Source organism: Stenella coeruleoalba (assembly GCF_951394435.1).
Source record: "Stenella coeruleoalba genome assembly, chromosome: 5".
Taxonomy (NCBI): domain Eukaryota; kingdom Metazoa; phylum Chordata; class Mammalia; order Artiodactyla; family Delphinidae; genus Stenella; species Stenella coeruleoalba.
This window is the reverse complement of record NC_137150.1, coordinates 132,189,963-132,478,320: the sequence shown is the minus strand read 5'-3', so window position 1 is coordinate 132,478,320 and position 288,358 is coordinate 132,189,963. Positions and strand designations below refer to the sequence as shown.

Below are 288,358 nucleotides of genomic sequence, written 5' to 3'. Positions count from 1 at the left end.
AACAGGAAAAAAACCCATGAAATAATAGAAGACTAAGCAAGGTAGAGTGTTTCCGTTTAGTTTGAAGGAGTTTAAGGGAGGACATTTGAGAGCAGAAAGATGCTTCACAGTATCAGGAACCCTTTTTTCCTTCTTGCTCCACTTCAGATGGCCTCAAAGTCATCCTATTGTTCTAAGATGGCTGCCAGAGCTCCAGCCAACACAATCGCATTCCAGCCATGAGGAAGGACACAAGGGAAGGAGAAGAGCATGCTTTCTTTCTTCAAGGACAGTTCCCAGAAGTTGCTACATTAGCCTAAGTCTCGTTAGCCAGAACTTAGTCACATGGTCACACCAAACTACAAAACAGGCTGGGAAATATAGTCTTCAGTGTTGGCAGCCATGTGACCTAAAAATCAGTGATTCCAGTAAGATAGGACAGGGCTGTTCAACCTTGGCACAACTGCTGGGCCTGATGAGTCTTAGGTGCAGAAGCTACCCTGTGCACTGTGGAGCATTTAGCAGCATCCCTGGCCTCTACCTTCTAGATGCCAGTAGCAGCCCCCTCTGTGTGATGAACAAAAATGTCTCCAGCCATCGCCTAATGTCCCCTAGGGCCCAAAATCACCCCCAGTTAAGAATCACTGCTCCAGAAAAAGAGAAGACGTATTAGCCATTTCTGCCACCTCCACTTCACCTCGTATCCTGCCCCACTCTCATGCCTCGTCTGTCACCGAAGGCCACCTTTTCACTTTATGTTATTCCCTGATTCTGGTACACTAACCCACCACTTTCAACTCATACTCTGCTTCCTAGACAATATTGGGTACAACACCCCTGAATCAACCCTGACCTAAGATCTCCCAGTTTGGGGAGTAGTCCCTTACCCATGCATCACAGGACATGGACTCGGAATTACAGTCAGAGAAAAGCAACGCAGAGAAACAAGCTTGTTTGAATTCATTATGGAATATTGAACATCCTGAAGAAGACGCAGCCTTTAAAAAGGTCAGTGGTGTACATATGTATATATCATAGGTAGCAGGGATTATATATACATATTTTTTTTTTTTTTTGGTATGCGGGGCTCTCACTGTTGTGGCCTCTCCCGTTGAGGAGCACAGGACGCGCAGGCTCAGCGGCCATGGCTCACGGGCCCAGCCGCTCCACGGCATGTGGGATCTTCCCAGACCGGGGCACGAACCCTTGTCCCCTGCATCGGCAGGCGGACTCTCAACCACTGCGCCACCAGGGAAGCCCAGGGATCATATTTTTTAAAATATTAAGACACGATTTGTTCCTACTGACTGGGTGACTATCAGCTTATTGAAGCTGAAAGATTCACCCTTTGCGAAGAGAATGGATACTGCTCAGGGGAGAATTCATCAATCTGTTGGATGCTTCAAACTAAATTTTTCAAGGTCCTTGGTGAGTCGTTGGGGGAAAAGGAAGGCAGTAGACTTGAAAGCCAAGTTTTCAAAAGAGAACGAAAAAGGATTTCTTAGAATTTCCAAAGTTGCAATTTATATATCAAGAACTAAAGCTTTGAGGACTTCCCTGGCCGTCCAGTGGTTAAGACTCTGCACTTCCAATGCAGGGGGCATGGGTTCGATCCCTGGTCAGGGAACTAAGATCCCACATGCCGCTTGGTGCAGCCAAAAAAAATAAAAAATAAAGCTGCAGAAAAAAAGAAAACAGCCAAGTTAAAAAAAAAAGAACTAAAGCTTTGAGGAAAGGCCACAGAGTAGATCACGGTGTGTAGGCTATGACATGAGGGGAGCTCGCAGCCCATAGGAAGAAGACAGGCCCTTCCAGGGCCCTGGGGAGGAGCCTGGAAAGAATTCCGCAGGGATGAGAGAAGGAGCCTCAAGAAGCCCTTGGCACCCATATCCTGCTGAGTCCTGGGCAGCCAAGGGACAGGCAATGGCAGGAGCACCTGGACAGACCCAGTGGAACCTCGGTACCTTGGGAGAAAGGAGCGTCTGGGGGCAACATGATTCCCGGGCAGGAGATTAGCAGGGTCCGAGGAAGGAGGTGCAAAAGTGAGGACCTGAGCTAATCCTTCACACCCACCCCTGAGCGTGGCATGTGAGGAAGACATTCAGAAGCTGCACATACCCCTTTGGGCTTGCGGAAGTGCCAAGAGTATCTATGGGAGAAAAGAGAGTTGAGACCAGGACAGGGAGGCTTTGGCTTGTAGGAATCTTTGAAGCGGGGACGTTCCCACGGACCACAGGCTTTAGCAGCAAGAGCCAGCCAGCAGGCACACAGGTGGTAATAGACACAGCTCTGTAGACTCGGCCGAAATGCCCATGAGCAGGAGGGGTGATCTGGGACTTAGAGAAGGCCAAAGAGCAGATGCCACCCGTCCTCTGCTGTGAGATAGGAAGCCATCTCTGACCATCAGTTACCGCTTTGGAAAAGGAGGAGGAAAAGGGAAGTAGGGAGAAATCCTGAAAGCACCGATTAGTTACCTGAAAGACACCGAGTCGTCAAAAGAAGCCATTTAAACCTGAAATTACCAAAAGATAATTTAAGTTATTGTATTAGCTCGAGCTGCCGTAACGAATAACCAGAGACTGGGTGGCTTACACAACAGAAATTTATTGTCTCACAGTTCTGGAGGCTGGGAAATCCAAGAGCAAAGCGCTGGAAAGGTTAAGTTTCATTCTGAGGCCTCTTCTCTTCGCATATAGACGGCGCCATCTCGCTATGTGCTCGCATGACCTCCTTGTGCGTTTGAGGGGACAGAGAAGCTGTCTGGTGTCTCTTCCTATAAGGACATCAGTCCAATCAGATCAAGGCGCGATCCTTATGACTTCACTTAACCTTAATACTTTCTTAGTCCAAATACAGTCACCCTGGAGGTCAAGGCTTTGACATATGAACTGGGCCAGGCGAGGGGTGGGCAGGGGTGATGGAGAGAGGGTGGAGAGGGACATAAAAAGTCAGTCCATAACAGGTAGCAAATTTAAGTGCTTTTTTCTACGCAGTTGGATTAGGGGCTCAAGATCAAGTTTATTTCCATCATAGAGAGGTGAACTAAGTTTCTCTGTTCACATCTACGTGTGTGACCTGCAAAAACATGTAAATATCTAAGTGTATACAGTTCAAATATAAACCACTTGAGGATTTGTACAAAATGTTGGCATTGGGTATCATTTGGAAATGGCGTTTTGGGTGATTCATATTTTATTCTTTTCACGTACTTATATTTTCATATTTAACCTGCATTTCTTTTATAATAAGAAAAAACACACATAACACTAAAAAATGGTCCCTATCATCCAACCATCAAGATTTTGTACAAAAATGATAAGCATGATGATATCTAATCCTGGAAAGATCTGGGGAAATGAGTACTTTCATTCTTTGCTGGTAGAAACATGAATTATTCCAGTCTTTCTGAACGGCCATGTGGTAATATGTATGAGAAGCCTTAAAATGTGTATCTGCTCTGACTTAGCAATTCCACTTCTAGAACTTTGTTCTTTAAAGATTTATTTTAGGGAACCTAAGAACATGCATAGAGACTTATACAAGGATTTTGTGGCAGATTTATTAGCAAAACCCTAATAAAATAATTGGACCCAAGTGTCCAATCCTAGGTAACCGAAGGAAAGAATTAGGATAGTCTATACTATGGAATATTATGCATCCTTTAAAACTCAAGTTGTAGAAGCATATTTGTGTTTATGGTATATTGCTAACTGAAAAACTAAGCTACAAAACTGCAGGTTTAGTATTACTTCATTAGCCACAATATTAATGCAAAACAAAATATCCCAGAACTCAGTGGCTTACCACAGACAGTTACTCTCATGCTCACAGTGGGCAGGTTGTCTGAGGTTAGGCTGATCGGGGCTGGGCTCTGCTGGGTGGCTCTTCTTCAGGCTGGGGCAGCGGAATGGGCTCCCAGCTGCAGGTGGGCTCAGGCCTATTTTCGTTGTCTCTCATCCCTCCAGGACAGCAGCTCCCAGGGGCACATTCTCAGAGTGGAACAAGCCCCACCTATAACCAAATTTAAAGCCTCTGCTCATTTACATCCACCAGCATTCCATGACCGCAGCAAGTCCACGGCCAAGCCTTGTACCAATAAGTTGGGAAACTACAATACTCGGCGCTGCCACAAGTGAGAGGAATGGCCAGGTGGCATGGCAAAGGGCACGGGTATGTGGAGGGGGGAAGAACTGAAAATAAGATTGCCATCTTCCACCTTTGACACTTTAAAAAAATAATTAACATGCAATATCTACCTCTCTATTTATGAAAGAATCTTTTTCAATAAGCAATGGGTTTTGCATTGAGTGACAGAAATCTTGACTATGACTTAAAAAGTACAATGTTAATTTTTCTCATGGAACAAGAAGACCAGAGGCAGGCAGACCAACAATGTCATCAAAGAGGGAGGGAGGCTCTTCTGTCACCCTGACCAACCATCCTCATCGTGTGGCCTTCATCCTTAAGTCACAAGATGCCTGAGGCCCTGCAGGTATGTGTGTGCCTGCTTCCCAAACCTTGACTTTTTCAGAAGTATCGATTTTGTTTACATGGATTAGTATGGACTTGGTCTCTACCTGGGTGGGTACAGAGAGCTGCTGAGGATTGCAGTTTTCCTTTTCTCCTCTTTTGCAAAGAAATACCAGACTTCCGGGATTAATACTAAGAACTGTTGATTTACACATTGCCTGGAGTCACCCAACATTTTACCCAAATCTGATGTCAATTTCTCTGAAGAGATTACCCAACCCACTTACTTCCCCCCTGTAGCCACATAAGCAACTGCAATTTAATACTCGTGGTTATCACAGGGTTCAGCCTTAAGCAGTCCTTCCTTAGAAACAAAACAAAACGAAAGGATACCTCCAATATGTTTGCAATTTTATTCCTTGCTGGGAAGGGCCCAGTAAATGCCTCTCATGGTATAGCTAGAACAGAAGAGAAACCCATCAAAGGTGGGGAGGCCAAGGGGGCCAAGGCCAGACACAATTAACTTCAGCCACTGGGGCTTTCAAGTTAAGGAAGCTGATTGTAGCAAATGTCTCCTTGCAGGACTGCCAACTTATTTAGAGATCCACTAGGGACCCGGAGTGTGGGGAGGCCGTCCCGAAGGCTGGAAACTCTTGCCTTGTCTTGAATTTAGAAATAAGTTCAATGAGTTCCTACCCCAATGGGAATCATTAGTCCCTAGTTTACTTTTTAAAAGAAAGTTTAAGCCATCCGGGAACCAAAAGTCATAGGACAGAGGCTTCACAGTTTATTTTTAACGCTTATAACCTAAGGGCAGGAAAGGGCTGTTTTCATTTTCTAGGACTTGACTAATGTAAGAGGCAATCCTCCTAGAATACACTTCTCTCTCTTTCTTTATTGTCCTCTCTCTCTTTCTTCTATACTGACAGTACTCCTTGATAATGTCAAATGCCCACATCTTAAGTCTATTGCTCTTTGAATTTTGACAAATGGGAACACATATAACTACCCACAATACAAGATAGAGGACCCTTCCATCATTCCAGAAAATTCCTCTGTGCCTCTTTCCAGTCACCCAGCACTGTTCTAATTTCTATCACCATAAGTTAGTTTTGCCTGTTCTTGAATTTCATATTAATAGAATCATAAAGTATGTATTCTTTTGTGTTTGGCTTCTTGTGCTCAATATAATGTTTTTATTTTTAACATCTTTAATGGGGTATAATTGCTTTACAATGGTGTGTTAGTTTCTGCTTTATAACAAAGTGAATCAGTTATACATATACACATGCTCCCATATCTCCTCCCTCCCGCGTCTCCCCGCTCCCACCCTCCCCATCCCACCCCTCCAGGCGGTCACAAAGCACCGAGCTGATCTCCCTGTGCTATGCGGCTGCTTCCCACTAGCTATCTACCTTACGTTTCGTAGTGTCCATGCCTCTCTCTCGCTTTGTCACAGCTCACCCTTCCCCCTCCCCATATCCTCAAGTCCGTTCTCCAGTAGGTCTGTGTCTTTATTCCTGTCTTACCCCTATGTTCTTCATGACATTTTTTTTTCTTAAATTCCATATATATGTGTTAGCATACGGTATTTGTTTTTCTCTTTCTGACTTCCTTCACTCTGTATGACAGTCTCTAGGTCCATCCACCTCACTACAAATAACTCAATTTCGTTTCTTTTTATGGCTGAGTAATATTCCGTTGTATATATGTGCCACATCTTCTTTATCCATTCATCCAATGATGGACACTTAGGTTGCTTCGATGTCCTGGCTATTGTAAATAGAGCTGCAATGAACATTTTGGTACATGACTCTTTTTGAATTATGGTTTTCTCAGGGTATACGTCCAGTAGTGAGATTGCTGGGTTGTACGGTAGTTCTATTTGTAGTTTTTTAAGGAATCTCCATACTGTTCTCCATAGTGGCTGTACCAATTCACATTCCCACCAGCAGTGCAAGAGTGTTCCCTTTTCTCCAAACCCTCTCCAGCATTTTCAATATAATGTTTTTGATTCATCCATGATGTTGCCTTCATCAAGAGTTTGTTTCTTTTGATTGATGAGTAGTATTCCATTGTAAAATTATACCATAATTTGTTTATCTATTCTCTTGCTGATGTTCCCAGTTATTATGAATAAAGCTATCATGAACGTTTTGGACACATCTTTTTGAGGAATATGTTTTCATTTCGCTTGGGTATGTACCTAGAAGTGGATTTTCTGCTCATAAGTTAGATAACACGTTGAACTAAAATTTTACTATTTTATGTTTTCACCAACAATGTATGGTTGCCAACACTTGGTATTATCAGTCTTGTAATTTTAGACATTCTGATGAGTGTGTTGCAGTATTTCATTGTGGTTTTAATTTGCATTCCCCTATTGCCTTATAATGTTGGACACATTTTCATGTATTGAAATTTCTTGGCTATTCAGGTATCTTCTTTTGAAAGTGCTTCTTAAAGATTTTTGTCCATTTTTTATTAATTGGGGTTTTTATTATTGATTTGTAGGAATTCTTTATATATTCTAGATGAAATCTTTTTCAAATATATGCTTCTTGAATATTTCATCCCAATCTGTAGCTTGACTTTTCATTTTCTTGATGATGTTTCTTTTAATGACAAGTATTTAATTTTGATAAAGTCCAATGTATGAATGTTTGCTTTTATTGGTAGTGTCTTTTATGACTTTCTAAGATATCTTTCCCTGTCCCAAATAGTGAAGATATGTTTTCCACTTCAAATTAATTTATATGTATAGTGTGAGGTAGGAGTCAAGGTTAATTTTTTTCCTGTGCCAATATCTAGTTTTTCCACCATTTTTCCCTGATATTTACTGACATGTGACTTATTTGCCTTTCTACATTGAATTGCTTTGACATTTTTGACAAAAAGCAATTGACCATGCATCTATATGTTGCCCAATAACCACGGTAGATCTATTTCTGGACTCTTTATTCTGTTCTATTGATCTATTTTTTACCTTATACCAATAGTACACTATCTTGATTACTATAGCTTTTTAGTAAGTCTTGAAATCAGCTAGCATAACTCCTCCACCTTTGTTCTTCTTTTTCATGATTGTTCTGGCTATTTAAGATACTTTGTATAAATATTTTAGAAATCAGCTTATTCATTTCTACAAAACTCTCTGCTGGGATTTAGGCAGGGATTGCATTAACTGGATAGATAAATTTGAGGAAAGCTGACATCTTAACATACTAAATCTTCCAATTCATGAACATGGTATAACTCTGCATTTATTTAAGACTTCTCTAATTTTTCTCAGCAATATTTTATAAATTTCTGTGTAGAGACCTTGCATATCTTTCATTAAAATTAAATTTATTCTTAGTATTTGATTCTTAGGTGACTTTCAGTAGTGTATTTTAATTTTATTTTCCCATCATTTGTTGCCTGTATAGAGAAATACAATTTAATCTTTATACATTGGTCTTTTACCCTGCAACTTTACTAAATTCACTAAAAAATTCTAGTAGTTTGTAGATTCCTTTGGATGTTTCATGTGCACAGTGACATCAACTGCAAATAAAGATAGCTTTCCTTCTTTCTTTCTCATCTTTGTGCCTTTTATTTCTGTCCTTGACTTATTGAACTGGCGAGGCCCTCTACTGAATTGTAGAATAGAAGTGATAAAAGTGAACATCCTTGCCTTGACTGTAGAGGGAAAGCATCTAATATTTTACCATTAAGTGTGATGTTAGTTCTAAGTGTTCAATAGATACCCCTTATTAGAGAGGAGGTTTCTTTCCTTGATTTTCTACTTTGCTGAGAGCTTTTTGTTTCTGTTGTTGTTTTCTTTTTTTTAATACAGAATGGGTGTTGAATTTTATCAAATGTTTCCTCAGCATTTATTAGTACAGTCACAAGGTTTTTGTTCTTTATGACATTGATTTTTTAATGTTCAACAAATACTCCACTTTGGATAAACCTCACTTTGTCAAGATATATTCTTCTTTTAATACATTGCTGTATTCTATTTGCTAATATTTTGTTTGTGGTTTTGGTTAATTTCATAAACTACTCTAATCTGAACAATAATCTGTCCTCATTCTGTCAAAATGAAGGTCACCACAGTCCCAACCCAATAGCCGTACTGTTGCCAAACAAGTGTTTCATGAATCAGTGATTTTTTTAAAATTTCTTATTTTTATTCTTCTGTATGAAAAGTTAAAAAGTAGAACTGAAGGAAATTTACCATGGCACAAACACAAATGTGTAGATTGTAGGAACTTTCTGTGGAATCGGAATCAGATAAAAGCTATAGCAAAAAACAATTCTATTTCTGTGAATGTAAGAATGCCCTAAACAATAAAGGTTAAGAAAAAATAGAAATGTCAAAAACAAACAGAAAAACAATTCTATCTGATATAGAAAAGTAAGAGCAAAACCAAATCCTATAATCACTGTAACTGACTGAATATTAAGGAGCCTGGCTCTCTATTCCTTGCAATGATGCTTGTCTTCATCAATTTATTATCAATACAAAAATCCTAAAATGAACATTTTTAATACTGGGATTAAGAATTGTCCTTTTATAACCTGGGAACCAAAATTATCTATGAAATGTGTGACATGAATTTGAGGAAAAGAGGAAAGAAGAATCCCTGTCTCACATCACTGGCATCTCATCACTCCTAATTCCCATCCTATTTCCAGCCCCACCCAAGTCCTTTGGTCTCTGAGTTAACACAGTGACCTGCTGTGTGCAAAGGTGGACTCAGCTCAGGCCTTTTTTCTGAGCTAAAGTGGGGTCCCATGTCCCATATCCCACGTCAGGGGATCCCAGCTGCACCAGGCCCTAACAACCATCCCCTCAGAGTCTCTTTGTCCAGCATGCCCTTCCCCTAGGTTTGCATCAGGAGGAGAATTAGGTAAAGGTACCTTCTCACTCAGTCCCAAAGTAACCTGCCTCAGGAAACTAACTTTTCCAAACTGACTGAGCAGGAGGTGCTGGGATAGGATGCTTTGGTTCGGCAACCAAAACCTCTCCTCTCCTCCGGCTTGACCTGGAGTGGCACCTGCTCTCAGGTAACCTATGTCCAAAGCCCATGGCCCCATACCCCTCCAGCCAAGCCCTCTGGCATGCTTGCCCACAGGTTCTGTGGGTGGAGAGAGTGGCCTCCGTGGCTGAGCCGTCCCCACTGCTGGTTCCAATAGCCTTTCCTGACCATCAGTTCTGAGATATTCCTGATTCCTTCCAATAAACCTCCATCACTCATGCCCCTTTGGTTTTCCTTACCGTCCTTGAGCTGGTTTTGGGCACTTGCAACCAAAATAAGCTTGACTGGGTTGGGGAAGCCAACAGGTGTGGGAAATGGAAGTGTCACGAGAGCCCTGCATGAAACAGGGCACAGCAAAGCAGGAGGACTTACCAAATTAGAATGGGATGGAAAATCAGGATCTCATGGCCAAGGTGACCCAACCAGCGTGCAGGGGTGGGGGAAACATCTTCAGAGTGGAGAGCTGGAGGAGGGCGTCCTTGAAAACACAGCTTCAAACCATGCAGTGTGGCTGGAGAGTGCTGGTCCCCTGAATGACACCTGAAGGGCAGCATGAAAGATATGTGTTCCAGGTGAATTGGGGCAACAGTAACCAAATAACGAAGTCCTAAGCACAGTCCTTCCAAATGCAGAGTAAAGAGAGGTTTGAGGGTCACTCAATGCTTATTCCAACCCATATGGATGCAAATGCCAGCAAGACCCACCAACTGCAGCTTTCACGTATGATTACTACTATAGCTCCCTCCATTCATTCTCATGCCACGCAGAGTCCTAGGTGCTGAAAACCTATCAGTCAATCAAACAAGGGTCCCAGTCCTCAGGGAGTTTGAATTCTATCTACTGAGCATCTACAGTCAGCTAAGCACTTCACATGCACTCTTTCATTCAATCCTCAGAGCAACCCTGTGAGGTAGGTACTGTAACAAGCTGCACTGTACACTTGACGAAACGAGGCTCAGAGAGATGAGGAGACCAACCCAAGGATGCACAGCCGGTGAATGGCTGAGGTGGGTCTGAGCGGGAAGCCTGGCTCCAGGGTCCGAGTTCTTGACTTCCATCCAGGTAGAAGTGGCAGTCCAGGCTTCTTCCCCCTTCTACCTCACATGCACATATTATTAAGCTGGAAACCCTTCTAGGCACTGGGATAAAATGAGAAAGGAGCCCTCAGTCTGGTAAGAGGTACAGCTGTGCTTGCTCTCGACAAAGAGAGCTCTAAAGAAGGAATCATTTATGGCCAGAATGTGGGTTCAGGAACAAGCATGCTAGAGAGGAAACCTCAAAGACACAGGCTGGGAGAGGGGAAGGAGCAGGGAGCCTGGGGGAAGACAAGAGGTCCCGCGTGGCTCTGAGACCAAACCCTGGAGGTGATGGAGACGGGGGCAGAGGCAGGGTGTGATGAAAGGCAGTCGTCAGGAAGTGGGTGGGAGGGAGTGTCAGGATGTCCTGTGCCTGGTACCATGTCTGTGGCCTCAGAGGAAGGAAAGGAGAGAGGAAGTGAGGAGGGAGGAAGGGAAGGGGAAGAAGTTGGAAAACCAAGGTGGTTCAGGTTATGAAAGACTTGCAGGGTTCTAGTAAAAAGTGTGCACTTTTTGTTGTCAGTGAGCAGTCATTCATGGTTTAGTCAAGGAAGTGATAAGCAGTACTCCACCGAATCTGCATTTCTGTATTAGATGATAGATAGATAGAGATAGATAATAGATACCTAGATGATAGATTGCTAGATACTTAGATAGATACCTAGATGATTGATCGATTGATAATTGATAGATGATAGATAATAGATACATAAATAGATACATAGATGATCGATCGATTGATAGATAATAGATGAGAGCTAGATGAGAGAGAGAAAGGCGGAGGTAGAGAAAGATGGAGAAGGAGACTGGATGAGAATGGAGATGGGCTGAAGATGGGGTAGGGATGAGGATAGTGATATGTTTTTCCCCCAGGGGGGTGGAGGTATAGAAGGCACTAGGGGTGGACAGAAGACAGGATTTTTTGTTACATTTCTCCCCCTCCCAGCTTTCTGCACAGGCTGGAGACTGGGTGACAGGATGCAGGAGGCAAACGCTGGCCTGAAAGAATAGCCACTTCCCCTGACCAATGCCCAACACACAGGCTTGGATCACCGGCCAGACCCGCTGGGAACTGGAGCCGCTCGTCCCTGCTGGAAAAGCCCCTGCCTGAAAAGTTAGGGGGTTTGTTTTCATGTTTTGCCTTAGCAGCCTCCACATTGGCCTCCGTCTCCAGTGCTCATGGTGACTGCCTGTCGGGTCTAAGTGTTATTAGGAGGGAACAAAGCCGCAGGTAGCGGCCACCTTGCCCGCCATGGCAGCCTCGCAAAGCCAGGCTCCCGCTGCGAAGGGCCAAGCCACTCTGGGAGGGAAATGACCAAGGTCAAGGTTGGGGATGCAGCATCTGCAGCAAAGTATTTGCCCCATTCTCCTCCTGTGGTCATTGTTACTTTCCACTGACCAGCTGCCTGCAGGCTCCGGGTAGAGACAGAATGTGTAACACAGCCGCCATTCAGTGGAGATTAATGCCTGAAATGAGCCACACCTCTGAACAATTACTTCCTAGAAGAGGGACAGCGCTGAATGGCCAGGGAGCCCCATTGATGACTGTTATGAAAGAGGTAAAGGCCGGCCCAGGGGGAAAGAAAAGTTTCACACCGCCCCTCAAACCTAGCTCCGATTCTTCCTCCTCGCCCTTCATTTCCCTTCTGACTGCCCATTTGGCCCATGTTGCCCTAATCCAGACTCGTTCTTTTATGTGCGGGGACTTGGGCAGCCAGCTGAAAATTCACGGATTTGCTACTGTAAGTCATATCACTGCGGCTGCGTGCCGATCGCATTAGTACTATTATCTGCGCAACTTTCCGACTTGACAATTAGTTACTATCATTCACACTGTGCAATCAGCTGTTAAATCCTCATTTATGCTCATTTGAATATGAATGTGCCGTTCAATAACATGTTAGATTGCCATGTTTACAAATATACTCCAGGTATTTAGAAATTTAGATGATGCAAAACATACTGTTTAAGCCGTGCTCGGTGCCAGTTTAAATAACTTAAGCCTATTTATCAGTCACTTAGCAATTCTTTTCACATACTTCTGTTTTCCTGGGTCCTACCCTTCTCAACCAAAACTAAAATATGCTCTCTTTTTGTTTGTTTGCTTTGTTGCTGTATTAAACTAATAATCTTCTAGATGGGACTTAATTAGCAGTCACCTCTGCAGCGGGTCTTCTTTTCTAATTCCAGCTGATCTAATTCCTGCCTCTTTTAGAGGCAGATGAAACAGTAAACGGGAAAAAAGAAAAAAAGAAAAGATCTCTGCAGCTGCAATGTTAAATATCAAGTCTCTGAAAGCAAATGATTTGTATGTAGCACAAAGGGGAGGGAAGAGCAAATTTTTGAATGAAGGTAAAACCGAAGAGAAAAGATACACTTGATCGTAAACTCTCGGAAGGGAAACAGTGTATACTCAGAGCAGGGCTGCTCAAACTTTAATGTGCCTTAGAGGCACCTGGGGATTCCCTAGGACTTGCAGATCTGGTTCAGTAAGTAGAGCTGGGCAAGATACCTAACCATCTCCCAGGTGTAACTGATGCTCCTACGAGACCAGGTACCACAGTGGGCAGCAAGGCTCTGAAACATAAATCATACATCCACCTTCAACTATTATCCTTCCAATAAGAACACACATTAGGAGATTTAAGGACCAAGCTTGACAATTCCACTCTGGTATAACCAAAAGAATTGAAAGCAGAGCCTTGAAGAAATATACGTACACCCTTGTTCACAGTAGCATTATTCTTAATAGCCAAGACAAGGAAGCAACCCAAGTGTCCATCCCTGGATGACCTGATAAACAGAATGTGATATATAAATGGAATGGAATGTTATTCAGTCTTAAAAAGGAAGAAAATTCTGGGACAGGCTGCAACATGAAAGAACCTTGAGGATGTTATTCTAAGTGAAATAAGCCAGACACCAAAGGACACATATTGTATGATTCCACTTAGATGAAGTATCTAGAATAGTCAAACTCACAGAAACAGAAAGAATGGTGGTTGCCAGGGGCTGGAGGGAAGAGGAAATGGGGAGTTGGTTAATGGATACAGAGTTTTGGTTTTGCAAAATGAAAAAGTTCTGGGGATTGGTTGCATGACAACGTGAATAGACTCGACAGTACTGAGCTACACACTTAAATATGGTTAAGATGGTAAATTTTATGTTATGGGCATTTTACCACACTTTTTTTTAATGTTTTTAATAAATTGGAAAAAAATCTTGGTTTTAGAAACATCATAAAAAAAAATCCTTTTTCTACCAAGAAAGCCATATTTCAGCTGACTCTTATTCAATTCTTCCATGTGCTGGTCAGCTGTCACCAGTCCTGATACCAGCCGAAGAAGGATTAATCAATTTTTCTTCCACACTCCCATGTCCTCTGATCAAAACTCTATTTCAGTAATTATTGTATTCTCATCAATGTTCAGATTCTGTGTGTCTCCACCTCACTCTCTCGAATGTGAGGTTTTGAAGGCGATGATTTGCCCCTACAGCTATTTGGTAGATGCTGCTGGAGACTGAACCCTCAGGCATTTCTTGTCTCCTTCCTGACACAATCCCCATTTTACTCTGGTGTCGCCCCTTCTCCGATCTGTCCACATGCTTCAGAGGAGGCTGGGCCCTTAGTGCGTGGGCCATGAGGAGTCCAAGTCAATCATGATGACGCCATTCCCCTTGTCAGTGACTGGTTCCAACATAGTCAGGGGCCAATTTTGTGGTCAACGAGATAGGAGGGGGCTCTGCTGAGGAGCTTCAGGAAAAGATTTCCTTGCTTTTTTTTTTTTTTTAAAGACATATTTATTCAACTTCATGATTAGACTATTACATTTAGCAATCAGCAGCATGGGTGCAAAAAAAAAAAAATCTACATTAAAACCCTTTGTTGGAATGCTTTATACTTTCCACAGAACAGAAACTAAAATAATCTGTTATACAATTGGTCACAAATACAGTCTTCCAGGTTTTTTTGCCCATACACATGAGTATTGTCTAAAATATGTCTTCTTTGTAGCAGCGAGGCCCTGCCACCACCGTGCTTGGCTGCGTTCACCGATCTGTCGTAGCCTGGAGCTTCCCCGTCACTTCTCTGGCTCTCCTCTCCTGCTAAGCTTTGTTTCCCAGCAGTAATTAAAATCTTCTGCCCCGCCATAGCTCCTGCTGCTGCTGGAACCACCACAGCCACCTTGGTTTCATGGTTCGGCAAAGTATTGGCCTCCACCACCACAGGGGCCAGCACTTCTGCCTCCAAAATTTCCTCCTTTCATGGGTCCGACATTTGAAGATTGATTGTCATAACTGCCCAAATCATTGTAGCTTCTGCCACCTCCGAAATGGCTTCCATCATTACCAAACCCATTATAGCCATCGCCACTGCCACCATATCCACCGCTACCACGGCTGCCACCAAAGCCACCTCGGCCACTGAAGTTTCCTCCACGACCAAAGCTGTCATTCCCACCAAAACCCCCTCCAAGACCACCACCAAAGTTTCCAGAACCACTTCGACCTCTTTGGCTGGATGAAACACTGTCATCTCTTGCTTAGGTAGGGCTTTCGTTTCTTCACAATTGTGGCCATTCACAGTGTGGTATTTCTTTTTTGTTTGTTTTGTTTTGTTTTTGTTTTTTTAAACCTGTGTTCTTTTTTTTTAATTAATTTATTTTATTTATTTATTTTTGGCTGCATTGGGTCTTTGTTGCTGTGCACAGATTTTCTCTAGTTGCAGCGAGTGGGGACTACTCTTCCTTGTGGTGCGCGGGCTTCTCATTGCGGTGGCTTCTCTTGTTGTGGAGCATGGGCTCCAGGCACGCGGGCTTCAGTAGTTGCAGCACACAAGCTCAGTAGTTGTGCTCGCGGGCTCTAGAGCACAAGCTCAGTAGTTGTGGCACACGGGCTTAGCTGCTCCGCGGCATGTGGGATCTTCCCAGGCCAGGGCTCGAACCCGTATCCCCTGTATTGGCAGGTGGATTCTTAACCACTGTGCCACCAGGGAAGCCCCACAGTGTGGTATTTCTGAATGACAATCTTGTCTACGGAGTCATGGTCATCAAAAGTTAGGAAAGCAACGCCTCTCCTTTTGCCACTGCCTCGGTCAGTCATGAATTCAGTCACTTCGATTTTCCCGTACCGTTCAAAATAATCTCTTAGGTGATGTTCTTCAGTGTCTTCTTTAATGTCACCACCAAAAATCTTTTTCACAGGTAAATGGGCACCAGGTCTTTGAGCATCTTCTCTTGAGACGGCCCTCTCTGGTTCCACCCCTCTTCCATACACCTCGCGTGGCCTCACATTCATGGCCGCATTCACCTCCTCCACAGTGGCGTACGTGACAACCCCAAAGCCTCTGCAGTGCTTGGTGCTCAGATCCCTCATTACCACACAATCTGTGAGCACTCCCCACTGCTCAAAATGGCTCCTCAGACACTCATGGGTTGTTTCAAAGCTCAAACCTCCAATGAAGAACTTCCACAGCTGTTCGGGCTCTTCGGGACACTCTGACTCGGACATGACGGCAGTGGAGGGGGGAGATGTCAACGATGCTTACTCAGCAGCATCCGTGGGCACAAAGCCCATCTACTGAACATATCTCGATTTCCTTGCTTTTAAAGGAAGACACAAGGAAGAGATTGTTCCTCTGCCTAGGAGGGATGTTGTCTGCCCAAATGAGACACAGGGGATGAAAGCCGCTTTCTTGACACCAGTCTGAGGGTTAAGCCAGCACCAGAAAGGGGCAGAGGCAAAGGAATCCAGAAAGACAGAGAAAGAGCCAGAGCCACGCTGCCTTTGGATCCCTCAGCATATAAAATAATAGAGTGCTTCATGGTTTAAGCTGGCTGAGTAGGAGTTTTCTGTCTCTTGCCTCCAAAACCACCTTAACCAATACCAGTACCTTGCAGACAGGAGATACTCTGAAGTTTGCTGGATGAATTAAAGTAGGAAGATGGGGCTGGTTCACTGCCCTCAGAGGACTCCTTAGGCAGCATGACTGTCCCCCATGCTAAGCAACCTCATACACGAAAAGATTTTTACAGCTGGAAAGATACAGGATCTTTTTGTTTGTTTCCTTGCTTGTTTTATTAAAGGATTCCTCATGGGCTACTTTTCCTAGAAAACATTTTAAATGTCTTTTACTATTACCTTTTGACAGCCTGTGTGTTACACAGCAAAGTTCAGGAATAGGTCGTCACAAAGGCAGATGTTTATTGAGTACTTATTATATGACAGACATTATTACGCTGTTGTAAACTACACAACAGCCCTCAGCTTGATACTGTTATCACCCTCCTTTTACAAATACAGAAACAGAGGCACAGAAAATTTAATTCCCTTGCTCAAGGCTAGCAACTGGGATTTGAACCTGAACAGTTGGCTCTTACATTATGCTGTGTAGGTACACTTTGGCTAGGTGCACTGTGGCACTGCTTAGTTCAGATAACTGCAATCCGTTCCCTAGAGGGTGGTCAGAAAAATCTTTAAACTATTAAAATCTCCTTAAGACTCAAATCATATTAACCTCCACTCAGTGCCCTTCAGTGGATTCCCGTGGTTGTTCTAGAGAGCACCCAAGATAACGGACACAGCCCACAAGACTCTGCCTATGTTACCCCACAGTCATTTCCAGCCCTGTCCCCATGCTAGTGACCACTCTGGCCAGTCTGACCACCTTCCAGCTCCTCTAACATTCAGTCTTTTTCATCTCAAGGCCTTTGCACCTGCTTTTCATTCTGCCTGGGCTCACACCTTCCCCTCTCCCCTCAGACAGACAGACAGATACACACACACACACACACACACACACACACACACACACACACACACACACACACACACACACCCTTACTCCTAGATAACTTCAGCTCATCCTTCAAGTATCAGTGTAAACATTTTACTTTCTCAGCAAGTTCTTTGCTGACCTGTTAGTCTAAGTTTGCCCCACCATCACCATCTCCCCTGTCACCTTTGTCACAGCCTTTATCAGAATGGATAATCCCATCAGTCGGTGTGACTTGCTGCTTTGTCTCTGTCCTCCCCAAGGAGAGGCTCAGCTCCACGTGGGAGGGATCATGTCTGTGTTGTCACTAAGGTGTCCCCAGCGACAGACAAGCGTATCATCGGCAATGGTGGGCAAATATTCGGGGAAAAGTGGGAGGAAGGAAGTTGAGAGGGGAAGAAAAAGTTGGACGGAAGGAAGGCAGGTGAAACTGAGAGAAGATTGGAAGGAAGGAAGGGATTGTGGGGCTCCTCCGAGTTGCCACTTTCATCACTGTAACATTCTCCACTCAAATAAGCAAGGGCCTTGGCCTTAGCAATGGCTAACTTCTTTCCTCCCTTCTTTCCTCCCTCCCTCCCTTCCTTCCTTCCTTTCTCTTTGTATGTCTACCTTCCTATTTCCTTATTCCTTTTTTTAAATCTCCATAAAACAGAAGTAAATTATTAAATAGAACCAGCATCAAAGCATTCAATTATCCTTAAATTTTAAAATGAAACATCTGTGTTGGGCACACAAGACATTTTTATCATTTTTTACAGAGAGTCACAGGGAGTTTCGTCCTTCCACCTTCCTTTCCTTCTCAAGGATGTATCCATTTATATTATGTGGTTGGATCTTACCATCTCCCCTACATTTCGGTGCAATAATACCAACCAAACTAATATACTGGAACTAGGCATATAACTAAGAAAGGCAACTAGACAAATAGCTAGATCTTTCACATATAGGATTAAGTGACTGTAAAGAAATTGTATCATGATGTCAAGAGATTTACTGCTTAAACATTTTCCTTTAATGAATTAAGAAAGAACTAGTGAGAAAAATATAACGACATGGAAATATCCGAGCAAAGAGGAAACATTTAAAGTTGAGAATTGTTAAAATAGAGAGTAACCTGAGAAAAGCAATACAATTTCTAGCACTTTTAAGTCGATTTAAAATAGACAAAATAAATTCATTCTAGAACATACCCAGCTACCTATGAAATGTGATTATATTCAATATACTGTCTTAAAATTTATTTTGCAGAGCACTGCATTAATGGGCATTAATAATATAAGTAAAATGGTATTGACCAACAAAGCTCTACACCACTGACGCCATACATCGTTTTCCTGGGTATGAAAGCACAAAGGATTGTGCTTTAAGTATGGGAAAACGGGAAATGCCTTCTTTCTTTGTTTGGGTCATTTTCAAATTCATTTTATTCAGAGTACCCATCAGTTAAGAGCCTGATGTAGCAATGAGACTGATGAAAGCAAGGAAGGAGGGAATCTATGCATTCAAATTAGTATTATCATTCAAGAGTGTTCCCTGGAGATTATGCATTTATTCTTCAGTAACTCCATCCGCAATTATTTTGGGAAAATTTCCATTTGGAACTATCTTTTCTGTGGCGGTCCTGCTTGGCAGGAGGTGTACAAGTTAGCCCATCACTGATACATGTGTATCACCTGCCATGATAAAGGTTTAGGCTTGGAAGGGACTTTACAGTTTATCAAGTCTTTATTTTGTGGATGAGAAAACTGAGATCCAGAAAATTTAAGACAGTTGACAAAGTCACAGAGCTTTCATTCACTTAAAAATCAATGAGAGAATGAGAAAAGGGATTTGAACCACCACTTCATTGAATTGTTCAACGTATATAATTCTTTTTTATTGGATCCCCTCATTCATTCATTCCACACATATTTACTGAGTACATGCCCGGCACTGCAGAGGATATAGCAGTGAACAAAACAGACAAAAAACAGCACATCTTCACGGAGTTCACATTCCAGGGATTCAATAAAATTGAAATTCCTGATTCTATTTTCTATTCTCAGGTTACTATTTTAACAGTTCTCAGGAACCACCTGATTAGAATCAAAGATGTTGAACGAGATGCTCCACTGACATAATTTGATGAGTGTAGGAATTACAAAAATGAGCCAACTCTATTGATTACAAAGAGACAAGAAAGCAGTGCACGTTCAATTTTTTAAAGGAGAAATTAAACCCCATGAAAAAACAATGTTCCAATATGACATCCAGATTCACCAGCCACATCTCCTAAAACAGAGGGAAAGACTGTTAGAAATAAGAGAAAAGAAAACTAAGCATTTTTAAAGGCTTTCCGTGCAGGGTAAGAAAACATGAAACTTTTGGCAAGCATCTTGGCAGCTCGCAGGATGAAACCACTCACTGCCTGCAAGTGTTTATCCCACAGCTGTTGGAAATGAAGGATGTCAAAATACGCAAAAGTAAGAATCCATGCACACACATCAAAGAAGCAAATCTCCGGGGCGCGCCCGGCGTCGAAGTGGACGATAGATGGAGCTCACGAGGAGACGCAGGAATGAGAGGTCCTGGACCGTGTAGAAGACCAACCAATCTTAATGTCACAACCAGAACCTGGCCTGTGTTCATGTCTCCTGTACCGTCATGGAAAACTATCTCAGACATTCGGAAATCCATTTTAATAGGATACAAGGCCTGTGGCTGTTACTTCATTCTGTACAAGGTGCATTTATTTACTCAATGATGACATCAGGAAAGCTTAGGCAGGGCTCCCTTTTTTCTTTTTGTGTTTTTTTTTTCTTTTTTAAAGAAATCTCATATTTACTGCACCAAAAGAAATCGTTATTCTTAAAAGCCAAGTGTTGATCCTATCTTATAAAGAAAAAAACATTTTTATTTTGAGAAGCTGATATTCTGAAAGTTCATACAACCCTGTAGTTCTTTGGTTTAAGTGAAAATACCACATTCCAGGCACAAAGGAGCGGCTAAATTCACTAATGGGTCAAAGACTATGCAACCTTCTAGGTGACAGTTTCACAATTTGGAGAAATGGTGATACGCTTTCTTTCTCTGTTTTTCAATCTTTGTGGAATTTGACCATGTTAGTTTTACAATTTCAATAAATGTTTACTAAAAATAAAATGGAGTGAATCTCCACTACAGCTAGAAGAGGCATGTGCTAAGGTTCCTCCTTTCACATAAAGTGACAAAGGAAGGTGACGAAGCCATAGAAAGCAATGGAGAGATTATCCACAGGTCAACCAAGTCATAGAACATGGGATATACAAGGGTTAAGTTTTTTCTCTTACATCACCTATTCATTCAAATAATTCAAGGGACTTTTGTAAGCATTAGGAAATTGGTCCCTAAAATGTCATAGGCTATTAAGGTAAGAAAAGGAAAGAGGGGGAAGGCAGTCGAGCTGCATTGTAAATCTCTCTGATGAGAACCTAGAGAGGACACAGGACGAGCCACAGTTCTGAGCTGCAGGCTGCACGAGGCTGAATCAATAGAGGCAAATATGGCTTCCCAGCCACCGTGTGCTCTGGCCCACAAAAGTCAGCTGGCAGGACTTGTATCATATAATAAATTCCCAGAGGACAGCTTGACTACTTATATAAAAACATGTATATCCTTCAACCCAATAATTCCTTTTTTAAGTCTTTAAGAGCTAATCAGAGAAGTACACAAAAATGTCTGCATAGGGCTTCCCTGGTGGCGCAGTGGTTGGGAGTCCGCCTGCCGATGCAGGGGACGTGGGTTCGTGCCCCGGTCCGGGAAGGTCCCACATGTCGCGGAGCAGCTGGGCCCGTGAGCCATGGCTGCTGAGCCTGCGCGTCTGGAGCCTGTGCTCCGCAACGGGAGAGGCCGCAGCGGTGGGAGGCCCGCGTACCGCCAAAAAAAAAAAAAAAATGTCTGCATAGAAGATGCTCATTTCAGCATTCTTTATAATATGAAAAAAATGGTCATGCCCTCAATGTCCCACAAAAGGGCTATATGAGGGACTCATGCTGCCTTTAAAAGGAAATACACAGGCATAAAATCAGTGATATGAAAAATATCTCCATGACATATTGTTGAGCAAAAACAAGCAGTTTATAAAATGACATGCATGGTATAGTGTCATTTTTATTCAACGAGATGTACAAATGATAGAGAGACTTTTGGAAGAATGGTCTCCAGTCAACTGACAGTGGATATCTCTAGGTGGAGAATTTAGGAAAACCTTTACTTTGTTTCTTATTCTGTCCTGTGTTGTTCCAACCTTCTAAAAGAGTGCATGTGGATTTTATCATCTAGTCCTGGAAGGACGGGGAAAGGACCACCGCTGGAGCCTCTTGGAAAGTCCCGGGAAACCCCGGGATACCAGTGGGAGGCCCCGTGGATAGATTGGAGGGTAGGCAGAAAGGCTTAAATGATGTGGAAGCAAAGAGAAAGCCAAGGCAGTTTATGGCAAGAGGAAGGACTGTGACGAAGCAGAATTTCCGGGTGATTAGACTGAATTCTCTTTGAGTCTGCATGGGATTGCGTGTCCCCATTATTATTCATAGAATTCCTGCTGTCAGAGGACTCAGTGGGCCAGTGGAACAGCCTGGCTAGTTAGCTTAGGGCCTGTGCAGGAAAAACAAATACCAAGTTAACTTTCTCAAGAAATACCACCATCTTTCGAGATGGAGGAGAAATTGTTCCAGGGAACATACTAAATCATCAGGGTCCACAGGTAGGCTCAAAACTATCTTGAATGGCAGTTGCATTCATCACTATGAGATATACCAAGTTTTTCTTTCCTAAAAAAGGATGAAAAGAGAGATCAAAGGATGTGTTTCTTACTATGACAGGAATCCAACAGTGATTAGGGAATATCCTGTAACTATTATATTTAGGTTTGAAATACTCATAAACCAAAGATGTTCATAGTTATCTACTAGAAGTGTAAGAGCTCTAATGGGCAAAATTCTCTGGGTGGGTAAATGAGAAGCATTTGGGGCCTGGTTACTAGTTTGCCTGATGGGAGATTCCTTATAGAGTGGGTAGAGCTAGCAACAGAAATTAAAAGTGTTCACTTTTCAAAGAATCTTCAATAACACATTTTCCATTACCTAAATTCACAAACGTGTCCTAAAGATATACCCAAAATACTTATTTAAAAGGAAAATATCTCCAAAATTATTATCCCAAAGAGTTCCAATTTAAATGTCCGGGAAAATGACATCCTAATTTTCAGAGGGCTTTCCTATTTGATCCTTTTCAAACTTAACTGCCAAAAGAAATAAAAGATAAAACCATAAAGTAAAACCAAGCTGCAACAAAGAATCTTCAAACATTTGAGCCTCTTTAAACATTTTAGAACATCTCAAAGTGAAAAACGTCTCTGCTCAAACCTAGTTAGAAAATATTTGATGTTACAACACAGATTTTCTATCATGCACTTTGAGTTAACACAGAGATACGACCTAATACAAGAAGCATGGCTTCTCCCACTGGGAATTCTTAAGATATGAGAAATATAGCATGCTGCCTATTTACTTGGTTTGAATTAATAGCAATGTATTTATAGGATATTATTGAGATCAACGTATTCTCTGGCTGTTCACCGCTTCAAATTTTTCCCATTTAGCAGAATCCATACATGGCTAATGTTAAAAATGAGTTTTTTTGTGAGACCAAAAAAGAAAAAAAAAAGTATTTGATTGTATAATCTTCAAAGTGTTTAATTTGTATTAGAGCTAAATCCAGAGGCTCTGAAACCTTCGGGGCTCTCCATGTGGATTTTTGTTCTGGTTCACACACCTTGAGACAAAGGCTCATAGTCAAGATGTGAAAAAGACGTTTTTTTGTGTGCGAGATGCGGGGCAAATTTATTCCCGAGGCAGCCTGGAATGGGCTTCAGAAAATGGATAGAGTGTCTTCTTAAAGAAAGGGCCTCTAAGTGAACTCGACTGCCATTCAAAAGATTTGCTCTGACACTTAACAAGTGGTACAGGAAGAAAGGAAAATCTGTTGTTAGGTTTGGGGTGTTTATCAGCCCCCCTCGAGACACTTGACCTAATGCTTTGGCCCCCCTAATCCGCTGATCTGCATGCCGTGGCTTCGCAAGCCGCAGCCCCCAACTGCCGGCCAAACTGCCTACAACACTTGTCCCAACATGCAGCTCCCTGGGTACATTGTAAGCCGCTCACCTACTCCCCTGCCTCCCCTGCCTCCCCCCTCGCGCGGCTCCCCCTAAATTTAATTCTGCTCACAAATTGTGAAATAAGTTGTTTGGGCTGGATTTGTCGAGGGAATTGTCCCACTAATGAAACAGTCTGTTCATTATACAGTTGTAGGACGGAAGATTCAGAGCTCCCATACCCCGGGCCCCGGGCAGGTTAAGGTTTTTAGACTGACAGTTGACAAAAGAATGAATAGCTCTCTCCTGTCAAATCAGGCTTACAAACAGCTTGGCATACAAACAGTTACTGCTTGTATGCATGCGGATTTAGGGTCCCCGCCTGCTAATGCCCCAGATTTGTAAGTACAAATTGGTTAGTCTTCAAACTGTTGGCAAAAGGAATAAAATGACCAAAAATTAGTTTGTGTTAGCCTTTCCCCAACCTCCCCGCTCCTGCAAGTGAAACATTAAAAGAAAAAAGAAAAGGATAAAATAGTGTGTAATGGTCTCATGGAATATTGTTGGGTTTTTGCTTAAGACATCAAATTAAGCAGGATCATTGTTTGGCAGGAAACATTTTGTTCTGTTCGGGCACCCTGCTTCCCAGAAAGCAGCTGAAGATCTAATGGAATTAATTTAAGAGGCGTGATTTTAAAAGATGGTGGGGAGGAGATCAAAAACTTTCAGTTCTATTCATTTTAGTACCTGTTGCTTAAAAGTAGTCACAATACTTCCCTTCCTTTTAATTGCATTGGTCTTTTAAAATGAGTCATTTAGATTTCTGAACCTTTCTCATAGGCAATTGTGTGTAAATTAGATAAAACCCATTTTATTTTTCTATGGCGTTTCAGTTGTTTTGTGAGTACATTAAACTAATTTATTGAGGCAGAATGCTTTACAGGTAATAAAGTGAATATTTTTACCATGTGATTTATCATCAGTTTGGTGATAATTTTTAGTCTGGATTGGCTTAAGTATAGCTCTTTGATTTATTATAAATACAGGAGACTAGCAGACAGAATTAATATCACATATTTCTATCACTTTATAGGAGAAACAAACAAAGGTAACAGACTAAGATTTTTTTCAAATTCAAGCTTGATCTAACTAACATTTTTGACTTAAGAACTCTTTCCTTCTTGATCAGATACAGCCCCAGGAAGGCCAAACTCCCTGTAATACTAGGAGTTAGCACTTCATATTTTAGTAAGTTCGTTATCACGTTTCTGTGTACCCGAAAGACAATTTTAAAAAACCAGATCTTCTGGCAACTTTGCAAGCAGCCATTATGAATTAGTTCAAACATCCCTTAAAACCTTTACCCTTATCAGTGTCTAAATCCTGTACTGTTATGTTGCAACATTAAGAGTTCCAAACAATAAGTCTAATCTTAACTCATAAATGTGCAAGGTCAGTGATATTTGGCTGTTGGAAATCTGAATAGAGCAAAAACATTAGGCTGCTAGAGGGTAGGAGGGACAGCCTCCATCCCTGATGTGGTTGAATCATTTTCTATGATATTGTTCAAGTATATACTGCACACATGAGCCCTGATGTCAACAGTGGTCCTTTAAATCTGGGGGCACGAGTAGGAAAGAAAGTTTCAAGCAACTCAACAAAGAACTGTACACTAGGGCTGCACAAAAACCATCCCCGGGGGGGTCTCTTTCTATTTTCCATCTCTCCTCCAAAACTTTGCCAATATTTCCCTGCAATGGCCATTCTTTTTTCAGCAAACCTAAGACTTTTTCCTACTTCATCATGACATTTTAAGGCATTTCAAAGACAGATGCCATGACTTGTGAAGAACTTTGGGCTGAGAAAACGCATATGTTTAGTGAAATCTTTTTAGAGAATTACGCTTAGAAAAATGGCACTTCCCCATGAATTTTGCCATGGAATGACTCCTTTACCATGGAAAGCTGTTGGAAAACTCAAGGGCTTCAGTAATCAGTCACCTGTTCGGGGCAGGCTTCTCCTTACAATCCACTAGGATTAAAAAGAACCCAGGGATGAGTAAGACCAAAGCTGATCCAAGTTCCATGCAAAGATTGAAGAAAAATGAATAAATTCTTAGAGCTGCCTCTTTGCCTTAGTACTGATGAAGTACGCAAGTTGCTGGTGGAAGCCATTTTTAATAGCAAGTTGTAGACTAAAATACAAAGCTTTTCTGCTCAAAAAAGGAGACCTGGTGCTAAAGAAAATGGCATAATTAGCAGGGTAGGGGATGGACATTGTATGCAGGTCTCTGTGGAAGGAAGTACCATTGACCTACATGTACAGTCTTCCAGGGTGGCAAAGTGACCCTTCTAAGAGCTACCCTGTCCCTGCAACATGGGAAGAATAGTATTTCCTACTGTTGTTGTGATGAATAATTTATGTGTAACACTATGTCTGGTCGCCTGGTCCAGCAATTAAAAATATATATAAAATCAGTATCTATATCTAGATCTGTATCTATCCAAAGCAGAAAAGTACTAGTGTCTTCTGAGGCATCCAAAAAACCCAACGGAAAACACAGGGCCATGGTGTTAGCCTAATAAGCTAACCTGACTGGTAATCCCCACTCTGGTGCTAGACTACCAGGTAAGACTTAATTTATCAAATGTCAGGTCTGGATGTCTGCCTCCCTCATTTCACAGATGAGGAAACCGAGGTTCAAATTCACATGGGGTTAAAACTCAGGTCGTCTAACCCCCAGTCTAATAATGTCTTCAGCACATTCATTTTAAAGGAAATACTGTAAATTCTGTAAACTGGTTTATCTTTCGGGTACTTAATTCTCATTTTATTTGTATAAAAAGGGACATTTGGGTGAGCTCAGTGCGTTTTCTAATTGACACTCTTTGGCCACTTTTTGCCTTCTGAGTGTGTTTGCAGATCTGTAAGAGCTATTTTTAGAAGTTAATTACAGTGTCTAATCTTTCCAGGTAAATGCTGAGGTGATGGTTATTGTCTTGTTACTTGCGAAGTCAAATAAACCAAACTAACACATCTATTCTTTTTTCTTAACATCTTTTAAACATTTAACACTGAAAATACATTTTTCACATAAAAGAATTATTGATTTGAGAAACTGTACCTAAACCTGGGCCCAAGGGAAAAATGAATGGCAAACAGGAATGCCAATTAAAACAGGTTTTATGAGAAATGTACTTGCTTCACCTTACACAGGTTTTCTAAGATGCCCTCAGCTCCCCTAGAAACCTCTAAAAGGTTTTTGTTTTCTCCTTTCCATTCCCTTTCTGGGTTGGCTGCCAGACCAACTTCACCACAAGCACCAATTCAACAAGAAGGGACAGAAGCTAAAACAACTACCCCTCGGGGCTCAGGTTAGAATATTAGCAGCTCATCGCTTGGACTACATATTGCATCGATTCAACAGACTCCTTGTAAAATTCAAGTATTATCAGCACACCAGTTCGGCAGAGATTATCTTTTAGAGAAAGGGGTACAGAAAGAGAAAGCTAGAGCCCCCAAGATGAATTTCATCCATTCTCCCAGTACCAGCTCACAGAAGATGCATACGAGAGCCACCACTGTTTAACTAAAGATGGGACCTGGATATTCAATCCCGTGTGAGAAGGAATATGGTGTAGGAGGTTGAAAACCAAAACAAAAAACAAAGAGGCTGTGCAGTCAGAGGACAAGGCTTTGAATTTTATTTCAACTACTCAAAAGCTATCTGACCTTGGTTATTTTTTTCTGCATGTATAGACTTTTTTTTAGTTAATTTTTTGTCGAAGTGTAGTTGATTTACAATATTTTATTAATTTCAGGTATACAGCATAGTGTTCAGTATTTTTGCAGATAATACCCCATTGTCGGTCATTACAAGATAATGACTATAATTCCCTGTGCTACATAGTATATCCCTATTGCTTATCTATTTTGTACTTAGTAGATTGTATCTCTTATTAATCCCATATCCCTAATTTGCCCCTCCCTCTCCCTTTGTTAACCACAAGTTTGTTTTCTATGTCTGTGAGTCTGTTTCTCTTCTGCCTATACATTCATTTGTATTAATTTTTAGATTTCACATATAAGTGATATCGTACATTTGTCTTTGTCTGATTTCACTAAGCATAATACTCTTTAGGTCCATCCACGTTGCTGCAAATGGCAAAATTTTATTTTATTTTTGTATGGCTGAGTAATGTTCCATTGTGTATATGTAACACATCTTCTTAATCCAATCACCTGTTAAGGGGCGCTTGGGTTGCTTCCCTGTCTTGTCTATTGTAAAGAGCCCTGCTATGAACATTGGGGTGCATGAATCTTTTCAAATTAGTGCTTTTGTTTTTTTCTGGGTATATGCCCAGGAGTGGAATTGCTGGATCGTACGGTGGTTCTATTTTTATTTTTTTGAGGAGCCTCCATGCTGTTTTCCACAGTGGCCGCACCTTGTTTAAGTTATTAAACTAGGTTGTGCATGGTTTCTTCATCTATAAGGGGGGGGGGGTGATGTTGGATATTCTCAAGCTCCTCCAGTGCCCTGCTCTTCTAATTGAGGTCCTTGGACCAGCAGTATCCACACAACCTTCTTAGGAATGCAGAATCTCAGGCCACGTTCCACCTGCGGAATCAGAATCCTTTTTTAATAAGACACTCCTGTGATTCATACACATGTTAAAGTGTGAGAAACGCCAGCTTAGAATACACTTTTCTCAACACTCTCAACTTATCCCTTGAGGCTTTGGCTGGGTGGTGTATAAATGAAGGCTAGAGTTTTCGACTAGGATCCCCCATACACCAGAACACTACCCAGCAGTAGGGGTTGCCAGGCGGTTATTTAATGAGTTTTATGAGACATTGAATCTTCCAGACATCAAGGTAATTTGACCATTAAAGAAATAACTTTTTTTAAGGTAGCCCAAAACAAGCCAACTCAAGCGATTAATGGGATTAGTGTGGTGATACTGAAATCAGAGCTGTACCACGTGAGTCTCTCTCCATCACTCACCACTGCTGTCCTCACGGCTTATCATGGCACATTGTTTCATCAAATTAAACACCAGAGGGATGTTGTAAAGGCAACATATGGTCCTCTTTCAAAAGTAGTTAGCCTGACATTGCACAAGTGGCCTCGTCGTGGCTTCCCTGAAACCTTCTAAATCAATGCATTGAGGGTATTTGCTTTTGCAAAACAATGTCTCATAAAAGTAGTTGCTTCTAATTGCACGGTTGCTGTTGTCAGAAGCACAGCCAGGATATGAGATGTGAAGGAGAGCAGAGGGAATCAGGTTAGGAGGGGGAAATCAACTGTTCATCTTTTCCTGGGAGACCATCATGGCGGCAACAATCATAGGAGAGAAGATGTCTGTTCTCAGAACTGCCATTTGGATGGATGTGGAGCTCTCAGACTATTTTTTTTTTTTTTTTTTTTTTTTTATCGGTACGCGGGCCTCTCACTGCTGTGGCCTCTCCCGCTGCGGAGCACAGGCTCCGGACGCGCAGGCTCAGCGGCCATGGCTCACGGGCCCAGCTGCTCCGCGGCATGTGGGATCTTCCCGGACCGGGGCACGAACCCGTGTCCCCTGCATCGGCAGGCGGACTCTCAACCACTGCGCCACCAGGGAAGCCCTCAGACTATTTTTTTACCCTCTCTATTAGGCACAGCAGATAGGACGTAGGTTTTAGAATCAAGATATGAATAATTACATGCAATTAAAAGACTTGCTGAAAGGGAGAAGATTTTCTTTAATGATCAGGAGAGAGAGAGGACAGTGCTCTGTGGAAGAGCCAGGCTCAAGGCAGCCTTGTCAGCCTCTGCTGGGCCCAGTGGAACCTTCAGAGTTTATAAGAGGCATTTTATACGCCACTGAAAGGTGAGACCAGCCCAAGACTGAATTTCAAGAGAAAAGTCATTAGGCAATATTAGGAGTAATGTTTGGTTGTTATTTTGCATTTATGTGTCTGACCTTTCCTCACCAAAGTATAATTACCAAACAGCAATCCTCACAGAGCCCCTGTGAGCCCAGTGTGGGATGGCATCAAAGCCATCTTCCTTTCTTCTGGTTGCAACTTTTTTCCCCACTCTCCCCTCAAAGCACCCCCAAAATAAGAGGGCTTGACCAAACTGGGTGTGGGATTTAGATCGCCACGGTGTATGTCGAGTCATTCTGCGGTACACCTTACATTTATATGGAGCTGTATGTCAAATATATCTCAATAAAACAGGGGGAGAAAAAAGATTTTACCATGAGGTACCTCCTGCCTTCTGGTTTGTGTGTAACACTTTGTCACATGTTATGGAACAGTTGCCACCGCCCTTAGGGGGCAGCCCTAGGTCCATAGCCCCTTCTGTGTCTATGCAGAGGCAAACACAACCAAGCAGGTAGGGAATCTTTGAATCACAGCCTGAAAAAAAAAATCTTTTTTTTTTTTTGTATTGTTGAAAAAGAAGATATGATTGTTTTCTAAATTTTTTTAATATACTGTAGAGGATAAAATAAAAAGTGAAAGTTTTGTCAACTGACCATCCGCTCTGATCACCCCTCTCCCTTCTGCCTAAGGACACCACTGTTACTGGGTATGTTAGCTATTCTGAAAGGGATCTTAGATGGTGCCTCATCACTTTCCCAGTGGTTTTTGGAATCTCCTCTATGATGCTGAGAATGAGTGAAAATGTCCCTGTAACTTCACCCTGGTGAGAATATCTCACAAATAACATAGCCTTTTACACTGGAAGTTGGGAGATACTGATTTTTATCTTGATTGATTTTTTTAAACTCTGGTAGGATCATAGGGATGTTATTTTGCTCTTCATAAAATGGACATGATAAAACTCACCACCTTCTTACCACAGGGCAAGAAGCAATAAATAACTAGGTATCCAGGATGATAAAATCCAGGACAGTGGTAGTTTTAGTGACCTCAAAATTCCAAGTTGCTTTCCTTAACCCAATGAAAGCTTTAAACACTTAAATAGGCAGAAGTTGAATAAACAAGCATCAAGGTCGTTATCTGCCAAAGAAGCTATTCGTAAAGTAAAAGGATGATTTTAATAAGAAATAAAACTCATCTACTGGTCTATTAAGAAAATTCAGCGTGGAGAGATATCGTTATAAATGTGAGGGAAACATTGTGTTCCTGCTGGAATAACAGGGGCGTGCGTGTCTTAGAGTGGAGCGTGGCCCCTCCGTTACAAGGCTCAGAACATAACACAAATCTATGCCCGCAACCACGACAGGGGCAGGACCTCACGACCAGGCTGCTCCTGGTGTGGGATTCATGGGGGTTGGTGTGCATGTAGAGCCTTTGTCACTCAGCTGAAATAATAGATAGTCTTAACCAATTTAAATGACCTTAATAAACTCGTAACCCTGGTGTTTTGGCCACTTTGGGATCTGCTGTAGCTGAAGCGTAGCAAGCAACCAACCTGCTGGGAGAAGGCGCGACTCAAAACACACCTGTGAAAAAAAACACACCTGTGATGAGTTATTTTTGGTATCAGTTTAAAGCCCAAACACTGATGCAGTTTGGCCCTCTTTAGAGCCAGGCTGCATCAGCCGCTCTCCCCATTAGTTAGCGTGAGCTCTAAGATGTTGCTAATAGCTACACGTCTTGTAAACATGTGGAGTGGACCCGGCCCCTGAAGGCTCTCACTGTTAAGTGATATCTCAGCTGGGGCTGGCAGAGCCAGCGTCCCTACCAGGCAATAGCAGAAAGGTGTGCAGCCTCTGTGCAGAATCAAAACATCGTGCTCTGAGCGCTCCCTTTCTGGTGTGGTTCCCATAGAGGTGACTGCCTTTTGGTAGTAACGATAGTAATACTGAGGAGAATGAAAAGAAAGAAGGGGAAGAGCAGGAGACAAAGCTTGCATTTACACTCACTAGGGAACATTTCTGATGAGGTCAGGTGGTGGGATTTTGGAAATACTGGTTTCTTGCCCCCAAGGTAAATGGGGACATCAGCCTAGCAGAGTAGAAAGTCTCTTGGAGTGTTCCTTAGTCAGCTGAGATAACCGGTCAGCCGCTTTAGAGCTACTAACTACCAAAACTAAAGCCACAGCTGAAGATGATGAAAAACAGGTTTGCAAACCAGCTTTCAGCTAGGAAACTGCTAAGGGAGAAGAAAGGATGAGTGAAGAGGTGGAGAGGCCGCGTGGCTGCAGCATGGTTGGTTTGCTAACTTTATGCTTGAGTTCTTTTGTAGGATTAGGTTCAATTTTAGGTGTGCAGTGGAATATGGGGAAGGGTGATGGTGGAAACCAAGGGGAGAGGAAGCCTGAATTTGGGGTGAACTCATCCCTGTTTGTCAGTTTCAGCTGAAACTCTGCCAGTTTCAGCACTAAAAGTCCAGTGCCCAGGGAAACCTCTCAGCCCCAGACCAGGACAACTGGTCACCTTCCTGGAGTCACAGAAGTGCACAGTGGACAGGAACCCCAAAGACAATCTCATCCAACTCCATCTTATATAAGGGGAAACCGAGGCCCAGTGGGGTCCATGAGCAGCACAGCATGGGGCTCAGGTCTTTTTAATAAAGGATGAATAGATCTACTGTCTTGTCACGTGGGTGAAATCACCAGAGATTACTAAACGCAAATATGGCACCAAAACAAAGGACAGGCTCAAAGGAAGGTGGGTTCTAATCCCGGTGCTGCCGCTAAATGGGGACCTTGGATAAGATAATTCCCACCTGCCAAGCACTCTCCACAGATTATTTCAGAATCTGAACGATAGTCCTTTGAGGGAGGATTAATCTATCCATTTCCCAGATGAAAAATTGGATTCAGAGAAATCAAGTAATTAGCCTAATGTCATAGTAAGAGGGGAGATTTGAAGATGGGCTGTTTTGACATCAAAGTAAATATCCTCCCCAGAATGACACTTAACTGGTATGAAACTGCAGGGAAATTCCGACAGCCCATTGCTCCCACCAAACGACTCATCAAATAAGAACGACTGTTGGAAAAGAATTCTTTTCTGTTTGTTCACTGCAATCACAGAGGTAACCCAATCATCACAGAATGCCCAAATGGTTGATAACTGAGGGATAAGTACCCTGCTACTTCCAAGAAGGATTTAGCTTAGCAAGATACACGTATTGACCTGAGCTTTCATTTCTTTTCTCTTCTTTTCTTCTCTGAGAAACTCAGTATCTGATAGACTTAAAAAATTTTTTATGTCATCAGTTTCTTATCTCTACCAGAACCAGAATATAAACTCAATGAGGACAAGAATTTTGTTCACTGCTATAACATATATACCTGGCACAGAGTAGGTTTTCAGTACATCTTTGTTGAATGAATGAAAGAAATTCAAAATTAGACATATAGAAAAGTTAAATACTTTTGTTATACATTTTTATTTTATAGCATATTCAAAGTTGATTACAAGCTCAACAGAAGAGGAAGTAGAAATTAGGGAAGCAAAAATATATCTGCCAGAAAAATTTTACTCAAAAAATTATTGGATGGGCTCTTAAATAAATGTGTGTATTTTTAATTTTTGTAAATTAACTATTTTAGTTATACTAAAGGAGATTGTTATTTAAATGACTCAATTTTTTTATGTGTGTGGGGATCATATAATGAAACAAAGAAACGAAATTTTATGGTAAAGTTAAGTCTCGCTTCCCTTTGTTTATATGGTGATGTATACATAGGGAGCACAAAGATGAATGGTGTGATATTTTATAATTATTTTTGCCTTTTGCGTATTTATCAAGTATCTACTGTCAAAACAATAATAAATAAACCGAATTTTTCAAGCTGATTTTTAAAGTAAATCTTTAGATCTTTTCTAAATGATTAACATTTTTAAAATTAGAAATTTCTACAAACATATACAAGCACTTCTGTCTTTTCAGCATATATGTTATATATAGGTTTCCTCTGATACTGTGGATGAAGTGGGTATGCAAAATTAGGGTTTGGGTTTTATGAATGAAGCTTTATATCACTTACCAAGTTCTATGGTCCCTAAATAGTTAGCATTTGAAAATGATAACACATCTTTGAAATGTATATTTGACAGTGTCAAGTAAATAAGAATAAATCACATAACTTCAAAAATGTTATTAAAATAGCCTCAGCCCTTAAAACACATTTTAGAGGAAAAAGTAAACTCTTATACAGAGTTAATCATAATAAAGCAATAAGTCAGGTTTGATGGCAGGAGATCAGAAAGTAAGCTTAAAAGCAATATATGGTGTTTGGAGTTTCTGTACAAATGTAATGGTCTGAGAAATAACTTTCTCATTGGATTGCACTGCCACTCTGTTTTAGATGTGCTATTAAGATACTGATGGAACATCTTCTTTCTTTGTGGATACAAGAGGTCTAGTACCATAAAGAATTGATTAAATCTGTGACCATTTCAAGGCAAACAGTGCATGAAATACCCATACTACAACAAGGAAATGTGTCAAAGCCAGGTTAACAGATGCATGAAGCCATATGAACTCTGCTTCTTTTGGCTTAGTCTTTATATCTCCCTAGAACTATGACTAATCCTCTTTATGTGAACAACTTCAAAGACTCTGATTTAAAACACATGGCACGCATATAACAGACAAACTTAGTTCCTGCCAGCAGGTAATCAGAGGCAACAAAAAGTGTCTCTTGATGAGGAATTGCCTTGTTGTCCAAGGCACCACTTCAGTTTATCCAACAGAAATTCATCATGTCACAGCCCACTGCTCAGAGGCAGAATGAAGCCTGGTTTGCTGAGGCAAAAAATAATATAGCCTATCAGACTTGGAAGTGTTCAATTTCATCCCAGTTTACCTACTTATAGAAAAACCTATTAACTTATGTATAACTAACTTTGTAACCAGGCACTTTAGTTAATTATCTTATTTCTAACAGCTTTTCAATAGACTTTTATGAATTTTAGAAATATATAATAATATCATCTGCAAATAATTCCTAACCCCATATGTACAGGAGTTTTTTGTTTGTTTGTTTCTCTTCTCTTTTGTCTTCTCTTTTCTTATTGCATTGGCTAGTACTTCCAGAATAATATTAAATAATAGTTTTCATAGTGGTCAATATTGTCTTATCTTTGATAATAGGAAAATGTTTTTTCCCATTGTGTCTAGGATCTATTCCTAATTAAAACTTTTTAAATAAAAAATGGCTGTTAAATTTTGAGAAAAAGTTCTTTTGGCCACCAAAAATATACTTATGGGGTTTTTGCCCTGTGACCTATTAATATAGTGAATTTTGATATCAGATTTCATACTGTCAAACTATCCTTTCATTCCTATGACTTTTGCATTTTTATTTTTTTTTTGCGGTACGTGGGCCTCTCCCGTTGTGGAGCACAGGCTCCAGACGCACAGGCTCAGCGGCCATGGCTCAAGGGCCCAGCTGCTCCACAGCATGTGGGATCTTCCCGGACCGGGGCACGAGCCTGCATCCCCTGCATCAGCAGGCGTACCCTCAACAACTGCGCCACCAGGGAAGCCCGACTTCTGCATTTTAATAAACTCCTGAATCTTATATGCTAATATTTTCTTTTAGAATTGTACCTAAGGATATACAATAAAGAAATAGTATTATCCCTCTCCACACTGATGTTTCTATTCTCTTTGGCACTGTAGGAAGGGGGATGCTGTTAATACACCTCTAGAAATTTTTGCTGAAAGCAAATAATAATTGTAGTTCACACTTATATAGCATGTATTCTGTGACAGATGCTAATCTAACAGCTTTGCATGTATTAATACCTTCAATCCTCAGAGCCGCCTGTAAAGAAAGTACTATCATCATCATCATCATCATCATCATCATCTTTGTTTTTCAGATGAGGAAACTGAGCTTAAGTAACATGTCCAGCGTCACACAGGTAGTAAGTGACAAAGTCCAGGCAATTTACCATGAAAGTTTATGCTTTGATTCCCTAAGTCACTCATTTATTCAACTGTAACATGTACTTACTGAGTGCCTACTATTTTGAAGGCACTGCACAATACATTTGCCTTTAAATAAGCAAATGAATATTTAGGCATATGTAATGAATCTAATATCTATATCCCTTTAGTCCAGGCAGTATTTCCATAAATCTTTCTCCCCAACCTTTTAATATTTCTGTCCTGCCTACTGAGACCCAGTATGTAGACTGAGGGAATACTAAGTTTAGCCCAAGATACTAGCTTAGTCTGATGGCATCCTGGCAGATCCTGTGTGGGTGCCCATGGTGACAAGGGAGAACTAAATACCAAATGTCATCAAATATCAGTTTGATAAAGAGGCTGCAGGTGATGCTGCCAGACACAACAGGTCTTGTCTGGAAAAGGTAGAAAACTAGCTATAGGCTAAGATGTGCCGTAGACACAGCGCGCCTGGTCGGGAGGAGGGTCAGACACAGGGAGAAAGTACGTCCTCACATCCATCAGCACAGGAAAATCACTGAGTGCAAGTTCCAAACAAAGCTTGAGCGTGGAGCCGTGGCCAGGAGGTGGCTTTCACACCATATGTCTTTTCCCCTGCCCCAGAGCCCCTGTGGCATTTTTGAAGTGTTGGTCCTTGATACCTTCTATTACCTGGTTTTAATTAACCTCCTGAAGCCCCTTTGTGTGGGTGGCAGTGTCAGCTGTGAGGGCGATGAATAGAAGGCAACCCTGTCAATATTTTTTGGAAGGAGCCTTGTGAATGGGCCTGATGAGCCGAGGTTGGGGGGCAGGGAGGGTTGGAAGGAGTGCTTCCTCTTTAATCCGGCATTTAATCACTGGAGCGGAGGACAATGGAGGCTCCTCCAGCCTCCCAGAGTCCAATTCCATTTGGCAAGACCAGCCCTCTTTCGTCAGCCTCCCAAGGAGGCCCCACCTCCCCACGCTCCACACAAGATTCGCTTCACAAGTGTCATTGAGATGAAACAGCCAGTCCATGGGACTTAGGACTGCGGGGCCCAGCCTCTGCGACCAGCCCCAGCCCATCCTTCACAGGCCTTTGTTACTCTATGGATCCATAATTCCCTGAAAAGCTTTATTTTGATTTCCAGTCACCTTTGTATTTAAAGTTCTCAAAGCAAGTACAACCCAGTGGAGTTATTTTCGACATACATTATTTTTCCTAAGAAAATTACGATTCCACTGAAGAGTTAAGGGTGCCAGGTGGTTCATAGCAATATGAAATTATAAACCCAGTGGCACTAAAATAAAAGGAAACTTCTCAGTGATTTTAATCTCTTCCTTTCCCTTCTAAGTCCTTAACTGCTATGGCTATGTAATTCTATATAATTGCAGCAAAGATGGGATATTTGTATTTTGCGTTTTTTCAGCCATGTGTTGTTGAATATTGCTCTGCTGCTTTTGTAACGATTGTTTTAGCGTCTAGATATTTATTTCATCAAGCTCATATAGTTAACCTGTACCCTACTGCTGGAGATATATATATAAAGGGATGCTATACTATAGGCGAGACAGCTTCAGCCCTGGGCTGCCTTTTTCCAACAGTGTGATCTGTGTGCCTTAACCACTCTGAACGTGAGTTTCTTCGTCTATGAAGTGAGGGTAACAGCACTGTACCTCCCAGGGCCACCATAAAATCAGAGATGATGTGCATGAGAGCTGTTTCTGAGCTGCAGAGCCCATACAAGTGGTAGCTATTATTAGCTTGTTTCCAAATGTTCAACCTTAACAGTAAAGGTTATAGTGAACATTTTCAAACACATAGTATTCAACTTCTTTTGAATTCTTTGCCTAAGACAGATTCCAAGAAGTCTGATTACTGGATCAAATATTACGAACGTGTATTTCATGTTATTAGATCTTAGATCCGAATTGCTGCCTGATTTTCAAATGCTTTGAACCAGGTTACATGGTAACTGGCTATGTAGCCTTTTGCCAAGACCTCACGGACACAGCAAATTTTCATCCTAAAACATGTTGGCTAATCACATAAGTTGCTGCCATTTCCATTGCTGGAGTGCTGGTGAAGTCTGAATATTTTTCATGTCTTCCTTTATGAAAAAGAATTTCTTTTGTGTGTGATTGCTTATCTATTTGTCACTAAGTGAGCTTTTATACAGTATTAAGACCATTTTTTAAAGAATGCAAATTCCCCAAGGTGGCAAGAAAGAGACTACAGCATGTAGAGAAACCAACTTGAGCTTTAAAACATCACTTATATACATACTTGCAGGATTCTGTAGTCAATGAGCTCTCAAAAACCAAGAACCCAAGTCTCAACTTTTTTCTTGAAATGCCTCCCTCCACTATGGTTTATCCACATCTGATGCCTGACCCTGAATCTTTGGTCCTTTTCTGCAGTGTGGTGTAATCAAATGGTGTTGCCTCTGTGCATCCCAGATCAGGAAATTGGGAGACCATGCAGCCTGGATTGAGTGGGAAAGTCTTTTTTTTTTTTAACATCTTTATTGAAGTATAATTGCTTTACAATGGTGTGTTAGTTTCTGCTTTATAACAGAGTGAATCAGCTATACATATACATATATCCCCATATCTCCTCCCTCTTGCATGTCCCTCCCACCCTCCCTATCCCACCCTTCTAGGTGGTTACAAAGCACCGAGCTGATCTCCCTGTGCTATGCGGCTGCTTCCCACTAGCTGTCTATTTTACATTTGGTAGTGTATATATATCCATGCCACTCTCTCACTTTGTCCCAGCTTACCCTTCCCCACTCTGTGTCCTCAAGTCCATTCTCTAGTAGGCCTGCATCTTTATTCCCATCTGGCCCCTAGGTTCTTCTGACCAATTTTTTTCTGTATGACAGTCTCTAGGTCCATCCACCTCACTACAAATAATTCAATTTCATTTCTTTTATGGCTGAGTAATATTCCATTGTATATATGTGCCACATCTTCTTTATCCATTCATCCAATGATGGACACTTAGGTTGCTTCCATGTCCTGACTATTGTAAATAGAGCTGCAATGAACATTGTGGTACATGACTCTTTTTGAATTATGGTTTTCTCAGGGTATATGCCCAGTAGTGAGATTTCTGGGTCATATGGTAATTCTATTTTTAGTTTTTTAAAGAACAAGCAGGAAAAATCTTGAGAGAGGAGGCAAAATTGCCCTGCCTTGGATCAACAACAGCAAAACACAGATGTGAGGAGCTGGTCCACCTCAAGCATTTAGTGCTCAGCTATCCTATCTATGGGAAACTTCCATTCCATCCAGGAGATGGGTGTTCACAGAGTCAAAACTTGGAAATAAATGGCAAAACACAAAACAAAGAGATAGCTATAAGAAAACTCAAATGATAGTATTATAATCACAATATGTGAGTGTAAATATAATGGTATAATATTTAAGTACAGCGTTATAATTACAATATTTGAGTATTAGTATATTAGAATAATATCTGAGTATGGCATTATAATATGTGAATACTGGTCCTATAGTATATTCTTTGAGTATGGTATTAATCTTATAACATTTGAGTATTAGTATTTGAGTGTAATATTAATATTATAACATTTGAGTATAATGTTTAAGAATAGCATTACAATTATATTATTTGGGCTATATCCTAGCTGGAGGACTTCACGTTAATGTACTTGAGCTTCAATTTCCTCATCTGTGGGAAGATATTTTTTCTCAAGGTAACATGAGAAAAATGTGTGTTGAAAGATACGTTTGTAATATTATTTAATGCTTTACCATTTACAAAGCACTCTCATGACCCTGTCTTGATTGAACCTTATGGACTCATTTTACAGATGAAAACACAGAGGTTCAGAGAAGTCATGTGAATTGCCTAAGGTTACAGGAGCCAGATTAAACCCAGGCCTAGACGTCTACATCAAATGGTATTTTATTTTGTATCTCCTAAGTATGTGGCAAGCTTATATTTACTTACGTTGTCTCGTGCAACCCTCCAGCCTCTCCAGATGAGTGGTCAGTCCTACTTAGCCCTGCCCATAGAATGACACTGAGGCTCAGGGAGATGTAATCGCCCAGGGAGTTGATGGCAGAGCAGGTTGAGCTGTGGTCTATCTGACTCCAAAGGCTGTGCTTATTCCACGGCACATCCAGCCTCCCCGGGAGATGATGCATCTTGGCTGGGGGAGAGAGTCAGGAGGCTGCTGGAGCCACATGAGACAGGGGAACTGTGACTTTCTGCAGAAGCGCTGAGTGGGTTGGGGACCACAGAGGCCAACAGCTTTCATCTATAGCTCAACCAACCACCAGGTTGGTTCTCACATGTGTGCTCCCATCTTCATAGCACATCATTGAAAACGAAGCCAAAATCCCGCTACTTATTATTTCGTTTGGGATGGACAAAGAAGATGAAACGTGAGCAAACAATTCTTTGCCATTTGAGCTAATCACTGAAAACAGATTGTTTGCTCGCTCAAGGTAACGAATCTCTTTCTTTTCCTAAACCTTAAGACACACACAAACAATACACTATCATTATTAGCTTGTTGTTAAATAGGTTTAATGCAAGTTTCTATTTCTTTGGTTTTTGCCTTCTGATTATGGTGTACTTTGTAAAACTCCAACAAAGTAAAGTAACAATTAACAGAGTAAAAAGTTTTCGAGTAAAAATGAAAATGTTCTTCTCACCTCATTTAAATAGAGAAAATTTATTCTTCAGGTTTAGGGTTCTGCTTTTTAAAGTGTGTGGTTTAGGACTTCCCTGGTGGTACAGTGGTTAAGAATACACCTGCCTAACGCAGGGGACACGGGTACGATCCCTGGTCAGGGAAGATCCCACATGCCACTGAGCAACTAAGCCAATGCACCACAACTACTGAGCCCGCATGCCACAACTACTGAGCCTGCATGCCACAACTACTGAAGCCTGCACGCCTAGAGCCTGTGCTCTGCAACAAGAGAAGCCACCGCAGTGAGAAGCCCATGCACTGCAATGAAGAGTAGCCCCCGCTCGCTGCAACTAGAGAAAACACACGCGCAGCAATGAAGACCCAACGCAGCCAAAAAATAAATAAATAAATTTATTTTCTTTTTAATTTTTAATAAAAAAAAACGTGTGGTTTATTAAGGAAGATTTTTGTATTATTCTCACAAAATTCCATGTTAATTTGCATTCCTTCCTTTTTCAGGAGATGTAACAACATTGTGATTGTATTAATCATATGAATTAAATATAATATGCTTTGTTATTGATTTTCATTTCATTCCTTAGCATCCAGTACAAATATTAGAAAGGCCATGCTTGAGTTATGGTCACTGCAAATGACTGTAGGTAAACATTTAATACTTTAAAAACAAAATCTTTTCATAAGGTTTCTTTTTTAAAAAAATACAGCTAAACTGTTAGTCCTCCCATATTAAAACAGATGCTATTAAAATATAATTGTTAGTTACAAAGGGAAATGGAAGTCATATTAAATTAATATCATATTATAGCAAATTAACTTGAAATCTATTTATATTATCAGTTTTCATTTTATTTACAATTTGATGGCTTTAAAAAATTATGCCGCCAACAGACACATGAAAGAACGCTCAACATCATTAATCATCAGAGCAATGCAAATCAAAACTACAATGAGATATCATCTTACACCAGTCAGAAAAAAATCTACAAACAATAAGTGCTGGAGAGGGTGTGGAGAAAAGGGAACCCTCTTGCACTGTTGGTGGGAATGTAAATTGATATAGCCACTATGGAGAACAGTATGGAGGTTCCTTAAAAAACTAAAACTAGAGCTACCATATGACCCAGCAATCCCACTACTGGGCATATACCCTGAGAAAACCATAATTCAAAAAGGGTCATGTACCACAATGTTCACTGCAGCTCTATTTACAGTAGCCAGGACATGGAAGCAACCTAAGTGTCCATCGACAGATGAATGGATAAAGATGTGGCACATATATACAATGGAATATCACTCAGCCATAAAAATGAACAAAACTGAGTTATTTGTAGTGAGGTGGCTGGACTTAAGAGACTGTCATGTTGAGTGAAGTAAGTCAAAAAAAGAAAAACAAATACCGTATGCTAACACATATGTATGGAATCTAAAAAAAAAAAATTGTCATGAAGAACCTAGGGGCAAGATGGGAATAAAGATGCAGACCTACTAGAGAATGGATTTGAGGATATGGGGAGGGGGAAGGGTAAGCTGGGACAAAGCGAGAGAGAGGCATGGACATATATATACTACCAAACATAAAATAGATAGCTAGTGGGAGGCAGCCACATAGCACAGGGAGATCAGCTTGGTGCTATGTGACCACCTAGAGGGGTGAGATAGGGAGGGTGGGAGGGAGGGAGACTCAAGAGGGAAGAGATATGGGAACATATGTACATGTATAACTGATTCACTTTGTTATAAAGCAGAAACTAACACACCATTGTCAAGCAATTACACTCCAATAAAGATGTTAAAAAAAAAATTATGCCATTGCTGTACACCTGAAACTAACACAACATGGTGAACCAACTATACTTTAATGAAATTTTTTTAAATTATGCTATTTCTCCATGTCTATCATTAGTTGAATTTTATGCAAAAAAAAATTTTTTTAAAGTCTGTTAAAACCAGAGATGATTTTGAAATAAATTGAAACAAAAATGTGTTTCAGGGCTTCCCTGGTGGCGCAGTGGTTGAGAGTCCGCCTGCCGATGCAGGGGAAGCGGGTTCGTGCCCCGGTCCGGGAAGATCCCACATGCTGCAGAGCGGCTGGGCTTGTGAGCCGTGGCCGCTAGGCCTGCGCGTCTGAAGCCTGTGCTCCGCAACGAGAGAGGCCGCAACAGTGAGAGGCCCGCGTACTGCAAAAACAAAAAATAAATTTAAAAAAAAAAAAAAAATGTGTTTCATGGTTTCATTAATAGAGCAAGTTACAGAACACAGTTTGACCTTGAACTGTAGATGATTAGCATATGTTGAATGTGGTGGAGAACAGTTTACAGAATTAAGTTTGCCCTGGGAAAAACATGTTAAAGGCACGATTTTAAAACAGATTTCCTGCATTTTCAACTACAAGCAGGTGAGGATTTGTATGAATCACAGAGGATAGGACTGTGGTCTCTGGAGCTGCGAACTGTGGGCCTTTGTAAGTTTTAGTTAGCACCCTTGCAAATCCATTGAACAAGCACAGAAATATTTTAGATTTTTGAAACAATTGATTTCTTGAGTTTCAAAATATTTTTCCCATATTTCAACAGCCGTGAAATTACAAAGAGAATAATAACAATATTCTGCAAAGAAGTGTGGTTTTTGTATGAACACCGTTTTTAAAAACTTTACAGTCCAATTTAACTGGCTGGGCTCAGTTTATGGTGCGCGTGTGTGGCTGATGAGTATGTTCTGAAGGAAAAATAAAGTGAGTAATGATTTGTGATTGTTTGCTACCTGTAACCACGTTGACAGCATTAGAGCATAACGCTGGTGACATAATTAAAATGCAAGAGAGCTATGCAACCCTCTGGGGAGAAATCAGAGCCCGAGGAAGGGTAATCTCCCAGCGCCAGGCCCCAACTCTGCCAGGTTCATTAGGACACCTCGGCCTGGAGCCCTTCACCCATCTGCCAGGGGGGACTTGGCTTTGCCCACCTTCCATGGTTCAGCTCCAGAGCTGGGAACACAGGGCTGAAAGACCACGTGCAGCAGGCAAACATGGGTGAGTTCTCCCGTTTATCTTGAATGCCCATGGCCTCTTTTCTCATGCTTTGTACCCCTTCTTAGTCCCAGCTCTTGGTTAAAGATCTGATATCCACATTTATGCCCCCCTGTCATTTTAAGTAGTTGGGTTGCTTCTTCTATTTAAATCTGAAAACTCATCTCTTAAATAGACAGAGGGGGTTGAAGTTAAAGTTCACTCATGAAACTATGAGAACACAGATGGGGTAGCAGAGCCACGGGCCCTGGTGACCAAGCTTGCTAACGTCCCAGGTCTCAAAGCTGCAAAGGCCTCCAGGGGCCATCTGGTTGGGCCTTCAGCTTTCAGCCTTGAGGCAGGTAAGGTGATGGGCCTGGTGACTGCCTAGGTTTGTCAGTCCACCAGGGCAGTAGCGCTGGGGCAATGCCAGCCCCCCGACACCGGCCCCACCCCCTGGTGGAGTGAGCTCCTCCCTGTAATGAGCTACACAGCACTTACTTTCTGTGGGTTTCGTGAAGACTAGAATTTCCGTGGCGGCACTGAGAGGAAACAGTGAAATAGCAGGTGATTACATACAGGCTGTAATCAAACAGGCCAGGCCCTTGTAGACAAAATGAAGAGCATGGATTAAACGACTTCTCAGGTCCTTCTGAGCCCTCCAGTTCTGAGACTCAAAACAATTAGGGCAAAGGCTGGTTTTTCTTCTTTTTTATTAAAGTGTAGTTGATTTACAATGTTGTGCCAGTCTCTGCTGTACAGCAAAGTGACTCAGTTATACACAGGCAGACATTCTTTTTTTTACTATTCTTTTCCATTATGGTTTATCACAGGATGGTGAATATAGTTCCCTGTGCTATACAGTAGGACCTTGCTGTTTATCCATTCTATATGTAATAGTTTGCATCTGTTAACCCCAAACTCCCAGTCCAACCCTCTCCCTGCCCCCCTCCACTTGGCAACCCCAAGTCTGTTCTCTATGGCAAAGACTGCTTTTATTTTTTTAATTTTTTTAACATCTTTATTGGAGTATAATTGCTTTACAATGGTGTGTTAGTTTCTGCTTTATAACAAAGTGAATCAGTTATACATATACATATGTCCCCATATCTCTTCCCTCTTGCATCTCCCTACCCCCACCCTCCCTATCCCACCCCTCTAGGTGGTCACAAAGCACAGAGCTGATCTCCCTGTGCTATGTGGCTGCCTCCCACTAGCTATCTATTTTACGTTTGGTAGTGTATGGTAGTCCATGCCACTCTCTTGCTTTGTCCCAGCTTACCCTTCCCCCCCCCCATATCCTCAAGTCCATTCTCTAGTAGGTCTGCATCTTTATTCCTGTCTTACCCCTAGGTTCTTCTGACCATTTATTTTTCTTTGTTTTCTTCTTTTTTTTTGGATTCCATATATGTGTGTTAGCATACGGTATTTGTTTTTCTCTTTCTGACTTCCTTCACTCTGTATGACAGTCTCTAGGTCCATCCACCTCACTACAAATAACCCAGTTTCGTTCCTTTTTATGGCTGAGTAATATTCCATTGTATATATGTGCCACATCTTCTTTATCCATTCATCCAATGATGGACACTTAGGTTGCTTCCATGTCCTGGCTATTGTAAATAGAGCTGCAATGAACATTTTGGTACATGACTCTTTTTGAATTATGGTTTTTTCAGGGTATATGCCCAGTAGTGGAATTGCTGGGTCGTATGGTAGCTCTATTTTTAGTTTTTTAAGGAACCTCCATACTGTTCTCCATAGTGGCTACATCAATTTACATTCCCACCAGCAGTGCAAGAGTGTTCCCTTTTCTCCACACCCTCTCCAGCATTTATCGTTTGTAGATTTTTTGATGATGGCCATTCTGACTGGTGTGAGATGATACCTCATTGTAGTTTTGATTTGCATTTCTCTAATGATTAATGATGTTGAGCATTCTTTCATGTGTTTGTTGGCAGTCTGTATATCTTCTTTGGAGAAATGTCTGTTTAGGTCTTCTGCCCATTTTTGGATTCGGTTGTTTGTTTTTTGGATATTGAGCTGCATGAGTTGCTTGTATGTTTTGGCGATTAATCCTTTGTCAGTTGCTTCATTTGCAACTACTTTCTCCCAGTCTGAGGGTTGTCTTTTCCTGCTTTTAAATCGAGAACACCATCTAGCTTCCTGCTCCCTGGTACCTCCTACATTCCAATTTCTTAGCTAGAAAATTCTCTGCTTCCCCACCCCATCCCCCATCCCCACCGCCAGCCCTTATGCCCCTTGTCTCCAAGTCTTATTATTTCCTTCTTCAAATTGTTTCTCAAGTCTTTAGCTTCTCCTTCCAGTTATATTATTGCACACGCATCCTATCACCTCCCCCACACGTCTGGGCCACTCTTAGGTGCTTAATGTGAGACGAGATTTCCCTGCCTAAAATGTCACTTCCATCACGTCACTGCTCTGATCCACAGAGCACCACCCCTCCCCATGTTCTGGCCTATGCCCCTGCCCACTTGTACTCCTTATTGCCTCCCTGATGTCAATCAACCTTCTCCTCCAGGACTCCACTCTCTAGCTCACCACACCCTGCTCACTCTTGATCAGCTATTTGTTCACACTGTTTCTTTTCCTGAGAAATCCTTCTCCTTCCCCAACCCTTCCAAGTGTTATGGGCTTAACTGTTCCCTCGAAATTCATATGCCGAAGTCCTAACCCCAGAACCTCAGAATCTGACTCTACTTGGAGATTGTGTTTTAAAGGAATAATTAAGTTAAAATGAGGTCATATGGGTGGGGCTAATCCAATATGACTGGTGTCTTCATAAGAAGAGGAGAAGAGGACACAGACGTGCACGGAGGGGAGAGCATGTGAGGATATGAGGAGAAGACAGCCACCTACAAGCCAAGGAGAGAGGCCTCAGAAGACAACCATTTTGCTGATACCTTGATCTTGGAGTTCCAAGACCTAGTCTCCAGAATTGTAAGGAAATAATATCTGATGTCGATGCCCACCAGTCTCTGGTACTTTGTTACACAGCCCCAGAACTCACACATCAGTATCACCCACTCACCAAAGGATCCGTTTGAGTCCCACATTCTCTGACTGCTCTTGTCTATCCTGTTCTCCCCTTTCTCTGAATATCATGATGGAACTTTTGAGAGTTCAGCTGGGCAAGGAAAGACATGAGGATGTGATAGTGATAAGAAGTAGTGACAGGGACTTCACTGGCAGTCCAGTGGTTAGGACTCCGAGCTCGTTTCCACTGCAGGGGATGCGGGTTTGATCCCTGATTGGGGAGCTAAGATCCCACATGCTGCACAGCGCAGGCAAAAAAAAAAAAAAGTGTAGTGTCAAATCGATAGCAACAATGGATTACAGGTCCAAGTTGGGTCAAAACTTGTGGGAGTTGGGAGTTCCAAAGATAAGTGGTCATAGTGGGAGATTGAGATGAGTAGGAGAGGCAGTCATGACAAGGGGTCACATCCAGTGGTTTGCTCTTCAACTGGCACTTTAAGTTGCACTTATGATCAATCTCTCAGAGGCTAGTTGTTAACAATTTTCGAATTGTCCCAGTTGTTCCGGCACCTCCAAGTTATCACATTCACTATTCAGTACTTAGTAGCCTCCAGCGGGGCAAGGGAAAGGAGATCTGTCAAAGGGCTCCTCGATTCAGGGCTACAAGGTGAGGATGAAGCCTGTAAAACAGAAGGTTAGGGGAGCACAGGGAGCTAACTTACACTGGGGGCACAGCAAAGAAGAAGAAACCCAGTGCCCTCAGTGAGCTTACCTACTAGTAGGGGTTGCAAATGCTCCAGGGGCCACTGGTGACAGTACATCTATTCCCACAGAAAAGTCAAAATAAGGCACATTCCCAGTCCAGCTCATGAAAGTCTATTTTGAAGTTAGAAATGGGTCAAATAAACCATACATCTTTCAAATACAGCTCTCTTGCAGTCATCAAAAAAAAAAAAAAAAAAAGACTAAGGTAGCCCTTTATGAACTAATAAGAAATGAATGTCAGAAATGTTAAGAAAGAATCCAGGGACACAACAGTGTGTGTAGTATGCTTCCATTGTGTAAAAATGGGCGAACATACACACACACTTGGACTTACACACACACGAACTTGTGTATTAGAATAATTCTGGAAAGGTATACAAGAAACAGGCAACACTGACTCTGAAGAGGGGAACTGAAGGACCAGGGTGAGAAGAGAACTTAACTTTTTTTAAATTGGAGTATAGTTGACTTATAATGTGTTAGTTTCAGGTGTACAGCAAAGTGATTCAGTTATATGTATATATCTATTCTTTTCCATTATAGTTTATTACAAGATATTGAATATAGTTCCCTGTGCTATACAGTAGGACCTTGTTGTTTATCTATTTCATATATGAGTCTGGATCTGCTAATCCCAAACCCCTAATTTATCCCCCCACCCCAGCTATCCCCTTTGGTAACCATAAGTTTGTTCTCTATGTCTGTGAGTCTGTTTCCATTTTGTAAATAAGTTCATTTGTATCATACTTTAGATTCCATATACGTGATTATCATATGATATTTGTCTTTCTCTGTCTGACTTACTTCACTTAGTATGATAATCTTTAGGTCCATCCATGTTGCTGTAAATGGCATCATTTCTTTCTTTTTTATGGCTGAGTAATATAAATATATATATATATATATATATATATATATATATATATATATATATATACACCTCATCTTCTTTATCCATTTATCTGTTGATGGACATTTAGGTTGCTTCCATGTCTTGGCTATTGTAAACAGTGCTGCAATGAACACTGGATGTATATATCTTTTCGAATTATGGTTTTCTCCAGATATATGCCCAGGAGTAGGACTGCTGGATCATATGGTAACTCTATTTTAAGTTTTTTAAGGAACCTCCATACTGTTCTCCATAGAGGTTCCACCAATTTACATTCCCACCAAGACTGTAAGAGGAGAACTTACTTTTATTGTATTTCCTTTTTTACTGTTTGCATTTTTATCACACGGTGTTACTTTTTCAGTTAAAAAAAACTAATTAATAAAAAGTAAATATGCACACTTGGAAAGAATAAAGTCAGTTTAACTTTTCCTCTCATACTGTATTCAAACCAAAGTCCAGATGGATTAAAATTGTTACATTTTTAAGAATTAATTATATATTGCAATCATCAATGAAATAATTGATTCAAGCAAGAGCTATCAATGGATTTAAAAAGCAAGTAGTGAGAGTTTTTTGGGGGAACAAGAGAGTCACACAGTCTCAAAGCTTCACCCCACAGATTACTTTTTAATTGTGGAAGAAAATTTAACCTGATCTCTGGGTGAGGAAGGATGTTTTCAAGCATAAAAACAAAAGACAAAATCCACCCCCCCACTGACACACATACAAATTAAACAGGTCTGATTGCACACAAATTCAAATTTTCTTTCCCTCAAGAAAATTCCACTGTAAACCTAAGAAAAAGTAATCTTCAAATTTCAAAGAATAACTACTATGAATATGGTAATGAGTTAGCATATGTATTATATAAAAAACTGACACAAATTGACTTTTAAAAAATAAGATCACAATAGGAAAATGGACAAAGGAAAAAGATATTTCACAGAACATATGATAATAGGAAAAAAAATCTTGCTGCATCATTCATCAGTCATGCCAAGTGAGATGAGATTGCACTTTTTACTTTTCAAATTAGCCAAAATTTGAAACGGGAGAGTACTTAAAGTAACAGGCAGCCTCACTGAGGCTGGAGGAAATATAAATCAGTTGAAATGCTCTAAAAAGAATTTAGCCAGTGTACATCAAGAATTGAAAAACAGTTCATAGGACTTCCCTGGTGGCGCAGTGGTTAAGAATCCGCCTGCCAATGCAGAGGACACGGGTTCAAGCCCTGGTCTGGGAAGATCCCACATGCTGCGGAGCAACTAAGCCCATGCACCACAACTACTGAGCCTGTGCTCTAGAGCCCGTGAGCCCCAACTGCTGAGCCTGTGCGCCACACCTACTGAGCCTGCGCTCCTAGAGCCCGTGCTCCGCAACAAGAGAAGCCACCGCAGTGAGAAGCCCACGCACCACAATGAAGAGTAGCCCTCGCTTGCCGCAACTAGAGAAAGCCCGCGCCCAGCAACCAAGACCCAACGCAGCCAAAGAATAAAAAAACAAACAAAAAAAAACAGTTCATATACATCAACTTAATAATTCCAGTTCTATGACATTAATCTAGATAAATAAGCCGAATGCAAACAAAGCTTTATCTAAACTATTCATCACATCATTGTTTATAATAGCAAAACACTGGAAGCCACTCAAACATCCAGTAATAGGGAAATAGTTAATTACATTACAATACTTCCGTACAATAGACTATCTTGCAGCCAATAAAATCAGGATTTCTTTTTGGTGAGATAATAATAAGTCAAATAGCAGCAAACAAAACCATACAGTTGGATCCCTATTTGGATTTTTTTTTAAGAAAACCGTTAAAAAAGAATTGGAAGATTAACAATGATCATCTCTGTGTAGTGAGACTATACGTGATTTTTATGTTCTTATTTATACTCCTTTGACTTTTCTAAACTTTGAATCGATTTTATAATAGGAGAAAATTTTATGTAATAATGGTAATAGCAACATAAAAGCTAACGTTTATTGGGCATTTCTTACATGCCAGGCACATTACCTGTATTATCTCATTTATAGATACTCCTGTGTTGGAGGGATTCTCATTACTTCCACTTTACAGATAAAGAGATCAAACTCAGTGTTAGCTCCAGAAATCAAATCAGGCAGTCTCTCTCCAGAGCGCACGTTTGAAGAATTTTAATTGATGAAGTGAAATGCTCCTGATAATTAAATATTATGACAATTTTTTTGTAATGAACAGAGAAAAATATTGACATCAAAATGTTAGCAGCGGTTATCTCTGGGGATGGAATTTGGGATGATTACAATATTTTTATTTATATTTATATTTTTAAAAATAATCATAGATTACTCTGATGATAAAGGAAAATGATAAAAAAATATGAAGTATTAATATTATGGGTTAACTCAGAAAACTGACAGCCATGCAGTAGGAACATTTTAATTAGAAAGTATATTTTGAGTTCCAAAAAATTTGAAAATACAGCCCCTTCATAGAGAGGTGGCTGACTGTGCCATTTTTGACAACTCAATATACTTATACAGCAAGATAATAGCACTTTTTCAGTACCTACCAAGTACTTCTTTGTATATACCAAAGTGCTAGTGCAGTTGTTTTTTATTACTTTCCCTTATCTCTCTTTTTCTAAATTTTGTAAATTTATTTTTTATTGAAGTATAGTTGATGTAAAATATTATGTGAGTTTCTGGTGTACAGCAAAGTGATTCAGATATATATACTTTTTCATATTCTTTTCCATTATGGTTTATTACAGGATATTGAATATAGTTCCCTGGCTAGCACAATATTTTGAACATAGAATTATCTCCATAAATGTCTATTGATGAAAAGTGGCAATACTAAAAGAAATGTTCTGGAAAAAAATTTTTTTTTAAATTAATAGGCACAATAACATAAAGTAAGCATCTTATAAGGTGAATTGATTCCTAGCTGAGTCATATTAAGACCTAAAGCTGCACTGCCTATTATTCAGATTCTTTCCAAGACAATCGGATAAAGAAAGCTTGTGAATATAGAACATCAGAAAGAAGGAAAGCAAGATTCATTCTCAAATCCAAAGTTAGGTCCAAAGACACTTCCTCAGAAAAATATCTGCTTCCTGCTGTGTTTTCACTGAAGCGTTTGCTGTAATTAAGTATACCCTCTCTTCTCTTTCACTCATTCTCTTCCCTTCCCTACTTCTAACTCAGTCTCAGTCCTCAGGGGACTGTTAGTGTCATTCCTTCCTCAAAAATAGAAGCTTGTACCACTTCTAAATTGACTTCCTGAGTCAGGAAAGCTACTGAGAGAGCTTGGGCACCTCCTAGAGGAAGCTGGCTAGCCTGTCAATCTGGTTTGGTTTGCAGAGAAACACTGCCATCTAGTGCAAGAAAAAGCAATGCTTCCATTCATTTTCTTGAGCTAATGGTGGATAAAATATTTATAGCACAATCTCACTTTTAGGTTGAATCACATTTAAGCTTTCCCAGGAAAATGTCTGAACTTCTTTCTACCGTAAAACGTATATTTCAGTGAATTGAAAAAACACGTGGGACTTCCCTGGTGGCACAGCGGTTAAGAATCCGCCTGCCAATGCAGGGGACAATGGTTCGAGCCCTGGTCCGGGAAGATCCCACATGCCGCGGAGCAACTAAGCCCATGGGCCACAACTACTGAGCTTGCGCTCTAGACCCCGCGAGCAACAACTACTGAGCGCACGTGCCACAGCTACTGCAGTCCACGTGCCTAGAGCCTGTGCTCCACAACAGGAGAAGCCACCGCAATGAGAAGCCCACGCACCGCAACAAAGAGTAGCAGCAACGAAGACCCAACGCAGCCAAAAATTAAATAAATAAATTTATTTAAAAAGAAAGAAAAAACACGTAATTGGGTGATTCCTATAGAAATCACCAGAAACCTGAGCTAGACAGGAAAGGGAATGAGGAGAGAATAAAGGTATCTTTAGTTCATGATTAATTTGCTGTTTCCCTCATTATTACTGCTACTTTCGCTTGTTTGTGTACATATTTAGATTCTTTGTCGAAAGCTTCACCTAACCCAGTCCCATGGACTCAAGATTACATATGTGCTCGTCAGCAAAACTTCCTGATGTGATAGTCTGCTTTGGTAATCTCGTTTTGGGAATATGCTATTAAGAAATGACTTTCAAAATAGAGATGAACTAACACAACATTGTAAAGCAACTATACTCCAATAAAAATTAATTTAAAAAATACAGATGAACTGATGATCCAAAGCTCAGAGTAAAGACTTAAGATTTATTGGCTTCCCTGGTGGCTCAGTGCAGGGGACACAGGTTCGAGCCCTGGTCTGGGAAGATCCCACATGCTGCAGAGCAAATAGGCCCATAAGCCACAACTACTGAGCCCGCGTGCCACAACTACTGAGCCCGCGTGCCACAGCTACTGAAGCCTGCGTGCCTAGAGCCCATGCTCCGCAAAAGGAGAAGCCACCGCAATGAGAAGCCTGCACACTGCAACGAAGAGTAGCCCCTTCTCGCTGCAACTAGAGAAAGCCCACGCACACACAGCAAAAAAGACCCAACACAGCCAAAAATAAATTACTTTAAAAAATAATAATAAATAAATAAATAAATAAGATCATTGAGTGCTAGTCCAAAACACTTACTAAAAAAAAAAAGAAAGACACCATTTAGTGTGAAGAGGTAAGCCACAGTGTGGGAAAATATATTTAAAATACATGTACTTAACAAAGGACTTATATGTAGATTAGTAAAGACCTCCTATAAAGTGATTTTTTAGAAGCTAGAAAACCCAATAGAAAAATGGGCAAAATTATGGACAATTATTCATTTCACAAAGAAGATATCCATCAAATAGTTATCAAGAAAAGGTCAACTAATATGTGGCAGCCTGGATGGGGGCAGTTTGGGGGAGAATGGCTACATGTATATGCATGGCTGAGTTGCTTTGCTGTGCACCTGAAACTATCACAACATCGTCAATCGGCTATACTCCAATATAAAATAAAAAGGTTTTTTTTTTAATTTGAAAGAAAAAAGGTCAACTAAGCCCACAATTCGATACCGCTATATACCCACTAGAATGACAAAAATAAATAAGACATTACCAAGTATGTATAGGATAAGGAAAACCTGGAACCTTCATATACTCCTCGTGGGAGTGTAAAATGGTCCAACCATCTTCGGAAATTGCTTCACAAGATGTACTAAAGCTGAAACACTTGCGTACTCTATGACCCAGCAGTTCCACCCCTAGGCATGTATTCAACAGCGATGTATACAAATGGTCACCAGAAGACATTCGTAAGAATGTTCATGGCCTCATTATTTGTAATAGCCGAAATCGTCATATAAGCCAAATGCCCACAATGGGACAGGCCACAGCAGTGAGAGCCCCGAGCACCGCAAAAAAAAAAAAGAGAGAGAGAAGGAGTGGGTAAATATATTGTGTTATATTCACACAGTGGAATAATATAAAGCAGTCAGTGAGAATGAGTCAAATGAATAGATCTTATAACCATCACGTGGAGTGCAAGAAACAAACAAAATACAAAAATAATGTTTCCATATACATAAGGTCCAAAAACTGGTATAAAATCAATCTAAGGTGTTCTAAGTCAGAGTAGTGGTTATCTGGGGGAGGCGGAAAGACTGGAAGGGGACTTCTGAGTCTGGTAAAGGTCTCTTCCTTGACCTGAGCGCTGGTGACAAAAGCGTATTCAATTTGTGAGAATTCATGGAGCTTATGCACAATTAAGACCTGTGAACTCTGTTGCAAAGAGGTTTTATTCCAATAAAAATTTGCTTAATCAGTCTAACGAACAATGTGCAAGATCTCTATGGAAATGTCTCAAACTCTATTAAAAGACATTAAAGAATATTCAAATAATGGAAGTGTATGTCATATTCACAGAGAGGGAACGTCACTATCACAAAATTCAAATTCTCTACAAATTTATCTACAGCTTTATTGAAAGCCTGATTTTTAAAAATCCTTAGGGGGTTTTCTGGGAAGTGTGAAAAGCTGGATCTAAAATTTTTAGAGAGGAGCATGGGTCTAGAGTAACCAGTACAGTACACTCCTGGAGAAGAGGAATAAAGTGGTATAAGGAATTTATTGGGATTTAAATCAATTAAGGCAATTTGATATCGGCACAGGGATACACAAATTTGTCGGGAGAATAGTATAGAAAGCAGAAACAATCTCAGACATAGATAGAAATTTTATGTTTGCATACCAATAAATGGAACTGGGAAAATGAGTTATTCACATAAAAATGGATACTTACATCACATCATGCTCAAAATTCATTATAGATAGATTAATAACTCAAATGTGAAAAGCAGAACTTTAAAATGTTCAGAAGAAAATATTAAGAAATATCTTTAAAACTTCAGATTAGGGAAGGGCCCCTAGGGATCCCAGCCCTAGGATTCACTGGCTGTGAGATCCTGGGCCAGTTACTCCCTGTTCTTTAGTTTCCACATCTGAAAAGTAAGGATATTTGTAGCACCCACCACACAGAGTTGTTGAGAGGTTTCCATGACGAATACGCAAAAAGTGTTGAAAACACTGCCCGACACTTATTAAGTGGTATATAGGTTCTTGCTTTTGTCATTATTATTATTTGTTGTTGCTGTAGAAGTAGTTACACTCAGTTACAAGGGACAGGCATTCTCAACTTGGCAGATCTATGCCTAACAACGTTCAGAAATTTTAGTAACTAAGGGAAGAAAAGGATATTCAATAGTGGAGGGTAGCAAAGAAGACGGAAAAGCAACAGAAAAACATAATAAAGAAAGGACAAATTAAGAATTTTTGATCCACTCCTATCAAAAGCCAAACATATGTAAATGGATTGAATTACTCTAGTCATCATTTCATTTAATCTGTATCTGTGTGCATCCCTGCTGCTTACCCCCGAACTGCCCCCACCAAGAATAAGCTCCATGGGGGTGTATTTTTGTCTTCTTTCTGTCTACTTCCACATTCTGAAATGCACAGTGCATCGTGGAAATCCAATAAAAATCATTTGATCAAGAGGACAGAATCTCCAACCTTGATGGTGCAAACATGAACCGGACAATGTGTTCTTTGTCTATTTGGAGGCACATTTTCTGGTAAGTTGCTGCAGAAATCAGAAACATAGCAAAACAGAATCATCTTGGAGGTCCAGTAGACTTTGCAGTAAGTCTTTTATGCTCATCTATTATAACAAGTAAATATTTATGACTACCTAGAGTGTTTTAAATAGTTCTTTAATTTCACAGTATTTTTACTACATGTTCATAAAACATAGAAAAACTGCAATGTACAGAATTATGACTCACCTGCCCAAACAAATGACATTACGCAGATACAACATTTTGTGATTTTGCCGCTATAAGGGTGTGTTTTTTCTGCAGTCATTTTACTGTTATACCATGCTTTTTATTAAAAGATTTATTACCGTCATCCTAATTTTATCAGCCAGTTGAACACAGCATTTCCTGCTTTTGCAAGTGACACTTAAAATACTGAAAAACTGATTTTTTTAAAATTCTGTGAACCATAACACTTAATTTCATTTCTAACTGACCAAATAGTAACATTGCTTTGTCACCTAAAGCCAGTCAGATTCCATGAGTTTATAAAAACATTATTTTGTGCAAGTCCCACAAATGATAGTTCTATGATCTGAAATATCCAGTGTTTACTAATTCCTCCCCAATAAACCTTAAGGGTTTATAATAGACACCCAAATCACCATTTGAGAGCTACATATTAGGAGAAATCAATCAGAATTAGTACAAGGTTGAATAACTAGTGCAGTAGGCCTTTCTTCCCATCCTCTTGACTCGCTGGGCCCCCCTCCCCCTCCCATCAAAACAAGAAGCTGATTTTTGTTTCTGGTTTCATCTTATCAGTGTCTGGTTTATAACTAAATTAATCTCTCATTGCTTTGTGGATAGCATCTCTAACAGACATTACCTTTTTGTCAATAGTTTGACACTTCTAGAAGAAATGAGATCCAGCGAGTGCGAGCACCTCCTCTAACAGAGCGTTTGTTAGGGTAAGTGTTGCTGGTAAACCTTTGGGACAGCAGGGTTTAAGGGCTGATTCTGTGAGAATCCAGTGTCACCAGTAGGTGGCGTACCTGGTCAGAAATCCATAGGCTGTGGGTATGTATGGAGGTTACAGACAGCTACAAATGTTGGAAGCAGAAACTGAAGAGATGCTCATGGCCCAGATAGACTAGCAAATATCAGGAAGTGGGTATTTAATAACTGAGGCACAATAGTAACCGAAAGTGTAGGATGTAAGTGAAGGATAGCACCACTAAGCTGGAGCAGCCCTCCACTTTGAGTGCTACAGGTGCTCTCTCTTGGGTGATGGAGCCCCAGTCTCTGGTCCTCTGGGCCAGGGCTCTCTCCGTCTAGCTGTCGGTGGATTCCAGCCACCTGCCCTTCAGCAGGCAGCCAGTAGATCCCCAGCTTAGCTGAAGGCACAGGCTTGGTGGGGATTCAGGAACTAGGCCCAGCAGGTTCCCGCATCTGGGATACATGAACCTACAGATACCATTACACTGGCTGTTTAAACCCAGGTCTCCTAAGAGTCCCCTCCCTCATGGATGTAGATTTTGCTAGCTGGGCTCTCTGTACAAAGTTAATAAAAAAGCTAATAGGTGTCCATTCCCTTCCCCTTCCTTCCCCTGCCCTTCCTTAGCTGTACCCTGCCCCAGGCAGTCAAATGCCCACCAGGTTTATACTTCAGTCTCCTAAGACTTTAGGTAGCTTGAGCCAGTTCCTCAGAGCACGATCACTTCCCAGTTCACAGAAAAAATGGAATTTCTGTTGCCTCAAAATTAGACTAGATCCTGAGCCATGATCACCTTCTAAATGACCAGCCATCCACTTCTGCGGCATCTCTAAAATATCTCTATGTTCACAGCATAAAGGGTGTCCTTCCATTATCATATTCCAATTTTAAGTCCGCTTCCAGTAAAAAGAGGTGATACTGGTTTTAATGAATGATTCCTGCAATCGGCCGCAAAAAAGATGGAACAGTTATGCATGCTGTCAATTAATGGATATGCTGTTCCCTGGTTATACTGCCTTGAAGAAAAGGAAATTCCAAACTAAGCCAAATCATGAATATATCCAGAATTTTAAAATATTACAAGCAGGTTTTAAGAGAATGGATGTTGACAAAATAATTCTTGTGGACAAATCATTGAAAGGAAAGTTTCAAGTCTATTTTAATTTGCTCAGTGGTTCAAGAAAATTTTTATGCGAGTACGATGGAAAAGACTATGACCCTACTGTAGCTGCTAGACAAGGTCAAGATATATCAGGAGCATTTTCCCTGTTGTTAGGGTTTGAACAAACCAGCAGTACAGCTCCTTGGAGGCCAGTTAGACTCAAACACTAATACAGGTTCTGGCTGGGAGAAAAGATCTTGCCTTAGGCAATGGGTATTATGAAGCAGTGAGGTTAACGCCGCAGGTGAATGTACTGAAACAGCTGACACGTAGGAGAAGCAAAGGATTTCTACTTTGGAAAGCTAAGGAACTTTGAACTGATTGCCAGGAAAATGAGGAAGAAGATTGCCCTGTATTGGGAGTGTGGCATCTCTGTACCACAGATGAAGCTTTGTGATTCCTAAGGAAGGGGCCCCATGGGAAGGACCAGCAGAGCATTAACAGCCTGGACCAGCAAAGCAGCAACATCTGAATGCTTCACTCCAAATCGTGCTTAACTCTAAAACACTCTCCTTTATTATACTTAGAGGACTTGCTGGTTTCTTTCCATAAGCAAAAAGCACTTCTTAAAGTGCCCTTTGCAGCAGTGTTATTTATTTTCCAATTAGTTTGAGTTGGGATCATTTTCCTTACAGCACAGTATTAACATCTAGTGGGTTCACCTCAGAAATGAAGAGGCTGATCTTGGGAGCTCTCCTTTGTGCTCCTGGTAAACGATGATTTCTGGGGAGGATGTGTTATGAGGTGGAGACTTCATAGAGAAATGCAAAGACTGAATTGAAGTAAGCTACAGTGAAATCTGGTTACAGAACATTTTAATGACTTTTACCACCATTAATAAGAGGGAAAAAAGAAATCCAATGAAAACTTTTCAGCTCTTACTTCATTTAACCTCTCTGTCCTTTTGAATACCATATACTCCTATCTCATTTGAGAAAGGATTTAGGATAAGTTTAATATTTTTGGAATGTAGTATAATAGGTTGATCTTTTCTTACTTTTTCAATTACTTTTTTAACAGCTTTATTGAAATATAATTCATATGGTATACAATACCCTTGTTTAAAGTGCAAAATTCAATGGTTTTGGTATATTCACAGAACTGTGCGTCCATCACCATAGTCAATTTTAGAAACTTTTCGTCACCCCAAAGAGAAACCCACACGCATTAGCATTCATCCCTATTTAACCTCAAGCCCCCAGCCCTAGGCAACCACCAATCTACTTTATGTCTCTATAGATTTGCCTACTCTGGGTATTTTATATAAATACCATATATAAATATGGTATAAATACCATATAAATACCATATATAAATTTATATACATACCATACCATATGTAATATTTTCAGACTGGCTTCTTTCACTTAGGTAAGGTTTACCCATATTGCAGCATGTGTCAGTACTTCCTTCCTTTTATTGCCAAATAATACTCCATGGTATAAATACACCACATTTTATTTATCCATTTGTCAGTTGATGGATGAAGACAACGTGGGTTGTCTTCACTTTGGGGGTATTATGAATAATGCTTCTGTGAACCTCTGTGTACAAGTTTTTGTGTGAATGTGTGTTTTCATCTTTCTTTGGTACACACCTAACAGTGAAATTGTTGGGTCATATGGTAACTCTGCATTTTATCTTTCAAGGAACTTTCAGACTGTCTTCCAAGGCGGCTGCACCATCCATTACTTCGTATCTAAAAAGTTTCTCAGTGCTCCAGAGATTTAATCACACTATCCAATTAATTTTCTCCTTATTTTTCTACGATATTATATTTTAAATTCACTAATCGCATATGGGCTGCATTCAGTAGATGTGAAGTTTGGATTTTCCTCCAAATTCCTCACCAGTGATTCCAGAATCATTGCTGAGTAATCTTTAATCTCCTCTTTGATATGTCTTCTCTTCTTTTATATATCACATTTTTATATTTAATAAATGATAATTCTGAGTTGTTCATGCTGTCCCATTGATCAGTCCAAGTCAATACCACGTTATTTTAAAGACTGTAACTTTTTTTTTTAATAATGCATGTTACTAATCGTTCCTTATCACTCTACATTTTTGGAATATTCTTTGTTTATTATGTCGTTTGAACTTCAGAAAATTTGTATTTACTCCTTTGAAAAAAAAACCAACGGGATTTTATCACTATTGCATTAGCTCTTTAAGTTAATTTGAGATGTTATTATTTTTACAATATTTAAGTCTTCTACCTTGAAACATACAATTTCTGCAGGAGAAACTTCAGAACAAGTCTTGAGTACTTAGTGACTTGTTTCCTCTATGAAATAAAGGAAAAAGAAGAATCAAAAATGCTTCTGAAAAAAAAAAATGCTTCTGAGATTCGGGGTCTGAGTGACTAAGAGGACCTTAATACAAGCCGACAGAGTATTGCTAAGGGCTATCAGAAAGAAGAGGGAAATGTTTTCAATGTTACTTTGGAGGACAGAAAAACAGTCAATGTCTCAAAATTATGAGGAGATAGATTCGGCCAAACATACTAAACCATTTTACATAGTAGAGCTCTCCAAAAATGAAAAAAAAAAACAAAACTGTTGTGTGAGAAGGTAAACCCTTCATTTCCGGAGGCATTCAGATGAAGATGGATTACCAAGTATCAAGATGACAGCCCTCCTATTTCTAACCGTCTGTGCTGACTGCTTGTTCTCCAAATGGCCTTAGTATAATTGAAACAAGGAACTGGAATTTATGAAGAAGAAACGTAAAAGAAGATCAGAGTCAAGGATGGGCTTTGGGTAGTGCTCAAAGGAAGGAGAAAGAAGAGATAAAAGAAGAGAAAGAGGGCTTCCCTGGTGGCGCAGTGGTTGAGAGTCTGCCTGCCGATGCAGGGGACACGGGTTCGTGCCCCAGTCTGGGAGGATCCCATGTGCCGCAGAGCGGCTGGGCCCGTGAGCCATGGCCACTGAGCCTGCGCGTCTGGAGCCTGTGCTCCACAGTGGGAGAGGCCACAACAGTGAGAGGCCCGCGTACCGCAAAAAAAAAAAAAAAAAAAAAAAAAAAAGAAGAGAAAGAGATGATTCGAATGACGAAGTAAACACTAGAGAAAAATCACAGACCCATGGATGATAATGGAGGACCAAGGAAAGGCTGGCTAATAGTCAAATACAACAGAGAGGCTTAGAAAGTAAAGTAGTAAGATTTACTTTCTAGTAAAGCTTAGAAGAGTCACTAGATTCAAAAATAAAGTCATAGGACAACCCGGCGAGTGAAGGTCCAGTAGATCTATTTGACAATAGAGTCATAATTGAGTGACACTGTAAAGTCAAGTGAAGGTTTATTTTTTCCTGTTGAAGAGGTTGTGCACATCCGAAGTTCAAAGTCCAGACAGTACAGATTTAGAGATAGAAAGTACAATAGACCCTGGCATTTGTAACTTTGATACTCATGGTTCTTACTGTTTGTCAATGACCCCACGATCCAAGGCAAGTAGTAATTTTTAAATGTTGCCAAAGCACACACTGGAATCATGTCTGCTGCGAAAGTGCTGTGCAGGAGTGAGTCACTTTTTTGGAGAGCGAGCCTAGCCAGCTGCCCAACATCTGTATCATATCATGGCTTTGTTATTCTCTACTAATCTCTGAATAGGCTGTAACTGTCATGAAGTGGTAGGAACTCTACTTCTTCATAGATCCAGACAAGCTCATGGATCATGTTGCTATTATGGTGATGTACTATGACAAATTACTTTAGTCCAGGTGACGCTTGACCAATGTGGGGTTTAGGGGCACCGACCCTCCTCGAAGTAGAAAATCCTAATGTAATTTAAGTGGACCCTCGGCATCCACAGTTCCTCCATATCTTCCATCCACGGTTCCTCCTCCACAGTTCCGCCCATAGATTCAACCAACCATGGATCGTGTAGTGCTATAATATTTACTAATGAAAAAGAATCTGCATGTAAGTGGACCCACACTGTTCAAACCATGTTGTTTAAGGATGAACTGTACTTTACAAAGCCACCGAAGTGCCTGAAAACATCACCATGATGTCTTGGATATTCTCTCCATTTTCTGGGGGGAATCATACATGAGAGATACTCAACACAGTGCGATTTTTGAAGCTCTCAGGACACATCTCTTAAAATTATTAAGATTCTACTTACTGGAAGAGGTGAGGCTATCACTGTAGAAGAAAGCTCTCTCAGGAAATGGGAAGGGCTGGTTTTTAGCTCAAAGAAGGAAGAATTTGGAAAGAAGAATAAAGGATGTGTCTCAGACTATTTCCCCAGAGAGCAGACCTCAGAAAAATTGTATCTGCATGTCCTTTATTGTATCTGCATGTGATCTCAAGAAAGAGTAAAAGAGAGTGAAGCAGTGAGAAGCTGCACAAGATATGTTACTGAGTTGCTTGATCCCATGGACCTCTTGAGAAGCCATATGACATCGTCTCAGGACTGCCAGTCTGGGATGAGAAAGGAGGAAGCATTTATTCAGCAGCTTGCATCCCTCACTAGTCAAAGAACATTCCAGGAAGCATTAGCTCTCCAGCACTTCTGGGTTGTACTTATGAGGATACCGAGGGGTGCCTGCAGAGTCCCAAGCCACGGTGAAAACAGGTAAGTCCTAGGATGGGAGGCAGGAGGTGCTGGCAGAATGCCTCCATGTGCAGTTGGTTGGGTGGCTGGAACAAAAGATAAGTGTGCCTGAAAGGATCTGAAGTGGTACATGAGAGATGCCTGATCCAAGATGTTTGTGGTTTAAGAAGACGCGTGTTGGTGTGAATAGGATGATAAGAAAACTCAGACCAGGTCCTGGCTCCTCTCAGGGCAAAAAGATGCCAGGCACTCTTACAGGAATGAGGATGCTGTGTTAGGAATGAGTATTTGCTATAAGTAGAGAAGAGTTGTCCAAACCACCGGGAAGAGCAGACTGAAAGGATGATGGGATAGTGGTAGGGGTCCATCTGATGCCAAGCATCATGAACTTTTAATTCTTTGCATTTTCTCCATGAGTGCCTTCACCCTAAGAGTAGGAACTGAGAAGGCAGACTCTGTGGGTCGGGTGGAGTGGTATGGGGCATCTAGCAATGGTTGGGTGGGAAGGTCATCAGAGTGGTGGGGAGGGCAGCATGGAAGCAGCTGATCAGAGAATCAAGAGTAGGTACAACAGACAAAGTAAAACCAAGGCCCCAATGTATAGAGGTTTCTGTGACAATAGGAGCAGAGCAGGAGCATGGGAGAAAGAATAAAAAAGGAAGCAGTGGCATCTGGAAGGTGGAACAGAGCCGTACACCGATGACAAAGTCTACAGCACACTCAGTGCTACCAGGTGAAGACATAAGTGTCTGTATCCTGCAGTGAATTGAGTAATAGGGTTGTTGACATTGCCAAGAAGGAGTTGAGAAGGAAAGAAGGAAACTGACATGGTTCCTGAAGTGGTCCAGGACAGAATAAACAGTATTAGATGATACTGGTGATGATTTGGAGGTGGCTAAGCCAGTGGTAGTAGAGTCCTCAGATGATAATAACTAGAAGAAAGCCTGTTGAAAGCGGTGGGGTATGACCTCATCATAGAAGAGTTTAAGGAGACAGCATGTTAATGAACAATCAAAGCAGCTGCTGAGGTTTAAAGACAAAGCAAGATTTGCTTCAATAAAGACTTACACGAGCACTATTTCTCCAGGACGTGTTGGAGAGGTAGGTGTAGATTTTCACTCTTACTTAATACACTGGGTATCATTTGAATGTGCTAGCAGGAGCCTGCATTGCTCTTGTGATGAGAAAAAAATGAAAGAAGCAAAATTAGTCAACGACAAAAGTAGGATTCAAGCCCACAGGGAACAAATACTTTTCCACCACCCCCTTGACTCTGCAGCTGAACAGAACAGGCAGTGGAATGGTTTCTTTAGTCTTCCGAACACTTATCTTTGCTAAATCAACTTAAACCATGTGACCCCATTAACACAAAGAGCAAATGGAAGTGAGTGTTTCAGAAAGATGGAGAGATATATAACCTGTGGTAAATGTTTAACATGCCACACACAGAGATCCAGCCATATTTCATCGGCAGCTGTCTTTTTTTTTTTTTTTTTTGGACTTCAAGTTTCCAGGGAGGAACCCACCCCTACATTCTCTGTGCCTTCATTCCAGCCCCTGACTCGGCAAGAGGTCCTGGAAAGCATCCATGTCATAAACAGAGATGGTGACAAAGAGTAATGATTATAATAGCTACCATGATTGAATGCCTCCTCTGTGCACAGTTTAGGCTCAATACTGTGTGTAGTTTATCCCAGTTAGTCATTAAAATAACTGTGAGCAGGTTATATTAACTCTATCTTGAAGACTGGGTGGTACAGAGCTGCTGTAGGGATTCAGCAATGTCCTCAGGGTACCAGGCTCCTTCACGTTCCTGCTCTGTCCTCAGTGATAGGAATTACTCCCCCAATCTGTGTCTGTGTTCAAGCAGGAAGAAGCAGCAGGAGAGGCAGTACCAGCAAACTAACCTTGTATTGGCCAGAACTAGTGCTTCATTCAGGGATCATGTCGATTAGAGACAACAGAGTCCACTTTAGCTGGTTTAAACACAAAGAGTTCCTTAAGATATACAGAGAGTTCTTAAATCATTGGGGAGGGCTGAAAAGACTTTAGTTGAACTCAGAATGCCACCGTAGAATTGGGTCATCAAGGGAGCTGCCGCCTCTTCCATCATCAGGCAGTTGCTGAATTAAGAGGCCATCTTCTCCTACAGGAAGCCAGGGCCACAGTCATCGGCTCCAAGGCATCTGCCACAACCTGGAAGCAAGTCAATCAGAAAACACCCCCCACAGCACTAGCTCCCAGACTAGGCCAGTTCTGCCGAGACCCAGGCCAGCAACAGAGATGCTCACAACCCTTCTCTTGCTCCCCACTGAACTCAGTTCCCAAACAAACGCTCATGGTCTTCTCTCCTTGTGACTCAGTTCCGACTCAAGGATAAAGGATCAATAAAACTTAAATCACGTGTGGAGCCCCAGCTGCCATGGCAGTTGAGGACTCTGCAAATTGACTATTTTGGTTTTCCATTCTCTGTAGCAGAGGCAAGCGAGAGAGAAAAGCGTTGGCACAGAGGTTGAGTGCACCAAGCCATTGTATTGGCCACAATTTTTCTGGAAAGTTGGGAAAGCTGGTGTATGGACAGTCATCCTTCCCTTCTTCCATCCTAGGCATCCCGGCCACACATATCATCTCATTTAATCCTCACCTCAACCTCTCAATGACATATTGCTATCCCCACTTTATAGATGAGGAAACTGAGGCTTATAAAATTTAAATAATAATGTTCAATATCCTTTCATAACCTCAGTGGAATATAATCTGCCAAAAATAATAACTGGATCACTATGTTATACCCCTGAAACTAATGCAATACTGTAAATCAACTGACTGCAATAAATAAAAAATTAAAAGCTAATAATGTTCTAGAAGGTAGCAGAATCGAGATTTGAACTGAAGTCCATGTTCCACCATCCTCATGTGGTAAAATTAATATGTTTGCTTTGCTGAAACTAAACACCAACAATAATGGATTCTCTCTATTCTTAATTCCCTTGCTTCTAAATATGAATCACTGGCTTTCAAGGAATACTCGTAGGTGCTCTCCCATCTCGAAACCTTTGCTCCAGCAAGTTTCTTAATTGCCTGTGTTGCTTGATCCCATGGACCACCTGAGAAGCTTGATGATGTATGTGTCAGGACTGTATGAGGTGAGAAAGGAGGAAACATCCATCAGCTCACATCCTCCATTGGCCAGAGAATCATCCCATGAGGCATTATTGCCCTTTTTCTCCCATATCCGACTACTCATATCCAGCCAGCCTTTCAGGCCCAGATCAAGCACCTTTCCACAGAGACTTCTCCAGTCTCCCTGCCAAAATGTAGTCCTGCATTTTCCGAATCTCCTACATGTTTTCTTTGTACCTCCCTTCAAACATTTCCCACATTCAACATATATAATCACCCCTTTCACATTATAACTTCCTTGAAAACAAGAATGACGACATTTATCTCTATTGTCCTTTAAAACTTCTGGCACAATGCAGGAGTGTAGAAAGTTTCACCAGATGAATAATAAAGAAATGAATAAATTTCCCTAGGGAGGTGCTCTCTGCTTTAATGTATTGGATAATCTGTATCTGGGTAATTATAAATCAATTACTCTAGTTTTCTAATGTTTTTAAGTAGAAAAATTTTTCTCCATCACCATCATTCACCTGATTTCTTCCATAGTGAGCCCTCATCAATTAATGTCATAAAATGTTTTTTACATATTTATTTGATTTTAACATTTTTATAAAAGGAACTAAAAAAAGAGAGAATAGGACAACACGTTTGTTGTTCGTTATTGTTGAAGTATAGTTGATTTACAATGTTGTATTAGTTTCTGGTGTAGAGCAAAGTGATTCAATTATACACACACACACACACACACACACACACACACGTATGTTCTTTTTCATATTCTTTTCCATTATATGTTATTACAAGATATTGGGTACAGCTCCCTGTGTTATACAGTAGGACGTTGTTCTTCATCTGTTTTACATATAGTAGTTTGTATCTGCTAATCACAAACTCCTAATTTATCCCTCCCCCTCCCCTTTCCCCTTTGGTAACCATAGTTGTATGATGCTATCTGGGGGTTGGGGGGGGTTGCGGGATCTTAGTTTCCCAACCGAGGATCGAACCCGCGCCCCCTGCATTGGAAGCGTGGAGTCTTAATCACTGGACCACCAGGGAAATCCCTGGTAACCATAAGTTTATTTTCTGTGTGCGTGAGTCTGTTTCTGTTTTGTAAATAAGTTCATTTGTATCATATTTTAGGGCTGGCTTTGACAGCACATATACTAAAATTGTATCATATTTTAGATTCCACAGATAAGTGATATCATATGATCTTTGTCTTTCTCTGTCTGACTTACTTCACATAGTGTAATAAACTCTAGGACTACAACTTTGGAGTTGAAATGAGTTCACTTTCTCTCTGGAAAAACCACAATAGGACAATTTTTATACTAGTTCAGGCATTTGCCATAAGTAACAATTCATTGGACCAAAATGAGTGGAACAAATCATGATAGTGAAAGCATCAGGGAGCCTCCACGCTCTACACTTAGTTCATTCAATTTCCTGCCACAGTAGAATTTCTTGCATTACTGTTAGCCCTTCAGGTCAGCATAGAGCAGCAGTCTCCTTCATTCCTTCTGGAAACTTTCCACTTTGGAACCCCCAAAAGAGTAGCCAGCAGTCTCCAAGGTGGGTTGTCTCCCACTGTGTGGTTCATGAAACCGGTAGGTGGGCAGCTTCCTTCTGGTTGCCATGGAAACGACCAGGGCCACTGGCTCTCTGAAAACGGAAAAGAACAGCAAGTGCAAGAACAGGCATTCCGTCCGTCCTGACTTGCAGATTATAGCAGCTGTCAAGCCAGAGTGGAGCATCAGGCAGAGATCTGGGAGTGGCGGAGCCAGCCTTGCAGTGGAGCCTGAGATGTAAGTCATTTCTCTGTTCTTTTCTGAAAAGCATGTCTAGCTTAACAGTTTTTAATAGCTTCACAATTTCTGCTGCATGGCAGGAAAGTGCTGGGATGGTTTGAAGAATCACCATCGGCACCACCTTCTTCTTGTAGTGTTTGCATTTCCTGAATATAACGCGTACTTATAAGTCACTTTCACCGGGAAACGCTCCTTTAAGCTTCCAGGCATATGAGTTGCTCTTTACTGAGATTCTGCCTTTAAAAGGAAATGTTTTCAGTACATTAAGCAAAGAATGAAATGGTCTTCTCAGTCCCTAAACAGATAAACTCACTTAGGTTAATATTATATAACAAATATCGCCGTGGAATCTGAGCTTCCTGTTTCTATTTTTAAATCTGGCTAAAATAAAATTAAAAAAAGAAAACAAACAAAAAAATCCGGCTATATTACCCTGTTGGTCTTTAATGCTAAATAACAATTAAATGAAAGAGATTTGTGTCATATCTCTTTTCCTTACCGTGATCACCAGCAAAACTAGGAACTCTCAAAACATTGGCTTTTATTGTTTCTTCACTCTGATTTTATCTAATGGTATTATATTTACTGTTTATTTACACACTATTCATAAGAAAACATAGGAAGACAAGAAGAAACCAAATTTAGATGAGCATCAACATTTGGATTGGTTAACTTTTTAAAAACTTGGTTCTTGCATTCAAAAGTGAAACAAACACGATAAATACTGTAGTAAAACAGTGATGGGGGTGTTTTAATCAAAACCAGTAATCCTTACACAGTTCTGCATATATTCATTGTTTAATAAATATGTTTTGGGGCAGTTTTTTAGCAATAAGTGTGTTGGTGTATATTGAGGAAAGGAAATGTTTCAAAAGAATTGTGCATAATATTTATAAAAACCTGTCCTTAAAAACTACCAAAAATATCAGACCTCATTTGCTTGAAATGTTTTTAATGAAAAGGATGATATTTCGCAAGTTTTTTACTTTTATTTTTATACCAAACAATTCAATGTAATGCATTATTTAAACATAATGCTTGAAAGGAAAAAAAAGATTTCTCATCATGTTTTTTGACAGAAACTGGGCATTTTCTGAAAATAACAGATTCAATACAGTATCTATGGAAATGAATACTTTTCAACAGTTGACATAACACTTCCCAATTTTCTTTTTCGCATCAATATTTTTATTGCTTGAACCCAGTGTACGATCCACTTTTAAAATTCAGGGTTTATGGAATTCCCTGGCAGTCCAGTGGTTAGGACTTGGCACTCTCACTGCCAGGGGCCCGGGTTCGATCCCTGGTCAGGGAACTAAGATCTCATAAGCCAGACAGTGCAGCCAAAAAACAAGAAAAAAAATTCAGGGTCCAGTGGCTCGTGTCTCTGTGTCAATGGAGAGAAGAGACAAAGCACACAGTTCCAGGGGTGTGTGATTAAGGGGGCCAGACCTGCCGAGATGGGGGTTGGAGCACCAATGATCTAATTAGCTAAACGTATAGCAAGCCATTCACAGGAAATGCTTGAAGGGTTTGCAACCATTGGTTAATAAACTCTCACAAGAACCTGTGTTGAGTAGAAGGGTGCAGTAGCCACATATTTTAGTTAAGACTTCCCACTGGCTTGCTCTCTGAGAATCTTTGTCCCACATTCCATGACTATGTTAACAGCAGCAGCATTCAACCAATGTTGTCCTTATTTTAAAATCTAATGTATAAGCCATTTCTTTTTTAAAAAAAAAAAAGCGTTCTGATGCTTGTGCATGATAGAACGCACTTCATTCCTTTTATTTCCCGTTCATGTAGCGTGAGGTTTCTATGCACACTTGAGGTTAGAGGCCACGGACTCTAGTAATAGAATCCGAGGCACGGAACGTCATGTGAGTAGGAACTTGACCCTGGGGTGGGAAATGAAACTGTAATTTCCACCATGATGCCTTAGAGTATATTTGGCTGTCTGGGTTCAAATCTCAGTTGTTTCTTTCTGGCTCTGTGACTTTGACCAAGCTATTTAACCTCTCTGTGTCTTCATTTTCTGATAAGAAAATGGGGCCATAATATCTACCTTTACGATTATTGTAAGGATGAAATGAAATAAAACATGTAAAATACTTCAAACAGTACCTGGTACAAAAGAAGCACTTATTAAATATTATTAATCTTTGAAAAATATGTGTAGTTCCTGATTTCAGTCATTTTTCAACACACATGGAACTCCCACATTTCTTATGTGAAAGTACGTTGCCTCCTATCGACAACCATTTTCTATATTTAGCTAGTTTAGCCCTGGGAACAGGGCTAAACAGGGCTGAGGGGCAATAAAGGTGTGTGTAGTAAAATGTTAGCACAATAACATCTGTTCTCTATCTAGTGGTCTGAACTCTCTTGGGAGTCAAGAGTTGTATATTTGACGAGTTCAGTCTGAGGTGTCTGTTAGCTATTCAGGTAGAGCTATTCAAGTGAGATGTTGGATACATGAGCACGAAGCTCAGGGAAGGGTGTGGGAGCGGTTAGTCATCAGCATGTAGATAATACTGAAATCCAGGGGTTAGCATGCAATCACCAAGGGAGTGCATATACACAGAGAAGAGAACCAGGCGCCAAGCCAGGAGCATGCAACACTCAGGGAAGACGAACAGACGTCAGCCAGATACTAAGAAGGAGTTGGCATTGAGGTGGCAAGAGAAACAGGAGCATGTGGTGTCAAGGAAGAACAGAAAGGCCTTTGCTCAGGAAGGAGGGAGCTGGCAACCATGTTGAATGCTGGTGAGAAGTCAAGCAAAATGAGACGAGGACATTAACCATTGGTTTTGACACATTTGGGGGGTGGGAGTCACTGGGAATCTGATAACAATCATTCCGGTGGAATGACCCTAAGAACAGCCAGCTTAGAGTGGCTTAGAAAATCTAACATAAAACAGGCACTGGGCTCTCAGTATAATTATAGATTTGCTTGCAAAAGCTTGGTTTTAGATTTCTTTTATGGTTAACTGATGTGGACCTATGAGAGGTCTGAGGTAGGCAAGCACTGTCATCCATGAATCTAGCCAATCAAGATCCGTGAAAGATGTGAAGACAGTTTAAGAGATGAGGGTGGTTTCTTAGCAGAAGAGAAATAGAAAACACTCCTGACACAGGGGGCAACATAAGCAGCATGAGGGAGGCATCACACACACACACAAGAAGACAATACACACACACACACACACACACACACACACACATCCATCAGGACTTGTTCTAACAATATTCCCTGATGCCTTTCCATTCCAGTTTTGATCCATTTCCCATAAAATGATCACTTCTCATTTGCATTTCTGAACTGCCTGGGCTCCAGGGTCATTAGGAAGCCAGGATCTTCTCTGTGCCCAGGAGCTTTACAGGATTCCTTTGGAGTCATGCCTAGTCACCATTTCATGGGTATTCAGTTTAGCCCAAATTGTGTTGCCCATATTATCCACTAGAGTTCTGCTCTTGTCACAAAAATAACCTTCAATGAGTCATCAATGAGGTCAGGAGGCATTCTTTTCAAATAAAATTCTTATGTTAGAATAGTTTTAGACTTACAAAAAAGTTGTGAAGATAGCACAGAGAGTTCCCATAAACCCCGCACCCAGTCTCCCCTATTATTAACAATTTACATTACTGTATTATACATTTGTCACAATTAATGAATCAATATTGATACATTATTATTATTTTAACTAATATCTATATTTTATTCAGATTTTCTTCGATACCTAACGTCCTTTTTCTGTTCCAGGATCCCATATTACCTTTAGTTGTAGGCACATAAAAACCCTAAAAAATCTTCCAAGAAAGCAACAAGGTTCAAATTACCTTTGGTTCCAATACTTGTAACTAAAACCACTAAAGGAAAAATTTAACTCTTACTTGTCTAAAATCTAATGGTTGAATACAGATGAAAGGAAAAAGCTTAAGGCTTACATCTTAAGGAAATAGTTTAAGGTATTTTATGGGCTGTAATAATGTACAACTGTAAGTGGAAGGCCTGAATCCCTTTTTATTGTTCTGGAAGCAGGTAATTAAAATATTAAAGGTCTGCCAGCATTTTTTTGTTTCTCATCTCCTAGCAAAGGGATTACTCAGACTTATTTTCCTTGGCAACCTCACACTCATATAATACAGGCCCAGTAATTTGAGCAAAGCTCTCCCTGAATTAGTTTCACAAGACTGGATGCTTAAATGTTAGATTGTGGGGAAGTTTGCAGCAGGGGTTATTATAATCCCTCAACGGAGAGCAATTAAGGCAATGGCTTCTGATGCCCACAAATATCTGTGAGACCAATATATACTAACTCAACTCATGCCTCCCTGAAGCCTGGGGAAGCCACGTGGAGTGATGTAGAAGGACGGTGATCTGGGGTCCTGACTCGGGTCTCATGGTCCCTATCCTAGGTGAGTGTGTTTCACCCTTTGTCCCCATCAGATTCACAGAAAAGTTCCAAGGCAACTGCAAACTTAGACGATGCTCACTGGTAAAGTCACAAGAGGTTGCAGATGCCTCATGGGTCTTTTGCCAGATGTCATTCGATGACCTTCAAGGAGACTCACAAGCAAGGCGTAAGATATTGAGTTTAAATTGCCACCCTCTCACCAGTACACAAAATCTCCTTATACTTCCACTGTCATGGCTGAACCACATGCTGAAATTCCTGCTAAAGAAGAAGATGGATTTTGCTTGCTAATTTGATATGATACACTCCACAATTCCAGGAGGTAAAAGGTAAAAGAGGAAGTAAAGGATCAATAACATGCCTCTCTGACTTAGCTAATATAGGGATTTATTTGGATAATATAAATATTTACGGAGTGCCTCTATGAGTCAGGCGCTAAGGACAGGGGAAACCATGGTCAACTTGAAGACCAGGGGTCTGTCACAATAGAAATCTGACTGACACAGCATACCAGCAGCAATTGTTCCAGCATCCAATAGACAAACTCGTGGGCGAAATCAACATTCAATTAAGCTGAATGCTTTCAAAACATAAAACGTCTGCTTTTCAGTTCGTTCTTTTAAAAAATAGTTTTATATATATATATATAGCTATTTTTAAAAACTATTTATTTATTTTCTTGGCTGCATCAGGTCTGAGTTGTGGCACGCGGGATCTTTGTTGCGGTGCTCGGGTTTCTCTCTAGTTGTGGCACACGAACTCAGTAGCTGTGGCGCGAGGGCTTAGGTGCCCTGCAGCATGTGGGATCTTAGTTCCCCAGCCAGGGATCGAACCTGCGTCCCCTGCATTGGAAGGCAGATTCTCTACCACTGGACCACCAGGAAAGTCCCCAGTTAGTTCTTAAGTATCTTAGTCTAGACGCTTTTGAGCACTTTAGTTCATTTCTATCATTAACTATGTTTAATCTGAAAGCAGTAATCCAATTGATACTTGAAGAGATCCTGGCTTCACCAACCAGTGGGCACAAATAAGGTTTAATTAACACTAATCGCTTGTATCTGGTTGGTTTGTGCTCCCATCTACCTGATACAGGTCCTTGCCTCCTTCCCACCCCCATGTCTACACAATAGAGTCTCCTCTAATCATTTCTTGGCGTCCCCTGGAGTGCCTCACCTGTATTCACAAACGGTCCTTTCTTGTGCCTCTGTCCCCAGCCACCATTGGATGTCGACTGCCCCCCCCATGCCACTGCCATGGGGCTCCCTATTAACTTGTTGCCCAGAGAGCAGTGTCTGGGGACATCCCAGTCTGTCCTCCAGGAGAGGCCAAATGATGCTATCTGCCCCTTATCCCTCGCTGTTTCAGAGCTGGGCTGCCCTCAGTGCAGAAGTGGGGAGAATGACTCTGTCCCCTGCTCAGTGTCACACTTTCTCACCTGGGCAGGGTCCACTGTGTCCCGAATCTCTGAGTTCTTGAGAGCCGTCCATACAGTATCTGCCTACAACTCCACTGGACTCAGCCCAAGGCTTTAATTAGTCTGGGTTAAGAAGAGGCAAGCGCTGTCCCGTCCCTCCACCCACTCCTGCCCCAGACCCTCACACATCATCTTTACTCTTCCTTCTTTTTTCTCAACAATTCCACATATACAAATTCCGTATATACAAATAACCACCTGGTCACCCTCTGAACTCATGAGACGTGTCCAGATGCATCTGTTCAGACTGGGCTGGGTCCAATACAGGGCGGCTACTCTATGACAGCTCTGAGCTTGCTACTACAGAAGAATGGAAAGGAGTTTAGGACATTGTTACCCTAAGAGCTTATGATCCAGTCTAGTGAGAGTAATAAGACACATGACACAACTAGTGAATACTGCAGGGCTGTGAATAAAGAGGAGCTAGTGTGCTTGATCCAAAAGTGGTTTGATTGGGTGGTTTTGTTTCCTCATAATTTCCATATTCCTTTCCTATCACCATTCTAACAAATTCCCACAAACTTAGTGGATTAAAACAACACAAATTTATTCTTTCACATTTCTGGAGGTCAGAGGTCCAAAATCAGTCTGACTCCGCTAAATTCAAGGTACTGGCAGGGCTAATCCTTCTGGAGACTCCAAAGGAGAATCCATTTCTTGCCTCTCCCAGCTTCTAGAGGCTGCTGGCATTCCTTGGCTTATGGCCACATCACTCCAGTCTCTGCTTCTGTTGTCACTTTTTCTTCTCTCTCTCTTCCTGTATCCCTCATAGAAGGACCTTTGTGATTTCGTTGGGCCTACCCAGATAATCCAGGATAATTTCCCCATCTCAAGGTCTTTAACTCAATCACGTATGTAAAATCCTCCTTGCTTTGTAAGGTAATATTCACAGGTTCTAAGGATAAGGACATGGATATCTTTAGGGGCCGTTATTCAGCCACCACAATATCCAGCAAGCACAGAAGAAGACCAGAAAGAAAGTGTTTTGATCATATCCCATGCTTTTGCTGTCTCTGTAAACATTTTACACACATTGAAATGAGTAGAAATGGGAATTGGACAGTTATTTCCATTTACCAGACTTGCTTACTAATAATTTCAAGGCCTCGCATTCCTCAGAATTTACAGGAGGACATTTGTAAATGAGGTTCAAGAAAAAATGATACAGGAAGATCTTTTTGTTTTATGCTGAGCCTGTTCTCTGTTCAAATTTTCAATGCAAGCAGTGCATTAAATTAAGCATTACTTTGGATTTTGGGGAAGGTGGCTTTTGGGATGTTCTAATATCCCAAATATATATATATTCCTATTATCACTATAATGCTGACATTACAAAATGCCGTAGTTTATGAATAGTACTATAGTACTCTGTGTATTATAGTTGCTTATGAGTAGTAGTAATAGTACTTACGAACAGCATTAATAGACTATATATTATGACATGCACCTTGCTTTACTCTTATTATAACCTTGTGTGGTAGGTATTATCATTCTCATGCCATATTGAGAAAAATGACTCAGAAAAGCTCTTTGGCCCAAAAATATTCAGTGAGGTTAACAATCACAAAAATGCTTTAAATTGTGTCCCCTGAAGACCCGAATTGGATGCTTGAAGCTAATTTGGCCTAAATTCCAACTTATGGAGACATGAACTTGTATCTCCTCTTTTTCTAGATGAGGAAATCTATCAGATGATAGCAAATAGTGTAGGTCTTACTGTATAAATCAAATGAGAAATTGATCCCACCAGAATCACAGCAAACCCCGTTTCCTGCCTCTCATGATGAATCACATGAACTTCGATGAAGGGGAAGTGATTTTTGTCGACAGAGACTTTACAAGGTGGTGACTTCAGAATGACTTGGAAGGGTGTGTGAAAATTCAGTGGCTCGTACCAGGGATGGGGAGTGTGCCGTTGTGGAATGTGAAGAAGAAAGAAAAGACAACACTTACCCTAGTAAGAAAACATGGGGGAGAAACCCAAATTCGCTTTCAACATTATGAGCTTTGAAATATTAAGCAATAAGAACATTATTCCTCTTTCCAATATCATCTTATGTAGTGCTTCTCTCTAAACTGTCCCCTGCAGTGCCCTTGTGGAGCAGAGCCAAGGAAAAGGAAAATGCTAAAAATCTTTTTTTTTCAAGAAATCATTCTCAAGATCCTCCACCTAAAGCCTTCATCCAGCATCTCTGCGAGCTTCTCACCCACAGAACAGAGTAGCCAACATTTCCTCCCTGACCTCCATGGGAAGGGTGATTGCACAGCCACAAACGAGTGGGAACTGGGCCTGAGAACAGGTGGCCACACAATTCTGGGTCCTAGAAAGGAGTCTCACCCCACACTTCTCCTGTATTTCTATTTAACCCTCGCTATCCCTCTAACAAGGGGCAAGGTAGGGATAAGGCTTAAAGCGCAATCCCCTTGGGCAAGAATGTGTTTACTTAAGTCTGTACTAAGGCTAAACCACGTGATATTAGACCCCTGTATGAGTGGGCTGTTAGCACCAGGCATCTGAAAAGAGTGGATGAGGGGGTGACCAAGGAATTAAGAGGAAGGCACAGCAAGGGGACAGCAGGGCAGGAGCCGCGACCTCATTCCCACCTCCTCAATCCCACCCTCTTGTGCCCTCTACCCGCTCAAGGATTCCAGATAGTGAAATAAATTTATCTGGAGAACCTGGAGTTAGAAGGAGCCAGCAAGTGGAGAGAGATAAACGTTCAAAGAAAATACAAAAGAAAAGCATTTTCTCACTTAGAACTCATTGTTTTCTGGTCTCTGCCCCTCTAATTCAATCTCCACCTGGCACCTGCATGAACTTCCTTAAGCACAGATCTACACGGGTCTCCCCTGCTTACAAACCTTCGGCGCCTCACTTTTGCCTCTAGCAGGGGCCTCCAAAGGGGGGGTGTACATCAAAGGGGATACACGAGCCAGTGGGGTAGAGCTGACAATACTCAAACTTCCACTTTTATTTTTCATCTGAAGTATTTAAATTTCTACTCTTCGTGTACAGTATAATTACGGTATTTCTAATACCTTTATAAATTAAAAATTATATCTACCGGGGAGGGGTTTTATTGGTGGGGTGAAGATCAGAAGCGTTTGGAGATCAAACCGCTTAGCTTGGCTGGCACAGTCCCAGCCTCATGGCCCCAAGACAGGCCAAGTACTCTAGTCTGAGATTTTGCTCAAGCAAGTCCTCTATATGCAGCACCTCAGCTTCCTCACTCCATCCCCTCTCTTCTCAGTCCACACAGCACCAGCTCTGGGAGTCTTTCCCATTTCTCCCTGCCCAACACTTGGTCTGTGTCTTTAATAAGCACTCACCATGCACATCACCTTAGAGTTAGTTGCCCAGTTGTTTGTTCCCAGAGTACATGCGATGTTCCTTGAGCAGCCCATTAGACTCCAGCAGTGAGCGAGGCCATCTTAACTGCTGTCCATGTCAGCAGGCAGTGTGTGCCTTTTTTTTTTCTTTTTGCGGTGCGCGGGCCTCTCACTGCTGTGGCCTCTCCTGCTGTGGAGCACAGGCTCTGGACACGCAGGCTCAGCGGCCGTGGCTCACGGGCCCAGCCGCTCCGCGGCATGTGGGATCCTCCCAGACCGGGGCACGAACCCGCGTCCCCTGCATCGGCAGGCTGACTCTCAACCACTGCGCCACCAGGGAAGCCCCAGTGTGTGCGCTTTTGACAAAATACACTCCAAGAGTATGGGTACACGTCTCACTTTGTGGGTACACCTAAGATTCCAAATTGTCTCCTTTTCAGGAATTCCTCTCATTTTCAGCACCTCCAAATCTTTAAGGATTTTTGCAGGGACACACTCTGGGGATTACATTTGCGAGAGACATCCTCACTTAGCTCCACAAGTCCTGCTTCAAAGTAGGTTTCTTGGGATGCCCAGACACTGGATTTCTTCTCCCTTTCTTCCCCGTGCTGCGTTCAGATTTATATTTCAGACTGTCTGCTTCTTGCTGGAGCATCTTATCCGCGTCTGCTTCTCTTCTCCAGTTTCTTCAATTGAGTCTTTCCCTTAATTGTCTTTGCACTTAAAAACAAATCACTTCTAATTCCAAATTCAACTTACATCTGAATTAAAATTTGAAATCACTCAATTTTTGATTGCTGTAAGGATTTGGAGAGTGTCGCTCTATTTTCCCACAATCGTTATGTCTTGTCTTTTGTGTTAAGACTATCGAATTCAAAGCATCATTCTTCATGACATTTCAAATCTGTTTCAGGCAAATGGTCCAAAGGCTATCCTCCCGCTGACACAATATCTCCTTACTAGTAATACCTTCTTATAAACAAAACTAGTCCAGTTTGAAACATTCCTTTTGGAGCCAAGTATAAACATTATCTACATTTGGGGTGTAATCCTAGATTGAGAAGGAATCTGTGTGGAATTTGTTTTGAAGTAACTGATGTCTGTATCTGCTCAATTCAGGAGTCTTTGCTTTCATGCAGCTAGCTGCTAGTATTAATTGCTCTCAGGATTTCTCCAACTGAGATATAAAAATATTTCAGATGAGTCTGAATAGGAGCTCTGGTTTCTAAACGTGTTCAGTGATTCAATGATCAAAGATTTCACGGCCATACATGGTTTTCAGCATCTTGCCTGAAAAGTTTAGGTGGACTCACACCACCTGAGCTTCTTCTGTCATGGGTGCATAAAGCTGTTCATTGTATCTCACAACCTAGGTACGTCAGAAACTTCTAGTGCCCACCAATACCCGCATTCTCCTCTCCTCTCCCGGCAAAGTGCTGGGCTTCATTTCCAAGCTGCTTGCAGCCACGCGGTACCATGTGGCTGAGTTCCGGCCCATGAAATGTGGGCAGAAAATACTGTGGAGGGGACTCCCCTGCCGGTGCAGTGATTAAGACTCCCCGCTTCCCCTGCAGAGTGCGCGGGTTCGATCCCTGGTCAGGAAACTAAGATCCCGCATGCCGCGCAGTGCGGCCAAAAAAAAAAGAAAAAAAATACTGTGGAGGAGCTGAGGGCCCTAGAAATTGGCCTAAATAAATAAATAAATAAATAAAGCCTGAGTCGCTGAATGACCGTGGAGCGGAGCACACCCTCCCTACCTCCACCCCCCTTTAATGGCATTAGGCTGTATGTAAGGGAGGAATGAACCTTTGCCCTAGTTTCACTGTGCATTTGTTCATTAGTGGGCAGACTCCAGCATGGCATAAGCAGAATGGCCACACATAAAACCCACGCCCCCTGCCCCTCCCTATGCCCCTGGCCCTCCCTATGCCCCAACCCTAGGGGTGTGGAGGGGGCTTATATTAGGACACAGTCTGCAAATCTCAATGATGGAGCCCACAAAAAACTGGGATGCTGAGAAATGATCTGTCAGAGGAAGTCAGAGGATTCCAGCCCCACAGGACCCCTCGACTGCCCCTTCCCACTGCCACCCCTGCCAACCTCATATCCTGTCAATCTCTCTATCCTACTTTTGATTTGAAAAATTCTGGTCACTCTATGCTAATTACGTAGGTAATTTTCCTTTTATGTTTCTCACTCAAGAAATATTTCTCTAAGCAGATATTATGAACTTAGCCACTCCCAGGCAGTCCTAGGTACAGACTTAATATCCCATACAAATTGTTATTAGAATTATTACCACATTACTGTGTGATCATTGGTTCCAGTGTGTCTTCGACTGGGGTATAAGCCCTTGACGAAGCTCCTACTACCTTTATCTTCTAGCACAGTGCCTAGCGCAAAGCAAGCGCTCAACAAATGTTTACCGAGTGACTGAAAAAAGCATAGTTCGCCAAATGTCAGCGTACCAAGACACTTTTAATCGCTTCTTATAGATATCCCAGTTCAGATTGGCTTGAGTAGGGAAAACAACTTGGCTCATATATTTTTAAAAAATCAAGGAAGAAATAAAAAAAAACAAAAAAAAAATCAAGGAAGAATGTCAGGTGTGGCTTGATCTGGGCGCTGAGAAAAAGACTGTTAGGAATGTCTCTCTACTTCTTGTCTCTGTCTTCCTCTGTGTTGGCTTCATTCTCAAGCTCACCCATTCTGGACACAAGGCAGTTACCGATAGATTCGTATTTCCCTTCTACAAGCTGAGCAACCCCCAGAGAAAAGAGTGTCTTTCCCAACAGTGCCCCCCCTACCATGGGCAGGAGCAGGTCAAGGGGCGGGGGCAATGTGATGTATCTGTGCTCGCTCTGCTTATGCCAGGCTGGAATTTGCCCACAGATGAAGAGATACATAGTGAAAGTAGGGTGTTCATAATCCACGTTCAACAAACCTAAAGAAAGAAATCCATGATAAAGCTGAAGGAGCTCCTTAAAAAACTAAAAATAGGGCTTCCCTGGTGGCGCAGTGGTTGAGAGTCCGCCTGCCGATGCAGGGGACACGGGTTCGTGCCCCGGTCCGGGAAGATCCCACATGCCGCGGAGCAGCTGGGCCCGTGAGCCATGGCCGCTGAGCCTGCGCGTCCGGAGCCTGTGCTCTGCAAAGGGAGAGGCCACAACAGTGAGAGGCCCGCGTACCACAAAAAAAAAAAAAAAAACTAAAAATAAAGCTACTGTATGATCCAGCAATCCCACTCCTAGGCATATATCTGGAGAAAACCATAATTCGAAAAGATACATGCACCCCAATGTTCACTGCAGCACTATTTACAATAGCCAGGACATAGAAGTAACCTAAATGTCCATTGACAGAGGAGTGGATAAAGAAGATGTGGTACATATATACAATGGAACATTACTCAGCCATAAAAAAGAACAAAGTAATGCCATTTGCAGGAACATGGATGGACCTAGAGATTGTCATACTGAGTGAAGTAAGTCAGACAAAGACAAATAGCATATGATATCGCTTATATGTGGAATCTAAAAAAAAGGGTACAAATGAACTTATTTACAAAAGAGAAGTAGAGTCACAGATATAGAAAATAAACTTACGGTTACCAGGGGATAAGCGGGGGGGGGGGGATAAATTGGAAGTTTGGGATTGACATATACACACTACTATATATAAAATAGATAACTAATAAGAACCTACTGTATAGCACAGGGAACTCTACTCAATACTCTGTAATGGTCTATATGGGAAAAGAATCTAAAAAAAGAGTGGATATATGTATATGTATAGCTGATTCAGTTTGCTGTATACCTGAAACTAACACAACATTGTAAATCAACTATACTCCAATAAAAATTAAAAAAAAAAAAACTGAAGGAGAAAAATGTCCAACTAGCATCTCTGTGGAAACCCCATCAATTGGTTACCAGGGATACTTGTCCCCCTCTGTAACCCTTCATGAGGCTTCAGGCATCTGGCCTCCTTGTTCTGGCCTTCAAGTTCCCTGATGTCCGGAAGGCAGCTCCCTCACTGCTGAGGCCCAGCCAGGGCCTTGACTGCTAGGAAGTTGCTCACAAATCCCTTTGGGGATCTCCAGCTCCACTGGAGAGCTCCAGGAAATCCATATCTTTTTCCCTTCTTACTGCTTGTCTTCTTCCATGCACGCCTCTGAATGGTAACAGCACCTAAAAGAATGAGGTAGACACTTTGGTCACCAGGCTCCAGCTGATGTATAGATGCCCATCCCTCCCTTTCCCTCTAAGGCTGGGGTCAGAGCAGGCCATTGATACGATGACAGCATTCCTAGTTCTGGGATGCTGGGGTTACTGGGACATGAAGTCCTAGAAACCTCCTGTGGAATCTGGGACAGGTGATCATCTAAAATTATCTGTATTTAGTAAATTATGCACTGTTCCTTACTAAGTGGGGTATTTGCCACCACATTCTAACACAATTTAAAACTGTTAAGCCTCTCGTTCAGGGAGAATTCTGGATCTACATGTTTCTCAAAGCCCTTTCTTTTACTACAAAATGAACTAATGAATACATCCTTTAAGAAAACCCTGTGCCATGGACCTAGAAATTGTCATACTGAGTGAAGTAAGTCAGACACAGAAAGACAAATATCATAGGATATCGCTCGTATGTGGAATCTAAAAAAATGGTACAAATGAACCTATTTACAAAACAGAAATAGAGTTACGGATGTAGAAAACAAACTTACAGTTACCAAGGGGAAAGGTGGGGGAGGGATAAAGTGGGAGATTGGGATTGATGTATACACACTACTATATGTAAAATAGATAACTAATAAGAACCTACTGCATAGCGCAGGGAACTCTACTCAGTACTCTGTAATGACCCATATGGGAATAGAATCTCAAAAAGAGTGGATATATGTATATGTATAACTGATTCACTTTGCTGTACACCTGAAACTAACACAACATTGTAAATCAACTATACTCCAATAAAAATTAATTTAAAAACCTATTTGAAAAATCCATTTTTAGAAAGAATAAAAACACTACTTATACTTAAAAAAAAAAAAAAGAAGAAAACCCTGTGCCAACTTCAAGATAAACACAAACACTATCAGACGCCTTATCCAGTCTCCCGACTGGATTTTAGCCTACCCCTCTCCTATGATCCTATATTTGTGTGTGCATTCAGGAGAGCTTTCTCGGTTCAGCCTTCCTGGTCTTCCTCTTTTGCAGATGAGCCCTTGGGGCAGGGTCCGGCTCTTGCCCATTTTTGTTTCTTCTGCTTGGCCTTACCTGACTCCTGCCTTTGCCTCCTTTCCCTTCCCTACGCTCATAGCCTCTGGTCCTCACACGTAGGCCTGACCCACCTTGGGCTCTGGAAGCAGAATCAAGTCCTTTAGAACATAAGCTCATTGTCTTATTCTGGGCTGTATCCCCTGGGCTAGCAAAGCGCCTGCCGCCTAGTAAACTCCCAACGGGCATTTGTTGAATGAATGAATGTATTAGGATTGCTGTGAGCCAGTGTCTTACCATCCATACAAGTTTACTTGACTGAGCTGATTTTTAATCTCCCAGCACTCACGCCACCAACCTGTTGATGGACTTGTGCTGTCTGCCTGTGTACCTGACCCCAGCGTTTTTAGCTCTGCCCTCCACCTTAGATCTCACATTGACTTACTCTGCCATCTTGTAGCCTCATCTTACTCCCTGAGGAATGCAGGTCTGCCTAGCTTCTTTCCTGCTGTCACCATCCTCTTTGGACACATGTGTAACTCCCTGGAGTGACCTTCCATCAGTCCTTCCTTACCACGCTTCCTGCAGGGGGCCATCACTAGCTCTGGACTCTCCTACTCAGAGGTCTTATCCCCAGTATCTTGCCATGCCTACCACCGTATGTATAGATGCACTGAACTGTATTGTTTGGTCTGTCTGTTCAGTCATCAGCTAACTCAGGAGAAATTTCCTTAGTTTTGCAAAACTGAAATCTGGTGCCCTATTTCATAATGTCTTATTCCAATCACACCATAAAAGAAGACCACACGTCTATTATACGCCAGGCACTGTAGGGCATTTCCCCCCAAATTGGACATCAGGGTTGCTCTTTAAATTAAACAAGCATTCCTACCTTATTTAGGTCATTTAACAGTGCTTATACATTGTTTCCTTTTGGAGCCCTATAGTAAGTTATTTAATAAAGTCAATTTATAAAATTTGTTCGGGGAAAGGAGTAGATAAATCAGGATCATTGTGATTAACTGGTGTGTGATTAATCTTTTCATTGTCGAGTAACACAGTTAAAGTGGATTCTAATTCTGGACTAGGAGACCAGGAAAAGTATGAATGGTCCTACAAACAGATTAATATGATCGAGGGGAGCATGTTTGTCTAGTTAGAAATTGAAGTTTACCATTAACTAAATGTTTCACCGGTATTCATGCTGTGTTAACAGGTAGCACTTGGGTAGCTGATTCCGACAAGGAACTGTTTGTCTCCTGAATTCCAGGAAGTCAGATATTGAGGGGGGGTGGGGATATGTGCCTGTTTAGAGAGTAGTCAGGTATTCAGTACTGGCAACGGGAAGTTTGGAGGAAGTTTGGAAGTACGCGCTTAGAACACTCCAAATCCCTGCCCACAGACAGGCTGCGGTAGGTCTCCTGTCCGGCATCTGCTCTTGCTTACTTGTTGGCATGTTAGTCTCACTGCCAACAGACATCACGGGGAGTTTTACCCCTCAGGTGGGCAGAGTTCATGGGATTGGCTGAGGCCTCCCAGGAGGTTCTGAGAAAAGAGCGTTGCCTGCACTTGGGCTCTTAGCATTGCCTGCCTTTGCTAGAAACTGCAAGAGAGAAAGTTTAAGACGGGTTATGTAGGGGGCTCCTTTTCCGGAAGCTGCACGTTTCTAATGAGAGGCTGTGATCGCAGAGCTGCACGTTTTCTTTCAGGTGAGTTCCAGTGAATCGGCTCATGAAGGGGAAGCTCGCTGGCCCACCCTGAGACAAGAATGGTACCACCCTCTGGGTGCAGCCTCCTTGTGCTCGGTGCACTGGGCGTCTTTGCACTTGGCTGCTTCGCGAGAGCTCAGAAGAACGGCACGCTAATTTTCACGAAGGAAAACACCATTCGGAAGTGCAGCTGCTCTGCAGACATCCGGGACTGTGACTACAGTTTGGCCAACCTGATGTGCAGCTGTAAAACCGTCCTGCCTTTTGCAGTCGAGCAAACCAGCTACAATGACCATCTGACCATCTGGTTCACAGACACATCTGCACTGGGACCCCTGTTGAACTTCACGCTGGTCCGGGACCTGAAGCTTTCTCTGTGCAGTGCCAACGTTCTCCCCACTGAGTACCTGGCTATTTGCGGTCTGAAGAGGCTTCGCATCAGCACCGAGGCCAAGCATCCCTCCCCAGAGCAGAGTTTACTCATCCACGATGGTGGGGAGAGAGAATCCAGAGAGAAGCCCATGTTGTTACACCAAAGCTGGCAAACCTGTATGTATATCTCCTTCTTAGACATGGCACTTTTCAACAGGGAGTCATCCTTAAAATCATACAGTATTGCAAACTCTGCCAGCATGGCCAGCAACTTCCCCTACTTTTCCTACTTTAAAACCTTCCCAGTTCTAAGCAACAAAAGCTATGTTGTCACATTCATTTACTAACATTGTAGCTGTGTCCAACCTTTGGGACCTTGGGCACATTATGGATCATTTCAACAAGGAATCTGTGAACAAGGTCATGGGTATTCCTATCCTCAACTTCACTTCACCCCCAGCCCCCATTCTGCCGGCCCCCTCTGCTCTGCCCATGCCCATCCATGGTAAAACAAAATAAAAAGAGCCAAAAAACCTACTTGATTCAGTCCAGAAACGAGCCTTGGGGGCCAACTAGAGGCTAGGTCCTTGCTACTGGGGGCAGGTGGAGAAATGTCAGATCAGAAATGGAGAGACCAGTGCACCCCAGGAACTGCTTAGTGGAGCTCAGCAGAGGGGGTGACCCCCAAGAAAGGCGCCTTCCTTCAAAACATTGCCTTAATTTTTTTTTTTTTTTTGCTTCATTTTGTTAGATAGGTTGGAATTCCCCTAAGTAGAGAATGATAGACTTCAGCATTTTGAGACTGTGATTGCCACAGAATGATTAGGCTCTCTTAGACTGGTATTTTCCAAATATCTTGTTAAGAATATTCACATTGAGAAAGGGGAATCTTGTGAGTGTGTTTAGTGAGGGAGGTTTGAAGCTTGGAGGATAGGGTGGGACCTTAGGACTGAATGAGGGCACTAGGGTCCTGAGGAAGGGATACAGAAATCAAAATTGGAAGTCACAAAGGCCAAGTGCATTGGATTTTTTCCTTAGAGCAAGGCCTAAACCCAGGGAAAGTTTTCCTCTTCTAGCCCTTCATGTCCCTCTCTTGTCTTGCCTACTATCTTCGGCCCCGCTGTACCACTTCCCCCTTTCTCCTCTCATTGTCTTCATCCCCCACCTCCTTCTCCTGCTCCAGAAATCGGAACTTAGATTAATACTAGGAGAACTATGTTTGACTACACTAGGGACTAGCCTGGGAATGTAACAGTCCCTTATAACATTACTCCCATGGGTAAATATGCCCAGATTACTAATAGATAATAACTAATAATTAACGAAAGAACTTAACGAAAGTCAAGATACTTTGTATGATGGGGTTAACACAAAATGGTTTTATGTGCATTGATATAAGGAACTAACACATTTCTTTTTTAATTAAATTGACTTGGGGATTCCCTGGTGGTCCAGGTCAGGATGCCGCAGTCTCACGCCTGAGGGCCCGGGTTCAATCCCTGGTTGGGGAAGTAGGATCCTGCAAGCCATGTGGCACAGCCAAAAAATAAATAAATAAATACATTTAAAAATTAATTAATTAAACTGACTCATCATTGTACGAAGAAAATCTTCTCTCCCAGAGACCCAACTTACCATTAAAGTGGAATATAAAGAATCTGTGGCAATTATGGTATAAATGTCTAAATTCAGAGTGCAAAGAATTTGAAACATTACTGAATTTATGATATCATAATAAGAAATAGTTCTATTATGAAATGACAGGCTGTCTTGGAATTGATGACTTTATCTCACATTCATCACATTTTTCTCTTAACCTTAACACAGGGTGACTGAAATAACCTGAAATGTCTACATTTGCGTAATTGGTGGGGGATTTGGCCATTAGGGCTAATTAGCATGCATCTATAATGTCAGTGTTTAAATTAGGCCAAAACTAAGACCAAAATATGAATTTTAATAGAAAAATGTAATGACCTCATTACTGACATTGTATTTGAGAGGTAAGATTAAAGTGATGGAAAAAGACAAAGAAGAAAAAAAGAGGGAGAAAGAATGGCAAGAAGGATACAAGTGAAAAGATTAATAATAAATATATTTACTATCATTAGTTACTGAAAATGTAGCAAATTGAATTTTAATAGATTTTTATTAATAAAGTATAAACTTAACTGATGTTAGACATTATGAGCATCTTAATGTGCATATCTTCCATTTGGTGGCTTTTAATAGTTTCAGAGCCCTTTCACATGTGTTTTAAGTGATTCTTATAAGAAATAATTGTGGGTCAATGGGACTTAAATCAATAGAGGAGGAAAGCTAATTAAGTTATAAATCAAGCCTGAGGTTGCCAGGTTTCTAGACTGAAATGCGGTTCAGGTTGTGCTGACAGAGGACAAATAGGCATATACATGGGGAAACATGGCATCTGGCGCTCAGTCACAGGGTTGGGAGGACAATAGGGAGCGGTGGGGATTGTGGCGAGCTGAGCAGGCACATCCACCTGAAGGGTCCACAGCAGTGCAAGCTGGCTGAGTGTCACTGCCATGGGACAATACAGCAGGGCCAGATCTGATCCTTCAAGGGAATTAGGAACTCCAGGTGATTTGTAAACGTTGGCACATTATTCTGCTTTTTTGTTTGTTGCTTTAAAAACCACTGTGTGGGTCAAACTATGTCAGTGGTCCCCATGGAGTCTGGGACTAGCCATTTGTCGCCTCTGATCAGTGGTGTGCTAGTGAAAGTTTAGCCGTCAGCTCTCCCCACAAAAGTCTGTGTGTAGATATAAATGTGCATAAGTTTATTATAAATTTTATTGATAGAAAGGATGTGTAGCACACAATTTACAAATGATAATAAAATGTGTAATGCTCTTTATTATAAACTCTGTACGCAATTAACTCTCAAAGAATGCTTTAGTTGATTTTTGCCAAAATCTTGTATCCAAAGCCAACCTAGGGCGCCAATTGATGAGCAAGTATAATTCTGACGTAAGTGTTGGTTGATATTTTCATTTATGTTAGGAGTAAGAGGAAAGTTAAACAATAAAGATGTATGTGGGAATGTCACTTGTTAGTCAATGATGTAAGCAACTTCTTTGCTGAATCAAATAATTGGTTTCAAATACTGGAGGAAATTTTCCTCGATTTAGGGGACTAGTCACAATGTAAGGGCTACAGACATGATACATTTTTACGTTTAGTCTGCACTGTTAACATTTTTCCCATCACACTCAACAAAACAATAAGTAAAACCCTGATATGTAGTGTTTTAAGAGACATTTTAAAGACATATTTCTTAGCTTTATCCACTGAGAGGGCCAAGAAGCAACGACACTCCTGTAGCAAAAAGCACATCGATACCTACATTTTGGTTCCTCAAAACCATTCCGCATTAAAACAAACAAAAAAACAACAACAAAGAAAATAGGACCCCGGGACTTCAACACAGGGAGCCCGTGTTCGATCCCTGGTTGGAGAACTAGATCCCGCATGCTGCAATTAAGTCTGCATGCCGCAACTAAAAGATCCCGCAGGCCGCAACTAAGACCTGGTACAGCCTAAATAAATAAATAAATAAAAATTTTATAAAGAAAATAGGGCCTTGAAGAAATAACTGATTGCACAGGGCTAGGGCAGCAAAAATTTAAGGGTGAGCCTGGAACATCTTAATGTGACAGAAAGTAAGAAAAGCTCAATAAATTGATGGGGACATATAAAAAAATATAGAAGTCAGCTTAAAGAATTCCACCGGTCACAAAGGGACCATCTGAGTATCAATATGATCAATTACCAGAGTGGATTTTAGCATATTGACTTGAAAAAAAATTCCATGAGTTAGTACTGTCAAAACAAAGGAAGGAAGGAAGGAAGGAAGGAAGGAAGGAAGGAAGGAAGGAAGGAAGGGAGGGAGGGAGGGAGGGAGAGAGGGAGGGAGGGAGAAAAAGAAAGAAGTGGGAATGGGGAAGGGAAAGTACTACTTTACAGAAGAATGGCAACAAATACATATAGAAGGAATAATAGAAATACAAAATCACCATTTTGCAAACACCACCATAATAATTAATTCTGAAAAGAATCATTAATGGATGCTAAAATGATTGGATGAAATATGTCTAAAAGTATTATCATCCTGCAGAGTATTTGTAAACCACAAATGGTACCTTTATGATGGAGAAAGGTCCCTAAATGAGTGACTGAACTTAATGGGACAAATTGGCATCATGGGCTGCCTGATGTGATACACCTGAGAAGGACACATTAACTATGAAGTATTCTTGCCTAAAATGTTAAACCTGCATCTAACCCAAATCCAAATTGAGGGACATTCTGCAAAAACAACAAATAAGCAAACCAAAAACACTGGCCTGGACTTTGCAAAAATATCAGTGTCATGAAAGTTTAAAAAAAGGGATGAGCTGTTCTAGAATGAAGGAGACTAACTAGTCATGACAACTAAATATAACGTGCAATCTTCACTGGATCCTGAATTGGGGAAAAACCAACAGCTATAAAAGACAGGAGAATGGGACTTTCCTGGTGGTCCAGTGGTTAAGACTCCCGTGCTTCCACTGCATGGGGTGCGGGTTTGATTCCTGGTTGGGGAACTAAGATCCTGCATGCTGTGCGGCATGGACAAAAAAAGGGGCAGGAGAAGATAGACGTCTCAGCTCGAGCATAGAGAGTAAATTTCTCTTTCTCTGACTTTTGGTTATATTGAGGCCCTCAAAGGATTGGATGATGCCCATCCGCACTGGTGAGGGTGATCTTATCTCTACCAGACACCCTCACAGACACACCCAGAAATAATGTTTTATCAGCTGTCTGAGCATCACTTGGCCCAGTCAAGTTGACACATAAAATTAACTGGCACACACAGGAAAAGGCAACTCCGTAGAATAAGCAACCATTTTATCTAGTGAGAACAAACTGCTGTCCCCTTTATGAGGGAAAGGGTCTAGTATAATGAAACTGGCTCATCCCCCCAGGGAGTGTTCCATATTGGGGGATCAAGGTTGGATGCTAAACAGATCAGAAGTCCATTTGAATCCATACAGAACCTTCACCCCTGACACCGTGGCTACTTTGTTCATGAGTCCATTGGGTAAGCACAGGAAGAGCTAGGGAAGGAGGTAGACTGGTATCTATAGAAGGAGTCATCTCATCCACCTTATATTGTGAGCACCCTTTTTCGTGGGGGCACTTTGGAGTATTCACATAGACACAAACGTCCTCTTACCTGTGCTTATTCTGAGTCTGTCCTTGTAACTCTTCCCCACATCTCCTTGTCTTATTCCAAGTCCTGTAACATTCACCCCAGCCTTTCCTCCTCTGGGTTTTGTGAGAGAAGTAAATCAGATAGAAAATGATTTGAATGATTATTCTCTCAATTCTCCCAAGATGGAACACGCCTAGATGCATACAAGATAAGTTAATTTATTACTTAAATGGATACCTTAGGACATTAAGGCTAATTGTCTCTAGGAGCCCCAGTTGAGAAGTGGTGATCCAGCCAAGCTATTAATTACTACTAATGAGTCAGAATAGATCTGTAGTTCTACCCATGTTCTTTCCAGGCAAAGCAGACAACCAGATGCACTGCTTGGTGTTCTTCTGCTGGGAAGGTTTCCCTTCACTATTTCCCTCATGCCTATGCCCGATTGGGGCTATAATGCTACTGAGCCCACTTCAGATGATGCCAGCACATCGTGTGGAACCATATGTGCTCTAGACTTGAATTTTTTCTTCCTTAATCAGTTGGTCATAGGTATGGCTCAAGGGACAGTGAGCAATGCATCAAGAGCAAGAGCGGGGCTTCCCTGGTGGCGCAATGGTTGAGAGTCCGCCTGCCGATGCAGGGGACGCGGGTTCGTGCCCCGGTCCGGGAAGATCCCACATGCCGCGGAGCGGCTGGGCCCGTGAGCCATGGCCGCTGAGCCTGTGCGTCTGGAGCCTGTGCTCCGCAACGGGAGAGGCCACAACAGTGAGAGGCCTGCGTACTGCAAAAAAAAAAAAAAAAAAAAAAAGAGTAAGAGCAACAAAGCACAGAGAACAGGTAAGTACTCTTTCAACTTGCTTGTGTCTTCAAGACCGCTAGCATCCAGTCACATATATACGACTTCCACTCATGTATAGAGGGCTGTTTTCATGCCCATCATTATATTTTTAGCAGATCAGATAACTTCAGTTTATTTGGGGCAGCTAAGATCATACAGTCACTTGGTGTCCCATGGTTAAATATTCAGTCTTTATTAGGGCTTACATCAAGCCAGGAGCAAGTTTCTCAAAAGGAGAATACTTATTTGTCATTTAATTGAATTCAACTTCAGCTTGCTACCTGATACATACTGGTCACAGGACTAAGATTATCCTTACTATAAGAGTATTTAAAGCCACAGGACTTAGTTTGGTCACCTAACAAGAGAGTGAAAAAGAGGGCCCAGGATCAAACAATAAAGCACCTGAATACTTAGGGACCACTTAGAGGAGAGCCAATAAAGGGTTGACAAGGTTAGTGAGGAAGGAAATAACATGAGCTGGGGTGTTTTTGAAGGAATGGTGTTCTGGTAAACGTTTAATAATCAGCTCTCAAGGAAAAAGAAGTCCAACTTGAGGCATTTGCTGGTTTCCATGGTGTAAATACTCCTACCATGGCCAATTTCAAGCTACAATGTGGCATCACTGAACTTGAAGTTGGGAGATGTGCAGAATCAGCTCTGTAAGCTAGACGAGCCAGCCCTAGCACACCATAGAGAGGACAGTGTTTTAAGTAGGAGAGTGGGGTCAGTTCTGTTGAAGGCTGTTGATGGGTCAAATAACGTAAACATAGGAGGGTCCTCTGGCTTTGCAAGAGGTAAGTCATTGGTGACCTGAATAATGGAAGTGTTAGTGAAGTTGTAAGGACAGAAGTCAGATTGGAGAGGTTTGAGGAATGAATGGGACATGAAAAAGGGCTGGAGTTAGTGAAGGTATATGTATGGAGAAGTCTGGCTGTGAAGGAGACCAGAGAAACAGAGCAGTGGCTGGAAAGAGTGATCAAAAGAAATTTTAGGATGGACTTACTAATATAGTGTGCATGCAGGTGGACATGACACAGTACAAAGTGTTGATGAGGCAGAAGACAGGAAGGCCAAAAGAGTGAACGCTTTAAGGGGATAGAATTCTGAGCACAAGTTGATGAACTCATCTTTGATAGGGAGAAGGCCACGTTTTCCATTTTCATGAGTGGAGGCAAGGAAGAGGAGTACAGATACAAGTTGGTTTGTAGATGTGGTTCCCTCTGATGATTCTCTCTTTTCAGTAAAGAATTATGTAGTTATTAGTTGGGGATAGCATGAAGGGCTTGAGAACAAGTACATAATAATCTCCTGGTATGGGAAAGCAAACTGACCAAGGGAACATTAAAAATACTAGATAGATAAATTTGTTGAAATCCCTAAGGTGCAGATGATTCTCTCATGTTCTCTTCATTGCCATATGTTTACACATTTTAAGCCTTTGCCATTGTTTCGTTGGAGTGCTGGGAGAAGGAAATGATAAAAACCTATGGTTATTCCCACATCTTTAACTCAAAGTCGATTTACCTCTTAAGGTCTTTCCTGCTTCTTCTTTGCTTATTGGTTTGCTAAGAGCTATTAGGTTCTTCTTAAGTCAGTTGTGAAATTTGTATTTTGCTAGAATACACATTTTCTGTAGAATTTCAAATGTATTGCCACTGGGTTCCGTAGCACATTTTCTCATAATTAATTCGGCTCTTCCTCGTGTCTGGTTATATGTAAAGTTGTGGGGATATGTATGTGTGTTCTGTATTCTTCCTTAATTAAGCTTGGGTTTTTCCTTGTAATTCCTATGTTTGGGGATTTATTTTCTTTATTTTTTATTTTTTTTGCGCAGTACGCGGGCCTCTCACTGTTGTGGCCTCTCCCGTTGCGGAGCACAGGCTCCGGACGCGCAGGCTCAGCGGCCATGGCTCACGGGCCCAGCCGCTCCGCGGCATGTGGGATCTTCCCGGACCGGGGCACGAACCCGCGTCCCCTGCATCGGCAGGCGGACTCTCAACCACTGCGCCACCAGGGAAGCCCTGGGATTTATTTTATTATTTTCTGATTTATTAATTACTGTTTTATCTTTGACTATCCCTACTCCACACATTCTTGAATTGTTTTGCTGGGTTTTTCTTTCCTTTGTCATTTCTGAGGCTGAATACTTTATTTCTGTTTTCACTTTGGTAATTATAAACTTAAAGTTATACATTATTCTCTGTGTACCCCTTTAGCTATGTACCATATATGTTTATATGGAAATAACATTTTTATTAATTTCTAGAGTTTTAGAAAATGTATATTTTATTTCCTCTTTGATTCAGAGATTTAGAAGATGGTTTATTAATTCCAAAGTAGTTAAGGCTTTTTTTTTTTTTTTTAATTAGGAAGTGTCACTCAACTTCTTGAATTTGGTTTGTCATTTAACTTTTTCTCTGGTTGGAAAACGTGCCCTATAAAAATCTCTATTTTGAAGAATTTGTTCAGGTTTTTTTTTTTTTTTTGGTAGCCAGGTTAATGACTGATATTTATAAATGTCTCACAGATGATGTAGGTGATTAAATGGACTCTGTTTGGAGAGTACAAAATTCTATCTATCTATGTATTTGAGCTCACTGATTATATTATTAAAATCCCATATAAACTTACACATTATTTGACTACGTCATCTGCCTGATTGAAACTGAGAAGCATATTCAAATAATGTATTACTAAGAAAAATAATGTATTTAGTGTCCATTTGAAGTCTGTAGTTAATTTAAGAGAAAATAGGAAAAATTAGCCACTCAGGGACAGATAAAGAGAAGGCCACAGTCTGGCTCAACTATGACTAGGGTTTTGCTGGGTGAGTACAACAGAGCAGGAGGCGGAAAGGGAGTTGAAGTTGTTGCAAGGGAGTGACTATAATCTTGTCCCCATGAAATCCAATCTGGATAAGGAGGGAAACAAAGGCAGAAGCAAGAGGATGGGCAGTGAAAAGTCATGGGTTCATTGGACTGGAGGTAGAGTAAGCAGACTAGAAGGATGGAAGTGAAGCTTTCACTGGGGAAGACTCCCTGTAACTCACTAGTAACTTGGAGGAGGTCCAAGATGCAATGATTATGATAGGAGGACTAGAGTCAGGAGGTTAGAGAACTAACTCCAAGTAGATATTGCACTGGAATGTTGAAGCCACTAAGAATGAATGAGTGAATGTTCATAAAACAATTCTGGAAAGAAATTCACCAAAAATTAACTGTTAAGATTATAATTGATCCTTATTTTCTCCTTTGTATTGTTCTACATTTTCTAAATTTCTAAAATGTAGTAACACAGGTAGTACTCTTAAAATCAGACAAAGGTTATTTTTAAAAGTCAACTTAGTTTTTTCCAAAATCCAAAGCTTGGGCTTCCCTGGTGGCGCAGTGGTTAAGAATCCGCCTGCCAATGCAGGGGACACGGGTTCGAGCCCTGGTCCGGGAAGATCCCACATGCCGCGGAGCAACTAAGCCCGCGCGCCACAACTAGAGCCTGCGCTCTAGAGCCCGAGAGCCACAACTACTGAGCCCGCGTGCCTAGAGCCCCTGCTCCGCAATAAGAGAAGCCACCGCAATGAGAAGCCCGTGCACCACAACGAAGACCCAACGCAGCCAAAAGATAAATAAATAAATATTAAAAATAAAATTCAAAGCTTGATTTGATGCTTCCCTCTGTAATCATACTATAATGTTACTGTGTATTTATTGTATAGTTTTGCTGCCCTAGAGTAAAACTAAATAACACAGAAAAAAAAAACATTCTTTTGTCTTTATAACCATAAGAGATACTTATAACTCTGTTGTCTCTTTGTTTTTTGTTTTGTTTTTTTTTTTTGCGGTACGCAGCCCTCTCACTGTTGTGGCCTCTCCGGTTGCGGAGCACAAGCTCCGGACGCGCAGGCTCAGCGGCCATGGCTCATGGGCACAGCCGCTCCGCGGCATGTGGGATCTTCCCGGACCGGGGCACGAACCCGCGTCCCCTGCATCGGCAGGCGGACTCTCAACCACTGCGCTACCAGGGAAGCCCTGTTGTCTTTTTTTTAATTTATTTATTTTGGCTGCACCAGGTCTTAGTTGGGAAACACGGGATTTTCATTGTGGCGTGCAGGATCTTTTTGTTTTCAGTTGCAGCATGTGGGCTTCTTAGTTGCAACATGTGGACTCTTAGTTGTGGCATGCATGTGGGATCTAGTTCACTGACCAGGGATCAAACCCGGGCCCCCTGCATTGGGAGTGTGGAGTCTTACCCACTGGAGCGTCAGGAAAGTCCCCAACTCTGTTGTCTTTAATAAGGTATCTGCTTTTGACTTTTTCCCCAAGAAGGAAAGACAGTACTGTACAAATGATATTGAGCCAACAGAGCTAAGTGAGTTCTCTCACAAAGGAGGCATCACTATTTTTGCTTTTGCATTGGTTGTATAGTTCTTAGATGTATTCATAAAGTGTCCATTGTGAATGTAATATAAATATCATATAGGTACTATGATTATGAATTATATACTCTTTTACTTTTTTTTTTGGCGGTATGCGGGCCTCTCACTGTTGTGGCCTCTCCCGTTGTGGAGCACAGGCTCCGGACGCGCAGGCTCAGCGGCCATGGCTCACGGGCCCAGCCGCTCCGCGACATGTGGGATCCTCCCGGACCGGGGCACGAACCCACGTCCCCTGCATGGGCAGGCGGACTCTCAACCACTGTGCCACCAGGGAAGCCCCTCTTTTACATTTTAACACTAGAAGGTATAAAATACTAAACAGATAAAATGATTTCAGCTGCTCCTCATTTTGCATGAAATATTCAAAGAAACGTTTACTAAAAGAGACATCCTGGAGCTACTAACTGTAACCATCTTGAAGGAAAATGCTCTGCACAATCTCAGAAATCTTTCCATATTTACTAATGATGAAGGTATTTAAACGGCCAGGGACTTCCCTGGTGGTCCAGTGGTACAGAATCTACCTGCCAATGCAGGGACGAGGGTTCGATCCCTGGTTGGGGAAATAAGATCCTACATGCTGCGGGGCAACTAAGCTCACGGGCCTCAACTAGAGCCCGGGTGCCGCAAACTGCAGAGCCCACGCGCTTTGGAACCCGTGCACCACAACTAGAGAGAAGGCCGAGCACTACAACGAAGAGCCCACGCGCCTCAACGAAAGATCCCGCATGCCGCAACTAAGACCTGATTCAGCCAAAAATAAATTAAATAAATAATAAACAAATCTTTTAAAATAAATAATTAAATGGCCATTGGCACAAAGGAAAAAAATGAATCAAATTGAAATTTATGATTTTATATCTGTGGTTTTTGCATTATAATATCCTATTGACTTCATAATATTAACTGCAATTGTAATAAATTTTTGGCTTTTTACATGTTTTGTTATCTGTCTTCAGCACCTGACTAAAGATCCAGAAGGCGAAAGAACACACCTTTCTTGTTCATTATAACAACACATCTGCCTTGTTCATATTGATTCCTATTGCCTAGCATAGTGCCCAGACCATAGCAGATGCTCAATAAGAATTGTTGAATGAATGGATGATAATACAATTACCCGGTCTAAGTAGAAGATGTATTTTTTTTTTTTTTAGAAGATGTATTTTAAAAATACTGAATAACTTCAGTATTTCCATGCAAGGAAATAAAACATCGTTTACTTTTATGTTACTCTAAATTTGGATGAAGAGAAATTTCTTTCTTTTTGTTGAAGAAACTGTCATTTCAGAAAATGTAAGGAATAGCCATTACAGTTGAATTGCCAATACATTTATAAAAGTTGAGTGGCTTTCCACTGGGGATACTAATATGGCAAAAAAAAATTTTTTTTAACTTTTAAAAGTCTGACTTTTAAATCTGGATCCCATCAATAATCATGGTTTGACTGAAAAGATAATCTTACTGAATTAGATACAATGGCTAAATGCAGTTTGAGACAAAGAATATAGAAATTTTCTAACATTTTTAAGAGGACCATTTACCTGCTCTGGATGGAGATACCTGTCTCTCTTTACTTACAACAACTATGTATTTGCAAGGTAAAGAGCTTTCCTCACTTTAACCCACTGCTTAAATGTCAGTGAGCATACCTCTATGAATATCTTTAAAAAAGAAAAATAAAGGAAGAAAGAAAATCTCTCTGAACAAAAGCTATAACTGAAGAGTTATTAAGTTGGATAAAATTACCATTACTACAAAATTAAAATAACTCTTGTTTATTTCGTTAGAACTCTTTGGTCCTAGTGTTCTTAGCTTTTTTTTTTTTTTTTTTTTTTTTTTTTTTGCGGTACGCGGGCCTCTGACTGTTGTAGCCTCTCCCGTTGCAGAGCACGGGCTTTGGCCGCGCAGGCTCAGCGGCCATAGCTCACGGGCCCAGCCGCTCCGCGGCATGTGGGATCTTCCCGGATCGGGGCACGAACCCGTATCCCTTAGCACTGGCAGGCGGACTCTCAACCACTGCGCCACCAGGGAAGCCCTGTCTTTTTGTTTTGTTTTGTTTTGTCGTTGATGATGTTTTGTTTGTGTGCATGTTTGCTTAAAGTAGTTCAAGTTTATTTCCATTAATTAAAAACTAAGGGGTTTCCCTGGTGGCGCAGTGGTTGAGAGTCCGCCTGCCAATGCAAGGGATACGGGTTCGTGTCCCGGTCCGGGAAGATCCCATATGCCGCGGAGCGGCTGGGCCCGTGAGCCATGGCCGCTGAGCCTGCGCGTCTGGAGCCTGTGCTCTGTAACGGGAGAGGCCACAACAGTCAGAGGCCTGCGTACCGCAAAAAACAAAAAACATTTATTCTAAGGATTCTGGGGGTATCTAAGAGAACCCACAGACAGGAGTGCAGTCCTGCTTTAAGAAGAGTTGAGAATAGGAACCGGGAAACGCACAAGAATCCCATATGCTATTCTTTTTGTCCTCTTCTGCTTTCTAGCACATCTGCTTCACCCTTCTCTCCTTCTACACAGACTAGCTTTCTCAGCTCCTGAATTGACATGGTAATTGATGGCTTTCCTACAGCTTCTGAGTTTACTGCAAGTCCAGCCACAAGCAGGGACTCATTGTCTCTGTTTCAAGAGCAAAATCTTGGGAGAACCTGATTGGCCTACCTTGGATCAGGTCCCTATCCTTTGCCTAATCAGTACAATGTAACCAGTCTTCCAGCCTTCACTGGGTGGGGTGCCTTTCTCCCAAAGGAGGCAGTTCCCAAAGGCAGAAGGGGAGGTATCTATAACTACTTTAAGAACTAATCTACCCAGTAACTTATAACGAATGTCTTGTGATCTTGTTTTGAGAATAAAGAGATGTAAACTGTTGAAAATATTGATTTATATCAACATAGGGTAAAACATTTATCACTAATTAAATACACAGATAATGTCTAGTACCATTCCGTCAACAAATATTTATTGCCTACTGTGTGCCAGGCACTATGGTAGGTACCCTAAAGCTAGCAGTGAACAAAACATAAAATCTCCTCCCCCATGAAACTTACATTTTACTTTAAGTTAATGCACAGCTGTCTGCGCCAAGGCAAGGGCTAACATAATTTAATTAAATAATTAAATGATTTCTTCAGCTTTTTTTTTTTCCAGAACAGAATTAGTGAGTTATAGTTTTAGGAAGAAAAGAAACATCTGTAGATCAGGGATTCATAGACTATTAGATTAGACTATTATTTAGACTACTTATTTGCCTGCCAAATAAAATTTTTAGATAAAATAAACGATTTGGGAGGACTCATAGCTTTCACTACCTTTTAGTTTGCCAAATAAGTGTATAAAAACAAACAAACAGGGCTTCCCTGGTGGCGCAGTGGTTAAGAGTCCGCCTGCCGATGCAGGGTACACGGGTTCATGCCCCGGTCCGGGAAGATCCCACATGCTGCGGAGCGGCTGGGCCCATGAGCCATGGTCGCTGAGCCTGCGCGTCCGAAGCCCGTGCTCCGCGGTGGGAGAGTCCACGGCAGTGAGAGGCCCGCGTACCGCAGAAAAACAAACAAACAAACACACTACCATATACTATCATCATTATTTCATATAAGGAAAGAGATTTCAGTACCTTAACATGGAAAGAGAAAGACAATCTCTGAATAAAGGACCATTTTTTCCCCCCAAGAAAGGACATCTGGCTACTCTACATGAACAGACTGTTCTTACTCTTCTCATCTGGCAGCTGCCTAGGGAAAACTTCACAGGTTCATAGACCTGCATTTGGTAACTATCGTTCCAGACTATAGAGTCTGAGTTGGCAAACAAAACAAACAAAAGTGGTTTGCCTTTTTTGTTTGAATTTATGGGCCAGTTAATCCATGTAAAGTCACAATTTGGTGGAAAAAAAATGAATCAGAATTATTGCTTGGAAAGATAACTTTAAAAAAGTACTGAACTGATTGATTCAAACAAAATGATGGATGTAAGAGTTCTTAGGAAGCAGTCTTTGTCTTCCCAGATACTAAAAGCACTCCAACATTAAATAGTGATGACACACTTGGGACTTCCCTAGAGGTCCAGTGGTTAAGACTCTGAGCTTCCACTGCAGGAGGCTCGGGTTCAACCCCTGGTGCAGGAAATAAGATCCCACGTGCCATGCAGCATGGCCAAAAAAAAAAAAAAAAAAGTGATGACATACTGTATTCAATAAACAAATTAGTCAGTTTAATACTCAAAGCACAGAGCATTTTATAAAATAATTAGTTTCAGATAATATACTGGATGACAGGCAATTAAAGCAGCTAGTCAGTTTCAGGAATTTAATTTCCACAGGGTCTATAACCTCTAGAAGGACCTCTGGCTTGCTTTGGCAGCAAGATAACTTCTAAGAGTTTAACTTTGCCCTTCAATTATCTGAATAGGTAGATTGTCAAAGTTATAAATACATGTTGTCTTTTCATTTGTTAGCTTGCTTTAAAACTACCAATGGTCTCCTCTCTACCCATATTCAATCACCACTTGTACAGTGGAAGATCTTTTTGAGGTTTTAAGCCAAAATATTAACATAGTCCTTAAGTCCTCCGGACCTTGTCTTTGTTGCCTCTACCCTAATCAAGTTACTGCAAATCTGTCTCTTGGCTCTGGAGCTGCTTGTCTAGAGGCTGACCAGGCACAATTTGAATCTTCGGTGATAGGAATTGGAGTTCAATTTCACCAATGAAACACTGTTGGAATCAGAACTTAAATCAATGCTGAATAGCCAGAATATAAGAACTTAGAGTAATTTGAGTAGAATGGAAGCTAGATGTTATTAACGTTCCCTATTAACTGGAAGAAAATGTTACAGAGGACGCTCTCAGCCTAGATCATCTTGCCAGTTTCCAAAAGTGAGTGATGGGTGGGCAGATCTCAATCCAATCAAAGAAAACCAGAGGCAGATGTGTATGATATAGAAATTCTTGAGCTTGGGATCTTTTTCAACTTGGAACTTAAATCTCAAGTGAAATTTTGACAGGATGGTGTAGGCAAGTAGGCACTTTGGTAGGAGTACAGACTGGCACAGCTGCTATAAAGAACTTAGAATTAGCCAAATTACAAACGCACATCTTTGGATCTAGCAATTCCACTACTAGTTCATCCTACTAGTGACCATTTTTCGAAGCTTTTCATTGCAGCATTGATTATTACAGCAAGACTGGAAATAACCGTAATACCAATTTTTTAATGGGACTGGTTAAATAGATTATGGTACAGTCTAACCGTGGATCACTATGCAGGTGGGTATTAGAAGAGACAACGTTTTATGAACAGATATGAACTGATCTCCAATTTATGTTAGACTAAAAATGCACTGTTTGCACATTGTGTAAAAAGGGTAATTCATAAAATATACATCTTTTCTTTTATGTTCATAGAATACCTCTGGAGGGTCATAAGAAACTTTTAACATTGCCGGCGAACTGGAAGGCTTCTAGAGATGGGTAGGCTTTTTTCACTATATGAATGAATGCCCCTTGTCACCTTTTGAATTTTGAGACAAGAAAATTCGCATATATGCACATAAGTGAAGGACAAGGCCCTACATTTGGTGGCACAATGAGAAAGCAGGTGAGTTCCACTTCAAAGTCAAATACCCGGTTCCGCCCTTGGCAGTTAAGATTGTTACTATGTGACACAAGTCTGAAATGTGTCACAACCATTTCCAACCCTCAAGTCGATTTTTCCTTCCGTTTGTTTCTGAAATCAGCCAGGTTTCGGAACTGCTAGCAAACCTGGCATTCTTTCGAAAACACCAAAAACACTTTTGCTTTCGTTGTAACAGAGGGAAGGTGGCTAAAATATCAGGCCAAGGAACATTTTATCCTAAATGAGATTCAGTATTTTTGAAAGTGCTCGATAGCCATAAAGCTGTAGAAATACGAAGTGCTACTCAGTAGAGTTAGTTATAATTATCATACCACACCTCAATGCAGTCTCGAGAGTAACATCCTACCCGCTGGATTGCACTTTCCCTCGCCAAACCTGGCTCCGCCCCTCCTCCCTCCCCTCCTCCCTCCCCTCCTCCCTCCCCTCCTCCCTCCCCTCCTCCCTCCCCTCCTCCCTCCCCTCCTCCCTCCCCTCCTCCTCCTTCTCTATTTGCCCCTCCCTGCGCTTGGCGGGAGGTTTCCTCGCGTGACTACGTAAGTGCAGAAGGCGCACTGCAGCTCCCTGGGCTGAGGGACAGCAGGGTTTACTCTGTCCTCTAATCTCTATGATCCTCTTTGTGACCCGTCGGATAGCACCGAAGTCTCAGAGTTCCATGCCGATAATCCTCCACGCCGACAGAGGACAGTGCAAACAGCTGATGTTCTCGCGAGAGGCGCGGAGTTCTCCCCAAGTACTGAGAGCGGGAGCGCAAGCGCGCTCAGGGGTGCACTGTCGCTGGAGGGAAGACGCGACTCGGCTGAAGCTTGGGGGGAGCGCGCGTGCGCCTTCGCGAGTTCTGCGCTGCCGGGGCCGCGGTGTGAGTGCCGGTGGGAGACAGACGTGCGGGCCGCGGGAATGTTCCGAAAGGCCCGGCGAGTGAACGTGCGTAAGCGGAATGACTCGGAGGAGGAGGAGCGAGAACGCGATGAGGAGCAGGAGCCGCCGCCGTTGCTGCCGCCGCCGGGCACCGGCGAAGAGCCGGGCCCCGGCGGCGGCGACAGGGCCCCCGGGGGGGAGCCGCTGCTGGGCCCGGGGCTGCCTCCGCCTTCCGCGCTGACCTCGGGCCCCGGGATTGAAGCCGGGGGCTGCTTCCCGGGAGGCGCGGAGCCCGGCAACGGGCTGAAGCCGCGCAAGAGGCCACGAGAGAACAAAGAGGTGCCCCGGGCCAGCCTGCTCAGCTTCCAGGATGAGGACGAAGGTAACCTTCGCGCTTCGACCTCCCAGATCCCGACATCCCTACCCCGCGCATCCACCTCGAGTCCCCGCATTCCCTGGGCTCCCAGCCTCAGCCCCCGGCAACGGAGCCCCTTCTCGCCCGACCCGCTGCACACTGTCCCCGCCTCCGGCCTTCTGCTCTGGCTGGGGACGTGTTCCCGCGCCGCCACCAGCCTTTTCTTAACTACCGCCTCCTTCTCATCGTCCTCCCGTGCATCTCCTATTCCTGGATCTCAGATCAGTCATTCTGAGTTTTTCAAGTGGAAATTCAGTGTTCCCTGTCCTGCTTCTTTTAACTGGCGGGTGTGTTTTAGGGAGAACTCGAGTCAGGTCCCCATACTGCTCTTGGCACGTTCTCTGAGCCCTCTGTAGGTCACCGTGCCCACCCCTTTTGCCGTTCTCGTCCTGGTTAGACATCCTTGATCGGGAAGGCCGGGTGTGTAAGGAGTACTCGGTCTGGGAACAGACGCCCGGAGTTGAAGCTCTGGTTCTGAGTCACCTGGGGCCAGTCCCTTGCGATCGCGGAGCCTCAGTTTACCCATAAAAGTAAACAGGGGTACAGATGTGCGGCCTTCCTCGCATTGACATTTGGACAATGAAGAAAGACAGTGTAATGGTATTTCAGGGCAGTTTATCCAGTCTGGTGTGAGGGGCCAGGCTGCAGTGGATTTAGATTTCTGATCGTAAATGAGCCTTAAATCTTAAACCGTTTTACCTCCCGAATTGTTGAGTGTGTGTTTATATAACCCAATTAAGTCCATGTTATGAAGCATCTCGGTGCGGGATGCTTTCTTGTTTCCAGTAATAGGCAGTTTCTCTTTGGCTTTCCTGTTGTTTTTTATCTTAAGTTTGAGAGGAGTACAGCCACATTTTTGTTTTTAATGATACAGGGACAATTTGGCAAAGTGCGTTTGACTTTTAAAGTTTTCAAATCAAGGATGATGGATACGTCATCAAAACTTATTTTTGAAAAGTGATTAGCTCTCAACTTAGTCTTGAAATAACAGTATGTCAGTTTGTGATGAATATAGAGTTACTCGGATTTGACAGCTCTGTAAACTAGCACCTTTTGATTTTGGATGTTTTGTTTCGGATACCTTAATAATATGATAATCAGGTGCTTTTTCGATGACTTCTTCCTCCTGCAATAGATGATTCAAGGAAGACAGTAGGACACAGGACAATTTTTTGCAGTTACATGTGTTTTGCCTTTTAAAAAGTCTCAAATTGGCATTATTCCAGATTAACCTATGAAGTTGACTCAGTTTTTGAGAACCTATTACAGATTTGAAATAATTTCAAGTTATGTAATGATTTGGCGTGTATGAGTATGTATTTGGAAGAATTTGCAAGTTAGAATGGAAAACACTGTCTGAAAATGGTTACTACAGACTTCGTTTAATTTCTTTTTTTAAGAAAGTGAAGAAGTTTTCAAAGTGAAGAAATCAAGTTATAGCAAAAAGATAGTAAAATTGCTTAAGAAAGAATATAAAGAAGATCTTGAAAAATCGAAGATTAAGACAGAAATCAACTCATCAGCTGACAGTAAGTACCAAACGAATATGATTCTTTTGAAATGACAAAATGAAACTGTTTCTCACAGGGTTTGAATGGATTTGGTATATATAGTGAACTTGTTCAGTTGACTTTGTCGTTGTCGGGTACAAATTGAGTAACGATACAGTTCTTTTGTTTAATTATAAGACAATTGCATTGTAAATGCATTTTTTAAAAAGACAGAACTGTTGCCACAGGAATGTTTCTGCTGCAATGACTAAATTGTCTCCCAATTTTCCTACTAGTGTTCCAATTGCTGTTGAACAGAGAAGGGAGGTTTCGCACTTAAACCTGAGATACAGGTTTATTCCTATTTGAAGGAGTACTGTGCAAATTCCCATACTTGTATTTTGTAGAGACAAGCTTTCGATTCCTTTGGTGTTATTTACACAGTTGGTTTAATTCTTAGAGAACTTTTAGGAATGCCCTAAGTCTAATGTTGACAATACTCCCATTCAGCAGCCTCATCAGCGACACAGATGAAGACTCCTCAGTGTGTGGCCCCTGCCTGCGTTGTACAGACATCTCTCATGTCCTCTCACAATCTAAGTTAACATTTTTAAGCAGTTATTTGTCCTTAGGAAAGTGGTTCCATTATCATATGCTAATATGAGTTATTCTCACTGCAAATGCTTTAGGGAAATATTTTTATTTTATGGAATTAAAGGTAGAATTATTATTTCCCAGTTCTCCGCTATATGCTTAATGTGGAAAAGTATGTCCTTATATCTCAAATTTGCGATCTTATTTTGGAGACAGCATCACTTAAATGTATAACTGGACTCAGTATTTGGCAAAGTGTCCGGTGAAGTATAACTACATTTTTTTTTAGAGGTGGGTGAAGGAATGCTTCCTAGATAAAGTGGAATTTGAAGCCGGCTTTTTGATAATTTAAATACCAAAGGCTAGGGGAGGTATGGGGATATTAAAGATTAATGTGACCTAGGCTGTTTTGGAAAAGAGCAAGTATGCCTGACAGGCCAAAGTAGACGATTTGTGGAGGAAGCGGAGGTTTAGGGTGAAAGGTACGTTGCTGACAGAATGTGAAGGATGTTTACTATCTAGTAAGGGATTTAGGGTTGCTGTTTCAGCGGCCTGCAAGATGCCGACATGATGAATGCCTTTTGAAATCTTAACCTGGTGTTAGCATGCAGCATGGATTGGCACAGGGAGAGATTGGAGGCTTAAAGCAGTTGAAATGCAAGGGCCAGCTTTAATCCATTAGTAGTGGGTTTAAAAAGGTCTCAGCTGAGCAAGACGGAGGCTTTTCCTGACTCAGTGGGAAATTGTGGATGAGTTAAAAATGTTTGCTGTGGGTGTGGGAAAAGAAATAGTAAAAGATGATTTGAGAAGTATTGCAAGGGAAGAATTGGTAGACCTAAGGTATGAGTCAGCTATTGGATTTGAAAGAAATAGTCAGATTTGAGCTTTTGTGCCAGGTGACTGAGATAATAATTATGTATGATATACAGAAATAGGGAATGCAGGTGGGAGGAGGAGGGTTTTTAGGGGAACTGATTATTTTTGACTCTAGGAAGCTGCTTCATATTTTCCAGATCTCTTGAGAACCAACTGTGTACGATGAAATCGAACAAGGAAGGTCAGGAAAAGTGAGAACTGAGAAAGGACCATTTACTGTTGGGTTAAGAAATTGAAGCAAGTACAAGGTTTTTGAAGCCACCTTCTGTGACCTCTTCTATCTTCTACTTTCATATAACGGGTTTCCTACTCACCCAGTAACTCAATTAATGTCCTCCCCAAAGGTGGAGCCTCTGTGTTATATAGGTCGTCATCTCTGAAGTGATGGCGCTCTGTAGCTCTTCTCATTCATCAAATCACAATCCCGGGCTTTTCCTACCCCAGCCCTCCCTAGACAGGCAGAGGTGCATTAACTTGAAAACAAGGGTCGTATCAGTCTACTTTTGTGATATTCCTAAAATAATGAGTTTACCTTTAAACTTGAATTTGAGTGGAAATGGCCAGTGAAGATTTGGAGATGTAGGTTTAGGTATGGTGCTCATTGAGGTGATCATTAAAACCAGAGTAAATGGAGTTGATGAGGGAGTAGCATAAAGGAAAAATTCCTGAGGACCAAAGACTTCTACCTGTAATAAGCATACACATAGAGAAGAGGGTTTACTGAAGAGATAAAAAGAATCATAAAGTCCAAAGGAGAAAAGATAGGAAAGTTTCAAGATGATGACTGTCAGTTGTGTGAAATAGTATCAGAAAGGTCAGGAAAAGGAAGGGCTGAGGAAGGGCTATTGGCAGGGTTGCTGTGTTCTTTTCCGGAGGAGGGCATCTGGCAAAAGAGGCTAGTTTACTTGCCAAGCTCTGTGCCTGTTTGGAGGAAGGAACATCTTTTACTAAATTGCTCAGTGATACTGTATGAATTAGCTGTGGCTGCAGCCTTTGGGTTAGTTGGTGAGCTTGGAATGGGAGAAATCAAAGGCTGTTTGCCAGGGTTGAGGCATGGAAATTGGTGAGGAAGGGGTGGGTAGCAGGTCTGCACTGCTGCTTTGGGAAGTTTGGCAGAGGGAGAAGGAAAGGACGGTAGAGAAACAATTGGGATCAAGTAGAAGTTCTTTTGCTAAAGAGAAGCCTGTGTGTCTTTGTAGACAGAAGAAAGGAGAGGGAGAGCCTGACCCCCACCTCCTTTCAGATTATGTTAAACTCTGACTCTGTCCAAATGAGTTCACTTCCATTTTCAAATTTGGAGCAATCATAATTTCAGTTTATGTATTCTTAATAATATTATGACCAAGAATTTTATCGCATTAATTTTTCAGTGTAGTTTGTTGTTTAAAATCATGTAATCATCCAAATGATACATAGTTACACTACTATTAACTAGACTTCCATGTATCAGTGTTTATTTCCTTGTGTTAAATGTATACTTATAAATAAAACAGCTGCAAACCTAAAAAAATCATTCAAAGTAGAGAGAATATTTGTGACAGCAAGTTTCTTAAAGTAGCAGTCAAAGAAATTGAGGCACAAGAGGAGCCTAGAAAAGGTTAGTTAGCATCTCTTTTTATAAAGCTGTCTGAAAGGATAATATATGACCAAGTCACAAAAATTCACCTGTCAGCCATGTTTTGGACTTGTATTTGCTCAGTCACAAGCAAATACTTATCAACTTATTGAAACACTGAATCTTTTGAAGTCTGCAGAAATCTTTATCTGGGCATATCTGATCTAGTAAACCTTCTTGTAGTTCTGTTTTGTCTATAAAAGCCATTGATGTAGTGTAGATTGAGAGCAGAAGGAAATGGGTAGTTCTTGACTATATCTATCTTTATACATCTGATTAAACTGAGTTTTAAAATCTCATAGCCTTAGAAGTCACTTCAGAGGGAGTCTGTGGCTAACGAGGTAGGATGGTAAATTTAAAAAACTAAAGAGCCTTAAAGCAGAATGACCTAAATCTTCTCAGTAAAGCTGGGGGGTGGGGGGAGTCATTATCCCCAGCACTCTTCTTTAGGGAAGTAGAATATGGTTTGAGAAGAACTAAGAACTTTTGAAGCAGTTTTGGGGAGGGAGGGGAGCATGCTAGGGAAACAACAGAAGTTTATCTTTCATATTTAGAATGAACTTTTGTTTTACTCTTCCATTATATTCATGGTGCCTCTTGTGTGCATTGCCAGGTTCAGTACTTCAAGGTGAAAAACACTGATTTTCTGAGCTTTGCCTGGGAAGGGTGTAATAGGACTATTTAGTTATAAGTAAAGTAAACTGTTTGGTGTGAAGTAAACCACTGTAACAGTCTTGAAACTGGCCTCGGGAATGGCCTGAGAACTAGAGAGCTCTCTCCTCTGTCCACGTGGCCAAGTACAGCTACTCCACAACTCCCTTCCTAGTTTGCATGTGGTTTTTAGTGCCACCTAGTCTCTGACTTGTCTCTGTGTCCCAATTCCAGATTGCCAGAAAAATCAAGTTTAGTCACACATCCACTCTTAAACGTTCATTCATGGCAATGGGGTGAGGGGCTTACACAGTGTAAATGTGACTTTTGGGTCTCGACCCTTCAGATGATGGGTGACAAATGGCTGTGAACTAAGATGATACCCCGTAAAGTGTTCATTACAGAGAGGTTTATCTGGTCTGTAATCTTTGTTCTTGATAGAAAGCTGCCTCAAGTGGGCTTAGAGTTTAACGAAATACTGACATGTAAAGTGAAATAATGCTTCCAAGAGGTTTGAACAGTTACCTATGAGAGTTTAGAGGGAGAAACAGTTAGTTGATAAACTAGTAAAATTTTGATAAAATTAAAGGTAGCGAGCTTCCCTGGTGGCGCAGTGGTTGAGAGTCTGCCTGCCGATGCAGGGGACCCGGGTTCGTGCCCCGGTCCAGGAGGATCCCACGTGCCACGGAGCGGCTGGGCCCGTGAGCCATGGCCGCTGAGCCTGCGCGTCTGGAGCCTGTGCTCCACAACGGGAGAGGCCACAACAGTGAGAGACCCGTGTACCGCAAAAAAAAAAAAAAAAAAAAATTAAAGGTAGCGATTGGGCAGGCCTCATGCATCCCTGCGTCCCCTGTATTGTTGTTACCTCCCAATTGTGTTTATTGTGATTATTCATTTTCACACATCAGTGGTTTTAGTTTTTTATAAACAATTAAAATAGTTCAAGCTTTAATGAATTGAGCCCATAATTGCATTAGAAGTGACTCCTTAATTTATGGATCTTGTTTTAGATATATTTTATTACTTTTTTCAAAAATGTAGGCGAACCTCCTTTGGACAAAACAGGTCATGTTAAGGACACCAGTCAAGAAGATGGAGTTATCATCAGTGAACACGGGGAAGATGAAATGGATATGGAAAGCGAGAAGGAGGAAGAAAAGCCAAAGGCTGCCGGAGCCTTTTCAAATGCTTTATCTTCTTTGAATGTTCTCCGTCCAGGTGTGTACTTGCAAATTCTCCTTAGAACTGAAGTAAGCCCTCAAGAATGAGCTGTCTGTAAAGATGGTCGTTAGGAAGGAGTTAGCAAAGTGGTGTTTCTTATGACATCCCTCTTTGAAGCCAGGTTGTTTCATTTTGCAAATACAGAAAGTAAGAAAACGAGAAACTTCCCAACTTCCCAAGTTCATTCTCAGACAGGCAGTTTTATTATCAAAGCAAATGTAGGGCTTCAAGTAAATGGTACTAAAGTCCTTTTTTTATGTATTTCAGATTAAGATTTTAACATTTTTAAGAACTGCTACCAAAGGCAAAATTGCTGCTAGTTTTATGTTCACACTTTTTTTTTCTTTAACTTTTTTATGGAAATAATTTGTAGATATATTCACTGGCTAATCAGCTTTTGAATAAATAAATTGCTTAGTAGCCAAATTTAAATTATGAAGAGTAACCATTTAATTCATTATAAAATCTAAAAATACTTATTCTGTGGGAATTCCCTAGCGCTTTCACTGCTGTGGGCCGGGGTTCAATCCCTGGTCGGGGAACTAATATCCCACAGGCTGCGCAGGGAGGCCAAAAAATAATAATAAATTTAAAAAAAATAAAATTCTTACTCTGGGTTTGTAAAGTTGTGAAAAGTCATGTATATAGTTCTAGTAGCATTCTAATTGGTACAGTCTATATGGGAAGCAGTTGGACAGTATGAATCAGTAGATTTCAAATGTTCTTAGTCTTTGACCCTGTAATTCCATAGCGAGAAATTTATCCAAGGAAATAATGTTTTTATTGCAACGTTATTTGCAATGAGCAACATTTAGAAAACGTCTAGCAGGAGAGGAATGGCTTAGTAAGTTAAGGTGCATTTACATGATGGGGTATTATATAGTTGTTTAAATAACAATTTGAAGAGTAGCAAGGCATTAATTTTTACTGTAGGTGAAAATGTCAATTAATTTGATTATGTAGTAGATTATGCTTTATTGAGTGAATGTTGTAAACCACTAAAAATTATGTTTATGCAAAACAACATGGGAAAAAGCTTATGTTTTAATATGAAGAAAAAATTAGATACAGAATTATATATTCAGTGTGCTTACAGGTCAACTGAAAACTATTTGCAAGAGAAATGTACTATAAATCTAATAGTGTTTTTTAGGGTGTAAGATTGTAGATACCTTTTTTGTTTTTATTTGTTTTCTGGTTTAGTAATAAATGTGATTTTATTGCTTTCGTTTACTTCTTAAAAATGAAAAAATATACCATTAAAATAAAACTGCTTTGGTGGATTTTCCCTTCCCCCGCTTCCTGTACATATTGCCATTATACATATTTCTTAGTTTCCCTAGCGACTTTTACTTTCATTTACACTAAACTAAAAATAAATCAGTTGTTTTGCAGCCACAGTTTGGGAAGGGGGCCGGGGATGCCAGCAGATAACATTAGAACATCACTGTGACAAGGTTGTCTTGACGAGATTCACTTATCTTTCATATTTTCAAGAAAATAGAAACTTTATTCCCTAATATTGCATAGTTTATAATCCTCACCATTTGTTTCCAGGAGAAATTCCAGATGCAGCTTTTATACACGCTGCAAGGAAAAAGCGTCAGATGGCCCGGGAATTGGGAGATTTCACTCCTCACGATAGTGAGCCTGGTAAAGGCCGCCTTGTTAGAGAAGATGAGAATGATGCCAGTGACGACGAAGACGATGATGAGAAGCGCCGTATAGTTTTTTCTGTGAAAGAAAAATCACAAAGGCAGAAAATTGCGGAGGAAATAGGTAACTTGATCTAATGGGACAGTAAGCCTGTTTCATTGCTATTAAATATAATTTGATACTACCATCAGATAAAAAGTACCTATACTTATTTAACTATGTTTAATGGTAGAGAACTGTTCTTGCTTGGGTGTAAGTGTCTTATTGGAAGTTTTTGAAAAGTGTAGCATGATTTTGGTAGCTAGTGTTTGTTGAGCACTGTGTGACCAGTATTGTGCTAAGCACGGAACATACATAAATATATGTAATTGGCTCTTCATTCTTAGGAGGCATTAGGTTTCCAGACGTTAGGAAACCCATCTGAGGTTTTAATTGTTACATTGATACTGCCTTTTGCTTAAGGTATGCTGTGTGTTAAAACAAGCAAAAGCAGAAGTATCAAATGCGGGAGAGATCATAATAGACATTTTAACTTTAGTAAGATTGAGTTATGCCAATAGTTTTGCTCGATTTTTGTGAAATATCATGGTAGCATCTCTTCCCTCGCTGTTTTTTGGAATTATTTACTTTGCTGCTTATGGCTATAGGTATTGAGGGGAGTGATGATGATGCTTTAGTAACTGGAGAACAAGATGAAGAGCTCAGCCGATGGGAACAGGAGCAGATAAGAAAAGGAATTAATATCCCTCAGGTAAGAACCAAAGAATTAAGCTTCAAAAATTAAAAAAAAAGAAATTAAAAAAAATTTTAGCTTATTTTGTTAAAGTAAAAACATATTGCACATTGAACTGATCCTTTGTCATTCATTCAAGTAACATAATGAGGAAAATTATATAAAGTTATGTATCCAGTAAGCTGTTAGAAGAAACTATATTATATTTTGCCTTTTACCATCCAAATGATGGAAGAATTTCTGGTTTCTTAGGTAACTGTTTCTCTAACTGGTCCTTCAGCCGGCAGCATCAGCATCATATGGAAGCTTGTTAGAAATGCAAATTCTCACCCTCCCGAGTGAGACCTAGTGAATGAGAAACCCTGGGGGTGGGGCCCTGCCATCTTGTTTAACAAGTCCTCTGGGTGATTCTGTTGCTCCTAAAGTTTGGAAACCACTGTGTAGAAAAGGTGTTTCTTTCCTATAGAGCTCATTTTTTTCTGACTTTAAAAATTATTTTGTAGAAGATGGATTTCTCAGGAATGCAAAAATCTTATTGTAGATGAAAAATATCTTCCTCGATAGTTGTAACAATTTATTTTATAGAAGTAAGTAGTACAGTGGAAATACCACATAAAATTTTTTTTGTTGCTCGTGTTTTGACACAATTTAATGTCCCTAACTCTAAACTTCTTTGTTATTGTTTTCCCGAAAGTTACTAGAAATGAATCCAGTAATCGCATAGGAATTAGAAATGAATCCAGCCCTACTTTTATCTGATTTTGAGGAGCTCTGCAATTACTTATTTTAGTTACATGCTATTTGGAAAATGGGTATAGTTTTTATTGTTAGTGGTTTTTTTGTTTGTTTGTTTAACACTAAAGGCATGGGATTTTTCTTTTCATAGTTTCAGCAACTAGTTTTAATATACATCCCATTTCTTTTCTAGGTTCAAGCAAGTCAGCCCACTGAAGTGAACATGTACTACCAGAACACTTACCAGACAATGCCTTACGGTTCATCCTATGGCATTCCTTATAGTTACACAGCCTACGGATCATCCGATGCCAAATCTCAAAAAACAGATAATACAGTCCCTTTCAAAACTCCCAGTAATGAGATGACTCCCGTTACTATTGATTTGGTAAAGAAACAGCTTAAAGACAGGTAGGGCAGATCAACTTCTTAAAGACCTGTCCTCTAGCTTTCCGTTCCCTCAGGCAACATGTAGTCTGGGGTAGCAGATGCAGAATATCGGCAAAGAAGATTCACTGGCCTGTCTTCAAAAGCTAAACAGAAGATGACTTCATACTTTGTTCTGCTACCTTCTTGGATTACTTCTGTGGAAGCCTCGAAAAGTTTTTAAAAATACCACTCCGTGATCTTGTTGAAGACAGTTCTGAATTTGCACCTCTTGGACTCTGAAAAAGTGTAGTCAAGATATGGGGGGAAAAACAAAACAGTGAGATTTTGGTTAGCCCACCAAATAACTTTATATGAAGTCTGTAAACTGCTGTTTTTTTGAGGAAAAGAGCAGTACAGATGAAAAGATCCACTCCAAGCATTTTTATATTCTAATAGTGGAACTAAATGCATTATTATAAATATTGCAAGAGTCCTGACAGCATAGACTTTCAGATGTAAATGTGTTATATTTATCCTTTTCTGTTCTTAAGGTTGGACTCCATGAAAGAACTGCACAAAACAAATCGACAGCAGCATGAGAAACATCTGCAAAGCCGAGTGGACTCCACCAGGGCTATTGAAAGATTAGAAGGGTCTTCTGGGGGTATTGGTGAACGGTATAAATTTTTGCAAGAAATGCGAGGGTATGTCCAAGACTTGCTTGAGTGTTTCAGTGAAAAGGTAAGAATGCAAAAATATTAATCTCTTTGAATAAGGCAAAATTAAGGAGGTCTAGATTTCTATATTTCTCAGAAAATATCCACTGAATTCAACTTTAGAAGTGATGAAAAGTCATGCTTCATTTTCTCCACTTCATTAACAACCTTCTATCTTGGGGTAATCTAGTGCCTTGTAGAAAACAAAAAAAGATAATTCAAAGCATATTTAAATAAGACTTTGGCAAATCCTGCCTTAATTTAATGGTAGATTATTGGCCTGTCCTGATTTATTAAAATATAAGGGACTCATGAAATTTTCTTTTTTATGGTTCAAATCTAAACTTGCCTTTAAACTGTTTCTACAAGTAATTCCAAATATGCATAAAGTTGCAATATTTTATTAGCTTTTTTTTACCCTAGATAAAGTTGATTGCCATTGCTGCTAATAGCTTTCATCTAAATAAGCCTGTGCTTTATCCATTTCAGAAACCATTCATTGGCCATAATTTCTGTTAAGGTCTCATTTCTTCCAAGTTCATTTTTTTTAGTATGACAGTCAGTTGGCACAATTCTTTGCATCCTATTGTACCATTTGTTTGCATTTTTTGTTAGCTGCCCGGGAATCCTTTTCTCAAACAGCCTTTTAATTGATTTTTCTTTAAGATAAATGTTATCGTTTGATGCATTGGTTTATAGGCATTTGTGGACTTCACAGCCTTTTCTTTAAGAAAAAGTAAAATCATGGTGCTTTTGAATATCCTGTTTCTATAAACTTGCAAGTGATACAGGATTAGAAGGCACATTTTCTGTTATTCTTGGCCATATGAATTAGCATAGAATCGGTAAGCATACAGTATTTTAACTTTTTATTATCTCCGTTGATTACTTCAGTATCTTAAGGCCAAAGGCTGGCTAAAGAACAGTGCCAAACTGTGTCTTCCAAATGGATCTTAATGGTTCCAGCCAGTCTGGTCAGATCCACCAAGTCTTCTCTGAAGGATTCATGTTCTTGTCCTTATCACCTGATTTCTGGAGAAGCAGCTACATTCTAAGCTGTGATATCCCTTGTGGCAGATCTGGGCCTTAGGGTGACAAATACAGGGGTGAGAAAGAAACATAGGTTTGACTGCAGAGGGGCTGGAGTCAAGAGGAGAAGTGGACATAAATGTCAGACCTGGCAGTTGTGTCCTTCCTACTAATAAAGCCCGTATGAGCCCGGGGGACATGGTGCCGAGAGCAGGTCTAATAACCTTTTGTGACTAGAGAAAGGATCTCTGTCTTAAACCATACTTTGTAAGTGAGATTTGTCCCCGTGGAGCTTTTTCTTGAAGTATCTGGGTCTTTGCTTTGGAACTTACTTGAGTAAACTTACACGCTTGTAATTGCAAACTGAACTCTTAAAAAATATCGACAGTAATATGATCAACTAGATTGTACCATTCTTGAGTTAAAGAGACTAGTAGAATATCTAGTTCATATAGTTGTCAATTGCTTACTATTTTAAAAACACTTAGTGTACTTTATCTCTCCTTGATTACCCTGTTCCTAGGGAAGTATCCCTCAGACTGTGCTGATACGTTTTTACAGAGTCACTTAGATAAATGTTTATGGAGCAGATCTTAAACCGTATCTATTATATAGTGACTACAGTTTAATTAAAAGAGAAGTAGATAATTCCCTTTTAAAGATGAGTATTTCATTTTGACAGTTTCATATGCATTTGATTTTATTGAGTCTGCTGCTGAGTTAATAATACCATAAGTTGTCATTTTGGAAATACTGAGGAATAATTGGATAGATTTGAATATTCATTCCAGTTATACTATAAAAATATTGTTTCAGGGTAAGACCATCAAAATAGAAACATTCTTTTGTTTTTTTCTCTTTTGTTATAAAAGTTCAAGTGGTTTTGAACTTAGATTTTTAATTATTTTGCAGATTATTTTAACTTTACATTGTTTTGTTTTCCTGCAGTCATCTTCCTTCTGTGTTCTTTGTCTTAAATTTAGCCTTGAAATAATGATAGTCAATAACAATTTCCAGTTTGGAGAGGGTAAAGAAATTGTCACGGTGCACTCTTGAGATAAATTAGTATCGTTAAGAAACATGAATGAGAGCCGAAAATGTGTTTTAGGGCTTTTATTCTCAGTAGAATTTTCTCTGGGCTTTGTTAAAAGGCATTTTAATTACCTAAACAGGAAAAGAACGTTATCGGAATTTTAACTATAAATTGAGTAATTAAGGTTCTGTCTGATGCAACCTCAGGCGTGCAGCTCTTATAGTAGAGGAGTGTTAATAATCTCCAGGACTAAAGGAATGCATAGGTACATTTGTCTTTAGTCCTGCACAGTTTGAAAAAATGAGGGGGTAGGTAAGTGTAAGTCACAATAATATGACAGTAATTGCTTCAAAAATCGATTCTAGTTAATTTTAGAGTCTGTGGGCTCAGCTCATATCACCAAGATAAATCAGTGCAGATTTGGGGACATTGTTGCCCATGGTGTGGCATATTAAAGAATAAAACAACTCCATCAGTTTGACCTTTCTGTGAACATTGGCTGCTTTTGCAATGGGATCATGCAAGTGTATAAAATTGCTTTTATTACAGACATCTTTGTATTCCACCTGCCTTTTTTTATTTTCCATTTACAGTCTGTTCAGTTCAGGACGCTGCTATAACACTTGGTGCCAGTGTTCCCAAACTCTAATGTGTTTTTTCATTTGCACTAACCATCAGGAAACTAGAATTTCTGGTTTCCTCAGGTATGTGTAGTGGTTGTTAGCGTTTGTGAGAGTTTCATAGCATTTGGTTATAGCATAGGTATTTATAAAGAGAACATTTTCTGGTTTTTCCTTTTAAGTTAGGTCTCATTCCGTAAGCTTTTTGTATTCCATATGAACCAAGTGAATGCTTAGCTGTGGCTATTAACCTGGAAAAATTTGTTGACTTTGTAAACTGACAATTTATGCAAAGAATTTTGTTATTTTACTTACAAATATGGAGAAATTTAAACATTTGACAGGAAGAGAAGAACTTTCTGAGTTTTAGATAGATTGATTTTAGACAGGTTAGTGGTAGCTAGAAATTTTATTCACCATATTAATTAATGTGAATGAATGCAGTTCACGTTTTAAATGTGTAATAAAGCCTTAAAGGTGCCATTGCATCTTTTGGTATTACACGGCAATAATGGTTTATTTTAAACTACAGAAATTGGCAAGGGAGATCATGCTGCTAGAAAGTTAAAAATGGACTTTTAAAAAGGACTTTCAAGTACTTTATTCTAAAAGAAGCACTAAAATTTCTGACAATTCTTTACTCGCTCTCTTTCCTAATGTTAAAGTGTTTAACCTAACCAAACTTTTGCTCCAATAACTAGGCACTGGACATTATAGCTCCATATACGGAATAAAAGAAGAAGTGGTGTTTCCCAGAAATCATAAAACTGAATTACTATTTGTGTTTCATTGAGAGTTCATGATTATTCTGTCCAGAGGGTACTTTTTCAGAAATCCGGAAATAATATGGAACCCTCAAATATATAAGCAGCTGAGGAGTTTGGTGTTACGGAGTGTGTTGTATTTTTACAGGTGCCACTGATTAATGAACTTGAATCAGCAATACATCAGCTGTACAAACAGCGAGCTTCCCGCCTTGTCCAAAGACGACAAGATGATATTAAAGATGAATCTTCGGAGTTTTCAAGCCATTCAAGTCAGTCCATCTTGAAGGTTTTTATTATTCATTAAACAACCTTGTTTACTTAGTGCATCCTAATTGAAAATTAGACGTCTCAGAGCATTTTTTCTTTTTAAAGAAACAAATTTCCTTGCTCTTGTGTCAGGTAGATCTAAAATTAGCATTGCTTGGATTGTGTTTAAGAAAATATAGCTTTGCGAAGGAACTCAAATCATGTACTAATATTCTATCGATCTTATTCTTCTTTGGGCATTCTTTCATTCTTTATAGTAAAGACATCATCAGTATTTTATCTTAAAACCAGTACCTATTTGGCCCTAACTGATTTTCCCCCCATTTTAACACCAATACAAACGCTGTTGTTGATCACAACAAAGGTTTTGAGTTAGGGGCTGGGAAATTCTGTATGGGAGAGGGGGCTTTATTACATAACAAATGGTACAACTCCAAGATGAGGGGAGTTTTGAGCTTCACCCCTTAGATAAAGCAAAATGTTTTGTATTTAAAATTTTTTTGTATTTTCTAGTTTGCCTCATATAGTGGGGTTTTTTTTTTAGTAAGTCAGTTGGTGCCTACACTTTTTGAAATTTTAGTGTAAAAATTTGGAGATTTAATTTATATTCCTTTCATTATGATATGTGTTATGGAAAACCAAAATTAATTGGAAACCTCTTATTAAATAGTTGAGCTGAAATTCTTTAACCAGACGTTTTAAACATTTTAATTCTGCTTTTTCATTGCCCTCTTATATTCTTGGGTGCTGTAATAGGAATTTTCCTACGTTGGATTTCTCATGGCTTCTTTTGTCATCTCTTCGGTCCCTATGTCAGCAGTTCTTAAGTGGAAGTGTACATCAGAATTACCCATGATATTAATTTAAAATGCGGATTTCTTGGTCCTGTCCCCAGAGATTCTTGCCAGGTCTTGGATGGTGTCCAGTAATCTGCATATTAAACAACCACCCCAGGTGTTCCAAGTGCAGAGGGCCCTGTTATTCTTTCTGAAAACAATGCTTTGTCATATAGCGTGTCCTCTAAATTAGAGAGACCTTGAATCCCTGAGAAAGCATTCTCCTGTGTGCTGGATGGGTTTTGGAGCATCGTAAAGAGGTGGTAACATGGCCGTCAGATGAGTCAGACTCAGATGTAAGCCACATGAATGGCTTTGACCTTCTGTTTTTGCCGTACACGTTTAAATTGGATTAGTGCCATTTGGGGCACCTAAATAACTAATGCATCCCGCCCAAATCACTTTTGATCCAGACAGAACCAGATTTCTGGGGCAAATTACAGGTAATCATTGTACCTATGACGGGAAGTAATTTCCTTTTAAGTTAAACGGTTGGGTGAGCCATGCATTTCATCAAATGCTTTTTCCTGCCTATAATCTGTTCTTTACAATTTGGAGGTATTTACTTATATGGAATTTGAAGTAAGGGTTGAATGATGGATGTTAATTAGATTGATAGCTGCAAAGAAGTGAAAGGTAATGAGAAAGTGAAAAGTATTTTCCTAGAGGGAGTATTCATTAATTGCCAAACATTTGAGAAAAATTGCATGGGGTACTGAAGTATCGATTCTTTTTCTGATCTTTTTTTAAAGAAACAAAAATACAGCCAGAAATTCATTTGTTTAGATTTGTAAACACTTATCACAGTTACTGCATATAATTCTGACCGAAGTGAGGGAGGCTCTCGCTCGAGTCATCTACTCTCTTATATCTCCCTCAATATATATTTTACAAAATCTGTAAATATAATAACATTTTAAGTATTTATTATAGTAGAGAATTTTCTTTAAAATATTTCTTTAATGAAGGGTAGCTCTTAAAGAGGCAGGAATCATTTCTGTAGTTTGGGACTTTTTAGCCAATTCATCTATGGTGTGTAGTGGAGTTCCAGTTGAGGTAGAGCTGGGGCATTTTGTTTACTGATCTTTTTTTGTAATTTGAACTCTGGAACATACTTCCTAATATCCAAGCTATTTTGGAATATGAATGAAAAATTCAGTAAAAGAGTCAACTTTTAAAAATAGTAAGATCTAGGATAGTTAGGATACACCGAAGTGGATACCAGCTCATTTTTGGTTTTATTTTTCCTGTTGTTGCTATCAGTGAGACATCTTTGATATCAGGAAAAAAACTATGGAAAAGCCTTAAATTGACGTCTTTCATTTTGCACGTGATCTCCCCCTCCCCCGCCACCACCCTTTGGGTTTTGTGCTTCTCGTTACTATCCCACGTAATACAGAATATCTCCGTAGCGGAGAACTTAAATGTAGACATGAGGAAGCGTCACAGACAGGTGTTTGCCCCACTCTTCCTTCTACCCTAGGCAAGAGATTCGAAGATTCTTCTCTGGAGAAAGAGAGTGGGTCCAGAGAAAAGACTATAACATCTGGGGGCCCCAACAGAAAGTTGACTTGTACCCGGGATCTGATGGAGATGCCCCTGCTAGACAGCTCCCACCTACATCCACGAAACTTCCAGTCTCATTCTTACGTAGGAGGTAGTTAATGATCATGGTGATCAACACAAGCAGTTAGAACCAAAGGGACTGAGGAAACAAAGACAATGCAGGTGACGGGAGAAAATTTAAAACATAATTGCTGTCCTCAGGGAGATGTTGGAAGGGATCCTACGCGTAGCACAAGTAGAGGATGCTATAGAAAAGGAATGTTCTAAGAAGAATAGCTGTATCTCAGAAACTAAACATGTGGTAAGTGAAATATAAATTTAAATAGGAAGGTTGAAAGCTAAAGCTAGAAAATTGCCCTAGAAATTAAAAAAAGAGAGATGGGAAATAGGGGAAAAAAGAAATAAGGGAATTGTGCTTTGAAAGTAGGGTTTGAGAAAGCACAACTTGGTCCTATCAGATATGATTTTCAGTCTATATGTTGATTCTGCCCTTGTTCTTAAAATAGTAATAGAGAATAAATTTCTACAAAGAAAAATTAGAATGAAATAGAATAAATGATTAAACTCCTGCAACAAAGCTGTTTTTTCATCCTTCCTACTTGTGTCTCTGCTGTCATATCATTCAACATGTGATGCCTAAGTTCGTCCTTAAAAAAGTAATGTATTATTTTTCCCTTTACACAAGTAATTTAGATTTTTAATTTATTTGGTCATCATGATAGCATAAACTAGTTCTGTTACTTAGACATAAGAACAGGGATTAAGCCCATTTGCATTTGTGTAGTGTTGTTGAACTCTCCATTTATTTTTCTCTTCCTTTTCGTGGGAACACAGATTAATACTGAGATTTGCTCTAAACTAGAAAACTGTCCAGTTTATCGGTTACTGCAGAATCCTGCTGTTGAGATTAGAAAGCAGTCTATCATTATGGCTTATTCTGTGCAAACTCTTTCCTCAAGATTGCTGAAGGAAGGCTTTTAATTTTAACCATCGTTGTTTTACAGATAAAGCTCTGATGGCGCCAAATCTTGATTCCTTTGGACGAGATCGGGCACTGTATCAAGAGCACGCAAAACGTCGGATTGCAGAACGGGAGGCCAGAAGGTAATTCTACAGACGCTTGCTGTTGGTTTGTTTGTGAAGGGAGGAGTCTCTTTTATCTGGTTTGGGAACTTGATATTTGTTATTTAGGACTCGTCGTAGACAAGCCAGAGAGCAAACCGGTAAGATGGCAGATCACCTTGAAGGCCTGTCCAGTGATGACGAAGAAACATCTACAGATATTACAAATTTCAATCTGGAAAAAGGTTAGACATTTATTTGGAAATGAGATTCACTGTCAATGTGCTTTCTCCCTGGCTGTGGTTTCTACCATGAAATCATTTGAAGTTTTGTGGCCTCTGCTTTAGAACTAGGCACTCTGGTTTAATTATTAAAACTCGCACCCATTTTTATTGAGGAGTTCTCAAAATTAGGGGTAACACTTTGTTGTGGGGTTCATCTAGTACTTGCATTATAAATGATATCACTCTTTGAATCACAGAATTTTAAAAGTGACAAGAAAATGTTTCAGATCCCAGGGGCAGCCCTAATGCAGCCTGTCTGGTCTAGAAAGGTAAAGGTTGGCAGTAGGGCATTCAGCCCTGAAGGGAATTCCTGATTTGGGGAGCCCCGAATAATTCAGTCAAGAGGAATAGTTAGTTCTGTTACATGAAGACCTTTCCAGAAGGATCCCCCAGTAAAAGTCTTTATTTCCCACCACTGGCTGTGATTACTTCTAATTATAGTGACTGCGAGCCCTTTGGAACTTAGTTGGATAAGCTTATTTTTTTCTCCCACTCTTTTTACAGTGAACATTTCCAAACATACGGAAAACTGGAAGGAATAGCACAGTGATCACCCATATACACCTGTCACCCATATTCAGCAATTCTTACTGTCGTTTAGCCAAGTTTGCTTTGGATTTGTGTGTGTTTTGCTGAAACATTTGAAATTAACTTACGGACATCGTGGCACTTCCCTCTAAAAACTTTAACATCTTTAATGTCTTCTTTAAAAAAAAAAAAAAAAAAGGATGCTTTTCTACCTAACTGCCACACTGTTGTCACACCTGCGAAAATTACCTAGAAGTTTTAGTATCATGTCTGCATTCAGTTTTCCTCCGTAACAGCCCCCCGCCACCCCGCCCAGAATTCCTGGGACCGTTTCTGTTACTCTGTATCTTCTAAACCTGGATCCACACAAGGTCCTGCATCGCACTTGGTTGTTACATCTTTTTATGTAGAATTAGTGAATATCATGATACCTTATACACATACACACACCCCTTTCTTTATTTGTTTAAGGCATTAACTTCCTGAAGAGACCAGGCCACTTATCTTGTAAAACGTCCTACATTCTAAATTTGTCTGTTTCCTCATGGTTTTAACTTGTTCTTCCAGTCGCTATATTTCTTGTAAACTGGAAGTTAAGTCTTGATTAGATTCAGGTTAAAGCTTTTTTGGCAAGAATACGTCACACCAGGTGCTGTTACCAGCATGATACCAGACGGCAAGTGTTAGGTTGCCCACTATTAGTGGTGTTAAGATGGGTCTTGAGAAGCAGGTTGTCACGACTTGGTCTCCTCGTTATAAAGAGTCTGCTGTTCCAAGTCATATGGAGCGTTAAATAACCTTTTACTTAAAGATCCTAGTATCCACTGCTGATTCCTGTCTATGTCAGTTATTGCAATCACCAACAGAAGATGAGATGTGATTGGTCACTGATAATGATACTACACATCCGTTATTTACGTGGTGATTTGTGGGCTGAAGAGCTGGATAACAGAGTTTGTGCTTCTGCAGTTACTCACAGTTACTCTTCCATGGTGCTTGAAATTTGAACTGAGTTTTTGGGGACAGGTGTTATTTAGACTGTGGTGACAGATAATAGTACATATTGGAACTATGCAGAACGGAGACTACCTGCACTGTGGTTTGCATGATAGACATTTGGAACCTAAACTTACCTCTGGTTCTTTTCTTTTAAGTTGCAGTTAACAATTATTCCTTTGCTAATGAGCCTATCTTATTGATACTCAAGCTACAAAGAAAACACTGAAAATATTTGAACTGTGTTTTTTGTACTGCATACTAAGTTTTGATTCTCTGTGGGGTTTTGTTGTTGTTGTTTTTAGATCGCATTTCAAAAGAGTCCAGCAAGGTATTTGAAGATGTCCTTGAAAGTTTCTGTTCAATCGATTGTATTAAATCCCAGTTTGAAGCATGGCGTTCAAAATACTACACATCCTACAAGGATGCTTACATCGGCCTTTGCTTGCCAAAGTTGTTCAACCCTCTCATAAGGCTGCAGCTTCTCACTTGGACTCCTCTTGAGGTGAGTGGCTTCTATCACTGTTGAAAAGCAATATACTGGACTTCCCTGGTGGCGCAGTGGTTAAGAATCCATCTGCCAATGCGGAGGACATGGGTTCGAGCCCTGGTCCGGGAAGATCCCACATGCCAGGGAGCTACTAAGCCCATGTGCCACAACTGCTGAGCCTGAGCTCTAGAGCTCGCAAGCCACAACTACTGAAGCCCGCGCACCTAGAGCTCATGCTTCGCTACAAGAGAAGCCACCACAATGAGAAACCCATGCACCACAATGAAGAGTAGCCCGCACTTGCTGCAACTAGAGAAAGCCCGCACACAGCAAGACCCAGTGCAGCCATAAATTTAATTAATTAATTTTAAAAAAACAAAAGCAACACTTTCTTCTAAAAGAAAAAAAAAAGCAATATACCATGATGCCTTGGGCAGTTGTAACCTCAAAGCTAGAGATGTAAGCCTCAGCAAAGTGTTTTTCAGGGGAGATAGGTCACCCACAGGGCTATAATTGACACATTATCACTGGGCATAATCTTACGATCTTTCCTTTTATGTTCTGTCCCTTCTCAAGAGAACTGCCTCTTGCTTTTCGATTTTTATACAGTGTCTTTCTCAGTCAACTAAAATTACATGTAGTGACTCTGAGATATGAACATGAATGAATAAGAACTTGGTTCTTTGATTCCAGAAAAACAGAACATCATGGGAAAGCTCAATGAGGAAGATGTGAAATGGGACCCTGAACTAAGTCAGTGGTGATGGAAATCAGGAGGATGAGATGAACTGATAGATTTAAGAGGTGGAATCAATAGGACCTCTTTGCCTGTTACATAAGGGAGGAAACTCAAATTGTCTGTTTACATGTAGTGGTCATGCTTATGATACGGTTTTGGAAGTTACCAACATATGGATGGAGCCGTGGGCATGAATGAGATGGGCTGGGTTGAATATGTGAACTGTAACGAAAAGAAGACTGAGGTTGAAGCCCTGAAAACAAGAGGAAAGAAATCTAAGCTCTGGGAACCATTCAGCTCCCAGCTCCTGATTGCTCTTTGCCAGACCTTGTGGAGTCCCACCCTGTGCATGTGTTTCTCAGTGTCCAGCAGAGACTCGGGGACACTCATGTGCATCTGGGAGCTCTCCTTCTGTGTAGCTCCTTCCTCTGCCCCACAGCTTCTAGCGTTCCAGCCTTCCTGAGCTTAGATTGTCTACTAACTCAGCAGGACTGCTCTGCTTGCAGTTGCCTACCCTGATCTCCTCTTCTGACCAGGAGCTCACCTCATTTGATTCCGTTCTTTCAGGGGTCATAGTCCTATACTGCCTGTGGTCCATTGTCTGAAAATAGATGTTTCATATATTTGTCCAGTTTTTAGTTTATGACTGAAGGCTAAATCCAGTTCCTGTTACTCTTTTCATGACTGGAAGCAGAAATAGCCACTATTTTAAATGTTTGGGTAACCTTTTAACTATTTTCTAGGCAAAATGTCGTGACTTTGAGAATATGCTGTGGTTTGAATCTTTGCTGTTTTACGGTTGTGAAGAGCGAGAGCAAGAAAAAGATGATGTAGATGTTGCACTGTTACCTACCATTGTGGAAAAGGTGATTCTCCCTAAACTAACAGGTAGAGATTACTGAATTGAACATTCAAACACATTGGGTTTTTCAAATCTATTTTTAGGAGTTTTTAATCAGAACATGTTTTCTCATAGAAATTATATTATTAATAATAAAGTTACCACCAGACCCAGAGATGGCTAAAGGGTACCTATCTTTTAACTTGGGACTTAAAGACCATCTTGAGGAGGGCCTGGAATTGGGGGCAGTAATTGATCCACAGGCAAATTTCAGGCTCTTAAGAACTGCCTGAAGCAGAACTGAGTACATAGTTTCAGGGGGGATATGCCTTTTTCTGGGGAGCAGTTTCATTACTTTCATCCATTTCTCACAAACAAATTAGGAATTGTTGACCTATTTAAAATATTGATATTAAAAATAAAGCTCAAGTTCAGGTGGAAATTCTTGTTGCTGGCACAGCATCTCCTAGGATACAGAAATCCTGCTTTCCCGAATCTTTATTTTCACCAAGAAGCAGAAAATCGTAGGAATCTGTCCCCTCGCCACATGCGCCTAATCTTCAACATTCCCGCGGTTAAGAGGACAAAGAAGACTGAAGCTTACACTCTAGAGGAAGAAAAATGTCATGATTGGCGTTTCTAAGTTGGGGACTGCTTGACGTCAGATTCAAGTCAGCAGCAGTTTACTTCTGTATCTCAGTACATTCTGCTTTTTTTTTTCCCTTAATAGTGATAGCTGAAAATATGTGGGACCCCTTTTCTACAACACAGACTTCAAGAATGGTTGGAATTACTCTAAAATTAATAAATGGGTATCCTTCAGTAGTGAATGCAGAAAACAAAAATACACAGGTAATTTAATTATTATCTATGAAAGGTTTTTTAAATTTTTTTTAATTTATTATTTTGTCTTCTCCTTTCCCTTTGAAAATGAGCAAGAGTTGAGAGAATGAGTGGTTATATTCTGAGCCAGCAAGAAAATCTGATTCTCCCACTTAAGGCATCTGTCCTTTATAGCCTGAAATATACAAAATTTGAGATAGTAGTTTTTAGTTTCAGAATATCGATTGGGAAAGATGATGTAATTAGTCTAGATAGCCTCTCGTTTGTACTGTTTTCACCCTCCTCACCACCCCACCCCCATTCTCAATCGGACTAATCACACATCCCTTGAAGACCTGTATTTTTTTCGGGAAAAGAAAAACTACTGGAATGGGTAACAATTGATAATTTAAATGCTGAAACATTTAGATAGCATGTAAAATAATGAGGTATTGTTTTATAAAGTTTCAGAACTTCAGATTGCCACTGCCTGCACTGAACATTCTTATGAGCTATTTAGATATGAAAAAGTACTCCTTATCATTGTTTTATTTTCACTGACCTCATTTTGAGAGGAACCAGATTATAGGTCTGGTCTTAAATCTTTATATAGTAGATTAAGAGGTTGGAAGATTTCTAAATGGCTTCATTGCTTGGTAATTCATGAGGGCTGAACGAAGAGTAAGTAGTAAATATTAAAGACCTTAGAACTGTCAGTGGGGAAAGTTAAAAAATTTGAGATGCTGTTCACTCAAAATTGAATACTCTGTATGATTTGGAATATTGCTTATTTTTATTTACTAAAATTTAACTTTTATCATAACCCTTATTAAAATGCATGATCTGTTTTTAACTCCTTAGGTGTACCTAAAAGCACTTCTATTGAGAATGAGAAGAACTTTAGATGATGATGTATTCATGCCCTTGTATCCCAAAAAGTAAGTAACTCCTAAGAACATTAAAGATGATAATATTCTCCATTATTTTTCAGAGAAGACTTCTTAAACTCCGGAAAACTAAGCATAGCTTGAAATACAAGCTTTACCTACATAGTATAAACGTGTAGCCCAAAGAGAGTGGCTCAGTGGGGAAATTGCTCCCTTATGCAGCATAACCCTTAGTGTCTCACAGTAAATTGCCGTTACCTTTTAAAATTACCTTCTGGAATACAGTTGTTTGAAAATTTGAAGAATTAGTTAACTTCTTATGTTCACCCCTTTTACTTACAGAAATCTTCTAGGAATCAGATGGCATTTATCACACAACTTTGATCATGATGTGTTTCTCTTTTTTTCTTAGTGTCTTGGAAAATAAAAATTCTGGGCCTTACTTGTTTTTTCAACGACAGTTTTGGTCTTCAGTTAAGGTACGTGTCTGTAGGCTATCTAAAAGACTTCAGATTTTGTTTGACTTCATACAAACTAATTTTATTCCAAAAGTTTATTCAGGTTTGATGTTTGCAGAGGTGAAAATGTATTCTGAGTTCCAGTAAGGTCCAAACTAGCCAACAAGATGCCTTACTAAACCACAGCAAGGAGAGTACCAGATACTCTCTAAGTTGCGGAAATATAGCACTGAATTAAGATAGAAGTAGAGCCTTCATGGCGTTTATAACCACGCTCAATTGGCAGTAGCAAATAAGTAATCTCAGGTGTGATGAGTTTTGAAAAAAAATTCAAAGTTGTATGGGAGCATATGACAAGGGTCACAAATACCTGACAGATGAGTCACAGAAGATTCCCTGCCACCCTGAGGAAGTGATATTTAGGTTATTAGTTGGCCCTGAGGTAAGGGAGAGCAGGGTATACTAGAACTGAGAAAAGGCCAGGATGACTAGAGTTAGGGAAGAGATGAGCAGTTCAGATGATAGGGGAGCTCTAATTTACATGTAGACATGTAACCACTCCCTAAATCAAGATGTATAATGCTTCCATCATCTCCCCCAGATTCCCCATGCCCTTTTGTAGTCAAGCCCACCCCTACAGCCTGGCCACCCCTTCTTATTGTCCTGTAGTTTTCTTTATAAGAATGTCTTAGGAATAGAATTACGTACTAACTAGCCTTTTGAGTCTGGCTTCATTCACTTAACAGAATGCATTCGTGATCTATCAGTGTTGTCTTGTGTTCACTCCTTTTTATTGCCAAGTAGTATTCCATTGTATGGTGGATATCCCACAGGTTTTTTTTGTTTTGTTTTTTATCCATTCCCCAATTGAGGGACACTGGATTGTTTCCAGTTTGGAGTAAGTATGAATAAACCTGTTTGCACACAGGTTTTTCTGGGTATATAAGTTTTCATCACTTGGATAAATACCTAGGCAAAGCTGTTTTCTAAACCAACAATATATTAGCGTTCTAGTTATTCTTCTTTCTCACCACTCACCACACTTGGTATCTTCAGGGTTTTTATTTTTTTTAAGTCATTCTCCTAGATGTATAGTTATGTCTTGTTATTATTTTAATTTGCATTTTCCTAACAACTGATGATGTTGAGCATGTTTCCTTTTTTTTCCTCTTTTTTAGAAATAAATTTATTTCTTTTATTTATTTATTTTTGGCTGTGTTAGGTCTTCGTTGCTGCTTGCGGCTAGCGGGGGCTACTCTTCATTGCAGTGCGCGGGCTTCTCATTGCAGTGGCTTCTCTTGTTGCAGAGCATGGGCTCTAGGCACGCGGGCTTCAGTAGTTGTGGCGCATGGGCTTAGTTGCTCCGCGGCATGTGAGATCTTCCCGGACCACGGCTTGAACTCATGTCCCCTGCATTGACGGGCGGATTCTTAGCCACTGTGCCACCAGGGAAGCCCAGGCATGTTTTCATGTGCTTACTTGCCATTTGTATATGTTCTTCGATGAAGTATCTGTTCAAATCTTTTGCCCATTTTTAAAAATTGGTTCTTCTTATTATTGAGCTTTGAGTTTTGTATTCTTGAAACAAGTACTTTATCAGATATGTGATCTGCAAAGAGTTTTTCCCCCCCTTCTGTGTCTTAACAGTGCTTCAGAGTGCAGAAGTTCTTCATTTTGATGAAGTCCAACTTATTATCTTTTCCTGTTATGAGTTGTGCTTTAGGTGTTGCATCTAAGAAATCTTTGCCTAATACAAGGCCACAGAGTTTTCTTCCTATCCTTTCTCCTAGACATTTCATAGTTTTAGGTTTTACATTTAAGTCTGTGATCCATTTTGAGTTAATTTTTATATAGGGCATGAGGCCTTGACGTTCCTTTGTCCCAGCACAGTTTGTTGAAAAGACTATCCTTTTTAAAATTAAATTGCTTTTGTTCCTTTGCTGAGAATCATTTGCTCTTATATGGGTTGTGGAAGGGTTTTTGTAGGGAAGTGACATGAAAATATTGCCCTTTTTAATATATTCTGGCTTCTGTGTGGGGATAATGAAATGAAGTAGGTGAGGATAGTAATGATGACAATGGAAATTAGTACTTATTACGTATTTACTGTGTGCCAAGCACTGCAGCACACATTATCTCATTGAATCCTCACAGCAGCCCTATGAGCTTGACTCTGCTGATGGGACGGTGAGGCACAGAATAACCTGCCCAGGCTCATGCCTTTGTTAAGTGGCAGAGATGGGAGTCTAACTCACGCCAGTCAAACTCTTGAGCAGCTCTTCTCAGCTGGGTTTCTGTGGAAGAATTAATACCTGATGCCCTAAGGCCTCCATTGCGTATGCAGCTAGAATGGTACTAGCTTGTACCATCCTTGGGAAAATTATGTAAGGAGTCACTCAGATCATTTTCTGTAGGTTTTAGTTCTCTCACAGAGCCCTGCTGGAGGAGAACTAGACCAGCGCTGTTGCTCGTTGTCAGTTGAATAACTGCAGGGCCCACAAAGAGATGACGGCAGCTTCGATCAGGGGCAGGGCGGCAAGGACTGAGAGAGAGGCACAGAATGGGGAGAGGTGGGGTTCGACAGCTTGAGGGCGAGGTCGAGAATGATGAGGCTCATGTAGGCTCTGGCTCGATTGAATTGTTGGATAGCGTTGCCATTTCCTAAGATGAGAAATACTGGGAACTTAGAATTTTATGGTGGAATGGGCGGGGGCTTCCATTTTATATGTATTGAGCTTAAGTAGTTCCGATATCCAGGTTCATGAAGTCTGGTAAGCATGCAATGTGGTAGTCGAAAAAAGAATTTCCATCTTTTTGCAGGGTCACAGGACTGGTTTAGGCATGATTTTCAAGGGAGGACATTTATCTAAGAATCATCATTTGCCCACCAGTACTTTCTGTTATGATGGGAAATGGTCTGTATCTGCATTGTCCACTATAGTAAACGCTAGCTCCATGTGGCTATTTAAATTTTAGTTAACCTCAGTCATTATCAGAAATATTCAGACCCTTCAAAACTGCTTATTAGTGCTTTGGCAAGACATGGTCCAGGGTATTTCATAAGGTGTTTTATTGTGTAAGTAATTTACTTTGTACTTAACTGCTTTACATTGCCTCTCAATTTTTTTTTCTTCTCAAAAAACCAAACTTTTAGTAATAGAAATCAGATTTGTGGTTGCCACAGGTGGGGAGTTGTGGGGAGATTGGATAAAGGGGGATCAGAAGGTACAGACTTCCAGTTGTAAGATAAGATAAGTTCTGGGGATGTAATGTACAACATGGTGACTGTAATTAACAATAGTGTATTGTATATTTGAAAGTTGCTAAGACAATAGAAAAAAGATTTGTAACTGCGTGAGGGGAAGGATGTTAACTTATGGTGATTATTTCACAATATATATTTAAATCATTTTGTTGTATGCCTTAAACTTACACAATGTTACATGTCAATTATATCTCAATAAAACTGGGGGAAAATAATTTTCTTCTTCTTTCTAGCTCTTAGGGAATTTTCTTCAATGGTATGGCATTTTCTCAAACAAAACTCTTCAGGAATTATCAATAGACGGTTTATTAAATAGATACATTCTCATGGCTTTTCAGAATTCAGAATATGGCGATGACAGCATCAAAAAAGCCCAAAATGTGAGTTAAATGACACATATTGTAGTTTTTAAAGCATACGAGTTAAGATGGATTAAGTTTTCCTTGTTTGAAGAGATTTGAGAATTTCATGAAAACCCCTTTGATTATCGAAGTTGGTATAATGTTGACAATCTCCCCTTAGCATTTTTTACATAAAAAGTTGTACTGTTATATATGTGTATATTTGTCCTTCTATCCATCTATCTGTATCAATATTTTTATAGGTATTAATAAAAGTTTTAATTTGGGGATAATTTTTTAACAGTTGAATGAATGCTATTTTAAGTGTTACTAAAGAAATGGTCTCTTCTCTCATTTAAGAAATAATTTTAGTTAATTTTTTTTACTTCATATACGTGAGTTATACAGTTTTGATAATTTTTTAAACTATTTTTTAAACAATCATATGATTAAAGACAATGTGCAAGTACAGTACAGTTTTTCGACCTAACAATATCAGAGTAATTCTCTGACATGATACTCCCTCACCCTCAAGTAGTTTTGTGTCTGTTTCCTATAAACATGGATTTTCTTGTACACGATTACAATATGACCATCAACATCAGGAAATTAACATTTATATATTACTGTCACCTAATCCTTAGGCCCCTTTTCACGTTTTATCAGCTATCTCAATAATATCCAAAGGAACTGGCAAAAGAAATTCCCAGATCATCCTTTGCATTTAATTGTCACGTCTCTTTAGTCTCCTTTAATCTGGAAGAGTGCTTGATTCCTTGACCTTCATACCTTCTGAAGATGATAAGCCAGTTATTTTGTAGAATGTCCCTCGATTTGGGTTTGTCTGATGTTCTCTCATGAATAGATTCAGATTTTGCATCTTTGTCAGGAATTGTCCTAGACTTCATTAGTGTGAGTCCCTTCAAGTTGACCTCTGTGACCTTGTGGCATGTCCTCTAATTTGGGGGGAGCACTTTCTTGCTTTCTGGCACACGATGTTCCAGGCTTATCTTGTACCTGCTTGGCCCAGCTCTGGAATCCGTTGTTTCTCCAAGCATCCCTGGGTTCTTTGGTGGGGAGCTGTCTCTACCCACTGGCTGCTTTCTCCCGGGTGGGAAACAGCCTCCCCTTGCTCGGGTTTTGGTACCCCATGCCAGGTTGCCACCATGCCCTGTTCGCGTCCTGCTTGGGCTCTTGCCCTAGGCTGCCCCTCCGGTGTGATGCTCTCTTCACTTCTCTGGGCCAGCACGGCTCCTACTGCCAGCAAGGATGCCTGCTTACTGAACTGTTTGGCATGGGGAGAGGCTGCAGTTTGGTACTTATGCTATACATGTTTTTACATCGAAAGCTGCTGATCGAAGGACAGTTCAGTTCATTTAGGGCTTTCTGGAAGACTGGAAAATGAAGCAATTGGTTATCAATTTTATGTCCCTAATTTACTTAAATATTGGAGAAATTATTTATCTTTTGCTTTGAGTGTCTATATATTGAAGTTTAAAATTAGGGTATATCTAGGTGTATTTGTATAGTTTATGTAGAAAATCAGGTTTAAAAGAATATCCCTTCTAAGTAATTAGCTATATGTTGCTCAATAGCAAGTCTTCTAGTTAAGTACATTATACGCATTATCTAGACTCAGCTTTTAGATGCTTTAATTTATTTTTGTTTTAACTGTTTACATCTTTCTTCTTCATAGGTGATCAGTTGTTTCCCCAAGCAGTGGTTCATGAATCTGAAAGGAGAAAGAACTATTTCTCAGTTAGAAAACTTCTGTCGATACCTTGTACACTTAGCAGATACAATTTACAGAAACAGTATCGGGTGCTCTGATGTGGAAAAAAGAAATGCAAGGTAATTATTTGTAATTATAGAATGAAACAGTGATCTAGAGTCTTTAGTTGTTAGGTTTAGTATTATTAAAATGTTTTCAGTAGAGACATGGTTATCTTTTACTTTAATTTTTATTTTATCTTGATTCCTTCCTTTCTTTTTTTTTAAATTAATTAATTTATTTAGTTTTGGCTGCTCTGGGTCTTTGTTGCTGCGCGCGGCCTTTCTCTAGTTGCAGAGAGCGGCAGCTACTCTTCGTTGCGGTGCGCAGGCTTCTCATTGTGGTGGCTTCCCTTGTTGCAGAGCACAGGCTCGAGGCACGTGGGCTTCAGTAGTTGTGGCGCGCAGGCTCAGTAGTTGCGGCGCACGCACAGCCTTAGTTGCTCTGCGGCCTGTGGGATCTTCCCGGACCAGGGCTTGAACCCATGTCCCCTGTGTTGGCAGGCAGACTCTTAATCACTGTGCCACCAGGGAAGCCCTATATTTTACTTTAAATTGTAAACATTGACTTAGTATTGATAAACCTACCAAAAATACACATTATTTTTTTCATTTTTGCAACTTTTACCTAATCTTTTTTCAATATTTTATTTATGAAAATATTAAGGGAAGATTTCTGGTAAGTGAATCATTGCTTTTTCTGTCTCCTCCCTTGAATAATTGGGGAAATCTCAGGCTCTTAGAATGTCATGGATCTTGGTCTTTGGAGGTTCGTTTTACAGATATAAACCCTAGAAAAGATAGCTACTGAAACCCAAAGTATATTGAAGGTTATATCTCAATTTTGAGATGTTTCTGCTCTATGTTGAGTTTTTCTATATCCGTATCATAGACTAAGTCATCACTCATGATTTATGGGGAGCAGCTTATACATATTTTTTATCAAGGTTTCAAGGAAGGAATGAACAAACCATTACCCCTTTTCCAGTACATTGTCTTGGGTGTTCATGGAATTTGGGGGTAGATCTCTAGCATAAAAAGTAAGTAGTAGTAATAATAACAACTAGTACCACCATTTGGAAGAATTTTTATTTTTGTTTTGTTTTTCGTGTTTTTTTTGGTTTTTTTTTTGGCCACACTGCATGGCTTGTGGGATCTTAGTTCCCAGACCAGGGATTGAACCCAGGCCCACCACAGTGAAAGCGCCGAGTCCTAACCACTGGACCACCAAGGAATTCCCAAAGACGAATTTTATTTTTTAAAGTTTCATTTCATATATTCTTCCTAATGTCAGAGTTTCATTTTCGTTTTGATCACACCATTAGTCATACCCCCTAACAAAATCCTTTTCTTTTCCCCTGTTCCCCTTCCAGGAAAAAGAACCTTATTTTCTTGAGAGAAAATTTGCTATCTTTTATAATAAAATTAAAGGCAAAGTAGATAGTAAATACTTCAGTGGTTAAAAAAAAATCTTTGCCAGGTGATTTTGGGTTTTTTTTTTTGGCCACACTGTGTGGCTTGTGGGGTTTTAGCTCCCCGACCAGTGATCGAACCCACGCCCTTGGCAGTGAGAGCTTGGAGTGCTAACCTCTGGACCACCAGGAAATTCCCTGGTTTATATTTTTATTTCATCCTTACCATGTCATTTTGCTGTTGGTTGTTATTTATTGGCACTAATATTTCTTCTCAATGTGTTGTTTTTTACCAGATAAATCCTATTCACTTCACTTTTTTTTTAACTTTGATTTATATATGTAACAGTGTTTTTGTTTGGGAGTAAGTATCGACAAACACTATTTACTTTTTTATGGAAAAGAATTTCAGCAGCTGTTTAAGCACCTGCTGTGTGCAGTGCACATAAAGTAGGTTCTACTTTATGAGTGTGAGTCACAAAATCTTAAAAATTATAATCCTTCCCTAAAAGGTGCTTACTACAATTTTGTAGAGAAGAGACAGCCAATAATGTCACATTGTGTGTTGTTTCTCACAAGTGGTTCAAACTATTGTGAATGTTAAAAGTAGTTCCTGGCAGCATCACCTGGGAGCTTTGTTAGAAATGCAAATTCTCAGGCCCCGCTCCAGACCTACTGAACAGAAATCTGAAGGTGGGGCCTGGTGATCTGTGTTTTAGCACTCTTCTAGGTAATCCTGATGTATGCTAAAATTTGAGGATTACTGAGAATGACTTCTAGCTGGGTGATAAAAGAAGCCAGGTTGGGCTTCCCTGGTGGCGCAGTGGTTGAGAGTCCGCCTGCCGATGCAGGGAACACGGGTTCGTGCCCCGGTCCGGGAGGATCCCACATGCCACGGAGCGGCCGGGCCCGTGAGCCATGGCCGCTGAGCCTGAGCGTCCGGAGGCTGTGCTCCACAGCGGGAGAGGCCACAACAGCGAGAGGCCCGCGTACCGCAAAAAAAAAAAAAAAGAAGCCAGGTTATACTTTATTAGTGAACTTTGGAGGAGTGGAAATTACTCTGGCTCTTGATGGGTTGGTCATGAATACCCACGAATATAATTTGTGTTCCAGGTGTACTCTAGGAGAGCTAGGACTCTGGTTTGGAAAGGAATGGAAGGCAGAGCTCTGAAGTAGTTAAGTTAGGCAATAGAGTGCTTTCTCTCCTTTCTCGGTGTTAATGAAAATCATGGATCTGAATGAGATTTTGGGGTGTTTTTAGTTTTGAAAATGGGTCCTCTGTTTCTGGGTATTTAAACATGGGCAGGTTTTTTTTTTTAATATGGACAATTTTTTTTTCCACATGCTGTAACCTGCTGATCCGTGTTTCCTTTTTTCTCCTTTAGGGAAAACATAAAGCAGATAGTAAAACTCCTTGCAAGTGTTCGAGCTCTGGATCACGCTATGTCTGTTGCAAGTGACCACAATGTGAAAGAATTTAAGTCTTTGATCGAAGGAAAATAGATCTATGAGACTGAAAAGAAGCCTATTTGTTCTAATACCATTCCCAATGTAAAAATTTTGTATATATGTAAAGTTTCTTAAACTGTAAAATATTGACTCTTGTTTTAATACAAAGAACATTATTAATATTCAATACTGTGTCTTTAAATGCGATTTCTTCAGAATGAAATGAATTCAGATTATTTCTAGGAAGTCTGTGAATGGTTTCCTTAACTGCCTGTCATACTTTGTTTACAGAAGTATTTTATATGGTCATTTAAATTAACTCTCTCAGCTAATTGTTCTCTGTAAACAATGTGTGCAGTGTATATTGTATAATTATGCATATATATATATATATTTATACCACCATGGAGTTACTTTCACACTGGAAATTTGTGGTGTTTTTCTACAGAGTAAGCCTTTTAACAGCAGAAAATCATTCAGTAGCGAATTGTCTTAGGGAAATTACTACACTGTTGCAACAAAAGGGCTGGCAAGTGACTAAGTATTCGTCACCTTTTGGTTAGCAGTTGCTATCACCGTAGCTGTGCTGCCTTAAAATTGAGAGTTGAGTGTGGACTTAGTCATTGGTGAATGGTGAACTTTTCTTCCTTGAATTAGCATTACAGTCAACTGTGCGTTTAATGTGAGTTCTAAATAAATATATGCAACGTAGGTTTTTGAAAAGAACATAGAAGTTTCATTTTTGGAAATAATAGATCCACAACCTAATGCATGGTTTGGGGCTGACTCTCCTGTCTCATTCATGATTTTACTCCCTGACCAGCTTAAAAAAATACATGCATTTGGATTTTAGTAATCTAGCATTATATTTTAAATCTCACATATGTGAGTTATGATATGCAATAAAGAACACGCCTTGCTGATGAGCTACACCCAAGCAGTTTAATATCCATGGTCTTCTGTAATGTTTATACCATGTTGTAAATACTCAGAGAACTTGTTTTAAAGTTTATGCTTTCTGATTCTGTGATTTTCAAAAGAGGAACTTTTTGGAAATTAAGGACTATTGTTTGATAATTATATATGTAATTAAGCTTTAGCCAAGCATTAAATTAATTTTTAAATAGAACCTTTGTTATATTTGGCTGGCGACTAATTTTAGTTGGAGCATTTCAAATGACTAATATAGTGAGACTATTAGCATGTGTACCCTTGGTCAAGTCAAATAATATTTAGAACAGTGTCATGCACTCTAATTGCTCTGTCAATTTTATCTTTATTGTAGGATCATTGCTTATCCCTACAGATTCATTCTGGATGAATCATTCTGGAGAAAGTGGCCTACTAAATAGAATTAAAATAGAACACTTATTCTCAACTTAAATGGACTAAAACATATAAACTCGCATATATATATGACATGCACATCATTTGTTTCTTAAATTTGTGTTTCCAAATGCACTGAACCGATTACTTTTCCTATATCTGCATTTAAGGACTCTTAAAGTAAACTCAGATTTTTCATCATGTGACATCCATCAGGCTGTTTTAGGAATGAGTTTGAACACCACGCTAGGACCTTGATGTCAGGTGAATTTAGCATAGACCTGTGCATAAAACAAGTGGTTTTCGTTTCACAACCCAAAGTTTTTTATTCCTGAAATAGCTAAAGGACATTCTTTCTTAGGAAGGAAATTGTCAAAAGATAAATTCAGAGAGTGACATTTTAATAAAGCTGAGGTTTTGTCTTTGCAGTTTTTTCTTTTGGCGCAGTCTTCCAAAATACTTCCAAAATAGATGAGGAAGATTTTTGAAAAGGAAAGTTACTTTATTGAGACAACGTAAACCATAGGCATAAGGAACTGTAACTGCTCTTCTACCAGGTGAGGATGGTGACCCATATCCTTATTGATGCCATGGTGTCCTGCGTAGACCTGCAGCTCTGCCTGAGGGCTTTCTCTTGGCCTGTGCTACAGGCTGGAGTGTCCACTGCCTAATGTCCCTGGGAGCAACCCTCAGCCAAAGTAAGGAGGGGGGACGATAAATCCCCCAGTGCGTTAGTTCAGGTCATCTGGGGAGCAGTCTCTGAGATGGCGTTAGGTATATTGATACAAGAGATTTGGGGCAGGGAATAACAATGAGGGGCAAAGGAGAGGAGGCGGGAGGAGGCTGGGAGAGCCTTAGTGCTGAGAGGTCGTGAGGCAGGGAAGGAATTAAAGAAGGTGTCAGACATCAGTGCAGTTCGAAGAAAGTTCCAGCAAGGCTGACAGGGCCTTGCAGAATCGTACAAAGTTACGATTCTAAGGAGTTTCATGTCTCCAGGAGCTGGCCTGCCTTTGGACCCCACCATGCTCAGTAATTGGTGGAGAGCAGTTCTGGGGGAGCATGGCCTGTACAACCAGATTCTTGTAGAAAATCTAAGGCACAATTTCACGTCTACCACACCAGCTTCCTAATCTCATAGGAAAACAGTTAGGTTTCACATCATCTCCCAGAGGGCTTCATTTGATTTGAACCATGGTTGTCTGCAGTGATAACCTCATCACCCAGAACTGGCCAAGAATTTCACAAGTCTTCAAGCAAGTACCTTCCTCATGAGAATATACTAAAATGTAGAGTTCCCTAATTGTTTTAAAGACAGGTTTATTGAGGTATGAGTTATAAACTGTAAAGTTTACCCTCTGTAAACATGTATAGTTCAGTGAGTGTGGACGAATGCCTAATTCTGTTTTAAATGCTAATTTCCCTTGAAATCATGAAATCCTCCTAAAAATGGTCAAATGTTTTAGAGCTGCAAAATACAATATGAAAAGGTCAGTTGCTACATTGTAGTGGTTCTTTACGGTTACGGTAACTCTTCTCATTTCTAACATTGTAATATCCATATAGTAAAGGGAGTGTTGCCATTCCCTGACTATGGCAAAGAACACTTTGGTCTGTGGTGTCAAGTAAATGAAAATGAGAACAATTAAACTTATCTATGGGTGTTAGGTTCACAGCTGCTGAGTGTGACTACAGATTTCCCAGCAAAGGCAGACAGGCTAAAAATTGTTATATGGAATTGGTATTGATAGGCAGTGTTGACTGGCCCATGGTCTGCTTCTGGACCTCCGGGCCCCGGTAATTTGTACTGGCTTCCTCCCAGCCCTGTCAGTGCTAACTCTAGCAGAGGCTCAGAGGTTAGAGTCATCCTGTACAATGAGAATGCCAAGCACAGAGTCTCAGAATGTATATTGTGGTCCACCAGTTCACGGGCTCTTACTTTAAAAGATCTTTAGGAAAATGAGACTTAGATATAAGACATGACACCATCAAACTCCTAAAAGAGAACATAGACAAAACATTCTCTGACATAAATCATACAAATGTTTTCTTAGGTTCATCTCCCAAGGCAATAGAAATAAAAGCAAAAATAAACAAATGAAACCTAATCAAACTTACAAGTTTTTGTACAGCAAAGGAAGCCATAAAATGAAAAGACAACCTACGAACTGGGAGAAAATATTTGCAAATGATGCGACTGACAAGGGCTTAATTTCCAAAATATACAAACAGCTCATACAACTCAACAAAAATAACAACCCAATTGAAAAATGGGCAGAAGGCCTAAATAGACATTTCTCCTAAGAAGACATACAAATGGCCAACGGGCACATGAATAGATGCTTAACATCGCTAATTATTAGAGAAATGCAAATCAAAGCTACAATGAGGTACTACCTTAAACTGGTCAGAATGGCCATCATTAAAAAAAATCGACACATAACAAGAGCTGGAGAAAGTGTAGAGGGAAGGGAACCCATCTACACTGTTGGTGGGAATGTAAATTGGTGCAGCCATTATGGAAAACAGTATGGAGGTTCCTCAAAAAACTAAAAATAGTGTTGCCGTGTGATCCAGCAATCCCACTCCTGGGCATAGATCTGGACAAAACTCTAATTGAAAAAGATACATGCACCCCAATGTTCATAGCAGTGAAGTAAGTCAGAAAGAGAAAGACAAATGCCATATGATATCACATAGGTGGAGTCTAAAATACAACACAAATGAACTTATCTATGAAACAGAAACAGACTCACAGACATGGAGAACATAGACTTGTAGTTGCCAAGTTCGGGGGGATGGGGTGGATTGGAAGTTAGTGTTTAGCAGATGTAAACCTTTATTTATAGAGAAAGGATAAACAACAAGGTCCTACTATATAGCACAGGGAACTATACCCAATATCCTATGATAAACCATAATGGAAAAAATACGAAAAAGAATGTATATATGTGTATAACTGAATCACTTTGCTGTACAGCAGAAATTAATACAACATTGTAAATAAACTATACTTCAATAAAATAAATTTTAAGAAGAAAGATCTTTAGGAAAATGTACCTTATACCCCATGCTTGATGATTCAAAATACATGGTAAATGATAAAAAGTTTGACAAATCCTGTAGAAACCATTTTAAGCTACTTTACAAAAGCACTTTGACCATGAAAGCTTACCTTTTACATGTACCTTTAGATGTTGAAATTCCAGAGGTGCCTGCTGCTTAGGGACCAAGAGCCATGTTGAAGAGTGAACATCCTGCAGCCCTGATCTCAGGAAGGCCAAGCCCTGTTATGGCTCTGGTCCTTTGATTTCCACAAGAATCCTTGTGTGTCACTAAAACCATCCTAGCTCTCTTGACTTGGTTTCTTTTTCCAAATGAAAACCATTTTTGTCACATACAAGTTCCTTGTTTGCTCCAGTTGCAATTTTCTTCACTCTGGTATGTGTGAGCAATTTTTCAGTCTTTGAAGTTTTTGTTTGTTTTATTCTCACAATGATTCTGCTCTCAAACTTACTATATTTTTGACTGACAAAATTTCTGTTTTTCCAGTTTAAAATCTTGTCCTTTACTATGAACTTATTCAAAGCAAACAGCTAACGCTATTTGTAACCTACTGTTGTGTTGCCTCTCAAGACCACCATTTTCTCTTTAACAAGGAGTCATCCCTGCCTGTATAATAGGTCTCTGCAGATCCTGATATGAAGGTTAGCTCTAGGCTGTGTAACCTGAAAAAAAGCTATTAAAGATAACTGAATCAGGGCTTCCCTGGTGGCGCAGTGGTTGAGAGTCTGCCTGCCGATGCAGGGGACACGGGTTCGTGCCCCGGTCCGGGAGGATCCCACATGCCGCGGAGCGGCTGGGCCTGTGAGCCATGGCCGCTGAGCCTGTGTGTCCGGAGCCTGTGCTCTGCAACGGGAGAGACCACAACAGTGAGAGGCCCGCGTAACGCAAAAAAAAAAAAAAAAAGATAACTGAATCAGGCTGTAAACATTCCCCAAATTTGCCAAATGCTTTCTAGTATTTTTGATAAGGAAATCCAGGAAAAGTAGGCCCTATTACTAATTTACATGGTGAATCTGTCAAAATTCATAGCCTTGTAACATATGGTATATTTTTTGTCATTGGGATATTCATTTCTAAATTAATAAATCCCATCATTTACCGGTGACATAAGTGTTTTTGACCTAAAGAAACGGCAAATACATGTTTCAACCTGATACAGGGAATTGTCCGTAGGAGAAATAATTTGGTCAGAACCCAACATTTAAAAATCATGTTTTTGTTTCTTTGTTTTTTTGCAGCATGCGGGTTCTCAGTTTCCCCACTAGTGATCAAACCCATGCCCCGTGCAGTGGAAGCACAGAGTCTTAACCATTGGGCCACCAGGGAAGTCCCTAAAAATCATGTTTGCCTTCAATTCATCGAAGCTATTGGAGCTGTTATCTGAAACACCTATTGGGCTGTTTTACTGATTGTCTGTGGATGCTGTAACAAATTACCACAAACTGGGTAGTTTAAAACAGCAGAAATTCATTCCTCACAGTTCTGGAGTCCAGAGATTCGAAATGAAGTTATTGGCAGCGCTATGCTCCCTTCTAAGGCTCTAGGGAAGAATCCTTCCTGCCCTCTTCCAGCTTTTGGTAGCTGCTGACATCACTTGGCTAGTGGCCACGTTGCTGCAGTCTCTACCTCTGTCTTCACACTGCCTCTGTGTGTGTGTGTGTGTGTGTGTGTAATCTCCCTCTGCTGTCTCATAAGTACATTTGTGATTGCATTTAGGGCCTACCCAGATAATCCAAAATGATTTCAAAATTCTTAACTCAATCGTATCTATAGACTTGTTTTCCCTGTAAATTAACATTCACATGTTCTAGGGATTAGGATGTGGATATCTTTTGGAGGTGGTATTTTTCATCCCACCACAGGCCTCATTGCTCATTTTTTTTTTTTTTTTTTTTTTTTTTGCGGTACGCGGGCCTCTCACTGCTGTGGCCTCTCCCGTTGCGGAGCACAGGCTCCGGACGCGCAGGCCCAGCGGCCACGGCTCACGGGCCCAGCTGCTCCGCGGCACGTGGGATCTTCCTGGACCGGGGCACGAACCCGCGTCCCCTTCATCGGCAGGTGGACTCCCAACCACTGCGCCACCAGGGAAGCCCCTCATGCTCATTTTCAAGGTTCAAGATGGTGTCAGCCCATCTCTGTAGGCCCTTAGGACCTCACTAAGAAGTTTGTGTATACCACTTAACTTGTATTTTAAGTCAGCCAAGCCCAAAGACACTCTTCAAATTTGGTGACAATTTGTCCAGCTATTTTCATGTGCTGTAATAAAGAAGTATAAATAAGAAAGAGAGACAAGAAAAAGAAGAAATAAAGTTTTTAAAAGTCACTAATAAAATGGCCCTTATGTTTTTAAACCCTGATCATGTGCTTATTTCATGACTACAGTGGTCTATTTTGAAAGGGTTTGGCCAGAGAAAACCATAATTCAAAAAGACACATGCACCCCAATGTTCATTGCAGCACTATTTACAATAGCCAGGTAATGGAAGCAGCCTAAGTGTCCATTGACAGATGAATGGATAAAGAAGATGTACATATATACAACGGAATATTACTCAGCCATAAAAAGGAATGAAATTGGATCATTTGCAGAAATGTGGATGGACCTAAAGACTGTCATACAGAAGTAAGTCAGAAAGAGAAAAACAAACATCGTATATTAACGCATATATGTGTAATCTTGAAAAATGGTACAGATGAACCGGTCTGCAAGGCAGAAATAGAGACACAGATGTAGAGAACAAACGTATGGACACCAAGGAGGGAAAGCGGGGGTGGGTGATGGTGGTGGTATGAATTGGGAGATTAGGATTGATACATACACACTAATATGTATAAAATAGATAACTAATAAGAACCTGCTGTATAAAATAAAATAAAATCCAACCATTACCAAAAAAAAAAAAAAAAAAAAAAAAAGAAAGGGTTTGGTAAAGCTGTGGCCTTCTACTGACAGCTCTACTAATGAGTCCAGTTTAACTTAAAGAAAAGCAGCAATTCAGACCAAGAACCAAGAAACATTGACCTAAATTGCCTTAGTTCAAAATCGAAAGAAACCAGGAGTAGGCAGAACATCTACTTCTAAAAGGGCATAGCACAGATATTTCCCACTCTGAGAAAGGAGAGGTTCCTAGAGCAGCCGCACGCAGACACAGTTGCACTGGAAGTTTTGCTGTGGGCAAGTTTGTTTGTGGTCCCAACTTCACTTCAAACTGAGTAATTTTTAACAAGTTAACTTTTCTGTGTCTCAGTTGTCATAAGAAGCAACTTCCAAGCAACATACTCAATAACATCAACACATCTTCTGGAGCCATAACCTTACATGTCTTTTTCTGGTGCATATCTGTCTGGTATTCCTTCGGGGCTATACAAGTATTATACCTGAAAAGGCAAATAAGAAAAAATCCATTCTCACCCACTCCCATTTCATTTTTCTCTGTCCAGTGCAACCTCCAATTGAAGTGGGTTCTTCTGGCGGGGGGTGGGGGGGAGCAAGCAAGGACCAGTAGAGTATCTTAATGAGTTTAATTCTGAGGCTGTTGTTAGTAACCACTACCAAGAGCAAAACAGTTTTTCTAAGGAGATAGTACATATTAAATGAGAGAAATACCCTCCAGTTCTCAGAACTAAACCTGTGTTTCTGCATATCTCCTTCTATAAAGGAAGTGGTTTCTTTTCTAATGAACTATAGCTACTTTAGTATCCTGAAACCAGGGTGGGTCCAGCTTCTCTAAAATGGATGAAGAAATGTTAAATCAAGCCAGATGACAGGGCCTGGAGGGGGAAATGATCTTGTGCAACACGCTAGATTTAAATTCTGCTTTTGCTGTTAATAAAAGCAAGAAGGGGAAGAAGCAAAGAAAGAGCAAAGGCAAGAGGAAACAGTTTCCCGGGGTGCTGAGTTCTTCAGGTTTTCAATTCCTTTTGACCCTCCGGGTTTTGACTTCATTCCCGCATTTACGTCTATTAAGTGGAAATGGAATGATAAGTCCGTGGGACACACTGATATTAACCAGGAAAAATGATTTGTTGAAAAATGAGGATAGGATGAAAGGATAAGATGTCTTTAGTTACGAGATAACACGGATGGCAGGAGCTACTCACCATTCAGTGCTGACCATAGCTGCCTCAGCCTGCGTACAGCCGTGTTGGAGTCTGGAGATCCTGACTTGGAACTTTCCACTCCACTGTACATACAGCTGAGCACTCTTATTTTTTTTTTCACACACACACACACACACACACACACTGTATTTTATTTTTACAAGAGATAAATAAACTGACACCAAGCATTGTAAATGGATGACCACAACAAAAGCAACAATGTTGCAATTACCAAACACGAAACACACTCATACTATGTCATAATATTGACATTCAGTCCAGGAATCCTCCACTGTAACAGCTCCTTTACTTTGCAGTGAAAATTGATTTGTATATTTTTTGCCTCTGAGTCCTTGTGGGATTTTTTTTTTTAATTCAAACAGAAAGTCACGAGAATTATAATCATCCTCATCAGTTCATTCAGTCCCATGTAATTAATTATTTTTTCATCTTGATCTTTTGTTAAAACTTTTATGAATTCATCAGTTTTCCATTAGAGTTCTGAAAATGCTTATTCATTCAGTTCAGCAGTATAGTCAGTTACCAGAAACCTGTACTTGTCAGAGTCTTTTCCATGAATTCCTTGAAGATGAAACCCTTTTATAGGAACATATTTGCAAAAGCATCAGAGTAAACCCAGAACTGTCTGTAAATGACAAAAGACTTAAAAATGACCACGGTTAAAGATTTGCTGAAAGTTCATAATAATGCAATTGACAAGGAAATTTAGTTATTTCTGAGATATACATTTTACGAGCACTCTTTTTTAATAGTGCTCCTGAGGGCTCCAGAGCACACCAGAAGAAAAGGCAGCGAACAGAGTTGTTCCAAAGCAGCCATTAGTTTTTCTTCCTGCTACCTACCCAGACGCTCAGAATAAGAACTCTGCGCTGTTCGCAGTGAGACACCATGGACAGCTCTTCAGGCGCTGCCCTGCTGCCCAGCGTGCTGTCCCGAAGCCTCCCCCCAGCCAGTTAGGTGGGGGAGGCAGGGGGTGGTCCTGATACCCTTCTTGGGCACCTATCAATACCCAGCCCCCAAAGCTTTTCCCCTGAGTCCCTCCCCGTGGTTGGTAAGCTCTGAAAAGCCCACTTGAGGGGCCCGGGGAGGCCGCATCCTCCCTCTCCCAGCATCCTCAGCGGTGGGACCTGCAGCTGCAGCTTGGGGAACACGCCGCCCGAGGAGAAGGTCGCTGCGCGTGGAGGTGGCTGGCAGCTCACGGTTACCTGGCCAGCCGGGAAGCCCAGAGGGGGCGGGACCTCCCCCCGACGTCCCGCCCTTCCCCGCGAGGGGCGGGCCTTCCTCCCCCGGCCGCTGCGCCATGCGGAAGAGATGGGCCTGCTGGAGCGGAAGTGACGCTTCGGGCGGCTGTGGCGGCGGCGGCGGCGGCGGCGGCTGCGGAAGAAGGAGGAGGAGGAGCCGGAGGAAGAGGTGAGCCGGCCGGCTGGTGGGGGGGGGCGGGGAGCGGCAGCGGCCAGACGCACCGGCTGCGGGGCGCGCGGGCCGGCGCTTCCTGAAGCAGTCTCCACCTCCGCAGCCTGGGCGGGAGCGGTGAGCGGCGACCGCGGGCAGCCAGGTACTGGAGGGCAGGCGGGGTGGTTGGGAGACCACCGGTTGTGCGGGGCGCCGCGTCGGGCGGGGAGCAGAGGTGACAGCGGCTGTCAGCCTGCCCGCGGGGAAGGCACCGAGTCAGTTTGGGCGCCTGGTCATCTCTTCTGGCGTATAATGGAGGGATCGGGCTGCTCCGCACTTATGTCCCCCTGGGAAGGAGCCGCTCTCCGGGCGGTCGACTGTCGGGAAACCCCGAGGAGCCTCGGTCCGGTCCGTGTCCCGACTCGTGACTCTTCCCGGGTGGCCATTCATATCCACTGGCTGCTGCCTGCGGACCCCTCAGCCGGCGGTGCCCTGGCGCTGGGCTGGAGGCGGCGGTAGCCCGTACCGCTGCTCTTGCCCTTCACCGCCGCCCCCGGGAGAGCCCGTTGTGTCGGATAATCCTTTCCTCTTATCTCGCCCCCTAAGGCGCTTTGAATCAGCCTTGTTAACCTTCCTTCGCACCTACCTCTTCTTGCCCCGCAGAGGATCGGCTTGAAGTTTCCGAATCGTTTCCCTTTCAACGTAGTTGACAAATTCTGAAGCAGGAAGCTGATAAACAACTCCGAGCGAAATACGCTCAAAATGTTTCCTTTTGGTAAACATTAAGTAAAGGGGAAACTCATCTTCACCAAACCGTTCATGGACTTGGAGTGATAAAACCCTGCCTTGCCTTGCTGTGAGAATTGGCAGCTTTTCCTCTTGCTTTTCGGTAAAATTAAGTGACGACTTATCTTTTGGAATCAACCATTCTCTCCCCAAGCTCCCCCCCTTTTTTTTTTTACCACCCCACCCCCCCATCAGAACCTGGCAGGGAGGGACTTCTGGATGCCTTGCAGTCCTTTGCTGCAGAAGGAAACATTAGCTTCATTTGCTTTGCTTTGCTTGGTTTTCACAGGGCTGCCTCGGAAGAAAGGAGAATGGCGTTCAGCAAAGGATTTCGGATCTATCACAAATTGGATCCTCCACCTTTCAGCCTCATAGTGGAAACTAGGCATAAGGAAGAATGTCTCATGTTCGAGTCTGGGGCTGTAGCTGTGCTCTGTAAGTCATCTCTCACAGCCCAGCTGATCAGGGTCTGTTTTGCTTGAAATAATTCAGCTTCAACCATTTTTTAAAGAAGACTCTGATATGCTTTTATTTCCTTTTAACCAGACCTTATTTTCTTTAAAACTTTTATTTTCTTTTCTTCCCCCACTGCAGGTTTTTGTTGGGGCTGGGGAAGATGCAGGTTTGGGTACAGATTTTTGCTTTCTTGGGTTCTTCTGCTGCTTCTCAAAGTAAATCTTTCTTTCCAAAAAATTATCGTTGCAGTGTATAGCATATCACATAAACCTGTAAGATGGCTTGCTTGACATTTTGGCTGTAATGAACAGCATTTCTTATATGTCAGTTGTAGTAATGGACTATAAGTATTTATTTAATATTGTTGGAGGATTTTATGGTGAGGTGCTTACATTTTCATTAAGAGGATTGTAAACAACCTTCAAAATTTCATGTAAGGTAGGTGATTGATTTCATATTGTTTAAGAAACTACTTTGATAGTTTATTTTAAAGAAAAGGACTACTGCACCACAAGAAAAATAGTAGATTAGTAAGGCTTGGGTTATTTTGTGGGCCGATGGATGAAATTAAAACGAAAAAGATTAATTTGAACATTACACTTGGTAATATAAGATTTCGTCTGGTAACCTCAATTTAGGATTATTTCAAATGTGACTGTGTTGTCAGAGGCTCTCTAGTGGTAACGACTTGTTCTATATTATGCTTTTGCTATGTAGGATCAGTTTAGTTATTGGTCATATTTTTAAAAATTAAAAATACCATTTGAAAGGCATACTTACAACTGTAAGCCCCTAAATATTTTGAACTGTTAAACTTTCTCCATATTCAGTAGTGAAGGGCAGGAGACCCTAATCTCTGCATACAGAATACTAACGTACAGAATATTAATATCAGTTAAACCTGATTGATCTTAATTCTCTGAAATAGCAAAATTTTATGCTGATTGGGGAAAAGGATAGTGACATAATGAAAAGTCTTAAGCAGAGAACAATGTATAAGAAATATGTATTTTTTGGTACATGTGGTAACATGGTTTGAGTGAACAGGAAGAGACTATATGTGTTCTAAGGAACAAGTGTTAGTAACATGGGTTATATTCAGTCAGACTTAATTCATTTACTGATACATTGTTATTTATGCTTAAATCAACTAAAATATTACTTGCTACAATATTAATTTTGCAAAGCATGTTTCTTCATACTACAAATATTATTCTTATACTGATGAATTCTATCTAGATAAAACTATCTGTGGGGGAAAAAGGTTTGTTTCAGCATGTGAAACCCTTTTCAGCTGCTTGTGTGTTTTGGTGATTTCCTAATTTGTCTAAATTCTAAATGTTTCTCTAATTGTGATTACTGGTAATAATGGGAAGTCAAATTTTCAGCTACAAAGTTTGTATTACCTATAGTTATTAGGGTTATTGCTATACTTTACTCCAAGGTCAGGAAGCTTAAGGATAATCCTACTTCCAAACCTCCAGCAGTCCTCTCTTTTATGCCAAATAATGGTTTAAAAAAACAAAACAAAACAAAACAACTTCCCAAACCATTCTTTTGGCATTAACATTCATTTTAAGGAAAAGAATCTTAAAAACATTGTCTTAACTATTTATTAACTCTTTTTATTTTCATTAGATTTAGACTATATAAGTAATTCTTTTCAGGAGAAAAAAACTGTGAATGTTGCCTCTCTCCGTAAAGCTAGCATAAATGGATATATAATCTCTTGGGTATGTCATTAGCTTTTCTACTAATTAGCTTTTCTATGTCAGTAGCTTTTCTACTGTAAACTTTCATATTTAAAACATTAATATTTAAGAGCTAACAGACCTTTTTATAACTTATTTGACGTGTAAAATTAATTTGACATTCAGGTCAGAATGATACCAAGGTGTGTATTGTGCTGTAGAATGTTCATTTTTAAAACCTTCACATTTTGTCAGTGCCTGTTGTATTCAGGGGGCTGTGCTTGTAAAATACTGAGATGTTCTGTTTATCTTCACCAATCTCAGACCTTTGAATTTCGATGCATCTTGCATATTAATCTACCAGAAGAATCTCCTAAAATCATTTTTGATATTAAACCCAAATGTAACCCTATTTTTCAATAAGATTAAGTTCAGACTCCTCAGCCTGTCAATCAAGGCCTGCCATCATTTGGTGCCACCCTGTTGGTTCAGTGTTGATCTCCTTTAAGGGAGACTGGTGTTTCCTCAGTGCTCTCCCAAAGTAGCGTGCTTTTTCCAACCATCATCATGCTGTCCCTCTTCCTCCAAGACTGCTAGAATGCTTTTTTCTGCCTTTCCAGTCGAAGCCTGTCAGTTCCAGCTTGAGTCTTCTTCCTTAATGAGAATCTGCCCCTCCAGCTCACTCTTGTCTCTTCCTTCCCTTCATTTTGTGGAACTTAGTCTGTATCACAAGATGAATGCTTTTTATATGCTGCTTTTGTTGTTCTCTACATGCTTGTATGCAGGTGTTTTTCTTGAACGTACATGGTGAGAGTGACCCTAGCAGGACTCAGTTTCACGTACCCAAAGTTTGTGACTTCTACAGGCTTCAGTTGCCTGGGTTTAACGTTTAAACAATTAGACAGCTTAGGCAATACATATCGTTAAGGACTGACAGTCACTTAATTTTCTTGGCTTAGGCCAGAAGTGTCATGAGATAACCAATATGAAATGTCATTTTTCCTATTAGCACATATTAAAAAATAGGGTGCGAGTGAAAATAAACTCAGCCCATGGGTCCTCTTAGGACCCAAGTATCCACTAATTAATCAAGCCTTAGAATTCTGTCTTAATGTTGATAAAGATGTTAAATCAGTCATGATGCTATGACTTAATCAATCAATGAATCAGTGATTTTCAGCCCTGTGTGCATATTATAATTCCCTGGGAAGGTTTTTACAAATACTGATGCCTGGGCTCCAGCCCCCCAGAGATTCTGATATAATTAGATTGGGATGGCCATTTCTGAGCATGGTTTATATAGGCCTTTCTATGATAGATTATGGCATAACTTTTTTGGCTCGCAGACGCTATCCAAAATAACCATGTTTCCAGAATTTCAGTGCTGTTACTGTCTACTGTGGGGTCCGTAATGAGTTTCCTTGAAACCCTCAGCCTGAACCAAGTGCTGATGTTCCCATAGCGCTTTTAGTCTAGTGCTTTTCACAGAACCTGGAACTGTGTTCAGGTTTCTGCATCTGGATGCTTCACTCCTTGAGGAAAAGGCCCGGGTCTCAGTAATCTTTGTATCCCTAGTGCTTAGTTCAGTGTCTTACTCATATTGCAGAATAAATGATTATTAAATAAATGGCATGGGGGGAAGACTAACCTAATGTAGATTATAGTATTCTATGTTTGTAGTGCAGTATTCTGTGTTTGAAAGTGTGGTACCTTCTCATATAAAATTTATTTTCTGTCTTCTAAAGAATTGCTGTTTGACCGAACTGCTGATGTGAAACACATATGTTACACATTGTTTGGATTTGTTACTGAAAAATTCTCTTGGAAATAACTATTAACCACATCATTAAGGTTTTTCTGAAATGCCAATTAAAACGTGTGTGATGAATGTTCTTCATAACTACCATAAGTACTGTTAACAGTTTGTTTTAAAATTACTTTTCTTGAGATGGAAAATAATTTTATTGATTTCTTTCATTGCATTTATTTATTTAAAGAAACCTTTGGACTTCCCTGGCAGTCCAGTGGTTAAGACTCCACACTTCCACTGCATGGGGCACGGGTTTGATCCCTGGTTGGGGAACTAAGATCCCATATGCCTCAAGGCACGGCCAAAAGTGAAAAAAATAATAATAACAAAATAAAAATTAAAAAAACCTTCTGAAACGTTCTTAGATAATAGTTAATATTATTTTTAGTCACATGCCCATTTTCAGTGTTACTCATTTTTGAAAATTACTAGTCCAGAAAAATGTTCAGTTGAACCAAAAATTTGATGTCTGTGGAGCAGTGACTCAGTGTAGCAAGTGGACTCTCTGTGACTGGTATACTGCGTCTGAACCAGCATAAGCACAAGAGTGATGGTCAGCAAGTTGTAACACTACACCCTTCTTCTTGGAAACTAATTTTTTTTAAAAATTTATTTATTTTTGGCTGCGTTGGGTCTTCGTTTCTGCGCGAGGGCTTTCTCCAGTTGTGGCAAGCAGGGGCCACTCTTCATCGCGGTGCACGGGCCTCTCACTATCGTGGCCTCTCTTGTTGCGGAGCACAGGCTCCAGACGCGCAGGCTCAGTAGTTGTGGCTCACGGGCCTAGTTGCTCCGCAGCATGTGGGATCTTCCCAGACCAGGGCTCGAACCCGTGTCCCCTGCATTGGCAGGCGGATTCTCAACCACTGCGCCACCAGGGAAGCCCGAAACTAATTTTTTAAGAGATAAAGGAAGACATCTGTCAGTTTTGTGTTGAGTTCAGTTTTCCTCCACTTTGTACAGTTAGACACATGAAAAGACCATCACAGGGGACGGACAAGTAGCCAGTCAGACAGATACATGCTTTAAATTCACAGGCTATCTCATTATTTTACAACCCATCTCATGCTTTAGTAAAGGTAAATAATTTGCTTTATAATTGTATTCTAAATAGAAGATGGAGTAAAGGGAAGGTCAGCACATCGGAAATGGAGGATGATGTGCGGGTCACATAGATAGTGAGCGTAACATCTGTATTAAACGTAAGAGAGAAGTTTATAAAGGGCATTGGCAATAAACTCTTTGTTGCAGCTGTTTTCCAAGTAATGTAAATACTTTTTCCTGTGATTATGTATAGCCTTGGAATGGCGCCTTTTAACTAACCCATATGTGTTTGATTTTCAATGGTTTTTTAATATTCAGATGTATATATGGTGCTCACTTTTAGGATCCGCAGTGTTGCCCATTTATGCTGCATGGCTGTATCATAGCCTTCCTAGTTGTGTGTGGTTGGTTGACCCTCTGGGTATACAAATGTTAGTCTGAGTGGCGTCTTACTCATTTGTTCATAAGTGAATGATTGTGCATGTGTTGTATGTCATAGTATGTCGTCACATAAAAGGGAGGGAGCAAATAACCATTACATTAAAATAATGTTGGACCAAATGACTTACTTGCGCTAAACAGTTTCTTGTACCCCTTAACCTGTCTTCAGAAGTTGCATAGAGTTACCGTAGTGTGTAAATTAAATATTGTGAAGTTATGGATCACCTGTTTAAAAGACGGGGATGTACGGTGTTGATGTAAACTCCTAACTCTTAAAATGAGAGCTTTCGTTCTTTTGGGTGTCACATACTGGTACGGTAGAAAGGATTAATTGCGTTTATCTGTCTAGTGGTAAGATTATCTTCAGGCTTTAACTCTGGACCTGGTTTTACCCCACATTGTCCGTCTAAGTGTCTTTGTCTACCTAATTTGTTTTCTTTTATCATGGAAACCTGAGCTGTAAAACAGAGGGATAAAATTCTGGAGCTCTTTGTCACAGAATGTGAAGTGTCTTGCCTTTTCTATGAAACTGCACACGGTAAAGGAGTCATACTTGCTATTCACTGGAAGTTACTCTGCTAGTCACAGCATTAAGCCAGAGGGGCCTAAGCTTTCTCGTTTTATGGCATCCTTGGGGTCTTATTAAGTTTTTAACAGCACCGGTAAGCCACCGTTCTGTTCATTAAATAGTTAGGTCCAAACAATAAATATTTATGTCCTAACAACCTTTAGTAGCTGTTTGGAAAAAATATTGCAAAGAAATTGAAAATAATTTACTTCCTTCATAAATAGCCACAGTTCCTTATTTACGGTATGGGAATGCCTGTTGAGCACTGAACAGCTTTTCAGACCTTGGCACCAGATTGAAAAGCACCACCCTCATTGCCTGTTCCACGTTGATTTTGGAGCAGTACTTGTTTTTTTTTAATCGCAGCAACCACTGAAAACCCAGCTTCGCTAAGATCTGATGTCTGATGTCATAAAGGAACATACTGCTATCAAATGTTAAAACTCTGAACTACCCCAAGCTAATAGTTTGGGCAGTGTCCAGCATGTGTTGAATATCTCCGTGTTTCTTTCCATTTAAAATATCCCTCGTCTCTCCTGAGAGTTTGCTGAAGTGTCCCAGAGCATCTCAGCATACAGTTTAGACTGGCATTAGACGTGCTTTATTTCATTTAATCCTGTGGGTTGTACTTTTATCCACACTTCGCAGATGTGGAAACTGAGGCTTGGAGAGATTAAATAACTTCTCTAATGACATAGTCTTACCATTTGCTTTTTCGCTCTAATTATTATTTATACTTTTGTTAGGGTGGTGGTTATTATTTGGGGGGGGTTGAGGAATGAAGAGCAAAAAGAAAAGAATGCCAGTAGACTTTAGAGTGAAATGGTAAGCATTTTCTAATGAGGGAAGTGTTAAACTTGCTGTGTTTTTACCTACAAACTGTTAATATCTAAGAGGGAAACATGGTTTGATTTAGCGTTAGGTAATTAGAAACTTTATGTTTTAACTTTGCCAGGCCAAGTTAAATGTCAGGTTTTAGAATTTTGGATGAATGTAGTAGGTGGTGATGACAAGCAGTGTGCATAGTTTTTTGTTTGTTTTTTTTAATTGCCAAATGCTACTAGTCAGCACAATTGCCCTTTACATAAGTTGCAGTATCTTATGTCTTTTTAAGAAAAAATTTCAAGTTGAGGAAGGAAGTGCCTTTTATTTTTTTAAGAATTTTTTTTTTTTTCTTTTTTTTTTGCGGTACGTGGGCCTCTCACTGTTGTGGCCTCTCCTGTTGCGGAGCACAGGCTCCGGACGCGCAGGCTCAGCAGCCATGGCTCACGGGCCCAGCCGCTCCGCGGCACGTGGAATCTTCCCGGACCGGGGCACGAACCCATGTCCCCTGCATCGGCAGGCGGACTCTCAACCACTGCGCCACCAGGGAAGCCCAGAAGTGCCTTTTTTATAGTTGACTTTTTCTGTGCAGAAAAATGAAATTTAGACTTGTTATATATCACTTTATGTTAGGGTTGCAAAAATTCATTTTCTTTTTGTAAATAATTTTTGGAATGTTCATATTTAATAGAAAAGAAAATAAATAGCAACTTAAATATCAACACTTAAAAAAAATCAACCTTACTTCTCTATCCTGGGCAGCAGGATTAGCCTGCTAACATAGGGCCAGTAGTCGTTCCTAAGTGCCTTCATTTCTTTACCACTTAAGTGTGCTATGAGGAAATAAAAATGAAGGCAAAAAATTTCTCTCTCACTGAACAGTAAAGCCTTGTTACGTGACTTCTTATTATATGATTTCAGGTCTCTCAGATGTTCTAAAATGTCCTTAAAATATAACTAGGCCAAGAATGTAGCAGGATACTTGCTTCTGAGCATGATGGTGTAACAGGATCTGTATTTGCCCTCCCACCTTAAATAACAACAACAACAAAAGAACAAAAAAATGTGAAACAATTTTCAGCTCTTGAACAATAGGCAGCACAAGACACTGATCCCTAAGAGAAGGGAAACAAATGAGGGGAGCCTTGCAGTCGCTGCCTTGAGAGCTTCCAGGCTACAGCAGCAGCAGGGTGAACCCAGACAAAGCCTGGCAGTCTCCCTGAGTTGAGGAGATAGAGTAGGGGCTTCGGCGAAACGCGAGCATCTAGAATTCTCAGGACTAAGTACCAGGAAAGGAATAACTGCACAGAGCTCCTGAGATGTGTAGCGGATTACACTTGAGACATCAGCTGAGTTCTGATTGGTGCCAGTGTATGAGGAAGCTATCAAGGCAGGAAAGAACCACCGAAGAGGAGCAGGCAGAAAAATTCCTGGAGCTCAGGGCTGGGAATAGTTCATGCTCCAAACAGCCAGAATGGAGAAAACTGGTAATTCTTGGGGGATTGGGTTGAGCACTCAGAGAAGGGTATATTACTTCAGTAGTGGAGCCAAGTAGCTCTAGACCGCATGCTGCTCTGGTCCTACCTGACAGAGCTTCAAAGCAAGACCCAAAGGGGTCAAACTGTTTCCAGATAATTTCCAAATAACTCAACTGTATCCCAGAATAAAGATTAAGACTGTTTATAGGAATACAAAATGTATATACATGTATCCAGCATTCAACCCTGTCAATTTCACAATGTCTGGCATTCAATTAAAAATTACCATGCATGAAAAGAAGCAGGAAGATATACCCTGTAATGAGGAGAAAAGTCAATCTGTAAAACAGATGCTCAAATTAATAAGAACATTAAAACAGCTATTATAAATATAGTCCATATGTTCAGGAACACAGGAAAGAATGAGCATGTTAAGAAGAGACATGAAAAATGTAAAGGCCCAAATCAAACTTCCAGAATTGAAAAAAAACAATGTCTGAAATGAAAAAAATACACTGATGGGGATTAATAGATTAGACTCTGCAGGATAAATGAGTGGCAAATTTGAAGACAAAATAATAGAAACAACCCAAAATGAAGCACAGAAAAGCAGACTAAAATAGATAAACAGAGCATCAGAGGGCTGTGGGACAACTTCAAGTGGCCCCATATGTATGTGCAGTTGGAATCCTAGAAGGAAGGGGGTGGAGCAGGAAAATATTTGAAGAAATAATGGCTGACAAGTTTCCAGAATTGATGAAAACTATAAATCCATGGATCCAAGAAGCTAAATGAACCCCAAGCAGAAGAACCATGAAGAGAAAGAACTACACCCAAATATGTGATCAAATTGCTTAAAACAGTGACGCAGAGAAAAATCCTAAAAACAGCCCAGGAAAGAAAAAAAAAAAAGATATACATGTAGAAGAAGGAAGATACAAATCATGATGGACTTCTTCAGAAACAGTCCAAGCCAGATGAGAAAGAGCTAGATCTTTATTTTTTTATTTTTATTTTACATAGAGCTAGATCTTTAATGTACTGAAATGGAAAAACAAACAAACAAACAAAAAAAACAGCCCTGAAACTGTCCACCTAGAATTCTGTACCCAGTCACAAACAAAGATGATGTAAAGACTTTCAGATGTTCTGAAGCTAAAAAAAATGAGCCAGTTATACGAGTAGCAATTTAAATAGTATTGCTTTTCTTTGCATCTAGCGCCAGTACATTCAGAAATTTTGAGGTTGTAAAGTCTGAATCAGTGACATTTTGTTACTTAGTTATGTTTTAACTCTAAGCTTGAAAGAGGTAGAAAGAGTGGAATAGATTAGTGCAATTGGGGTTAGTCTTGTAAGCAGAGTGCCAAAAGGAGGTATATATTTAAAAATTGCATATCATGTTTTTACTGGTGACAGTTTAAATTTGCTTGAGTTTTTTAATGGTTGTTAATAAGAATTTGTGTTTATCTTTTTCCACTAAAATAGATTTTGCAAGTGAAAGCCATCATTATTCCTCTGTAATGTTACACAATATAAGCAATGCATTCACATTGGAGTACATTTCATAGCTAATGAACTAATCAAATTACTGTGAGTACATTTGGCATTTGGAGATATGCATTAACTCTTCGTGGTCAACTGGACACCTATTTAATTACTCCCTCAGTTCAGGCTGAAAGAATTTATGCGCTCTTTATACTCCTGGATGATTTTAAGATAACTTAGTTAAAAGAAAAAATAAAAAACAAAATACTTCTTATTAAATTATTAACTAAAACATATTGAATGTTATTAAAATACTCTCTTCTTCCCTTTTATTATAGTCTTCTTACGTAACTTTATAAAGTTTCTTTGCTTATATAAACTAGGTCTTCGCAATAAATATTTATTATGGGTTATGTTTCATTTTGTTCACTAGTCGACCGTAGGATTGCTGTTGTCTGTTGAATACCTTACTGAAACGTAGATAAACAGCCTTTTAATATCCTGTGGACCATGTTCGAAGTATAGGCAGGATGAATCTTATTATTTGTTATTTATTTTATTTTTTAAATTAAAAAAATATATTTTATTCATTTATTTGGCTGTGCTGGGCCTTAGTTGCGGCACACGGGCTCTTCTTTGCGGCATGCGGCTCTTTCAGTTGTGGCATGCATGTGGGATCTAGTTCCCTGACCAGGGATTGAACCCAGGACCCCTGCATTGGGAGCACGGAGTCTTAACCACTGGACCATCAGGGAAGTCCTGAATCTTATTATTAAGTAAATTCCTAGCTGGTTGTACATTAGTGCTCGTTAGTGGTCTGTCTTGGTCAACGTTGGGGATGTGACTTTGGCCTGTCTTGTTTCACAATTTGATTATTTTCTTGGAGAATGGAGTAGAAAGGTCGTTATCAGATTTGTAGATGTTGCAAAGCTGTGTGGGACCGATACAGAGCTGGGTAGAATAATTATTTATTTTGGATGGCACAGCTGAGATCCAATTTTTTTTCAAACTGAGAAAATGGATTAGAACCTACAAAATGAAAATGCCCTCCCCCTTGTTTGAGTTTTATGTCCATTCCTGAACCAACTACTGTGGCTACAGGGATATCAGGTGCTACTTGGGTTGGGCAGATGATTGGCAAAAGAAGGTAGAAATTTCTATGATTGAGTTCCCATAAAATCCCACCTGTACCGTGGCTACATAGTAAGGGAGGGTGGGCACAGGTACTGGGTCGATGGTCACCTTGACCACTGCATTCCTTCAAATCTGCTCGCCTTCAGTCTTCCTTATCTCAGGGGATTGCTTTCCATCCACCTAGCTGCTTAAACCAGAACTTAAGAATCACCCTCTACACCTCCTTCTCTCTCATTTCACACATTCACGCCATTACCAAGTACAGTCAACTCAACCTCCTAATTTCATTGAGAATCCACGCAGTTCACCATTTCAGCTGGTTCTACACCAGTCAAGCCACTGCAGTCTCTTTCATGGACCATTATAATAGCCTCCTTAAATGGTCTCGCTGCTTCCACTCCCCCTACCCACTCTTCAGTGTTCTTAAATATACAGTTTAGATCTTATTATTCCCCTGCTTAATACCCTTCAGGGGTTGGTCACTGAACTTAAAATCCAAACTCTTTAAAATGACCTGCAGTAAAATCGAGTCCATCTCCCTCTTCAGTCTTACATTGTACTGTCTGTTGGTTTCTGTGTTCCAGCCACATTGGCCCTTTTTTTTAGTTCTGAATGTATCAAATTCTCTCTGGTCTCAGGGTCTTCACAAAAGCTGTTCCTTCTGCTCAGGATTTTATTTTTAAAGATAAACTTGTTTGCACACGTGGAAAAGTATATAAACGATAAATGTTCGACTTGACTTATCACAGAGTGAACATATTCATGTTACCACTACCAGGTCGAGAATAGAACATTATTGCTGGCTCTCCAGAAGATTCTCTCATGTTCCTTTCCAATTATCTCCATCATGATCTGCAAAGATAATCACTGTCCTGACTTCTTACCTCATAGATTAGTTTTATCTGGTTTTCAACTTAACATAAATGGAATCATTCAATATGTATCCTGTTGTGCCCAGCTTCTTTCATTCAGTGTTAAATATGGGAGATCATGCATGTTGTAGCGTATAGCAGTAGTTTATTCATTTTCATTGCTATGTAGTATTCCACTGTATGAATATTCCACTATTCTGTTGACATTTGCTTTCTTTACAATTTTTCCTATTATAAATGACACTAGTATGAACATCCTTTTACATGTCTTTTGGTGCACACACATACATATTTCTGTTGGATATTTTCTTAGGAATGGAATTTCTGGTCGTAGGGCATGTGGATATTGTCTGGAACACTTTTACCTGCACTCTTAATTTGGCTAACTTCCTGTTTATTCTTCAGGTTTCAACTTACAGGTCACTTCTGCAGGCAGGCAGGCCTATTCTAACCACCGCAGTCCCCCACAAACAATTTTAGATTAGGTCCTCCTGTTGCAGTCTGTTGGAACTCCATCACTGTACTTAGTATAATTCATAATTTTGCAGGTGTATGATTATATAATGCCTGTCTTCCCAGTGGAAGGTATTGGGGCACCGACTTTTTTTTATTCCTAGAACTTTGCCAGGATCCTGGTATATGGTAGGCATTCAGTAAATACTTGTTGCACAAATGAGTGAAAGGTTATTTTTATTTTGAAATGTTGCCAAGATTGGGATGTGCAGTTTATATAGAACACTAATTTGGATAGCTGAGTATCTTTCAGCTGGAATTTTAGTTATTTACTGATACAAAGAAAACCTTTTTCCTTTAAAATAATTTTCTCTTTATGTGTGATGAAATGGAAGGAGTCTTTACCACCAGCTGGTTATATGATCTTGGACGAATCACCTAACCTCTAGTCTTTTTCTTCTGAAAATGAGTACCTTGGACTGCACGAGCTCAAGGATCCTCTGACTAGAGGCTCTCTGCTTCTACACCAGAGCGGTACCTGCATGCAAATAAGTCAGCCACAAACTGCGGTGCATGCAACCACAGGCAAATTGTGTTTCTAGGAAGGTTGTGCTAACTTGTAATCATATTCTTACTGGCTTTCTTCAGCTAACTTGTTTTCATATTCTTACTGGCTTTCTTCAGCTTGGTCTTCTGTATCATCAGCTAAGGAAAGACAGTCTGTTCCCACCTGGAAGGTTTGAGCCACAGCAGAATGTTGACCTTGGATGGCAGGACCTTCAGTGGGTAGCGTAATTATTTAGTTTGAAATATTGTTAATTCATCAGAAGTTAGAGAAATCTACATTTAAATTTAATCTTCAAAATACCATTTAGGTTTTTAGAGAAATGACTTTTTATTTATCTGAATGTCTTAGATAATAAGTTAATTTTATTTCTTTCCATTCAGATGGTAGAGTTAGCAAGGCAGATGTGACCATCGTGTTGCAATTATCCTATGTTTAATAAGCCTGTATTTTAGAGACACAACTCATGAAAATCAAGACATAGGTATATGATTATGTTTTCATCTGAATTTCTGTAGCCTGATCTTATGTTTCTTAATTGCCTTAACTTCTCATTTGAGAAGGGCGGGTGTAACACCAACAATGCTGAGTAATGCCAGCTGTGTCATATGACAGAGTGCTATAAAACAAGCCAGTCCAGCAAAAAAAGGTGTTGAGTAATGTGATAGAGAACAATAGGTGTGTTAAATTTTGATAGAGAACAATTGATATATTTATACTCTGAGTGTTTTCTGTAGTCTATAAACAGATAATCTCCATACCTTCTATTTTCATTACTTTCCTGTAGTTTAAATAGGAGACGTAGATTAGGCCTGCCTTCAGTCATCAATTTGTTCAGTTAAACAACTCTGAAACAGGCACAGAGCTAAAATAATGAATAAGTTGTCTGTATTAAGTTGTGGGATATCACTAGCTTGTGGCTTTACGTAGTTTTAAAGACTTCTTAACTACTTCTGTGATGACAGGTAAAGGTAAGCTTATGATTTTCCAGCTACAAGTTTGACAGGAGGATATGAAAGCTAATTTATTTAGGATGAATGTAAGGAAAACATTTGTGACAGAGTATTAGCAATATTTACCCTTCCTGGGCTCCCCATTCTATAATTGCCGAGTCTGCTTCTTTCCCAATTTGTTATATATCTGTTATTTGATGAATATATGATAGACTTGGGAAGAGCAGGCCATGGGGCCATTCTCAAGGCTGTAGAACTTATTGCTCCCTTTCAAGTTTATAAAAGTCCTAGTGCCCATTGAACTTTTGCCTACTTGGAGGAAAATACCTCTCGGATCACTTAGAATCCCAGTAGCCTGTCCTCTTCCACTGACTGGCCAGGTTATCTTGTATTCTCTCCTCTCTGAATTTATCCAGGATACCAAAGGATGTTGTCAGAATAAATTTTATCTGGGGAAATATCAAACAGACATCAAAAAAGAGAGAATAGTGTCATTGATTCCCATGTATCTGCCAGCCAGCCTCAGCGATTATCACAGACACTTTTAAAAATATATTTATTTATTTATGTCTGTGTTGGGTCTTCATTGCTGCGCACAGGCTTTCTCTAGTTGCGGTGAGCAGGGGCTACCCTTCGTTGCGGTGTGTGGGCTTCTCATTGCGGTGGCTTCTCTTGCTGAAGAGCACGGGCTCTAGGTGCGCAGGCTTCAGTAGTTGTGGCGTGCGGGCTCAGTAGTTGTGGCTTGCAGGCTCTAGAGCGCAGACTCAGTAGTTGTGGCACGCGGGCTTAGTTGCTCCTCGGCCTGTGGAATCTTCCTGGACCAGGGCTCGAACCCGTGTCCCCTGCATTGACAGGCGGATTCTTAACCACTGCGCCACCAGGGAAGTCCAATCACAGACGCTTGTGTTTATCTATATCCCTTATCTGCTATTGCCCCCCCCACCCCCGCCACCACTGTTTATTTTGAAGTAAACCCTGGACATCATTTAATTTCATCCACAAATATTTTTTGAGAATAAATGTTTATGGCACATATTTTATTTTGCTTTAAATTCTTTTCTGTGACCTGATTCATATTCATATATTCACTAGGACTAGATTCAGAGGCCCTTCAGATGATCAGTTCTAATGATGTGAGAATATGTTAAAAATATAGCTATAATTATAAATTTATGCTTAAGATAGCTCTGTGTTCTCAGGAAATGCACATTTGCACTAGATTGATGACTAAGATTTAAAGCACGAATGAAAGATAGTGTTGAATGTGACATGAGAAGAAAAGTTTTTCCAGTTAAAATAAGGAAAATAAGGAGGTGGTTAGTTACTGTTGTTGCCTGAGGTGTCACAGCAGTAACTTCAGAAGCCAGGCTCTGTCTTACCTTCCGGGCTTAACAAATGAGCTGAAGACATGTGGCCCTCCTTACCTCAGCTGAACTGCACAAGATCTTGATCGGCTCAGAATGACTCCTAAAACAATGGGCTTCTTGGCTATTCCTACCTACCCGTGGTTAGAAATCAGTCACTTGTAAAAAGAAAGGTTTGTTTTTCCTAGCGTTTCGTTTGTTTAATAACAACATGAAAAGGAGGAAAAAAACCCACTTCTCTTTCAAAAAGCAGTCTGTTGCCCTCATGGAAAGCGTAGTAGATAACATTGAAAGACAGCACTAACAAGAGAGTGAGTAGCCTGAACTTCCGTATCACCACGTTTCCTGAACTTTCATTTCTGCTCGTTGTTTCCTCTGAGCTCTCCACACCCCCTGCCATTTTATACACTCCACAGCTTACACCCTCGTTAGCAGTCATTTAACAGTGCCCATTTTCCCATCCTCACCTTCACACCCCAGGACAGACATGACGTCACTGTGAGGAGCTGTTAAACTTCAATAATGAAGGCACTCAAATGCTGTCAATAGTAAGATAAAATGTTTATCTTTTTATGCATTATTTATTTATTTATTTTTAAGGTTTTTTTAAATTTTTAATTTTTTAAAAAATTTTTTATTTATTTTTTTTTCGGTACGCGGGCCTCTCACTGTTGTGGCCTCTTCCGTTGCGGAGCACAGGCTCCGGACACGCAGGCCCAGCGGCCATGGCTCACGGGCCCAGCCACTCCGCGGCACGTGGGATCCTCCCGGACCGGGGCATGCACCCGCGTCCCCTGCATCGGCAGGCGGACTCCCAACCACTGCGCCACCAGGGAAGCCCAAATTTTTTTTATTTAAAAAAAAAATTATTATTACTACTATTTTTGGCTGTGCTGCGCGGCTTGTGAGATCTTAGTTCCTGAACCAGGGATTGAACCCAGGCCCCCTGCAGTGAAAGCACAGAGTCCTAACCACTGGATTGCCAGGGAATTCCCCTTATGTATTATTTTAAAACTTACGAAACATTCCCTTTTGTGCCAAAATCTCTCAATTTATTTTTGTCTGTTAGATGAATACTTAATCAATAGCTGCAGTGTTTAGAGTCACTGTGTTAGGTGGGCATCGTGTTGAGATATAAAGAAATAAGACTTAGTTTCTATTGCTACTAGTAGACGAGTGTCTGTGGCATAAAGTAAAGAGAAGAAAGATTTCCTTCCAGCCAGAGTAATCAGAGGAAACTTCAGGAAGAAAGCGGCATTTTTTGTTAGGTATTGAAAGATGGGTAATATTTGGAAACACAAAGATGGCTAACAAGTGTTCGGGATGGAAAGAACGTGGTGAACAGCGAAAGAGGGGAGGGAGGGGAAAGAACATGGAGCCTGTAGGAGGGGCACACGTCACTCCTTTTGGCTAAGGCCTGGGATGCAAGGGGAGAGTATTAAGGGAAGAAGAAAGATGGGGATGGATTGAGTAAAGTCGTTACAAATGCTGTGTTTTATCTAAAGGTTATACACATTATTTTAAAGTGTTATGGCTTTCTTTCTTTTTTTAAATTATTTATTTTTGGCTGCCTTGGGTCTTGGTTACTGCACGCAGGCTTTCTCTAGTTGCGGGGGGGGGGGGGGGGGGCGGGGCTTCTCTTCATTGCGGTGCCTTGGCTTCTCATTGTGGTGGCTTGTGTTTGTTGTGGAGCACAGGCTCTAGGCGCCTGGGCTTCAGTAGTTGTGGCTCGCGGGCTCTAGAGCGCAGGCTCAGTCGTGGCGCATGGGCTTAGTTGCTCCACGGCATGTGGGATCATCCCAGACCAGGACTCAAACCTGTGTCCCTGCATTGGCAGGTGGATTCTTAACCACTGTGCCACCAGGGAAGTCCCATGGCTCTCTTTTTTTTTTTTTTTTCCCCCATGGCTTTCTTATTTTAAGTAATCTTTTTACAGTGGAGGAATCTCAAATTATTTTCTAGAATTAAGTTACCAGAGAAATGGGATAATAATTTAATTAGATCCCTCCTAATCATATATTTCTCTGGATTTCATGGAGTTTCATAAAAGAAGGGAATCTTTTTCCCCCAATTAAAAAAATACATATGGGGAGGGAATAAAATGGTATTATAAGAGTTTATCTTCATGCCATTTAGAGAAAAAAGCTTCATAACTTAGGCATATGCACATGTATTTTCAAAGTTATTTTTACTGGCTACATTAAGAAAAATTTTTTTAATTTTTAAATAATTTCAAATATATGGAAAAGTTGAAGTTCAGTACAAAAGAACTTTTTTTTTCTGAACTATTTAAGACTACTAAGTTGCCAACAAGTTACCCTGTCACCCCCAAATACTTTATTACATATTTCCTAGAAAGGTATTCACCTACATAACTACAATATAATCATCAAAAAATTAACATTGGTACCTTACTGCTGTCTAATCCTCAGACTCCATTTAAGTTCATCAATTGTCCCAACAATGTCTTTCGTAGCAAAAAAGATCCAGTTGAATTTTGTGCATTTTATTTAGTTATCATGTCTCTTTAGTCTCCTTAAATGCGGAAAAGTTTCTCAGTCTTTGACCTTTATGACCATAAAACTTTTGAAGATGAAGGCCATCTTCATTGTTTTGTAGAATGTCCCTCACTCTGGGTTTGTCTTATGGTTCCTCGTGCTCAGATTGAGGTTGTCTTGGCAGGAATATTACAGAAGTGCTGCTGCGTTCTTTTCATTGTATCCTGTTAGTTGACACAATCTTGACTTGTCCCATTACTGTTGGTGTTCACTTGGATTACTTGGGTTAAGGTGGTGTCTGCCAGGTGTCTCTGGCTGGCTCTTTTTTCCTTTATAATTAATAAGTGTTTGGAGGTGAGGTACTTTGAGATTATGTATGGTCCCATTGCTCTTCAAACTTTCAGTTTATGGGTTTATTCAGTGGGTTGTAATCTGTTACTCTTATAATTTATTTTGATGCTCAAATTGTCCCAGATTTCACCAGTAAAAGAAGCCCCTTTAAGCCAGCTTCCGCATTTTTGTAACATGCCACCATCATTCTTTGAACACTCCCTTACTTTCTGGTGCAAAAACATGTTATAGGCTCATCTTGTCCCTGCCCTTCCCCTGGAATTAGCTGTCCGAGGAGTCCTAGTTCCTTTTAGTGGAGAATGGTATTAGAAGGCAAGGTCTGGGTGCTAGGTGTGCTGTTTGTTATTGGAGTATTGCTGGTTGTGGTCCTGTCAATGGCTAGAGCTAAGGAGAACATGTAAGTGTATATGATATGCATACATAGTTATACGCACCCATTTATATCTGTGTCAGTCTGTCTCACTAGAAAACTGTGAGTTCATACTGGTAACTCCAATTCTGATCAGCACTGCAGTGTCCTTTCTAGTTTTCTCTCTTTCCATGTTTGCAATTCCCTTCTCTGACAGTGAGAAGCCTACTCCTGTGGTCTTTGATCATTCCCCTGTGCATAACCACTCTCCTGTTGCCGCTGCAGCCTCCTCCACCGTGTGGCTGCCTTCTTCACCCCAGTGGGGCTCCAGCACCCTGCCTGGGGCTCCCTCCAGTGCACCCTGCCTTCTCATCCCGTGCCAGGCCACTCCTACTGTCTCTGGATGGACACCACCCTCCTCACTCAGACTTCATCTCCTGCCCGGCTGCTCCTCCCCCCAAGTGGATGCTTTCTTTCCCCACCTCTGGCTTCAACTCCATGAACAGGGCCACCCTTCTTACTCTACCTAGACTCTCACAGCCTGCAAAGGACCTCCTTCCATCCACCCCAAACCTTTGAAGCGTAAATGAAAAAATAGGTAATCATCTGCAGTCCTTAAATAAAAATATTTAAGAAGAAAACACTTGGTTTTCTTTTATGAAATTGGAAGTGTCTAGAGATAAACGTTCATATGGCTCTGAAATTGCATTCACCAGTTCATTGAACATAAATTACTGAACCCCTCCTGGGTGCCAGGCACTGAGCTAGGTCACCGGGGATAGGACGGCGAGCTAGACAAAGCCCCTTCCCTCATGAAGCTGCATTCTCTGACTCTGTTTAAGCTTAAACAGGTTAGTAGCAACTTAGTAATCTCTCTAAGCCTGTTTCCTCATGTCAAGTGGAAGTAGTCACAATTCTGCTCATGGGGTGCTTGTGGAAATTGAATAACACATGAAAAATACCTAGCCCAGTAACTAGTTAGCTACTGTCGTGATCATCACAGAAACAATATACAAGTACCTCAGCTAAAATAATATTCGTCACTCTAAAAAAATCATTTAAATTTTTCATTTAATATTTTGAGGGGAAACCAAAAAAATTCCTGGCAGGGAAGATGAAATCTCATCTATTCTTTGAATCTTTTTTTTTTTCTTTTAGCATACTTTTATCTAAGAATATGCACTTTAGTTTAAATTGTGTGTTTAAATGTGTCCTGTTTCTTGAGCCTCAGAATGTAATACAAGAGCACAAATAACCAGGCAACATGACATTTGTCTGCATGTTTGTATCAGGTGACAGTCTAATAGATGGGTCTTCTTTGGGCCTGAAAGACATGGTAGATTCATATGTTTGGAGCACAGTTAATGAAAAGGTAATTATTATGCATTATTAGAGAGAGAACATTTTGTTGCAGGATAATTTGTTATAAAATGACTTTCTCTTTTCTAAGGGAAGGTGATGACTTAATATTAAAAATATATTTTCTTTTTAACCCTTACTAGCTGCTGGTATTGGAACCCAACTGGTTGCTGCTAAACTGATAGATACATCTAGTAATGTCTATATTATTCTACCAGTGATAGTATTTGAAATGCATGTAACATGTAACCTGTAAAACTCTGGAATAGTATTTGCCCTGGAAGCCATGCCTTCTGTCATCAGAGATAGCAAGCCTCTCTAAGGTTTGCTTTTGTACATGTGGTACTCTTAACAAGGCAGTATTTAGGGGAAGAAGGTCCTGTTTTTCTTTATAAAATATTAAAATTTATGTTGTGATGTTTTCTAGCTGTGTTCCTTGTCACTGAATGTTAGGAGTAACTGTTCCTAAATATATAGTGCAGTAATAATCATAGGAACTCTAGGCATGCAGAATGAAGTTCAAATCCCCGTAACTTCAGTGGCTTGGTGAAATCTTCCTCACTCCTTAACTTCATACTGGGTGGTTTGATAAAGATAAAGACCTACCCCTAATAATGAACATACTAGAAAATTGTGACAGTATCAGCTAATTGAGTGACTGAGTCCTTCAGTCTTGTAAGGCCTGTGCTGCCAGCTAGCAGAGCACAGCTCATTCGAAGGCAGAAATGGGATAACTAGGAAGAAGCATAAGAGTAGATGGTCTGAAAAGAGGTGAGGCAGGCAGAGAAAGTGAGCTGGTCTGTAGAACCCTGGAGAAGAGCTTCAAAACAAAGGAAAAGAGCTCTAATGCAGAGTACTATGGGATATTAGGAAAGCAGTAGACTGAGAAGATAGCCATTTTGTTGGCAATAAATGTCGACAGAGAGGGACTTCCTTGGTGGTGCAGTGGTTAAGAATCTGCCTGCCAATGCAGGACACACGGGTTCAAGTCCTGGTCTGGGAAGATCCCACATGCCGCAGAGCAACTAAGCCCATGTGCCACAACTACTGAGCCTGTACTCTAGAGCCCGCGAGCCACAACTGCTGAGGCTGCAGACCACAACTACTGAAGCCCGTGTGCCTAGAGCCCATGCTTCGCAACAAGAGAAGCCACCGCAATGAGAAGCCCATGCACTGCAATGAAGAGTAGACCCCGCGGGCTTCCCTGGTGGCACAGTGGTTGAGAGTCCGCCTGCCGTTGCAGGGGACACAGGTTCGTGCCCCGGTCCGGGAAGATCCCACATGCCGCGGAGTGGCTGGGCCTGTGAGCCATGGCAGCTGAGCCTGCGTGTCCGGAGACTGTGCTCTGCAACGGGAGAGGCCACAGCAGTGAGAGGCCTGCGTACCGCAAAAAAAATAAAAGAGTAGACCCCGCTTGCCTCAACTAGAGAAAAGCCCGCGTGCAGCAATGAAGACCCAACGCAGCCATAAATAAATAAATAAATTTTAAAAATGTACTATAATTCTGTATCAGAATGTAATTTATTAGAATTTATAACATACTATCGTTCATGTACAGATCATAGAGGAATGGGGAAAGGGAAAAGGGGTAAGTGCAAGAGATAAGAGGTAAATGAGGAGTAAACCAGTCAGCTAAGAGGTGAGTTGGTGGGTTGTGGGTAGGGAGTGGATAAGGGAAGGCAGTAAAGAAGAAAAGAACTGGAAGGGAAAGGATAGAATGAGAAAGAGGCTCATACCTTTCCAGATTTGTAGACCTTAGAATGTAGTATTTGTACTCGTCCATTGAGTTACTAGCTGTGGTTTATGTTTCTTTGGTTCTGTGTTCAATTTTTAATAAGTGTATTTGCTAGGAACTAGGCATTTTCCTTTAAAGCTTCAGGATTTGTTTTTTTGTTCGTTTTGTTTTGTTTTTTCTGAATAGAATAACCACAACAGCCTGTTCTAGGGAAATTATTCTGTGCGTTATATTCATTAGCAGATAGCATTAACTTCATAGCAGGAGAAATAAATCCAGACAAAGGCCAGAATGACGATTTCCCCCCTGCTAGTCTCTGTGGTCAAGTATTGCCATTAGCTTTCATTATTTAAACGTTAGTAGCCTTTTGTGCGTCAAGCACTGTTCTAAGTGTTAGGGATGAAAGGATGAATAGGACAGAATTCCTGCCTTCAAGGAGCAGGCTGGCTAATGAGAAGGACAAGCAATGAGTATATTTTAAATGTTTGGGCAGCGTGAAGAGGGAGCTCTGTGGAAGACCTGTGCCTGGAGGAGTAAAGAAAGGTTTCCAGAAAGTGATTTTGTGCCTGTGTTTTTATAGGGTGAATAGAATTTTGCCAAGAGGCAAAGGTTGGGTATAGAGTCTTTCAGGCAGAAAGCCAGATCGCTGTGCAAAGGTGCAGAAATGTAAAAGACCATGCTTGGGCCATAGTGATAGTTTAATATGATTGGAGCCTAAGATGCAGGCGGTGGGAAGGAGAGGAGAGTTATGAAGAATGAAGCAGAAAGGGTATGTTGAGGCCAGATTCTGGAAGACTCTTTGTTAAGGAGTTGGGTGTTGTCCTATAGGGGATATCATAACAGAGAGTGTTCCTGGTATTAGAGTAGGTGAACAGATCAGTGGAACAGAGAAGAAAATTCAAAAGCAACCTCCAAAACATACGAATATTGTTAAAGGTAGTACTTCAGATCTTTAGGAGAGGATGGATTAGGGAATAGATGGGGCTGGAGTAACTTGTTAATTCTTTGGGAAAAACTGTTAATTTACTGGTTTGAAAAAATCTTTTATGCGATGCATTTATGTTAAGAATATCAGGTTTAGATTTGGACATTTTTGCTTGAAACTCTGGCTTTATAGCTAAATAGAATCTGATGTTTCAGGTCCTTTTTCTTACCCTAAAACTTTTATTTATTGATTGATTGATTTTTATAGCATCAGCAGAAAAAGAAGCAATCAAGAGTACATACTCCAAAGTTCTCGATGCCTATGGACTTTTAGGTGTTTTACGATTAAATCTTGGTAAGTAGTCGATATAATTGATCTATTTTTTTCATTTCTGTTTTTGTAATTCTAAGGATTTGAGAGAGACATCTATTTCAGACTCTATATCTGAGCTATAAGTGTGGTAACAGCTTTTAAACCTTAATTAAGCTAATCTTGAGATAATGCTTCTTGCCCGAAAAGGCATGCTACATGCTGGTGCTCTTGTGATTTTAAGTTCCAGAGACAGCGTCCTATTTGAACACTTTAAGAGACTGGTATCAGTTGTCAAAAGAGAAAATCAGGGCATTGCCCTTTTTCCTTGTTTCAGTGCATTTAGGAAAAGATGTCTTAGTGGGAACCACACACTGATTTCCCTGGTTTATAGTGGAAAAGACATCTGCTTTGTATTCAAAAGGTCTCAGTCGAGCCTGTGTCTGCTACCTAGTGTCACCATGGGCTGCAAAGTAACCTTTATGATTCTATAACGGTGTGACTCGGAGCGTGGCCCAAGGACTGGTTACGTTCCATAAACTGTTTTGTTATTGGTCTGGATGAGAAGAGAAGCCAGCACCATCGTGCAAATCAACACATGGCTTCCTTCATTGATAAAGTCTTACTATGGAGAAAAAAAGAAGTCAGCGAAACCAAATGGTAAACTTAGTGATACCATTTTCTGTTCTAGGAGAAGCACCTTTTCTCACCATGAACTGGTACCTGTGAACTGGTTCATGGGGCATACTTTGAGGAGCTCTGGTCTATCAAATGGAGATTTGCCATATGTTTTGAATCTATCACGTGTAAAGTACTGTGCCTAGCTCTTAGCTAATACTGTCTTGGGTCATCCTCGCAGTCCAGTGAGATTTGTTTTAATCTTATTTTCTAAGGGTGGATATCTCAGGTTGGTTATGTTAACACAGTGAAGTTGGTCTGGATAATAAGTAGTGGAGGAGCCAAGGCGCAGGGTGCTTCTGCCTACGTTAAAGCCCACGTTCAAAGTACACCACTGCTGGTGGTTAAGAATCCGCCTGCCAATGCAGGGGACACGGGTTTGAGCCCTGGTCCGGGAATATCCCACATGCCGCGGAGCAACTAAGCCCGTGTGCCACAACTACTGAGCCTGCGCTCTGGAGCCTGCAAGCCGCAACTACTGAAGCCTGCGTGCCTAGAGCCCGTGCTCCGCAAGAAGAGAAGGCACCGCAGTGAGAAGCCCGCACGCTGCAATGAAGAGTAGCCCCTGCTCACCGCAACTAGAGAAAGCCCGTGCAGAGCAACAAAGACCCAACACAGCCAAAAATAAGATTAATTAATGAATTAAAACAAACAAAAAAACCAAAGTACACCACTGCTGAATTCCACCTTCATACCCATTGCACAGAATTTTTGTCAAAACTAGATGAAAAAATCCCTGAGTTTTTTATAAGCCAAATTGCTTTATAAATTGTTTCCAAGGACTTTTTGTCCACATAGCAGCAGCTCACATTTATGTGCCATTTTTTCAACCTTACCATTTACACAGAACTCTCACATTCATTGTCTTGTCTGAACTTCCTAACAGTCTTAAAGGAAAGGTAGGGAAGATAACGCATATATATTTTTTTAATTTGATAAACCTTGCATACCCTTCAATTAAGTAGAGGAACAGTTTCATAAATGTGAGATTATTCTGTTAATGTTTAAATGCTTCATTATACTGAATGTATCTAAACAAGGATTTTTTCCCCTAACTTTTGCCAAAATCTAGTTGTGAACTTAAACATGTCTATGATAAACTTAAAATAACCACAAGGCCAGATTTTCAAACATGGAGACACAAGAAGGAAGGCGGAAGAAACTTTGAATAGCTTAAAAAACATTGGGACTTTTCATCCAATTAAAGTCTTTGGTTTTTGCAGGTGATATTATGTTACATTATCTGGTCCTTGTCACTGGATGTATGTCTGTTGGAAAAATTCAAGAATCTGAAGTTTTCCGAGTTACTTCCACTGAATTTATATCACTACGAATCGATTCTTCAGATGAGGATCGCGTTTCAGAAGTGCGAAAAGTGTTGAATTCAGGAAACTTCTATTTCGCGTGGTCTGCATCTGGAGTCAGTTTGGATCTGAGTCTTAATGCCCATCGTAGCATGCAAGAACATACAACCGATAATAGATTTTTCTGGTGAGTTCATATTACATTTTTCCCTTTGTAATCACGTGCTGTGCAACATAGAAGGTTGAACAGTTATTTCCAGAGATAGCAGCAGTGGGCATTGCCCATTGAGCACACCGCTCTTTCCTGCTGCGGTATCCTCAGCAGAGCATAGCAGGCATCCACTGTCATTTTTTAAAAGTTGTCATGTGATGTGAAACCCATTTACTCTCCCTGATCTAGACTGACCTTCCATTTCAGACATATATTTAAAATATTTATTTTAAAATTAGGAACGAATTAATTGTAATACAATTGCGTCACTCACATCCACTGTTCTTAGTTTTGAGGTCTTGTGTCTGGCAGCATTGCCTTTCTAAGCCCACATTCCCTTATTATTTTTAATTTTAAGGTTGTAAGTAGATGATCTTGATTCAAGAGCAACCGACTACGAGGAAGTAGTACGCTGGGATAAAGTTTAGTACTGTAATAAAATAAGACTTAATAAAACTTACCATAATAAAATACGTAACTGTGCCATGTTTCACGATTATGCGTAAGTGTGCTGTATTGTAAGTAAGCACTAATGGGGGCAGGGCCCACATGACTGTAATTAGTACCACTTTACTGGAGCAGACCAGATTTCTAGTATAGCTGTTCTCTTGTCCACAGTCAGCATCGATGTTGACTTTTTTCCTTAACACAATGGACAAATTTTATTTCATTTGTTTACTTATGTTATAAGGCCAAAGTCCGGGCCTCTCTGCTCTCGGTCTCCCTCAGTAGTTCAGATTCAGGGTGTTTCCTCCTGTATACTTTCCCTCCCACTTTCGCTATCTGCCATTATGGTCCTGGAGAAGGCCCTGGGTGTTAGAGGGCTTAAAGTCAACAACCTTAGGACAGGAAGCTAACTTCAGAGCAATAGTTTGGTCACCTTGTAGATCACATGGAAGTATCTTGGCCCAGAGGAGTGGCATGGGGGAGCAGAGAGGGCAGAGTGAAAAGGGCTTTGGAGCACTGTAGTCAGGGGGTGGGGTGTGGTGGGGAGGTCAGTGGGACAGATGAGTGGACGGAGTCCTGTCTGCTTGTGTCAGCCCTACACTTTTCTGATGGAAGAGACATTGAAGATTCTGCAAAAGGTAACGGTGTTGCAGCTGGACTTAGGGCAGCTATCCTTACCTTTTCCCCCCCCTGCTCATTCTTACCCAAAATTTCCTTGATTGAGAGAGAAAAGTTTTCCTGCCATAATTAGAAGTCCAGGCAGGTGCAGATGCATTGGCTGGATGGTCAGCAGTCCAGAACATCACTAAGTTTAATCAGTGGGAATAATTCATGTATCCTTTCATTCAATTATGGCTAGAGTTGGGGCAAATTTAGATAACAGATTGAAGGGTTTATCCAGCAGGAGACAGGCTGAGCGAAGGGGACGCTGAAATGCCAAAGGTGAGTTTTGCTCGTTTTACAGTTTCTACAGTTTTGCTAAGGATTGGATACTGGAGCTTCACTTAGTATAGAAAAACGAAAGCTCTTAGAACTCATTGTGCTACCCTTGCAGCTTATTAGTAGGAGTATTTTCCAGGATACAGCCAAGTAAGTTTTGTAGCCAGAGAGTAGCAACTTCCTCCATTGGAGATTTGAGGCTGCTGCCAGTCGAGAGTCAGGTGTAAATTTAAACAATCAAAACAGCAAGGCATTGACTGCAAAGAAAAATGAAGACTGACAGCAGAGGGAGAAACTCTACCTGAACAAATGTATGGATCCCGCTCCTATTTAAATGGGGGACCTCTGCTAGGACAGGGGCCTCAGCTGTGGTGTCTGGACAGACTGGGTCACAGTTTGAGCTTTGCCTCAGATCAATGTAGATAATAATAAGCGTGGAAGCTTACGTCCTCTTTTGAAATTAATGGCGGTCATTGGATTTAATGTTATCCTCCGAGTAATCCTACTACTCATCGCCATTCCAGTATGCTTTCCTGAGCGGGTGAGAAGGGCTGGGGTTGTAGCTGGTTTTCCAGGGCTGCACGTGGCCACCACCTGTTTTCTCTCTCCTACAGCTGTCACTTGAGGAGGGGGTTGGGGACAACTGCTCCAGCCGCGTTGCTGTGTATTCTTGGTATTAATGGCCCTAAAGCGTCAAGAAAATGCTGTGACATTGTTTTTATACCTCTTAAGACAACAAGATAGTGCAAAGCACTTAAGAAAGATTTCCGCTTAGATTGGTAGTTTTAAAACTCAGAGAACTAAGCTTCAGTATTCTAGAAACTTCACTTTTGTAAGGCACCTTTTTATCTGAAAGTACCAGATAGAAAGTTTTTCTTCACAACAGTATATTTGCTTTGGTGGTAGGTTGGTGAGGAGCTTCACGTGTTTGCTGTTGGAGGAATAAGGGTTGGACAGAGCCCCTGAGGCGGTCAGCAGGATGAGAAGATGGCCGGCGTGGCAGGACCCCAGCCCCTCAGCCCTGCTTTAGCCGTAGCAACTCTGCTTTTATGTTTCCTGATCACCAGGCTTCTGCGTGTTCGTTTGAACAAAACTCTTTGCCCCAAAAAAGTTTGGCAACCAGGCCCCATCCGTTATCTAGAATGTAAAAGTATTTGGAGCAGTGGAAAACTCTAGATATGCATTAATACGGTAACCACTAGCCCTTCTGGCTGTTTAAACTTAAATTAATTAAAATGGAGCCTCATAAAAGTCAAGCCTTAAGTAGAGCCTTCTAAAGTAGGGTGGGGATGTGTGTATGAAACCCTTTTTTGGAACAAGTGATAAATACATTATGAATAAAGACATAACAGAAATGGGGCCCAGATTCTAAAACCATAGAATGTATGCTGCTTTTCTATGGACCATAGATCACATGTCCAAGGATCTCATTTTATAGCCCTATCTTCCAATCCCTGCCATAGTAAATGTAAATGAATTGATTTATTTTTGGTGCCTTTTAATGTGCATGTTCCAGGAGCAACATTTTGAAGTGTACGCTGTGAGTCGTCCAGTGCTCATTACGCTAATGCAATTACTTCTTTTTCTGTTAGGAATCAGTCTTTGCACTTGCATCTCAAGCACTATGGTGTGAATTGCGATGACTGGTTATTACGCCTCATGTGTGGCGGAGTAGAAGTCAGAACAATTTATGCTGCTCATAAACAGGCAAAGGCTTGCCTCGTTTCCAGGCTAAGCTGTGAACGAGCTGGGACCAGGTTCAATGTCCGGGGAACAAATGATGATGGTCACGTCGCCAATTTTGTAGAAACAGAACAGGTATATGTTTATATTGCTTAATTCATGTATTAGGGGAGGGGCACAGAGAATAGTACGATAACAGATTTTTATTGATTCAGAACTCATTTCGACATCTGTAATGTCGTTTTATGGTTGTTCTTGGCTACTTATTAGCCTTAAGAGAGGATTCCCAAAAACAAACTTATTCAGCCATGGCTCTTCAAGTAAGTAACAAAACTTTTTGCTAATCAGCATGGCATTGCCAGTGTCATACGTTTTAGTATTGAATTTAAAATCCTCAATTATAGAGCCAGACAGCTTAAGAAAAGTGTTTCGATGAAATTAAGTCAAACCCAACTCTTAAAGCTAGGTATGTAGTACCATTAAAATGAAAAGTTATAATATTTTTGACTATGAAACTATGTAGTTGTAAATTCAGGCGATGCCCCCGGTCCATTTCAGATCTTCAAATTAGTTTTTGAAAAATAGAAAAAGCTAAAGAAAAAAAATGAACTCTGAAGGTGTATGTATAAAATATTGAAATTCAAAAGGAATTCCTTTTTAAAAGTTGTAATTCTTATGCTTCTATAGTCACGATTTTCTTGGTTAATGTATATAGAAGAACTATCACTAGTTGAAAAAAGAATCCAACTTATTTAGTGGCCTATTGGATATTTTGTTAGGATCGTTTGTATATGAGAGATTGGTCATGAGATATAACTGGCGTGCACTAGAAGTTAGGAAACTTGTCGTTTGCTGTAGAGGTAACAGCTTCGTCTGTGGAAACATTTTACCCATTATTTTTCTCTGTAGGTTGTGTACTTAGATGACTGTGTTTCTTCCTTCATACAAATCCGGGGGTCTGTCCCATTGTTCTGGGAGCAACCAGGGTTGCAGGTATGCGTTTTGACATTCAGGTTTTTTTTCTCTTGAGAACTTTCCATATTTTCTAAAGTTTCAGGATAGTTTATCAGTTCATTTGATAGTTCTACTACTCCGTCTAATAATATTAGCTAGATCCATAAATGAGGATCCAAGTACAGAGGTCCTGGAATTGTTCTAGTTATTTTTTCCTTTAATGTTCTTTTAAATATCCATAGAAATTCAGCTCCCATATTTAATATTAAAATTTTGATGTTTTCATGGCACACTGATTTTCAAAGTGTTTCTGTGCTTACTATCTCAGTATCTTAGTGTATAACAATTTAGTCTCTGTAGGTAGAAAAATGTAGTAGTTAAAACAAAGCTTCTGAAACCAGACTTCTCAGTTTGAGCCCTTACTTACCACTACTAGTTTTGTGATCTTGGACAAGTGATTTAACCCCTTTGTGTCTCAGGTTTCTTATCTGTAACATGGGAGTAATATTAGTAGTTCCTACTTCTTAGGTCTTAGGGTTCTTATGAGGATGAAATGGAAAGTGCTTAGAATAGTAACTGGCACACACAGTCAGCACTAGGTAAGGGTTAGCTATTGTTGTTAATAAGAATATATCTGCTACTGAAATTTTACTTTGTAATTTGTAGTGACTTGTCATCTTGAATATGTTCTCTGTTTTGCTTTCTGATCTTTTTTTCCTAAACTTTCCTTTGTCGATTAAATGTAAGATTTTTTTTCACCTAAGATCATAATACTGGATTGCCCATAGTAGTGTGATTTTGCATTTTATTTTTACTCAAACATGTTTAGTTCTGAAAGTGTTAAATTATATTCATTTTAGGCTTCTGGTATATAATGTGTAGTAAATTTTGTGCCTCAGTCTATACAGTATTGAGAAAACAGAAAAAAAAAAATCTTGCCTCCATTTAGTTCACAGTTGTATCTCTCTTATTCTAGGATGGTTATTGTGGAGGAAAATTGCAGACCACTTGAACCTTTTCAGTAAGGCAGTTTATTCAAGACAGGCTAAGAATTAACAAGGATTAATACTTGTGCTGCTTTGCTAAAATTCCTGAGTTCTCGTTAAGACCAGTTTAACTCATGTGGGTTTTATCTTTGGCATATAGGCGTAACTTAAATAGATACATTGCTCCCCAAGTCTCTCTTGGGAAAGAATACCCGCCCTACCCCACTTCTCCAAACTTTTTGTGACCAGAGGAGGGTGTTTGGAATATTTGCTTTAAGAAATTTCTAAAACCCTGTTTTGATGCAAGGTAAATGCTTTTGCTCTAGAGACAGGCTAGTATAAGAGATGGTAATAGCCTATTTATAAGCCCTCTGTTTTACCTGCTTTCTGTGTTATTAGGAAGTTCAGAATTACAGTGTTTGGTTATTCAGTAAGGTTGGATCCTGAGTAGTTACACTGAGGGATCCTCCTGGGGTGGGACTTCCTTCCGACTTCCTTCTGTGTTCTGTGGCCTGTCCACACAAGTAGTCTGGCTGGATAATGTCGTTTGATTATGGGCTGAAAACTACAGATTTTTAAATCGTGCCTTTCTTGATAGAGATAGTAATTTTTGAGACATCAAGGCAGTCCAGCAATTCTGCCAAATCATCACTGAGCTGGCCTGTTGTCTCAGGTTGGATTGAGGATTGGGTCAGTAGTTCCCAGTTATTTAGCTTAGTAGTTTTTAAAGCCAGCCTTTCTTTGAACAGGGATGGATCCGTTTCATGAGTATTTTTTATCATTTCCCCACCATTCTAAAAGAGTAGGAATAGAGGAATGAAAATAATAGATATTGATTTAAAAAAAATAAAAATATCAAGACCCCAAGTTCATTTTCTCATAGAAGACAAATAAGGACTTTTGACTTAGGGTGGCTGTAAATGGTCGTTAGGTGTCCTGTGTGTTCTCGGGACTGGAATTTATTATTGGGAATCCTTGAAGTTAGTGTTGCCTAGTGAGATGTCGCACTTCGCAAGTCACAGACAGAGAATCCTCAGGCAGTTGTCCCTTGTTCTACCTCTTTTCGTCCATGAATAATTCCTCTCAGGTTCTTAAAATATTTTAAAGGAATCTTTGGAAGTGATTTTAAAATGCAGATTCATGGCCTCAACTTCACTTGAATCTTTTTGAAAGATTCAACTTGAATCAACTTGAATCTTTTTGAAAAGATTCAAAAAAAGAATCTTTTGGAATGGGGCCAGGAATCTGCATTTTAATTTGAGTGGTTAAGTTAACCACTCAAATTAGAGAACTTGTGCTGTACTGGATCCTTTCCTGCTGCCCTTGCGGTGTATCCAGCCCTGCCTGCTCCAGCGGCCAGTCCTGAGCCAGCAAGGCGGCCCTGTGACGCTTAGCCCCAGCTTTCTCCTAGGTCTTGGGACTTTCTCTTTCTTTTCATCCCCACTCCTGTCATCTCAGTTAAGGTTTTCATAATTCCTTCTTGCCTGGAAGATTCTCACAGTTTTCTAACTGGTCTCCTCCCTGCTTTCTGGCCATTCTTACCACTTTTGATCTATTTCACTCATCAGATCTGTGCACCCGTTGCTTCGTGTTCTGGCTTCCTCTACTTATCTGGCTTCATGCCTGGCTGTTTCTAGCAAGAATCCTCTGCTCCCCAAACGAAGGTTTGTTGTCCTTCAGTAGCCGACTCAGATCTCGTGGAATGGATTCCGGTCACTCCTCCACACTGATCTCTTCATGAAATCCTTAAGTTCTTCTAAACGTGTATTATTCTGTACACATTAGGTGTATATAGTCTTGTATCCTATGAGAAATTCAAAGACTGTAGTGATGCTTCAGAGAGAGCTTGCAATCTGTTTGGGGAGACGGGCCTTTTATGGAAAAGATAAACATCAGTATCAATTAGTTCGAGGCATCATAAGAGTTGTCATAAGGTGCTGCCCAGGTAAGAGTGATATTTCAAGTGCTGGCAACTCACTCATTTTACTTATGATTTCCTTTTTTTGAAGGTATTTAGCATTTATAATTTGTAGTGTTCCTCTGATACTATATCATTACATTATATTATAGCCTATATTAGTCTTAAAAATGGTAAGCATCATGAGATTTATGCCTGGCGTGGTGTGGCACATTGAATATTTGGTTGAATTGAAGTTTCAGAAGTATGTGAACATGAAGCAATACTATTGTCAGAAGATGATGTTCCATACCACCCAATGAAATGGTTTTCTAAAAATACCTTTGATGTAACTTTTTTTTTTAATGGGGTAAATTTATGGTTATTTAAAGCCTTAAAACTTTTATCACCATTGACATAACTTTTTTATTATAGAATTTTTTTTTGACATTGGGTAATAAAACCTAGTCTAGTCTAACCAACAGATTGCTGTAAGTGTTATGATGTGTAGCTAATTGTGTATATGCGTTGGGGAGCAGACAGTAGGGAACCAGCACAGCCGTTACCTAAAAAACATGAGAAAACTTGTATTTTTTTCACCTTCTTAACAGTTGAGAGTACTGTGCAAGATAAATGTTAATGAATAAACAAAATGCTAAGTCTTGAACTTTTATAGTATAGGCAATTACCTGAGAGGACTCCAAAGAGAAAGTTTTCTGCCGCCTAAAATGCTTAAAGTCCTGGAGCACACATCTTTCAAAATTTAAGATTTTATGCAGTCTGTTAAGCACTAGAAAATGAAATGGAATATAGATGTGACATTTGGCTAATCAATTTCTTACTAAGAATAAAAAGCACTAAAGAGAGAATCCACTGATTTCTCAGGACATTCAGTTGTCTCATCAGATCAGGAGGGGTAATGCTGAGTGGATGATAATACTGTTAATTCAGTTTTGAACTGAATTGGATGGGCATATTAGTGCTTATTTTCTAGTTTTATTTGTCCAACTGCATGACTGATTTGGCAGCCCTCCTCCCACGCTGCCTTTAAAGTCACTTTGTTCACAGATTAGCAAGAACGAATTCTGGGGAACTTTGATCCCAAAGTCTCAGGGAAATGTTTAAAAGTGAAATTCAGGGAAGGAATCTGGTCTCACTGCTGTACATCTTCTTGGCATCTGTTATACCTTTCTCAATTCTGCCTCATCTCTCTGTTGCTTTCCTATAGGAGAAAAGAAAAACTGTAACAAAACACAATTGCTAGTTATTTTCCATCTTGTTTAATTCTCTTAACCCAGATTTTCTGATTCTGCAAAATGTGCTGTAACTGTAGTTGTGTGCCTGAGAGATTGACTTGGAAAGTCTGTTTTTCCAGGAACAATGTTTTTAATTTGTAGGATCTTTGGGTGAGGGAGGAGTGAACAGAGTATTCAGCATAACAGAGAAAAAAAGAATATGTAGACATTGCACTTGTCGGCTGCCCGGAAGAGTAGGAATTTTTGTCAGGAGGCCTGAATTGTCATGCGAATCTTTTTTGAAATGAATGCTGTTGCCCTGAGAGGACAAGTTTATTCACTTGGCTGTATTTGGTTTTTTATTGCCCAAATGGCAATATCGGTTGACATATGAAGGGCACGTAATTTGAGCTTAAAACAAGGTAATGTATGTGAAAGCACTCTTAAAAATATCTTACATAAATAAAAATCCTTGTTAGTTTACAAGTGTTTCATAATGGTCTAACTTCTAGTTCTTTTTTTGTGAGGTTGTGTTTTAAAAAATAAAAGGGATGAGAACCTCCTAGAACTTGTTTTTTAAAGAATATCATGAATGGCAATCACTCAGCTCGCTACTGGGTGTTTAGCAAATGCATTGTTACATACTGTAAACAATATTTCTTTTGTCTACGTGTTGGCTTTTGGTATGGTTACACATATTTTTCTTATCTTAGGTGGGATCTCATCGTGTTCGTATGTCAAGGGGGTTTGAAGCCAATGCACCTGCTTTTGACAGGTAAGACTGATTATTTTTACATAGTGCTGTAGGTTTTGATATTGCTAAGCAGTGAGACTAGTTCTAATTGTATTTACTGATTCATTTCAGCTTTTTTGGCTCTAAGGAAAATTTCTTCTTGACTCCTAATTTAACTGGAGGACAGTGACACTTACTGTTATGAATTCTAGGGGTGGTAGCACTAGGTGTGTGGGTCTTGTCGTCTGGGCCTTAAAACTACCTCTCACCGGTGCGCTGTCCAGTACGGTAGTTACTAGCCGCCTGTAACTCTTGAGCATTTGAAATCGACTAGGCCGGATTGAGATGTGCTGTAGGTATATAATATATACTGGATTTGAGACTTAGTGCAAAAAAAATGCAAAATACTTTATTGATATTTGTTTTATATATCAATTATATGTAGAAATGATATTTTAGCTGTATTGGGTTAAATAAAATATATGTAAATTAATTTCCTCCTTTGATGTTTACTTTTTTAATATGCCTTCTAGAAAATTTTAAATTTTGTCTGTGGCTCATATTACATTTCCTTTGGACAGCATTGCTCTCTAGCTTCTGGAATGGTTAGAAGCTAGAGAAAATAAAGGCTTCTATTTGGGGTCTCTTTTCCTTAAGGCTAGAGCTGTTAAGGAGGTCTCTCTGAGTACTCACGGAGTGTGTGATGTCCTCATGTGTGAGGTGCAGCCCTACGCCCTCTGCCCTTGCTGCCTTCCCACCAAAGCTGGGTGGCTCGTGTTTTCCGTGGCTGTCTAGCTTCAGCCTCAGGGTGGAGAGGGATCTAGATGATTCCAACAGCTCGAGCATAGGTGGGAGTTTGTCAGAGAGGAAATTGCATTGAGTTTTTATAAATTCAGAGTTTTGAGACTGTGTGGAATGGATTTGTATCCAGTTTTGCCAATTGTATGAGTTGAGGGGCTTCCCTGGTGGTCCAGTGGTTAGGACTCCGCACTTCCACTGCAGGGGGCTTGGATTCGATCCCTGGTAGGGGAACTAAGATCCCACATGCCACAAGGCACAGCCAAAAAAAAAGAAAGAATAAAATACTGCCACGTGGGTCCTGTTTAATAATGGGTTCCTGTTTATTGAAAAAGTTTTTGGCTTGTCATTTGACATACGTTTATTTCCTTTCTTTCTTTAATAGGCATTTTAGAACACTTAAGAATTTATATGGTAAACAAATAATAGTAAATTTGCTCGGATCTAAGGAAGGGGAACATATGCTAAGTAAGGCTTTCCAGGTAAGTGTGATCATTTTTTTCTTCTGTTCTGGCCCATGGACACCTAGAATGGTATTTTTAAATAATACAATAATCAGATTCTTCCAGGAAGTAAATTACTTCCTAGAAAAAGATTGGGTACTTGTTGGAACCATTCATTCTTTGGGGCAATTAGGTAACAGTTTAGGATAATCTTGCTGAAATTGGGATTATGGAAAGCTTTCAAGGCAATTGACCCTGTTTTCTAATCTGCTTATTTATGTTGTAGAGAAGCAGAAGGATACCCTCCCCCTAAAAAATGCTCGTCTGTCACTGGCATAAAGATACCAGGCAGGGCTTCCCTGGTGGCGCAGTGGTTGAGAGTCCACCTGCCGATGCAGGGGACACGGGTTCGTGCCCCGGTCCGGGAAGATCCCACATGCCGCGGAGTGGCTGTGCCCGTGAGCCATGGCCTCTGAGCCTGTGCGTCTGGAGCCTGTGCTCCGCAATGGGAGAGGCCACAACAGTGAGAGGCCTGCATACTGCAAAAAAAAAAAAAAAAAAAAAAAAAAGATACCAGGCAGTTTCCTCCTTCATCTGTTCATCGTCTTGCCTATTTCCTAGAAACCATAGTCACTGTTTTAAACCTATGAAATGTTGAATAATGCATTTGTATACACACAAGACTTCTTGTACTGATGAGAGAAAATTTGAGAATTTCCATTAAATAAGAACCTAAAGAAATGTCTGACTTCTAAGGAAAAATATTTTTCATAAATGTTTATTGAGTCTGAATTGATATAAATTATAGTGTTACATAAGATTATAAACTTAAACAAAATGGTTGGAAAACATTTTCTAAAGTTAAGCTAATGAAGTCCAAAATTAATTATTTGGCTATTTTGTTTTAATATTGTTAATAAACAACTTATACTTTAGAGAATGTGGTAAACTTTTTATGGTAAACTTTTGAAACGTTTGTATATATTGAAGGTATAGAAAAATGAATTTTTCAATGGGCTTTGTCTTAAAAAATAAGCTATTTTATTTTGAGATTCTGTAATAGATATAAAGTCATTATATTTTTATGGTAAAAAATGAAACGCTGGTGGCTGGAAATCATTTTTCATTTTCTAAACCAGATGGGAATGTTATTTAAGTTCCCTGATATTAATCATGCCATACCCAATCTTTCCGGGATAGTATATGAGGTTTTAGGAAAAGGATGCCATAAGATATCAGCAAGTAATTTTCCATTTTACTGCCAGGGGCGATGAAAGCTTTGTGAGATTAGTAAGATTTCAAGGACCTGCTGAGATTTTCATTTAAAATGTAAAGTTCCATTTATAACAGTATATTGATAAGATCATATTTAGTTAACATTTAAATGAATATTTACCTTTTATTTTCAGAGTCATTTGAAAGCTTCTGAACATGCAACTGACATCCAGATGGTGAATTTTGACTATCATCAAATGGTTAAAGGAGGAAAGGCAGAAAAATTACATAGTGTTCTTAAACCTCAGGTCCAGAAGTTTCTGGATTATGGATTTTTTTATTTCAATGGAAGTGAAGTTCAAAGGTTTGACTGCTCTGTTTCTCTTTTCTTTAAATTGGGACTTTGCTATAATTTTATTTAATTAAATAAAATACCTTCCTTTATTATACTTGATTTTAAGCTTGTTTTCCTTTCTTTCTAGTAATAGCTTACATTACTGGGTACATACCATGGGTCAAGCAGTACACTTAGTCTTTACAAGTATAATAACAATCGTAGAGATCAGTTCTTTTATTATCTCCATTCACATTTGAGGAAGCGAGGCACAAAGCTATCATCTGCCCCAGGTCATATAACTAGGAAACGGTAGAGCTTGATTTATCTGGCTCCAGATCTCATGCTGCTATCTCTGAGGCTATTACATTTCTCCCTTAAAATTAATGTCTTAGGGGCTTCCCTGGTGGCGCAGTGGTTGGGAGTCCGCCTGCCGATGCAGGGGATGCGGGTTCGTGCCCCGGTCCGGGAGGATCCCACATGCCGCGGAGCGGCTGGGCCCGTGAGCCATGGCCGCTGAGCCTGTGCTTCCGGAGCCTGTGCTTCGCGGTGGGAGAGGCCACAGCAGTGAGAGGCCCACGTACTGCAAAAAAAAAAAAAAAAAAAAATTAATAATATTTCTTGGCTTCAGTAAGGATTATTATTATTATTTGGCTGTGTTGGGTCTTTGTTGCTGCATGCGGGCTGTCTCTAGTTGCGGTGAGCGGAGGCTACTGTTCGTTGTGGTGCACGGGCTTCTCACTGCGGTGGTTTCTCTTGTTGCAGAGCACGGGCTCTAGGTACACGAGCTTCAGTGGTTATGCAAGCAGGCTCAGTAGTTGTGGCTCACGGGCTCTAGAGCGCAGGCTCAGTAGTTGTGGCGCACAGGCTTAGTTGCTCCGTGGCATGTGGGAGCCTCCTGGACCAGGGCTTGAACCCGTGTCCCCTGCATTGGCAGGTGAATTCTTAGCCACTGCGCCACCAGGGAAGACCCCAGTAAGGATTATTAAATGCAAAAAAAAAAAAAGAAGACATTGGTTATTGTCTGCTCTGATACAGAACTATGGGGTTATAAATCTGAGTGTGTGTCTGGCTCCTGACTACTGGCCTCATTAAAAATACGTGGTAATCGCCATCGTTCTATGAAGGCCTCTGCACGTTCAAAAACGGAGGTGCTTAGCATGGTCTGAGCGTGGAGTTTTTGGCCCTCTGACATCAAAAGGTCACTGACTCAACATTCACACATGCCCAGTTGGAGGGTTGGTGGTCCTAACCAGTGTTAACCAGTTCAGCTTGCTCCTATCCAGTCTTAACCAGCTCATCTCCAGCTATACACAGCTGACTCCAAGTCCCTGGAAAATAACTTGGACAAACATCTTATTGCTTAGCCTGCCTGCTGCTTGGAGGATGTGCAAGTCTTAAAATGACCTTGATTGGTGAAGGCAGGTAAAATGGATTTGACTAATAATTACCCATGGTTTAATTATAATCTACATAAATCATTTATTTGGAAACAAAAAAAAATAAGTGGATGTGGTTGAGTAGAGAGATATGTAATAAAGAATATATGGCACATTTCAATTAGGATGTGGTCACAAATCCCCCCTGAACAGTGCCATGGAGGGGGTGAGTATAGAGGACTTACAATTAGGTGACTTGAGTTCAAATTCTAGTTTGTTCCCCTTCTGATTTTGTGAGCCTGGATAAGTCACTTAGCTATTAGGAGTCTATTTCTTATGCTACAAATGACCCAGATTCCGTTAATAGTTAATGAATGCCTGCTAGGAGCTAGAGGCTGTGCTAGGAGGGAGAGGTCCAAGAAAGACAAGATGCGTTTCCTGCCTTAAAGGAGCTCATGGATTAGTGAAGAAGATACAGTCTATAATAGACATTTTCCCCCTCATAGGTTATTGAGGGTGTTCAGTGATGTGTATGAAGGGACTTGAAAGCCTAAAATACTCAATAAATGTAAGCTGATGCTACAGCTCTTGAAGATAATGATTTTACAAATAATTAGGGGCATCTGAATAGAGTACTCAACTTTTCCCTTTCTCTATGTTCCCAAAAGTCAGGTAACAAGAAAACAATTCAATGTAATTCCTTGTGACTTTCTAAAGTCTTTTGTGTTTTCAACAAATTGAATGGAGATAATAAAATCTATCTTGCAAATCTAAAAAAAAAATGTGTGGCAGAATGTTAACAGTTGTAGAATCTGGATGGTGGGTATATGGGTGTTCACTGTAAAACTCTTTCACCTTTTTTGTGTGTTTGAGAACTGTTAGACCAGAAAGTTGCGGGGGGGGGGGGGGAGAAAGTAGATGCTACACTTTAATGAGCTTAATTTTTCTCAGTTTGTTTTAGGTTTGTTATTTTTGTTTTAAACTGTCTGTTTAATTTCACTGAATTTGTTACAGATGCCAGAGTGGTACAGTTCGAACAAACTGCTTGGATTGTCTTGATAGAACAAATAGTGTGCAGGCATTCCTTGGCTTAGAGGTAAAAAGAATAAAATATGTCTGTGCAACTTGTAGCAAATGCCTTCTTCAGTGCTTTTGTAATATTTATGTTTCTCATTAATGACTTTTCACAAAATGAAGTTATGCTAAAGGCATTCTTTACTTCTAGTCTTTTTCTTTGGGGGAGGGGGCAACATCCCTTTTCGTTTAAATGTTTCCTTTATCTGTTCTAAATACTTTCTTTAGATAGCATCTGTTTCCCTCTATTGTTCCTTAACTTTCCCTTAAAAAAAACCCCTGCTATTTATACTATTCCAGTAATTGCCTCTTTCTGCCTGTCTTTTGGATAAAGAAAAGAAATACGTGTATAGTGTGTGTGAAGAAAAAACAAACAAACGTGTATATATTTGGCCTTCATTCTCTGTGTTGTCTTTTAAAAGTCTTTTTGGAATGGGGGAGGATCTGTTTTCACATGTACAACCCTATAGGATTATATTTTCGACAGAGTCTGATCCAGTGCCATTTACATGGCATTTTCAAATCAGTAGCTACAAAAAACAGGACCAGATGAAAATGTCATTGTTAGAAGGAGAGTGAATGAGAGCCAACTTCTGTAACGAAGTCTCTGTTTAAAAGTTTTTTCCTTTACTATTTATATATCAAATTCAGTCTAATTTAGGCATAATCTCAACTATTTGACAAACTGTGTAGCAATGCTGAGATTTCTAAGTCTTGCCTATTACGCAGCAGTTAGGTTCATAAGGCTATTGTGGGTCTTCATTTAGTTCCATAGGAACTTAGCATAGTTCTCAAATACTATGAAAAACAGGAATAGGAAGTAACAGGTTCTTATTTCCTCTAACAGAGGATCTTAAATTTGGCCAGAATATTGGTTAATTAGTTACTCTGCAACTGAGGGTCTTTCTTTCTCGAAATGCAAGTACAATGTATAGAATTGTCTACTACAAAAATGTAGTTTTCATGTAACTAAGTAAATTTTACTGCTTTGCCTTTTTTGAAATCTGTCCTTGAGGTTTACTTAGAAAATACAACAGAAATAAAAGTAAAAGCAGGAATTTGGTCCTAGGGATGGAGTTTATCACACGGCTCAGGTTTGTTTTGAGTTCTGTTCTGAAGTGGCTAAAAACATTTAGTTAGATTCTGAGAGTAAGCTTAGTGAAGTACTTGAACATCTTCATTAAAAGTAGAACAAGTGTTAGAATCTGACTTAGCTGACTACCCACTGTCTGTTGTTAGGTGTGAGAATACTCCCTAGTATAGCAGTTGGTTGACTGGTTACAAAATATACTGCTAGTGTAGGCAAAACCAAACTACTTGTAGTGAAGGCCACTTTTGCCCAGTTCCTTGAAGAAGGAGGTATAAATGATAAAGGAGATGCCGGAGGCTGATTTTGTTAATACTCCATGCCAGCAAAGAGTAGCCCTGGTGTAGGTCTCTAGGCAATCAGATAAACCCAGTATAGGGTTTTTAATATTATTTTAATGTTTGATCCCTCTATAATTATGGATAATGTCCACTTATAGACAAGATAAAAGGAAACACAAATGGGAGGGAGTTAAGTAAAAATGCAAGACATCGACTAGATTCCAAATAAGAGAAAGAGACTGGATAAGGATTATACGTTGCTTTGCCTTTGCCAGACTTCAAGGCTAAGAGTCATTCATAGTAAAGACCAATAACTTTTCTGAACACTTCTACTGTGATGAAGGAACTGTGGGAGCCCAAAGATCCTTGCATTCCTTGCATGCTGTGTCCCCCCTAGTTCTCCCTTATATGCTTTACTGATACGAATTTTATACATTAGAAGCTGTCGTGACTTTATTCAGAGATATGACTCACTTTTAAAATTTTGATAACAATTCAAGAGCAGCTCTACTTTTCTCACAATCTCCTGACCTTAATTACCCAAATGTGTAGACCCAAATCCAGAAATTAAAGAAACTTAGTTATTTCTACATATATTTAAATAAACGAGGTAAATATTGATATATTTCTCTGCTCCAATGCGTGCTGTTGTGTATTGTTCTTTTAGGTGAACAAGGTAAACTAGTCTGATTTATAGGGACATTTTTTTCCTACTTTTTGGCTGCGCGGCTTGTGGGAACTTAGTTCCCCGACCAGGGATTGAACCTGGGCCCTCGGCAGTGAAAGAGGGGAGTCCTAACCACTGGACCGCCAGGGAATTCCCCATAGGGCCATTTTGATAAGCTTAATATCATTTAACCAGAAAGAAGTTCTTATTACTGCAAGGGAATACTGAGTTACTTGTAGGTTTCATTGATGTGATATTTACTTCAGAAATTGACATGGTGGAAAATAGTAAACTTGTGTTTTCAGAATCCAGACCCACAAAGTCCTGTAACTGTAAATTCTTGGTTTGATTCTGGTAGTTCTTAAAAAGTCACATCATAATGAATGTATTCATATACTTACAAAAGTTTCTCTTTTGCTGTTTTAGATGCTAACTAAACAATTGGAAGCTCTCGGCTTAGCTGAAAAGCCTCAGCTGGTGACTCGCTTCCAAGAAGTTTTTCGGTCAATGTGGTCTGTGAATGGTGATTCAATCAGTAAGATTTATGCAGGAACTGGAGCTCTTGAAGGAAAGGCTAAGGTAGATCTAGATCTATCATAACATTATAAAAGATCCTTTTTCCTTCTTTAATAAAGCTTTAAATGGACTCTTTTAAATTAATAGTTTGGTTTTTATAAGGTATCTGTTTTAGAATTCTGCTTTATCATGCTTTTATGGCCTCTTTAACACTTCCTTCTATAGTGGATACTAATGATTGAACAGATAGTTATTTCCCTAGGTTTGAGGGACACGTATACATGACATATTCAGTTGTTTAGTGATAATCCACTAGGCTTAGATATGTGTTCCTCACATTTTTTAAAATGATTTTTCACCTGCATAATATCTGTTTTACTTTTCATATTATTTTGATTAAAAATATGTTTCTTTTAAACCTTTGGTTTTGTGTGTGTGTGTGTGTGTGTGTGTGTATGTGGCCGCACAGCACGACATGCAGGATCTTGGTTTCCTGGTCTAGGGATCGAACCCAGGCCCCCTGCAGTAGAAGCACAGAGTCCTAACCACTGGACTGCTAGGGAATTCCCCCAAATATGTTTTTCTTTAAAAAAAAAAATCAGAGACTTCCCTGGTGGTTCAGTGGTTAAGATTCCACACTTCCAGTGCAGGGGGCATGGGTTTGATCTCTGGTTGGGGAACTAAGATTCCACATGCTTGCTGTGTGGCACGGCCAAAAAAAAATTTTTTTTTAATTAAAAAAGTAAAACAACAAAACAAAACCTCCCCTCCCTCCCAAATCATAGTCTTCCCAATAAAGAGTCTTGTCTTATTTGACTTTGTTTACCCAGCACTTGACGCAGTGCATTCTGTTGGATAGATGTGTGATAAATGCTGGATGGACCAATAAATCAATGGGCAATTTATGCCACACCCACTGTGAACCAAATGCTATTAGGGCTTAAGTTTGTTTTTTGTTTTTGTTTTTGCTTTTGTTTTTTTTTGCGGGGTACGTGGGCCTCTCACTGTTGTGGCCTCTCCCGTTGCGGAGCACAGGCTCCGAACGCGCAGGCTCAGCGGCCATGGCTCATGGGCCCAGCCGCTCCGCGGCATGTGGGATCTTCCCAGACCAGGGCATGAACCCGTGTCCTCTGCGTCAGCAGGCGGACTCTCAACCACTGCACCACCAGGGAAGCCCAGGGCTTAGGTTTTTATTCTTTTTCTTTTCTTACCTTGAAAAGGAGGCTATCAAAATGTGCAAAGGAAGTGTGAAATATGGACATAATTATAAGTCTGTGCCTCGTCATTACTTTCATCTACAGACTACTTTCTCCTTTAGTGTTTGGCCCTTACTGAGGGACTTTGGGTGCATACTTGAGGTATTTTTCATTATTTTATATACTTAAATATTGACCTTTTATGTCTCCTGGCCTCCATTGAATTTAATATTCTAAATCCCTATCCCCAGAAATAGAAACAGGGACATTTACCACTTTTATAGTTTCTTATTTAGCCGCTTCAATATAGCAGCTGAAGTTCATCATCACAAAGTCTTCTTTTAATTTCCAAATCTTCCTCCTCTTCTGTGTCTCATAAAGTGTCATGCTTCTGTTCAGAGGCATTGGCCTTACCTGCAAAAGTTCCTTTTGTTCAACTCACAGAAATAATTTGTACTGACATTTACAAGTATTTACATCTCAAATGGTCCCTTTTTTTTTTTTTTTTTTTTTTTTGGCGGTACGCGGGCCTCTCACTGTTGTGGCCTCTCCCGTTGCGGAGCACAGGCTCTGGACACGCAGGCTCAGCGGTCATCGCTCACGGGCCCAGCCGCTCCGTGGCATATAGCATCTTCCCTGTCCGGGACATGAACCCGTGTCCCCTGCATTGGCAGGCGGACTCTCAACTACTGCGCCACCAGGGAAGCCCCCTTAAATGGTCCCTATTTTTGAAAACCCGAGATTGTTAAACTTTCATGTATTCCTTTTGAATAAAGAACATAATTCTTGCTTTTAAACCTGATTCTCTACAACTATTGCTTAAAATATTCTTTTACGTTCTGCCTTTTTGTTTCTGCAGTTGACTATCTATGTACAGAGGTTACATATATTTTCAGCGGTCTTTTATCTCTAACAAAATAGATATGAACTTTTATGTATTAAATATTCTAGTCTGAATTGAACTAAAATCTAACATCTGAACTGCTCTTTCTTTTCCTTTCTCTGGGTTCCTTTTGATTAATTGCCTGATAATGTGAATGGTGAGTCTCTTTTCAAATAATGTCATTTGCATATGTTTTATGGAAGGAAATAACATTTTAAGCCTCAAATTCCTGTTATTTCTTTAAGGAATAAAAATTACATATTGCAAACTAAAGTTCTTTTTCTAAAAGGCAAGAGTTTGTTGTTGTTTTTTTAAAACAATCATCAAAATCTGTAAGATTAAAATATCTTTATGATAGCTAACACACCTGAGTAAAATATATGTTCATTAGAAGTTGTAATCGGCTCTCTCACTGTAGGAATTGGCATATATTTATTTTTATTACTTATATTTACATAGGCAAAGTGACCTAAAATATACAAACTGTAGTTTACATGTTACAGACTAGACCTTCGTTCTCATATTCAATTTTAGTTTTAACTAATGTAAGTTATTGGGAGCAATTTCAATTTTATTTTTCTACTATTAGAGTACTTCGAAGTTTTCCTGAGAACATGCAAGTGCAGTGTATCCTCCTTTATCTCCCCTGCTTCTCCCCACCTATCCCATCCATCCCCAGGTCTAAAAGTTACTATGTAAGAAGTAATTTCCTTGTCTTGAATAAGTATATTTCAGTTTATTTCCTTTATAGTAAACAATTTTAAACTTTTAAGGCTCTAGATATCATTAGTGGATGCAGTTGTGGCGCTGAGCTTCTTCTGTCTCTGTGCAGAGCTGTTATCCAAAAGAGGAAAAGAAACAGTGACATCTTGAGACATTTTAATGTGATGGTTTGATATTCAAAATAGAATAATTAGGTCCTTTTTATTACAGTAAAGTCATATAAAACTTATTTAAAGTTTCAGAATACCTATTGAATAAAAACAATTTAGAATGAAAGTCCATGCTTTTTTCCCCAACAGGCTGGAAAGTTAAAAGATGGTGCTCGTTCTGTTAGTAGAACAATTCAGAATAACTTCTTTGACAGCTCCAAGCAAGAGGCCATTGATGTTTTGCTACTGGGAAATACTTTAAATAGTGATTTAGCTGACAAAGCTCGAGCCCTTTTAACTACTGGAAGTTTGCGTGGTATGCGTCCTTACTTTATATTTTACTTTATATTGTTTATATTCCTTCTAAAAGTCCAAGAGGTAAATGTAAACTTACTTACGTAAATACTTTTTAGATTGAGTTGATTAAAATAGTTTTGGAAGGAATTTCTGTCCGTGTAATTTTCTAAAATTGCATTCTCCAAAGGAAGTTTATCTCTCCTAAAACGTCTATATCATTAGTGGAATTATTAAGCTAAAACCGAGGCCCATGCATGTTTTCTTTTATAGATTATGATTGAGGAGGGAAATGGTTTAAGTATTGCTAACTTTATATAAGGCAGGAATTCATAAAATATTCAGCTAGTACTTTCAGTAGAGTATTTAATAATTATGTAGAAAACATTGCTTTATTGAAAAAAACAATACCTTTGTTGGTTATTTAGCTAATCACCACCCCAAAAGTTTCTATAACTTGGTCCTACCTTTTAAATGCTGTTGTTTGAATAAGCATTAAATCATATTAATAATTTTAAAATGCTTATTATTGGACACCATCATTCCCAATTTTAATATTTGACATAAATATATGGCTTTCAGAATGGCTGTTTATCTTTCACTGTGTCTTTCATTAAAATCAAAAGAATTTGAGCTCATATCAGTGAGCGTATATTAAGCAGTATCGTGGGAAAACTCAATATACATTGTAAAACTTAATAGACTTCCTTAATTTCATATTTTTTTCTATTTTAACACTGTAGCACTCTGAACATTTTCATTTCTTCTGTTACCCCCCCAAACCAAACCTTTCAATTTTCCCTGTTCAAGTAGGAGAAATTGTTCTTCATCGAATTATGTACTCTTGGGTCATTACTTAGTCAAATACGTTATCATGGATTCTTTCAGAATTCTGCATGGTGCTGAAGGTAGTTAATTACAGTCAGCTCCTCAGGGGTCTGTGAGTAGGCTGGGGACTGAAGTCTACTAAAGCTCTGAAAACCAGAATCTGATCTTAGCTACTCCTTTTAACATCAAGCTTTCTTCCTGGCTTCCAGCAGTAGACGCTGACTGATTTGCATCTTATCACCTCTTTCCACCTGTGCCTACTTTGATATGGAGGCATTTATCAGCAACAACTGAAAGTAAGCCATTGAAGGAAAGAGAAGAAGTGAGGGACCTGAGTAATTCCCAGACTTGATCATCAGTTTTTTTGGTTTCCTGCACATTTTACTATATGAAAAATATACCCTTAAAAAAAGTACAGTCAGTTCTGCTCTAATGCTTATTCTGAGAATGGGAATTTTGTTCCAACATGGATGCTATATCAGGGAACATTTTGAGTATAATGCCAGTTCTGCAGTAGTTTATGCGTGATTTCACTGGTAATAATGCTGGGGAAATGCGGAAAGCTGCACCCAGCAGAACTGCGTTGGGTGGAAATATACACAACACACATACACATGTGCGTGCACCTGAGACATCGCTCCCTCCGCTCACCAGATCCATCCGTAACTGGTGTTACAACTTACCGTCCAATTGCAGAGACCTCTTCTCCCAGGATTCACAATTACTTACAAGCACAGCCCTCCTGCTGCCCATTTCTATGAGCAAACCTTAGGTCTTTGTCAAAATGAAGTGCCGTATTTTAGACGTATTCGTACATTCCTTAACCATCTAACATGCGTCAAATTCTGCTACTGTTTTTATATTAGGTTCCTATCTTTCTTGGCACGTCGTTGCCGAAGTGTTTGAATGTTGTGCCCGAACCCCATTTTTGCCATAAGCCCTGTGCCTGTGGGAATTGGCACCATTTTGCCTAGCATGGTGATTTTGCTGGAATGTATATGTTTTGTTATAACTGAACTGATAGTACTTATCAGCTGGTGAGTCCCAGAAAGAATGCTACAAGGTGTAAGGGCAGTAACTTCAGTATTTCAAAGTCCTCCAGCCTCTTAGGTTTTCAGGTTCACATTCTCCCTCACAAGTATATGCACGTGCACACACACAGACTTACATACGGGAGTAGCCTGGAAAGCAGGCCTAGACCCTTCTGATTGTGAAACTCTGGACATCACTGAGTCCCCATAGGATTTTTCTTTGATGCAGAAGGTTTGCATCAGTCATCATCATTTACTTTTATCTTTGGTGTCCTACAGCCATCAGAAAAAAATTAACTCCTCAAACTAAATCAAAAGAAAAAAATGAGGCTGTCTGAGAATGTTTTGTCATAACATTCTAGACTTCAGCTGTAACTTGCTGTTTTACTAATGATTCTTTTTCTTCTTCTTGATGCATCCATAGTTTCTGAACAGACATTACAGTCAGGTACAGTATAGAAAATCAATCTGTAAATAAAAGCAACTTTTTCTCTATTTTTTTAAAAAGTTGATGTTGTATATAAATAAAGCCGCAAATAAATGGAAACTTTATTTTGCCCTCCGAATCTAACATGATAAATTGATAACCTTGTTTTAATCTGAGAAAAATATTTTGAGTTTGAGAAAACTAAGTATTTCATTTAGAAGGAAATATGCAATGCTCTTTGTATTCCTGTAGCAAATGCTTAATTCCAATTAAATGTAGGTCATCTAGTTTTCATTTTACTTTCATATTTCATTGAACAAACATTATTAGTGTTATATCTTACTCTTTATAGGCTACTGGAAGAAACCCAGGTGTGACTCTTTCGGATGAATGCCCGAGTACTGTGATATTTATGACTACTCAGTGGTGCTTCTCACACATAATATTTTAAAAGGCATTTAGTGTACTAAAATATGATCTGAAGTCTTTTAAAAAGCATTAAGATTGCTAACAAACTTAGAAGAGTTAAGTGTGTAAGACCTAAAGGTCACTATTTTTCTTGCCTTTCCTGTTCTTAGGAATCTCACGCCTTCATTCTCTGGACAAGGTTTATGATCTTGTCTTTCAACTTGAATCTGTGGTGAAATGAGCAAAAGCTAAACTCTTGCCAGAAATTTAGCTGAAAAAGACTTTCACTTAAGATTTGGTATCCCTTAAGATTTGTTTCACTTAGTTATTGTTCTCAGTGTTTTGAGAAACTATTGGCAATTTTTTTGAGAAGGATGGAGGAAGAGAGCCCTTGGATATATTTTTGAGTTACGTCATGGAATCCATTTTCTGAAATGGTATGGTATTTAGGGATGGACATCTGTTTGAACATAGACTCATGTCTTTCTGCACGTTAAGGTGCCAACCAGTTAAGAATAAACTAGGAATTTTTTGTAAACTTTCTATTCCATTTGTAAACAGACTTTAGTAGCTCACCCAACGTGGCAACATGTTTTTGTTCACACAATTCATTATTTGTCTTGCTGGATATTTTAAGCTGTTAAATCATTATGGAACTTGTGTTTTGATGTAGAAAAGATTGTAGAAGCTGTTTTCTAGCAGTAACAATGGCAATGACTTCAATTAGAAAGACCACTGATAATCTGTAGTAATAGAGAATTATTCTTTATCCAGGTTCAGCAGGCTTTCAGTTAACCATACCAACAGGCCAGAACAAATAATCTGCTTTCATTACCACTGGACACCTCTATATGAGTAATCAAATCAAATAGCAAGAGGGCTAGAAATGTGCACGTTTGCCCCTGGGAACAGTGGGGACGTGCTTGTCATGTAAATCAGCAGTCCTTTCATGGGATTCACAGGTCAAACTATTTTCACTCTAATCCGAAAAAGTTATTTGCCTCTTTCACTCGTTCTCTCACAAGACTGCTTGCTGTATGTACCTTGGTATCCAACAATAATAATTAATATCGTAATAAAATAAGATCCTGTGGTGAAAGGTGAGCACCATTGTGATTTCCCTTTCCTCTTGCCAGTTAACTGCCCGTTAAGGGCATATTCTCTGTCTTTAGATTGAAGTCCTGTTAAGGCTCTGTTAATTTAAGTGCCAAGGATTTGACTTAACCTAAATGAAGCATGGTTTAGGAAGAAGAAGGATAGGTGGAAGTCAAAAAAATAGGTGGGGAAAGGATTGAGGATTCAAAATGTATTGAACATTTATTCATTTAACCATTACTTGCTGAGCACTTACTATGTACCAGGCGCTCTTCTAGTCACTAGGGATATTAGACCATTTCTGCCCTCATGGAGCTTCCATTCTTGTGAGGGTCCAGTGGCTGAGCAGTGAGAGAACAGGGATGGGGTGGCAGGTGAGGGCAGAAAGGTGGGGCAGGTTGTTTGGGGCCTTGCAGAACGTTTGTAAGGACTTGGTGTCTCCTCTGAGCTGGGAGGCATTTAGTCATGGCTTCATCTCCATCCTCTCATTATTGTCCATAATTTGTGTTTTTGTCAGGGGGCCATTATTCATCAAACCACCTGTCAGTAGCTAGAATCCTAAATGTAATGGTTCTTGAATGTTTTTGTTTGGGGAGAAGTAACATATTTTTACTAGCCTCCGAATGAAAGCTGTATGAAAGTCAGTTGCTATATTCCTAAAAATGTGCAGTCTGTGCTTTTGTATTTCATAAAATAGTGTACCATTTCAGTGAAACAGAACTGTTTGTCTGCATGTTTTTTTGTTGCTGCATTAATTTTGTAATAGTTTTTTTACTTGGGCTATTGTACTTAATGTATGATTTTTTAAAAGTTGTGTTGGTTAATTGCATTGTGCTGGGCTCTGTGTTCAAGGCTGTCTTTTTTGTGCTTATGCATGTATCTGATGCTTCTTTGTGCTGATGATGGTAATTGTACTTTCCAGCCATCATTTCTCAGTCATGAAAATCAATTTTTGTAAATGGTTAAATGCAGCCAAAATTCTGCTGTGTTTTGTTCTCGATTAGCATCTTCTAAAGTTCTAAAGAGCCTGTGTGAGAATTTCTACAAGTATTCAAAGCCCAAGAAAATTCGAGTATGTGTGGGCACCTGGAATGTGAATGGCGGGAAGCAGTTTCGCAGCATAGCTTTTAAGAATCAGACCCTCACTGACTGGCTTCTCGATGCACCCAAGTTAGCTGGCATCCAGGAGTTTCAAGGTTGGCTTTTTATAATACGGATTTAATTAATTAACCCTGACTGTGATTTATTAATCTAGAAAAGAAATGTGGCACTTCACAGTATACATTACCTTATAAAAGAAACTGGGATTTATACATTTGAAGACCAACATTCTTATAGGTAAATCTGTTCAAATCTTAGGTCTTTTGTATTCCTAGACCTTTATCTACTACTTCATAAGAAAACATGGTAAAATAAAAAATCCTTTTCTTTGTTATTTGATTCTCAGGAAATTGGATCCGTACATAAATTGATATCTTTAAGGTAACTACACGTATAAGAAAAACTAGTTCTGTTTTTATTCTTTAGACTGATACAAAGGAAGCTTATTTTATGATTGATAATTTTTCAAATTTAATATGTTCTATTTTTCAAATACAGTCCTTTATTTGCTAAGATAAGAAATAGGGTGATCATGAGCAGTTTTACAAAACTTGTTTTGACGTTTGTTGGCCCTTTATAGCAAACGGTACTGACTCACCCTTGTAAAGACTTGTCATTCAGTTTGGGTGCTCTGCCACCAAGCTCTTACTAGCCAGAACCAAACGCTGAGCTGAGGATGCTTGTATTCAGATTCTAACTAGAGTCAAGGATTTGAGGCCTTCGTCGTTTAAGTCAACTTTAATTCCTTTTTCAAATGGTACACATTTACCAAGTGTTATTTATGAAGGTGATGTACATAGGAAATACTGTGAGATGCAGATTTTCCTTTTTTAGTTGTCTTTAATCAGTCACACCTTAAACCCTGGGAATTTCCCTAAACTTTTATTAAAATGCCCTTTTTCATTTACACTGAACCTAACTTGAAACTGTTGTTGTAGTAGTAATAATAACAATAATAAAATAACAGCTAATACTACAATTCTAACTACTTTACATCTATTCATTTAATCCTTATAACAGACCTAATATACCATCACTATTATTATTCCAGTTTCACAGATGAGAAACTGAGACACAGTAAGAGAAGTGACCTGCCCAAGGTCATACAGCTAGTAGTGACACAGCCAGGGTTTGAACTCAGGCAGTTTCCTTCCAGAGTTGGGCCACTGCATTTTATTTGTGAACTCGGGCAAGTTGCTTAGGTTCTCCAAAGCCTCAGTTTCCTGTCTGTAAATAAAAGGCAAATATAATCTGTCTCCTAAGGTGTTTGTGTAGTAAATGAGAAGATTTGTATATAAGCCTTGCACATAATAGCAGTCAATAAATTTTTTTTTCTCAGTATTTGTTCATAGTATTTATAAGTTCTTTCTCTAGCTATTTATCCTCATTTCTGAATGCTTGGGCCACCCAAAGTACCCTGGGGTTGCTTATCTAAAGCAGCTCTGTTCTCTTTTGGTCTTGTCAGCTATGAGAGAGCTAATGGCTAGAACAGAGGGGTTAGTCTGAGCCCCTGACTCTTCTCATTTTCCTAGATTGCTTCCACTTAGGAATCTTCAAATTTAAGTGTAAAAAATCCCTCTCAACTGTTTCCTCTAATTTGAGACTGTTACTCAACCACTTTATTATTTGTACCCTTTCTGAAAAATTTCTTTCCCTCTCCATTTTGAGTCACTTTAGCCTTTGAGCAGTGGCTTGTTTCTCTGCTGTCCATGGTACAAACTTTAGCAAGAATTCTTTCAAAATGATTTCTGAAAGGACTTAAGGATGTTCAAGAATAACAGTCTTAGATAGGCAAACTTAGGTCACCTAAATAGAAACTAAATGGAAAGTAATTTTGTCCCCCTCAGGGGGTTTCGCCTTTAATTTGAATTTGGTTAAACTTGAAACGCAAAAGTGGACTTTCATGAGATCTGATGTTGATCTCAGTTGGGTTGGGGGGTAGGGGGGTTGCCATTTAACTAAGGCCATCTCTTAAAAGTCTCTCCTGGATGCTTCATTGTAGATAAAAGAAGTAAACCAACTGATATATTTGCCATTGGTTTTGAGGAAATGGTAGAGTTGAATGCTGGAAACATTGTGAGTGCAAGGTAAGCCAGCCAGGTAACACACAGGGAAACTTTCTAGTTGACGGGCATGGGGAGCAGATAACTAAGTACTTGTTACAAGGATAGATTGAGAGCATATATGTGAAGATGCTTTTTAAACTATAAAATAGCAGTTCTCAAACTTTTTGGTTTCAGGTCTTTCTAAACTCTTAAACATATTGAAAATCTTAAAGAACTTTTATTTATGTGAGTTTTATCTCTTGATATGTATCACATTAGAAATTGAAAATGAAAAATTTAAAACATTTAATTCATTTAAAAATAACAATGATAATAAACTCATACATGTTAACATAAATAACACATTTTCTTCCTGAAAAGTAGCTGTTTTCCAAAACAAAAATTTACTGAGAAGGATGGCATTGATTTGATAGTTTTGCAAAATGTTTTTAGAATCTGGCTTAAGACGGCTGTATTCTCACATCTACTTCTGCATTAGTCTGTTGCAATATGTTGTTTTGGTTGAATTATATGAAGAAAATCACATAAATATGTAGCTGGAAACCGAAATATCTTAATAGCCTTTTCAGACCATTTCTTCTCTGATACCACTTAACAAATAGTTTCCCAAAGGTTAGTTGCAGTGTGGAATCTGAAACCATAGCGATGACCTTTTTGTGCTCAGTTATATTAAAACATTGGTCTATCTTTTACCCTTGCATGATTTTGAAACATCATGTGTTGGTCATTTGGAACATATTAGTTCACTGAGTTATGTAGATCTTCCAAATTTTGACACATTTCATTATACAATATTAAACATTATATTGGTTAATTTCATCACTCATCTCATCAGCAAATTCTTCAAGTATGTGGAAGCTGTCAAGATCAGAGTAGCAGATACAGGTTTATCAAGATTCTCATTTTGCTTGAAAACATAAATTTTATCTTTGGGAATAGATGCTATTTTTTTTCCCCTTGAAAACACAGACTTGGCTGAAAAGCTGTTTGCCAAATAATCTAAATCTGAATAACCATAGTCTGTCACTCGTTCTTTCTTATATTCTATGAAAAAAGGGGCATTTCAGCTCTGAACTCAAAGTATCAGGTGCTTTTCTCTGAAACAACCATGGTGTATGCATTCAGTATGCAGCAGAAGTGCTTGATGTGTATTGTCCATTCATCACACAGAATACTATAAAGATGGGACTCAAGGATTGAGGTTTGACAGAATTAATAATGTTTACTGCTTCATCAGGATTTTCTTAGGTGAAATGGCATTTTTTTAAACTGTGAGCGCATGGGGGTAAAGATTATAAGGAATACTAACTAGTAGAGTTTGGTGCCTGGATTCCTGCTAAGACATCAGCACTTTTACTTATTGTTTTTGCACCATCATGCAAATGTCAATACAGTGAAAAAGGCAATCTCTTAGCGATATTAGGGAGACAGTTTTGACCTCATGGGTTTTAGGGATCCCCAGGGATGTTCCCCGACCACAGCAGAGAACTGATGTTCTGAAGTGTTATTACAAATACAGATTATTTTAGTGAAATTGAAAGCTTAAGTGTTTTATTTTAAGAAATGATGCTTGCTTTAAAAGTTGAGTAGTTGCCCATCTTTTGTGACTTTTTTTAAAGAATCTTTTTCTTTTTTTAATTTAATTTATTTATTTATTTATTTTTGGCTGCGTTGGGTCTTTGTTGCTGAGCGCGGGCTTTTCTCTAGTTGCGGCGAGCGGGGGCTACTATTTGTTGCGGTGCACGGACTTCTCATTGCGGTGGCTTCTCTTGTTGCGGAGCACGGGCTCTAGGCGTGCAGGCTTCAGTAATTGTGGCTCGCGGGCTCTAGAGCGCAGACTCAGTAGTTGTGGTGCACAGGCTTAGTTGCTCCACGGCATGTGGGATCTTCCCCGACCGGGGCTCGAACCCGCGTCCCCTGCATCGGCAGGCGGATTCTTTTTTTTTTTTTTTTTTGCGTTATGCGGGCCCCTCACTGTTGTGGCCCCTCCCGTTGCGGAGCACAGGCTCCGGATGCGCAGGCTCAGCGGCCATGGCTCACGGCATGTGGGATCTTCCCCGACCGGGGCACAAACCCGCGCCCCCTGCATCGGCAGGCGGATTCTCAACCACTGCGCCACCAGGGAAGCCCGGCAGGCGGATTCTTAACCACTGTGCCACCAGGGAAGTCCTCTTTTGTGACTTTTTAAAAAAGATTTTCAGAATAAAATTATGGACTGAAATAGTATGGTATTATAGTCATCAGTCTTGAAAATGACAACTTTCTTCTTAGCTAAAGTGAATAACAATTTATACAGGGAAGTAGAAAAGAATTCCGACTTCATTCATTTTGCTGTTTGACTCTTTCCTGAAAGTACAGATTCAGGTCTTAGAACATATTCTGAGGGCTCCCAGTACCAAACACATTGTTCAGTTGTTGGTCTAAGTAGAGATTAATCAAATTATTCTTTAATGAAAATGGTGATTATTCATTCATATATTTAACCAATATCTACAGAGCACCTGCCCTAAGTGCTAAAGATACATCAATGAATAAAACAGACAAGTATCCCTACCTGTGTGCACCTTCTTTTCTAGTGGAGGAGACAGACAATAAATAACTCGAATAAGTAAGCTATATAGCATGTTAGAAGACGGTAGGTGCAACCGAAAGTAGATAGATAGAGGTCAGGGGATTGGGCATGTGGAGGTGGGGAGGTGTGTGTGGTTTGGAATGGAGTGATCAGGGTTCATTGAGAGAGCTGAAGAAAGGGATGAAAGCTGTCGTTCTGTTTTCAGAATCCAAGTCTTGGTGGTGGGGTTGGTAGGGAATCCGTGCTCTGAATTGGTATTTTGAAGGCAGTGTGGCATGGTGTTAGATAGATTAGATGGGTGGATGTGAGGTCGTATTCTGGCTTACCGTTTATCGTTTGTATGACCTGGAACTACAAGAAGATTGTTTTTGCTCGCCATTGGAGGTTCTTGGGCACAAACTTAATACTCTGAAAATGTATAAAGAGAAAGACTCAAGCATTTTTGCTACCTTCTTTATACGAACTGTGTTTCAGAATAACTGAGTAGTTGATAAGAGAGAAGTTGTTTATAGAAGAATTCCAACTTATTACAAATGCCCATGGAATGCTGAAATTATGAAGTCAACAGGTTGTAACCCCTAATGAAATAATGGATCTAGGCAATGATCATCAGTCGATGTTAAAACCTTAGAAGAAGGATCAGTGGAGTAACTTTTTATTACAACGAGTCAATTGTCACGGTCCTAACAGCCTATCGGGTGTAATATCACAGAGATTAGTTCCCACTATCATGCAAGGGTGACTATACCACCTGTGAGGTTATTTTTGCCAAAACAAATCAATAAAATTGAATGTTTCTTAATCAAGCTTCTAGAGTAACCAGTTTAAAACAAACCTGACAGAGGAACAAGGTACCATGAAGACACATCAGACAAATCCAGACTGTTAAACATTTTACAGACAAATAGCCCAGCTTCTTAAAAAATAAATAGCATTAAAAAGAGGGTTGGGTGAGCTGAGAGACTGCTAAAGATTAAGAGAGATTAAGAGACAAGCAAATGCAATGTGTGGACCTTATTTGGACCCTGTTTTAAAGAAACCAACTGTAAGAAGAGGTTTTTTTAGATAATCAGGGAAATTTAAATACGAACTGAGTATTAGATGATACTAAAGAATCGTTAATATTTGAGTGTGATAATGGCATTGTGACTATGCAAAAATGAAGATGTCCTGTTGCATTTACAGGTGCATACCAAAGTGTTTCTGGGTGAAATGGCCTATGTCTCAGATTTGGGTTAAAATATTTCAGGTTTAAAAAAAGGGGGGGGTATGGAAGAAGAATGATTGGCAAAATGTTGATAAATGTTGAAGCTGGATAATGGGTGTATGGTGGTTTATTTTATGAGTATCTCTTTTTTGTGGCTGTTTAAATTTTTCCATTATAAGGTTTTTTTTAAGGTATTATAACCCATTAAAAATAAGAAAAGGCGGGGGAATGTATCTGGAAGCATGTTCTTCTCTGTTATCCCAATGAATACTAAAGAAAAAATAAAGTATACAAGCTTGAGATTACTCACATGGTGAGCACTGATTTAATCAGTAAGCTCATATTTTCTTTGTAAGGGAGTAATAGGATAGACTTTGAAGTGTGGGTGTTCTTTTGGCTAAATTTTGGGTTTTCCTTTTTAAAGGAAACAAACAAAAAAGCCCAGCCCGCGTAAAGACTTCACTGTTGGTGTGGATTTCGTGACGTCAGTAGTTTTATTAAATGTGGGCATATAAAGGTATAATTGACAACTGTCTTATAAAACAGGCTATATTACTGTCACCATCTTTTTGAAGATTCCCTCTTTAATATTTTCTGTTAGCACAACAAATCAGAAGCTCTGGGCCGTGGAACTTCAGAAGACCATCTCCAGAGACAACAAGTATGTGCTGCTAGCCTCCGAGCAGTTAGTGGGCGTCTGTCTGTTTGTTTTTATCAGACCACAGCATGCTCCGTTCATCAGGTCAGTAAACAGATCGCTCTCCTAAGGCTGCTTCCTAACATCAGATAATAAAAAGGCCTGTCATGTTTGTGGCTTCAGAGAAACACTTGTTCATGGTTCTTGTTTTTAAATGTGCTTTTTTTTTTAATTGAAATATAGTTGACTTACAATGTTGTGTTAGTTTCAGGAATACAGCAAAGTGATTCAGTTATACATTTGTATATATATCTATTCTTTTACAGATTCTTTTCCCTAATAGGTTGTTACAAAATATTGAGTATAGTTTCCTGTGCTATAAAGTAGGTCCTTGTTGGTTATGTTTGATTTTATTTTATTATTTAAAAAAATTTTATTGGGGTATAATTTGCAATGTTGTGTTAGTTTCAGGTGTACAGAAAAGTGAATCAGTTATACATATACATATATCCACTCTTTTTTAGCTTCTTTTCCTATATAGGCCATTACAGAGTATTGAGTAGAGTTCCCTGTGCTATACGCTAGGCCCTTATTAGTTATCTATTTTATATATAGTAGTGTGTATATGTTAATCCCAAACTCTTAATTTATCCCTCCCACCAGCCCCCTTCTCCTTTGGTAACCATAAATTCGTGTTCTGTGTCTGTGGGTCTACTTCTGTTTTGTAAATAAGTTCATTTGCTTGTAAGTGATATGGTATTTGTCTTTCTCTGACTTCTTTCACTTAGTATGACAATCTCTAGGTCTATTCATGTTGCCACAAATGGCATTATTTCATTCTTTTTTGTGGCTGAGTAGTATTCCATTGTATATATATACCACATCTTCTTTTCTTTTCTTTTCTTTTTTTGTTTATAAAGTAGTACTTACTCTTTTTTTTAAACTTTTCTGAAGATTTAAATTTATTTATTTAAAAATTATTTATTTATTTATTTATTTATGGCTGCGTTGGGTCTTTGTTGCGGTGCACGGGCTTCTCATTGTGGTGGCTTCTCTTGTTGCAGAGCACAGGCTCTAGGTGCGTGAGCCTCAGTAGTTGTGGCACGTGGGCTCAGTAGTTGTGGTGTACAGGCTTAGTTGCTCTGCGGCATGTGGGATCTTCCCAGACCAGGTCTTGAACCCGTGTCCCCTGCTTTGGCAGGCGGATTCTTAACCACTGCGCCACCAGGGAAGTCCCTGTACCACATCTTCTTTATCCATTCATCTGTGGATGGACATTTAGGTTGCTTCCATATCTTGGCTATTGTAAATAGTGCTGCAAGGAACATTGGGGTGCATGTGTCTTTTAGAATTATAGTTTTCTCCCAATGTATGCCCAGGAGTGGGATCCCTGGATCATATGGTAACTCTATTTAAATGTGTTCTTGAGTAAAGAATCACTAATAGTTTCACTGTACTCTTTCACAGGCCTGCCCTCAAAGTGCCCCACAGTGTGTAACGTTATAATTATGTAACAGACATTCCTATTTTCTTATGCACACGGAACTATTGGAATTTCTGATCTTTGATTTAGAATTCTTCCTTTTAAAGGGATGTTGCAGTTGATACTGTGAAGACGGGAATGGGAGGTGCAACTGGAAATAAGGGAGCAGTCGCAATACGAATGCTGTTCCACACCACAAGCCTCTGCTTCGTCTGCAGCCACTTTGCTGCAGGACAATCGCAGGTCAAAGAACGAAATGAAGATTTTGTGGAAATAGCGCGGAAGTTGAGTTTTCCAATGGTAAACTCTTGTGGCTTGTTTTTGAAGAGGAAGCTTTGAAATGTGTTTCAATTTACCCCAAATTCTATATCAGTTTTTGAAAATTTAAGGTAGTTCCTAGAAATGTCAGCATTGTTCACCTAAATATTAGGTACTTCATGTGTAATTACTGTGGGGTTAAATAAATCGGGCATGGCAGGGGTGAGGCAAAGAAGAAGTTGTAAAACATTTTTTTAATTGATTGTTTAAAATTCTCTCTTTGCTTCCAGGGGAGGATGCTGTTCTCCCATGACTACGTATTTTGGTGTGGTGACTTCAACTACCGAATCGATCTTCCTAATGAAGAAGTGAAAGAGCTCATAAGACAGCAAAATTGGGATTCTCTTATAGCAGGAGATCAGCTTATCAACCAGAAAAATGCTGGACAGGTAGATACATACTTAAGATACTTGCATTGGGAAGAAGGGGACCTTTGATTATGAAAACATACTTTTCTTAAAGTGTTGCTTTTTTTTTTTTTTTAACCTCTTGGAGTCTCTTTATACTTAGTAGATATATATCTATAGTTTAACAGGTAGAAAATTGCCTTCTCTCTTTTTTTTTTTTTTTTTTTTTTTGACGGTACATGGGCCTCTCACTGTTGTGGCCTCTCCCGTTGCGGAGCACAGGCTCCGGACGCGCAGGGTCAGCGGCCATGGCTCACGGGCCCAGCTGCTCCGCGGCATGTGGGATCTTCCCGGACTGGGGCACAAACCCGTGTCCCCTGCATCGTCAGGCAGACTCTCAACCACTGTGCCACCAGGGAAGCCCTGCCTTCTCTTTTAAAAAAAGAAAAGGAAAGGAAAACTCATAATAATTTCCAGGAGGAAAAATATATTGTGTCTCCATAAGATTCACTTTCAAGTAGAAGAATATACATTTTTTCTTTCAGTAATAGCGAATTTAGAATCTTACTTGTCAGGGCTAGAGCTTTTTGGCTTTAAGATCCTATGGTAATTTGCTTTATTTTGATGTTGTTGTTTCTCATATCATCTGCCTTTTTGAGACTTAGTTCTAAAAACTTGTGACCACAAAAGTTGGAAGAATTTATTTTAAAAAAAAGTTTTTTAAGAAGGGGTGATTGAAGCCACTTGATATGGTATCTTTCTGGTCATCAGACTTAAATTCTGATGGATACCATGTAACCTCCTTAGGCCCCAATTCCTCATTTGAGAATAAGACATCAAACTATTTGATTTCCAAAATCCCATACAGTTTTAAATGTGTCATGTAGCTCAAAAGTCTGGTGGAATTCCATTGTTCATGTTTTTGTACTTTGCTTAATCAAATGTCAGACAAGTGGCATGATAAAGCCCACGTCTTGGGTTATTTTTTCTTAAGCTCTGTTCCATTCAGTTAGAAGTGTTCATCAGAGGCACATAAATTTCATGAGTCTCCAGTGCATAATAGACATTTAATGCATGGCTGCCTGAATGAAAACAGAACATTTTTGCCTTTTCGAATAACTTACTTTATGTATGTTTATTTTAGATTTTCAGAGGATTTTTAGAAGGAAAAGTAACCTTTGCTCCAACATATAAATATGATTTGTTTTCTGATGACTACGACACCAGTGAAAAGTGCCGCACCCCTGCATGGACAGACCGTGTCCTCTGGAGAAGAAGGAAATGGCCTTTTGATAGATCAGGTTGGGAAAGTTGGAAATGGACTTCTTCATTTAAGTGAACTAGTGCAAATTTTACAAGGAAGAAGGGAATGATACAAATAAGGCGAGGAGGACTACTTTTTTTTTTCAACACAGGTTATCTAGAATAAAATAAATTCAATTTAAATATAAAACTTAAAAAAAATTCTCAGACTTGCTTGTAATACTTTAATTTTTCAATTTGTTTTCTTTCAGTGGTGTAGTGTCATACAAAGAGAAGCAGGGAAACATTTTTACGGAATTGTCAACTGAATGCTAATTAAGATTTCTAATTTGAATAACTCAAGTGGTTTGCAGATATTTTGAACTGCTACCTGTCTGTTCAGTTATTTTTGAAACACTCTCTGGTCACAGGCCTTTAAGTAGCCTCAGAGTAAAGGCTCATCTTAATTTTAACTAAGTAAAGCATAACATGATAACCTCACCAAGAAACCTTTTTAACTTAACGGTGTCTAGACTTCTTGCCTGTTAGCAAGTGTGTCTGGCTTCCCAGCCTCAGGCAACTGAAGCCAGTGAAATGAACGAGCTCCACATGATTGGTCATGCTCAGGTGGCTTCTCCTATGTTTTGTTTTATTCTGACTGCAGCTGAAGATTTAGATCTCCTAAATGCTAGTTTTCAAGATGGAAGCAAAATCCTCTACACGTGGACTCCTGGCACTTTGCTGCACTACGGAAGGGCCGAGCTGAAGACTTCTGACCATAGGTTTAAACAGTCTCTGTATTCCTAATTGTGCTTGAAATTTATTTGAAATACATCCTTCCTTAAATGTTCCTAACACATCTTCCTTCCTTTATGCCTAAGGCCTGTCGTTGCCCTGATTGACATCGATATATTTGAAGTGGAAGCTGAAGAGAGGCAAAACATTTATAAAGAAGTAATTGCCGTTCAGGGTCCACCAGATGGTACGGTGTTGGTCTCCATCAAAAGTTCTCTACCAGAAAATAATTTTTTCGATGATGCTTTGATTGATGAACTTCTGCAACAGTTTACAAATTTTGGTGAAGTTATACTCATAAGGTAAGTAAAATATGTATTGTCCAAAAGCAGCTCATGATCTGTAAATAATATTTTCTGTGTTAGAAATCACTTTATTTAGTATTTGAATAGCATATGAGTATTTGTATTTCCGAACTGAAGGCGAATCATACTATAGAACTATTATTCAAAGAGCTCATAGGTTTTGAAACTGGACTTGCTACTTAGAAAGTTTGAAGTTGAGTAGCAACACTTGATGTGAACAACTGATGACAAGAATAGGGGCACATTTAGATGTGTTCTCTCAGGATTCCTATACGCTATAACATGTGAGCCCTACAGAAGAATGAACATGTGATTGCTATTTCATTTTTTTAAGGAGTGACAGGAGTAAAGCGGAGTGACTTTTCTGCCCTCGGTTTAAGAAATTTGATGTTTTCTGTAATTTTAAGTCGTTTAATTTCCATCTGATGGAGGAGCAGCCCTGCCAGGTGAATAGTCAGGAGTCATTCTTTCCCGTCTTGGTTTCCATCACTGACTTAACCATCTGCCTTTTGCAGAACCAGATGCCTCTTGTGTGGTTTAAAAAAACGGCCTATTCCAAATGCCCAGCAATCTTGAGAGACTGAATAACATGTATTGAATTCCATAGGGAAGAGGTACTATCCAATTCCTTTCTGTGCTGTTCCTCTGTTTATTTAGGGATGTTTTATAGCTATTTAGTGGGCAAATCTCTATATTAGGTGCTGTGGCAGAGCAGAGGACAAATGGAAGACCCAATTCCTGTTTGGAATCTAGGGAATATCAGCATGTGTGTAGTGGCTTTCCTAGATGCTACACAGAATACTCCACAGAATGAAGATGGGGTAGTTTCTTCTGGAGTGAGAAGCATGCCTGGGAAACCTTACTCTCCTTTCTGAGAGTACATGGGCGAATAGAGAGGAAATTGTATTTAGACTTAACCTGAAGTCATTTGACAAAGGTCTACCCCAAAGGTTTAAAATGAAGCAAAAAATGGCTAGAGATCTTAAGACTCTAGCGAGTACGTGGTGAAATCTCCAGATGACAGTAAGCTTTGCCAAGTACAGAAATGCCAAACCACCGAGCATCACATGGACTGTGTGAGTGGGCAGCACAGTAGCAGATAAATGCCCTTTTGAGCAAGTGAAAATATTGCACTGGGCCAGAGAGAACCCAGAGTGTGCATAACGGATGAAAGACTGATGCAGGAAGAGGACCTGTCTGCCTATATCCTAGGCTCTAAAGAACTTGGTGTTAAATTGGAGCTGAAAACTTTCCCCAAAATGCTTGTTATCATTGGAAAAAGAATTGGTAACGAAACAAGGCATTATCCTAGCATTATAAAACCATGCTGTGCCTCCTCACCTGGAATATTCTGGTTGTTACACCTTAGACAACCAAGTTAGAATAGAAAAAGCAGACGATGAAAGTAAACAAGGACAGGACTACTGTCACTGGTAGGCTAAACTGATCATCACTTTTTGCTCTGGAATAAGGCAACCATTAGGGAATGAGTGAAGTCTTTATATGTAAGTAAGAGATCCCCTGGAAATGTAGATGGGGCAAATTTAGATACTTGTATTAATTGGGGGAAAAGTCTAGAAGCTTTTATCCTCGTGAGTGAAAAAAAGGAAGAAAATACAGCTTCTAAAAGGTCCTACATAAATCCATGGATATCACAACCAGAATCTCTTGTTAAAGTTCAAAATGTATAGGGGGCACATTGCCACGTAAGGATAGGACCAAGAAATTAGCCCTGCCACGTGGCCACAAACGCTTTGGTACCAGTATCAGAGAACAAATAGGGTTTGGCGTGGGGGAGACTGGTGCAGCGTAAATGCAGCCTTTTGATAGTGATTATAACCTTTGGAGGATGGATCTGGTCCATTGCCAACGATTTGAAAAAGATCCCCTTCATGGTCTTTAGGTAGGAATGATGTCCCTGTGTCTTTCAAATGCAGCATCCTGCAATTTAGGAACTTTATGCCAAAGAAATTGTCTCTTACCTGTGTTTTGTGTGGGGGGGTATGTACGCATGTACATGTTTTACTGTCTCTCATCTGAAAAATCTGCAAGGATTTCTGAACCTGATTTATACAGTTGGGAGTAGTTCAACTAGTAAAATTGTTTCTGTAAATAAGACTGATAATGTTGTAATTTGTTTTCTTTTTTCATGATACCATTATTATGTATCAGTGACCATCTCAAGCTCCTTCAGAGCTTGTTCCAGTGTCCTTTTTATTTTTCCTTTTGGGGGTTTCTTATTTCTTATTTCAAAACTATAAACTTAGAATGATAGCACAGGCCTTTGAAGTCATTTAAATGCCTGTCATTGAATAAAAACAAAGACCATAATCTAAGGCTCCTTGGGGCCAGTCTGATTGACGGATATCAGTTGTTTTTTTGTTTTTGTGACAACTCCCTGTCTTCTTTCTTGGTCAAAGGAAATTTGCTTCAGGAAAATCACTGAGACAGTGAAAATACATAATACTGGACTACAGGGTCAGGAGCATTGTGTCCTAGCCCTGTATTTTATTCTCATAGGGTCACTTTGAACAAGCCACTTCACCTCTGGCCCTTTTTCTCCTTGTCCATGAAATGAAGGATTGGATTAGCAGGGATCATAATTGGAGGTCCACCGGTCCATTTCTTCTGGCAGGCTGTTTTATTAACAAAGTATTTGAAAGAAATTTGAATTTGAATGCTTTTAGGGAAAGAGTGCCCTCTCCAGGTCACCGCTGGCCCTGTTGCTCTCGCTCTTACTTTCTGACCTCTATAAGCCCTTGTTAATCGATAATCATTGGACTAGTCATTGGGCTAGTTATACCTTAGGTATTAATTATGATTTTTTTTATGTTTCTTTTCCCCTTCCTTAAAGATTTGTAGAAGATAAAATGTGGGTTACATTTTTGGAGGGAAGCTCTGCCTTGAGTGTTCTGAGCCTGAATGGTAAAGAGGTAAGGTAGCATTTGTTGAGTCTTAACCATTCTGTAATTAAGTGTCTGAAGATTGTATTTTTAGAGACATGCAGCAAATTATCTAAATGTGTTTCCAGTTCAGGAGGATAAAAGACCTAGTATTGCGCTTTAATATTTATTATTTAGACTAGATTTCAGACTAATTTAGGATTATTTTGGTCCTGCCCTAGAGATGTTAATCATTGATATAGACTAAGAAGAAAACATGTTTACTACCAAATTTTATTTTATTATATTTTCTTATATAAAACTTTAAAATGTTTAATTGGAATAGATATTCTGGCTCATCTATATAGTAGAAAAGATTTCTAGCAAATGGAAGAAAATGCTTCACTTACAAGAAAACAAAGGAGGAATGTGCTCATTATTCCAAGGAACTTGTTTTATTGGCTTGGATTGTGGTACCCAGGTCCCTTTTTCAAGCGTAGGTGAAATAATTCCCGTAGATAACAAATCCATCCCATTGAGGCATTTTAGAAAGTTGTAATTAGTGGAGATATTCCTAACCTACGATTTGAAATGGCATTGGTTGTGGGAAACTTACATCAATGTCCTGGAATAGTTTTACTGCTGTAAAGTGCTATGTCTATTAGTTTTTTCTGAATGCTTTTAGACAAATCCTATATATCTAAGTATATGGTCACTAGATAGGATGGACTAAAATCCAGGCCTGATTTCTCCAACAGCAGGCAACTCGGTAAAGATTTACCTGAGCTTCCTCTTCTGTTACATAACTTCCACTTCCTTGGAGAAAAAGATTTCCATGTGTATATTGCTTTTGAAACAGATTTTGTAGGGTTTTGCTTGTTTTTCCCAAATGCATTAGTAATACGCTCATGCAAAAATAAATTAAGAAACACAGAAAAGTATGAAGAAATAATAAAGACCACTTGTGGTCCTACCATTATAAAATAATTTTTCTAAACCTTCATATAGGCATATATATATATTAAAACAAATGGGATTACATATACATGTACATATATATTAACAAAAATGAGATATACATATCATGGACATCTTTCTATATGAACAAATATGTCATTTTTAATGACTGCATTTTAATTAAAAATTAATTAAAAATTAATTTTATTATGTGGATAAATATATAAATTTATTTAACCAAACTCCTATTAATAGACATCTAGGTTGTTTCCAACTTTTTTTAAAATTTATTTTATTTTTAAATTTTTGGCTGTGTCAGGTCTTCATTTCTCTGCGAGGGCTTTCTCTAGTTGCGGCAAGCGAGGGCCACTCTTCATTGCGGTGCGCGGGCCTCTCACTATCGCGGCCTCTCCTGTTGCGGAGCACAGGCTCCAGACGCGCAGGCTCAGTAGTTGTGGCTCACGGGCCCAGCTGCTCTGTGGCATGTGGGATCCTCCCAGACCAGGGCTCGAACCCGTGTCCCCTGCATTGGCAGGCAGATTCTCAACCACTGCGCCACCAGATAAGCCCCCTGGCAGGAGTTCTTTAGACCCAACCAAGTTGTCAGTTACTTGCCGCGCAGTCTTAATTTGGATGTTTGGTGGTCGTCTGGGTGGATCTTTTCAAGTCCAGAGAGATAGAGCAATAGGAGAATGAGAAAGACTGAGGGGGAAAAGCCTTGGCCTCAGTGCGCTTCTTCACGGCCAGAGCACTGGTCTCTGCCAGATCCTGCAGGCGACGTCAGCTGCCACTTAACGGGCTACTTGAATCTACGTGGCTCAGGGTAAGTCCCAGCCGCCCTTCAGAGGGGAGCCATAGCCCAACAGGCGGATCGAGATTATGGCCTTGGAGGCCCCGCATTGGGTGCCAGGAAAGATGTTGCAGGAGAGAGAGTGGGGTGCGAGAGGATGGTCACATCCCAAGTCATGTCTGCGTCCCTGGGATGGCCGCCCAGTGTGGGTTCTTGGCTTTGTGCAGGCAAGAATTCAAGAGCAAGACACAGTAAAGTGAAAGAAGGTTTATTCAGGGAGATACACACTCCATAGACAGAGTGTGGGCCATCTTGGAAGGCAAGAGGCTGTTTCCAACTTTTAATTACTAAAACCAGCATTCCAGGGAACCCCTGTGTACGCTCTAACTTTGCATGCTTAACTATTATTCCTTAAGATAAATTCTTAAATGTAAATTTGCTACGACAAAGATATTAACATATTAAATGTTGATACTTGTTGGCTAACTGCTCTTCAGGAGGAATGTATCTAGTTGTATTATGCCTCGGATTACCTAACATCCAACATTCTAATCAGTATTGGATGTTTTTTAACTTTGACCGTCTGAAAAACTAGAAGTAGTATATCACTTCTGTGTTAAGATTTTGATTGCTAGCTCTTTTAATTCATTGGTCATTTTGTACTTCTCTGACGAGCTGTTTGTGACCTTAGCTCATTTTTCCCCTGGGGTATTATTCATCTTTTGAAGCTCCCTTGATGTTAATCCCTTTTCATAACATGCTGCAGATATTCTTCCCAGTTTGCTTTATGACTTTGTTGTGTCTTCACCATATGGAAATAACTGATCTTTAAATTTAGTTCTACCTTTGATATCTTAAAAAGCCCTTCCTTCTCCCATGGTGCTGTAAATATTTAAGAGCGGCTCTCAGTTTGGCATTCTTTGTCAGCTCTTATTCCCTTTCTGAATATTTCTTTTGTCTTTCCCCTGATAATTTTCCTTGTTTGGTTTTTTCCTCCCTTCTTTTCAGCTCTGTTCCTCACCCTCAAGTCTAGTCATGTATGTTATGCTCTTAGAAAGGACCCACCCTTAGCTCCCTTAAAAGATTTTCAAAATTCTGAAAAAATAATGTTTTGGGAAAGTGCATAATAATGTTTTTTTTTTTTTTTTTTTTTTTGCGGTACGCGGGCCTCTCACTGCTGCGGCCTCTCCCGTTGCGGAGCACAGGCTCCGGACGCGCAGGCCTAGCGACCATGGCTCACGGGCCCAGCCGCTCCGCGGCATGTGGGATCTTCGCGGACCAGGGCACGAACCCGCGTCCCCTGCATCGGCAGGCGGACTCTCAACCACTGTGCCACCAGGGAAGCCCCATAATAATGTTTGATTTATCCTTTTGAAAGTTAGACATTTCCAAACCTCTAGTCTATCTTTGTTAGTACCACTGTTTCAGCCCGAAATCTTCTAGACGCAAGACTAATAGGAACACTTCCAATCCAGGGGAGAGTCTGGAAAAAGTATATAGCGTAAGCAGGACAAACCTGAAGGATGACCTTCTTGAGCATTTTCTTTTCTGTCGTCTAAATTTCTTTCTCTTCATTTGGCTCTGATCTCTGCCAAGTGGATATTCTTGATGAAGTGCCTCTTAAATGGCCATTATTTTAGTTATTATTAGTCAGCCCGTTATTAGTGACTGAGGCTTAAGAATACTTGTTAGTATTCTTGGGTGAACATTATATAAAGAATGCTGTTGACTTTAAAAAGTAACAAATGGCATATGAAGCCTGTTGCCAAGTTCTGAAATTTAATTGATTTGGTCTAATAAGTGAGTAAAGAATTATTAGTTCTTAGGACTCTGACTTCAAAGCTCAGGATGGACACTAAATTCCTATTAAACACGGCTGTGCTGTTCAGGCCAGCAGCTTTCAACCTCTCCAGCCTATGCCTTCAAAGAATTCTAATGTCAATAGCACGTAAGGAAAGTATTTTTTTTAATACATCCACAGGACAGTGTAACTTGATTATAATATGTTGGTTGTTTTAGATTATACTTTTGTCTAAAAGCTTCTCACATTTATAGGAAAGGCAGGGTGCCAGTTTCACAGATACCAGTCTTTCTGTTTTCAGAATGATTAACTTTTGTTGAAGATTTAAAATGGTCTTAAATTCTCTCAATATTCTTCTGACGTTTGAAATGCTGAAACTACTTTGACAGTATAGCACCTTTCAAGACCATTACACCAAGTTAGGAAGGCCCAAATGAACAGGGCAATTATTTTAAGGATTTTCTACTGTCCTTTCTTTAGTTGTCTCATGTAGGAACAATTATTTAATCTGTGAATCAAAATCATAGGAAGTATAAAATTATGTAGTAGAGTTGTCAGTGAATTTATATCTGGCCAGGGAAAGATACTTACTGCAGCAAAGGAAACTTAAATCTGTGTGCATCCTAAGAAAGACCTGAGATTTAGCAACACAGGCTTTTAAAGGGAGGATTGGGGACATTTGAAACTAGTTAAGGGAATTCCCAGGTTAGGACTACGCGCTTCCACTGCAGAGGGGGGGGTCCGGGTTTGATCCCTGGTCGGGGAACTAAGATTCTGCCAGCCACGTGGAGCGGCCAAAAAAAAAAAAAAACCCCAAAACCAAAACCCAACCAAAACAAAACAAAAAATTAGTTAAAAATACAGTATATGTGAAATGGTTATGTTGAATTGAGTCTAGCTGAATGAAGCCTATACTGTTGTCGTAGTATGACTGAGGCAGGCACTTTATTCCAAGATAGTGAATTTTCATGCAATGAATTTTTATTTTGTATCTCTTTTACTCAACTAGTTATTGGGTCGGACTATAACTATTACTTTAAAGAGTCCAGACTGGATCAAAACTTTGGAAGAAGAAATGAGTTTAGAGAAAATCAGCGTCCCCTTGCCGTCCTCAACAAGCTCCACCCTGCTGGGTGAAGACGCGGAGGTTGCGGCCGACTTCGATATGGAAGGTCTGCTTGTTGAACACATTTACTGCTGTCCTTCAAGATGTTTCCTTCCCATCAGTAACGTCTCAGTCTCCAAGTTTATCCTTCTCTTCCTTCTTGTAACACTGAGAGCAATATTAACGAGATTTTGTTTTGCATCGTATTGTGTGTCTTTTGCTTGTACCCAGACTTAAATGTGTTTGCCATTCTGCTGTGCAAAGGTCAAGACCTTTCCAAATGTTAGTTTATGTCCTTGTGTCGTAAGAGCACAAAGTGGTATTTTTGGTGTGTGGTTTTGTCCCCCTAATTGTAGTTAAGGTAGAAAAGTAGAAGCTCAATGTGCTGAAATGCGTTCAAAATAATCACTACAAAAGAATAATTACCACAAAAGAAGATATATTGCTTTCTTTTTTAAAAAATTTATTGAAGTATAGTTGACTTTACAGTGTTGTATTAATTTCTGCTGTACAGCAGTGATTCAGTTATACACACACACACACACACACATACATACATACATTCTTTTTCATATTCTTTTGCGTTATGGTTTATCACGATATTGAATATAGTTCCCTGTGCTTTACAGTAGGACCTTGTTGTTTATCCATTCTACATATAATAGTTTGCATCTGCTAGTCCCAAATTCCCAATCCATCCCTCCCCCACCCCCCGCCCCCTTGGCAACCACAAGTCTGTTCAAAAGAGGATATATTTCAAAGTAATTTTAAAAGATTCTCAAAGTGGCTAGGAACACATGCATTTGAAACTGAACCCAGCCATATAAATGTAATCATTTCAAGTTTGGAGTTCGGGACAGATTATCTCGATATAGTAATTTCCTTAAATGTGATTAAGAAATGCCTTTGCTTTTTAATGCTATATATGTGCTATATTATTTTAGCATATTTTCCATTAAGATGCATACCTTAGTTTATAAAATGACAATGCATCATATTGTGATACCCTGTATGTCTAGATAACGCATTTAAGAGTTGAACACCTCAGAAAATCATCTCACTTTCACATTTCACTGTTCATTTGTTTACTTGGTCCACACATTTATGTAGTACCTTTCATGTGCCAGGTCCATGCTAGGTGCTGTAAATTCAACAGATGTCATCCTTGCTCTCCCCAAGCTCACAGCTCAGTTGGTGTTACAAACAAGTAAGCAGGCAATTGTAATCATGTGACATCAATGCACTGGTGAACGATGCTGCAGTAGTTCATGGGGCAGCTGCCTGACCTAGAGTTGGAAGTCGGGAGAGTTCTACCAGAGAAACTGAAATTGAGAGTCTGTAGACTGAGTGAGAATTAGATTAAAGAGGATAGAAAGGCGTGAACCAGGAAGAAGGAATGTGCAGAGACCTCAGGGGACAAAAAGGATCTAAGTAGACGATGCAAGTATGCTTGTGCAGGGGGAGTGGGTGTGGATGGGAGGTGGATTTGGTTTTGAATATGTTGAGTCTGAGGTGTCTGTAGGGTCCATCAGGCCCAGATGTAGGCTGTGGTATGTGGGCCTGGCACTCAGCAGAGAGCTCTGGGCCCATCAGGCAGCTCTGATGACAGTTTAAGGCCATGCGTTTTTATTAGCTTGGCCAGGAGGATGAGATAGAGATGGGAGAGGACTGGTCCTGGGATCAAACAGAAATGCAGACTTCAAGGACAGGCAGAAGAAGGCTGCCCATAAAAGGAAAATGAGAAGAAAGAACCAGAAATGTCAAAGAGCCAGGAGAATATAGCAGCTTAAAAATCAAGAAAAGAAAAGATAACAAGGGAGAGTGGTCTGTGGCAAGAAGGAGAAGTGAGCACCGCAGCCTGCCCTTTGGGTTTAGTCCCGGGGAGGAGGCTGTTGGTGACATTCAGGAGAGTGATTTCAGTGGAGTGAAGAAGGCAGATGGTGGTAAATCGGGGTGTGGATGCAAGGCGAAGACGTGCAGAGAGTGTCTGTAGGCAACTCTTCACAGAAGTTTGGCTAAGGCGGGGGAAAGGGAGAGGAAGGCAGCTGCTCCAGGGAGTGTTATTTTGAAATGGGGACGCTTGAGAACGCTTAGTGCTGATGGAAAGGGCTGACGCCATTGGGGAGGGGCAGGGCAGAATGAGTGGCAGAACACGGTCCCTGGGAAAACGGGGGTGGGCAGAGCCCCACTGTTTCCATCCACAAATACCTGAGTGCCAACCACGTGGTTAGGCTCCAGTTGGGGGCCAGATTGTTGAAGAGAGGGGGTCCCATCTTAAGACTACCCTTTTCTCTGTGAAGTTTAAGGAGTGGGGCAACTCATGGTTTCAGGAGAATTGAGAAGGTTCAAGATAAAGCTCCTGAGAAGGGGTCAGAGGGAGAGCCAGCCAGGAAATTGTGGAATTACCAGGCAGCCCTGGGAGCCCAGATGAGGCTGAAAACCACAGAGTTAACATGGCTTCAGTCATCGGGGCCACGTGGTTGTCTCTGGCCGCAGCACCCAGCAGCCCAGGTGCGCAGTTATGGAGAGGTTAGACAGTGGAGTTGATGCAGGCGCGATGGAAGAATAGTGCAGGAGGGGAACGGCCGAGCTGAGGAACCAGAGGACGTGAAGACAGATGCAGAGACACAAAATCAAAGGCCTGGATCCTGGTGAAGTCAAAAGAGGAAAGAGTAACTGAGGGCGAGAGTGGAAGTCTGGGAAGTGGTGGTCAGAGGGCAGTGTTCTGAGTTCACCGTTTCAGAGGCACTGCAGTTCCAAGGGGCATATGTGCCAGGAGTGGAGGAGAGCATCAGCAGGGAAAAGACATCAGGTTGTTGATGGGCTGACCACATGGACTTCGATGTCGCCCAGAAAGATGGCAGGACCCAGCTTACCAGCTTGCTCTCTCCTTAGTCCTCAGTGAATGGGTGCAAGAGACCAGAAGGCTGGAGGTTGGAGATTATGGTGGCAAGCGGGGGTTGAGGGAGCTACATAAATTCGTGATGGCGCAGCCTCAAGGAAATAGGCCTTTTCGTTCAGGCTTGGAAGATTGAGTTCTGCAATTGGAATTGGGTTGCAAGGGGCACCCTGACCCCACTTTCCAACCCTAAGGAAAGAGGAGGTGAGGAGATCTCAGGGGAGAACCAACTCCCCCCTGTTGTGTATATGTCAGGTTGGGGGAGTCCAGGGGACAGAGTAGCGAGGAGACTTCTGGGGAAAGTGTGTGACCGCGTGAGAGCCTGTCTACTGCGAGGGCAGGACCTGAGTTGAGGGCACTGGGGAGCGGGCAGTTCCATGGGCGAGAAGGAAGGTTTGGAGGGAGAGCATTAAGCTTCCAAGTCAGCCAGCACTGAGACAGCTGCTCAGTGGAATATTGAAAGCTCTGGAGCCAACCCAGCTCCAGCTGTTAGTCACCACCGGCCTCCTGTTGCTCTGAAACAGAAGACTATCTTCAGTTACATTTCCTGTAAGAGCGTTTGCACTAATTCTACTTTTATATGTATAAAATTTTTATATATGCCCACATGCTTAACCTATATATGTTTGAAGTGTCATAATGTTAAATGTGTTTATCTTATGTATATAACCCCTTAAAGCCTAGATTGGTGAAAAAAATCTCTGAGAAAGTTAACATGGTGGTAACTTGGCTGACCTTGGCTGACCTTGCACTTTCTCAGGTGATGTTGATGACTACAGTGCTGAGGTAGAGGAAATCCTTCCTCAGCATCTCCAGCCATCTTCCAGTTCTGGCCTTGGCACTTCCCCAAGTTCTTCACCCCGGACCAGTCCCTGCCAGTCACCTACCATATCAGAGGGGCCTGTGCCTTCCCTTCCCGTGAGACCAAGTCGAGCTCCATCAAGAACACCCGGTCACCCAGCTTCACAAAGTGTGTATTTTACTTAAAGTTTTGTATGACTTTCCCTGGCTAATGCATTTGATTTTAGACGGTTAAACCTCTGATGCCTTTGCCTCTCCTTTGGAGACCCATTTTTGTTTTAACTTTCATATCCATAGGCTGAAGTGTAGCATGTTTTCTGTGTATACGAAAGAGGAAACTTCGCAGATGGTAAGCCCTAAATGGAAAGGATACTCATCACTGCCACTAGATGAGAATTTTTCTTAGTTCTTTTTCTATGTGGCCAGGCTTGTCCATGTCTTATCGTTGATGATTTTCTATCGTTACAGTCAGGACCCATAACTATTCGGGCTTAACTGTCTATCTGTACATTACCTAAATTATAATATGAAGCAGAAAGAGACAAGATATACTTTTTGAATTCAACTTGATAGTCATGACTTCTCCAAAGTTGGAAGATTTATCTCTGGAGGTTGTTACGTTACATGGTTTAGTCACTGTTCCATGCTAACCAATGTCTTCAGAAAATACCTTCCATTTCATAAACTTCTCTAGCTCGCCCATGCTACTCTTAGAGGACTGGCTTCATTCAATAAATTCAAGATAAGCCAGGGTATAGAGAGAAGAGACACCCTTTTCTTTTTCTTCTCTCTATTGGCCAGTACACTGCAAATGACTTAACTCACACAGTACTTCATGCCATCTTTTTTTTTTTAATAATATAACCACTGTCTCTCTTTTTTTTTTTCGGGTGCGTTGGATCTTCGTTGTTGTGCATGGGCTTTCTCTAGTTGCAGCGAGCAGGGGCTATTCTTCTTTGTGGTGCGCGGGCTTCTCATTGCGGTGGCTTCTTTTGTTTTGGAGCACAAGCTCTAGACACGCGGGCTTCAGTAGTTGTGGCATGCAGGCTCGGTAGTTGCAGCTCGTGGGCTCTGGAGCGCAGGCTTAGTAGTTGTGGTGCACGGGCTTAGTTGCTCCGCGGCACATGGGATCTTCCTAGACCAGGGCCCGAACCCGTGTCCGCTGCATTGGCATGCATATTCTTAACCACTGCACCACCAGGGAAGCCCCCTTTGTGCTGTCTTAATAGGGCCGCTCGATAAATCCCCTTCAGCACCTGGGGCCTGGGTAAGAAGTCCACAGAGAGCTAGCCTGATTGCTCTCATGGTACCAAAGGGTAATGTAGTAGCAGAACTGCTTATGTTATTGATACCAGAAATGTGTGACATTACACTGTAGTACAAATTTAGAAAATTAGCAAAATAATTTATCATACGCGTATAGAAAGTACCTTTGTGCTCACATCCACTTGGAACGTGATCCTCTTACCTCAGGTACTTTTTCGGTAGGTTCTCCTGTTGACACTCAGCCCCTGGAGCCCAAGCGGCCCCCCCCTCCCCGCCCGGCTGCTCCTCCTGCGCGTCCAGCCCCCCCACAAAGACCGCCTCCGCCTGCAGGTAACAAACCATTTATTTCCATTTTTGCTCGGTTTAAAATCTCCCTCCACTCTGTTTAAAAATGTTTTGCATGTTTCAAACTTCTAGCTTCTAGATTTTACTATTTTTCTATCACTGGTGCTACTTCCTTAGTTTTTCTCTAAAAAACGTGGTGGGTGTGACAGAACAGGGAAAAATATTGTTTCTCAACTAGATTCCTGTAACATGTTTTCAGAGCTGACCTTTTACAAGTGTGAAAGAAGTGTTTGTTTTGTTTTTGCTAATGGGGTTGTACTGATTTCTATAAAATGCATGATTAGAACTGAAGAACATACGTATACTTATTTACTAAAAGTTTATATATTTGTTTAAATGTTCTTTTAAAATAAGTATAATGTTTCTATTTAGAAGCATTTGCATTACATAATAGCTTTTTTATAGCACCAAGACATGAATATGTGGTTTCTACATGATATTTGACATCATGAATACTATAGTAAATCTTTGACATTTCAGTTCTTTATTTAATGTCGTTTCCTTTCTGCTGCACATTCTCTTATGAACCATAAGGGGCTAGGAGTCCTGCACCTGCTAGAAAAGAATTTGGAGGTAACCATTTATATTTGTTGTAATGTATGGATCTTGGTTCATTAATTTTTTTGGAGTTTGATTCCTATAACTGAAAGACATTTTAGGTTTGTTTGATAAAAGTCAAAATGAATGACATTTATATGCCAAGTTAAAAATAGCTCCAAACTTCCATTATATTCCTGTTAAGTAAAAGATTAGAGCTTGGTTTTATTAGTGAATAGAATTAACAAGAGCTTCCATTTCCCAGATAGAGGTGAATTACTCATCAAGGCCTGATATACTTTTTCTTAACAAATACAGTCAATTTGGTTACAAAGATTTAATTCCCCCAAATCATACTACTTTCAAAAGTGATTCAGGCACAATGAGTATAGAATGTTTCCCAAGTATTTGATTATATTAGATTGTATTAGAGCTCTAGTACATTCCCTTGCCAGTAGCCTGTGGATTAGCAAAGTGTCCTAGAAATGCAATTTAAAATAATTATCTGAAATATAGCTTTCATTTTGCATGGCTCTATCATAACTTGTCATAGCATTCATGCCTCATTTTTAAAATGTAAGAACAATTTTCTTTTATATATTTCAATAAGGAAATTCTTACTAGCACATGGGTCACTTTTTGTTAAAAGTGTAGTTTACTTGGTTTACATGAAAACTTTCACAGAGCGTAGTTGGAGGTATACATTTGACAAGTTTATTTAATCTAATTCTCAGGAAAGGCTGAGGCAAGATATTTCAGAAGAGCTTTTACAAATCCAGTTTTAATGTCATTAAGGCTCACTATACACATGCAGTTGGTCTTTCTACTCTAGCTGCCTAAGGACATTGCGGACCGGCTCGTGTGTTGTTACAGATTGACTTTGCTGTGTGTAGATTTTAATGACTTTGTATAATAAAGGTAGCAAAGTTATTTCAGCACTGTGGCCTCTGCAAGATACTGCTGGAGTATAACTTTTCCATTGACTTACAGAAAACATTAATTTTTCCTGTTTCAAACTTGTGCTTTTATTTATAGTTATAATAGACTTTTATTTATTTTCTCCTTTAATTAGGAAAACAATCTATAGAAATAAGTTGCTAAATAAATTTGTGAAAAGTTATACATGATAGCAATTCAGTGGCTTACTTAGAAATCTGATTTAATTTTAAAAATCACTTCTCTTCACAATTCTTTTGTAGGCAGTGTTCGCAGTGTATTTTTTTAACCCTATAAACCAATAACTGCTTGAAGGCAATAAGCTGAGAGAAAGTAATTACAGTACTTTTAGTTTTTTTTTTTAAATTATGTATCGAAAACTAACTTCTAAGAGACTAATATAGTCTCAGAGATTTCATATGAAATTGGAACTTCAAGATTTTTGTTCCTTTTTGACTGGCAAGTATTGGAGCTTTTATTAGTGATTTAACTCTGAATATAAAGAATGAGATGATCATAAAGCAAAGGCTTTCATTACACATATTTTTCAATTCCTTACTGCTAGTAATGTCAGATATAAAACGCAAACTGTCCTTCTCTTGCATTCTAACTGTGGAAAGGGCCAGACTCAGGTTTGGGCCAGGCACCTGAAGTCACTTTGGTTTGTACTGATATCTTTGAAGAAATTTAAACCAGTGAAAGAACTTTTTTGCAAAAGTCAGCTTAACTCAGAAATTGTTTTGTGTGCCTGCCTTTCATTCTGTGTGCTGTGGGCCCTGAACAATATACAGCTTCTGTTCTTTCTCTAAAAAGGTATTGGAGCCCCTCCCAGTCCTGGGGTAGCTAGGCGAGAGATGGAAGGTAACAAGACTTTTGCATCATAGAAATGGATCTCTCGTTTTATTTCTAAATGTCAGCCCCTCCAGTGTTTAAAGGCATACCAAATCTTTTCTTGGTCCAACTGTAAACTCCCCCTCCCATCCTTATGTATACCTTGTAACTTGGTATTTTTTTCTCTTTCCATTCTGTGTTGTATGTAGTTTCTAATGGATGTCCATTTAATTTCCGCACAGTTCTCATGTTGTTTTGCACTCTGTGTTGTATATATTTCATATATCCTTTGGATGTGAAATTATTGTACAATGTTATTTTAAGAAGAATGCCTTCAAAATTCTTTTCAGAATAAGTCAAATGTTTAGAAATGTACTATACTAACTCTGGAGTTTTAAAAATTAATAATTGTAATTATACCTTATTAATTTAATTGTAATTAAACCTTATTAATTGAGGTCCAAGAATATAGTGTTTTTCGGATGATTTCAGATAACAGAAATGTTTTTTTTTTTTTTTTTTTTTTTTTTTTTTTTTTTTTTAACAGAAATGTTTTAATGACGCTGAACTAAATTTGCTTAAAAGGCTATAAAAACTAGAAGCCATTCATTAAGATTATAGTTCTTAAAAAGCTGATGGGTTTCATACAACAATCACACTTGAATTTCCTTTCAAAAAGAATAAATATGAGATGCAGGCCTCAATAGTGTCCCCTAACTCCTTTTGGCCCCAAAAGTAGTTTATTTCATTTCATCCTTTTACTACCTTTCTAATGAGTTTGAACTGTAGTTTAACATTGTCTTGCATAAGGCAGATATTTGGTAATAAGATGTGCCTTCATCATAGGATTTTGCTATAGAAATCCCAAAGATCTCATCGTGAGATTCCTTTATCCATAATGACATCTACAGCGTGAAGCCCTGAAACAGTGCCATTAGGTGCCTCTTGTGTGACTCGGAAAATGTAGTGCCGTCTGTTTGCTCCGGAGCTGTTTGTCCACCAAGCTCTGGGAAACAGCGGGGCTGCATCTTGTGACCATCCCCCTAAGCTGACCATGTGTTTTCAAGGTTCACAGGAGAGAGCTCTGTTGGGAAAGTCACCTTAAAAGTGACCTTCTGAATGAGGTATCAGACCAAGTGCTAAGCTGGCTCCCATGAATGTCACTCTCAGTATCCTAATTTTTCTCTTTTTGGGGGTATTTCCTTCAGAGCTGATAATACGCTTCCTTCATCATTATCTAAAGCAAAGTACTTTTGTTTCCATCTCACGCCCCCAATTTCTGCTGGTAGTGAAACAACAGCAGCCAGTGTTATGCAGTATGGCTTGATTGTTTACTTATGACTAATTTTTTTTTCCTTCCTGCTTCAAAGCACCCAAAAGCCCTGGAACGACACGGAAAGATAATATAGGTAAAAACACTTGAATTCAGCTTAACCTTAAAACTGGACCGTGAATAGACACTTGGGATATAAGTAATGGTTTCTTGTTTCTTTCTTTTTTAAAAAAAATGAAATACACGGTGCGATGTCTTTGTTCCAGGACGCAATCAGCCTTCACCTCAAACAGGACTCACAGGCCCAGGACCTGCTGGATACAGTACAGCCAGACCGGTAGGCAGCATCTCGCCTGGGAGCCAGGAGGTCTAGGTTCTAGGTCCCAATTTGCTGCTAATGAAATGTGTTATCTTGAAGAAATCATGGGGCCCATTAAGGCCCCAGTTTCCTCAACTCTAAAATGGGGAATTGCACTTGACGCTCTCCAAGGTACCTTTCAACACTAAGTATTTTAACATCCTCTTCAAAAGTAACTAAACATACTTTCTTATTTGAATAAAAGTGATGCAATTAAGTAGTTGCAGTCGCTACATAAATATCTTAGAATCTCTATATGAGGAAGTGATGTTTTGGGGCAACTTTTTATATTATCTGAGTAATTCTTCAATCAGAAGGATTTGAAAACTAGATTTCAGAAAACCCATTTATGATAGTCGGTCAACTAAAGCTGGTTCTAAAGGTATTAAAAGCAGGAGAGCAGGTGGCATTGCAGTGCCTTTCCCTGTGTTGTGAATCTGTGGTTTTCTGCGTGTTTATCAGTGTTCTCTTATACACAGAATTATCCTCTTATTCACCCAAGTGAAAATTTTCTCTGGGATAGAGCAAGTAACTTAAGGGGAAAAAAAGAAAGAAAGAAAACAGAAACCAGGATCAGTCTAGTGGGTCCTGGGACTGCTGGGAGGCCTCCAGCTGAAGAGTAAGAAGTGGGAACTGTGACTGTAACTGGAAATTAAGAAACTTCTGTTAATGAAACTACTTCTAATTTCTAAGGAATCCTCATAAGATTTATAAGATAGAAATACTTCGTTCTTTCTCTTGTAGCTTTCTATTTAACATCCAACCTAAAGGCCTTTTTCTATATATAACATCACACTCCAAAGTAAAATGTCTGTGGAGTATACCTAAAGATAGCCGTTACCCACTCTCCTTTTTTCCAAAGAAGGGGAAATTGCTATTCGTCGATTCTACCACTTCCCACAAAGTACTTTCTTTATTTAATACTGTAGGAATAGGGAAGGAAAGTCAGAATTTTGTGAGATAACATTCATAACTTTTGCTTAAAATAAGGAGTATTGGGAGCTTAAAGTCTTCAGCAAATGTGTGAAAATAGAAAAGACGTTTTTCACCAGTGTGTCTTCCAGTGTATTTATTTTAGCATATCGAGTAAGGCACTCAAGAGGTTTTACATCTGTGTTTAAAAAAAAAGACCTCGGCATGGTTTTTCATAAGCCACTTAGTTACACAGTGTATGTCAGGTCACGTCCTCGTGACCTGTAATACCATCCCCGTCGCCCATTAAGGCAGCATCGCACAGGATGAAGAGCACGGCCCTGCAGCGGGTCAGACCTGAGTCTGGCTCCTGGCTCTACTTTCTAGCTCTGTGGCTTTGGGAAAGTTGTATACATTTCTTCATCTTCATTTATAATAGAGATGATAAAAGAATACCTACCTCTGAGGGCCATTTGGACAATGAAATGGAAATGCCTCCACAGTGCTTAATTAACACAGCGCCTGGCACATAGTAAACGGTGGAAAATAAAAAGGAAGATTTTTAAAACTTGTGACGATGTGGCTATAAATAAAGAGCCATTAAAATGACAAGAGGCTGAGGAAATGAGATGAGATGCAAAAGCAAATATTTTCACCAAATCTTATCTGTTGAAAATAAGTAAATATCTCAACGGTTACGTTTTCCATTTTTAGATTATTCCGCCCCGTGCCGGGGTGATCAGCGCCCCCCAGAGCCATGCTCGGGTGTCTGCTGGAAGACTGACTCCTGAAAGCCAAAGCAAACCATCAGAAGTACTGAAAGGTAGGCCCTGTATTAGAAACAGCAGTGCCGTTCTGTATTCTTTCCCTTTTTCTTTTTCTTTTCCTTTCTGCAGTGTCTCGCTTTTTACAACTTACTTGAATTGGGATAGCCTTGTGTCTTTCTTTATGCCACAAGAAATGAGGCTGCTTGGGGCCAGGGGTGGGCGGGACAGGGACTAGGATCCCTTACATTTCACTAAAGGAAGGATAGAAAGTGGTTTTCTAGAAAACACCTAACATCTGGAAATGACTTTTTTTAGGGCCGGCTGTTCTTCCTGAACCACTGAAGCCTCAGGCCGCCCCTCCTGTGCAGCCTTCTCTGGCCCCGCCGGTTCAGCAGATGCGGGAGCCTCTTGTCCCGGTGGCCACACCTATGCCTCAGTCTGCCCCGAAGCCGCCCCCTCGGAGCAGGTCGTCCCACAGCTTGCCTTCTGAGCCTTCAGTGCAGCCGCAGGTAAGTCCTGCCAGCCGGCAGAAGATCATCTGGACGCTTCTGTGAGGGTTTGGGCTTATTTTTTGTTTTGTTTTTTTTTCTGTTTTTCTTTTTTTACTGAGGTATATTTGATGCCTTTGGTATAGTCTTTGAACATACTTATTTTAATTATTAGCTTAAGAAATAAACAAATATGAGATTCACTTTTAACAAATGTTTGTCTTTTGGTAGACAAACATTTAATCGCATGTTCAGATATGACTTCAACAGGCGAATGTCATTGGACATCTCAAACCAGTCACACAACAGATGCATGGTTTGGCTGTTTGAGGTTTGGGGTTTCTGTCTGTCTGTCTAACCTGTGGCCTGGATCAAGGGTTCTCAGAGAGTGACCCTAGATTAGGGATCTTTAAGGAATTCCAGGCAGCTCCCAGGCTGTTTTATCTTATTAATGTTTAAAGTGTTGGTGACTTTCTGGGTTTTTTATGCATAATTTACTTTGGATAGTTAATGAATTAGGATGGACAATAATAATTTATTTTCTTATTGCTCACAGTTAATAAGTTTTGGCTTTTACATCCTGGAGAGAGAGGCAGTCAGATCACTCCTGACCACTGGCAGTCAAGTTAATTTCCAGTAACGCTCTTATTCCTCCTGATGCCACACAGCTAGCTCTTTTCCGTGGTGGAGCCAGCACTGGGCTTCCTCAGGGATCTCTAGCAGTTTCAGACACTATTGGATCAGTTTAGAAGTTTTGGGCGTGCAGCAGCAGGCTTATTCACCAAAGTGAAAACCATCAAAATAATGTTATCTCATGAGTGTCACACAGAAAACAGTGCCATTGCACTGTTGAGGATGCTGAAGATGTATAATAATTGTAGAAATCCTTCCAACAATAAATATCTATTATTTTCTCTCTGCCAATCGGCTTTTAGTGTATCATGAATTTTTCTTCTCATTTTCTTGTGAGGTGTACTATTGTATTTTTTTTTTAATGTAATTGGAGGGCAAGAAACTTTCAAAGTAGCCGTATCTTAGAGCTTTGTATTGCTGTTTTAGGACAGAAAGTGATCATGAGTTTCATAGTAAAAGTGAACCCTGATTCCTAAAACTCTATAAATGTTTTCAGTATTGAAAGTAGGTATGGTACTCTGAACAACTTCAGAAAGGACACACTTCAGGTAAGGTTGCAATTCTCAGTAGAAAGTCATCTGTGACACAGAAGTACTACAGGATGAGTATTCCAATGACTGCCATGTGTCATTTTCTTAGGTCATTTTTCAGCTTGTTTTGCTTTCTGATTTTCATTGGAGTGGGTGCGGTAATCTGGTGACAGGCAGCAAGCCCATGCTTTGTGTGTGGCTCAGTAGATTGTGTTCTTGACTCTTGTATTCTGTTCATCAAAACTATGAAAGATGTTTGTTTTAAACCTTCTTTTTGCCTCAATCACCGATACCAAATTCCTCTGCACATTATATACACAGACTTTTCTTTTGGGGGAGTGGGATCTTGTTCATGTCTTTGTGACTGTCTTTGTGAAGGATCACAAAGTGGTTAGTTTCCTCCTTGGAGCTTACAACGCTGAGGGGCCGGAAGGAAAGGGAAGTATTTTACCTTTTGTGCCTTTTGAACTTTGAACCATAAGAATAATACCTATTCAAAAAATAATAGACATTTAAAATTTTTAAAATCTTCTGTAGTGGCTATAAGTTGAAAAGGATGGGATAGTAAAATATGACATTTGTTATTTTGGTAATAATATGAAATAGTCTTAGAATTGAACACTTAGTAATTTTTACAAGTCTTTATCAATTCTGCCAAAAATCTACAAGGTATTTAAAACATAAAAACACACATGACCCAGCTTTACTTTTTATAACTATTTAAGTGTCCTTTGATTCGATAATTCTATATAGAAAAGATTCTTCTAATTCATATGATTATACCACATGTTATATATCCTTTACAAAATGTGAAAATGCCTCACCTATCTGACTTCCAACATCTTAGTCATCTGATTATCAGCTAAAAAGCAGAAGTCAGGAATCCAATGAGAAGTAAAATATTAGCATCGTGGCTATACTGTCAGCGTGATTGCTGCCAGTGAGGGAAGAGGGCAAGTGGAACACCTCAGCATTCCGGATCAACTGAATTCCATCCCTGTGTATCTTAGTATAGACCCATTCCTGTGTCCTGTCCTGTGCCAAAGCTGATACATCAGGACCATCAGGAAAGCTTAAATTCAGGAGTCTCATGTTTCGTAGGCAGGAAACTCTAGTAATACTTAATACTTAAGTAATACTTAATACTTAAGTAATTACTTAAGTAATACTTAAATTGTCAAAGAGAGTTTTGGTATTTTAAAATAAGGTGAGCTTTAAATATTGGGGAAGATTTGCTCAAACTGTTCCTTGAGAATACTGTAAGTTTTAAAAGTACTGCTATATTATGAAAAGATTATGATTTCATTTTTAAACAACAAAAAGAGGATCCAGTTTCTTACCTTGTTGTACCTTCCAGCTCATAAATTATGAAGTGAATTAATGATAGTATCACCCTTCAGAAAACCTGAGTAATATAGAACAAGCCTGGATCCTGACCATTTGTTAAATACCATTTTTCACTTTTTTGCAAAGTGATGCCATTTTGTACATTTTCTCTAATGGTGATAAACCCACAGACTATCTTAAGGCTGTGTCCTACTCTTCTTGGGCTGCCATAACAAAATACCGTAAACTGGGTGGCTCAAACAGTAGAAATTTGTTTTCTCACAGTTCTGGAGGCTGGAAGTCTGAGATCAAGATGCCACCGTGGTTGGGTTCTGGGCTGTTTTCCTGGCTTGCAGACAGCTGCCTTCTTGCTGTGTGCTCACATGGCCTTTCCTCAGTGCTTGCACGAGGAGAAAAAGAGCAAGCCCTCTGGTGTGTCTCCGCCTAAGGGTGCTAATTCCATCGTGAGGGCCCCACTCCCATGACCTCATCTAACCCCAGTTACCTCCCAAAGGCCCCATCTCCAAAGACCATCACTTTGCGGGTTAGGGCTTTCAACATATGAATTTGGGGTGGGGGGAGACACAAACATTTCATCCATAACAGGCTGCTTCAAATATTTTAGAGCTTCCAAACCCTATTCGGAATATTATTTTTGGAAAAATCACTTTGAACTAGTTAGTAATCAACCTCAGACAAAATTAAGTTTGAACACTAATTCAACAATACATTTTTCATTCTAAATGACAGAAGAAATTGGAATTGTCTCTTGGTCTTACGCTATGACCTGCAAATATCACTGCTCTTGGATTTTGTATATAATATAGAAATAAAAGTATTTTGAAGGCTGAATTGTTAGGGTTGTTGGTTGGTCTCCAATTGTCCTCCTAACTCTTTCCTTTGATGTCTGTGTTCCTTTTCTCAAAGCAGGAGCAACCATCAGGGTAACAGGTATTGGATTATTTCTCAATCTTATATGTGCTTTTCATCTGTCTTAGCACATTAGATGTATGAGTCTTTCGCTTCATACATCTAAATTTTCACTCATTTTAAAAACCACCTGTCCACATTAATAAATTCTATTATCATACCATAAAACCTTTTTTTCTTAGTATTTTGAATTTTTAGGAACCATTTTAGTTCTTGCTAATGCTTTCCCATTTTTTTTTTGCTTTGTTTTTTACAAAAATTAACAAGACTAAGAAGTTTAACTTCAAGAAGGTAAGCTTTAGGTATATAGAAGTGTATTTGGCAAAACCAAAAAGGTTCTTGGTTTTAACAATGGCATAATTACATAAATACAAAATTCAATTTTTTTTCTTAGATTTCTTTTGGGAAATTAAAAAAAATAATTTTAGTAGCACAATTCTTTTTCGTAAGGAAGAATTGATGATTTACAAAGATGAAAGTTAACGTAGCAGGATTGTTTAAGGGCCTTTCCAACACCCTTCTCTGTAAAAATACCATCGTCATTAATGTCAAGTCATCACAAATCCTGCTTAGATATATATAAATTAATTCCAATGTAATGAATGATGGTGTGGCTCTCATTATAATTTCAAGTCTGATTGGGCAAAATGATCCTGTTCCTATCAAATTACCCTTTAAATTATTTTGAAAGAAAATATTTTAATATATGAAAATAAAGATATTTAAATGTCTAGCATTTATTTGGCAAGGGCCTACTATTCTAAGCTGTGCAAGCATAAACGTCTTACCTGTAATGTCTGTGTCGTGGACTCTTGTATCTACCATGGGAGAATTGGGGCCCAGGCCCAATCAAGTACTTCTGTTTTGTTATATGAACCATAAATAATCCAGACATTATTGGTAATGTAGAGCTAATTGTAATTTTATGACGTCTGTAATAAATTTGTCTCTCAAGTACTTTAATACACTTAGAATACAGTTTAGAATCTGTGACATGTTTACTCTTCAATTTTGTACAAATTTATTGCCACATTAAGTTTAAAGAAAAACATATTTGTTTATTCAATTATAAAGTATGTTCTAGATCAGTTGAATAAAACAGATACAGAGAGTGATTCACTTACGAAGTTATCCACACTGTTTCCTTTTGCAAATGAACAGCCTTCCCTATTCTTAAGCACCAAGTTACTGTTTCATAAGATGCAGTTACATTTTATTGGGACTGCTGCTCTTTTTTTCAACATATTTCATGAATGTTTAGTTATTTGTTTAACAACGATCTAAATTCATTTTGGGTCATGCTCTGTTTTGTTACGTTGCAAGTCTTGAGCTAAAATTCTCCCTCCCCTGTCCTTTTCAACCCAAAGGTTTGTTTCCTTACCTTTAATTTGGCATAAATATCCAAGTCATCTACCTAGTTTTAATAATTATGTAGGGTTTTGAAAATTATTAAAATGAAGTTCCTGATGAGCCAGTTTTCTTATAAGGCCAGGTCCCCAGTTCTGTTACCCGTAGGGAAAGTTGGCCGTGCTCAGTCCCACAGCCATGCTCCACTCCAGCCAGCTTCTTTGTGAAGTAGGCACGCAGGGCAGATTTTTCATGACTGTGAAGTAATTCCGACCCCTCCTCCTGCCAGTAACAGTGCACAGCCAACTCTGTCACGTAGAGAGGACTGTGCACCCTCTGGGCACAGCTTCATTTTGGATTAAGAATTAATATACCAAATAGAAAATGGGACTTCCCCCACCACCCCGTTTTAAACAGTCATTGCATTTGATTGTTAACAAACGTATCCGTTTTGGAACATTTTTACAAGATGAAGGAAGGTCAATTAAGGAGTACCGTTATGGTACTCACAGCGTTTATCCTGCAAAGGAGAACCTACATTAAAAAGCAAAGAATGCTTTGGGAATTCATTTATCCAAGTAGAAAAGGAAAAGATGTATTGTTTTCAGCTGGTGAATACAAATATACTAATAAAATTAATTTTCATCCATAAAGTTGAATTTCCATATTTAAATCTCAATGAAAATATATTTAAAAGAACAGTGAAACCACATCATCATCATAGATGGGTGCTGGAAGTTTATTTATAGAGATTTCGCGTAAGTTCTAAAGATGGATTTCTTCAGTTTGTGTGAACATCTGATAGTACTGGGCATGAGCAAGACTCGTCTGCTAATTCTGTGCAGTTCCCCATTTTACTGTCTCAATACTTGCATGGATAAAATAAGCTCAGTTTAATAGAAGGACTTATTTATTCAGTAGCGAGTTTTTACAAAATAATACTTTAGCTGTTATCTTACTTAAACCACCAGAGTAACAAGCCACGCAAAGCTGCTTTTTATTTCCTAAATTCGTATACTTCCCCACCCCCACCCCCGAAAATGAGGAATAACTGAGACAGGAAGAATAGGGGGTATTCAAAGTAAGTATATTGCTTTTTGGTTGATTATTCAGTGCTCGCTCTCTTCTCCAGGTAAAAACAAACGGGGTCTCCGCCATCAGACTGGACTCGCCATTAAAGACCGACCCATTTGAAGACCTGTCTTTGAACCTGCTTGCTGTATCAAAGGCTCAGCCATCTGTTCAAACCCCAAACCCAAAGGGGTTGATTCCATTGCCTTCTGCAACCCCAAGTAACATGAATACTATGAGTTCTGTAAGCTGCATGCCGACAATACCTCCAATTCCAGCCCGGAGTAAATCCCAGGAAAACACACGATGTTCTCCAAACCCATTCACTGAGAGCTCGAGCAGCACAAATCCTTTCACCGACAGGACTGCCGCTCCCAGAAACCCCTTTAGAGCTGAATCTCAAGAATCAGAGGCCACTTCGTGGTTCTCCAGAGAAGAGCCCCTTGCTCAGAGTCCTTTCCCTTCTCTGCAGCCTCTCAGACAGAACAGTAGCAAGCCTTCATCTTCACTGGATGGCTTTGAGGACAGTTTTGGTCCGCAGGGCCCACCCACACTAAAAAGCAGCAACCCAAAAGGATGGGTAACCTTCGAGGAAGAAGAGGACTTCGGTGTGACAGGAAAGTCAAGGCCCACTTGTCCAGACCTACTGGGTCATCAGCCGAGTTCGTCTTCTGGCTCCAAGGTGACCCTTAGTGATGACTGGAATAAAGGTACCAGTGTCTCTTTCTGTGTGTTGCCAGCAAGAAGACCACCTCCGCCTCCTGTCCCTCTGCTCCCACCTGGCACCACCCCTCCAGCAGACCCTTTCACAGCCTTGGCCTCTAAGGCATCACCCACGCTAGACTTTACAGAAAGATAATGTTATACAGTAGAAAGCAGTTGTTTTTATAGTTTTGGCAGGGTAGAGCCAAAAGAATTGGGCATTCGTTATTCATTATGTGCAATAAGTAATTGTTAAGTGCACTGATGTTGTCATGAAATACCACTATTTAATGTGTACAAAGTTGGAATATGTGTATATTGGAAATAAGGAAAAATCTTTCTCATTATTAACTGGAATTTTGGTGTGTTTCTGTTTGGATAAATACGAGAGAGTAGAAGCCATAAAAAGTGCTTGAAACTACTTTAGAAAATAGTCCTTATTCAGAAATTCTTTGTCAGTCACCTTTACAGAATCTCAAAAAGCCCAAACAACTTCTAGCTGACATTACTGCCAGCCCCTTTCTTACTTGTTAAAAATTGGTATTTATAAGTATTTATCAAAGAGCTGTCAAACTTATACTGAAACAGAATTTAAAAGGATATATATATATATACACACTGTGTGTGTGTATATATATATATATATATACAGTAATTGTATGTGTATATATATACAGTAATATGTATATATATATATATACACACTTATATATTTGTAAAACGCATAATTTAAATTCTAAATCAGACCAAATTTTTACCTAAAAATTCGAACATAGTTCTTCTTTCAATATTTCATTATCTAAAGGATGGCTGAAAATGAAATTTGGATATTTCATTCCTTTTCTTTCTAAAACTAGAATGATCTCACTAGGGAACCAGAATCGACCACCGTTCCACACCCACCCCCGTCTGACACGCACACCGCGCACACCCTTGTTACCTGCCACTGCAGCACGTGTGCCGGCTTTTCCGGGGGAGGAGCTTCTTGCAGCCGGAAGCGGCGTAGTGTGTGGTTACAGTCGGTCACGTGGACCGACACCCTGGCCCTTTCAAAAAAGCACGCTGGCCCAGAAAGTCGGGAAAGCACGTGCCACCAAGCTCAGTGAAAAGCGTTAGAGCTCAACGTACGCGAAGGCATCCGCTGCCCACGGCACTTGCGCGCTTCTCTTGCCGCCTCCGCTCTGGAAGTGGTGAGCGGGCCACAGGCGCCGCCCGGGGCGGAACTGGGATCTACTCCTTGTGTGTTCTCTCCCTCTCACGAACTACACGACACATCTGTGATGCTGCTTTACGTTTGTAGAGGCTACACCTCAAATTAGCTGTGGATTTTGTCTCCTGCACTGCCAATATGCAGCTGATCCTGCTTTAATTTTATGAAGACGTACACAGAATGTATACAGAATGTAGTATTTTGATACCATTGAGTAATCCTAATCAGAAAACTCCTTGAGCAATAGTTGTTTTGTTGTCAGTTTAAGATTACCTTTACCCATTATATTAACGTTCCTTTTATACAAAGAGTTGTATATGTCGACCTAAATTCCGTTGTCTGCATTTAACCTTTAAAGATGTGCATTAGCGGAATATCAGAAAAAAGAGTTCCTGGCTAAGAATACGTAAAATGTAAAAGCACAGCAAACTGCATCGCACTTAACCGCATAAAGCAAATCTGTTAGGAAAAAAGCACTTTTCTAAATACTCAAATGTTATCAGAATACTATGTTTATAAAAGTAACCCTCTCTCTATTAACAGCCAGGATTTGCTGTTAGAAATAACTCGTGAGTTTTATATTGTGCTTTTTGGGGGGGTTCTAATCATTTCAGCAGTAGTATATTTTAAACAGCAGTATTACTATAGGCAGTGCGCTTCAAAATGTGAATTAACTTGTTGAAACTGTGGCTTTAACAAATCTATGTGATTAGTATATATGGTATTCAATATTTGCTCTCTATTAGCAAAATAATTCATTATAAACTTCACTAGTGCAGATTGCAGTTCTGTGAGCAATGTTTCCTATTGAATATAAACTACTGTCTAAAATATACATATCATGTAGCAGCTCAGCCTTTATCAGCAAATTCTACTTGGCAAGTTGCTGAAAAAGTACACAAAGTTATGAAAGTTAAAGGTCTGCTGCAAATAACTAGCCACTATTCTGTGTATTATTAAAATATTTACCAGTTCTGTTAAAAGCAGAGCAGAAGCTAGACACAGGATCTCTTTGTGAATTCTTCATTCTCTATAGTAGATTGCTGTTTATATGTAAGAATTTTATTGCTTATGTGGCATACAGTATTTATAACTATATACTTTATAGAAGTACAGTATTAAAGTCAGTGGTATGTAAACACTCTGTACATATCCTGTGAAATGTGCTCTCATATGAAATAAATATACCTGTCTTTACCACATTGACTCCTTTGCTCAAAAGGGAGGAATTTTTCTCAGCCGTTTTCCTTGAAGTTTATATATACAGGTTTGGTGACATTTGGGGATTAATTCTTGTTGTATAATTGGGTATTTTAATTCAAGGTCTTATTTTCATCCACTTCACTTCTCTATGTAATATTTCGGCTAAAAGTAAGAAGAAAGCTATTCTGAGATTACTAATCACCGTTAAGAAGCCATGCACTTATTCTGCAAGAGAGGCCCTGATGCAAAATCTTGTTGGCTCGAAAATAACACGTGAAGCATGAATGATGATCTTCTAACCCAGAGCAAGAGAAACAGCCTGGGGGGTCAAGGGGAGGCGCAGAAGGGAGACAGGTGCACGAGGAGTCAGGCGAAAGAAGAGACTGCCTTAAAAGACCCAAAGTCGGGGGCTTCCCTGGTGGCGCAGTGGTTGAGAGTCTGCCTGCTGATTCAGGGAACATGGGTTTGTGCCCCGGTCCAGGAAGATCCCACATGCCGCGGAGCGGCTGGGCCCGTGAGCCATGGCCGCTGGGCCTGCGTGTCCGGAGCCTGTGCTCCACAACGGGAGAGGCCACAACAGTGAGAGGCCCGCGTACCGCAAAAAAAAAAAAAGACCCAAAGTAAGAGACCGAGGCCAGTTGTTCCTGTGAGTATTGCCTTTTTTCAGATTGCCATTTAAAACAATAACCTTGATTCTTACATAGTTCAGTTATGTTCATTAACCTCTGATTAAGAAGTTACAGATACAGAATAATAGGCTTTGTAAAACCTTTTTATTTTAAGGTAAATTTGTATGCAGTTATAAGAAATAATACAGAGAGATCCCAGTTTCCCCAAACTGGGAAACTACCTTTTACCCAGTTTCCTTCAGTGGCAACATTTTGCAAAACTATAGTACACTACTACAACCAGGACATTCACATTGACACAAGACCTTCCCATCACCACAAAGATCCTTCATGTTGCCCCTTTCCTGCTTCCCTCCCATCCCATGCCCCTCTCCTGTGTCCTTAACTTCTGGCAACCACTAACCTACTCTCCATTTCTACAATTTTGCCACTTCGAGTGTTCCGTAAATGGAGTCATGTGTAACCGTTTGGGATTGACCTTTTTTACTCCATAATTCCCTGGAGATTCATCTGGATTGCGTGTATCAATAGTTTGTTCCTTTTTATTGCTGTGTATATCAATAGTATTCCATGGTACGGATGTACCACAACTGGGTTAACCATTTGCCCACCCACTGAAGGACATCTGGGTTGTTCCAGTTTGGGGCTATTATAAATGAAGCTGCTATGAACATTCATCTCAGGTTTTTATGTGCACATAAGTTTTCTCTGGGATAAATGCCCAGGAGTGCAATTGCTGGGTCGTAGGGTGGTTGCATGCTTGGATTTTTTAGAACTGCCAGATTGTCTTCCAGAATGACTGTACCATTTAACATTCCCATTGGCAATTTACGAGTGATCCAGTTTCTCCTCATCCTTGCCTGCATTTGCTGCTGTTACTATTTTTTACTTTAGCCATTTTGGTAGTAAATATTTCATTGTGGCTTTCTGTTTCCCTAATAGCTAATGGTAGTGAACATATTTTCATGTGATATTTGCTATCTAACATCTTCTTTAGTGAAATATCTATTTGTGTCTTTTGTGCATTTCCTAAATTGCTTTTTTACTATAGTGTTTTGAGGGTCCTTTTTGTATGCTAGATGCTCTACCTCTGTTGGATATGTGGTTTGCACATATATCTCTCTGTCTGTAGCTTATCTTTTCAGCCTCTCCACATGATCTATAGCCAAGATCCTGAGCCCCGCAGGTCCACATTTACAGTATGGTGACCGACACAGGAAAACCAAACTCACAAACTCATGTATAAATCAAAATGCCAATTTATTAATGTTAGAAAAGTAAGTCTGACCACATGAAGATTTCGCGAACATGTGGAAATATGGGAACTCATACACTGTTGGCGAGAGGGCAAACTGGCACATCAGCTCTGGAGAGCAATTCAGCAACATCCAGTAAAGTTCCTGCATTCTATCACAACCAATTAGACTTGGAGAGAAACTCTAGGACATGTGGAGCGGGATGTGCATTGTTTGTAATGGTGAAAACTAGAAAGAAACTAACCATCAAGAGGGGAATACAGTGACATATTCATAGTGGAATACTATACAGCGGTGAAGTGAATGAAATATTAGTAAATCTCATTATGGATCCATAAAGCAAGGTACAAAATAATACAGTATGACATTAGTTACATAAAATTTAAAACATGCAAAACAATATTCTCTATTCTTTACGGATACATATGTGTGTTAATGGTGTATATATATATATATATATATATATATATATATTGCGGTATGCAGGCCTCTTACTGTTGTGGCCTCTCCCGTTGCGGAGCACAGTCTCCGGACACGCAGGCTCAGCGGCCATGGCTCATGGGCCCGGCCGCTCTGCGGCACGTGGGATCTTCCCGGACCGGGGCACGAACCCGTGTCCCCTGCATCGGCAGGCGGACTCTCAACCACTGCGCCACCAGGGAAGCCCAATGGTATTTAAAAAAAAATTTTTTTTTAAATACAGTAAAAATGTGCTCTTTTCCTCCCTGGCTACCTGTTATCTAGCAGCCATCATGAATGGCCCATTAGTTATTTGTACCAGAGTGTTCATCACTAATGCAGTGCTTCAGCAGATACAAATGGTCATAAGATGCCCTTTACCCTAGAAAGGCAACAGTACCTAAAATATTGAGACAATAAGCTAAAGTACACAAGACCACCCAGATGTCATCTTTGTCTTCAGATTCAGAACCCACTTGGGTGGTGACAAGACAACAGGCTTTGGCATGATTTATGATCACTTAAACCACACTGAGAGGGCTTCCCTGGTGGCACGGTGGTTAAGAATCCGCCTGCCAATGCAGGGGACACGGGTTCAAGCCCTGACCCGGGAAGATCCCACATGCCGCGGAACAACAAAGCCCGTGCACCAAAACTACTGAGCCTGCGCTCTGTAGCCCGCAAGCCACAACTACTGAGCCCATGTGCCACACCTACCAAAGCCCACGCACCTAGAGCCCGTGCTCCACAGCAAGAGAAGCCACTGCAATGAGAAGCCCGCGCCCCGCAATGAAGAGTAGCCCCCGCTCACCGCAACTGGAGAAAAGCCCGCGCGCAGCAATGAAGACCCAACGCAGCCAAAAATAAGTAAATAAATTTATAAAACAAAATAACCACACTGAGAGAAAGCTACGCACAGAATTTGTAAGACATGGACTGTATGAGAAGAAAAAGACCTAAAGAGAACACTGAAAGGAATGCAACGGAAGAGTAAAGTTAAGAGGACTACAAAGGCAAATATCAGTGCTGACAAAGGTTAAAGATGGTGCAAGGGCTCGACCTGTGACAGTCTGGCAGATTTTCCACCAGATATGTAGTTGATAACTACGTATTTAAATAAAACTGAGTGGCCAGTACAAACATGGGTTTTCTATACTTTTCATTCATTTTATATAATTAAAAAGTATACCTAGAGACCCTGTAGTACATGAGTGTGTGGATAAATGGTTCTCTCTACCTAGAAGGCTATACTATAAACCAAGTTTTTAAGCAGGAGTTGGCTTGATGGATATGCAGTTGGATTCAGGAGAAATAGGGGGATGATCTTACAGCCAGCAGTCAGGAGCTAAGTGACCACAGTAGGCCACTTTCTTCCTCTGGGGAAGAGAGACATTTGCCAATCTGACCAGTACTGCATGTTCCAGGGTCTGGGTGAACCCTGCCGCAACACTACTAGAGATGAAAACACATCTCTCCCTGGGCGCCATCCCGCTTCTATCCAGCGTCAGTCTAACGGTCTTCACATGAGGCTCTGGATTGGCTTTGGGCATTTCCAAGGCCTACAGTCACACACTTTCTCCACTCTGCCCCGGAACTTAAGGGTTTCAATGGAGGGAGGCAAAGTTTCAGGTACACAAAGTGGCAGGTGCTTGTAATATTCAATTTGCATTTGGCAATGGCCCTTCCAAGGAGATAACCAGGGATCGGGGCCTTGCACTATTTTAGCTTTGCTAGCGCCTCGTTATCAAGGCCTCAGTACAAATGTCACCCAAGGAATGCCTGAAGGCTTAAGGCATTCCCTGACCATCCAATCTAAAAAGCCAGTCACCCTGTTCTGTTTTTATACCTATTTGAATTTGCCGTATCCGTTTTTGTTTTCTCTTTGCCACTTACACTGAATATAAGCTCCATGAAAGCAGTGACCCTCAATCTGCCTCCCTGTCACCGGCGCCCAGAAGGAAGCACCGAACCCGATTGCCTTTAATAAGAATTTGTTGGGCAGTGAGTTGCTGGATAGTTTGGGGAGGGTCGCTACGGCAGCAGCCGCTCGAGCCACTCTAGAGATACGAATTCGAATCAGCCCCACGAAGGAGTACGGACACTTTCCCTGACCCTTCAGTGCTGAAAACCGGAGCAGAGGCAGCAGACACCGGGGATCCGCGATCTGAGACAGCCTCTTCTGTGCGTTCCAGACCCGAAACAGCGAGAGGCATTCCCGGAAGTGGAGACTGGGGGCGGCGGAAATGCTACCGAGGCTCGGAGCTGCGGTGGGGAGACTGCTGTGGGGCTGGGCACCTGTGGGTTCCCACCACCCCACCCATCCCCGACCTAGCAACCTCTTTCCCACCCACCCACCTCCCTGGGTGGAATCTTGGGCCCCAGGCGAGACGACTGGGCGGCCAGCGCTCCACTCAGCCGGCTGGTCTGTTTGAGGGTTGCCCTGACGACACCCACTTCCGGGAGCAGGGCTCGGCGAATCCGGCTCGCCGGGTGCGGGCGGGCCCCGGAGGCCTTCCCGGACTGTGTGGATCGTTGCTCGCCAGCACCTGCTCCCGGGAGTGGAGGGCGAGGTCTCCGCCCCCGCCTCGGGGTGTGACCTTGAGCGGCGGCCCTCAGACTGTTTCTTTGTTGCTCCTGGCAACAGCCACTTCCGGGAGCGAGTGCAGTTCCCCCAGCAACGCGAGCCCCGGAGCCCCGGGTTCCCGCCTCCCAGCGGCAGTTAGTCGGTCGGTCGTCGCTGTTCGCCGCTCATCCTGGGCCTTCTCGCCTCCTCGGCGGGACCTCCGGAGCCACCATGGTTCTGCTGCACGTGAAGCGGGGCGACGAGAGCCAGTTCCTGCTGCAGGCGCCGGGGAGCACGGAGCTGGAGGAGCTCACGGTGCAGGTGGCCCGGGTCTACAACGGGCGGCTCAAGGTGCAGCGCGTCTGCTCAGGTGCGGCCCGGCGGCGCGGCGAGTTTGCCGGCTGGGTTGGGGTGGGGGCCCGCACCGCGAGGGCCCCGGAAGGGAAGAAGAAACTGGGCCATCTGGGACGAAGTTGGGCGGGACCAGCGAGGCTTTTTCGGGCAGGCTGGGGCCGAGGGTCAAGTTTGTGAAGATTTGCAAAGATATGCGGCAGCCGGGCTTGAAATGGGACAGCGGGGTTCGCCAGAGATGCTTCAAGAGCTGGTGGACCGCGAGGAGAGGCTCCCGGAGCCGGCGGGGAGGGCGCACCCCAGGGTCTGGGGGCCGGGATTGGGGCGCTGTGAGCAAACCGAAATAAACCCTGTACAGAGGAGGCAAGAGGCACAGGAGGGAGCCGGAAGCTTGGGCCCAAGAGCCGGTGTAGTGGATTTCAACAAGTGTGAGAGGTGGCACGACCACTGGGCCGTTTTTTACAAGTGAATTTCCTATTTTGAGACTTTGGAGGTAGAGCAGTTTCCGGTGGTGAGCCCCCCACCTTTGGGATGGCCTTCAGAGGTGAGAAACAGTGAGAGAGCCTCGGTGTTCTTGCCTCTCTTGGTGTTCCCTTCTCCAGGAAGCAAAGCCTGATTCTCCTGTTACAGTGTTTTGGTCACTGTCCTCTCGACACTCTGGAGCAGTGCCGTCCAAGGGAGCTTTCCACCGCGATGGAAAATGTTCCCAGGTTGTGCTGTCCAGTAAGGTATCCACTAAGCACAGGGGGCCGTTGAGCACCACGAAGAAACTGCGTTTTTTATTTCATTGCATTTCAACTTAAATCCAAGTAGCCACGTGCAGCTAATAACTGCCACATTAGGCAGCGCAGTACTTGACAGGATGCTACTCCAGGTGTGCTCTAGGGTGTGATTGTGTCTATAGTTATACCACGTGATTTTTGTACCATGGAGAACTCCTTAAGCGTCATGGTTTCTACCTTTATGGGTCATATGTATAGTTTCTTAGTAAAATTTACTGACTCCAAAACAAGCTCGATTAAGTGTTATTTTAAAATGAAAGCATTTGGGGAGAAAAGGGCCTCAACTTCTTCTTCTATGAAATTATCCATTGAAATGTGGTGCTGATTGTTCAGGCATGTTAGTGAACTTAAAACCCATTCATTTGGGACTTCCATGGTGGTCCAGTGGTTAAGACTCCGCGCTTCCACTGCAGGGGGCGCGGGTTCGATCCCTGGTGGGGGAACTAAGATCCTACATGCCATGCGACGTGACCAAAAAAAAAACCCAACCCATTCATTTAGTCTACAGTCCTTGTTATCAGCCGTGATTCAGGCAGGTCCCAGTGCTATGCCCACTGAAGACAGGGATGAATGAGACCAGCTCCTTGACCCCCCAGATACTTACAGTCTGGTGGGGAGAGAGATAATATGTATTGCGTAAATAGCCCATTAAGTTCCACCATTTGTTCCATAGTACTGTATTATTACAGGCCATCTAGTGTCTTCACACGGTGCTATGGGAAGACTTAGCTCCACCTACCTCCTTCATGTGAAAGAAAGAAGGGAGAGAGAGAGAGAAGGAAAGAGAAGAAAGAAAGAAAGACAGTTTTGCAAGGTTGAAATGTGGATTCGTTTTGGGGTGAATATATACGGAACAGGAAAAATATAAAGCATGCATCTGAATAGTGAACATGATACTAGAAAATCAAGATCTTGTCTCTGCCACTGTGGAAGGGCATGAGCTGCCTTATATCCTCCCCAATGATCAGATGTACATAAATCCTTTATAAAGTATTTATATAAAGTTTTATATACAGTAGTTGAAGTGTGACCAGAGCAAGCCTCAGGTGATACAGCTGCAAATTAGGGAAGATGAGGATGTTGATAACGGTCTGGCCTACCTCTCAAGGTTAAATTAAATGAGATACGCCATGTGAACGCACTTGGAAAACCATAACTCCCTATGTGGATGTGTATTCAGACTGTCAATGAATTTGAATTTGTGCTTCCTGAGTGCTGGGAAGTATAACATAGCACCGTGGGTTAGAGCACAGAACCTGTAGCCTGTGAACGGTGGGTAAACACCCAGACTCTCTGCATCTGTTGACCTAGGACAAATTGGTGAGCATTTGTCAGAGGTCAAGGACAGATCTGGCACATAGCAAGTGGCATCAGAGTGTTTGTTAAATAAAATAGCCAATGGGCAAGACCCCCGACCACTAGGGAGCTTACATTCCAATGAGGTGTAAGGTTTTATGATGATGACTACCATACATATTGTCTAACTTTCTCTTGTTTTTAAGAAATGGAAGAATTAGCAGAACATGGCGTATTTCTCCCTCCCAATATGCAAGGACTGACTGATGACCAAATTGAAGATTTGAAATTAAAGGATGAATGGGGTGAAAAGTGTGTCCCCAGTGCGGGTTCAGTATTTAAAAAGGATGATATTGGACGAAGGAATGGACAAGGTAATTCACATTTTTCTTCTCTCTGCATGCCTGAGTATAGCGATAAGTACGAAAGCAGTTCTTTAAGTTAAAAAATTATGAAATACTTATAAATACAAACTTATAAAATACTTATAAATACAAACTTATAAAATACTGCACCATGTAACTACTTGTAAAACACTAATCCAGAATGAATTAGGTGGAAAAGAAGACATCTGTCTTCTTGCTCTAAGTTGCAGCTAGCTTTTAAATGTGATAGATGAACCATAAGAAATTACCATTTTTTGTTCTTCTTTCTCTAATTGCTTTAGGTGCAAGGTTAGGTTGTTTATTTGAGATGTTTCCTGTTTCTTAAGGTGGGATTGTATTGCTATAAACTTCCCTCTTAGAACTGCTTTTGCTGCATCCCATAGATTTTGGGTCATCGTGTCTCCATTGTCATTTGTTTCTAGGTATTTTTTTATTTCCTCTTTGATTTCTTCAGTGATCACTTGGTTATTAAGTTATTAAATAGTGTATTGTTTAGCCTCCATGTGTTTGTATTTTTTACAGATCTTTTCCTGTAATTGATATCTAGTCTCATAGCGTTGTGGTCGGAAAAGATACTTGATACAATTTCAGTTTTCTTAAATTTACCAAGGCTTGATTTGTGGCCCAAGATATGATCTATCCTGGAGAATGTTCCATGAGCACTTGAGAAGAAAGTGTATTCTGTTGTTTTTGGATGGAATGTCCTATAAATATCAATTAAGTCCATCTTGTTTAATGTATCATTTAAAGCTTGTGTTTCATTATTTATTTTCATTTTGGATGATCTGTCCATTGATGAAAGTGGAGTGTTAAAGTCCCCTACTATGAATGTGTTACTGTTGATTTCCCCTTTTATGGCTGTTAGTATTTGCCTTATGTATTGAGGTGCTCCTATGTTGGGTGCATAAATATTTACAATTGTTATAACTTCTTCTTGGATCGATCCCTTGATCATTACGTAGTGTCCTTCTTTGTCTCTTCTAATAGTCTTTATTTTAAAGTCTATTTTGTCTGATATGAGAATTGCTACTCCAGCTTTCTTTTGGTTTCCATTTGCATGGAATATCTTTTTCCTTCCCCTTACTTTCAGTCTGTATGTGTCTCTAGGTCTGAAGTGGGTCTCTTGTAGACAGCATATATATGGGTCTTGTTTTTGTATCCATTCAGCCAATCTGTGTCTTTTGGTGGGAGCATTTCGTCCATTTACATTTAAGGTAATTATTGATATGTATGTTCCTATTCCCATTTTCTTAATTGTTTTGGATTTGTTATTGTAGGTCTTTTCCTTGTCTTGTGTTTCTTGCCTAGAGAAGTTCCTTTAGCATTTGTTATAAAGCTGGTTTGGTGGTGCTGAACTCTCTCAGCTTTTGCTTGTCTGTAAAGGTTTTAATTTCTCCATCAAATAATGAGGTCCTTGCTGGGTAGAGTAGAAAGTTAGATCAATGGAACAGGATAGAAAGCCCAGAGATAAACCCACGCACATATGGTTACCTTATCTTTGATAAAGGAGGCAGGAATGTACAGTGGAGAAAGGTCAGCCTCTTCAATAAGTGGTGCTGAGAAAACTGGACAGGTACATGTAAAAGTATGAGATTAGATTACTCCCTAACACCATACACAAAAATAAGCTCAAAATGGATTAAAGACCTAAATGTAAGGCCAGAAACTATCAAACTCTTAGAGGAAAACATAGGCAGAACACCCTATGACATAAATCACAGCAAGGTCCTTTTTGACCCACCTTCTAGAGAAATGGAAATAAAAACAAAAATAAACAAATGGGACCTAATGAAACTTAAAAGCTTTTGCACAGCAAAGGAAACCATAAACAACACCAAAAGACAACCCTCAGAATGGGAGAAAATGTTTGCAAATGAAGCAACTGACAAAGGATTAATCTCCAAAGTTTACAAGCAGCTCATGCAGCTCAATAACAAAAAAACAAACAACCCAGTCCAAAAATGGGTAGAAGACCTAAATAGACATGTCTCCAAAGAAGATATACAGACTGCCAACAAACACATGAAAGAATGCTCAACATCATTAATCATTAGAGAAATGCAAATCAAAACTACAATGAGATATCATCTCACACTAGTCAGAATGGCCATCATCAAAAAATCTAGAAACAATAAATGCTGGAGAGGGTGTGGAGAAAAGGGAACACTCTTGCACTGCTGGTGGGAATGTGAATTGGTACAGCCCCTATGGAGAACAGTATGGAGGTTCCTTAAAAAACTACAAATAGAACTACCATATGACCCAGCAATCCCACTGCTGGGCATGTACCCTGGGAAAACCATGGTTCAAAAAGAGTCATGTACCAAAATGTTCATTGCAGCTCTATTTACAATAGCCCAGAGATGGAAACAACCTAAGTGTCCATCATCGGATGAATGGATAAAGAAGATGTGGCACATATATACAATGGAATATTACTCAGCCATAAAAAGAAATGAAATTGAGCTATTTGCAATGAGGTGGATGGACCTAGAGTCTGTCATACGGAGTGAAGTAAGTCAGAAGGAGAAAGACAAATACCGTATGCTAACACATATATATGGAATTTAAGAAAAAAAAATGTCATGAAGAACCTAGGGGTAAGACAGGAATAAAGACACAGACCTACTAGAGAATGGACTTGAGGATATGGGGAGGGGGAAGGGTAAGCTGTGACAAAGCAAGAGAAAGGCATGGACATATACACTACCAAATGTAAGGTAGATAGCTAGTGGGAGCTAGTGGGAAGCAGCCGCATAGCACAGGGAGATCAGCTCTGTGCTTGGTGACCGCCTGGAGGGGTGGGGTAGGGAGGGTGGGAGGGAGGGAGATGCAAGAGGGAAGAGATATGGGAACATATGTATATGTATACCTGATTCACTTTGTTATAAAGCAGAAACTAACACACCATTGTAAAGCAATTATACTACAATAAAGATGTAAAAAAAAAAAAAGAAATTACCATTTTTGTAGGCAACAAGTGATTGAAAATTGGCATTTTCATGTGGTTCGACCTAATCGTTTGAGGGGATAATCATTGATAATGTATTGAAGGGTGTGTTTTGTTATAGTTTTTAGATCAGGGTTTATTTAGAGATTCTGTGTGGAAGGAGGAAATAAATGTCAGCCCAACAGTCTCCGCTCGAATTGAGGACATGTCTCTCTTGTACAGAGCAGCTTAGGACACACCAGCACACTGAAGAAATTCCTCTTGTTTTAGTATATGGTTGTTTGTGTGGAATTGGAAGGAAAAAGGGATGATAACCCATTTTGATAGCTTCTTATCCCTTTTAACCTGCATAAAAAACTCCATTTAAAAGACTATAGGGGCTTCCCTGGTGGCGCAGTGGTTGAGAGTCCACCTGCCAATGCAGGGGACATGGGTTCGTGCCCCGGTCCGGGAAGATCCCACATGCCGTGGAGCAGCTAGGTTCGTGAGCCATGGCTGCTGAGCCTGCACGTCTGGAGCCTGTGTTCCGCAACGGGAGAGGCCACAACAGTGAGAGGCCCGCGTACGGCAAAAAACACAAAAACATCAACAAAAAAGACTATAATTGGGACTTCCCTGGTGACGCAGTGGTTACGAATCCGCCTACCAATGCAGGGGACACGGGTTCAAGTCCTGGTCCGGGAAGATCCCACATGCTGCGGAGCAACTAAACCCGTTCACCGCAACTACTGAACCTGTGCTCTACAGCCCGCGAGCCACAACTACTGAGCCCATGTGCCACAACTACTGAAGCCCGTGTGCCTAGAGCCCGTGCTCTGCAACAAGAGAAGCCACTGCAATGAGAAGCCCACGCACCACAATGAAGAGTAGGCCGAACTCGCTGCAACTAGAGAAAGCCCGCGCGCAGCAACGAAGACCCAATGCAGCCAAATAAATAAATGAAGAAAGTTTATCATGGATTCTTTAAAAAAAAAATAAAATAAAAGACTATAATTGATCAGTCAACAAACACCTAAGTATCTACTATGCCCTTAAAACACTATTAGGAGCGAAAGAAATAAAGTGTCCCTATAAGGCCTTTGCATGCTCAGAAATTTTTTTTTTTAGTATTGAAGATAATAGGAATTTCTAGTATTGTTTCTTTTGAACGTTAACCTAGAAAATAGTTGGTTGTCTTCCACATCTTTTCATACCTAAACCCATTCTCAATTTGGAGAGATCTTTTGCTTTTTAGGAGGAATTGCATGAATGAAAAAACTAATGGTACTCGTAAGAAGAGTTAACAGTTTATTTTTACCAGTTAACAGTTTATTTTTATAAACTGTTTATTTTATAAACAGTTTATTTTTACCATTATTCATCTTTAACCAAGATTGTCTTAATCACTTTTATTTTAATACAGTTTTGTATTTCTAGTATTTTCAATGGCTATGTTATTTATTCAGCATATGAAGTTTGAAAGATTTTTACCTAATTTCTTACAGCCAGCTCTCCTGTATCCCTCATCTGAATTCCATTCTTATACTTTCTCTCATCTCACTTCCTCCCTGACGCAGACAGAAGGGATTAAGATGTTTAAGAAGAGTTTTAAAGATGGCTGTCTCTCTCTCCCTTCCCTTTTTTATTTTCATAGCTCCAAATGAAAAGATGAAGCAAGTTTTAAAGAAGACTATAGAAGAAGCCAAAGCAATAATATCGAAGGTTAGCTTTTTAAATGAAGCCTTTCTTTCCTTTCCTTTCCTCCCTCCCTCCTTCCCTCCCTCTCCCTCTCTGTCTTTCCTTTTCTCTTTCCTTCTTTCTTTCTTTTTCTTTCTTTCTTTCTTTTCTTCCTTTCTCTCTCTTTCTTTCTCTCCCTCTCTTTCTCTCCCCCTCCCTCCTTCCCTCCTTCCTCCTTCCAGAGGCAAGGGAAACAAGCATGTTCGGGGTGGGCCCTAGCTTTTCCTTTTCATAATTGTCCTCAATCCTCCCAGTTCTTTCAGGTCTGACAGAAATGGGTGTCGGCTTGTGTAAATGTGGTTCACGTATGAATTGATGCATATATGATTTTGTTTCCTTAACTTTTTTTTTTTTAGTTGAAGTATAGTTGATTTACAATATTGTGTCAGTGTCAGGTGCACCGCATGGTGATTCAGTTGTGGTTTTTCCTGATTATATTCTATTTTAGGTTATTACAAGATATTAACTATAAGTTCCTGTGCTACACAGTAAACCCGTACTGCTTGTCCGTTTTATGTTTTGTAGTTTGTAACCCTTAAGAGCTAATGAAAGTGGAACGGGGAGATGCGAACGTTGTAACCACATGCTGGATCTACAGATACCTGACTGGCACAGCATGTGTTTATTACGAATTAGCTTTTTGTAATTGTCTTAAGTATTTACACAAAAAGTGTTTCATTGAAGGAGAAATATACCATTGACATGCCTATACTGTGAGTCTGGAGGAGAATAATTTAAGGATTTTTCAAGAATTGAATGTTTTTATCAGTCGCTTTTGTTTATGTGTCGCTGGGACTAGTTGCTCCCACCCGCCACTGCAGGCCTTCTCGCTTGATAACTGCTTTTTCTTCTGTTCCTCTCAATGCACTGGGCATAACTGTTATTTCTAAACCAACATTTCCCGAATTCTTCAAGCTCTTAACTAATCCTTTAAGTGCTTCAGGAAAGGCTGCCCTTCTGCCTGTTAATATAGGAAAGACTCTGGGAAAGCCGACAAGGAAGGCTTCGGTTCGATCCAATGTTTGCAAAATGCATGTGACTGCAGAACCTTTTTTTAAAAGGATAATAGCTAGTAACATCTAGTCAAATGGGCACATCTCAGAGCACGTTAGGAGAACAGTGGCCTGCACCCTGCTCCGCCCCCTTCACTCCCCACTCTTGCTTCTGTGGGTATCCTTCCTATTCATTTGTATCACTTCTTCCCTTTGCCTGTGTGTCTTTTTACATAGTCATGTCATAGTTGAGAGAGAGAGGTTTCCCAAGGGCTCCAGTCGCTTTGCTGCAGCGATTTTCCCAAAGTTGCAGAGCTCCTGGGTGGCCAGGCCTCACTTCTCACCCGGGGCTTCCACGCTGCTTCCCAAATGCAGCCGGCGTCGCTCTCGCCTCCCTAGACCCTGCCCTGCGGGGGGCACTTAGCCCTGTGGGTCAGAACCCACTGGGCGAGCAGGAAGGAAGAGTTCAGGTCCCAGCAGCCCCACTGTGACCAGTCCCTTGGCCCTGGGCCTGGGACTCCACCTCCATTGCTCAGGTTCCTCAGGGGGAGAGTGGAAGACGGTGGAATATCGAAACTGGGGCTCCTTGGGGTGGGACGATGGTGTCCATGCCGCCTCTCTTCCTGGGACCCACCCTCTGCTGTGAGTGGGAGACCAGGACAGCGGGGAATCTCTGTCGTCCTGAGGCCGCACCGTGAGTTTCTCTGTTACCCAACCATGGCATCTGGTGGGGAATCACCGCCCTTGACATTGGTGGAGTTTTTGTAGAAAATGACCCCGTGGCGCCCCCTTTCTGCATATATTGGTAGTGGGGGGTGGAGCCCTCCGAGTGGGACAGCTTCCCTCCGGTGACCCCGGATCCGGGAGATCGTCACACCATCTCTACGGCATGTGCCCCTCCTGGGAAGGCCTGATTTATGAGGATGTATGACTTGGAAACAATTTCACAAGCCGCACTGGGAGTAAGTAAGGCAGGAATATTACCTCCGTCCTACAGATGAGAACGTAGGTTTAGAGAGTTTAAATCTGGGCCTCCAGGGCATTCTGTCTTCCCTGGGGTGCATCAGCTTCAGGCCACGGGTGCTGCCTGGTCCCCGGTCCCCCCGGGACTTGGGCATCCACGCTGATGATCCGTGTTGCACCAGGTCACGGGACTCCTGCATTTCCTCGGAAGCAAGGATTTTCACCTCCCTTCCGTGTCACTTGCCTACAGCTCGGTCAGGTTATAACTCACAGTTACTCAGAGCGGTTCCGTCTCAGATGTGGGCCCTGATGTCGCCCTCGTAGTGCAGGATCCTCCACCCTTCCCTGCCCCCGCCCTTGCCCCCCAGCCCCTTGTCAGCATGCCAAGGGTTCCCGATAACCCCTCTCCCCTGCCTTGCCTCCCAGCCCAGCGGGGCCCCAGGTGGCCTCTTCCGGGCTCCGGGTCTCTGCGTGGCCCGTGCTCCTGGCCTGACCTCCTTTGCTGAGCAAGCTCTGACCTCATGGGGACTGCGGGCCCGCTGGCCCTCCCCCCAGCCTGTCTCAGACCTTTCCTCTCCTTGGGCTCCTGCCCTCTCACCTTCTCCGTGGTGGCAGATCTGCCTCCTGCTTTGGTAGTGAGGTCGAGGCCGTCTGGCGTAAGCCCTCGGTTTTCTGTCCCCCCTGCAAACCGTCTCTTCCTGCATCTCTCTCGTTCTTCCCTCGAAACTGACCAGTGTCTCCTGCCCCTGGGCTCTCCCACTTCCGCTGCTGCCCCCACTCCAGCTGGTCTGCATCCCCCCTTCTAGAAACCCAGGAGGAATAATGCCTTAGGCTCTCCTGTCCTATGGCAGCCTCTGCTCTGTAAGCACACTCGGGCCTCCTACCTTAGCCTGAAATCAATCCTCTGCAGCTTAACCTTCCACCTGCCCCCCCAACACTCGCCTCCCCCATCTTCCCGCCCCCAGCAGCTTTCCCGAAGGAGAGGCCCCCAGATCCTCGGACCAGATGCTCCCGGGTTTCTCAGAACCTGGCCTCTGTTTTCTTCCGCCACAGAAATGGCCGCCTCAGGACCAACAGTGACCCCCCTCCTGCAAATCCAGGGGCTTTTCCCGTCTGGCTCCTGGACTCCTCTCTGTCTTTCGACCACGTACATGAGCCTCCTCTTTCCTGGTTCCCTCCTGGCTTCCTGGTTGCTGTTTTCTCTGGCTCTTGCCTCTTAAATTTGGTGTTTCTCAAAGTACTTTATCCTGAATCTCTTCTCTTTTCTTTCTGCTCTTTCTTCCTCGGCATTTTATCTTCTCTGCCAAATACAGATTCCACTCTCCACAATAACGCTCAAATCTCTGTCCTCTACCCCAGCATCTTCCTTTACTTGCAACCTGAGTTTCCAGCTGGTTTCTAGAAGGTTCTACCTGAAAGTCCAACCAGCACTTCAAACTCAAGTTTTCTAGACCTGAACTCATTGATTCCTCTGCCCTGTGTTCTTTACCCAAGAGGAAGCACTTCCTGCAGACTTTCCATTTCTACTAAGAGCCACTGCTGTCTCGGTTATCCAGGCTCAGTGTCACCTTCGTCACTTCCTCTCTGTCACTCATATGCCTTAAGTCTGGTCCTGTACCGTCCACTCCCATGGATTTAAGATGCATCTTAAATCCAACCCCTCGTTTCATTTCCACGGTCACCACTTTATTTAAGGCTCCCCTGATAGCCTTTTTTTTTTTTTTTTTCGGTACGTGGGCCTCTCACTGCTGTGGCCTCTCCTGTCGCGGAGCACAGGCTCCGGACGTGCAGGCTCAGCGACCATGGCTCACGGGCCCAGCTGCTCCGCGGCACGTGGGATCCTCCTGGACCGGGGCACGAACCCGCGTCCCCCGCATCAGCAGGTGGACTCCCAACCACTGCGCCACCAGGGAAGCTCCCCTGATAGCCTTTGTGTTCAGACACCAGCTGGGGGGCCTGTAACTCAGCTCTGACACTAACTACCCAGGGCTGGCATGGACCCCGCAAGCTAAAGGGTGAGTTCCTCAGCCAGACTCGCCCGACTTCCGGCACCAGGTGACCTGCCCTCTGTCTGGTTTGGCCGCAGGTTTGGAGGTTCCCACCACCCCCCTTCAGGTTCAGTGATTTGCTTGAATGACGCACCGAACACGCTGCAAGTGCTGTAGTTCCTATTTTGTTGTAAAGTTTTGTTACAAAGCATACAACTCAGAAACCGCCGGATGGGAGAGACCCGTAGAGCCAAGTTAGAGCCAGGGGCAGGGGGTGCAGAACCTCCGTGGCCTCTCCTCCTCGTGGACCCCGGCTGCACACCTTCAGTGTGCTCTCCATCCAGGAGCTCCACTGAGCTTCAGCGTCCAGAATTTTTATCAGGGTTCCATTGTGTGGACCTGATTGGTTAAATCAGTGGCCACATGACTGAGCTCCTCTCCAATCCCCTTCTCCAGAGGTGGTGATGATGGGGGTGCGGGGAGGGTGTCTGAAAGCTCCAACCTGCTAGTCCCAGCTTGGGCTTCCTGGGGGGGCGACCCCTCGCCAAACTATCCAGGAGTTCACATGGATCACCTCGTCAGCATGAACACAGGTCTGGTCAGAGGGGGCTGGTTAGGAATAATGACAACCCTATCACTCAGGAAATGCCAAGGGTTTTTGAAGCTCTGCGCCAGGAACGGGGGGCAAAGACCAGATACACTCTCGATTACGTCACACCTTTCTCTGCACTCTTCAGAGCCTGCTACGTGGTCTGCCCCCGCCCGGGTCCATTCTACAACCACTGCAAGATGAGTCTCACAGCGTCACCACTTCTTCCCAGAGAAGCCACTCGCTGCCCATCGCCTCACTGTCAATGCTAACTCCTCAGCCTGGCGTTCACGGCCATCCCAAAACAGGCTCCAGCCTGGCCGGCCAGCAGTGCCTTCCCTTCCCCGAGCTGCGTGGGCTGCTAGCTGTGACCTGCTTTTCTTTGCCGTTGCTTGTCCCGAAGCACTCTGTTCCCTGAGATGCCGTCCCCTCTGCCCTGTTTCCTGATGCCCTCTCGCATCTGTACCGCTGGACTGGGGTTCCTCCCCTCAGAGTGTCCTCTGCACTTCACCCCTCTTGGTGCCGCTCGTATCCTGCCTTATAACCGAGGTCGTGGTGGCCATGGCTCAGCCCCAGGAATAGACCGTAGTCCCTTTGGTAGCGAGTGCCGTCCGATTCTTTCTGTCGCTCTGGCAGTATCTGGCACGGGTCTTGTACAAGAACTTGATTGAGGTTTGTTGAATCGATCAGCTGCATCATAGATAACAATGCCTGTTATCACTTTCAGAAACACGTGGAAGCCAATGTCTGCGTTACCATGGAGATGGTGAAAGACGCCTTGGACCAGCTTCGAGGTGCAGTGATGATTGTTTATCCCATGGGGTTGCCGCCATACGATCCTATCCGGATGGAATTTGAAAATAAAGAAGATCTGTCGGGGAGTCAGGTATGTGGCTCTTGGGGTTTCTTCCAGGTGAGTTCCTTCCCTCCCCCAGCCCCCAAAGAGCAGCAGCCCCTCCGATTTGACCTTTCTCTGCTGATGTAGTTTGTTGCTTCATACACAGCTTTCCATTTTGCTAGACTAGGCTTCAGAGCAGAGTTGTGAATTCAGGGGAGGACCCCGAGGACGTGCTCCTGGCTGAGGGCTTGGCCCCCACACACAGGGGTGGCAAGAGACAAGGGAGTAACTGAAAACAGTCCCATTTTCTTTGACCACTGGGAAGCCAAAACCCTAATTCGTGCCTATTGCTACCCAAACGTATCGGTCCCTTTGCATGGAATTTTGTGTTCTAGCCTTATCTCTTTTTTTTTCCCCAATACATTTATTTATTTATTTATGCGTTCATTCATTCATTCATTCTTGGCTGCGTTGGGTCTTCGTTGCTGCACGTGGGCTTTCTCTAGTTGTGGCGAGCAGGGGCTACCCTTTGTCGCGGTGCACGGGCTTCTCATTGTGGTGGCTTCTCTTGCTGCGGAGCATGGGCTCTAGGCACGCGGGCTTCAGTAGTTGTAGCTCGCTGGCTGTAGAGCGCAGGCTCAGTAGTTCTGGCGCACAGGCTTAGTTGCTCCGCGGCACGTGGGAGCTTCCCGGAGCAGGGCTCGAACCCCTGTCCCCCGCATTGGCAGGAGGATTCTTAACCACTGTGCCACCAGGGAAGCCCCTAGCCTTACCTCTTGCTCCTTATTATTTTCTTAGCTTTATGTTCCACTTTCCTTTGTTTTTCTCATTTTTTCATTCCTTATCCTGTGGAACGGTATCTTTTTCTCTGAGCCATCTTAAATAGGCAGGATATGCAGAAGCAAACGAACAGCCCCATTATACCTCTACAGCTCTTCCTCAATTTATGATGGGATTATGCCCCAACAAACCCAGCGTAAGTTGAAAATGCATTGAATACATTTAACCTACCAAATATCATAGCTTAGCCTAGCCCACCTGAAACGTGCTCAGAACACTTACATTAGCCAGCCGTTGGGCAAAGTCATCTAACACAAAGCTCGTTTTATAATAGTGTGATTTATTGAATACTGTACTAAAAGTGAAGAACAGAACTGTTGTCCGGTACGGACAGTTGTATCGGTTGATGACTCTGGCGATGACAAGTTACTGCCGTTGCCCAGCATCACGAGAAAGTCTCGTACTCTACATCACCAGGCCGAGAAGAAATCAAAATTCAAAATTTAAAGCATGGCTTCTACTGAATGCGTATCACTTTCACACCATCATATGGTCAAAAAGTCATAAATCGAACCATCGTAAGTCAGAGGCTTTTGTATTTAAACACCCAGCAGGATCCCCGTATTCTTCCCTGGCAGTAACCTAAAAATCCACCTAAGACAGACCTTGTATCATGGATGAGGGTGCAAATGAGATAGGATACCCGCCACCTTCCAGAAGTGACCTGAGTCAGGGCATGAGTTGAAACTAACAGGAAAGGTGCTGAAATGAGTGAGGGCTTTGAGTCGGGGGCATTAGTGCTGCCCGTGGGGGACGGCAGGGGAGGGCAGGGTGCTGGAAGCCTGTCCCACTTCCGATGCTGGGAGGGGCATTGGCCAGGCTCCCTGCCCGCAGGGCCGGGCCACACTCTTGGCCGTGTCCTGACTACCTTAAAGCTGGTTCTTACCGTGAACCCAGGCAGCACTCAGTGTCATCTCAGAATCAGAGGCACAATTGTGGTGGGCAGCGAAGGAGCTAAGACGAACAAAGAAGCTTTCGGACTACGTGGGGAAGAATGAAAAAACCAAAATTATCGTCAAGATTCAGCGGGTAAGTACTTTAACATGTCACTATTTTTCGCTTACTTGCAAACTGATAAAACTTTACATTAAATCTGAAAGATTTAAACTCTTGTGCAGACACTTTAATCCTGCCGGTCCAGGCTTAAAGTCAAACTGTCCTCTTTATGGGGCAACAAAAACATGAAGGAAATATGGATCGGTGGACGGTATCTGGAGTTTGTTTTAATTGGGGGGAAAGGAGAGTATGCTGCGTTCATTTCAACTTTAAAAATGAGGCTTACAAAAAAAAAAAAAAAAAAAAAAGGGCTTACAAGTAACTAAAAATGTTTCTTGAAATGAAAAATACAGCCCAGAGCACTGATCTCAAGTTTTTCTAAGTGCTGACAGTCTGTGTCCCCCACGATTGTCTCTACCCCTCCCTCACTGGACCTGCAGTGGCTGACTTGGGAATGGCTGTGACCAACACGGCACCCTCCAGCCTCCACTGTGAGGGCCCAGGGCCAGAGCGAGACTCCCCTCGTGATCCGCTGTGGATGACCAGAGATGCATGGCCTGTTTATCTTTAGCAGTCGGCAAAGGCAGTTGTAAGGCGTGAGCTGTAACTTCCTTATAAGAACGCCTCAGTCCGCAATTTGCTGTCCCCCCCGCCCCCGCCTTTTCAGAGGGGGCAAGGAGCTCCAGCGCGAGAACCCATCATTAGCAGCGAGGAGCAGAAGCAGCTGATGCTCTTCTATCACAGAAGACAAGAGGAGCTCAAGGTACCGTGTGACTGATGGCTTCTCAGCTAGCTGGCGCCTGGGGCGTTCACCCCCTCACCGCCAGGCCTTACTCTGGGCACGGGGGTAGCTCGGGGGCTCTTCAGGGTGTGGTGAGGGCACGTCCTGAGCTGCAGCCTCGCCGGGGCTGCGGGGGGCCCTGCCCGGTGTCCGCCTGCCTTAGGCTCTGGAGGTGTCCTGCTTCTGGGGACGTGGGGAGCAAGGAGGTTGGTCGTGGGTTCTGCAGAACACTTTCCTGAAATGCCTTCCTGAGCAAAATACGTTTGTGTCCAGAAACTGGAAGAAAATGACGACGATTCCTGTTTAAATTCTCCGTGGGCAGATAACACTGCTTTGAAAAGACATTTTCATGGAGTAAAAGACATAAAGTGGAGACCAAGATGAAGTTCACCAGTTGATGAAGCTTTCTAAAATATTAGCTCACCTTTCTTTTGGCAAAATAATAATAATAATAACTAAAAAGGACACCCACAGCTCTCTTTGAAAGTTGTTGAAATTTCTGGTTTTCCTAGTTGTTTTTCAGTTTGAATGTTTAAAATAAAAGTTATTCAAGGTTTTAGAACTTAATAAATACATCCTCAAAAGAATCCGCCTAAACTATTTTTATTTCAGGACGACTATCTGCTAATCTGAGGTTTTTCTTTGGCAAACTACTGAAGATATAGTTACAAACATTTTTTGCTTCCTGATTGCTGTATTGCAGGAGGTTGAAAGTACCTTTTGTCCCAGGGATCTGCTGTGAAACTTGGCTGTCAGTGGCCACTAGAGGCCGCCCGTCACTTCCTTACCCGCATTCTTCCTGGGCCCTCCCTGTGGAACTGTCAGAGGCCCAATTCTCAATCTTGTTTCAGAGACTGGCAGGGGGTCTAACTGTAGCCTCGTGTCTCCTAGCTTCAAAGGTGAAGTTCACCCCCTGGTTGAGACCTGGCTGGTCTTGTCTTCCAGGTGTAAAGGCTGTACCTGTGATGGAAGTTGGGTGGCCAAACTAGACTAACCTTAAAACTGGACAAATTCTTGTGTAGTTTCTGGGCTTTTCCTGAAAACAAATGCAGATCCTGGTAACCGATGGTTCTCCCCATGGGCTCACAAGAGCCTGCAGCTCTTGTCGTGCTGAGGTCGGTACCGAGGCTGACAGATGCAAACGCTGTTGGCTCGGTGACAACCACGCTGGCTCACCTGTCATCCTGACTGGTTTTCTAGGACATCTTTGCTTTTAAATTCTCCGACTCATCATCTCTGCAAATGCTGACGTCTCAGCAGCTCGAGTACATCTCTCAGATTGTGCAGCCAGAAGTGTCCAGCTGCATTTGGTCTGTAGAAGACTCTTCCCCTAGTTGGAGGAAACGCATCATGCTCACTCTGAGGAAGAGTGAAGTGACAAGGACGCTCCCTGCCCTGGTCTCCCTGTGCCCACTGCTCCTCGCCCGCCACGGTGCTGGAGCGCCCCGTACACGCACAGCCACAGGGATGGAGCTGGGGCCGGGGCCGGGGCCGGGACCCTGGGTTCCCAGACCTGATTCCGTTGTAGAGGGTGAGGACCGTCCATGTCTCCCCCAGCCCTTCACACATCGGCGAGACCCACTCAGAGTGCCCTCACCTCGAGGGGAGGCTTGGCTCCTGTCAGAGACGAGTGCCCCTGGAGAGCAGCCTACACAGGTTCTTCTCCCAGAACCCTCTGCAGCCTGTCCTCGTCTCCCCACAATCTCCAGGTTACTTAGGGCCCCTGCACTGACTAACATTTCTGCTGTCCTCAAAACAGCATTTTTCTAACGTGGCTTGTAACCGACTCTACGTCTTGATTGTACCTTACTCTTCTGATTGTCAAATTTTGTAAAATCAAGTTTGCATCTGTTTGCTTTTTGACTTTCATTATTATTTTATTTTTAGCAAAGTAGAGTTGACATGATATTGTATTAGTTTCAGGTGTAACTTTCATTGTAATTTTTTTTTTCATTATAATTATAAACATCTCTGTGGAAAGCCTCTGTCCTTGGATGATATAAAGTTCGCAATAAGATCCTGTGATTTTATGTGAGGAGCTCCCGCTCTTGTCAGTGCATAGTTCACACGCATGCGTGACAGCCGTACTTGAATTGCAGAAGACGTTAAGCCACGTGATCACAGTAGCTCTTCTTAAGAATCACTATTTCCGTATCACTAGGAATTCTTGACTCAATGGGATTTCAATGCTTTCTGTGGCCGTGACGGTTACTCTGTTGCTTCACATAATCACCGGAAATTGTTAACCAAAGGGCCACTGGCTTTTGAGTACAGAAATCACTGCATTACTATCATCACACTACAGCCCTTTATTGAATACTCACGTAAAACGCACAGTCCTCTCCTCGTCATAACCCCTGAGCTCTGTCCGTTCTGACGTAGCGGCTCCTCAGAAGGGCAGTACTGGAGCTGCCCCTTCACGGCCGTCTGTCTATAAGGAAGGGGGGCAGGCAGTCCCTGGGCGACTCTGTGCTAATGTGGGTTGATTCACTTCACATCCACTCCCTGAGGAAGGTGGTGGTGACCTCAGATGGGTGGCCTCGCTCATCCATGGTGGCCTGGCTAGTGAGGCTAGAGCCAAGGGCCACTCCCAGGACTTCCCAAGAAATCAACCTACCAGCAAAAGTCATCTTGCCAAATGGCCGGCTGTGGACCAGCTTAAGTAGGCAGGCCTGGGCTTTTCGGTGGGACCGTTGTTTTTTAATCCCATACATCTGTGGATCAATAGCAAGGAAACACAGTGCATGTTGTCTGTTGCCAGGCTGGGTCTGCGGTTTTGTCCTCCATAACTTGTCTTCTCACACGGTTGTTTCAGGGAGACCAGGAATGCCTGTAATAAAACTTGTCACCACCCAAAACCCTTTCCACCGGCAAACCGAAACCCCGGGCAGTGTTTCTGTCACAGGATTACGTTGTTCCTTGGCAACGGCTCTGCGAAGGCTGTGCCGTCAGGCTTGAAGTCAGCCGCCACGAGCTGAGGGCATGGCGGCCTTGAGCCGTTCTCCGTGAAGCCTCAGGAAACTGCGTCCATCGCCCACCCTTCATCCCAAGATCCCAGGGGTCGTCACTCTGTTCCTCCAAGTCCACTGGCCCCAGAGAGAGGGCCAGGAGAGATGTCACTGGTTCCCAAGAAAAGTTCGATACTGGATGTCAGAGTACGGAGCTGTTTCCCAGCTACCAACGTGCTAAGTGCTTTACGTGTGTTTTCTCGTTTACAACCTCTCGACAGCCAAATCAGGAAGAAACTAGTGTCGTCATTGCACCAATAAGGAAGCCCAAGCCCAGAAAGGTTCTTTCGCCCAAGGTGAAGCATCTAAAAGCCCACCTGCTTGCCCCAGAATCTGCCACGAACTATACGGTAAGTTTCCATGTATACCTAGTGTAGATGCGAAACCACGTGCTAGGGAACATCGGCGAGGGAACGTCCACGGAACCCGCCCCTGTGAAGGGCCCCAAGCAGGAGTGCTCTCTCCAGAGTGGGCAAGTGGCAGCCTTCGATTATTTTAACTTACTCTGAGGCCGATAGTGATGGGATTACAGGTCCTAAGACTGCTTCGTTTCACCAACCACTGAAAAGGGGGAAAAGAGATATGTGAGCCCACCCATGAGGTGCTTTAAGCAAACAGACACTTGGCTTGACTCTGAAACCACTGCCCAGAGCGATAAAAAGTGTCTGGGGTTGTGTCCCTGCTGGAGAAGGGACCCCAACCTGCTCTCAGGCCCAGCACACACGGGTCGTAGGACACTTTGCCGTAGGATTCTGGGCCACACTAGCATGGATTCAGAGGTTATTGGATGAGCAGATTCCCACAGGCCAAGTCCCAGGCTATCATTACTGTGAATAGATTGAACTCGCTGCATTCAGACCAAGAAAACAACAGCTACAGCTGTCTTGCTGTTGCAGCCACGGGACAGGGTTCCAGCATCGTCATGAAATGCAGAATGGGAAGTACCAGCAGCTCCGTTTGCAGTTTTGTCGCCTAAATCCCTGATCCTACAACCGTCTGTGTTGGGTGGCAGCCCTGCTCAGCAGCCCCGTGACCACAGCTGTGTCCCTGCCGTTCCCCTGACCCCACCCCAGTGCGCTTGGTATATCCGCCCAAGGTACCCAACGCGTTCTGTTGCTTTTCCTTGGCTCGTTGAGAGAGGCCGTCGTACTGCAGGTGCCCAGGTGGCCTCAGCACAGGGCTAATGAAGGTGAGGATGGTACCTGCGCCTTCATTCTGCCCCTTCACCTGTCACATCATGTTGTTGTTGTTTAATATTTATTTATTTATTTGGTTGCGCCGGGTCTTGGTTGCAGCAGGCGGGCTCCTTAGTTGCGGCTCACCAGCTCCTTAGTTGCGGCACTCAGGCTCCTCGGTTGTGGCATGTGAACTCTTAGTTGCGGCATGCAGGTGGGATCTAGTTCCCCGACCGGGAATCGAGCCTGGGCTGCCTGAATTGGGAGCATGGAGTCTTCTCCACGGCGCCGCCAGGGACGTCCCTGTCGCATAGTTTTGAAACAAGACAAACCCCGCCTACGAGCAGGTGACTACAGCGCAATAAACGCCCACGGACCTCCTCTGTCCCCTCCTCCCTGCTTGCTTACTCTCGCCTCCCCCAGCCCCACCCCCAGACAAAGTAGGCAGGCATGATAGCATTATCCTTCCGTTCTCATTTCTCATTTCGCGTCTCCATTTGCATTGTGCTGGACCAGGTCCCATAGGCTCAGAGCAACTGTATGTTTCAGTGGTAAGTCAGCAAAATACAAGATGCACTCAAAGCTCCTACTGGGAATTCCCTGGTGGCCCAGTGGTTAGGACTCCCCTGGTCGGGGAACTAGGACCCCACAAGCCTTGTGGAGGTGGGGAGTGGCTCCTGCTCTCAGAATCCTGTGTTGTAACTAAATCACTTATTGTAAAATAAAAGAGATGGAGGTAAAACTACTAAGGGCATTAATATGCAAATCAGAACCCCCAAACTGAGAGCTGCTCCGAGTTTAACTCTTAGACCTTCACAAAAGGAGCTCAGCTCACGTGAACAGGTGTCCACCTTTTCTTGCAACTATTTCCAGGTCTGAAAACGCTTGGCATTTCTAGAGGTAACTTAGCATTGAACTGAGGAGAGAGTTTTCCAGTGGCACAGCTGTTGATTTTTCCCTGGGAGGTAAATCTGATTTAAGTTATTGAATATAGGATCTTATTAGCTTTACGCTAAAGGAAGTCAAAAATTGGTGCACATGTCTAGAAAATAAATGTCACAAGTTGACTGTTAGCAAATATAATTTAACCTAATAAAGTTCAATTGAAGCTGTCTGTATGAGAAAATTCACCCTGAGCTGAGATGGAGGAAAAGGAAACATTACCTGGCCTAAAATAGCAATTTGTTAAAAACAGAGAAAGAAAGGGGGAGAGAGAGAGAGAGAGAGAGAGAGAATTTCGGAGTGTGTGGACATCCCATGCTTGTTGAAACAAGACCGAGGAATTGGGCATTTTTCTTTTTCTCAAAGCAGTACGTTCCCTATAATGCTTCAGACTACCATGGTTAGAATCTATCCCTCTGAGCGGCTTGTAACTCAGTCTTTATTTGCATGTCTGTCCCCTGAACGGACTGAGAGCTCTTGGCGGCAGAGACACTGTTTTACTATATCTTGACTCTTTCCCCGCAAAAGCAAGTTTTCTGACACTTCCCCCCACCTTTCTAAAGAAGGTGAAGCAGATGTGGAGTGAACAGACAGCACTCCCGTCTTAATTCAAGAGCTGCTTTGCCTTTTTTGCTCATTGATTATCGAAAGGGGCGATGGGGCCAGAGTCGGGCAAGGTGGGGTAGGGGGGATGTTAATTCTTTGCAAGTCTATGCCTCGGGGTCAGTGATAAGGGTCCACAGTCACCACCCTCCGCCGGGCTGTCTGGTCTTGCCTGGAAGATGCTACTGCTCCCACACACTGTGGCTGGATGTGGACTTTCCTGGTACAGGAAGCAGTTTGGGGATAGCGCTCAGCGCATAACGGAGTGCTCGGTTTACAAGCTACTGTGTGTGCCTTTGTCACCACCGAAAGTCCTCCGTGAAAGTCAGCCTTACAGCTTTTGTGACTGGGGAAGCAATGACAGGATCGGACTTTCACTTTCGGAGAGGGGTCTTCAGCAGAGCACGGGAAGTTCTGTCATCACACAGAGCGCACCATATGTAATAGATCATCTACATTTTTTTAATGAAAACATTTTAGGGCCAAACATTTACAATGGATCTGTTCCACCCAGCACATCTTGAAATGGGGCACACAGGTTCTTTTTGTTCTTGGAGGCCTCCTCCAGGCCTGTGTTTCTCCAAAGGGTTGTAGAAATGCTACCAAATAGAAAATTTACCAAATATTCATAGAACATTTTCAAATAGAAGAGAAATGTCTCTGGGAAGCTTCCTGCTGCGTATGTGGAGCAGAGGTGTGTAGACACCCACCCTACCCTCAACCCAGGGATGTATCTTCCAAAAGGGGAATGAGGCACCCTTCCCCCGGAGCTTCCTGCATGGGCTCTGTAGTTGTGGCTCGCGGGCTCAGTAGTTACGGCACATGGGCTTAGTTGCCCCACGGCATGTGGGATCTTAGTTCCCCCACGGCATGTGGGATCTTAGTTCCCCAACCAGGGATTGAACTAGCGTCCCCTGCATTGCAAGCGGATTCTTAACCACTGGCCCACCAGGGAAGTCCCAAGGCAAAATTTTAAAATAAAAATATAAGGAAATTGAATCCAAAAATGCATTAAATATGATATTTCACAACCCAGTGGGATTTATTCCAGAATTGCAAGGGTGGTTTAATATTAGGAAATCTATCATATTAACGGAGCGAGGACGAAAATCACACGATCATGTCCATAGATGCCTACAAGGCATTTGACAGAATTCAACTCCCAGTTGACTCCGGCTGTGAACCACAAAGCACACTGTATAGGTGGTTTGCATCCTGCCACACTTCATCACGCTCTTAGACATTCTTCCAAAACATGACAAGGATGAGGTTCCAAGGGGGTGCTCTGGACGCCCCCCTCCCTGGGGAGGCTGAGTATGGAGGGTGAGGTGGAGGAGCTCAGGTCAGACAAGGAAGCAGGGTTGACCGCAGATGTACAAGCAGTTGAGGAGGAAACAGAGCCACAGGCCAATATCAAGCTGGCAGGTCTGGTGTCTTCCGAGGCCTCTGTGCTTGGCCTGCACATGGCCACCTTCTCTCTGTGTCCTCGTGGTCCTTGCGCTGTGTGTGCGCATCCCTCCTGTCTCTTCCTCTTCCTATAAGGACGCGAGTCTTATTGGATTAGGGCCTCACCCTTATGACTGTGGTGTAAGCCCTGAAAACGAGGTTTTCTCCTTTTTGTAATGCAAGTGCCAGATTTCAGCTTTGATTGAATGAACACATTGCCAGCCACAGGACTAGGTAAAGAGCCAGGCCGCCTTCCCCCACTAAGGCTCTTTTGTTCTAGAGATCTTTTCTTTTGTTTTGTTTTTGTCTTTGTTCTTGTTTTAGAGATCTTGATTGACTTCAATAACTGCCAACTTTGGGCCACTTGTTTTTTCTTTTCCTTCCCTTTAAATTCCTGCTCTTATGTTTTGAACTCAGCAGTAGTGAGCCCATGAAACCCTAGGCCCCCACCCTCACCCCTATAAAAGGAGAACCCCTGGCCTGTGCTCACGCGCTCTCTACCCACAATCTTGCGGTGTGACCCCAGGTGTGCCGTGTAATTTCCGGGTCCTGTAAGTAATACATTTTTTTTTCAGTTTCCTGATGGTTATTGCAGTTTGATCTCACACCAATTGTGTTAAATGTTTACAGGGACTGGAGGACTGAAGCCTGTTCTCTGGAGGAAATAAAGAAAGTATGTTTGGAGGAAAAAAAAAAATGTTCATGATTGTGTCTTGAAATCATAATAACCACAAGGGCTTGTCCAGCCACAACACTGGTTATTAGCAGGCTGAGACTGGCACACAACAATGACCTCATTTAACCTTGTCTGCAAATGCAGTCACATTCTAAGATGCTGAGGGTTAGGGCTTCACCATATGACTTTTGGGAGGACACAGTTCAGTCCATAGAGGCTCTGTCATTTAAGAGCCACCAGGCTTTGGATAATTTTATTAACATTATAGGCTTCAGTCTCCTCCTCTATAAAAGGGAATAATACCATTGCCTATTTCATCCATTAGGACTAAAGTTGGCTGCGTGTCCCAGTGACATAATCACAGTAACTTAGCCAAATAGAGGTTACATTTTTCTCAGGATCCAACTACTTGATCCAAATCTGTCCTGGTCAAAAGTGAGACCTGGCATCTCCATGTGTTTCTGATGCTTTGACTTTGGGCCTTTTCTGGCCCTGGAGGGACTGCCCCTCCCAGGGTTAGCTGATTCCTAGAGACAGCAAACAGCTCACCTGGGAGCACACCTCCTGTATACAAACCAACCAATCCAGAGGCAGACAATTCAGGGTTGGGGCAGCTGAAGACCCAGGCTCCTTCTGGCTTCCTGCTCCATTTTCCATGGCTTGAAGCTTTCTTCTTCATGCTTGGAAGTTGACTCTCATGCCTCTAGCACCCAGCTTTTGTATTAGGCAGGAGGACAGGGGAGGGGCAAAAGGCAAGAAGCTGCAATGTGGTTGCCACTCGTGTCTGCTCCCTCCTGAAAAGGTTCCTAGGACCTCTTTCCTTTGTATCACATTGGCTAGAACTGGTTGTTTCATCAATGTTAGCTATTAAGGAGTATGAAGTGGTCAGTATTTTAGCCAGGGGCATTGCTACCTTGAAAAAAATTGGAGTTCTGCTAGTAAGGAAGAAAGGGAAAGTGAATATTAGATAGTTAACTACTCATATCTGCCGTACCTAACCTCAGGGTTGTTGAAGGATTAATCGAGATAATTTGTTTGAAGCAAGACAAATGAATAGTGGAGATGATATAAAACTTAGCCATGAATTCAACATGTGAGGTCCAAAAACGTCAAACGTGTAAAATGTAGGATTGCGTTACTGCAAGACTAATGAGAGGAAAATGACAAGCCTGGGCAGCCAGCTGGCTGAGCGTCTCAAGGTCCAACTACTTGATCCAAATCTGTCCTGGTCAAAAGTGAGATCTGGCATCTCCATGTGTTTCTGATGCTTTGACTCTGAGCCTTTGCTGGCCCTGGAGGGACTGCCCCTCCCAGCGTTAGCTGATTCCTAGAGACAGCAAACAGCTCACCTGGGAGCACACCTTTTGTATGCAAACCAACCAGTCCAGGGCCCACCCCAGTGACCTCCTTTACTGAGCTCTCACAGGACTCTCACACTCAAGGCCACTTATCTCCCTGCCCTCATCACCCAGGGCTAGGTATCAGACAGTCCTACCCTCCAGAGCTTGCTGGAATTATTCAAACTAGCCAGTCTCAAGCCTGCTTACCCTGCCTAGCCCATTCCTTCCAGTTAAACCACAGTAAAGGCTCTGTTCACATTTCCCCTGCACTCCCTCCATCTCCTGACCGACCCTTGTGCTTCCCCGTGTGGCCCTGCGTGGGGCGGTGTGCCCCCTCCTCTTAGGAACTGTGAGTAACAAGCTGTCTTTTCAGCAGCAGTTGTCTCCTGATCTGCTGCCTTCACTACCCCCAAATAATAATAAAACCGATGTTTTAACAGTAAGAGGATAACACAAAAATATAGGCAAGTACAGGCAGTTTAGAGAGCTGCTCACGCCTGGGCGCGTGGCTGAGATCCTGGTGTGCAGGTGGCCTACCTGCCTCTGCCCAGCTCTGAAGGCGCTACTTCTCCCGTCCATACAGGACGCACAGGAAGCACGCGGACGCCGGCCCCTGCCTCCGGGCGTGGCCCTTCTTGGCAGTTCTTCCCCACATCGCCATCTGACCCCTGCCCCACTGCCCAGTCCCCATGCACCCCACCCTGGCCACGAGGCTGTGGGGTGCAGCGACTGGACCTTCGGATTCCCAGAGTGTATGCTCTATCTGAACCCATATTTGGGGAACGGGGGGGGGGGAAAGGCTGCTAAGTTTAGAATCTCAAAGAAAGGTTCACAGCCTGTGAACCCAGATGCGTCTGGCTGTTTCAGTAAAAGGAAGTTTATAGAAAACTGTGGGAAATATAGCACTTCCTTGGATACAGACACAGCCCAGTTACACATGAGCTCAAGATTTTGCCATCGTGAGAAGGAGTTTCAATAGCTGGAGACCAAGCAGACTCCCAACAGGAGCGCGTGGTGGCCAAGTGAAGTCAGAGGGGACGGGCTGGTTCTCAGCGGCCCCGGGTCCTCAGCTTCGGGAAACCAAGTGCTCCCCAGAGTGAAGGAGCTCGGCTGGGTGTGGGGAGGTCATCATAAAGCAGGCCCGCGGGGATAACCGGAGCAGCCACGACACGTGGGGCAGAATCTCTGAAAGTCACCTCTGAAGCGAGACTCTCTGAGTGCCTGGCCGGCTGTCCCGAGAATTGTGAGGTTTTCCAGTCTCGCTGGTGGAACAGGCACTTCTTCTCCTTGCAGAGCTCGGGATGCAGCTTCTGCTGGTCCTTGCCTGTTTTACCCACCCCACTATCCCAGCCTTGAGTGGTCCCCTCCCAAGCACATGTGATGAGCTCTCAGCCGCCTTCTCGAGGGGCCTCTGCTCACCCCTGGGTTCTCTCTCCCTGTGCACCCCTCTCATCCCCGACAGTCTGTCCCGGGGACTCTGGCCACCTTGGTGTCCCTGGATGCTCAGCTCCATGTCTCCAACTCAGGTCAGCCACTGCCCACCCCCGTGCCCCCGGGGCTGCCCCTGCCTACGCTGCCCCCAAGGCGGTGAGTGGGGCGAGCACTGTCCCTCCTTGCCTCATGTCCAATGTCTTGAAGACGTTGTTTCACATACTTTTTAAAGTTTTTGATTGTTGCAGGTGGGAGGGTAAATCTAGTCTCTGTTCTCCATTTTGGCCAGAAACAGAAGTCTCAGGATACTCTTTTTAATCAAATATTATTCTCACTATAGATCTACAGTCATTAAAATACCAATGTTTAAAGAATTAAAATAGGGCTTCCCTGGTGGCGCAGTGGTTGAGAGTCCACCTGCCGATGCAGGGGACGCGGGTTCGTGCTCCGGTCCGGGAAGATTCCCACATGCCGCGGAGCGGCTGGGCCCGTGAGCCATGGCCGCTGAGCCTGCGCGTCCGGAGCCTGTGCTCCGCAACGGGAGAGGCCACAACAGCGAGAGGCCCGTGTACCGCAAAAGAATTAAAGCACATCAATCACTGGAAACTATACTAAATATGATTGGGTTTGGGGTGATCAAGAAGGTGACTGGGGGCATATGGTGTTTTACGGTCTCTGAATTGGACCACTGCCTCCAATTTTTCTCTCTGCTCTGATTTTGTCTGATTCCCACCACAAGCCCCTCACTCGTTGGAGCCGCCCCTCTAAGGCTCCCCTTTGACGTCACAGTTCAGTTCAAACTCCTCATTCAAGCAGGAAAAGCCGCTAGAATGGGTCACTGTGGGTGCTTCAAACCCATCCCGCGACTGGCTGGCGTCATGACCTGGGCCCAGCTGGCCGTTCATGTTTCCCCACCCCGGGCGACATAGGGATCACCGTCATTCCCTCTGGGTCCCCATATTCCAGCTGAATGGAACTGCCCATCCTTCCCTGTGATGGTCGCTGCTGAGCACACCTCCCTCGCCCACCATTTGCTGAACTGGGCTGATGTGCCCATCCCCCCACTGCTGTGAGATTGGCTGCTGAGTTCCCACCACCACCCCATTCCCTGGGGAACTGCTCTCTGCCGGCCAGGAGCCACCTTGATGGGGAAGTTGGCCTCTCTCCCCTCCAAGTTCCCCAGGCCACGCCCGACTGTGGACCACTCCTGTGCACGCGCTCCGCTCCAGGGCTCCAGTGGGGCAGGCTGCATCCACACCCCTGCTGGGCTCTCTTCCTCTGCTCCATCCCTCTTCCCCCTTCCCCTCGGACAGCCCTCCCTAATGAATCTCTTGAACATGAATCCCCATCTCAGGTTCTGCTTCTAGGGATCCTGACCTAACACATTCCCCTAAGAGGCTCGCATTTCTGGCGTCCGCCCCTCAACTCCTGTTGCCCCCTCTCCCCCAGAAGATCCTCTTCCCGACACACTTCTACCTGAGCAACTCCTACCTGGACTTCAGGGACCTGATCAAGGACCCCCTCCTCCATGAAGCCTCCCTTCATGTATAATGAGACGAGACAAGAGCAGACGCCCTGGTCGTGCCAGTCTCACTCTTCCGCGATAGAGCTCAAGAACTCCTCGCTATTCTGATTATTGGGTGTGAGATGGAGATCTGTCCAAAGAACGTTCGGGATTCTGCGCTAAGTGCTTCAAGCACCACAGCAGAGGCTGTAGCAGTCCCCCACTATCTCCTCTACTTCTTTAATAATTGAAACCCCAATATTCAGCTGGTAGCAGGACCCCCCCGAATAAAATCTACATTTCCCAGCTTCCCACTGAAGCATAACCTTGTGGTTTCTGGGTTACAAGCAGAAACTGTGTGTGTGACTTCTAAGACATGTGCCTTCTCACCTGCCCACCCCTCTCTTTCCAGCGAGCTGGAATGTGCAGGTTATTTGTCCCTGGGACTCCAACACCATGGACCATAACCTGACCCTGAGAAGGGAGGCACATCTTGGAGCTGGAGGTACCTGCCGTCTTGAGTACGGGGAGAAAAGAAACTGGTATTTTTTTAAGCCATTACTCTCTTGGGTTTTTCTGCTTCTCAAAGCTGAGCCCAATTCTAACTAAACCACGTAGGTTATCTCTCCCTGAAGCCCAATTCATAAGTGCGTAGCCAGGATTTGACCCCAGGTTTATCTAAATCTGAACCTATGTTCTTCACTGCTTTGCTCTATCCTCTCCAGCTTGGCAGGGTGGAGGGAGGGCCCACATCAATGGGGCAGGAGTACAAGGTACTCCTCACACTTGGGAAATAATCAGTAATGGTTGTTTGGGTGACCAGGAAATGTGATGCCAGCCCCTAGTTTATACCCTCTTTATCAGGGCTGCCGTTCACAGCTGTCCAGGTTGTACACAGCACAAATGGTCCTGGCTGTGTGTGCTGAGATTGAGCATGGAGCTGCATGTCCCCAGAGAGAGTACCTTTTTCTTATTTTTTTAATTGTCACAGACACAACATCTGGGCCAGTGGGGGCCCTGAACCTGACCCAGCTGAGACTCCTCCTACATGGGTGGCTTACTGAGCCTGGGGAAGCTGGGCTATGCATGGACACTTGTAATAATGGGTCTGAACTCATGAGAGATGGACCGAGTCCTGAACTTGACTTTCTGTGACATTGTCAAGGATCCTGCAGTGATTAGCTGGGTGTCAGAATAAAGAGAGACAGACAGGGATCCCATAGTGCTGGGCCCTCATCCCTGGCACGATGAACTAGAGTGGACCCCTGTTGAATTGGCCAGGAGACAAATTTAACATCTTCTTTTTACCATTTAAATAGCACCTCCCTGTGCCTCCCTCCTTCAGGCTGCTCTGGGGGAGGCAGAAATCACCCTTAGACCCACCACCTCGGGGCACTTTGCTTGCATATGCTTACCCAGCATAGCTTGTCCACAGATCCCAGCACCAGACACATGTATGTCTCCTAGTTCTTCCTGAACCCATGACCTTGATCTTCTTCCTCATAATACAGCAGAGTAACTATAACAAAGCCAGCCATTTGCCTCCCAGTTGCAATTCTTTCCTTTTCTCTTAGCAAAGGAGCACTTTAAAAAAAAAAAAAAAAAGCTGGGTACAGTGCTGCCAACTAAAACACTACGTCCCCCCAATATTCTTCACATCCAGAGGCAGCCATAGAAGAAAACTTTGCAGAGAGAAATTGAAGTGAAGGGGTGGAGGTAATAGTGGAACATCTCTTTAAAAGTGATTTCTTCCTCTTCTTCTCTTTTCTGTCACCTGGAATGCAGTGGTAATGGCTGGAGCTCCAGCAATCATATTGGACTATGAGATGACCTTGGAAAAGAAAGCCACGTGTGGCAGAGCAACGAGGTAGAAGAAGCCTGGGTCTGTAACACCATGGGCCACCGTATCACTCAGGAAGGCTTATGTGTGTTCTTCTCTACAGGTTAAGTCACTGTTTTCATTATTAGGTTACTTGCAGATGAACCCAATCTAATTGGTATAGCTACACAACCCATCTCCATCTTCCTCTTACCTCACGGCGGCCCCATTCCTGCAACGCTTAACAATGTAAACAAGAGAAACCAGAGACAGAATTGATAAAGTTGCCTCGGGCTGTGGAAAATCGAGATGCACTGAGCCAATGCTTTGTGCTGGAGTGTTGAAAGACTGAAGGGCACTTGCCTGCCAGAGGAAAACAGAGGAACACTTCAAAGAGTCTTCCCACGTTCCACACTCAAAAGAAGACCCGAGCAAGATGCTTCAGCGCTCGACTGTCAGATAGACAAACGTGGGAATCGCTCATCGCTCCTGAATCAACACCTAATCTGGCAACGTCTCTTTTTCCTCTACTGAGCATTTTCTGCTGGTAGTTTTGAATTGGTAAGTCACCACTGCAAGCACCATTTGGCCGTTTAACTGAGAGAGGTAGAAACAATGAGAGCCGATCACTGAGTGGGTGACTATGGGGGAGGATTCTTTCTGAATCGAAAGAAAAATCTTTTCATCTCCAGAGCTGGGGCAATTGAGCATTGCCCCTCGTGTCAGTTTAGGCTTTTTTGGTGCTTGCTTTTGCTGGTAGCAGGCAGAGGAGCTTGGGTGAAGATCACAGGCTTATGTTCAAATCCTGACACCACCTCTTGCTGGCTCTGGAATCCAAACAAGTTACTTTACCTTTGTCTGCCTCAGTGTCCTCATCTGTAAAATGGGAATGATAATACACCTAACTTCATAGGGCTGTTATGAAGACTAAATGAAATACTCCCTGTAAAAACACTTAACGTGGCACAGAGAAAGAGTTCCAAAATTTTCAGTTACTGTTCACAGTTTCAGGAGATGTGATTTGAGGACAGTCAAACCCTCCAGAACCAAGTGATAATTGAGTTCTCCTGGATCAAGGGAGGTGACGGACCCAGCATATCATGGCCTCAATCTTCAGACACAGCCTCCCCAGGAAAGACGTCTGTCAGGTTTGGGTCCAGCTGGGGTTCTCTCATGGTGCCTGCCACAGGTCAAATTTTAAGAGCAAGTTGTTGAATGAGGAACTTCACTAGAATGTAGAGGGTCCCAGGCCCCTGTGATCTGCTTGGGGACCATTCTGGCTGGTCCCATCATGCCCTTTATTCCCGTTTTTGATGGTCCCAAGAGGCCCAAGACTCCTGGGTCTCTCATCCAGACCCCTACCATTTGGCTCGGGAGAGCCTGTGGTACATCCACAAAAATCCCTCATATGCTCAACCTCCCCTCCAGCGTCTCCTTCACTCTGTCGCATCGAAAGCCTGACTCTCCCCTGAGGCCCGCTCTCTGTGCAGCCTGTGAAGTGGGGACCGGTTTCTCCCCGATCCCCCGATTCCCAGGTGGGTGATTCCCAGGCGGGTGTGGGTCGATGTCCTCCTGGCTGTTCTAGATCATAATCCTCTCTCCTCCCTCAAAACCCTGCCTCTGACACTTCTTCAACCCCTCGGGGTCTTTGTACAGCTCTGTTTGCTGCCCCTTCACCACCCTGCATCTGAACACCCCCTCACAGACCTCAGGGCGCCTTTAAACCACCACAGCAGGCCCAGTCAGCTCCCACACTCGGCCCTCTCCCTTGGGAACTTTGTTTGGCAAAACCCCAAACATTGTTAAAAACAACATTCCAGCACAGCACGATGGAGAGAACGGCACGGTCATGGCCATGGGGAGGGCACCCCTGGTCCTTAGCTTCTCCCCTTAGGCACCCACGTCACGTCTCCTCTCTCGCCACACCTCTGCGCTCCTCCCATCCTCTCTTGCCTCCTAATTCACAGAGAAAACAGAAGCCCCTACCAGAGAGATGGTCCGCATGCTCCTGCCACCACTTCGCCCCCACCTGGCATCTGCCCGCATTTCAGGGGGCAAACTGTCCGGGCTCCCGCCAAGGCCAGGGCCTTGTTCCCCGGCCGGGACACAGCTCTGGCCGACCCCCTCTCTGCTCCACACCGCCAAACTCCCTACAACATCATCCATCCCATTAATCTATAATTACGTAAGGGTCCCCATCTTAAAACAAATCCTCTCTGTCCGCACAATGAATTCGGTGTCAGAAGCATCTCTTCTCTTTTTTGCTTCCTTAATTGGAAAAAAAAAAATTTTTTTTAAATTTTTCCTTCCATTTCTGTTTTTATTTTTTGACTATCTGATTCTAGGTTTTCTTTTTGTTATTTGTCCAAATAAGTCTTGTGCTTTGTAGTTGGTTTTAGGGGAAGAATTTTCATCTACCGAAATGTTTTAATTTGCATTTTCTGTTTACTTTTTTTTTTTTTTAATATTTATTTACTTGGCTGTGTTGGGTCTTAGTTGCGCACGCAGGATCTCTTGTCATGGCGCGTGGGCTTCTCTCTAGTTGTGGCGTGTGGGCTTAGTTGCCCTGCCGCATGTGGGATCTTAGTTCCCTGACCAGGGATTGAAACCACATCCCCCGAGTTGGAAGGCAATTGGTAATCCATGAAATGGAGGATACTTCCTCATCATGATAAAGAATAAAGAGCAGCTAATGTCATTTATTTATTTATTTATTTATTTATTTATGGCTGTGTTGGGTCTTTGTTGCTGCGCGCGGGCTTTCTCTAGTTGAGGCGAGCGGGGGCAACTCTTCGTTGGGGTGTGCGGGCTTCTCATTGCGGTGGCTTCTCTTGTTGTGGTGCACAGCCTTCAGTAGTGTGGCACATGGGCTCAGTAGTTGTGGCTCACGGGCTCCAGAGTGTAGGCTCAGCAGTTGTGGCGCACGGGCTTAGTTGCTCCGCGGCATGTGGCATCTTCCCGGACCAGGGATCGAACCCATGTCCCCTGCATTGGCAGGATGATTCTTAACTACTATGCCACCAGGGAAGTCCCAGCAGCTAATGTCATTCTTAACCTTGACATATGTGGCTAACACTTCCCAAGTGAGTCCTCAGAAAAGGGGATCTGGTGTTTTTATTTTAAAAATAGTATCATGGCGTATTAGTTAGGGTAATGTGACAAAAGCCAACATTTCAGAGGCTTAATACAATAGAAATGTTTTTCTTGCTTCTGTAATAGTCCCGTGTGGACGTTTCTAGTTGGTGGATGTGTTTTTCCGCTCGGTGGTTCAGTGACTCTTTGATGGATTCCTTCCACCATGTGGGCTCTACCATTTCCCAGGGCCTTGAAATTGGCTTCCAGCTGGTGGAGAGGAAAAGAGAAAGTGGAGCATGCACACCCTCGTCTCACTTCCCTTGGATGCACACATCACTTCTGTTCACATTCCAACAGCCAGAGCTAGATTCACAGACTTCACCTGTCGGTGAAATGTGCATGCGTGAGACCCGGTGGGGGATGGGAAGTCGCCCCACGTCGGGGACAGGCATTCTTGTTTCTAGTTGGCAGGAGCTGAAATTAGGACCACCCTGATGAAGGGCGTTTTGGTAAATATCTATCAAATTTTAAAGTACACTTATCCTTTAACCTCATAATTCCACTTCTAGCAATTTTTCCTACAGATATAGTCACAAATGTGTGTAGATTTACACTTTGAGGATATATTTATTGTGTTTGTTTCTTGTGGCTGCTATAAATTACCACAAACTTGGTAGCTTAAACAACAGAAATTTATGATCTCACATTTAGGAGATAAAGTTCAAAATTGGTGTCACTGAGCCAAAGTCAAGGTGTCAGCGGGTCCGCCCTCTGAAGACAAGTCCTTCCTTGCCTCTTCCGGCTTCTCGTGTCTGCCAGCCTCCCAGTTTCTTCTTCTGTCTTCACATCACCTTCTTCCTGTGTGTGCCTTCTCTTCTGTCCGTACCAAATCTCCCTCTGCTTCTCTAAGGACACATATGATTTCACTCAGATACAGGTTCCCCCCCCACTGTCCAACAGTAGAGCATTGCTATGAAATCTTCCGCAAGCCGAATGGGCATAAAGTAAAGAAGCAATTACCTTAGGACACATCTTGTTCATGAATGCACAAAGTAAGTTGAGCACGGATGCTCAGACAGTTCAAAGCTCTGGCGGCTTGATGCTGAGATGCTGAGTGGAGTTCCTAGGGAAGGAGCGTGGTGGTACCACTCTAGCTGCTGAGGATGACTACGTCTATAACAGCTCGCTGCAAAACAAATGCTGAATGTTATTTTTCAATTTTTGCCTTTTTTTCATATAAATGAAAATCCTCTTCGAAATTCTTTCGGTTAGCAAAAACAGGTACTAACGTAGGTCTTTAGTAAAAGCGAAGTGGCCTAAAACGAACTTTCAGAAAGTGGGAGATAGATGTAATCTAGGATCATCTCTTCATCTTGAGTTTTAATCACACCTTTAATCACATCTGCAAATTTTTCCCACATAAAGTAACACTCCCAGGTTCCAGGAATTAGGGCTTGATAAGTTTTGGTGGCCACCATTCAGTCTACTACACCTAACAGCACTGTAATAGCAAAAGATTGGAAGCATCTTGAATGTTCATCAAAAAGGAATGGATGGATAAATTATTGTACATCCACATAGTGGAACACCTACAACCACCATGAGGAACAAGGACACGATATCAAGATACAAAACTGTGTATGCACTCAACCATTTGTTTAAAAAGAAAAATAAATACATAAATGCTCATATACTCATAGACTCTTTGTGGAAAAATCACAAGAAACTGGTAACTGTGACCACTTGTGGTTAAAACTGTAGAGAGGAGGGGAATGGGATGGAAGGAGTCACACTTTCACTCTATGCTCTTTTTTTTTTTTCTTTATTTGCGGTATGCGGGGTGCTCACTGTTGTGGCCTCTCCCGTTGCAGAGCACAGGCTCCGGACGCGCAGGCTCAGCGGCCATGGCTCACGGGCCCAGCCGCTCCGCGGCATGTGGGATCCTCCCGGACCAGGGCATGCACCCATGTCCCCTGCATCGGCAGGCGGACTCTCAACCACTGCGCCACCAGGGAAGCCCCTATATGCTCTTTTGTACCTTTTGAAGTCACCTATCCAAATAAACACGAGAGCCAGTTATAGTACACCATGCTCGTAGCATCATCATTCACTATAGCCAAAAGGCAGAAGCAACCCAAGCGTCCATCAAGGAAGGAATGGATAAACAAAATGTGGTCTATCCATACGATGGAATATTATTCAGCCTTAAAAAGGAAGCAGACTCTGACACAGGCTACAACATGGATGAAACTTGAGGACATTCTGCCGAGAGACATGACTCAGACGCAAAAGGACAAATACTGCATAATTCCACTTATATGAGTTTCCCAGAGTAGTCAGAGTCAGAGGCAGAAAGCAGAGTGGTGGTTGCCAGGGGGCTGCGGGGGGCGTGGAAGGCCGAGTTAGTCTTTAATGGGTTCCGAGTTTCGGTTTTGCAAGATGAAAAGAGTTCTGGTGGTGGACGGTGGTGATGATTGCCCCAAAATATACTTTATACTCCTGAACTGTACACTTGAAAGTGGTTAAAATGGAAAATTTTATGTTATATATATTTTACCACAATAAAAAATAAAGAAAACAATGTAAAAGTCAGTTGTAGAAGTACAGTAAATAACATGGGAAGATAGTTGTAACGTATTGTTGCCACAAAGTGGCTTACTGAAATTATATATAAATGCGACTGCATTTATGTAATAAATTAAATAAATAAAAAATTTAAACAGCATATTAAAAAATCCTCTCTTGACCTCTCATCCTTCTCTAGCTCTTGTCTCCCTTCTCTGCTTTCCTTTATGGAGAAGCACCTTAAAATCATTGTGCACACCTGCTGTTCCCTCGCATTTTCTCCTGAACCTACTCCAGGTGGCCTCTAGTCCACACAGCATCACGGAAGTGGCTCTTGTCACACCGCCGTTGACCTCCATGCTGTTGGAAATAGAGCCTTTGCAGATATAATCTAAATTATGGACCTCGAGACAAGATCATCCTGGGTTATCCAGGAGGGCCCTAAATCCAATGACGTGTCCTTTTAGAGACACACAGAGAAGGAGACATGGAGAGAAGGGAAGGGCATGTGAAGAGGGAGACAGACACTGGAGTGATGCAGCCACAAGCCAAGACCACATGGAGCCACCAGAGGCTGGAGGAAGCCGGGGAGGATCCTCCCCTAGAGCCTTCAGAGAACACGGCCCTCGCGACCCCTGGATTTCTGGCTTCTAGGGTTCAGAACTGTCAGAGACTAATTTCTGTTGTTTTAAGCCACCTAGTTTGTGGTATTTGTTACAGCAGCTGCAGGAAATGGATCCACAACCCAAAGCCAAAGTCCTTCTCAGAGGTCTACATGGCCCTCAATGACCAGCCCCTGCCCTCCCCCAACCCGACTCCACCACCCTGACCTCCTGCTCTCCTCCAAACAGGCTGAGCATGTTCTCTTCCTCGGGGCCTTTGCACTTACTCTGCTTCTTCTGGGAGCCCTCTTCCCTCTGCTTTGTGGCTTGTTCCTTCACTTCCTTCTGGTTTGTGGCTTGTTCCTTCCTTCCTTCCTTCCTTCACTTCCTTCCTTCACATGCTACCTTACTAGCAAGACCTTCCCTGACCATTCTTATAAATAGCATCCCAAGGTCTCTTCCTCCACCTTACTCTGTTTTATTTGTCCCCATAGCATTTATCACAAGATGGCCTACTGTGGGTTACTTAGAACGTAAGATCCATGCGGGTGGGTTGTTTTCTGTTTTGTTCACTCCCTAGAACAGTGCTCGGCACAGAGTAAGCCCTCATATTTTTTTAAAGTCCTTATCTGATCAAGGTCTAACATCTGAAATATATAAAGAGCTATTAAAACTCAACAATAAGAAAATAAGTTTATTTTGCCAACTAAAAATAGGCAAGAAATCTGAACAGACACCTCACCAAAGAAGAGATGGCAAATTAAAAAAAAAAATTATTGAATGAAGAAATGAATGGAATTTAATAAACTGGGACATTTTCTAATTTCTCAAGGAACTTGTCTGGGTCCTTTTTTAAAAAAGTAGTTAGCCTTTATTTACCCGTATTTTTTTTTTCTTTTAAATAGATTTTATTTTTTCGAACTGTGTTAGGTTCACAACAAAACTGAATGGAAAGTACAGAGAGTCCCCATAACTACCTGCCGCCACACATGCACAGCCTTTCCCATTATTGAGACCCCAGACCAGAGGCATACATTTGTCACAATCAATGAACCTACACTGACACATTATTATTACCGGAAGTCCATAGTTTACATTAAGGTCCACTCTTCGTGTTGTACATTCTATGGGTCTGGGCAAATGTATGACACGTAGCTACATTATAGTATCATACAGAGTATTTTCACAGCCCTAAAAATCCTTTGAGTTCCATCTATCCATCCCTCCCTCTCCCCTAACCCTGGCCACCACTGATGCTTTCACTGTCTCTGTAGTCTTGCCTTTTCTAGAATGTCGTATGGTTGGAATCATAGCATAGGCAGCCTTTTGAGATTGGCTTCTTTCACTTTGTAATATACTTTTAAGTTTCCTTCATATCTTTTCATGGCTTGAAAGCTCATTTCGTTTTAGCACTGAATAATATCCCGTTGTCTGGACGGACCACAGTTTATCCATTCACCTACTGAAAGACTTCTGGTTGCTTCCAAGTTCTGAGGATTATGAATAGAGCTGCTCTAAACATTCGTGTGTGGGTTTGTGTGTGGAGATAAGTTTTCAACTCCTTTGAGTAAATACAGAGGAGCGTGGTTGCTGGAATGTCTGGTGAGATTGTCTGGGCCCCTTTAGACTCCAATTTCCTACCTATCCCGCTTGGCCCGCCACACTCCCCCGTATCCCTGCACAACCAGCACCCTGCGACTCCTTTCCTTTGTCTGTTTCTCATGGTGGTCTCGAATACGGGGTTTTCCCACCATGGCTTCACCACAGGGTAGAAAGAGCTGCAGCCTTCATTCTAGAAGGAGGTACTCCGGCTGTGAAATGCGGGCTGAGCGTGGCTGAGGAGACCTGAACCAATCACTGGCAGAGTCACACAAGTATTTTGTTTCATAATGTTAGCTTTTCATTTTTAAGTATGAATATCAATGTTTACGTATACTTTTTGACTTGTGATAAGATACACAAAACACAAAACCTACCATCTTAAACATTTCCAAGGGCACAGTTCAGCGGTGTTAAGTACATTCAGACTGTTCTGAAACCCATCTCCAGAGCGCCTTTCATCTTGCAAAACTGAAACTCTATACCCATTAAATAACAACTCTCCCGTTCCCCCCACCCCCAGCCCCTGGCAACCACCATTCTACTTTGTCTCCCTGGATTCGACTACTCCTATAAGTGAAATAACACAGTATTGGTCCTTTTGTGTCTGCCTTACGTCACTTAGCAAAATGTCCTCAAGGTTCACACATGGTAGCCTGTGTCAGAACGTCCTTCCTTTTTAAGACTGAATAATATTCCGTTGTGTGGACAGACCACATTTTGCTTATCATCTGTCAGTGGACACCTGGGTTGCCTCCCCCTTTGGCGCTTGTGAATAACACTGCTATGTCAATGTTTATGTTTTTATATGTAGGAATGCCACTGCCTAGCACATTCTAATAGATGTTTTTTCTATACACTAATGTGTTACTTTCACTGTTTTCCTAGATGAGCCTTAGAACACAGGATTTAACAAAGACTTTCCATCCTGTGATCTCCCTGAAGGGCTCTGGAGGGCTGGGCAGGGCGGGGTGACGGGCTGTGGTCTTGGGGATGGTGGGTGGGCTCCAGCGCTGACCAAAAGGGAATCATTCTTGGGGCACAAGGTGACATGAGCCGGGCCTTCTCCAGGGAAACAGCCCAGGTGGCCGAGAGGGCCCCTGAGCCCAGGGCCTGGCCAGGTGTGCATGGACAAGGCTCCTTCCATCCTTTATCTTCTCTCTGGTTTCCTTTTCATTAAAGACAAACTTCCTAGGAATTCTGTATGAGTAAACTTCCCACTTTCTTGACCAAAGCCAGGCTTTTCAACAAGCAGTGGGGTTGGAGGGTTGCCTGTGAGGGTGGGAACACCTGGAGAATCCTCAGGTAACAGGGCCTCCCGGCTACCGTTCCCCGGGCACTCTGACATCTGGGCCCTGTGCAAGCACTTGGCGCTCCCAACCTCATTTACTTCCCGCCACAGCACTCTGTGGTTGTACCATCTCTATTTTCCAGAGGAGGAAACAGAGGCACAGAGGTGCCAAGCCAGCCACCCAAGGTCACGCAGCTACCGAGTGGCAGAGGTGGGGTTTGATCCCAGGTCAGCAGAAGCCAGCACCCACCCTACTGACCTCTACGCCAGCGGCCGCTATTCAAACTTACACGTGCAGACCTGCAGAGTGGAAATGACGCCTCATGCCCTGGCCACTTGGCAACGTGCTTTTAAGGGCAGAGGGAGATAAGACACACATGCCTGCACACACACATGTACACACCCACAGGCATACACGCACGTGCACACACGCGCATACAGATGCACCCATGCACGCACACCGTGTTCTCTTTGCCCTTCAAATAGCTAATGATTCTGATGGAAAGAACAACTGAGCAAATGAAGATCTGAGAGGGTGAAAGCCTGGTTTCTGCAGCTCTGGGGCCGGGGAGCCTTTGTGAGCGGGGTAGGGTGGGGGGATGCGGTGCTCTGTCCCTGGGTTGATGGGGCTGGAATTTGAAGGTGCTGAGGGATCCTTCTGGCCCCGCCCACACGAGGGCACCTTGTGTGAGAGCCAGATACACTTTCACGCTGGAATCGGGGTGAGAGGCTGAAGCTGAAACGAATGACGCTCGTGTGTGAAATGAGTTTAAACAGACCCCTTGAGCAGGAAGGGGGTAAGATGGGAGCAGCGCCAGGCAAGGCCGCTGGACCGGACCCTCCCAGAACCCAAGTCCGCCAACCAGCCTGGGCAGCCTCGCAGGCCCCAAGGAGCCCACGACCTTAGAAGCACCGCGTTCTCCTTTCTTGTTTTCTAGGGTCACATTCCTGGGATCGCCGAATATGTCAACCTGACATTTCATGATTCAGGCATCCAAGCGCAGAAAAGCGCATCATTTTAGACTGAAAAGGTGCATTTTATATTCACACACTTGACTTTCAAGACCCTGAATAAATTTTGCTGAAATAAATATTCACCTTTGGGTCTAGTCCAAGTATGTGAAGTTTCAGTACCAAGGGCCTTCTCTCTTTCTCTCTTATATTGAAAGGATATTAAAAGTGACTGAAAAGAGGGATTTAGAGATGAATGGCAGCTTTTCAACATGTCTTATAAAACGAAAAAGAGCAAATGCTATAATATTTCTTTGGGACATGGATTTAAGGAAAACGAGATTTAGAACCCAGTGGCTGTTCGTTGCAACGTGAGATTTCTATCCTTGCACTGCCTGGTCAGAAGGAAGGTGAGAATTAGGGTGACCACCCGTGTGTGTCCACCCATCACGACTGCCCAGGATGACGACCCTGGTTTTAGCGCTGAGACTCCCGCATTGCAGAAGACCCCTTGGCCCCCAGCAAACCAGGATGGTGGGTCACCCTAGCTGAAATTACTACAGATACGGGAAGTGCTTGTGAAACCCACTCACCTGAGCTTCTCACCAGCCCTGTAGGCAGACACCCAAGGATACCCACTGGGTCAGCGGGAGCTTTTAGACAGGCTTACAGGAGGGTCAGGGCTTTCTGGAGGCGTGAAGTTGAGCCGTCTTTACCTGCTTGGCTTCCTGCCCCCTGCCTTTCCCAGGTCAAGGACCTCTTGAGGTCCTCAAGGACCTTGTCCTCAGCCCATCTGCAGCCCCCGCCCAGGGCTCTTCACATTGTCTAAGAGGATAGATTCCAAATCCCCACCCAAGAGCCACTGAGTCTCAGGGGGCAGGGCCTGGGAATCTGCATTCTCATCACAAACTCCCCTGGGTTTCGTTCTGTTTTTTTTTTTGGCCGTGCTGTACGGCTTGTGGGATCTTAGTTCCCCGACCAGGCATCAAGCCCGGGCAGTGAGAGTGTAGAGTCCTAACCACTGGACTGCCAGGGAATTCCCTCCCTGCGGTTTCCGATGGGCAGGCGGCTGAGAGGCCCAGCCTGGCCTCTGCCTGGGCTTCCTGAGCCCTGTCACCTACCTGCTTATATCTTGCAGCCCAGGTACCCCCCATATTTGGGCTTTTTGTTTGCCCTTGTACAGAATCCCTTCCCTTCGCCCTGACCCACCTGCTCTCCACTCTCTTCCAGCCTTCTCCACCCTGTCCTTCACCCCAGTGCCTTGCCAGCCACCCTGACTTCCTACAGGGCTGGGCCCCCAGCAGGAGATCACATACTTAAGGCTGTTGGGGGCATGGATGGAACAGGGAATGGACACAGGAGCCGTGTCATCCACACTTCAGTATGGGAGGCCCCTCCCAGGGAGGGACAGAAGGGAGGTGGGACTCGAAGGGAGGGTCAGGGGCCAGAGTATGAGACCAGCCCCCTCCTCCCCATGCAGCCGTGTTGCCGCCTCAAACCCTGAAAAGCCTGAGAATTCTGTTTGAACCTGGGCTTCAAGGTCGTTATAAAGGTATATGTGTCAAGGAAGGCAAGAGAACATTCTTTATATAACTTTATATTTTCGGCCTGATGTCTATAACATTTTAACGCTTGGCTGTTAGGTATGTAACACTCGTTCCTTCTCTCCGACCTGCAGATGTGAGAGGCAGACCTATAGATTTCTATGCATACACAGAAAAATATAGTTTTATGTGGGAGTCTTTTCCTTTTACATAATGATATCATAATCTATGCATTATTTTCCAATTTGCCCTTTTCATTGAATAAGACTTCAAGAAGTTTTCATGTCTGTATGTACAGATCTACCTCATTTAAAAACACAGTACAACCCGTCTTTATTCTAATTTTTTCCGAACAGTTGGAATTCCTCCCAAGACATCTTCCATAAGAAAAGAAGTTTTCCACGTGCCTGAGCTGAGTGATGTAGGCAAGTCTGATTTAACAGAAACCTCGGAGGAGGCGAGCCTGGCTATAGCTCCTGTGAGTCCCCCTCTGCTGACAGCACACGCCTTGCTCTCCCAGGGTCCAGAGGCTTTACAATCAGAGGTCAAGTTCTAAGGAAGGAAGTTCGGGGAGCTCAGAGCTGGGAGGCAACTCACTGGGTTTTGTAGATTCCTAACACATTCTCTTGCTCGTTCATGGTGAGTGGGTTGGGAACATTTTGCTTTTTCTCCGTGAGGGAGGTAATATCATGATTCTACACATCCCTCTAATTGCTACTCCCTCCCTTCCTCGGAAACTAATCAAGCATTTTCCAGGTCAGATTGCTGTTTAGTCATCTGAACACGAGTCCCCTTCCTCTCGCCTTAATCTTTCCCAGGCTGGATTTTGTCTTTGAAACAATAGGAAATGACAAGGTCTATTTTTCTTTTCTTGAAAGAACTCCATGCATGGAGTCATGAGTTGCAACAAAGTACGGGGAATTAATATGCAGCCCCGATCGGAAGTGACCAGCCTTCCTGTCTTTGTTCTACTGAGTCATGCAGTCTGAGCTCATGATATCGTGGGCAGTTTGCTTACAAGCAGGAAGGCTGCATTTTCATCTCAAGATAAATCCCCAATTGGATTTTCTGTCGGACCCATCTGAAAGAAGGGCAGTTGGGCCGTGAGCAATCTTCAGGCAAAGATTGGGAACATTCCAAAGAATGGCTCTGCTACAGATCATCTGTCAGGTCCTGGACATATATTTGTATCATTGGAGAAGTTCATTGCATCTTTTTTTTCTTAAGAGTCTTTTTGATGTGAACCATTCTCAAAGTCTTCAATGAATCTGCTACAACATTGCCTCCGTCTATGTCTTGGCTTCCTGGCTGCGAGGCATGTGGGATCCCAGCTCCTCCACCAGGGATCAAACCCACACGCCCTGCACTGGAAGGCGAAGTCTCAACCTCTGGACCACCAAGGAAGTCCCTGGACCGCCAGGGAAGTCCCCACTGCATTTTCAAGCACCCTTGCGAGTCAGTCCCTGGAATAGCTTTCTAAGAACGTTGTTTAATTTCTCCAACAGAAAACTAAGCTGTAATTTGGTAACTTATAAGATAGTAAGACTAGCTGGATAGTCACCAGCAACCTTAAAATCAGGAGCCATTACTATTCCAAGAGTTCGAGGCCCAGGTTTGAGGCCAGGCCCAGTCCGTTACTGGCTGTGGGTGCGCTGAATGGGCAAGTCCCTTACGTGCTCTGAACACTGGCTTTTGCTTCTTGGAGATGGAGAGATCCTGCCCAAAGTGGGTGATGCCCCCTACAGCCAGTCCTGCACCCTGGAGTCCAGACCCAGCTCACGGTGTTCTCTACCCCGTCAGCCTGATTTCCCATGGCGCCCCTCACCCTGGCGGCTCCCCATTCCCAAACATCCCCTTCCTGTTCCCACCTCCTGGCCCACTGCTGCGGCTCCCGTTTCTCCCTCAGGTTTCCCCACCTTCACCTTTTAAAATTCTGCTCATGGGCTTCCCTGGTGGCGCAGTGGTTGAGAGTCCGCCTGCCGATGCAGGGGACACGGGTTCGCGCCCCGGTCCGGGAAGATCCCACGTGCCGCGGGGCGGCTGGGCCCGTGAGCCATGGCCGCTGAGCCTGCGCGTCCGGAGCCTGTGCTCCGCAACGGGAGAGGCCACAACAGTGAGAGGCCCGCGTACCGCAAAAAAAACAACAAAAAAAATTCTGCTCATTCCTGAGGACCCTGTTGAGCACCGTCTCCATTAAGCATCTCCAGCCCATTAGGTAGAATCGTTCTCTCTGGGCTCCCATGGCCATTTGGTTTGACCATCTGATGTCATTCTTTTTTTCTTTTTTCTTTCTGGTCCCGCCCCGAGGCTCGCAGGATCTGAGTTCCCCCACCAGGGACTGAACCCAGGCCTCAGCAGCGAACTGGACCGCCAGGGAATTGGGCTAATGTCATTCTTATACTCTGTCTTGTGAAGCTAAAACCTCCAAAGGATAAAGAAGAGGGCCTCTGCTGACTCCACTCACAGGTTCAGCAAAAAGATGGAAGGTCCTGAAGGTTACGAGGAAGAGGAGGGTAGGAGGTGTGGGCCTGGTGGACCAGCCACTGCTGCCTGGGAAATGGGGAGACAGGGCCTTGGTGTGAAGAGGGCTTGGCCTGAGGTTCCTCTGGGCCCTTCCTGGGGGTGCCGCTAGCCTGCTGGGCCAGGAGGAAGGGGCGCTGGCTCTTCTCGGAAGGCGCACTCTTCTCAGGAGGCGATAATAAAAGGTGAATTGATAGCAGCGGCGGTGCCCAGAGGAGGGCTGGTGGCAGCAGCTGCGGCAGGACAGGTGGCCAGAGCAAAAGGGCGCCATGAGCTGTGTGCAGCTGGGGCAGCAAAGGTGGACACGACGGCTGCGGGCGCGGCTCTGCAGGGGTCGGTGCCCACAAGGGCTGGGCTGCACCGAGGTGTCCCCGCAGGACCGAGCCCTGAGGGCATGGAGACTAGGGACGTGTGAGGGCATCCCCAGGAAGGTGAGCCAGGGTGGGAGTAGGAGGTACTTTACCCCATGTTTCTGTGCCTGGGATTTTGATCTGATTACCCCCTCGGTTGGTAATAAAATATCTGCTCCATTTCATTGCAGTGAGTTGGGCTTGTGTCTCCGAGTCTGACTTAATACACCAGCTCAGCATCGCCTGAAAGAGCTCTCTGCACCATCCAAGACGGGAGCCGCTGGCCACGTGGCCACTGAGTGACTAGCGTGATTGAAGAGCTGACTTTTACATTTTATTAACCGGACTTCCCTGGTGGCGTAGTGGTTAAGAATCTGCCTGCCAATGCAGGGGACATGGGTTCGAGCCCTGGTCCGGGAAGATCCCACATGCCGCGGAGCAACTAAGCCCGTGCACCACAGCTACTGAGCCTGCGCTCTAGAGCCCGCGAGACACAACTGCTGAGCTCACGAGCCACAAATACTGAAGCCCGCACGCCTAGAGCCCGTGTTCCGCAACAAGAGAAGCCACGACAATGAGAAGCCCGCGCACCGCAACGAAGAGAAGCCCCTGCTCGCCGCAGCTAGAGAAAGCCTGCGTGCAGCAACGAAGACCCAATGCAGTCAAAATTTAAAAACTTAAAAATAAATAAATAAATAAATGTTATGAACTGATTTCAGTTTAAGATTAGCTAAGCACACGTGGCTGCTGGCTCCCTACCAGACGATCAACGTGGTGATTAGTACCGTCTCATTCATTCTCCAGGGAGCCCAGCACTGCCCCCACGGGGAGGTGCCTGTTGATTTGAAATTCCTACAAAGGATGTGATGGCCTTGGATAATTATTAGCTGGCTTCCTGAATTCTCCCTTATCTGGTTGATGCTATCGCGCTTCTTTCTTGTCTTACTTCCAGCTATAGGCCAGGGTGGCTTCCAATTGACAGGGCATTTAGTTGGAGTATTTATTTAGGATTTAATCTCTGAGGCTATCGTCCAGTCATGGGATGGAGTTTGGCCAACTCTGCATTGGTGGTCAGGCTTACAATGGGCTTCTGAAAACCCAGTGACCATAGTTCCGGGTTTACAGCTATCCTGCCAATACTGGGCCTGGCCTTTCAAGTCCAAGTGTGGGAAACTTCACAATGGACTTGGCTGAAGACTCCCAGCAAGGTCAGGCCTTGACACTTTCCTTGGAGCTCTGCACAGTCATTCCTCCTCCAAACTCCCCTCTGTGGTGAGGCTGGAGGGGTGCCTTGTTCTCCCCCTCAGCAGCTTGTTCTTACTTTGCCCTAGAGCTCTGGCTGATGCCCTGAATGTGGTAAAACTGGAGAAGTTTTGGCCCTGCTGGATGCTGACCCTCAGGAGGAAGAAATAATCGAAGATAAAAGCTTTCATTTACGGTGGTTCTTATTAGGTGTGAAGCACGGTCACTCTCCACACCGCTAGGGAGGAGTTACTATTATTGTGCCCATTTTACAGATGAGGAAACTGAAGCACAGATAGATCTTCCTGAGATCAAGCTAAGACCAAGTCAGACAGAAGTTGGGAAACAAGAGGGCAGCACAGCAGGAGGGGGACCCTGAGGCCAGGGCTGGTGCAGAGGCATGTCCAGTCTGGTTGACATCAGTGTTCCAGGGTCTGGGTGGGGCAAGGAGTGGGGTGAAAGTTTCAGGGCAGTGGTGCTTTCCAGGAGGCCCCCACTAGACAATATGGGCTGCCGAGAGTGGATCAGCCCTGGGGAAAGTGGATGAGAAGGTTCACGCAGCTCCCCCCGCTGCCAGGGAGGACTCAGCGTCAGACCTTGGTCCCCCAGGTAACCTGGAGCCGGAATAGGGGGTCACCACGCATGGAGAAGGACAGGGACAGATTGAAAGGGGGCCCTTGTGGGCATCACTTTTCTGAGACTCACCAGATGCCAGATGTATGAACCAATGGCTAACTCTTCCCTGACATCGCTTGCTAGTGGGGAGGCTCCCCCATGTTCCTTCCACTCTGGCTCCCCCAGAGGCTGCGGGTGGCATTGTGCCAGCAGTGTGGGCCGACAGGGACCAAATAGGTACCCCCAGGCCCCTCACACTGGATGTCTCAGGTCAGTTTCCGAGATCCTTGAATGAGTGGTTTATTGAAACAGTGCTCTCAGGGGAAATACTTGTAAGAAAAGTGCTATGGTCTGAATGTTTGTGTCCCTCCGAATTCATATGTTCACATCCTAACTCCCAAAGGTGATGGTATTAGGAAGTGAGGCCTTCGGGAGGTTTTTAGATCAAAGACCTCATGAATGAGATTAGTGCCCCGTGTGCCTTCCATCATGTGAGGACGCTGCGAGAAGTCTGCAGCCCAGAAGAGGGCCCTCACCCCACCATGCTGGCACCCTGAGCTTGGACGTCCATTTCCATAACTGAGAAAAAAAATTCTGTTGTTTATAAGCTACCCTGTCTGTGGTAGTTTTGTTATAGCAGCCCACAAAGACTAAGACAAAAATGGTGAGGGGGCAATTCTCTGCAAAAGAGGGCAGCTGTGGGCCGTTAGGTCACCCTCGCAGCAGCTGGGGCAGGTAGCAGGCTTGGTACAGGGATCTGGGCGGCCACAGCACCGCGCACTGCCCATCTGCGGGGTCGGCAGTGGGACCGCTCACAGGGCCGCCCAGGAACTGTTTGGTCCCTGGGTAAGCACGGCTTTTTCCTGAAGCGGCAGCAAATGCCCCAGCATCAACAGAGCGGGAGCGGCCCTGCTAACAAGTTCCGTGAATCCATGAGGGCTTAATTTTACAGCAGGCGGCTTGCATTTTGAAAGTCAGCATTTGCAGCAAGTAACTGAGGTAGTGACACGTGCAAACCTCCCACCGAGAGCTGGCCTCTTGGCACAGGACTTCCGGAACCCCACAGCTTGGAAACAGTGGGGTGTCTGTGGCCCAGAGAAACACAGAACTTAGAAGCAGCAGCCCATGTGTGCCTCACACTCCCCGGGTGGAATTCCACCTGGGAGCTTCCACCAGCCACCGCGCTCCATCAGAAATCCTTCATCCAAATCTGGTTTGGTCCTTTTCCTCCTGGGCGTGGTGCCCGTCCAAACACATTCTCAGCAGGACCTCTCAGGCTCCTTCCATGAGAAGACCGTGACATTCTTCTCTTGGGCTCAGAAAATGCAAATAAACAACTCGTTGCTTTTGATCAGGCCAAAGACTGCCCCTCGCTTTGGCCGGCCTGTCTTCCAGCTGCCTCCTCGGGGGTCCTGGGAGGAGTGTGCACGTGGGTTGGTGTTGGGGGGGAGACGCAGATAAGGGAAGATCCAACGCGGCATTCAACAAGAGCTTTGAGACGGAGGTCAGTGTGGGCACAGCTCTTCCTCCAACTGGAAAAGTGAAAACCTTCAGCTGGCGCGTGCTCTCTCTTTAGCTGCACAAGGTCATCGGAAGGACAGCGGTTACGTTCACGGAGCCAGAGAAGATGCTGCTTGGGAATTAGAACTAGAGACCATGGCGGAGGCTGTTCTGGGACCTGAGACAGTTTCAAAGTGCTTCAAAGCTCAGGAAATAAAAGGACAAGGATTCTCTTTGATTAGAACAAAATCCTCATGAAGAAGTTAGACAATGGGGCCATATGTTCATTCTCTGCTATGACCTAGAACAGATTTATCTCTAATGACAGACTGAAGGCGAGTCATCTTCGCCCTGTCAACTTCTCCCAATTCCCTCCATTAAAGATGGAGGACTCGGGTTCCTGGAGGTGCTGAGGCATTTCAGCTCTGCCCACACGACCCCCGCCTGTCCATATGGTACCCCTCTGGACCAGTCTCTACTCTCCCACCTTCGCAGGTAAGTGTAAGGGAAGCACCCTCTGAAATTGGCAGAAGCGGGGGTGAGAAAGGGGGTTTCACTCTGACTCACCTTCACTCCCCCTTCCCTCTGTTGAATGGAATCCGCGAGATATCTCATCAACTTTATCTGCGGTTGCCGTTTTATGTGGTTTCACTGCTGTTAAAATACCACACGAGGGGCTTCCCTGGCGGTCCAGTGGTTAAGACTCTGTGCTGCCAGTGCAGGGGGCACAGGTTCGATCCCTAGTCAGGGAACTAAGATCCCACATGCTGTGCAGTGTGGCCAAAAGATAAAAAAGAAAAAGAAAACACACATGAATGTTTACAGCAGCACTATTCACAGTAGCCTAAAGTGGAAGCAACCCAGATGTCTACCAATGGATGAATTAATGAACTCAATGTGGCCTATACATATAGTGGAATATTATTCAGCCATGAAAAGGAAGAAAGTACTGATTCATGCTACAACGTGGATCACCTTGAGGACATTATGCTACACGAAAGAAGCCAGTGACAAAAGATTACATTTATATGTGTGATTCCCTTTATATGAACCCTCCAGGATAAGTGAATGCATAGAGACAGAAAGTAGAGAGGTAGCTGCCAGGGGCTGGAGGGAAGGCGGAATGGGGAGTGACTGCTGAATGGGTAGGGGGTTTTATTTTCTGATGTTGAAAATGTTTTGGAACTAGATAGAAGTGGTGGTCCCATGACACTGGGAATGTACTAAAAGCCACTGAATTGTGTGCTTTAAAATGGTTAATCTTACTTCGTGTGAATTTCATCTCTGGCGTAGACCAAATGTTTGTGTTCCCCCCAAACTCAGAGTAAATCCTAACACCCATTGTATTTGGAGGTGGGGCCTTTGGGAGGTGATCAGGTCATGAGGGCAGAGCCTCCCTGGATAAGATTAGTGCCCTTATAAAGGAGACCCCAGAGAGCTCCCAGCCTTTCTGCCACGTGGGGACCCAGTGAGACCGCCAGCTACGAGCCAGGAAGCCAGGCTCTCACCAGACCCTGGCCCCTTGATCTTGGACTTCCAGCCTCCAAAACCGTGAGAAATAAATTTCTGTGGTTTTATAAGCCACTTGGTCTATGGTGTTTTTGTTATAGCAGAATGAGTGAACTAGGACAAACTGAATTTTAAAAAACAAACAAAACTGCAGCCCCTCTGCCCTCCAGGCAGCTGGGCTAGTTGATGAGAGACAGGCCCCTCCCTCCACACCACCCCCTCCTCTGGATTCCTCGGATGGGCCTTTCGCCCTCAGGATCTGGGGGCTGAAAGAGAAATGCCTCCTGTCCTACCTGTCGTTACTGGGGTTCCTGAGGGAACAGCTAGTATTTCCTGATCACCTTACAGCTGAGCCAGCTCCAGCACTTTGTACCGTATGACTTGGCCCCAGTACTGTCAGCCTTCAGCTCCCTCATCTACATATGCCTGCTTGCAGGGCTGATGTGATGATGAAGTACGATAAGGCAGGGAGACCTCATTCACAGTCAACACCATCATTTTAATGCTCTAAGCCCCCTGGAACAAGAAAGAGAAAAAAATTCTTTTCTTATTCTCCACAGCTATAAGCCTCCTGTCCACCAGGGGGCGCCTTCTAAAAGAAACCATCACCAGTTCTCCCACCAGGAATCTTGTTTCCTCAACTCCTTTTTCTTTTACTTCTTCACCTGCCCCTCCCCCTAATATGGCAGGACCTATTTTTTTGCAATAATTTGAAAGGTAGCTCGACTTGATCCTTGCCCACAGGCTGCTGGGGAATCTGGTCGACTGTTTTTTTACCACTAGAAATTCTGTAGTTTTCATCTAAGTCGGGGGTCAGCAAGCTTTTCCTGCAAGGGTAAATGTTTTAGGCGTTATAAACCATACTTTATTTACAAAATCAGGAGGCAGGCCAAATCTAGTCTACTGCCTGTAGGCTACTGGACAGCCCATGAGCTAAGAATGGCTTTTACATTTTAAAATAATTGATTAAAAAACGAGAAATATGTGACATACGAAAGTTAATTTCAGATTGCAGTTCCCACAAATAAAGTTTTATTGAAACACAGCCGTGTTCATTCATTACCTATTAGCTGTGGCTGCTTTTGAGCTCCAGGGTCAGAGGTGAGTAGTTGTGGCAGACCTGTCTGACCTACGATGCCTAAAATATTATCTTTCCCTTAAAAAGAAAACAAACTTTGCCAATCCCTTCTCTAAACAAATTATGTTAGTGATTAAAGTCTACCACCAGTGAACGTGGAGTGACTGAACTCACGCTTGCCATTGTGAATATTAGTATAATTCCTTTATGGATAGATAGGGATCTTCTGTTTACCCATCTGTAAAACGATAATGACAGCACCATCTCCCGAAGTTGTCGTGAGCATTAAATGACTTAATACATGAAAAGCAGCTAGAACAGTGCCTGGCATTATAAGTGCTCAATAAATGTGAACTCTAGTTCTGTTAGCATATAGACATGCATTTAAATAAATACAGAAAACCAAGACTTCTTCCCTCCATATTTATTTTGAAATGTGCTGTAAACAGTTTGAAATGTCCCTTTAAGAACTTTCTGGCTTCCTCAGTATTGGATGACATGACAAGTTCTCCTTCATAGAAGGTACGAGTGAAACAGAACTGGAGGGGCCTTCTCAACCCTTCCCTCTTCGGAAAGTGTGATCACATCAAGATGCATCTGGTTTCCAGTAGAACTGGCTCATGTTTCTTGGGAGGGAAGTGTCCAGACCACTGTTCATCCATATCTCCTGGATGATTTGCTCCCTGCGCTCAATCCTTTCTGCCAGCTCTGCAGCCTCTATGGAACTGTAGACAGGATATGTAGTCCTACGAAACCCCGACAGTTCCCCCGGAAAGTCGGAGTCGGAGGAGTCCTCCTCCCCCTCCTCATCCTGGCTGTCCTCCCCGGCTTTGTCGCTTCCTGGCACCAGGTGCTCCCTCGCCAGCTGCAGCTCCCGGAAGTCCTTGGTGCAGGACACTCTGATGACCAAGGCACACAGTGTGAGTGCAAGACCGATGCAAACACTGGACACGAACAGCAGGGCAGCTCTTTCAGGGTGGGCTGTAAGGGAAAGAGAACACGTCAGGACGCGGGGGAGCTGTCAGTCTTCACCAGGCCAAAGTCCCACAGAAGCAGATACGTGCAGTCCTGGACAGCGTCTCTGAGACCATCCACACCTAACTGATCATATACCCCCACTAATTAAAAAGAAAGAAAAGGTTTGGAGCATATATAGTCAACATGTGTATGTTTATGAGAGGACACATAGCAAAGGACCTGAGAAGCTGGGCCCTCCTGAGTTCAAATGCAGATCTGTCATTCCCTAGTAGTGTGACGTTCGGCGAATTACATCACCTCTCTGTTCCTCAGTTCCTTCACCTGTAAAATGGGGCCAGAAGCCCCTTTCTGTCAGAGTTAATTCCTGTGAAGCTCTCAGAACACTCAATGACACACAACAAATGTTCAATAAACTGTTAGCTATTATTAATAGTAGTAAATTTTGAAAAATTAATTTACATATAAAGTATACATATGAATGTAAGTACTAATATAGTAAATGTTACAAAGCTTAATTTTAGATTAAAAAATAAATAGAAATAAAAGTTCTGGTAGTAAAAGTTCAACCTCCAAATAACTGTACAATAGAAATAGAAAGAATGCTAATTTGTACTATGTACCCTGGTCTAAATCTTTACATATGTTTAATCCTTACATTAACCCTGCGTGGAAAGGACTATTACTTTTCAGCTGTGTACCCCCTGAGGTGTTAGCACTCCCATTTTGGGAAGTAATGATCCAGCTAACTTCCTAATATAGGTCAGGAGTTGACAGATTTTTCTGACCCTTCTGTCAAAAGGTCAGATAGTACATATTTTAAGGCTTTGTGGGCCGTACAGTCTGTGTTGCAGCTACTCAACTGTGCTGTTGTAACACGAAAGATGATACAGGTGTGGCTGTGTTCTAATAAAACTTTATTTACAAAATCAGCCCGTGGGCCGTATTTGTGGATCACTGATACGGAGACTCAAGCTGAGGTCTAGGCGAGCCACTGTCTGAGCTCAGCTGGCCTCTTTAGCTGCA

At 41.7% G+C, this 288,358-nt stretch overlaps 5 protein-coding genes across 9 annotated transcripts in view; 4 read left to right on the top strand and 1 right to left on the bottom strand.

Moving 5' to 3' along the window:
• Positions 1-82,559: 82,559 nt before the first annotated feature.
• Positions 82,560-83,219, top strand: EPCIP (exosomal polycystin 1 interacting protein; the record flags this gene model as incomplete). Its single annotated transcript, XM_079922364.1, has 1 exon — positions 82,560-83,219. One exon carries the CDS (start codon positions 82,560-82,562, stop codon positions 83,217-83,219), a length of 660 nt encoding a protein of 219 aa, XP_079778490.1.
• Positions 83,220-99,682: 16,463 nt separating this feature from the next.
• On the top strand, positions 99,683-134,098 carry PAXBP1 (PAX3 and PAX7 binding protein 1). Of its 3 annotated transcripts, none has more exons than XM_079922739.1 (18): positions 99,686-100,230; positions 101,664-101,792; positions 106,531-106,707; positions 108,268-108,489; positions 109,014-109,117; positions 110,028-110,245; positions 110,755-110,944; positions 114,514-114,637; positions 118,042-118,141; positions 118,229-118,344; positions 120,213-120,412; positions 121,880-122,024; positions 122,708-122,829; positions 123,661-123,737; positions 124,099-124,165; positions 127,643-127,789; positions 129,447-129,601; positions 132,318-134,098. In XM_079922739.1, exons 1-18 carry the CDS (start codon positions 99,888-99,890, stop codon positions 132,433-132,435), a joined length of 2,754 nt encoding a protein of 917 aa, XP_079778865.1. In that variant the 5' UTR covers positions 99,686-99,887; the 3' UTR covers positions 132,436-134,098. The 3 variants fall into 3 exon arrangements, with proteins under 3 accessions (XP_079778866.1, XP_079778865.1, XP_079778867.1); XM_079922741.1 differs by lacking the exon at positions 99,686-100,230 and adding an exon at positions 103,343-103,404 and having other exon boundaries at positions 101,783-101,792; XM_079922740.1 differs by lacking the exon at positions 127,643-127,789 and having other exon boundaries at positions 99,683-100,230.
• An 8,079-nt stretch (positions 134,099-142,177) lies between these two features.
• On the top strand, positions 142,178-229,694 carry SYNJ1 (synaptojanin 1). Of its 2 annotated transcripts, XM_079922459.1 has the most exons (31): positions 142,178-142,302; positions 143,360-143,505; positions 165,688-165,774; positions 167,631-167,898; positions 170,901-171,126; positions 171,901-171,984; positions 176,777-176,838; positions 177,980-178,076; positions 179,447-179,616; positions 181,980-182,061; positions 184,501-184,653; positions 187,692-187,857; positions 192,629-192,820; positions 194,728-194,812; positions 199,172-199,312; positions 200,798-200,990; positions 201,239-201,397; positions 202,500-202,656; positions 203,262-203,379; positions 203,479-203,694; positions 206,552-206,630; positions 211,137-211,299; positions 214,892-215,101; positions 216,421-216,528; positions 217,078-217,116; positions 218,830-218,877; positions 220,218-220,256; positions 220,387-220,457; positions 222,105-222,213; positions 222,473-222,666; positions 228,544-229,694. In XM_079922459.1, exons 1-31 carry the CDS (start codon positions 142,193-142,195, stop codon positions 229,339-229,341), a joined length of 4,770 nt encoding a protein of 1,589 aa, XP_079778585.1. In that variant the 5' UTR covers positions 142,178-142,192; the 3' UTR covers positions 229,342-229,694. The 2 variants fall into 2 exon arrangements, with proteins under 2 accessions (XP_079778585.1, XP_079778584.1); XM_079922458.1 differs by lacking the exons at positions 217,078-217,116; positions 218,830-218,877; positions 220,218-220,256.
• A 6,714-nt stretch (positions 229,695-236,408) lies between these two features.
• LOC307187141 (cilia- and flagella-associated protein 298) lies at positions 236,409-252,548 on the top strand. The gene is made up of 7 exons (XM_079922897.1): positions 236,409-236,874; positions 239,140-239,307; positions 243,903-243,970; positions 249,245-249,403; positions 251,093-251,224; positions 251,859-251,954; positions 252,246-252,548. The coding sequence occupies exons 1-7, from the start codon at positions 236,736-236,738 to the stop codon at positions 252,354-252,356; spliced, it is 873 nt and encodes a 290-aa protein (XP_079779023.1). The 5' UTR covers positions 236,409-236,735; the 3' UTR covers positions 252,357-252,548.
• A 34,228-nt stretch (positions 252,549-286,776) lies between these two features.
• The window catches only part of EVA1C (eva-1 homolog C), an 84,609-nt gene continuing 83,027 nt past the window's right edge, over positions 286,777-288,358 (bottom strand). For both annotated transcript variants that reach the window (XM_079921903.1, XM_079921904.1), the window contains exon 8: positions 286,777-287,338. In XM_079921903.1, the coding sequence (XP_079778029.1) occupies positions 286,944-287,338 (395 nt within the window). In that variant the 3' untranslated portion in view covers positions 286,777-286,943. The remainder of the gene's footprint in view (positions 287,339-288,358) is intronic.

Bases quoted from the DNA above. Each gene is read 5' to 3' on its own strand.
- SYNJ1 (XM_079922459.1), top strand. From the start codon at position 142,193: ATGCGGAAGAGATGGGCCTGCTGGAGCGGAAGTGACGCTTCGGGCGGC. The intron at 203,380-203,478 runs GTTTAAACAGTC...TTTATGCCTAAG, and splicing joins CTGAAGACTTCTGACCATAG to GCCTGTCGTTGCCCTGATTG. The intron at 220,257-220,386 runs GTAAAAACACTT...TCTTTGTTCCAG, and splicing joins GACACGGAAAGATAATATAG to GACGCAATCAGCCTTCACCT.
- LOC307187141 (XM_079922897.1), top strand. From the start codon at position 236,736: ATGGTTCTGCTGCACGTGAAGCGGGGCGACGAGAGCCAGTTCCTGCTG. The intron at 239,308-243,902 runs GTAATTCACATT...TTATTTTCATAG, and splicing joins TGGACGAAGGAATGGACAAG to CTCCAAATGAAAAGATGAAG. The intron at 243,971-249,244 runs GTTAGCTTTTTA...TATCACTTTCAG, and splicing joins CCAAAGCAATAATATCGAAG to AAACACGTGGAAGCCAATGT.
- PAXBP1 (XM_079922739.1), top strand. From the start codon at position 99,888: ATGTTCCGAAAGGCCCGGCGAGTGAACGTGCGTAAGCGGAATGACTCG. The intron at 110,246-110,754 runs GTAGGGCAGATC...TCTGTTCTTAAG, and splicing joins AAGAAACAGCTTAAAGACAG to GTTGGACTCCATGAAAGAAC. The intron at 110,945-114,513 runs GTAAGAATGCAA...GTATTTTTACAG, and splicing joins TTGAGTGTTTCAGTGAAAAG to GTGCCACTGATTAATGAACT.